The following is a 247468-nucleotide window of genomic DNA, read 5'->3' as shown; positions in this document are numbered from 1 at the left end:
GGGCTAATTTGCTTACAACACTCCATCAAATTTTCTATAATGTACAAAAGCAGCAAAAAGGGGGAAATAAAATAATGGTCAAGTTTAACAGTCCTATTACATAACTAATGTAAGATCCTAGGGCAGGTTATACAATTGCAGAGGACCAAAGAAATGCTGTGTTTTAACAGAATACTGGTAAAATGTGGAGAAGGGAAAAAGTGGAAGAAAAGCAAATAAAACACTGAAAACATGATATGACAGAAAGTTACATTTTTCAAGTTCAAAAAATAAGTCGAACACATATTTCTGGAAAATAAAGAGCTGTTTCAATTAATAACAAAGTAGGGATTACTCTTCATTTAGCACCAAAAAGGAAAGATGACATTTTTAAATGATCAAGTCAATCCCTCCCAGCTCAGAAGAAATTGGTTTGTAGGACCTGCTTTATCCATAGTAAACAAAGCCCACTTGAATTTCTGCTTCTTAAATTATTCTAGGCTTTATCAAGTCTTCCAGAATACAGAATTTTACAAAACATGATGCACTATTTTAACTGAACTGAATTTAATTTAATTTAGCAATTCATCTTACATTCTTGATTCTAGGAAGTTTACAAGTTTCTTGGATGGAAATGCTTCTGGCACAGCACAAAGTTTACAGTTTTATTGGTCAACACCAGCTCCATGAAAAACATTTGATAAATAACATGGAGTGAGAGAAGAGACAATGAAGCATACAGGTAATCCTCGACATACAATCACAGTTGGGACCAGAATTTCTGTCAGAAGCCACTGTGGTTATAAAGTGAGTCATCACATAACTAGATCCAATTTCACAATCATTTTTTACTATGGTTGTTAAGCTGTAGAGCCCTTGATGCTCTCTGAGCTTGGTTGTTTTCTTGCAAACATTGCCCCTGTGGACAAGCTACCATATATAAACAAAAAGCAAACCCAGCTCCCTTCTAGCACTGAAGATGTTACCTAGTCAGGTAATGAAATGTCTGCAAAAAACCAACCAAACTCAGAGAGCACCAAGGTCTCCACAGTTCACTCCTGAGCTACATATATATTCTTCAATTGGTCATTAAGCAAATCACACAGTCATTAAATGACTCACATGGTTGTTAAGCAAATCCGGCTTCCTCAATTAACTCTGTCAGAATTCGACTGCAAAGATTGCAAATTGCAGTCCGTGTGACCACAAGATGTTGCAACCATTGTAAATGCAAGTCAGTTGCCAGGTGCCTGAATTGCAATCACACAACTGTGGTGGTAGTACAATGGTTGTAACTTCAAGGATAGGTCATAAGTCACTTCTTCTGAAGTAATCATAACTTCAAACTATCATTAAATGAATGATCATAAGTTGAAGAATATCTGTACATGATTTTCCTTGACCTTGCAGATGGCCACTGAAAACATCTATACTGTCCGAAATCCTATATAAACAGACATTATTGAGGCCTACCTTTACCATTCCAAAAACCTGAATAATTTATATATATGAAAAAAATCATAGTTTATTCTAAAAGTAAGAATTACTACCGGTCCCTAAATATTCAAATTCAGTAGTACCTCAAGCTAAATGAAGAGAATGAGCCAAATGTATTGAGTCAGGATGCACAGGTAGTCCTCAGATCCATTTTTGCAGCTAGTCCCCAACCACTCTCCACTCCACAGTGCTATCACAATTTAATAACAATGCAATTTCAGGAGAGGGGACACATAAAACAACACATTATTTTGCATAAAAGAAATACCAAGGCCACTTTTTAAAAAAACAAAATTTATGGCTCAATCCCCTCTCGGAAGATTAACCAGATCACTACTCATGGTGTGGCCCTCAGTGGCTGAAAAAGATAAAAGTAAAAATATAGCTCTAGGTAGTAAAACTTTGTCCATGTTTGTTTTAAGTTACTCAAGTGGACTCAAGTCTTTCACACCACAAAGCTTGCCAAGCATTACTTTTTGATTTTGTCTAGATTTAAATACAATTGCCTTGTCTGCTTCCAGTTTCCAATGTACAGTAATGAAAAATTATACATAATTTACATATATATAATACAACATTCTTCTACTGGTAATGTGAAACATAATTTATTCTGCAGGTGCAGATAATTGCTGACAGGCTTTCTGACAAAGGGGGGAAAACATAAGGACTATCTTTGTGTAGTCTGACTGGAAAAAAAAATATTTCGAACATGTTTTCAAAACATACAGTTCAAGGATACACCATATTACAACAGAAAGGAGCCAATTCTTTTGGAAGAGATCCAAAATAATAATAAGTTACATTCACACTCATTGGAGAAAGGGAGACATGCAGAAACAATCCAAACTGGTGTAAATTGCAATGGGTCAATAATAGCTGAAGGGCATCCCACCCCTGCAATCCAATATATCTATTCCAGGTTTGGTGTAGTTCTAAACTGCAGCATTCAGCAATGTTAACAATGTTGTGCTCTCCCTATTCCAGACAAGGCAACAGATTCAGCAAAAGTGGTGAATAAATGTTCAAAATGGAGTTCAAAACCTACTTCATCTCCAATATAATGGGAGGCAAAAAAAATGACCAATTTTATACCCATTGCAGCAGCTTTTGGATGTTGTCAGTTTAAGGAAAAAATAGGCTTTAACGCTACAGCTAAAAATGAGTAAAACTTTCCTCAGCATGAATTGAGGATGAGATGAAGGCAATACTATGGGGACCCCACAAAAATGGCATGTTTATTTCATGCTTAGGTGCAACAGAGAAAGATCCATCAGGTGACCAGTGTGAGTGGGACCAGAGTGGCATTTGTTGGTGAATTCTAGGGGATACAGCATGCTCCCTCTCTTCTAATCCTTGATCATCTTCATCTGTCACTATTTTGCCATCAACTCTAAAAAGCTGGGTACAGTTCAATACTGTAAATATTTCAACTGCTCTAACGTAAGGCTGAAGAAGCAGAAGCATGAAGCGGTATTAATAAAACCAAGCTGGAAGAAGAGATATATCACTAAAATGGAGCAACTCTAAAATGACAAGATCAATTTCACCTTCCCAGTTGCTTCTCAAGCAGACCACAAAGGAATCTGGAAGTCAGCATTTATTTTACATAAAGGAAACATGAGAAGGGGAGAGAAATCCTGCTGTTTATGACACAACTTCCTTTGTGAGTCCAATTTGTTTTTTTTTAAGTTTATTCAAACTGTCATGTCAGAATAGGATATAGGAAGAGGACTCAAAAGAAGGTGGACAGGATCCCATAGTCAGACCTATCTCCCACAGTGCCATACAATATGTTCTTTTAGATGATGATATATGTATAATTTGAGGGTGCAGTGGCTCAGCGGTTAAAGTTAATGAGCTTGTCACTTGGAAAAGATGACAGCCTAGGTTCAAGACCCAAGTGCCACGCAATGGGTGAGCTCTCATTACTTGTCCCAACTCCTGCAACCCTAGCAGTTCAAAAGCATGCAAATGCGAGCAGATAAATAGGCACCACTTTGGTAGGAAGGTAATAGAATTCCATGCACCTCTGCATATAGTCATTTTGGCCACATGATCACAGAAGTGACTTTAGATAACGCTGGCTCCCTCAGCTTTAGATGAGCATCACTCCCTAGAGTCGGACATGACTGGACAAGGGAAACCTTTACCTTTATATGTATAATTTAGTCAGCATCATTTGTCAATGACCCCGAATACACACAGCAAAGGAAGAATCAGCAACAGAAAGCAACAATATTCATCTGGTATAGGGTGTTTTTTTTTTTGACATCTCAAGAACAACAGATAGCACTTTAAGTTAGTAGTGGAGAAAAGATAAACAGCATTATACCTCAGCCTTGTCCCATACAATTTTGACCAACTTTCTTTTGTTGCTATTCATCCTGAAAACTAATATTCTCAAATTAGTGTTGATAGCCCACCTGGACATCTTCTCCAAAGATTATTTATCTAAAAAGTTTTATAAATAAAATAATAATTTACAAGTAAATAAATTAACATCTCAGTGAAATATATGTTGTAAGACTACACATAACTCACTAATGCCAGCTAATCTGCATAGGACAGAATAGTTTTTGAGCCCAAAAGGCTTAAAATCAACTGCAGGAACCAAGGAACAAACTGCAGGAAAGGCACAAAATAGAGGGACAAAGAAAAAAAAGTAAAAATAAATAAAAATAAAGGGGAAAAAAATCACGTAGAAAGCCTCCTGACAAGTGTTTCAGATTTTTTTTCTTCCCCAATTGTTAAAGAGAAAAATATTTAGAAGCTACAGTTTACCTCTCTTTAAATTTTAGAGGAGAGTAAAAAGATGTAACTTTTAAATTTCTACTTGTAGGATCTCTTCAATATTTTGTATGCCGTTGGTTATCAGTTGAGTGCAGTCTGCAGGTAAATTTTAAAACATTGGATTTAGAAAAAAAAGTTGTATGTTTCTTATATCTAATAAGACATTTCTTCCAGATAAAAAAGCTGTTTCTTTAAGAAATGAATTACCAATCAAATTACATTAAAAACAAGTAGCCTCATTAAAATGTTGTTAATCAACTTTTTGCATATCTTCAATGCTAGTTAATTAAATAAATTAATTAAAATCATTTGCATAGATTAAATAAGTGCTCCCAATTAAATGAGTTCCTTTTTTTAACTACATATTGAAGTACTTGTACAAAAATACAAGGACTTTACTCTACAAGTACTTACAGAACACAGCAACTCTCAAAGCTCTTCCCCTTCCAAGTAAGAAGAATACCATTTTTAAGAGTTTGCCTTGGTAAGAAATACATGTTTAAAATGTTCTTTTTTTACAATAATTGTTTTTTTCCTTATATCCAGATTTGATAAAGGTATAAATGAATTAACTGATGACTAGACGGCATACAATTAAAGTAGACCTATTTTAACAATGTGAAGAAACTGCCTTGGTACTTGCAACATTGGCACAAAGGATCCCTGAAACAAATAATGCAGCTAATCCTTACAAGTTAAAGATATCTTTTTTACAAAATGTGCCGGCAGATGGAAAAAGGAAGAGACACATGCCAAGATGGAGCTGATTTTAAAACGGATTTTGTTGGCATGTCATCAGATGTCTCCAGTTCTCACTGTATCAGCTCAGCTAGAAATATAAACTTTTAGCATCAGCCAGCCAGTGCATACAAGCAGCGCTGTTCTTTTATGGGTAGAAAAAATGCCAGCCAAAAACAACCATGCATCACCAAAAGGAATTGAATAGCAACAGATTCAAAATAACATAATTCCTTCACTTCTTTCATGGTTGGCAAAGAAGGTCAAATCCATTTTATACTCAGTCCAAAACTACCATCCCACTTATACAGGAATCGCAGGTTAAATTAAGTCTTCCCTCACTATGCACACACATACTCTCTCTCCCCTCCTTCATCATAAAATATGATACAGGGATAGGATTATATTCCCACACCTAAGCCTTAATTTTAACAAATATGAATAGAAACACAAAAAGACTCAGTAAAAGAGCAACTAATTTATACAGAACATATTTTGCATGGCAGAGCAGCAACTGCTGAGGAAGGGAAATAATACAACTGCTTGTCAGTGATGTGGCAGCTCCCTAGGTGGCTTAGTGGCTAAGACGCTGAGCTTGTAGATCAGAAAGGTCAGCGGTTCGAATCCCTATAGGTCTCCTGTGTGAGCAGGGGGGTTGGACTAGATGACCTCCAAGGTCCCTTCCAACTCTGTTACTGTTACTTCGATGTCACTTTCCGAGAACACTTACATTCAGACAAAATCTGAATTTGGCAGACATGGCGTGATATTTGTCAGTACTAAATCTAAAAGTAAATTTATGATGGAGTTATGTGTCTTCCTAATTATGAGGTGGGAAAAGAGAACAGTGGCATCTCAACAAAGGGAAAAAAAATACAAGAATCCTTTTGAGAGCAGTGTATTCCAATTGCACATAGGAATTTTAAAACATGAAGAAACAGAAGAAGAGGAAGAGGAAGGAAGACAGGAAGAAAGTTATGAAAGGCAAAGGAACAGTTAAATCCAGTTAGGTTCAAACTGAAGACATTAAAAAGTAAATCAAAATGCCATCATAATCAATTACATTGTCCAAGTTGAGCCATTACATACAGACATCAAATTTCTCAAAGGACTACAAAATACCCTTCACATATTATATACCACATTATATCACACATTATATACCTTCTCGTGGTATCAGAATAAAGGGCTGAAGCAGCCTCTCTCATTCAAAGGGTAATTATAGTACAACATGAAGATGCAACGTGTATGTTCATCAAAAATACTGCTAGATAGTCCCAGGATAAAAGACTCTTTGGAACTGGGCATTTTGACCTACTCCCAAAGTTGCATTAAAATTATTCAAATCAGCTATCTTTATAGAAAATCTAAATTACACACTGTCTGAAAGTGCCAGCCTTCCAATAAATCACCACCATTGTGATGGGCTTTGCACACGCATTCCAGAAGAACTGTGGACAATCAAGCAGTTGTATCAGAAAGCAGCAAGTATTTTCAAACTTTTCTAAGATTAACTTTTTGTCTCCCACTGTGGCTCTCTTTATATTATTACCCCATTTGTACTATTCTTTGAGACAAGCAAAGCACCCAAGTAAATTGCTAAGGAGGAAGAGGAAACTGAATGGAGAAAACAAAGCAATTACCCAGTGATAACAGGAGTTTTAAGAAATGTAAACCCACTAGGCTGCAAAAGCATCAATGTAATTTAAGCACAATCCTTATGAAATTCCGTAACTTCCAGTTATATGTCACTTCCAAAGATATATCAGCCAAAGCCTCATCTATTTCCAGTCAATCTCAGGATCTCCATCTGACTCAGTATCTCCCTAGAAATAAAGACCACAAGTGGAAAAAATATTTAAAAACATCAGGCTAAAGCTTTCTGGATTTATCTCCAACAATGTGACCCAGCTTAGCCTGGTAAACTCCGATCCTTCTCATACCCACCATCCTGTCCTGGTTTAGAAAACAAGACTAGGAGCTCCCCCAGATCACAGAACGGTTCCATCATCCAGGGCTATCTGTAAGGTGGCACGCATTCAGAATGCATTTGAGAGCAACTGGAAGTCCTTGGTCTAGTGACCTCCTCCAAAGAAGCCATTCTCGGTACCATCCGTTCGGGGACCCCTGCTTCCTTTCCCAGGATTAGGTGTAGTGGAATACTTGGGTGGGTAACGGATGAAGAGCCGGTCTTCTTCCTTCTTTATCCAACGTAAGAGTTTGGTCAAGACATTGATGGCACCAGCTTTCGTCACCAAAGGATTGAAACAGGTATATAATTCAAATTTACTTGTAACCTATTGAGAAAGGGGGGGAAAAAGATTGACCGTTCAGGCTGCATAGCTACCACCAGAGAACACACGTAAAATTTTAACTGGTGAATGCAGGGGAAGCCAACAACTCCAACTAGGAAAGAGAGAACTTTTGAGAATAAACAAAAGGATTAAGATACCCCAGCTCTTTCCCAATTCCTAGATGAAACCTTAGTTCATTATAAAACTTATCAGTGGTTTTGGTTCCTAAATTTTTGAATGACCAAAAGGTCTCCAATATTTCCACGAAATATTTTGTTTTACAGGACCATTGACTTCCTTAAGATGTATAGTATGAAAAATATGGCCAATGTTTAAAATGCTATGGTAATTCTTAGTCATACTGCAGAGCTTTTTGAAAGCATTCAAATATTGCTGTAATACAAGTTTCACTTGATATGTAAACATACTGCTACTACTCCTGTAAATTACCAAATTGAAATTTATCAATTTAAAGCTTTCATTCTGCTGCATTTATGTACAGGTAAGCTTGGTGTAGTGGCTAAAGCATCAAATTAGACTCTGGGGTCTAGTCCTGTCTTAGGCATAAAGCCAGCTGGGTGACATTGGGTCAGTCCTTCTTTCTCAGCTACAAAAAGCAGGCAATGGCAAACCATGAATAGGATTGTTTTGTAATTTTGTAATCACTGCAAGTAACATAATTTTATGTACTATAATTTTGCACAATATTTTTATGCTTAAATAAGAAAATACTGAACAAAGTCAAAATTGCTCCCATTTTTAAAATTGGAACTAGATTTTTTTTTTTGTCATTGCTTCAAAATACCCAAGATGTTTACATCTTTTCTGAAGGGTTCTCCCTGAGCCTCTGTAAAGTAGTTTCATATTCTTCCTGAAAGTAATGACTCTCTAACTGATACTTATTTCTTTTCCTTTTAACCTTTCCTTTACCACCAATGACAAAGATGAAAACCAGTTTAATCTAGGACAGTGCACTTTTAAAAAAGCAATGTGAGAATCTTTCCCTTCTGCTTCTTCTCCTTCTGCTGCTAATAATTATTTATTTCAGGTTTAGAAAATCGACTGGTGTAACAACTATTAAAACCAATAAGGAAAGATTGATAGTAATTATGACTGATCATGCAGTCAGCCAAATGTTTAGACTAGGTTTGGCATTTTTATCCACCTATCAAGTATTATAATGGTTGGTAGTTTATTATTATTTATGGCCGAAAAACCCATCCCCAAATAAAGATTCATAATAGGGAATCAGTGAACAGATGAAAGACTAAAGACTCCATCTCTCCAAATAATTTCCTGCAAGTTTTTGCCCTTTATGTAGTAAGTCAAATGAAGAAAACATTGGTTTAGGAATGCTCTAATAATGTCCTCATCTGAAATAGATCTAGCCCATCCACCTGAAAGTCTACCACAGAGTTCCATCCTTAGCCAATAAAGTTGCCAGGCCTCACCCAAGCCAATAAAGTCTCCTTTTCAGCTACATGGTAGATGAGACGTAAAGGACGTGAGGTACTGTGGATGCGATCGTGAAGGTAGTGGTAGAGGTCAAAGAGTCGATGCCGTTCATTCTCATTGCAATATGGCCCCTCCAGTTCTGGACTGTGGTAGATGAGAAATAAGATATTGAGGAAACAAGCAGCTTAGTGTTTGCCTATACAATGTCTTATCACAGAACAGACTCCAGAATTTGTATACAATGAGCTGTTGTTCTACAGATGTAGAACTGAGCATTGCTAGATGTGGCAATGCTCAGCCCAGTGCTAATCACTTAAGTTTAATGCCATCAGCTTTCAGAAAATTTTCAGAATCTTCTGAAGCGACTATAAATCTGATTCTGAAACAGGCTAGATTTGTGGCTTACCCTACTATTCTATAATATATTGTACTATATAGGTCAGAAGAAGCTCCCTGGACCTGGGAAGACTCTAACAGAAGAAACTGCAGAACAAGTTCTTCTCAAAATAAATCACATGGCCCATTCTAATAAGAGAGGGATACTATTCATGCAGTTTTTCCCAAAGCCAATGAAGTGAAGAAAGAGGATTTCTTAAACAACATCATTCCTTTAAGGCACTAAAATACATCAGTCAATTTTATTTCTTAACATCTTTTAGATTATTGTTGTTTATAAATTTTGCCAGCTAATTGGGATCTTATGATGTTCAGCCTTTGATTCCCTTCTTGCAGCAAAGAAACCGCAAGATAAAATCTCTTTCTGCACATTGATCCTTGTGGACTGGAGGAAAGAAATGTCACATGACTGCTCTATTTAAAACAAATTGAATAAACGTAGCTTAGCATTTCCTACAGTTTCTGGCTGCCAGCTATAAAGAGGGGAAGAGTAAAGGAGTGAGAAGAACAGCCTCAACTCAGCAAACTTTAAAAGAAAAAAGATCTAAGGTAGCTTTACTACTGAGGATACACTCAAAATGCAGTACATGTTTACTGCCAGGAATGACAAAACCCAGTGGCAAATTCAGCTTTGTTTTTGATATCAGAACATCATCTTCCCCCACACATCTCCAAAATCAAGAGGAACATTAATTTGTTATGAGGGAAAGTTACAACAAAAAAAAATCTCAGGAATTCTTTCTCGAGCAGGTACAGGCCATTAAAAAAAACTAGCCATATTTCTAGATTTTACTCCAAGCCTGAATCGAATGATACGTCACATTAAGACATCTGTGAATATCTAGGGCAGTGATGGCTAACCTTTTTGCCGTCACGTGCCAAAAGCAGGGGAAGCGCAGGGAGGGCACACACGCATGCGCCCACATCCGTAATTCAATGCACCCCGTCCGCCGCACACGCACACGTGACACACACACACCCCGTACAACCCCCGCTTTTGGCACGCGATGGCACAGTGGGCACGGTAGGCTCGTTTTTCACCTTCCCTAGGCTCCAAAGGCTTTCTTGGAGCCTGGGAAGGGTGAAAATGGCCTTCCCCACCCCCCACCCCCCACAGGCCCTCCGGAGGCTGGAAACAGCCCGTTTTCCGACTCCCGGTGGGTCCGGGAGTCCCGAAAATCAGCTGGCCGGCGCACACATGCTCGCTGGAGCTGAGCTAGGGCAACGCTCGCGTGCCCACAGATATGGCTCCGTGTGCCACCTGTGGCACGCATGCCATAGGCTCGCTATCACGGATCTAGGGGAAGAAGAACCAAAAGACAGATGAAACTGGCCCCTAGGATGACATCATAGATACCTTCTTGCTTCAGGAGGTATCTATGATGTCATTTGGTCCTGATCAGAGTCAATTTCAACCCTCCAAAGCATATTACCTGGTGAACTGGGGAAGCTGTCGGTAATTATCTGGTATATCTAGAGGTTTATACATAAAGTGCCGAAGATCTGGCACTCCCACCAGTCCTACACTATAGGATGGGCTCTTTAAGCCACTTGAGAGTGCCTGCAGATAGTTCTGAGTCCTCATGCCTTCCTCAATGCGTTTCTTGCAGTCCGAGACAGAATAGAAAGAGTCCTTATCCGTAGAGAGAAGGATGAGGCAGACAGTACATTCTGAATCCAAATAAGAAATATAAGCATAAAAGTAACAATCAGGATTGAAACGTGGCAAACAAATAGGTGTCCAAATTTCCCCCGTTTGAAAGGCAGAAGTTGCCCCAATGAGATTGAGTAACAGGTGCAAGTCAGTAGGTTCTAATCGGCAATCTTCAATGACTGTTTTCTCCTGCACTGTGGTGACCAACTGACTACCAGCCACCAAAATAGAGAAGACCAGATTAGGGGTGATGGCTTTTTGGAGCAAAGTGCCGAGGGAATCCCGGATGGAGGCAGCAAGGGGTAAACAGCGGACAGCTCCAAGGAGGAAACAAGGATCTGATTCAACCAAGTTCAGCAAACGGTCAAGGATCTTCTCCGAGCCGGTCAACAAACGCCGGAGGTCATAGTTCTTTTTCCGTTCAAAGATGCGATTGATGCTGGCCTGAGTAAGCATGCTGATGATCTGATCGTAGACATACAAAAGCTCCTGGCGTAGTTGCTGCTCTGATTGTAGGGTATGTGAAACTGAAACCAGTACCAAAGGGCCCTGCTGCACAAAAACCAGTTTGTGATCATCTACGGTAAAAGGAGGGAGGGGAAAAAACAGTCATTGCTTCAGTAGATCGAATGCGGCACTGTGGTAATAGAGCCAGTTTTGGACATTCAACAAATGCAATATTAGCTTTCTTAGAATCTCTATTTGTTTTCCTTTAAAAAAAAAGTTAAACCAAGGATTTACTGTACAGGATTTGAGTTGATGGAGCAAATCTGGGCAAAGAAGAAGAATCTCAGTATAAATGCCAGGAACTGGGAAAATAGACCATGAAATAAAAAGTGAGCAGAATACATTTTTGTTATCATAAGGATTTGAGGAGTCTTTTTCTGGTTCTGAAATATATCTTCTACTGAGTAAAACTAGAAACAAATTAATAATTAAGAATAAGATTATTTTAATGATGGCGTGGCACAGAAATTCAAGGACTAAAGTAACAGTGAAAACTGCTCCTGCATTGAAGATGCTGGAGGGAACAGATCTTACAAATAATATTTTTAATATCTTATTTTTTAATCTTATCATCTATGGCCAATAGCTTGAAGTCAGATAGTTTAATGCAGTTAAGAAAAAGAGATAATTGCTCTACTTCTATCAGTACAACCACCAAGTAATATTAAGAACTGGTGATGGTTATTCTAGAACTGAACTGAACCTGGTTCAGCTCTTAATGATTTTACAAGTATTAATTGCTTCCTTGATATTAAGACTATTGTTCCATTTTAAACATTAATATGAAAATCTGGCACCTTGAATCAAGCTGACAAATTGGCAATATTTGTCACTGTCTTTTCCTTCCTTTTTTGGCTTCCTAATTTCATCAACAGTCCTGGAATACTCAGGAAATAATCACTTAATCCCATCCAAATACTACAGTACTAGCTTTTTCAAGATTTGCCTAGATTGGCTATGTGTGACATGGATCATGTATCTTCTAAAAAAGTCCACATGTCTCACCGAGCACTGTCTTCAGGATATATCAAACAACAAAAATAACTTTTTATCAGAAATGAGAATTATAGTCTGAGTAGTGAAATATAATTTAAACCATATTTAGAATTTTAAATATGAATGTATTTCTATTTAAATAAATATAAATGTATGTATAGTTAAATACAAATTTTCCTATCTAAAACTTCACATGAATCTGTTTTAAAGTAAATCCATCCGAACGTCAATACCCATAAATCCCAAGCTAAATTAGCTGAGAATTCTGGCACCAAATCACAGATTAGTTCGGTGCATGAATCTAATCCCTTTTCCCTTAATTAGAATTTGGTGACGTCAGCAATCTTCTAAGCTTTTGCTGGGAGCATGAACATGTGGTTGGGAACTTTAAAAGGAAGCATGCATTTGCACCAAGCAGGCACTCGGCTGCACATATCAAAATATTAATAGCATGGCAAAAGTTCCAGAATTAAGATGTGCTCACCGTAAACTATCTTTAGAGTTTGGGTTTTTTTCTTTCCTGGATAAAGAGTTGCTCATAAAACCACCTTTCTCTTTGCTCAGCATAATACTACATCATAGTCTGTGGTTTCTACTAAGACAAAAGCCAGAATTTTATCTATTAAACTTAGAACTAAAATCAAATACAAGCTGGAACAACAGTTTCTTTTTAAAACAGTCAAAGCATGCTTTTATTCGTCCAGCTATACCCTTACGTATCTGTTCTCCAAGTTCAACTTCCCATCCCACCTAGAACATGTTATAATAATTTTGTTTTAATACAGATAGTCCTTGACGTACAACCACAACTGAGCCCAGTGTTTCTCTTGTTAAGTGAATTTTGCCCCATTTTACGACCTTTCTTGCCAGAGTTGTTAAATGAATCACTGCAGTTGTTAAGCTGGTAACATGGTAGTTAAGTGAATTGGGCTTCCCCATTGACTTTGCTTGTCAGAGTCACAAAACGTGATCACATGATCTCAGGACACTGCAATTCTCATAAATATAAACCAGTTGACAAGCATCTGAATTTTCATCACACGACCATGAGAATGCTACAATTGTCAGTGTGAAAAATGGCCATAAGTCACTTTTTTCAGTGCTATTGTAACTTTGAACGGTCACTAAACAAAAGGTTGTAACTCGAGGACTACCTGTAATTAGCAATGGAGAAAATACAGTAACATATTGCATGTTCTTCTCGCATGCTGATTTTAAATGGTTCTTTAAAAAAACCTGTAGCAAAAAAGAATACATTCTGTTTTCCATATTATTCCTTCCATATTCAGGAAGGCTGGATATAGCCAGCAGCTGCCTCATGAAGGCCCAGGTTGGGAACACATCTTCAGCAATGGGAGGAAGAATAGTAATAGCAATAAGACTTATATACCGCTTCACAGTGTTTTACAGTCCTCTCTAAGCAATTTACAGAGTCAGCATACTGCCCCCAGCAATCTGGGTCCTCATTTTATCAACCTCAGAAGATTGGAAGGCCGAGTCAACCTTGAGCCAGTCAGGCTCGAACTGCTGGCAGTTGGCAGAATTAGCCTACAAATAGTTCATTTTAACCACCTCACTACCACGGCTCTGGTGAAAGTCAGCTGAGGCAACAGGGACAGAGGAGTGCACAGGCAGCAAAGCACAGGGCAGCCAAAGAAGGGGGAAGATACTGAGGCAGGAGGAGGGAAGTTGAAGTGGAGATGAGTAACACAAAGCAGAAGCAGCAGGTCCTCACTTAACAACAGCACGGTCCTGGCCTAATGACTCCAACCAGCACTGCTAGAACTGCCAACATTAAGTAGTATAGTCACATGATGCTTCACTTAATGACTACTTTGCTTAGTGACAGAAATTCTGGTCCCAATTAGGGTTGGTAAGCGAGAATTACTTGTATATCAATTCATTCTTTGCCTTTTGTTTCTTGAATTTCTCATCCTTGAGGAGTTCCTCAGTTTAACAAAATGGAGATTTCCTTGGTTCTCCTCTTGACCCCTTCACTCTTCCTTTATAGATTTGTTTTGCAATATGATCCTCATTCATTCAACTTTTCAACATAAACTATCAAATCAGTCATGCTTTTAGATTTACATTCCTTTCTTTGGCATGTATTCACACAGACCTATTTAAACCACATATACTAAACAAACATACCTTTTTCTAAGCAAATATTCACCAATAATCACCATTTTCATTTATTCCTGAGTCTTCAAATGGCCCAGGCGCTTTTTCTATGCTCTTTTATCTTCCTATCTACTTGCTTGTCACTTAAAAATATTTTTTTCTTACCTCACAGTTATTCAAAATGTTGCACCATTTTTCCTAAAACTCATCCGTGATTGACCTAATTTATACTAGCTGACACACAGTTCTCTCTTTTATTCAAAGTTTAACTCTACCCTTTCATTTTACATGAATTCATCAACTCTGCTCTAAAAAATTATATCACTATGGCACCCTTCCCCTTTATAATTTCCTAAACTCCTCTTACATTTCGAGTTGTAAATTTAATCAACGGAGGCTTTTACACAACATTTTTAGTAAGATTCAAAAAATATCAACTAGGTTACCAGCTATAGCTATACCGCATTATGTAAAGCGTTCCTTGCTAACGTTTAAAGACTGGTTAGGTTTGAGGAAATTTTGGGCAATGTACTAGAAATTTAACCAAAACTCCATTTTACTTCAAGCAACCACACTATATTCTATGTAAAGTTAAGGTTTCTAATTTATAAATTACAAGTTGGCATACTGTTGCCTACATTTCACCACCTACAATACAGTATAAATATAGTATAACGACAACCTCAAGATACTAAGTAGCAAGGGAAATACAACTGTTTTTGGTGTAGTGGTTAGAACAGCCTACTTGGAAAGGCTCTCAGACATTTTAATAAACAATACTTATCAAAATGGGTACACATATGGGAACTGATCCATAACCCAGTGCTTTAAATTATGTGGGTGGCCCATAATGAACTCTAAACACTGCAATCCCAAGCTTTTCTTATTTTAGTTAGATCATAGGCACATATAACCTCTTAATAAATTACAATATTTGTTAAGCGTTACTCCTTTTAAAATTGTTTCCATACCAGAATAAATGGAGCGAATAGAGTTATCCCCACTTTGGATGAATGACACCAGTGCCATCATGACACCCATGGTGGAACTAAGGGCTTCTTCATTGCCGTAACGTGAATAAATGGGTTTCCCAGCCTCACTTAAAATGAAGACATGTTTCCTGTGTGCCCGCCAACTTTCTGCAGTCACATCTTCATCTCGGTATGTAGCCAGGCGTGACTGTATCACTGCCTCCTCTTCTCCTGATGGTCCATCTCCTATCACCATTTGTCGGTGAAACTCACTCGAATCTTCCCAAGTGTTGTCAGTTGAGGTTGAGTCAGACACATCTTTGTCACTCAGTTCTTCCGGGGCCTCTCTCAGCTCCTCCTGCCCGTTCACTTTGTCAATTACCACACTCATGGGTCCATTATTTGGGGCAGCATGTACCTCCTCCTGCTTCTCTGAGACAGAACAGGACTCATCCCCATCTGGAAAAGCATATTGAGAAATCACAGGGGGGGAAAAATCCAGAAGTAATCTTTGTCCCCCATCTGCTTTCAATAAACTGGATCAGTAATTAGAGATTCCCATTTATTCGGCAGATTATGTAACTATATCAAGGGATAAATAAAGTCTTCACATCAAATTCAGTAAACTCATCACGACACACATATTCCTCCCATTGACATAAATTAAATGGTCAAGTCTCTCTTATTTTTTTCATAATGCCTGAATTAATTCTCAGAAAACAGGATATTTAGGGTGGGTGGAATTTGATTGCTGCAAGTTGCTAGGACTAATCCCTAGATAAGAGAAAATGCCTGGGGACAGTGCTTTTTTGCTTACAGAATACTTTTCATGTATTTCTCACCTGAAAATGATCAAAAGTTATACTATCAGTTTTTAGCAATCATGGTCAGGATAAGTAGGCTCCAAAGCCTGCACTAACCATGTTTTGTTTCCATTTATGTTCTATATGAATACAGGGTTCATATATCATACTAAATCAAGATTTGTTTCAACCACAATTTGTTGAATTTCTTATAAATGGTATATTAATACATATAGCACTTAGCAATAGCACTTAGATTTATATATCGCTTCACAGTGCTTCTCAGCCCTCTCTAAGCGGTTTACAGAGTCAGCATATTGCCCCCAACAGTCTGGGTCCTCATTTTACCCATCTTGGAAGGATTGAAGGCTGAGTCAACTTTGAGACTGGTGAGATTCGATCTGCCAAACTGCTAGCAGCCGGTGATCAGCAGAAGTAGCCTGCAGTACTGCACTCTAACCACTGCGCCACCGCAACTCTTAAACTATCATTAAATTATCATTAAACTATGGCTGGGTTTACACAACATACTAAGCCAACAGCCAAATCCCCCCTTATTGTAATTTAGTAAGGTGTGTAATAATTTAAAATATTTTATTGATTTTGTGTGAAAAGGCCATAGTGGCTTAGTCAATAAACTGTACTTAACATATCATGCAAATACAGTGCTTGCTATTTTTTTCTGAATTGTTCTTCCAAGCCCACTTGTTTTTCTCATTAATCTTTGCTTTTGAAAACAAAGATTACATATCTGCAAATGTGTGAATTCACATACAGCTCTTATCTTTGCTTTTCCCTTTATTGTGCAGAGGTTTAAACTGTAAATTTTGGGAGCAAGGATGTATCATTTTCTGCTTACAGCCCTTGGAACAGTACCAAATATATTGAATGTTCGCCATACAATATATTGTATGTTGAACCAAACTCAGTTCAAGCAATGATCACATCAAACTAGACAGCTTGATCCAAACAGTGACTATAAAGTGAAAAGAATCCAGCGTCAGAGTGAAAAGCTCGCTATAGCCAATCAGAAGGTTTGGAGTAGAAGAAACACACCATATCAAGGTAAAGTCAGTGAGAGTATAACCTTATGAAGTGGGTGCCCCCACAAAATAGTTGCCCTGGAAAATCTGTCTATCCACAAATGCTTGCCCCAAATTATTCACTTCCCAGGAATTAATCTACTTCACACAAGTTGCTCTCCATTAAATCAGAGAGACTAAAAGGCAGTTACTGTAAATAAATGTTGTGAGAAGCTGGTGGAGCTTTCAGCAAGTGGTTTCCTATTTATTTTTATTTATTTTTTTGCTAAATGAAACTACGTCAGACAAGCAGAGCCTGTTGGCCATCAAAGGAGGTGTATCTGGGCACTACACTTTCTGCCCCGCTCTCTAGTTCCAAACCACATAGTTCAAAGTACTCACTTCTGTCTGTAGGATCCAGCCCACATTTCTGGTCAGGGAGCTCCATCTCCCCTTTACAAGGTAAGCCAGGGTCTTCGTTCTCCATCTCCACATCTCAAACAACTGCAAAGACAAAAGGCAAGCATGAGGAAATTCCCTAAGTAGCAAACAGGATGCAGGTGCTATGGTGCCTCCTCACCAGGCCCAACCCATTTCTCAAATTAGGAACAGAGCTACAAGTACCACCTCCCAAGTGTCCTGTACTCTCCACCCTAACAACAAACAGTGCGCCTAATGCAACTCTTCAAGCTGGAATGTACCAACCCAGATTGAGGAAAAGGACACAGCCACTTCCAGGCTCTTTGCAAAACTCAATCTGTGCCTGCTGTCCCAGCTATAATCTCAATCACATGCCCAAGCAGGGGTGCCTCAAAGAGACAGCAGGAAATGCCGGGTGGCCACTAATCACTACAAGCAAGTTTTTGGAGCTGCATTCCTGGGAAGGGCTGCATCTCCTTAGTGATCTTCTTTGTCATGGCTATAACTGATAAAATTCAACCAAACTGTAAACTTTCTTTACAGAAGGCAGCCTTCTGCCTGAAAAGCTATTTGCTTGAATCCCAGTTCAGAGATAAAGAATTCTTGAAAAAGAGCAAGGGCCTTGAAATTGGCCATTAATGATTAGAAAAAGGATAGGAGGTTGAAAGTGCTGGAAGCAGCGGTGTCAAACTCGTGGCGTCACAGCGGAGTCACATGACGTATCGGGACTTTTTTCCTCTTTGCTAAACTGGGTGTGGGCGTGGCCAAAACGTGACGCATCTGGCCCACGGGCCGTGAACTTGACAGCCTGGGTTAGATGCATAGACATTCACTGTTTAGTTTTCCCCCATATTATTGGCATTTTATTTGCATAATTATCTCAAATAAGAAAAAGAAGCAAAACTTATTGATATCAATAAGCACTGAGAATATAACCAATGTGTAATGAAGTCCAAAACAAATAAAAAACAAAGCCAATACAGAAACAAATAGCAAATATGTTATTTGGGGGGGTGTATATAAATACATCTTGTAATCTTAAAGAAGAGAGATGAAACCTTAAATATCCATTATTCTGTAAAAGCAATTTTAGAAATGGAGATACATTTAATTCTAAATTTTCATCCAAGCATATAAATTCACAAATTTTTACATGTACATATGTCCAGACTTTCTTTGGGGAGAAATATGTTCTTCTTCTTCTGGCCCTCTACTGGCAAAACTGTGTTCACACAAGATATTTATTATTAATTACCGGTTGTGTCCTCAATTAGCCTGATTAAGAGCGCATAAACCATAAATTAAACTCACTGACACAATATGTTGGAGTATACTGTAGTTGGCTGGTTTGTAATCCAATGTGTCAAATGAACACTGAACAAAAATTGGCTGTACTCATACTTAAGAAAGAGAACCATTTGAAGACATTTCTATGCTTTTGCTGTTCCATTTTGGTCTAAGGAGAACAGAAATAACCTGGAAATAAACAGATACCAACAAGAATACATCTTTTTTTTACTTTAAATTGTTGTAGAAAAGAAGGCATTTTGATAGGTGCAACTTAGGTAAAGAACAACTAAAAATGAACCTGCCAGCTATTAAGAGTTTTGTTTTTCTAGTCAAGAGAATAGACATTTTTGTAAAAGTGTCCTATATACCTGATTGAGAAAGAGGGACAAATATTGATATAGATTGAAATAAGATTTAGCACAATCACCCATAGCATTAAGATATTTTGTTAACCATGAGTTAAAAATCATACCGTACTAAATAAGCTACACTGGAATGGATTCTCACATAACACAAAGACAAAATCCCTTAACTGTAAATCATAGCGGTGGATCAATATAGCATAAGCCCAAATCAAGCAAATTATATTATGACTTAGTACAGCATGTGAACCTAGCCTATGGAGCTAGAAAACTCCTTGTCTCAAAAGACTAAGGCCAGGGGCCATTCAGCAAAGCTGGCTCAAAAAGAGATTTACAGGCAAAGCTTCTTACCAAGCACATAATCTGTAGAATGCATATCACAAGACATGATGATGGCCAATAACTTGGATGGCATTAAAGAAGGTACTGAATAAGTAGATGAAGGACAAGAATGTCAAGAGTTATTAGCCTTGAGACGCAACCTCTCAACTGAGGACATTGTTACTCCAAATATCAGTTTCAAAAGAAAGAAGAAGCACATGTCCCTTAGCTGAAATCCTGAAGTTTCCCGAAAAAAAAATTAAGTAAAGGATACAATTGAAGAGTTAGAAAAGAAACAAAATCACCAGCTAAATCAGTACAGCATTTGGTTTCCTACTGTGTACGTTTGCCATTTCAGCTGCTGTTTAACTGAGATGTTTCTGAAAGTACCATTCTCAAATAATTTACAGTAGGCTTGTAAATAGTCTTCAGGCTGAGTCAAGGAAGAAATACCTCCAAATCATAGTGCAAAACAATTTTTTACTTACTGGAAACAGATGGGGGAGAAAAAATGTACCTAAATATTTATTTTTGTTTCCTAGGTAAATAGGTCACTACCATAAATTAAAAATGGGCAATCAGTAAAAAATATTTGTCAATAACTTTTGTTAACTGATTTGCAAAGCTGGTGCCTGAACTTCTAGCTTGTAGACACTCTGTTTGGCATCGCAAAAAGTGAAGCCAACACAATACCTAAATAGGGGATTTAGAAATGGCTGCAATTCGGAACAATCTAGGTCCCCTTCAAGGAATTATGTTCAACTCTCTGAGTCCCGGAGAGGGGAGGGGACGGCAATATAATCATGAATAGTAATTTCCACCAGCCAAATAGTTTTGGCGTTGTTTACCTTTTCCAGAAATATGGCAAACCCATACATATACAAATTAAAATCAATAAAATCAACAAAAATTTGGAGGATTTTTGAAGGATCTCATGCAAGAACACTAAAACACTGTAAAATAAATTAAAATAATAAGAAATAACTTAAATAAATTTTGTTTAATGGTAATAAAAAAGTTGGGTTCCACAGGAAACATGAAGGTGCCATGCTGCCAACCCTCCAAAAAATCCTACCCAAATGATGTCATAACACCATCCCTGTTCCAAGGCTGGCAACTTTGAGACTTCCAGAATAATGGAAAAGAGCTTTGCTCTCAAGTTGCATATACTATCTTCACCCTCAAAGTCTGGTTAGAACTAGTTTTGTGGTGCTTGGTGATAGTGCTTAAAGTTCAATTATCATACTGATGACACAAGTACTGCAGTATGGAATAAAGTATTACTGTACTACATAGCTAAACAAATATGAGAAGAATATTTATACATTTCAAATGCTTCCGCCCATCTGAAGCATTAACACAAAGGTAATATTTTCCAGAAAGTAAGAATTTCTTTCACAAATACATTTATGGTATAAGGTGCAATGAGGTTATTGACAGCAGCCAAGTGAGAAAACAACCTGCTACAGGATTGCTTATGAAAGCAGCTTGTCTCAAATAAATAAGTAATAAGTAGGACAGACACAAAAGATCTGAGTTCACCCCTGATTAATTCAGGAATTGGACAATCTCTTTGATAGACACCTTTGTAAGCCAAGCAGTTAACCATTTATTATTTTGTACAAATGAGTCTAATTTCAAGTAGAAGATGCCACGTTTCAGATCAAAGGAATGGAAATGTATCTTTTTCAGCAATTTCTCAAGCAATTCCTGGCAATGATACCTGAAAAGAGTGAAAGATAAGATATTCCATCTATCTATGACCAAGTCAGAGCATTTCTTCATCTCTGTACACATGCCTACATCTATTTGCAAGGATCCAGTACTGGAGACGTCGATCAGGATCCAGTACTGGAGACGTTGATCCATTTAAGAAGTTCAGAAAGCACAGCACATACATTTCCAGAATGAAATCCCAAGTTAGCAGGTTCAATAACTTCAGAATAGCTCAATACCATAAGTTCCCCTTTCATGGACTGACAAACCCCTTTGTCCCACACTAAGTGCCCTCCTCTATTATAAGTGAGTGACCTAAGGAAACAAATTGATAGAAGGTGTCAAGATTGTTAAAACGAAGCTTGTTTTAACATTGTGTACAATTAGTGGATAATAATAACTTTATTGTCACTTAGCACCCAAAGACCAGGTCCAACACATATAACAATCCCCAAACACACCCCCACCCACCACAAATTCCCCGCCCCTAAACCACACAAACGACCAAGTAATGCTGTCCAACAGCTCACTGATGGTGGCCCTTTAGTTCACTGTTGAGTGCAATTATAGCTATTCTATATTCTATATAATTCTATAGGTGTTGCCGTTTCTGAAAGATTTTTCATTCAGGAATCAGATGTAGCCTTTTATGTTTCCATCAAAACGATCTCCTCCTACCATATACCATTGGCACATTTGCTGTGCTTTTGGGCTAAGCCGCTACAATTCTCTGGCGCAATGGAGGTTTTGCCACACTCCTTAAGAGTGCAAATCCTTAGAAATCCAACGCACGCAGAAATCTATTAGCTTGAAACTTTGGGGGCTGACAAAAGATTAGCTCTATGAGCAGCGATTAGTGAAACAGAAGCTGCAAGCAGCACTCTTGGGGATACGAAGAACAGGCCAATACCTTCCCCCCCCCCCAACTTCCTCGGGATCTTTCCCGGCACATCTGGCCGGATGTTTTTGAGACCAGGATACTGAACCAGATGTGCTAGTACCGAGCTAGTCCTGCAAGGTCGGTCTTATGTCTCAACCCCCCTCGGGAGCCTTCAGGTTCAACCCAAGTGAAGCCATCCGATTTGGAAAAGAAGGAAAAGCCGACAGCCCCACCCCTAACCCTGCGTGAGAAGGGAGAGGCGAAAGGGGATTCCGCCCGCCCGCTCAGTCCCAAAACCACCGGCTTTATTTCTCACCATAGACCCCGGGATCCGCTCGCCTTCCCATCGCAGAAACAGATCCCCGAGCACTCCGCGACCAACACTTCCTGATTCGGAATGGCAGAAGGCGGCAACAGTAGAGACATTGACGGCCACCTCCACTAATCACCTAACGAATGGAAAGGAGGAGGCGTGGCTTGAGAAAATCCAAACGCCAATCGTAGCCGCGCACCGTCAGAGCGTAACGCGGAAGGCCAATGGCATCCTCGCTCGACAAGCGCGTCAATGAAAGGGGGGCGGAGGGGAACCTTGAGAAGCCGGAGTGAGCGACAGGGACGTTGGCGAATCCAAATGGGAAGATAAAAGGTGAGGCGGAGCAATCCTGCCTAAGGCTCAATCGGTCACTCAATCATAATAAACTGGGTGAGAGGAGAGGGCTGGATCAGTCAGAATTTGAGCCAATTGCGATGGTCATAATTTCTTCTCGTACCAATCAGAGAGAAGGCGTTACTTTGGAAAACGATATAAAAGCCAAGCCGGCGAAGTTGGTGCAAGCTGTCATTGTTTGCGGAGGACTGGGGAATGACGTCAGCTTGTATGCTTTGGCACCTCTTGCTCATTTGGTAGGAATTCATTGGCGCTGGATTATTTGGCAGTGGCTCCTGTTATTGTTGTCCTATGGAGCGCGAAGGTAACGTCCTTTTTCAGAATGGCATTTTGCACTGCGGTATGATGTTACAATCATCACAAACTCAGATCCAGGCACCTTAAGAATTTATTCTCTGGGTCGTTTCTCCTAAGGACAACAATACAAAACCGGACATTGAAGGAAAACGGTAGAAAAAAGCATTTCATACCGTTTTCCTTCTCCCGATTCTTAGTTTGATTTCACCTCCGTGCAAATAAATATTCCTCGCTGCTTTGCGATTTAGTGTGTGCGACCTACCTAAAAGAACTACAAAGTTTGCGGAACCTTCGTGGAACAAAAGGCGACGTGAATAAAATAAAGCCTGAATATACAATTGCAGATTGGAAGAAGGTATTTTTTTGTTCCCGAAAGTGAGGAGGGTTAAAAAAAACCAAAAATAATCGACACATTTCCAACAAGTTGGAGGATCTTAGACAAAACAACAGCAACCAAACATAAGAAAGGATATATGAGAGGGAGATGGGTTGGTCATTGCTTTCTTCAGGATATTTTTTTAAATTCCAGGTTTTCATTGCAAATAATATCCAGATCTGAGCCTGTTTAGTTTTTATGTCTTATTTTCTATTTCATTTTTTGGAAGAAAATGTAATGAAAATATAAAATAGGAGCCATACAGTGATTATTCCAGTCAGGAAAAAATATTAAGGTGAGCTAAAACTGAAGAGAAAAAAGCTGCATGTAATAATAAAAATTCAATCCTTTAAGGTGTGAAATAAATACAGAGTTCATTGTTTCATTTTAACAAGTTTAAAAACATTTCAAAAACGCCAATAAATCACATATCATGAATCCACTAATTTGCTAGTCAACCAGATGCCTACAGTGACTAAATTTCACAGATTAAATTAAGGAAAGGCAACTAGTAGCCAAAAGCTTCACTGGACCTTTAGTGTCTTCTCCAGCTCTTGCACACCTGCATTTCCACCCTGTCTTTTTAGTGTGCCCCATGAACAGAACAAGGCTTTTATGCTGCTTCCAACCAGAGGGGCAACTTTTTTTCTTTCTTGAATGAGACTGAGTGCCTGGCAGACTCTCTCTCCCCAAAATGCAGTCCTGTAAAGCAGCCATCTGACAATGCTATATCCTGCACACTGGAAAAGGAGAGAACAACCCTCTTCTGAAGGAACCAGATCTCTTCCTCCTCTTTGCTGGTCATGTGGAGATGTGGAAGAAGTATCACTGCAAGAAGAACTGAGGCATGTTAAAGGAGGATTAGGTGGTGGAAATGAAGTAAATATCCTATATAAATATCAGAAGTGTTGCCTATAACTATTATATTTTTAAAGTATTTTTAGAAAAGTAATTTAAAATTCTCTGTATATTCTAATATCTTATTGTAGCATTTTGCATAATAGACACTAGATGGCAAAATTGGCATCTATAAAACACTATTTTACATTTGGAAAACTAATCCTCACTGTTTATACAATATATTCTGCACAGCATAAGAAGAGCACTTCTAGATCAGAACAATTTTTTTTTTTCACAAAACAATTTTAGACGGTAATATTCCTTGCTGGATCTTTACGGTTAAATATTGGCATTTCTGTGTTACACTAAAGGAACCAGTTCTTTTCAGTCACTGTCTTGAGGATAGGAGAGTAATGACATTATTCAGAAAGCTTAAATTGCCACTTATCATATCTACTTCCTCATCTTGGAATTAATGCCATATTGGTATACAGAAACCATTTATTAAAAATGACAGTTTGTAAATAGTTCTTCCCTTTCTGAACATATATTGGTTGAAATGTTTTGGTTTTGGACTGAAAGGTAAAAAGAGAGGCATAAGTGGGACACAACACCTGTTTCAAACCAACATTTTATAATTCTGGAATTCCACCATCTCTCTCCATCTTCAGATATTTAAAGGTATATACCCAAATGCATGTTCATAATCTGAATATTTGTGGGAGGAAATAAAGAAATGGGAGGTGTGATATATCTCACAAAATGACACTAAAATGATCTTCCCCAAACCTATGGCAATCAAATATTCTCACACTTCAAAAATTCGGATTTTTTTTTTCTGGGTCTTTCCCCCCCAGTTAACTTCATTAAGATAAGGGGGTATGGAAAGAAGGTAAAATATGGATTACTATCAAAAGTTGACACTATTATCTGTGGCAATGCTAGATAAAACCTGGGACACTGACTAAGTTCACAAAACATTTTTGGCTACTTAGTGCCACCCTCTGTTTTGCAAATACAGCTAGAGTGGGTAGTTTATGGTTCACAGGGTTATGCAAACCCAGGAATTGTTAACTCGAACCATGGTTGAGTTAACCATGATTTAGCAAATTGGGCAAACAATCTGTCTGTGTAAAGATCTTATAAAAGGACTATTGTCTACAAAAGACAAGTACAAATGCACTGCAGCAACCCACAACACCAGAAAAAGGAAACTAATCACTTATATAACATCTTCCAATAAAATGGATACCCATACAACTTTATCAAAAAGTGTCTGACTACTTAACCCACTACATCACAGATGTCAAATTCGATCGCGTCACAGGCCAGATCGTGATGTAATCGCGATGTTTTTTGCCTTTGTGGAGCCAGGGTGGGTGTGGCCTGTGCTTGACGTATCCGGCCCGCAGGCTGCCGGTTTGCCATACCTGCACTACAACATAAGCAACACAAACTATGGAAAGGATAACACTATCATACATCAAACAAGCCTCAAGCAAACAAGCAAACAGAAAATACTGTACCCTAATCAAGAAGCTATCAAGGAGAAAACCCCACCTCCACCAACACTATAGGGCAAGCTACTGAATATAAACGGAGCAAGCCTCACACCGCTAGCACTGATTATGTTATCTAGTTTGGTAATGAAATGTCTGCAAACAAACAGCTAAACTCAGAGAGCATCAAGGACTCCAAGTTCAATTCTGAACTATATATATTCTCTTCTATTGGAAATAAAATGTTTGTTCAGAAACATCTTGGGTTTAGGAAAAACAAAAAACAGGTGTTTGGAACTCATATGTTCAGTTGTCTGTTGTAATGGTATATGGGAATTATATCTTGAGAGATAGGGAGACAGGGAAGAGAAAGAACCACAAACTAGACAACAATCAGACTAGTGGCCACTTAGTCCACAAAAGGAACGGGTACACGGCAAATATCTCAGATATCTCAGGGACTGTCCCTAGGATGTTAGACTGTAAAGGTGAGTGGGGACAGAGATGCACTTTCAGATTTAAATGATTCTGTTATTGTAACTTTACAGTAAAGTTGATGTTACGGTTGTACATCTGGGTCTGTGTGTACCTTGTCTGGACTACCTAATGAGATTGACAATTATTAATTTACACGTAAATGAATATTTTTGAAAGGTAAGCCACACCGTCATTAAGGAAGCCACAACAGAAGTACCGGTACTTTCCATAGTCTGGAACCCTTGTTGTTTATTTAGGGCCTCAATCTATATAGGAAGCTTTTTAAATAGTTCCTCTCATTTTGTGGGGGGGAGGCAGTGGCCACCCTGGGTGGGCAGAGGAGACCCAGCCTGCAAATCCATTGTTCTCTTGCAGTTCTAACCGGTTACAATATGCTGTTCTACCAGGTTACCACACAGTGTAATATAGATGTGTGTTTTCTCTGTGTTTAACTGAGCCAATCTTTCTTCAACCTCATTTTCTGGGTTCACACCAGGGGTGAAATCCAGCAGGTTCTGACAGGTTCTGGAGAACCGATAGCAGAAATTTTGAGTAGTTTGGAGAACCGGCAAATGCCATCTCTGGAGGCACCTTCCCCCTGGGGGGAAGGATTTTGCAATATCCTTCCCCCCAGGAGTGGAGAGAGAATGGGGATTTTGCAGTATCCTTCCGCTGGAGTAGAGTGGGAGTGGGGTGGGAATCGAGAGTTTCATTTCATTTTCATTTTTTTTCATTTTATTAAATTTGTATACCGCCCTACTCCCGAAGGACTCAGGGCGGTGAACAGCCATAAAATAAAACATATAAAATACAAAATTTAAAAAAGAGATAAAACAGATTAAATAAATTTGGCTGACCATATTAAAACCCCAAATAATTTAAAACCGAATTTAAAATACCCATTTAAAAGAGGAGAAAGTTTAGGTCAGGCCAGCTTGTTGGAATAGGAACGTCTTAAGCATGCGACGGAAGGTACGCAGATCCGGAATCCTCCGTATCTCGGGGGGGAGCTCGTTCCAGATCGTAGGTGCCCCCACAGAGAAGGCTCTCCCCCTGGGGGCCGCCAGTTGACATTGTTTGGCCGATGGCACCCGGAGGAGCCCCTCTCTATGGGAGCGTACTGGTCGGTGGGAGGCTATTGGTGGTAGCAGGCGGTCTCGCAAATAGCCAGGTCCTAAGCCATGGAGCGCTCTAAAGGTGATAACCAAAACCTTGAAGCGCACTCGGAAGACCACCAGGAGCCAGTGCAGCTCGCGCAGGAGAGGTGTTACATGGGAGCGCCACGTTGCTCCCATCACCACCCGCGCGGCCGCACTCTGTGCCAGTTGGAGCCTCCGAGTGCTCCTCAAGGGGAGCCCCATGTAGAGAGCGTTACAATAGTCCAGACGGGAGGTGACGAGGGCATGAGTGACCGTGCGTAACGAGTCCCGATCCAGAAAGGGACGCAACTGGCAAATCAGGCGAACCTGATGAAAAATCCTCCCGGTCACGGCCGTCAAGTGCTCTTCTAAAGACAGCCGTGAATCCAGGAGGACACCCAAGTTGCGAGCCCTCTCCGTGGGGGCCAATGCTTCGCCCCCAATAGTCAGCGATGGCATCAGCTGACTATATCGGGACGTCGGAAACCACAGCCACTCGGTCTTGGATGGGTTGAGTCTGAGCCTGTTTCTCCCCATCCAGATCCGTACGGCCTCCAGGCACCGGGACATCACTTCAAGGGCATCGTTGGGGTGGTCTGGGGTGGAGATGTACAGCTGGGTGTCATCAGCATACTGATGGTACTCCACCCCGAAACCACGGATGATCTCGCCCAGCGGCTTCACATAAATGTTGAACAAAAGGGGCGAGAGGACCGATCTTTGTGGCACCCCACATATAAGGGGCCTCGGGGTCGACCTCTGCCCCCCTCTCAACACAGACTGCGACCGGTCGGAGAGAAAGGAGGAGAACCACCATAATACGGTGCCTCCCACCCCCAACCCTTCCAGCCGGTGCAGCATGATACCATGGTCGATGGTATCAAAAGCCGCTGAGAGATCTAATAGGACCAGGATAGAGGAACAACCTCTGTCCCGAGCCCTCCAGAGATCATCCACCAACACGACCAATGCCGTTTCCGTGCTGTACCCAGGCCTGAAACCCGACTGGAACGGATCTAGATACGTCGTTTCATCCAGGTACTGGGGAAACTGTCGTGCCACCACACTCTCAACAACCTTCGCCTCAAAGCGAAGGTTGGAGACTGGACGATAATTAGCCAATATTGCCGGGTCCAGGGCAGGCTTCTTGAGGAGAGGTCTCACCACCGCCTCTTTCAAGGCGGCGGGAAAGACACCCTCACTCAATGAAGCATTTATAATCCCCTGGAGCCAGCCTCGCGTCACCTCCCGGGAACCAGCACTAACCAGGAGGGGCACGGGTCCAACAAACATGTGGTCGCATTCAGTCTACCCAGAATCCTGTCCACGTCCTCAGGGGTCACAGAATCAAACTCATCCCAGATAACATTCTCAGGACCTGCCTCCGTCATCCCCGCTGGATCTACCCAGTCGGAGTCCAGATCTTCCCGAATCTGAATGATTTTGTCATACAGATACTGAACAAAATCCTCGGCTCTTCCCTCCAAGGGGTCCTCCCTCGCTTCCTGGTGGAGCAGGGAGCGGGTCACCCTAAACAGGGCGGCCGGGCGGTTATCTGATGACGCGATAAGAGCAGCAAGATAAGTACATTTCGCTGCTTTTATCGCCACTAGGTAATTCTTAATGTGAGATCTTACCAGTGTCTGGTCAAATTCAGTGCGACTGGCCCTCCAACTACTCTCTAGGCGTCTTTTCCGGCGCTTCATCTCCCTCAGCTCCTCAGTAAACAAAGGAGCCAGGTGAGATCAGCGCCGGGTCAGAGGCCGCAAAGGCACGACTCGATCCAGAGCTCCAGCGGCTGCCCTATCCCAGGCAGCCACTAAGTCTCCAGTCGAAGCGTGAGCCAGGACCTCCGGGATTGGCCCAAGCTCCGTCTGGAACCTATCAGGTTCCATCAGGTGCCTGGGGCGGTACCATCTTATCGGTTCCGCCTCCCTGCGGCGGGGTGCAGCGGTTCGAAGGTCAAGGCGAAGGAGAGAGTGATCCGACCATGACAAGGGCTCGATGACTATGTCCCCTATCTCGAGATCACTCAACCACTGTCCAGAGACAAAAATCAAGTCCAGTGTGTTTCCCCCCATGTGCGTAGGGCCATGAATTAGCTGGGTCAGATCCATAGACGTCATGGAAGTTTGCAGTATCCTTCTCTTGCCACGCCCACCAAGCTACGCCCAAAGAACCAGTAGTAAAAAAATTTGAATTTCACAACTGGTTCACACAATACGTTAGACTAAAATATGCAATTACTGCAGGTTCGAATCTCGCCAGGCTCAAGGTTGACTCAGCCTTCCATCCTTTCTAAGGTAGGTAAATTGAGGACCCAGTTGTGGGGGCAATAAGCTGACTTTGTATAAATATACAAAAGAATGAAGGCTATTGCTTAGCGCATTGTAAGCCGTCCTGAGTCTCCGGAGAAGGGCGGCATATAAATCAAATTAAAAAAAAATATATGGTTGACTGGATTAGCCCTCATTGTATTGTGTGAACCCAGTGGCAGAATTTTCATACAGAGAGCTAAATTTTCCTAGTTCATTTCCTGCAGATCCTAGTAATTCTGTTTTGCTTTAGCCATCCAGATTTTTCCGTCAAGATATAAAATTTCTCCTCTCTTCATTTCCTCTTTTAGGCTCCCAAAGAGAGAGAGAGAGAGAGAGAGAGATAGGACATACTCATTGTTATTTCCAATCCAACTGGAATGTTGAAAAAAAAATGATGTAAAGGAGGTTGGAATCGTTCATCAGCACATAGCTTTCCAAAATCTGAACAGAATGGAGCCAAATTTGGTGTGGAGGAAGAAAATGGGCACAATTAGGCTGCATGACTTGGAACATTGGTCACAGCTCTATTCTAAGACCCCACCCCCACCTCTTCCAGTCACATGATCCACAGCAGAACATATACATCTTGTCCCTTCTTTCCCATTGCATACAAGCACAAAGCTATATGGCCCCTGCTGATCAATGCACTAGCCAGAATTCCAGAAGCCAATCTATGTCTTTTTTCTCTACACATTCTTTAGGTAAGAAGAAGTAACAACAACCAAGAAAACACATGACAGCATCAATAAACTGTAGCCACTGATTCGTCATAGTTCTCACAAACCTACTATAAAACTAAGGAGAATGAGGGCTTGTAGAAAAAGTGGGTATGTGACTTGAACTTATGTAGATCTGGGCTGAAAAAATTCAGCCTGTAGGAAAGAAGGACAGAAAAATCTTAAACTTTGATGCCATCCTGTGGCCATCCATATATTTGCTGTCCAGATCTGGTAACCTCAGCTTAAGTCTCAGCAATTCTCACTTTGAAAAGACATGCGGTTATGAATGAATAGAAAAATTAAGAGTATTCATATTTAGTGAAGTAAAAGGGGAGTTAAAGTGTCAAGGGGATGATAGGAGTCCATAGATAGTTAGCTCAGTTTAGTATATGATTGTTAATTGTTATACCCTGTATTTTGTTCCGGGAAGTTTGGGAAGGAGGGTTGGGGGGGGTAAGGAAGGGAGGGGGGAGGGGGAAATATTTGTAAATTTTTTTGTAAAACTCTTTAATAAAAAAAGAAAAAGAAAGGACGTGCGGAAAGTTAGAACTATTACAAGTCTGCCTTATTGGCTTTGCATTCTTCCATTTACAGACAATGTCTTTGGAGGGACTTTCCATATACAGTCACTGACCTATGATTAAATAGTAGGAAAAATGGATCATAATTTCCCAACCCCCCAAGATAGCAAAATCTAGTAAATAAATATATTCCTCCTACAGGTGGCTGAATCAGAAGTCATACAATTACTGTTTGGCAAATAAAAATTAAAGACTATAGTAGAAATATGGGGATTTCTTGCGAAATTCAATAGATTGTCAATATTCTAAAATTAAAAGAAATAAAGTATCTAGTTGAAAGATTACATTCTATTTATTTCTTTAATAACATTTAAAAGTCATCCAACTCCATTACAACTCTGAGAGATGTTTAATATACAAAATTTAAATTAAAGCAATTCATACCGTCTATCATAGCTTTTTGTGAGTGTGAGGAAAGAGCTAAAGACATATTTGTAATTTTTGTCTCTATGGAACCTGGTTTTCTGATTATTCTGTATCCAAGTGCGCAGATGACTTTCTGCAATTGTGTTCTCTTTTAACAAGTTACAGCTCCCATCACATGCAGTTAATATAGTTTATTATGATAGATATGGTCCAAACCATCTAGAAGACCCCAGCATGGGGAAAGTGGGGTTAACATGGTTTCATCTATTATGTTAAACCAAGGTCTGTTTAACTCTGGTTTATCAAACAAACCATAATTCACTATGTTTATGCAACCCAGCAAAATGAGCAAACAAAAGAAATGACATTCTGGGTCAATGTTTTATATGCCCAATATTCTAATTAGATCTATGAAATTCACTAGATTATTTTAGGATAGTTTCTCTATCTCTCTCAGCCCAATTTTCCTCATTGGGCTATTGTAAAGAAGGAAAGCTACATGGGGTTTTTTGGAGGAAGAAGAAAATAAAATGCCATGAATGGTACTATATTAAATTATTAAGTTTCAGAATCCAATGGATCTTACTCATACAGATGCACACAATTCTTCTATGAGTCCAACTTTACAGGATGGGTAATGATTACACTTGCTTCTCAATGTCATTGTGATACCTCTTTCCAACCTTGCTAAAGACTGGTAATGCCCTTGCATCTCCACCTTAGGCATAATTGGAGCATACAGTCACTCATGTAGCTGTAATACACTGAATGGTTTTTATATAATACATCATTTTACTATTTGCAAAAAAGAAGAGAAGAAAAAAGAATTTATATGGATATTCATAACCCCTAGACTTGTTTGACCTTTTTCTGGCAGTTGTATAATAGACATGAGTTGTTAAAGCACACACCTTCTTTTAACTTTCTTTTAGAAACATGCCACGTCTTGTTTCCTACTTGCTTACACTGGAAACCTCTAAGATTAGGGGTGAGATAGCTTTACTAAAGGACACCTGGTCTACTGAGCTAGAGAAGCTTTAAAATCTCTGTATCAACCAAAATTCTGGATGGGTTGTTTGAATGGCACCATTTAAGACATAAGCATGAACTTATATTTTAAAAATAGAAACCACCATTATTAATAGTTTTATTACTGAGCTTCTCTGCTTGAACAACCCCCTCAACCCCCATGAGCTCAATCAAGAGGGTGAAACCGAGACCAAATGAGGTCCATTCAAAGCTGACCTATTTTCCATCCCGCTGCAACTTCTATGTAGGAGTAATCCTGTGCAATATGCATTGTAATGGCCAGAATGGCAGACTTTGGCCATACTTCTATTTATCAAATTTATATGCCATTCGTCTCATACTGTGAGGCAACATAAGTTTCCCTAAATAACACTGCACGTTTGAAAAGCAGCTAAAGTCCTGTAAATGAATGCTTTCTCACTTAACCACATTGACTTTTGAAAGACAAGAAGAGAACGGCTACGTAAAAACATCTTCAAACCTAACCTTTTTATAGAAATAATCTACTATAAATAGGTTAGGTTTGAAGATGTTTGTATGTGGCCATTCTCTTCTTGTCTTTGGAAAGTCAATGTGGTTAAGTGAGAAAGCGTTCATTTACAGGACTTTAGCTGCTTTTTAAACATGCAGTGTTGTTTAGGGAAACTTATGTTGACTATGAGATGAATGGCATATAAATTTGATAAATAAAAATATGGCCAAAGTCTGCCATTTTGGCCATTACAATGCATATTACACAGAATTACTCTTATAATCTATAAATTGCAGCAGGCAAAATGGGACAGCTAGGCTGCTAAATTGTAGGAAGTACACATAGATCATATAACCGCTTTCTGAAAGCACTGCACTGGCACAATTTAATGTGTTCATATGGTATTAATTTTTAAAACCCAAGTGGTTTAGAGCCATGCACAGGTGGGTTTCAGCAGGTTCTGACCAGTTCTGGAGAACTGGTACAGGAAATTTTGAGTTGTTCGGAGAACCGGTAAATACCACCTCTGACTGACCCCAGCCCCATCTATTCTCTGCCTCCTGAGTCATAGCTGATCGGGAGGAAATGGGGATTTTGCAGTAACCTTCCCCTGGAGTGGGGAGGGAATGGAGATTTTACAGTATCCTTCCCCTGCCATGCCCACCAAGCCACGCCCACAGAACCGGTAGTAAAAAATTTTGAAACCCATCACTGGAGCCATGCTATCCAAAAATCTTCCTGTTTAGTGGCCTATGAAGATTTTCAGGAGAGGCTCTTGTAATTCATTCATTAATTAATTAATTAGATATATACTATACCCTGACTTTTCATTAGGGCCTCAAGGCAGCATACATAGTGCTCCCACCTCTTGTCTCCACTAGCATCGACACCCCTGTAAAATAGGTTGAGCTGAGAGATAGTGACTAGCCCAAAGTCACCCAGAGTGAAGATGGATTAGAACCTGGGATTCATTGCTCTTAATCCAACACCTTAACCACTACAGAAAAAACTAGCCATGGGAAAAGTTGTTGAATGTATTCCCTTGGGAATTATCATTCATTCCCACTTGGTCTACCTTTAGAAGAACAACCCAAAACCCATCACTTTTGCCAGTATTGTTAATTAAAGAAGGTACTAAATTATAGGTATGCTTCTTACCTTTCCATTTTGAATTCTATTTTAGTCATTATTAGCTGCCTTGAATACTTACTTAAGCAGGATATAAATCTAATATATTCATCCTTGTAGGCTAATCCATTGTCATTCTTGGTTCTATCCTCTTTGAAACATTAAGAACTTGCTATGATGGGCCTGGGGGAATACTTCATACCATCCCTCTTCCTGGCCTTTTTTTTTATTATTGTCAGGAGCTTTCTGTTGTGAATATCATAAGCTCAACTCATTATACCCTCTCTTCCTATAACAACTGACTATCATGGTATTTCTTGAGCTACTTCTTTTTTCCGCTCTGTTACAATTTCAACTAAAGCCAATTCAATTTCACTTCAGATTCCAAAACCACATAGCTACATACTTCTTTCTCAAGGCCCTCGCCCAACCAGGCAATATTAGCACCATGTGGTCTTGTAATGGGAACTTGTGAATGCGGAAAATCAATATGAAAACTCAATGTAACTGCTTAAAATAGAGCATTTCAATCCTCTGTTATGAGAAACCATGTGTATTGGAAACCCATGAGGATTAGAAACAAGAAATGAAATTAAAATTTCATATTCAGTGAGTCTTCTTGTTTTCTTGATTTCAGCTGAACAGACTTTGCATAGTTTGGTAGACCAAATTCTAGTGAAATTTCTGAGATGATGTTACTGTGCAAATAATGTAAATTATGCAAAAAATATCATTTGCATTGGCCACAATGATTTTTTTAATTTCCTGGATTTCGTTATTTCATTCATCTGCTGAAATATGTTTTCACAGTACATAATTTATGTTGTTATTGCAGCAATAGAACAATAACCAGATCCTATGCCTTTTTACCGTTAAGAGAGACTATACACAGGAGAAGAATATAATAAAATGGTATCAACATTATACAATAGTGTTCCTCTATTGTGAAGATAAACTTTCCACAGGATTTACAAGAAACACACATAATTTAGAACTAGTGATGCAAATATAACATCGAAAAAATACCATGTGACACGAATTATGGTGTGGATGTACACTACTGTTGCAGCTGAGAGCAGTTCTAACAGGTTAAGCAGTTTCTTGGAACATTTATTTATTTGATTGACTGAAGTCCTGCTTTTCTATTCATTTAAGACCTCAAGGTGGCTAGCAAAACCTGAAATACCAAATAGAGGATAAAATGGGATATATATGTAATTTTCAGAACATGTGGTAGAAATGCACATTAAATGACAGCTAAGGAGGATTTCAGCCACAAAGCATTTTATTTTCTAAGAATGCTGGTAGAGTCAAGAGGCATTGCTGGAAATACAGGCAAGTCTCTTCAGGCTGATGCTTTTCTTTGAAGCATGCTGGCTTCCCATTAACTTTTAATTTTTAAAAAATAAATTAGGTAGGCAAGGTATTTATGTGTACAGTAAGGAACTTGTTAGGGAGGGCACAGTCTCCCCCAAATACCACACAGGGAACTGACAATTAAGGATGCTACTACAACAGCAGATATCTGTGCTGTAAATTTTGAGATCGTACAAAGAAGAGTGCTGGTTGACCTGTGCTTCTCAGGTGCTCAGTGTTCACACCCTGTTCCCACTGTGCAGAAAAGATACCATCCCTTTCCCGAGAGAGCAGGCAGAGGGCCAGGCAGGTCTGCTGGGCCCATCCCACTAGCCACAATCTGGAGGCGTGGTGCAAGGATGTCAACTTCCTCTTAGCATTTCAGAACCTTCAGCTCCAACATTGCCACCGTTCCCTCTTCTGAAGCAGAGGGATGAGTCGCTGTAAAGAATACCTAAAGGGCTTTCTAGCCCAGGTGGAAGCTAAGGCCGGGCAGGAGAAAGGGCAGCTGGCTGAGGAATTCCAGGTGAGTGAGATCTATTTCTCTGGTAATGAAGAGCCGGGCCTCAGGGAAGCTGTGAAGTAACTTCACTCTACCCTGTGCTTTCCCTGTCAGTACCTATTTCCCTCTTTTTTTTTTTCTACAGCCAAAGGTTTGTCTTTGCTAGGAGTGAAGCAGGAGCAAAGCTATTTGTTGGGTTTTGTCTCTCTTTCTCCCAGTTTTCTAGTGCTTTGATTAGGTACTCAGCAAACAGAAATTCAACAGCTGTTCCTGGCTCTGTGTTTCTGTTCCAAGAACAGAAACACATGTTGGGTTTTTGCCTGACCTACATAATGTATGTGTGCCTTTTTTTCCCATACATAGGAAAGAAAACGGGATGGTGGTGGGTGCACAACTGACCTGGTAAATGCTTCTGTGGAATTGGCCTGCTGAAAAATGTCTTTTTGCTTATGTATCAGTGCATACTTTATCGTATTGAAGAGCTGATGTGCTCTTGTATGAACCTAGCCTGATGTCTATCTTGCGAAGACTGTCAGGTCCTTTTGCCAAAGCTAAGGGAAAAGCGAAGATGATCCCTCTACAGTTGGTTAATAATTATTCTTGAGGTTAAGTGGCCAGGTGATGAATGCCAAGAGAGAAGGCCGGTCTATTCTAGCTGTTGGAGAGAGCCAATATATGTGTTTCACTGTTTAGCAACTGGGCTATGTTTGCCCATATCTCTCTTTTAACCACTGTAAAGTAACCAGGCTAAGAAAGGGTACTGTATCAAGGAGAGCAGTTACTAAGAGGGTTTTTATTAAATGGCATTAGTAGAAAGCAATGTCTCATTTGCCGTCAAAGTAAACCAACAAGCAGATGTGGCAGGAATTTCTCTTAAATTACAATGTATTTAGTATTATGAGGAAGGGATGGGCCTACGCTAGAGCAGTGTTTCTTAAACATTTTGCTCCAGGACCCGAAAAGAGCTTTTCTTTGTATGGGTTACCTTTATTAATATCTACTGTATTAAAAATGAAAGTCAATGCATTTGTAGAATATTTATTGAATTATGTAAAAATAATGATATTAAGTCCATTGGATACTAACACATAAATAAATGTCAGTTAATACATTTCTTGAAAAACCCTATACTCTTTTAAATAAAAAAATAATCAGAAGAGCGGCATTGTTTTAAATATTTGCAAATCTCTTCAACATAAGGTAAATAAGTTTTGATTTTGTGGACCCCTGAAAGGATCTTGAGGAATCCCCAGTAGTTCTCGGATAGTGGTGGGTTGCTACCGGTTCGCCTCAGATTGGGCGAACCAGTAGCAGTGGCGGCGGGAGGCTCCACCCACCTGCACAGATGCTTCTGCACATGCCCAGAAGTGTTGCGCAAGCATGCAAGCACCCACGAACAAACCGGTAGCGACGGCTTTTGAAACCCACTACTGTTCTCGGACCACACTTTAAGAAATACTACTCTAGAGTGAAATATATATGAGCATATAAGCTGTGAACCAAGATATTTGTAGTTCATTTATTCATTCATTTTAGTTCAATCATATCTGCCATAAATTCTGTAGAACGCAAGCCATCTTTCTATTCCTCCCTGCCCTTTGCAAGATAATACTGAATTATAATGTATTGCTTTGATTCCTGCTTTGTCAAAAAACTTTACAGATGCAGACTGTGCTACTATCCTGAAGCCCATTTGACTCGTAAACCTTTTGCAAATAATCTTAAGGTCTGGCAAAAGTACTAATGCTACAATAGAAGTTGCCAGCCAGTTTGTAGAAGAACAAATTTATGAGGTGTTTGATACAAAGTTCTGTCATTTTAAAGTTGGAAGACTGATTTAACTCCATACTGCAGGCTTAGGCACTAAGAAGGGGGTGCTAGAAGCCAGCAATTTTAGATTTGTTCTCAGCCACTGACACACTTACTTTGGACATTATGGTTGGAACTTCTTCCTCTCTAGATGTTGTATGTAACCACTTACTTTAAAATGTAGTAATGGTGCCCTGCTGCACTGTTGAGTTGTATTTCTGCTTCAAATTCCTATCCAAAGAATACCAATAATTCCCAATTTCAAAAAATGAGAAAGGAATGATTCAGAGGGAGGGGCTGTGGAATCATATTTGTGTGGTGTCCTTGGTGCTCTCTGAGCTTGGTTGTTTTCCCACAGACACTTCATTACCAAACTAGGTAACATCATCAGTGCTACCTAATTGATGCTACCTAGTTTGGTAATGAAACGTCTGCAAGAAAACAACGGAGCTCAGTGGGCATCAAGGACCCCACAATTCAACCCTGAGCTACAAATATTCTCTTCCATTAGGGTCATATTTATGGAAGTTTAGAAGGGGTGCGCTGGATTGTATCGCCTCTCTCTGCAATTCCCCCACCTCTCAAAAAATAGAATGCTTTCTTTAGAATTGTGAGGGGCAATTTGTTAGAAATCAATAGCTGTGCAAAATGAACAGTAGATTATACGCTATAAATCTGAATACAGATTTTTCTTTGAGGCTAAGTTTCTGGCACACAAAGCCAGCAGGACTTTTCCATGCTCAGCTAGACAACTGAAATTATGAATCCTTCTAAGCCCTCCAGCATCCCAATTGGCTACTGCACATCATGTGCCAAGATATGCTGCGATTGGTCACTTTATGGGTGAACTGACTAGAAAGACGCATTAGATTGCTTAGCTCACTTAGAAAGGTGGGAAAATACAGCCAGCTACATTTGACCATAAAGGGCCACATGCAGGAACCCTCTATATTTTATGAGTCATATTTTGGTCCTTGCAGTGCCAACTACATTTTAAGAAGTAGTGACAGTTTTCCATTCTGTGTAAGACATCCTTACTGATCCATCTTGCAAATTCAAAATACCCTTTATAGACTGAGAATTTAATACCCATTCTGATTGCCAGCCCTATGACGAGTTGATAATGTTATATTTCCACATGCCTCAAAGACTCGTCGGTCTTGAACTGAGTTAAAAAAAAAAAAAAAGCTACTATAAAGGGTTCATAAAGAATGCCCTAACTGATAACATGGATACATTCCATTTAAATTCAGGTTTAAGATGTCATTCAACCTGTTTGGTCAGCAGCCACACAACATGTACCCGATTTTTAAAAATTTAAATCATTTGGGAAAGGGTTGCTTTGCATAATGTAATCACACCCTGCTAGGAAGCAGATGGAACAGAGGTGCTTCAGATTCAATGGGCTTATTTTGCATCTGTATTGTACATAACATTTAGGAACGCTCAGCTCCTCCTAACTTCTTCCTATAAATACACTGACTACCATTTCAGTAGTCACTATTGAAAGAAGAATTAGTTTTAAAAATGACTATTCCCACTTAATGTATAATTTTAGGATTGTAGAACTGGAGAAGGTGCAGAAAAGAGCAACTAGAATTATGAAAGGGCTAGAGTAGCATTTCAAAGAGGACAGATTGAAGGATCTTGGAAAAGGTAGGTAAAGAGAAATGCACTAAATCTAAAGTGATACAGCATGAAATTATACAGGAAGGGAAAAGTAGTATTCCTTTTCCCCTCCCCCATATTCCCTGGTCCATTCCCACTTAATAATAACAAATAATGGAAAATTCAGGACGTGCTTCTTTCTTTGCTGGCTCAGGATTCTGGGAGTTGTAGTCAAATGCATCCTTAAGGTACCATGTTGGGGAAGGATAGATTGTGCAAACCTAGTTCACATACTAGAAATTTTGACTTCAAGCCTGCTGATTTAAACAGAAAAAGGAAATGGAAATATTTCCCTACTGGCTTTCATATACACACACACACACATAAACTAGATAGTGAAATAGAAATATGCCTGTGTGCACATTTCTATTTCACTTTTAGCTTAGAGGCAGAGGAAGCAGAGACTCTATGTATTGAAATTTTATTTTTATTTATTGATTAGTTTTTTATCTCACTTTCATTATTACTCTGTAAATAACTCAAGGCAGCAAACATACTTAATTTTCCTCCTCCTCCTATTTTCTCCATAACCACCGTTCTGTGAGATGAGAGAAAGTGACTGGCCCAAAGTCATCTAGCAGGCTTTTTGTGCTTAAGAGGCAAGATTAGAACTGACAGTCGCCTGGTTTCTAAACCAGCACCTTAACCACTACATCAAACTGGCATAATAGGGCAGAAAAGTCCTTGCCTTTGAACTAATATTCCACAGAAAATATAATCAGTGTTTGGATTATATGTTGTTATATGTTTGAGTTATATGTTTGGGTTATCTGTAAACTAAGAACACAGCAATATATAGCTTTAACAAATAAGCAAATAAAGACATGCTTTGATATACGGTTCCTTTTTAAGTCCAGGTTCCTCCACCCTGCATATAGTCAGTTAGGCTTCCTACTCCACCAAGAGACTGAAATTGATATCAAGGCAGCCCAGTTTCCCTGCTAGCTACTGAGATCTCTACAAGCTGCAGCATGTTTGAGCCTCCACTGCCTGGCCACATGAGACTACTCACAATGACTGTTCTCTTTTTTTTTTTAGTTTTTTTTTTATTATTAAAAAGTTTTACAAAGAAAAATTCCCCCCCCCAATATTCCCCCCACCCTTTTTCCCTCCCCACCACCCCCGCACTCCTTCCCCCCTTCCCATCCCACCCTCCCCTCCCCCAGACTTCCCAGAGCAAAATTCAGGGTATTTCAATTAACAATCATAAACTAAATTAACCTAACTATTCTTAAACTACCAAATCCCCCCCCTGAAACCTTAACTCCACTATAGATAACGTAATACTTCTAAAGTTTAACATTCATTCATAAACTATTTGATATTTTCTTGTCTGATACTTATTTTGAATATAATCAATCCATCTTCTCCATTCCGATATATATCTTTCTTGTGTATAGTCGTTCAAGTACGCTGAAATTTTCACCATTTCCGCTAAATTCGCTACTTTCAATGTCCATTCTTCAATAGTAGGCAAAGAGTCCTTCTTCCAGTATTGCGCTACCAACAGGCTAGCTGCTGATGACTGTTCTCCAAGACATTCACTCTTCCTCATTGTTATATAACCCAATTCTCTTCCTGAAGACTTTCCAAAGAGCCCTTAGAATACATATGAACCTTTTCAAACACTGGTCATGTTGTCCTGTGAATGGCCAGTAAAAGCCCAGAAAATGAGAGAACTGGAGCCAATTTCTAAAAGGATTCATCAAGTGTTTAAATCTGGCTTTCACCAACTTTCAGGTTGAGTTTGAAAGGAGTATTAGTCCAAGATGTCTGGAAGGCACAGAGCTTGGAAAAATTAGTTCAAATGATGTCTGCAATGTCCCCTTTTGTTTTTATTAATTTTAAAGCTTGCCCATTTCCATAAAACTCTGGGTAGCTTAGACCACTAAAAAAATAATAAAGGAATAAAAACCATGAACCATCTGTGTCTCTTTGCACCAAAGAGATGCACAGTTGGCTTCCATAGAGGTTATAAACAAGGAATGGTTGATTTCTAAAATGGGGTTCAAACTTGCCTAAGAAAAAGATTCTTATTTACCTTGAAGAAATATGCTACTTTTGAATAGATTTACTTCCAGGGTAAATATTTTTGTTCCAGATCAGAGACTAATTTACTACCAGATATTAGCACACTGAGTTCCAGGTATATTTATTTTTATCCAAAATTGACGAGGAAACAGCCTTTCAATACACAGACAGTACTTACTATTTTATTATTACAAAGGCAGATCAACAGAGTAGAAATGAGACAACAACAGTATTTACAATCATTCCTGTTTCTCTTTTTTTAAAAAAAGTCCCTCTTGGAAAGGAAAGAATATACTAAATCTTCCAGTTATCGGGTTTTGCAGGATTTAATCAACAGAGGCCTTTTTCTTAGAAAATTTCTGCTCTTGCACCAGAGGTGGGTTTCAGCAGGTTCTGGCCAGTTCTGGAGAACCAGTAGCAGAAATTTTGAGTAGTTCGGAGAACCGGTAGTAAAAATTCTGACTGGCCCCGCCCCCATCTATTCTCTGCCTCCCAAGTGCCAGATGATCCGGAGGAAATGGGGATTTTGCAGTAATCTTCCCCTGGAGTGGGATGGGAATGGAGATTTTACAGTACCCTTCCTCTGCCATGACCACCAAGCCACGCCAATCAAGCCATGCCATGCCCACCAAGCCACGCCCACAGAACCGATAGTAAAAAAAATTGAAACCCACCACTGTTTTGCACATAACCATGGCATAAACAGACCAGAGCAACAGCTTTTTCTGCCCTGTCTTTATCTCAACCACAACGAACGCATTAATTGTCATCATTGACAGTTCCAGCATAGAAAGTAAGATTTTTCTTCTTAATCTGTCCAAAGGGACCTTGATGTCTATCAAATCTGTTCAGCTTTGTCATCTTGGTGGAAATCCACTCTAACTGGGAATAAAGACAAGAAATGGCATGTAGATATCGTTTTCTTCGGATTCAAGAATAGTTGAGGAGCAACCTAACACAGGGAAAGGCTTTGGTGTGAAATCTAAAATGTTTGCTGGAAAAGTATATATTCATATCAAATAGGCTTTCATGGGCAACAAGAGTCAGACTGGCCTAGTGGTAAAAGTGTTGGACTAGAAAATAGGAGATTGTAAATTCTAATCTTACCAGAGGCACAGAAACCAGCTGGATGACTTTGGGCTAGTCCTTATAATTCAGCCCAGTCCACTTTTCAGGGCTGTTGTTGTGGGGAAAGTACAAAGAGAAGTACATTGCCTTGAATTGTAACCCACCCCACTCAAAAAAAAAAAAAAAAAAGCAGGATACAAATTTAATAAATAAGAGCAGAAAAGAAAATTGGGCAGGGCTTTAAAGACAAGGAAAGTTCATAGGAATAAAATATGAAAGGGAATGGACAAATCAGTAAAAAGTGTTGGATATGGAAGCATCCCAGGTGGTCCTGAAGATGGGATAGTTTTGACAGAAGGCTGACAGATATTGATAAAATTGTAATTCTAATCTCTCTGTGTCCAGAAACGGTTTTGTACAGGAGGAATAACTAAACGTATTCTGCCAAGAAGCACCATCCAGATACAGGTGAAAGAAAAGGACATTCTGACAGATCTGTTTATCAGTATTTGCTGTCTCTCTATCCAGACCAAGATATAGGATATAAATAAAAGTCATGGATTGTTTTCCCTCACCTGCCATTGCTCAGCCCTGATTGGGCAAAGAGAGAAACAGAGGCCACACAGGAATCTCATATGATATCTTAGAGGCACATCCAGGCTACTCAGCACAGGGTTCCACTATGATATCATCTGTTGATTAAGCTAAAACAATAATCAACACCTGGGAACTGGAGCTGAATTCAAAATATCATAGAAAAAACACCCAGGTACAAACAATGTGTGTATTTAGGGAAGGAAATACAAAAGCAAAGGAAAAAAATATAAACAACAGTTCACTCATGTAATTCGAATTTTCACTTTCGTAGCACATTCTGCAAACAATGCAGGCCCATGAATTAAATGTTCATTGCCTAATAATGCCTTTCCTCATGCTTTAAGTGGGCAGCCTGCATTTTATAGAAGGCTTTTCACACTGTTTTTGTGGAACCTCAAGCACAATCAGTTGTTTATTGCTAGAACTTTGCTACTTGATCAGGGCTTTGGGGAACTTTGTTTTAACTAACAGGTTCTGCCGACTGAAATTATTTGAAAACTCCTTTTCAAGAGCACAATCCTAACTTCCAGTTCTGCTACCTGGAGGACTTTGTACCCATTGTATAGAAAACTACGCAGTTTCTCTAAAACCCCATTTTAAGCCCATAACCCCATTCTGTCCTGAGGTTGGTTTATGCATTTTCTCCTTTACTGATTTCAATGTGGAGAGGTAGATAGACAAAACAAAATAAATAAAAATCATTGGGTGAAAACTGCTAAAACGCTATCCCCTGCTACCTCCTGCTTAACCCACTTAGATTCCTTTTAACAGTGCTATACAAGGAGGAAGGCTGCGCTAAAATCATAGGAAAGGTGTTGCAATATTTTCAGGATCAGACTCAATAATTAAGATAAGAATTATATATTCAAATAAAGCTCTGTTTAATCACAGATGGCATTCTATATTCACTGAATATTTACAGATAGAAGCAAGGTAAAAGTGGTGATCAGTTTCTTATATACACAATGGGTGGAGCTATAAGTACAAGTGATGAGTCATGAATACATTATAAGTCAGAGAGTCAGTTAACCCTTGATATTCCTTATATACATTATTTACATAGTAGGGAAAGAGGCATTTATATCTAACAAATCCCCCTCTAAATGCCGATTGGTTGTATGACACCAATTACATTCTTGTTCAGGATTATACATTACATGCAGTTTGGAAGTTAGATATTTATGTTGTTTACCGGGCAAAGGCTTTGTTAATATATCAGCTATTTGTTCTGAAGTATCACAGTGCACAGCTTTTATAAATCCATCGTGAGACAGTTGTCTCACATGTTTAAACTTTATATCTATGTGTCTAGATCTCTGCCCAATAGCATCAGATCTAGAGATTTCAATAGCTGCTTTGTTGTCTTCATTCATGATGAAAGGTAAAGCGGGTTTCTTCCAAATTTCAGAGATCAAGTCATTAAACCATACAAGGTTATTTGCAGCTTTAGACAAACAAATGTATTCTGCTTCAGTCGTTGAGGTAGCTACTAGTTCTTGTTTGCCGGTGTACCAATAAATTGGACAGTTATTTAGAAAGAAAATGTATCCTGATGTACTTTTTCTGCAAGATGTATCTCCTGCCCAATCCGCATCTGCATAACATACAAGTCTCGGTTCCTTGTTACAATTTGGTTCTAATACAAGACAAAAATCTATTGTGCCTTTTAAATACTTTAAAATTCTTTTGATAGCTTCCCAATGATATATTGTTGGTTTACTGACATACCTAGATAATAAATTGAGTGGTAAAGCAATATCTGGTCTAGTCCAATTAGATATATAAAGGAGTGAACCTATAATTGACCTATAAAACGTGTTATCTTTGAATTCCAAAGATGGTTCATTAGTATTTCTAAGAAAGTCAGTTTGCATAGGTGTATCACAAGGTTTAGCGTCCATCAAATTACATTTGTTCAAGAGTTCTAAAATCTTATCCTTTTGTGTGAGCTGGAAACCCTTCTTTGTTTTACTGATCTGTACACCAAGATATTTGTTTACTTTACCTAATGATTTTAGTGAGAAATGTTCATTTAATTTGTTTACAAACATTTCTCTTTTTTCTTTGTGTTTACCAATGTACAATATATCATCTACGTAAATTAACACAAATTCAATACAATCATTACTCCTTTTGATAAAGAAACAGTTATCAGCAGAGGTTGCATTAAAACCCATGGTATTGAGTACTTTCACTAAACAATCATACCATCTTTTACCGGATTGTTTTAATCCATATAAGCTTTTGTTTAACAACCAAGTCTCATTCCTATTAGTGTATTGACTATGAGGGGCCCTTACATATATTTCCTTATCTAATTTTGCGTGTAAGTACGCAGTTTGTATATCGTATTGGAATACATCAAGGTTGAGTGCTGATGCTACCACTAAAGCTGTTTTGACACTCTCGGTCCTTACAGTAGGGGAATAAGTGTCTGTATAGTCCTCTGGATATTTTTGTGCGTAGCCTTGAGCAACTAATCTAGCTTTATATAATGAATTGCCTCCTTCCAAATTTTTAATTTTATATATCCACCTGGTGCCAATAATGGTTTTATCTTTAGGAGCAGTTATGGGTGTAAACACATTTAATCCTTGCAAACTTTCCATTTCTTTTTTCATAGCAAGCTCCCATTTTTCTTTTTCTTCCTGGGGAAGTTTTAGAACTTCTTCATATGTATTGGGAGTTGTTTGTTCGTTATTCGTGTTCATTATGTAATCCTTATATTTGTTTGGCATTTTATTTCTGTTGCTTCTAAAAGTTCTCTCTGGTTTACTATTGTTGTCATGCATATATCTTGCTTCCTTTTTTGTTAATGTATCAATTTTTATTTTGTGTTGGCTATTCGTCCATGTTTTTGTTTTGTTCTTATGTTTGTTAGTATTTTGTATGTTTACAGTTCTTTCTTTATGGTGTTTTGTTTCTAGGTGTTTGTTTGGGAATATTTCATTAAGGTGTAATTTAGACCAGTTGGCCTGTTCATGGAACACGGCTGATCTGGAAACTATAAACTTATTATTACTATCAATGAACCTATATCCTTTTGTGCCAGTTTCATATCCCATAAATTTAAGCCTTCTGGACACATTTTCTCCCTTCCTTCTCAATTGTTTAGGTATGTGTACATCTGCGGTGACCCCAAAGATATGCATGTGTGCCAATTTTGGTTTTCTATTATACATCACCTCGTATGGTGTTTTATTTATGATGCTGGACCATGTCCTGTTTTGTGTATAATTTGAATAGTGTAGGGCTTCTGACCAAAAATGTTTGCCTAAACCAGCATCCTCTAATGTACATCTAATCATGGTTTGTAATGTGGAATTCTTCCTTTCTGCAATTCCGTTCTGGAATGCTGAAAATGGACTGGAAGTGTAATGTAGCATTCCTCTATCCTTTAACCATTGAGAGAATTCTTGAGACATGAATTCACATCCTCTATCTGTCATGATCTGTTTTATTTTAATATTGTGTTGTGTCTCTATGCGTTTATAAAATTCCTTAAATTTTTGAAAGGTCTCATCTTTGTGTTTTAATGTGTAAACAAAACCATAGCGGCTATAATCATCCACTATTGTTAAAAAATAACGTTTCTTATATGTGATTGATGGGGTAAGCGGTCCTACTAGATCCATGTGTACTAAGTCAAAAACTTTATTGGTTGTTCTAGTAGATTTTTTTGGTTTGGAACTAGTTTTCAGCTTTGTAGATTTACATACTGAGCATTCTAAATAGTTTTCACAATTTTTTATTTTGATACCTTCTGCGTGTTCAGTCATTTTTTGTACTACAGGAAAACTGGCATGTCCTAACTTTCTGTGCAATATATGAGCACATTCATCATGAATAGGCTTTCCTATCTTTGGTTTTTTTAAATTATGTGTATCATTATGATCATGGGTTATTTTACAATCATCATTGTCACTATTGCTGACATTTTCATCATCAGTTTCTATACATTCTTCAACATTTGAATCAACATTATGTAACCATTCTTCCTTTGCTATGAAGTAAGGTAGTCCCCCTTTAATCATTACAGTACCTATGTTGCATTTATTTTTCTCAAGGATTGCTTCTCCCTTTGAGAAAGTAATATTAATGTTAGATTCTCTGCTAAGTTTTAAAGCACTCAATATATTATGTGGTATTTTGGGTACTAGCAATACCCCCTCTATTTCTCCTAAACCAGGTAAAGTTACATTTCCTTTGCCTAATACTTGAACCTTTCCTTGGTTAGCTACTTTTATTATAAACTTATCTTCTGTGAAAGAAGACAATATACTTTTATTATTGGTGGTGTGATTTGTGGCCCCAGAATCTATAAGCCAATTATTGTTATCATTTCGCATTGTTTTTGTATTGTCATGTTTATTTAATCCATTTAGTGAACCAGATTTTCTATCTCTTGAATTTTCTCTGCCCCCTCTATTTTCTCTGTGGTTTGGTGGGCTTCTATATCTGTGTCTGTCTATAGAAGATTGCCTATAATTATATCTGTTTGTGTATTCTGGTCTACGCCTTTCTCTTGAAAATCTGGGACAATCTCTTCTATTGTGTTCTCTGGATCCACAATTATGACATCTATATGATTCATTATGTCTGTCTTGGAAAGCTACTTTCCTGAGAGTTCTATGTTCCGTATGATTATTAGAGCGACTTTTTCTGTAGTTATCCTCAGTTATCAATTTATTGGATAGATTTTCTATTGATAGATATCCTAGGTTAATGGTATCTAAATGTGACATAAAATTGTCCCATGATGAATCAAGTGAATTGATAATAACACTTTTCATTGTTTGGTCAGAGATTACTTCCCCTCTTAACTGCAGTTCAGCTCTTACTCTGTTCAAATATATTAAATGTTCACTTATAGAAACCCCTGGTTTTACTCTGGATGAAAAGAAATCTTTAGACATCCTTGTTGTAGTGGCTACACTGTTGCTGTGAAACAAATTAAACATATATTGAATGATTTCTGAGACAGTCAAATTTGATTTGATGCTATAATACATTGCAGGAGATATACTAGCTATTATTATAAAAAAGGCTCTATGGTGTAGATTATCTATCTTTAAAGCCCAAGGTCTTCTTGGGGGATTGGTAATGAAAAATAGCAGATTCTCTTTCATGAAAATAACCTGAAGCTGTTGATACCATTCTTGCAGGTTATTTCCATCCACCTTCAATTTTGGAAAATCGCTGGGCAAGTTCCCTGTATTGTTTTGACCGTTACTCACAACTTGAGGCAGTCCGTGATCTTGTAAATGTCTAAAGTTGCAGAAAGGTGTGGGGATGTCAGCAACAAGTCTGTGTGGCTCTTCCAGAAATTCAAATCTTCCCGGGCTGTCTTCGAGTTTTCGCGCATGCGCAGTTCTCATTTTGCTCGTGGCTTCGTCGTAGAAGGTTCTCTCCATCGCCGCCCGATCGTTCGGCTCTTCCTCAGACGATTCGTTCTCAGGCTCAGTCTTTGGTGTTTTGCTTGCAGCGATCGTTTCTCTCTTTCTCTCCCGGATAATGTCGCTTGCTTCAGATTTCGGAGTGGGGTAGAATCGGCAAGGTTCTCTGGGCTCGGGCGTCGCTGTCCTCGAGTTCTGGGTAGTGTCAGGCAGTCTTCGATTTGCTGGTTTGCTTGCTTGCTTCTCCGGTGATTTTCTGGATATTTTTAATTTCGGTCCAAATGCAGCAAACAGCGTTTTCATGGCAGACTCTATTTGTAAATTTATTGAGTCTTCTTCATTTTCCGTCTCTGATTCTTCAGAGGTGTGTGATTTTTCTTTCTCATTTTTCATGTCGTGCAGAGTTTTTCGCGCCAGACATTTTGAATCTGGCTTTCTGATTGGCTCAGCTTCATCCATTATGGGAGTCAGTTGCAATGAAGATGGCCGCCATTCAAAATTTCGCGCGGGACCGCTGTTCTCCCTCTTCGTTGTATTTTTGTCTACAAATTCAGCACTTACTGTTTTTGGGTCTTTAGTCTTTTTATTGGTGATGTGTTTTTCTTTCGCTGCTCCGTTGTTCTTTATTACATCTTGGAGTTTCGCGATGAGATTTTCATCACTCTTTTGACTTTTCAATATCTTTAATATTTCTGACCTGAGTTCGTTGTTTTCTACTTCGCTTTGTTCATCATCTTCATTTATTATTTCTTCATCTTCTGTAGTATATTCTTCAGGTTCATTTGAAATAGCGTTTGTGGATTCATCTATTATTTCTGAATCTTCTTCCATCTCTTTACTGTATGCTCTGGTGTTGGGTCTATCTCTTTTTGGCATTATTGAGTCCTTATTGAGTCTATCAAACCATCCTCTACTACCAGATTGTTGCAATATTTTCAGGATCAGACTCAATAATTAAGATAAGAATTATATATTCAAATAAAGCTCTGTTTAATCACAGATGGCATTCTATATTCACTGAATATTTACAGATAGAAGCAAGGTAAAAGTGGTGATCAGTTTCTTATATACACAATGGGTGGAGCTATAAGTACAAGTGATGAGTCATGAATACATTATAAGTCAGAGAGTCAGTTAACCCTTGATATTCCTTATATACATTATTTACATAGTAGGGAAAGAGGCATTTATATCTAACAAAAGGTTTTTGGATCTCACTAAGAACCCAACTTTTCTCATCCCCATAATTAGAAGGTAAGACCCATATTAAGTCCTGCTCTGCTCTTCTACCATCTAGGGAAGTGACAAATGGAGTAACACCAAGTTTTGACACAAGCTCAGTATTGTTTTGGATGAAATAATGATTTGAACAAGGAATCTGAGAACTGCAGATGAAACCCAACCAGATGCCTGAAAGAAAAGACCTTAGAATGGAGATAGGTAACGTGATGGTGATGCTTCAAAGCTTGCTGCAGGATTTATCAAAATGACAAAAGAAGCATTGCTACGATGGTGACTGAGGCAATTAATCAGCCGTATTGTTTAGTTTGAAAAAGATAAAACAGCCAGTTCAAAATATTTAAAAGAATCAGATGTAGATGAGAAAGAAGATTTATATCCTTTTGTTATACAGGGCAGAATTGGTTCCAATTACACTGAAAAGGATTTTGATAAAACATTAGGGAGCCCTTCCAAGGATATAAGCTGTTTTGATACACTCTGAAATATGCTAATGATGACATTTTTCATTGGCAGTAAGGTAAATCAGATAGGCTTTGGGAATTTTTTAAGCTCCATGATCCCAAAATACACAAACTTTACAATCTTGAAGAGTTCTGTGACCCATCCCTTTCCCAGAGAATCCATAAAATCTGTTCTACAGGTGAGATTTCTGAATGTTACACTTTGCCCAATGACTATAAATGTCATTTTCAGACACTCTTCTAATTCTGATATGTAGTCTCAGCTTAGCTCAAGGGAATGTCTGCATTATCTTTAAAATTAAAAAAACCCTACCTGGAGCAACCTTGGGTGGGGATGTGAGAAACTATTAAGTGGCCCAACCAGTTCTGGAGAAGGAAATATCAAAGTAAGAACATCATTTCCCAGAAGGGCTGAATGAAGCTTTTCCGGTTTAAACATATAGTCAGTATTATAGGAGACCAAGATATTTCATAACTAAGGATAGGGATTTGGCTACTGACTGCACAATTACAATCAGCTGGAGAAATGGCCTGAAAGCTACTGTAGATCTTTAGGCTCATGGAGCTTTGTATTTCACTGGTTTTATACCAATATTTCTTAACCACAGCAACCTTAAAATGGCTGGCTAGAGAATTCTGAGAGTTGAAGGCCTGTAGAAGGAATGGCAGAACCTGGCAGCAGAATTTAAAAAGGGATCGGCCTAGAATCCCTACAAGAAGACTAAGACCAATCCCTCTTGAATTTCATGTACCCTTATCTAATTTCTGGTGCTAACCTTTAATTGAGAAGATTCCTGTGCATAGACTGCTTAGCAATAAAATCAGTTTAGTTGGACCTTCACACATGGACCTGGTCTTTCACACCTGACAAGTACACACTTCTTAAAGTTATCAAGGCTGAGAAACTCTGTTCTTTTTTTTAAAACAAAGTTTATTTTCATTTTTAAAAATACAATACTTTACATATATACATACAAGGTTATTGCAACTAACGTGCACAAATCTGCGCCTATACCACTAATACAATCCGTTTCATTTCCCTCTCTTTTCTTTCACCCAATTATACCATAAATTCCAACATTTGTAATAATCAGAATCTTTTTGGTTCCTAAGTAATTTCGTTAACTGGTCTGCCTCTGCGCATTCTGTAATTTTCCAAATCAATTTATTTTCTGTGGGTAATACCCACAGAGAAACACTGTTCTATACTAGACTCTACAGTTCTGCAAAAGGGTAAAGTGATAAAGTTTCAAATGGCAAGAATTAATAATAATAATAATAATAATAATAATAATAATAATAATAATAATAATGGGAGGTTGCAAGTACCCATTCTGGGAAGAATCTCAATTGGTCAATGACCAAAACAAAGGATAACCTGTTCTGATCAGAAGGACTTAAAGGGCAGAGTCTAGGAAAGACTTAAATTATTGTCAATGATATTCAGTATATAGTTCATTTATATAGAAATCAATGTATGCATAGAGCTTTTGCTTCAAATATATTTTCATAACCATCACTGTGAACCATCACATTTTTGTATTCTTCTGCTAGTTATCTGGAAGTAAAGATGACTTCCTATTTCACAATCTTCCTCCTTGCTCATCTCATCATTCTAGTCTGCTAGTTATCTAGAAATAAAAAATAACTTCTTCTTTTTCCCAACCCCATCTTCTTTCTCCTATCCTATTTCATCTTTTATTCCTCTACTAGTTATCTAGAAGTAAACAAAAACAAAAACCCACCCATCTCTGAAGAAGGAAGTCACAAATACAAACCACTTTTATATTATGCAAAGGAATGTACCTGGATCTATTTATAGGCATACTGAGTCACAATGATGCCAAATTGAGGTAATATGCATGTTGCAAGCTCCACCATTTCATGCTTATGTCACAATGTCACAGAGAAGTTACATAAGTAGCAATATTTGCATTGCAATGTTCATTTTGTCTTTTGCCCCTGCCCTCATTTCAACCCATACTTCTGGAGAACCACAATGAGACTAGCAGGGCTTGAAGGATACTTTCCCCCACCCCCTGTGGTCATTATTTCTATTTTGTTTTGCTTGCTCAAAAATTTTGGCTCAGTTGGCACTGAGGTAAACAGCTCACGGAACCAAATATCCTATTCCAAGAAAGACATAATAAACAGGAAGCAGGACAACTTGGCAACAGGAGGGCACCCATCTGGAACAGCAAGGGTGGAAATCAGCAGTGAAATATTGGAGGATGGAAGATTTCACCTTCAAAACTAGCATTTTACCCATAGATCACGTGCAAGAAAGGTCTGAAAGCTACTCATGTCAGTTTCCAAATGTGTAATCGGAAGCACTAAAGAAACAAAATATCTCAAGCCAACTGATCTTGGGGACTGGCTGAAATGGAGTACAGCAGTGGTGGGTTTCAAAATTTTTTACTACTGGTTCTGTGGGTGTGGCTTGGTGGGTGTGGCATGGCTTGGTAGGCGTGGCTTGATGGGTGTGGCAGGATATTGTAAAATCTCCATTCTCTCCCCAATCCAGGGGAAGGTTACTGCAAAATCCCCATTTCCTCCTGATCAGCTGGGACTTGGGAGGCAGAAAATAGATGGGGGCGGGGCGGGGCCAGTCAGAATTTTTACTACCGGTTCTCCGAACTACTCAAAATTTCCGCTAGAACTGGATAGAACCTGCTGAAACCCACCTCTGGCGTACAGGCTAGTGGAAAGCAGTAGGGAAGGCAAGTATATATTCAGAGAAGTAGGAGACAAGCCACCTATGTGACATTTGAATTATTTCTGAACTAAAATCCCAGAATCTCTCATGTTTCCTAAGACTGCTGGGAATTGAACTTTAACAACATATGACATGCCACACAGAAAGCTTAACAAACCATAATAGTTTTGTTTATGTAAAATACTACTCTGAAATAAGCAGACCATGTTATAGGTTAGAGCAATAGCTTCATTCACATAACATGATAAATGATAACGGTTGAAGAACGGTTACATGAACTGGGCATGGCTAGTCTAGTGAAGAGAAGAGAAGGACCAGGGGAGACATGGCCGGGGTACTTACGAGACCGCCTTCTGCCACCAATAGCCTCCCACCGGCCAGTACGCTCGCACAGAGTGGGCCTCCTCAGGGTGCCGTCCGCCAGACAATGTCGGTTGGTGACCCCCAGGGGGAAAGCCTTCTCTGTGACGGCGCCCACCCTCTGGAACAACCTCCCCCCAGAGTTACGTACAATAACAGACCTCCGGATTTTTCGTCGGGCCCTGAAAACCTATTTATTTCAACTAGCTGGGCTGGCTTGAGTTAAATTTTAAATTGATTTTAAATTGGGTTGTTTTAATTTACGGCCAAAATATTTAATTATTTTAATATTGTTTTTTAAATTTTGTATGCTCTGTTTTTTACTTTGGCTGTTTCACCACCCTGAGTCCTATTTGGAGAAGGGCGGTATAGAAATGGAAACAAATAAAATAAAAATAAATAAATGATAGCTGTCTTCCAATATTTGAGGGGCTGCCTCAGAAAGGAGGGGGTCAAGCTATTTTCCTAAGTACCTGAAGGCCAAACAAGGAATAATGGGTGGAAACTGACCAAGGAGAGATTCAACCTAGAAATGAGGAGGAACTTTCTGACAGTGAGAACAATCAACCAATGGAACAGCTTGCCTTCTGAAGTTGTGGGAGCTTCATCACTTGAGACTTTCAAGAAAAGATCGGACTGCCATTTGTCAGAAATGGTATAGGGTCTCCTGCTTGAGCGGGGGGTTGGACTAGATGATCTATAAGGTCCCTTCCAACTCTGTTACTGTTACAATAGGGTTTTTGGTCACTCAGTTTACACCACGTGGTGGAAACAAGCTAGACTCTAATGCTAAATATGCTCTAATGCTAATTATGCTGGTGATAATAATCAATCTGTCAGGAACATTAGCAGCATAAAGAGGTAGCAAAACAAGTTTTTCATGTACACATTACTGACCTTCCCATTTTGTGGAGGAAACATACTGTATTTACAATACGTACAAGCTTTTCAGGTGTTAGGCAATCTATATATTGAATGACCATTAGATGGCAGCAATGAATCAGACTTTTCTATATTGCTTTGTTACTCTAGTGCAGAGGTCCCCAAACTTGGCAGCTTTAAGACTTGTGGACTTCGGAGAATTCTGGGAGTTGAAGTCCACAAGTCTTAAAACTGCCAAGTTTGGGGACCCCTGCTCTAGTGATTGCCTGAGGTATTATAGCACAGTTATAGTACAGTACACCCACAAATGCAATTTATAAGTTTTTTTTTTAATGAAAGTGGACTGCTAAGCAACTTAACTTTTAACTTCCATCAAAATAAAGAATAATTTTGTGTATGTACTTAAGGTAAAAGGAAAATTCTCATGAAAATAAAATATTATTTCCCCTTTAAAATCTAACATCTACTTTGGGTTTGACTTAGTGCAGGGGTGGGCAACTGTGGCCCTTTTACAACCTGTGGACTTCAACTCCCAGAATTCCTGAGCCAGTTTGGTTATATCAGGAATTCTGGGAGTTGAAGTCCACAGGTTGTAAAAGGGCCACACCTCACTTAGTGTATGACATGAATCCTAGCCTACCAGATAATTGATATGGGGGTGGGAGCGGTAGGGCTGTACTGCTTCTTGATAGCTGGGATGTGTAGCTAGTTTGCCTCCTTGTGGTGGACCCTGGATAGCGCAACAGGATGAACTAAATGAACTATCGTAGCAACAGATGGCAGCCAGACTATTGTGTAGACTTTCCTGGCTCTCAAAATACATAGCAACAAAAACGAAAATCCATATGCTAAATAAATAAATAAATAGTGTAGCCAAGTATCTCCAGGATTACAGTGGCTGTAGTGTATATCAGGTGACTAGTTTGTGTTACGGTCATAGTAGGGATTGTTGTGAGGACTCTATTGGCATCTTCTAGCATACTATCTGATGGTAATCAACCTCGAGAGTTGATTGTAGCTAGTTTATAAATGATCTTATGCCTCATATCAGTTGCTCTGCTCTGTAGAGATAGTCCTTGACTTACGACCACAACTGAGCCCAAAATTTCCATTGCTAAGCCAAGCAGTTGTGAAGTGAGTTGTGCCCCATTTTTATGACCTTTTTGCCGCCACAGTTGTTAAGTGAATCACTGCACTTGTTAAATGAATCATGTGGTTGTTAAGCAAATCTGAATTCCCCCATTGATTTTGCTTGTTGGAAGGTTACACATGACCCGGGACAGTGCAACAGTCAGTGCAACAGTCATAAATACATGCCAGTTGCCAAGTGCCTGAATTCTGATCATGTGAACATGGGGATGCTGCAATGCAGAGGTGGGTTTCAGCAGGTTCTGACCACTTCTGGTGAACCGGTAGCAGAAATTTTGAGTAGTTCGGAGAACCGGTAAATACTACCTCTGATTGGCCCCGCCCCCATCTCTTCTCTGCCTCCTGAGTCCCAGCTGATCAGGAGGAAATGGAGATTTTACAGTATCCTTCCCCTTCCATGCCCATCAAGCCACGCCCACCAAGACATACCCACAGAACCGGTAGTAAAAAAATTTGAAACCCACCACTGCTGCAATGGTTGTACGTGTAAAAAACCAATCATAAGTCTTTTTTTTTTCAGTGCTGTTGTAATTTCGAACAGTCCCTAAATGGTTAAGGAGTAAATGCAATGGAGAGGATGGTGATGACATTTCAACTTCAGGTGTTGTCTGCACATCTAGTTGTTCTTCTGGAACTTCTGAGTATGGGATGTAATGTGTAGTTAGTCTATCTCCAGTTGTGGTAGCAGCTTGCTCTTTTCTAAGTTGAAGTGTTAAGTAACTAGCTGTTTCTCAGTTAATGTGCATACAGGACTTCTGTCATCCATATAGGCCCCTCATATATTTCATATATTCTCTCTCACTGATTGCTACTTCTGCTGTTGAAGTAGGATTCCATCAGTTCCAGTTCCTGTTTCATTCATGTATGGTTTGTTCTAGTAGCTCACATATCCTCAGATTATCTTTGTTCTCCAATATCTGTTGAGGACCTTGTTGAATCTGGTGTCAGGTTTCAATGCTATCTCAAAATAAATGAATTTCCAAACTGCCGATCTTTGAGGAAATTTTCTCTTTATTTGAGCACAGCGATCTGATCCTGGCTCTTTCGCGGTCAGTACTGACCTTTACCCCCCAATCCCTCCCTTTCCGATCCCCAATTCTCTGCTTCTCATTGGCTATCTTCCAAGTCACTTTCCTGATCTCTTCTTCGTCAGATCACAGGAATGTCTCCCCCCCTCCCATCTCCGAGGAGACAGAATCTTCAAAGGGATTTAGTAGGCAAAAGTTCAAGCTTCTCCTGTCAGTGCTGGGACGCTGACATCTGGGCAATGTGTAAGCCAGCATGATGCTCTTATTTTGTGTGAGTCTATATTTTGAGGTAGGCAGGGGAAGCTTCAGGGGCCTTTGCCCAAGGATGCCTAATGGTAGGGTAGGCATCAGCCAGTGGTGGATTCCAACTGGTGTTACCACAGGTTCTCTTCACGCACACGCTTTGCATGCTTTGCGCGCTCCACGCAAGCGCATTAGATTACTGGGCAGCTGAGGCGCAGCAATCCACTCTGCTGCGCCTATCAGCTGGGCTAAAAAATGACAAATAAGGTTAGGTATAACGTGGGGGCGGGTGGGAGGACCCAGCTCACAGTCATAGAGAACCGGTTCACTGATGTCACATCATCACCACTACCGGCTCACCCAAACCGGGCTGAACCGGGAGCAACCCACCACTGGTACCAGCCAGAACCCTAGTCTCCTGCATCAAAGATGGCACTCTAACCATTATACTATCCAGGTGTGTGCGTGGGGGGGTCTTTCAACAGTCTTCTATTTCTTCCACTTTGGAGGCTATGTATTAAGTTTAAAAAGCAGATGAGAATGATCTGAAATAAATAAAATGAAAATTAATCTCTCTTGCCAGGAAATCAAGGCCCGAACGTTAGCATTTCGGCAACAGCAGGCCATTTCAACCGAGGCTGGGTGCAACAAGGAGAATATCAAGAAGAACCGTTACAAAGACATCCTACCCTGTGAGTTAACAAGAACAGAGGGCTCCCTTCCCAAGGACAATTTCCATCCATAGCCTGAAGGATTTAATCTGGCCTTTTCAGCAACCACTCTAATCTAGCTGGTCTATCTTATTCTTCAGCTTGGAGCACCCCATTCCAGGGACAATTTGACTGACACACAGCTGCTCTTTTCCAGCAAAAAAATGACCTAGTGCTCTCTTTTCTGATTTTGCAGCTGCAGATTTGGGGTCCATTTCAGGATTGCAAAAGAATTCTCAGGTCCACCAATCAGGAGCTTTGTAGCTCTATAAACAGGTGTAGTAGAATGGTTATCTACAAATCTACTGATAACTTTGGGAAAATAACACAAAAGAAGTTTGCCAATGGAAGCAGTGGTTATGAGTGCTCCACCCTGCCGAAAAATAAACACTGTATTTGTCCCTCGCTAATATTTTTGAATTTCCCATTGCAACTTTGCTGTTTTACTTGAAATACTGGGGACCTGATATCTCTTTCCAAAAAAAAAAAAGTACCGTATGTACCGAAAGAAAGAAGACAAATATACATATATTAGCCCGTCAAGAAATCAAGCATGGAATTCATCAGAATTATTATTTATTTAATTAATTAGTTATTTGGTAATTTATATAAGCTGGCTTTCGTCTACAGCGGTGGCAAATTGACAACTTTAAGATGGGCGGACTTCAACTCCCAGAATCTTGGGAGCAAGCTGGCTAGGAAATTCTGGGAGTTGAAGTCCACACATTTTAAAGTTGCCAAGGTTGAAAAACACTACTCTAGATCAGGGATGTCAAACTCAATTTCACTGAGGGCCGCATCAGGGTTCTGCTGGACCTCGGGGGGCTGGTGGGGGGGGCACTGGGATGGATGTGGCCAAGGTGTGCATGGCCAGCATGATGTCACTCATGTTGGGGGGCACTTGTGGTGGCCTGAGCACAGTGAAAACAGGCTACCGAGCTCCCTTTTTGGCTGCAACGGCCTCCTATAACCCTCTGCCAGAGAAAACTGATCTCGGGAGGGTCACTCACGGCCCTCGTGAGCTCCATTTTCACTGGCAGAAGCACCGCAGGCCAGTCCTTTGCTATTTCCAGGGCAGCCCCACAGGCCAGATCTAAGCATCCTGGGGACCAGATCCGGCCCCTGGGCCTTGAGTTTCACACCCCTGCTCTAGACATTCAAGGTGATGTACATAACATTTCCTACTTAAGTTTGGATCTACAATAACAACTCTGTGACATAAATAGGAATGAGGGAGAGGGCTGGCTGAAAGTTACTAGTGAATGTCCATGGCTCCCCAATCTAAGTCTTACCTCTGAACTACTATATTACACTGACCTGAGAAGCAACTGTCACAGGAACATCCTTGATGCCACAATTGTGTATTAGAACTACTAGCCATTTTAATATATTGTTTCTTTTAAAAAGGAATGGCTAAAATGACTCAGCAGTGGCCATCACATCAATTTTTTTTTTTTTGAGGGAGGGAGGGAGACTTCCACAATATAGGTTTCCATATTAGATGAAAAATGATAAGAGGCACAGGAACATCTTAAGACAAACTCTGCAACTTTCATTCTTACAGTATGTCCACTGTTAGTAATCAAGTATATAAGGGTGGAGTTTATGTCATAATGTCTTGCTGCATGTTTCATGACTTCTGTGCACATACTCTCAGATACTTATAGCTGTGCATTTAATTACATTGAAAATGCATGGTGTCAATTAATGTAGCCTTCTCCAACCTGAGTGCTTTCGGGATGCATGGACCAATTCCCCAAACTCTCAGCATTAACCATGTGGCTTGGGTAGTTGACATCTACACATTGGTAGGGGCCAGTGGTGGGTTGCCCCCGATTCGCACCGGTTCTATAGAACCGGTAGTAAAACTGGTGGGAGGCTCCGCCCACCAACCCCAACGTCATCAAAATGCTTCTGTGCATGAGCAGAAGAGTGCGCGCGCGCATGAGCGAAGCAAACACGCCCGTGCAGCCCCACTGCAAACCGGTAGTAAAGGTAAGTAGAACCCACCCCTGGTAGGGGCCTAGTTCATGGAAGATTAACATAAGTGAGCCAGTGCTTTAACCCTTAGGAAAGAAGCTCTCCTTTTCATCTATTCCCAGACCCCTTTTCTCCACTGCTATCCTGGTCCCTGTCTGTACTCCATGATACTAAGTTCTAATTGTGCTTCTCTTACAGATGACCAAACCAGAGTTGTTGTGAATTTGCTAGCAGAAGAATGCCAAGCAGATTACATCAATGCCAGTTTCATTCAGGTAACAGATATTCTACAGCCATTAAATAGCAGATCCCTAAAGCAAAATTTCTCAGACTTCTAAGAGCCGAGCAACTGGTATCTCCTCATCATTCAAGATTAAAACTAGAAGCACAAGTTGGTTGATCTTATTATATATAGCCTATAAAATTTATTTGGGGAGAGTATCTTCAGCAGCGTTTCTGCAAGAATCAAGGATTAGCGTGCAGTCTGTGACCGGAAGGAAAGAGCCTAGAACAGGCGGTCAGTCAGGAAGCTAACCAGTAATCATTCTAATAATGATTGCTTTGCTGTGGCTTTGCTGTGGAAGGTATTCATACCCACTTCCTGAATACCTCCATCTGAGGCAAATAGCACAATATCATGCAGAGATACAACATGCAGCATCTTCCAAAAGATACTTTAGTCTTGCTTCTATGCTTTTTGTTAGATATAAATGCCTCTTTCCCTACTCTGTAAATAATGTATATAAGGAATATCAAGGGTTAACTGACTCTCTGACTTATAATGTATTCATGACTCATCACTTGTACATATAGCTCCACCCATTGTGTATATAAGAAGCTGATCACCACTTTCACCTTGCTTCTATCTGTAAATATTCAGTGAATATAGAATGCCATCTGTGATTAAACAGAGCTTTATTTGAATATATAATTCTTATCTTAATTATTGAGTCTGATCCTGAAAATATTGCAACAATCTGGTAGCAGAGGATGGTTTGATAGACTCAATAAGGACTCGATAATGCCAAAAAGAGATAGACCCAACACCAGAGCATACAGTAAAGAGATGGAAGAAAATTCAGAAATAATAGATGAATCCACAAACGCTATTTCAAATGAACCTGAAGAATATACTACAGAAGATGAAGAAATAATAAATGAAGATGATGAACAAAGCGAAGTAGAAAACAACGAACTCAGGTCAGAAATATTAAAGATATTGAAAAGTCAAAAGAGTGATGAAAATCTCATCGCGAAACTCCAAGATGTAATAAAGAACAACGGAGCAGCGAAAGAGAAACACATCACCAATAAAAAGACTAAAGACCCAAAAACAGTAAGTGCTGAATTTGTAGACAAAAATACAACGAAGAGGGAGAACAGCGGTCCCGCGCGAAATTTTGAATGGCGGCCATCTTCATTGCAACTGACTCCCATAATGGATGAAGCTGAGCCAATCAGAAAGCCAGATTCAAAATGTCTGGCGCGAAAAACTCTGCACGACATGAAAAATGAGAAAGAAAAATCGCACACCTCTGAAGAATCAGAGACGGAAAATGAAGAAGACTCAATAAATTTACAAATAGAGTCTGCCATGAAAACGCTGTTTGCTGCATTTGGACCGAAATTAAAAATATCCAGAAAGTCACCGGAGAAGCAAGCAAGCAAACCAGCAAATCGAAGACTGCCTGACACTACCCAGAACTCGAGGACAGCGACGCCCGAGCCCAGAGAACCTTGCCGATTCTACCCCACTCCGAAATCTGAAGCAAGCGACATTATCCGGGAGAGAAAGAGAGAAACGATCGCTGCAAGCAAAACACCAAAGACTGAGCCTGAGAACGAATCGTCTGAGGAAGAGCCGAACGATCGGGCGGCGATGGAGAGAACCTTCTACGACGAAGCCACGAGCAAAATGAGAACTGCGCATGCGCGAAAACTCGAAGACAGCCCGGGAAGATTTGAATTTCTGGAAGAGCCACACAGACTTGTTGCTGACATCCCCACACCTTTCTGCAACTTTAGACATTTACAAGATCACGGACTGCCTCAAGTTGTGAGTAACGGTCAAAACAATACAGGGAACTTGCCCAGCGATTTTCCAAAATTGAAGGTGGATGGAAATAACCTGCAAGAATGGTATCAACAGCTTCAGGTTATTTTCATGAAAGAGAATCTGCTATTTTTCATTACCAATCCCCCAAGAAGACCTTGGGCTTTAAAGATAGATAATCTACACCATAGAGCCTTTTTTATAATAATAGCTAGTATATCTCCTGCAATGTATTATAGCATCAAATCAAATTTGACTGTCTCAGAAATCATTCAATATATGTTTAATTTGTTTCACAGCAACAGTGTAGCCACTACAACAAGGATGTCTAAAGATTTCTTTTCATCCAGAGTAAAACCAGGGGTTTCTATAAGTGAACATTTAATATATTTGAACAGAGTAAGAGCTGAACTGCAGTTAAGAGGGGAAGTAATCTCTGACCAAACAATGAAAAGTGTTATTATCAATTCACTTGATTCATCATGGGACAATTTTATGTCACATTTAGATACCATTAACCTAGGATATCTATCAATAGAAAATCTATCCAATAAATTGATAACTGAGGATAACTACAGAAAAAGTCGCTCTAATAATCATACGGAACATAGAACTCTCAGGAAAGTAGCTTTCCAAGACAGACATAATGAATCATATAGATGTCATAATTGTGGATCCAGAGAACACAATAGAAGAGATTGTCCCAGATTTTCAAGAGAAAGGCGTAGACCAGAATACACAAACAGATATAATTATAGGCAATCTTCTATAGACAGACACAGATATAGAAGCCCACCAAACCACAGAGAAAATAGAGGGGGCAGAGAAAATTCAAGAGATAGAAAATCTGGTTCACTAAATGGATTAAATAAACATGACAATACAAAAACAATGCGAAATGATAACAATAATTGGCTTATAGATTCTGGGGCCACAAATCACACCACCAATAATAAAAGTATATTGTCTTCTTTCACAGAAGATAAGTTTATAATAAAAGTAGCTAACCAAGGAAAGGTTCAAGTATTAGGCAAAGGAAATGTAACTTTACCTGGTTTAGGAGAAATAGAGGGGGTATTGCTAGTACCCAAAATACCACATAATATATTGAGTGCTTTAAAACTTAGCAGAGAATCTAACATTAATATTACTTTCTCAAAGGGAGAAGCAATCCTTGAGAAAAATAAATGCAACATAGGTACTGTAATGATTAAAGGGGGACTACCTTACTTCATAGCAAAGGAAGAATGGTTACATAATGTTGATTCAAATGTTGAAGAATGTATAGAAACTGATGATGAAAATGTCAGCAATAGTGACAATGATGATTGTAAAATAACCCATGATCATAATGATACACATAATTTAAAAAAACCAAAGATAGGAAAGCCTATTCATGATGAATGTGCTCATATATTGCACAGAAAGTTAGGACATGCCAGTTTTCCTGTAGTACAAAAAATGACTGAACACGCAGAAGGTATCAAAATAAAAAATTGTGAAAACTATTTAGAATGCTCAGTATGTAAATCTACAAAGCTGAAAACTAGTTCCAAACCAAAAAAATCTACTAGAACAACCAATAAAGTTTTTGACTTAGTACACATGGATCTAGTAGGACCGCTTACCCCATCAATCACATATAAGAAACGTTATTTTTTAACAATAGTGGATGATTATAGCCGCTATGGTTTTGTTTACACATTAAAACACAAAGATGAGACCTTTCAAAAATTTAAGGAATTTTATAAACGCATAGAGACACAACACAATATTAAAATAAAACAGATCATGACAGATAGAGGATGTGAATTCATGTCTCAAGAATTCTCTCAATGGTTAAAGGATAGAGGAATGCTACATTACACTTCCAGTCCATTTTCAGCATTCCAGAACGGAATTGCAGAAAGGAAGAATTCCACATTACAAACCATGATTAGATGTACATTAGAGGATGCTGGTTTAGGCAAACATTTTTGGTCAGAAGCCCTACACTATTCAAATTATACACAAAACAGGACATGGTCCAGCATCATAAATAAAACACCATACGAGGTGATGTATAATAGAAAACCAAAATTGGCACACATGCATATCTTTGGGGTCACCGCAGATGTACACATACCTAAACAATTGAGAAGGAAGGGAGAAAATGTGTCCAGAAGGCTTAAATTTATGGGATATGAAACTGGCACAAAAGGATATAGGTTCATTGATAGTAATAATAAGTTTATAGTTTCCAGATCAGCCGTGTTCCATGAACAGGCCAACTGGTCTAAATTACACCTTAATGAAATATTCCCAAACAAACACCTAGAAACAAAACACCATAAAGAAAGAACTGTAAACATACAAAATACTAACAAACATAAGAACAAAACAAAAACATGGACGAATAGCCAACACAAAATAAAAATTGATACATTAACAAAAAAGGAAGCAAGATATATGCATGACAACAATAGTAAACCAGAGAGAACTTTTAGAAGCAACAGAAATAAAATGCCAAACAAATATAAGGATTACATAATGAACACGAATAACGAACAAACAACTCCCAATACATATGAAGAAGTTCTAAAACTTCCCCAGGAAGAAAAAGAAAAATGGGAGCTTGCTATGAAAAAAGAAATGGAAAGTTTGCAAGGATTAAATGTGTTTACACCCATAACTGCTCCTAAAGATAAAACCATTATTGGCACCAGGTGGATATATAAAATTAAAAATTTGGAAGGAGGCAATTCATTATATAAAGCTAGATTAGTTGCTCAAGGCTACGCACAAAAATATCCAGAGGACTATACAGACACTTATTCCCCTACTGTAAGGACCGAGAGTGTCAAAACAGCTTTAGTGGTAGCATCAGCACTCAACCTTGATGTATTCCAATACGATATACAAACTGCGTACTTACACGCAAAATTAGATAAGGAAATATATGTAAGGGCCCCTCATAGTCAATACACTAATAGGAATGAGACTTGGTTGTTAAACAAAAGCTTATATGGATTAAAACAATCCGGTAAAAGATGGTATGATTGTTTAGTGAAAGTACTCAATACCATGGGTTTTAATGCAACCTCTGCTGATAACTGTTTCTTTATCAAAAGGAGTAATGATTGTATTGAATTTGTGTTAATTTACGTAGATGATATATTGTACATTGGTAAACACAAAGAAAAAAGAGAAATGTTTGTAAACAAATTAAATGAACATTTCTCACTAAAATCATTAGGTAAAGTAAACAAATATCTTGGTGTACAGATCAGTAAAACAAAGAAGGGTTTCCAGCTCACACAAAAGGATAAGATTTTAGAACTCTTGAACAAATGTAATTTGATGGACGCTAAACCTTGTGATACACCTATGCAAACTGACTTTCTTAGAAATACTAATGAACCATCTTTGGAATTCAAAGATAACACGTTTTATAGGTCAATTATAGGTTCACTCCTTTATATATCTAATTGGACTAGACCAGATATTACTTTACCACTCAATTTATTATCTAGGTATGTCAGTAAACCAACAATATATCATTGGGAAGCTATCAAAAGAATTTTAAAGTATTTAAAAGGCACAATAGATTTTTGTCTTGTATTAGAACCAAATTGTAACAAGGAACCGAGACTTGTATGTTATGCAGATGCGGATTGGGCAGGAGATACATCTTGCAGAAAAAGTACATCAGGATACATTTTCTTTCTAAATAACTGTCCAATTTATTGGTACACCGGCAAGCAAGAACTAGTAGCTACTTCAACGACTGAAGCAGAATACATTTGTTTGTCTAAAGCTGCAAATAACCTTGTATGGTTTAATGACTTGATCTCTGAAATTTGGAAGAAACCTGCTTTACCTTTCATCATGAATGAAGACAACAAAGCAGCTATTGAAATCTCTAGATCTGATGCTATTGGGCAGAGATCTAGACACATAGATATAAAGTTTAAACATGTGAGACAACTGTCTCACGATGGATTTATAAAAGCTGTGCACTGTGATACTTCAGAACAAATAGCTGATATATTAACAAAGCCTTTGCCCGGTAAACAACATAAATATCTAACTTCCAAACTGCATGTAATGTATAGTCCTGAACAAGAATGTAATTGGTGTCATACAACCAATCGGCATTTAGAGGGGGATTTGTTAGATATAAATGCCTCTTTCCCTACTCTGTAAATAATGTATATAAGGAATATCAAGGGTTAACTGACTCTCTGACTTATAATGTATTCATGACTCATCACTTGTACATATAGCTCCACCCATTGTGTATATAAGAAGCTGATCACCACTTTCACCTTTCTTCTATCTGTAAATATTCAGTGAATATAGAATGCCATCTGTGATTAAACAGAGCTTTATTTGAATATATAATTCTTATCTTAATTATTGAGTCTGATCCTGAAAATATTGCAACACTTTTATTTTTCAAGATACACTGGCAGCTCTCTTGTGGTATGCTAATACAACCTACTACCACTCAATATGAGAACTACTGGACCAGAAAATGTCAGTGACTCTTCATACAGTCCAGAAAAATGCCTGATGTCATTTTGAAAATATAGTTACACGTTTGTTTTCCCTGTTAAATGCTTCAGCGGTATCTATACAAGGATTCTACTTCTTCAGAAGTAAAGCACTTTTAAGAAATCAATTCAATTTCCATATTTTTCTATGAATGTACAATAAGTGGCTCTAATAATTAAATGACCCCGAATAAAGGACAAAAGTGAGGGGGTTTTTTTGGGGGGGGAAATCTAAAGGACAGCTGACGTCTTCCATTTTGTCCTCCTCACAGGGTGTGGACAACAAGAGGTGCTACATCGCTACTCAGGGGCCTCTTGCCCATACAGTGCTTGATTTCTGGCGTATGATTTGGCAATACAAAGTGAAGGTAAGTTGTAGCACTGGATTGCAGAGGCAGTGACTGAACTCAAGACAGAATCTGAAAGAACAATGGGATTCCTTAAGTTATAACTTTGCCCTCATCGGGGTGAAATCCAGCAGGTTCTGACAGGTTCTGGAGAACCGGTAGCGGAAATTTTGAGGAGTTCGGAGAATCGGCAAATACCCCTTCTGGCTGGCCCCAGAGTGGGGTAGGAATGGAGATTTTGCAATATCCTTTCCCCAGGAGTGGGGTGGGAATGGAGATTTTGCAATATCCTTCCCCCAGGAGTGGGGAGGGAATGGAAATTTTGCAATATTCTTCCCCCAGGAGTGGGGAGGGAATGGAAATTTTGCAGTATCCTTCCCCTGCCATGCCCACCAAGCCACACTCACAGAACCGGTAGTAAAAAAAAAATTGGATTTCACCACTGCCTCAGAGTCCTGGTAAAAATGGCAGACTTGTGTGTATGTCAGTGGGGAATTTTGCTGCTGATATAAATAAAGCCATAGAGAAACAATAGATATCAATATAGTCATCCAAAAGTTTGCATAGTCAATAGCACTGGATGTTAAGTAGGAAAAAAGGAAAAGGGCTTGAGGTATTCTGAGAAACCCACAGCCCTTATAATGTATAGAATTGCCAAAGAGAGCATGGCCGGCTTGGTGCCAGTATTTCTGATGAAAAAGATTTTATTTTATTTTATTTCACTGAGATAATGGTGAGATAAGATAAAAACCTGTGTTGTTTCCAATATCATCTGATCACCTTTGAGAATTGCTCTAGAAAGGATCCACTCTGAGAGTTCCCCTGCCTTACTCTACATGTTTGTTACTATAAATTACAAAGGTGGTTTTTGACAATATCTCTCTTTGCAGGTGATTGTCATGGCTTGCCGGGAAGTAGAAATGGGCAAGGTAAGAGCTAGTAATGGAGGAACCGTATCAGGAAAGCAGGAAAGCTTTCTTCTGCTTCCCTTCAGCCTTGTAGCTTGATGGGGAAAGTATTCTTGGAATTTTAGCTAACCTCCTTTCTTTCTCTCTCTTTCTTTCTTTCTTTCTTTCTTTCTTTCTTTCTTTCTTTCTTTCTCTAAAAAAAAATTAGAAAAAATGTGAACGTTACTGGCCTTCTTCAGAGGAAGCCTTGCATTTTGGACCCTTCTCTGTGGCACAGGTGAGATGATTATATCTGGGCAGGCAGCAAGCAAAGTGAGGAGGAGGAATTCAAGCCATAGCAAGCCACGTTGCTTCTAAGTCTAGCAGAGACATCTGCACCATTCACCACAGCTTGATTAAGGATCAAGATTTCTCATTCACAAATTCTGGAAATGTAATTAAGAGTGAAAGAAATTGCCTGGTTAGATCAAGCCAGTCCAGCATTCAGCCAACCAGACAGAAGTTCTCAGGTAGGTCATTAAAAAAGATGGTCATTCCTGGTTTGCTCATTGGAGTTTCAAGGCTGAATTTGGAGTGCTTACAGGAAATCTAGTAATGTCCAAAGTATATACCTTGAACAACCTCCAAAACAGGAGATGCATGCTTGGCAGAGCTCACCGATGCTTACATCTGTGTTGAGTTCAGCCATGTTCAAGGGCTGAATCTTCAAACTACCATTTAAATGCTCTCATTCCCAGGGCATTGTGGGAAACTTAAAACTTTAAAATAGAAGTTCAGTTCATAGCCACCTGTTGCTGTTACCCACAGCAGAAAAGAGATCCATGACATGGGACTTTGACATGTCTACTTTTAAATTTAAAGGCAGGCCTATTTAGATAAAAACTGTTATTAAACCAACCCCTGATTCAGCTTTCCCTTCCCTACTGCTCTTTAAATGCATTGAACTACCAATTGCCATTGTTCCCCAATCAGTAGAGCAAGTGACGTAATACTTTCCAGACCTAAGTTAATTTATGATCACCCATTTCTTGGTGAACTGAATGACATACGGGCCACAGTTGACCAGAGGATCAATTACCTTGTTACATAATTTCCATACAGATATCTCACTGTTATACCTATGATGTAGGTAGACAGCATAATTGACTAGAGCTATTTGATCTGGGCTACAGAAATCTCAAATACTGTCAGAAATCTACTCCCATTAAATGACAGCAAAAGAATTTTTTTAAAAAAAACTCTCAACTCTTTCCTCTTTAGGGTTTATTTGGATGTTTGCAACCCTATAACTGAGGGAATCAGAGAATCTCAAAATTCAAACATCACGATGATTTTGACTTTGATCCTCTTTTCTTTTCTTAGGTCAAAGAGCAGGAACTCAACCCAGACGTCATTTTGCGGGTACTTACCCTGGCATTTCAGCAGGTGAGCTTCACATTTTAAGAAATTCAGTTCCAATTCATTTCTTGAAACTCTCCAGAGTGTGAGATCAACTGATTGCACTGCACCAAAGAAAAATGTGATGTTGAGAGAAACACACACACACTTTCACTGTAGTCATTCATAGAAATCCTAGTCAGACACACACTCTGTCAAGAAAGACAAACCTGCTAATTTGTTCAAACACACAAATATAGAAAACACTGACAAATGTCATTTGCATTTCCATTGCCTCCTTTGACCTTGGAGGATGGCATTATAGTTGTGTCGAGTCCTACCGGAGCTCGCCATCGATGGGAGGTGTGGGAGACGGAGGAGCAGAGATAAGCAGCTGCAGAGAACACACAAACAGTTCCTGGATATCAGCATTCCTGCATAGCTGCAGCTGTTACTGTTAAGGGAGTGGGGGGTGCTTGATTGATAATCACCGGATGTATGTTTAAGGGGTTGAGTTTTTGTTAAATAGCACTGTGGTGTGGTTACACCCAGCGCTGACTTTGAACCAAAACACCGACTTGTACTTTACTTTTGACTGCAAGCTTATCATTGCCAAAGTAAACCCTGATTCTCTGTGCGTTACTGGTGATTATTTCCTATCGCAGTTCTGAACGAACGACAAGCCGAGAAGTTGTTGTATTTAATATTTTTAATACATTGTTTTAAAAGGGGGAGCTTTGTGGGAGGCTGTTTGCAGGGTGCTGTTTGCAGGCAGGTTAGAGTTTATGGGTTGCAAACCCCAGTTGTAAAGAGGTCATTCTAGACATCCAGGTCAACAGTTTTGTGGTTTTTTTGTGAAATTTGATATATTTGTGAACCTGATTCATACATGCGCTTCTGTCATATTTTATCATATGAAATTGTTAATTGTGGTGTCTCCTCATTGATTTATAGTACAAATGTAAGTGATTACTTTTCTGATCTCAGGAAGAACGGGTGATTTCCCATTTCCAGTATGTGGCTTGGCCAGACCGAGGCATCCCAGACACTTACGGCTATTTCCTCAACATGATTGAGCAAGTGAGATTTAAGCAGGGTGAGGACACCGTACCCATCTGTGTGCACTGCAGGTAGGGGAGGATTTGGTGGCAAGACCCTGTAGAAAGAACGCATCGCTGATTTACTGAGTAAATGTAACAATTGAACATGAGAAAGCAGGCTTTTTGTTGAATGAATGAATTAATGAATGAATGAATGAATGAATGAATGAATGAATGAATGAGAGAGTAGGAATATATTGATAATTTTTGCACTGAAGATGTTAGCCCTTTCAAGGTAATCTAGAAAAGAAGCACAATTATGAGTTCTAATTTATATTAACATGGGGGTTCCCAAACTCTCATTGACCCCTTCATGAAGTTTCAGATTGTTCATCAACCCCCAAACATTTATATTATACTAATTTAATAATACTATTTTAATAACACTATGAATAATTATAACATGAATAATCCCTGTGGTTATCGGCATACTGCATGCCATACCAAAAACTCTTGGACGTCACTTAGAAAATCTGTGTGTTGACAGAATTTCCATCTGCTAATTACAAAAGGCCATACTGCTTGGAACTGCACATATACTATGCCAATACATTACAACATCCTAGGTTTTGGGGAAGAGGCCAATGAGTATGAAGGCCAACAGCAGCTAAAAAACTGTCTGTTGTGATTTCCCATTTTTGTTTACATAATAATATTTGATAATCCCATCAACCCTTGAGAATCAATCTTGATCACTTTGGAGAACCATGCATTAACAGAATCTTGCAGGACTAAAAGAATTTCTCCCCTCCTTTTCCTATTTCTCTCCCTTCATTTCCCCCCTCTTTTTATTTTCCAGAAAACAGAGGTGGGGGGAAAATCCCTTTGCTGGTCTGGGATTATGATAAAAATTGACTGACTGACTGACTGATTGATTGATTGATTGATTGGAAGGGTCCCTTCTGATACACTTCCCAAGACCCCCCCTCCATCTGTGGTCTGAGATATCTTTTATATGACAGTTGTCCCATGTGGTTCTCCTGTTTCACAAGGTCATCCCCACATACCATGCTAGAAAGAGATATGTCAACATCTTCCCCTAGGACAACTCACCATGGCCTACTCATTGTGGTACAACTCAAGACAAGAGTTACACTTCTATCATTGAAATGGTGGAATAGAATAATTAAAGAAAGGATGGCAAAGGAGGGATAAAACGAAATGCGAATAATATAAATTAAAATGTTTTTTAAATTATTTTAAATAATTAAATTGAATTATTGAATTGTCCCATGGTGATTTGTCCCATGGTGAGTTGGCCATGGTGAGTTGTTCTATTCTGAGAATTATATAATAGGATGCCTTGAATGTTTTTTTTTCAGTAATCACTTACTGTATCCTCATAGCATCACTCAGCTCTTCTTCAGCCATTCAAGTGATATATTTGGCATTACTATTTGTTTGTCACTACAGTATAATGGTTGGATTATTCTAAAGGATACTACTATACAGTCAGTAGTGGGGAATTATGTCAACCTTAAATTATGAGAAGAGATGGATAAATAGTGAGGTGGTCACATTTAGGCCAAAGGGGGGCAGCTGACAGACCCCTGGCTTGTGTTCCCCAGAATTCCATAAAATTGTACCACCAAAATTAGACAGCAAGCAGTAACAGTAGATTGACTTTAAATCTAAAACAATCAAATTTAAAAGAAATGAGCCCAAAATTATCAAAAATTCCAACACACTCCTTTCAGTGATATGAATACCTCAACACAGTAACTCTTAAATTAATTGGAGATAAAAAAATCCACCTTAAGTTGCAAAAGAATCCTATCCCCCTCATTTAGGGAGAAGATCTAGGCAGACTGCAAAGAATTTCAGAAATATTGGATAAATATCTAAGAAACATTCATTGTTGCATTGTAGAACCTGTTCAACCATATTTGCAAGATTCGGTGTATGTGTGTGTGTGTGTAGATCCTTTCTCACTATTTCTTCCTCTTCTTCCTTTCTTTATAGTGCTGGCTGTGGTCGGACAGGCGTGATCTGTACATTGGAATATGTACGGCAGCTGCTGCTTAAAGAGGTACTTGGACCTTACTAGCCAAACTCACCAAGAAAAAAGTAAAGAGGTTGATTTCTTGCTGAATGGGATCTGATTTTGTGTGTGTGGCTTTTTATTTTTTTTTATTTTTGGCCTGTGTCTAGTATACTATTATAACATGGGGCCTCCCAGATACCTTGGGCAATGAGATTCCTACTGCCTCTTTTACTAGTGAAATATGGGAATTATAGTATAATTTATTGGGAGAACATTGGCATGAAAAAACCTGAGACAGCTGCAAAAATATTAAGGTATCACATATGATGAGGAAGAGAAGATGTTCAGTAATGCATACTGTATATCTGAAGCATCTGCACATATAGCCCTTTAATATTGTTGTGTGCATACACTTCCAAGCAGTGAGACATTCCAGGTTGCCATGATTTATTCAGTGTACATTTTCCCTCAGAAGACGTCATAAAAACAATTGGTGGCATTTAGTCACATAAAGCCAGAGGTGGGTTTCAGCAGGTTCTGACCAGTTCTGGAGAACTGGTAGCGGAAATTTTGAGTAGGTCGGAGAATCGGTAGTAAAAATTGTGACTGGCCCCACCACCATCTATTGTCTGCCTCCCAAGTCCCAGTTGATCAGGAGGAAATGGGGATTTTGCAGTAACTTTCCCCTGGATTGGGGAGGGAATGGAGATTTTTCCGACCCCTGGAATGAGGTGGGAATGGAGATTTTACAGTATCCTTCCCCTGCCACGCCCACCAAGCCATGCCACGCCCACCAAGCCACACCCACAGAACTGGTAGTAAAAAAATTTGAAACCCACCACTGCATGAAGCATATTCCTGCATAGCGCTCAGCCATGTAGGAAAGGGCACCCATCAGAATTAAATATCTACTCAACACCTGGCAGTAGGAGGATGTTTTGGAAAGTTCTCTAAACCCCTGTTCAAAACCTGGGAACCCTGCAGCCTACCAGACGGAGGGAAAAAAACCCACAATAGTAGCAGTGAAGAATAACTGAGAGCTGGGAGGAATGGGTCTGCATTGGTTTGAAATTGTCAACAGTATCCACATTTCTCCTTCTCCAAGGATTCCCTGACGGTGACACTGTCAGAATAATCAGCAAAGCACATTAGATTTTACACATCTTGGAACTGCTGTAGGTTACTGCCTGTTCCAGGAAAAAATAAACATATTTAAATATTGAAAAAGATAAGCATGAATTAGATCATGAACCTCATTCATGACTGTGGCAAACTAAAGGCATGTCATACAAACATAGCAGAAGGAAGATTGGGAGAAGGACAGGGCATGTTTATATCCATTAGATGCAAATGGGGAAAGATCTATAGTCCCAATTCTTTTCCTTGAAGAATTGACTAAGTGAGCTGGACAAACGCTTAACCTTTGACTGGATTATAGTGATCCCCGTACATTTATTTCAAAGGGAACTTTCTTTCCCCCATTCAAATAATAGGTGCAAACACAATGTATAGAATTAAATACCCTTCAAATCTACCCAGAGATCTCAGTCCAAATCAGGAGGAGATTGAGGTGAGTGGTGGCCTAATTTTTTCCTCACCCATTCATCACCAAGGTACTTCTTGTACTCAGGAAAACTTCCTGAGTTGCTTGTCTTTTTTTTTTTTTTTTGTAATGCAGACGTCTTATTAAGGTACCCTCATAGCTCAAAGAGAATTATAACTGAAAGGAATAGTAAAATAGATTAGCGTATGCATGCATATATGCAGATAACTTCTGTTTGACAAGGCACAATTGAGATCCAGATCCCTCTCTGATGATGTTCCAGGTAGACATTGAAAATGTAATTATTCTCCTAGATCTTGAGGTAGGAAGTCCATGCAAGATTTAGTATTTGTTTGGCATGGATTTTCTTCTGCTGAACAGACATCTCTTGTTCTTTTACTTTATTGTTACTAGCATTTTATAATTTAAAACATCCAGTCATTGAAAGTCGGGCATTTTTTTAAAATTATGCATAAATGTTGTTCTGTGAGAAAAAGGAATGTATCCTCATTTGTCAGTTTTTCATTCTTTTTCAGAGGATTTCTCCATATTTCAGCATTTTTGATATAGTCCTAGAAATGAGGAAGCAGAGACCAGCTATTGTCCAGACCCAGGTGAGTCCTTTACAGTAACAGAGTTGGAAGGGACCTTGGAGGTCATCTAGTCCAACCCCCTTCTCATGCAGGAGACCTATACTAGGGATTCAAACAGCCGAACTGCTGACCTTTCTGATCGACAAACTCAGCATCTTAGCCACTGAGACATAGCTGGGAAGAACAAATTAGCATGCAGGTATTGAAACTAATTCTTGAAAAAAAACACTTTCCAATACTTATTAAGATCTCAGTGGGATGAAATAATTACATTCTACCTGAATCTAAAGAGATGTTGAATTCTGAAAATCCTTTATTCCAACCAATAATTATAATAAAAGCTAAAATAAATGCCCAATGATAGGCCTGAAGCTATAGATAGTATAGATAGCCCACACTTCTCAATAGGAAACTGTAGTTTACGGTGTGAGAACCTTGAAGAATGCCTCTGCTAAGGGGAATTGTATGATAACATATATATTTATTAAAATAATAAGAGAAATTACAAGGATATTCTTAGAATCACCAGTGGATGGAAGCTAGTATTGCCTTCAGGATCAGTTTTTTCCTGCTGTCAACCTATGCCTGTGTCAGCCCTGGAGGCCATCTTTTTCTTTGGATCTTCAGGGCTGCCATATTTAGTGCTGTGGGAAAATGGGAGGGGGATTGCATGGAGTTGGTGGAGATATATAGCCATAACAACATTCTTTTCTCTGGGAGTCAAGGACATTCAGCCTGCACCTGGAGATGCGTGACTGGGGAACATCTCAAGTTGGGACGGTGGATTGATTGGACCATGTGATAGACATGTGGGTGTAGGGGAAGGGACTTTTACTTTCCTTTAGGTGGGGAAAACCCGGGGGTTTTCAGATTTGGGTTTTCCCTGATGTGTCAATATGATATCTCTAATAAAATGGAACTTTGAGGAACTGCTGGCCTCGGAGTCTTCCTTGGTTGGGGGTGTTACTTGGAATCTTGACAGCCTGTTTTACTAGACCTGGCAAAACTCAATGGGAGCCACTGATAATTGCTACCAAATACTTGTTTGCATGTAAGTCCACAACTACAAGTAGTTCTTGATTAATAATCATTTATTTAATGATTGTTCGATGTAACAATGGCACTGAAAAAAATGACTTATGGCTGGTTTTCCCACTTATGACCGTTGCAGAATCCCAATGGTCACATGATCAAAATTCAGGGGCTTGACAATTGGCATGTTTTCATGACTCGTGATAGTTGTACTGGGTTCATGTGATCACATTTTGCGTCCTGCCCGGCTGGCTTCTACCAAGCAAAGTCAATGAAGGAAGCCAGATTCACTTAACAACTTCATGATTCACTTTACAAATGTGACAAAAAAAGATCTTAACATGGGGCAAAAATCACTTAACAACTATCTTGCTTTGCAATGGAAATTTTGGGCTCCATTGTGGTTGTAAGTTAAGAACTATCGGTACACAAATCCTTCTCCTTCCTAAATGGCAGCAAAAACCTAGCCTTTCTTGTGTTATCGTGCTGCCATGGGTTAATTTTAAATTTTTTAGATTTTAGTTTTTATTTTTATTGTAGCTTGTGTTTTATTGTTGTGAGCTGCCCTGAGTCCATTGTGAGACAGGGCGGCATATAAGCCGAATAAATAAATAAATAAATAAATAAATTTAATGGTTACCTATAGTTTGCAGCCTACATACAATAGCCCTCTCTGCATGAACAAACTATAAACTTATAGTTTAAAAACTATAAGTTTCCCACTCATCTGTGTCACATCTTTTCTTTGCAGGAACAGTATGAGTTTGTGTATCGTGCAGTCACTGAAATGTTCCGGGATGCCCTGGACATTTCCTATCCAAATTATGAAAATCTCAAAGAGGTAAGAGATGGGACCAAACAAATTTTTTCCACAGAGGGCATGATGGCTTCCTTATTCTATGAAAAATGGAGTTTCCCCTTAAGCCTGACAGTCATGAGGCAATTTTGCTTTCTTGAAGCAACCTTACAAGAACTACTTTGAAATACTTGGTTTAATGCAGGCAAAAATTAAATCCAGTTATGTATTATTCATTGTATTTTATGTGTTTTGTAAATGATACGACAATTTATCCTCATGACACTCAGGATTTAGATTTAGATTTCCCTGTTATTCATAGGATTATTTTAATCCCCATAATTGTTTTTCATTTCCCAAAGATTTACTCTGGTTTCTAAAGCTAGGTCCTTTGTATTTAGTGAGGTTAATTCTGAGATCAGCATGCAAAGATGAAAAAATATCCTCCTATCTTGCGGTTCAAGGCAGGAGCTCCCATTTCATTGCTGCAGAAAGGAAGATTTAATCTTTCTTATTGCGTTTTCTCTACCCAATGGTACTATTACTTCTGCAAATAGGGGGGAAATGCCACTATATAAGTATTCACCTTGGCAGGATGGAAAAAAGCCGTGACTAAATTCCCTATTGGAAACTCTAACCCATCATTGTCTCTCCCTGCCCTGCCCCAATTGGTTCCTTTTTCCCCCCTGAAACAAATAAAAATATTCATCACCAACAGAAAAAGTTGCTTCCATTTTAACTTCACAGAAAGTTAAGCATCATGAAGGTGGTGGGCACAGCTGGCTAAAGCAATGCTCAGCAGGGAGCCTGTGATTTTTTTTTTTAAAAAAAAGATGGCCTGGCAATTGCTATAGTCCTTTGAGTGGACTATGGTTTCACTCCAGTCAAAGTAGACTTCTGTGTAAATTATTCTTTATTTGTTAGATTTGTATCCTGTCCTTTCTTTAGTGCAGAGATGGCGAACCTTTTGGGCTTGGCATGTCAACAATTCAGAAAATGCCTGCCTTGACTCTGCTGGCGTCTCTGTCTCTCTCCCTCCCTCCCCCCCTCTCTCTCTCATACACACACACACACACACACCCCATACCCCCTCACACACACACCCTGGAGAAAAAAGAAAAAATTCATAACAAAATAATGCATTCAATTAAAATATTTAAATTTATTGTTTGTTTAATTAATTAATTAATTAATTAATTAATTAATTAATTAATTCTTACATAAATGTAAAGGTTCCCCTTGCACATATGTGCTAGTCATTCCCGACTCTAGGGGGCGGTGCTCATCTCCGTTTCAAAGCCGAAGAGCCAGCGCTGTCCAAAGACGTCTCTGTGGTCATGTGGCTGGCATGACTAAATGCCAAAAGTGCACAGAACGCTGTTACCTTCCCACCAAAGGTGGTCCCTATTTTTCTACTTGCATTTTTTTACGTGCTTTTTGCTAGGTTGGCAGAAGCTGGGACAAGTAACAGGAGCTCACCCTATTACACGGCACTAGGGATTCAAACCGCTGAACTGCCAACTTTTCGATCAACAAGTTCAGCGTCTTAGCCACTGAGCCACCGCACCCCTAAATATTTACATAATAGTATATATTTTTCTAAATGTCTATGCAAGGCAGCTCCTGGTCAAACAAAGCCTGGAAACTTCGGAGAATACTCTTCTGTGATAGTGGGGCGTCCCAAAAACAGCAGGAAAGCACACCTCATCCTTGTGTGCTTTTGGGAGGCTCCAGAGGCCGCACAAGAGTAGGGCCCTCTCACACAACAAGTGTCCAGAGACCTGGCATACCATCAAAAATACCATGGCGTGTCATAGCCTAGTAGCTTCCATGGTTGAGAATGGAGATAAATCTAGGCCTCTCTGATCACAGTCCATCATTGCATGTGAAATAACTTCAACAGGCTATCAATGATCCTCGTTTTTGCTTTCATTTCACTCTCATAATAAATTCCCCTTTCACACCCACAAATGCCTTCTGTTATGGACTTTGAGCTGACTCCTTTCTCCAGAGGTTTGCTAAGGAAAGGTTATATTGTCATCATTGACATGGCTTCCTGGTCAGAAGTGTTCCCTCTTTACCCCAGATGCCAAACTTGACATGAGGCTGTTATCTCTGCCCCTGAACATTTCCTCCCTGAACGAGTGCAGAAAGGGATGGGAGGACACGCTTGTGCAGATGTGGTAGTTTGAGAGCCCAACACACCCCATTCATTTCCTTTTTTAGGATGGTATCTTGCATCTGGGCAGGAAGGAAAGAGGTATCTGATCATCTTTTTGAATCTTTTCTACCACAGAGAAAACTTCTACCCAAAGAAAACTTTCTTCCAACCATTCTATCTTGTTGGCTTGGAATCCAGAGACATTTCCACAATGGTTGGTCCTTTTACAGGACACAGCTCACTGCCTCCGTCCTAGAAGAATTGCAAATCCCATATTGCACTTTCATGCAAAAGTTTTTTGTTATTACAGGAGCTTGGACTGTTTCAGAATAATTCAATTATTTTTCTATGTGTGTGTCTCTGAAATGAATCATGGCGATTTAGCAGGGGTAATATTTTCTTTCTTCCGTTTTTCTCATATGCCATCAGATCCTATTCCCTGCCTTCCACAGAAACCCAAATTTAAGCATCCACTTGTGTGGAAATCAACTTTGGAGCAGGATATAGCTGGCCCTGTCTCCTAAAACTGTATACGTATTGGCTTTGATGTTCTCATTCATGCGCCTATCAGAATAGAATCCTGAGTTCCAGAGATATTTTAAGGATCAATTTTAAAAAGTTATTATTTTTTATTTTTTTAATAAAATACTTTTATTATTTTTACATACATAATAACTCAAGGCAGTTAACATCAGTGGTGGGTTTCAAATTTTTTTACTACTGGTTCTGTGGGTGTGGCTTGGTGGGCGTGGCATGGCTTGATGGGCGTGGCTTGGTGGGCATGGCAGGGGAAAGATATTGTAAAATGTCCATTCCCACCCCAATCCAGGGGAAGGTTACTGCAAAATCCCCATTTCCTCCCAATCAGCTGGGACTCGGGAGGCAGAGAATAGATGGGGGTGGGGCCAATCAGAGGTGGTATTTACCGGTTCTACGAACTACTCAAAATTTCCACTACCGGTTCTCCAGAACTGGTCAGAACCTGCTGAAACCCACCTCTGGTTAACATATCTATATCTAACGCACCTTTCTCCTCCTGTTGTTCACACAACCACCTGCAGGGTGGGTTGGGCTAAGTGCCCAAGGTCACCCACCTGGCTTTCATGGCTAAAGCGGGACATGAACTCAGGGTCTTTTGCTTTCTAGTCTGGTGCCTTAATTGCTAGAGATAGACCAAACTGGCTCTTCATTTGAAGTTTTTCTTTTGATTGTTTTATTGCAAATTTGTATTATTTATTATTTTCATGTTAATTATTTTAATTTTTATTGCAAAATTAAATACAAGATATTCTGTGGTAGACAAAATACAAAATACTAAGGTCAGGAAAAAGAAACTTTTCAAAAAGCAGCGAAGCACAGGATAGATTTTAATAAAGAGCAGTAATTCAAGGAACAATTCTAATTGTCCTTTTCTCTCTTCAACATGGAGAGGGCTACTTCAGGGTTAATCTGGTTTATGGTAAATTTCCTGCTACAGGAAGTTCAAACAGCTGTCCTCACCTAAAACATTTTTCACTTCCCTTCTCTTTGGTTTTGCACAGAATCGTCTTCCCCTTTATGACGACGCCCTCTCCCTCCGGCAACCGGCTGCTCCCTTGCTCAAGCGAAGCTCCATCCTCCGGTAAGGACTGCTAAGGGTCAGCGCCTCGGCAGTGGGATATGATCATCCCTAGAACAGCAGAGCCTTTCCTGTAATGACCCCTTGTGAGAAAAGCCAGGGGTGTGTAGACACTAGGTCCAATGTTAAGGAGGAGTGAAAAACCTTCTAACAAGACTGATGCATACTTGTGTATGTGTATGTCATATTTTGTATGGGTTGGTTTAATAATTGTGCTTGTATTGTTTTGTTGTTTTGCCTTGTAAATGTTTGTGTTGAGTTTTAATTCATCTTGGAAGTATGGAGGATGATAGTATCTTTTACTAAATAGAGTAAATAAATACAAAACTAACCGTCATTGTAGTTAGGAAAGAAACTCTACATGATTGAAGAGCAACGAAGGTCTTTCTGGCCTCATCTCCCAATTATCAGCATCAGGTTTGGGCATCTCAGAAAGGCATAGGCGAAAAATGTTCAGCTGGGCAGGAAAAGAATTGGAGGTACCATTGTACATGACAAAGCATATCTCTTTCAAATTCTTCAATTGAGACAAATTTCACTATGCGGAAATCCTGATAGGTGGTATTTCATTTGGGCCTCTGGTTTTTTTCTGATATAGGAGCATCTCAGTGCCTGCTGATCCAACACCAGCACCACTTCCTGAACAGCCAAGAAAACTCGTCAAGAACATGGGTGACACTTACGCTGTTGTGAACAAACTCCGGCGAAATGGAGCAGGAGCTTCTTCTGCTTCTCCTGCCAGTGAGGACAAGTCCATCGGAGAGGCACAGCTTTATACTGCGGTGAAGCCACGCAACAGCACCGTAGCTGACTTTCCATCAATAGACCCCAGTGCCTTTGTAGGAGTACAGGCCAGTCACTCTCTGCCTGGAAGTCCTGTGCACAGGGCATCTTCGAATACAGCTTGTGAAAATGCCCGTCTTAGTTCATCTCTGACAGGTGATGTGTGAGAATAACTGTGGATATACAAATGCAGAAATGTAAATTTTAGATTGGGTTTATTCATTTTGCTAAGCTCAAAAATGCGTACTTTTACATATGTTTAGATGTTTAACTAAAGGGTTTTTTTTTAAACTAAAGCACAATCCATATTACAAATTCAGCATGATGCTGAGGTTCATATAGCATGCTGTACATTCTTTTGGCTTACAGCGGTATTTTAACTTAGCCAATATAAAGTCTGTGACTTTGGCTAAGGATTTTGTACGCATGTATGTCTGTATGCATGCCTGCACACACATTGTCTTAAGCAATAGCAAGTCACATGTAATAATAATAATAATAATAATAATAATAATAAGCATAATTTAAAAGTACAATTCAAAGAGAAAAGAATTAAAAATGCTTGGAAACCATACGATTAGCAAAATAGTTCCAGAAAATTTGATCTGATTAATCAAAACTCTCTTTTTTCTCTCTACCGCCCGTAAACAAATTAATACAAATGTTGACCAAAAGATGCATCTCCTCAGTCCATTGATGTAATTCAGGTGTGTTCCAATATTATCCATTAATGACTTTGGCTCCACATAATCCTCCCTCACCTAAATGAAGAATCCACGATTGTTGATGGCTTGATCAATTTTAAGCACTATGTACTGTATATAGCCAAAAAGAACATGTAATTTTGACAAGTAATAATAACTTAAAAGTCATATTGACAATCTTTTTACCTCTAAGGCTCAGTTATGGCAATAATGAAACAAGTCCAAATCACATGAGTTAATGTTCTAGTAATGAATGTTAGGGCTATGTGTTATGTGAACCCAGCTCTTGTGATAAGGAAACTATTCTTTATGCTTTGGCATATGGTTTTAACCCAAATAATCATGGATTGCATAATATACCACAGCTAAACAGGCCATAGGTTAACTTTTTGTGTGACATTAACTCTAGTATTTATGTAGCAATCAAAACTCATCATAAACTTTATCGTTATATCAATCTTGTAAAAGCTGTCATATTTTACTGAAAGTACAAAATATAGACATGCTAAAGATTGCTACCTGATCTAAAGCCATTATAATTGGAAACCTTGAGCATATGTGAACTGTTTGTCAGTTAATAGCTGAAGAAGTTTTTGAACTGGATTTGCATTTGTACTTAAACTATAATGAGGTGTGCTTGATTTTGGCTTAATCTGATATGAGAACCCAGCCACTATAGGTAGCAATATATGGCTTATGGGAAGGGGTGAAATCCAAAATTTTTCCCTTCTGGTTCTGTAGGTGTGGCTTGGTGGGCGTGGCAGGGGAAGGATACTGCAAAATCTCCATTCCCACCCCACTCTGGGGCCAGCCAGAGGTGGTATTTGCCAGTTCTCCAAACTACTCAAAATTTCTGCTACCAGTTCTCCAGAACCTGTTAGAACCTGCTGGGTTGCACCCCTGTTTATGGGATATCATGGTCTGAACAAGTCCACTAGGCCTTCTCCAACTAACTAAACCACAATGGATGTATGAACATCATCATAAATAGGTCCCACTGTATTACATTTTCTTACTTAACTGTGCTAAATTACGGTAGTTCTAAGCCCACTGAGGATCACAAAATGCAAGTTTAGGGAAAGAATATCTTTGTTATTCCGAAAATGGATGGAATATCAGATTTTGGCTTTTCTGTCCATTTGCAACATTTAGCTGAATTCAAGAAAATGCCAATGGGAGTCTAGCATTATTGGGTATATATTTTGCTTTTAGAAAAAGCCAATGAAAATATCAATAATAAATTATGAAATGGCCTAGATCTCATCGTTTATTAAGAACTCAGTGTAACTGCAAGGTTTTATGGACAAACTGGAATTAAATAAATGGAAATCTTGGGATGGTAAGATTGGGGTTTTCTGAGTTATTTTTATAATCTGAATAAAAATACCCCCCCACCCCCGATATCTCTTCTTCAGGAGAATCCAATTCTGGAGTCACCTCCTCTCCATCTCATACAAATGGACTTGGGAAAACTCTTCTCAGGAATCTGATGCCCCCAGTAAGTAGACTGATCTTTTGCCTTTGTTTCCCAAGCCCTACCCATAGATGCCATAATAATACAAATCCCATTTATGAGTTTTTAAAAGAACTCATCTTTAGCCCTTCTAGAAGTTGAGTAGTCATTATTTTCCCTATTTTGTAAGGATGGCATATTTCTGCTTTTCAGTGAATATTTATTTATATACTGCCTGGGAAAGATACAGTAGTTCTTTTCTTATGAAAAAGGGAAATTTTTCATCATCCTCTTGTGAGTAATGATTATTGCTCCAGAAATCTAGGATGTTGATATAGCTAGGCAGTGTTCATGTGGTATGACTCCTAACCAACCTTTTGAAACAGGTGGGCAGTGACCAAGGCAAATTCATGCTCAACTTTGGCCTAATTCACATTGAGCCAAAGAAATGAAAGTAGATTTCTCTTTCCTCTTGAGTATCGTGTTATCTGTTGTTGAAATACACATCATGCGCAACTTGGTTACTAAATTAATCCACTTCCTAGGTTTGCACAATGCACTGAACCATAAACTCAACAAAAGAGTCTTAATTTGTACAAACCCCTAATGAGAATTTAGCATGTTTTGTGAGCGAAACTAGTGACCAGACAACCAAGCTGTGTAAACACAACTGCTATGTAGGCAGCAGGGATGTTTGAAAAACATGCAGAATACTGGATACGACATCCAGCTGAACGAGCTTCAGCTTTGTAATTCACAGATATTGTAGAACTCACTTTTTCTTGGGACAAAATGAAAAGTTCTTTTTATTCAATTTTATTTTTTCCACCTTCTGCTTCTTAGGCTTTTATCTCCCCGTCTGGAAAGAAAGGTAAGAACAAATGGGCTTATATAGGATTCAACTTCTAACTGGAAGTGAGTAACAACAAGCCAACTTAGGGATGTTGCCAAAGGAAACTACGAAGAGAGAATCATAGAGTCAAGCTCAAAAAAGTATATTCATTTATCAAATTTATATAGGAGAAACTCACAGTCGCCCCTTTATTACTTGATAAATTACTCAAAGCTGTGGACTTACCTAATACTGCTTCCTCCTCCTGTTTTCCTCACAATAACTCTGTGAGGTGGGTTGGTTGGTCTGAGAGTGAGTAACTAGCCCAAAGTTACCCAGCTAGCATTTTGCCTAGAACTCACACTCTTCTAGTTTCTATCCTGATCCCTTAACTGCCACACCAAACAGACTCTCTATAGTATATATCTTTTCCAACTAACTCACTTCAGGCATCTTTGGTGCTCTCTGAGCTTGGTTGTGTGTGTGTAGATGTTTCATTATCCATTAGTGCACTGATGTTGTTACCTAGTTTGGGTAATGAAACGCCTGCAAGAAAACAACCAAGCTCAAAGAGCCCCAAGGGCCCCTCATTTCAACCCTGAGCTACAACTATTCTCCTTTATTGGTAACTCACTTCAGTAACAGAGGTGGCCTTTGCTGTGATTACAAAATGGGGAAGATTCAAAGATGTGGTCTTTCAGGTATTGCTGAGCCAACTCTCCTTTGCCATGTTTATTATTTATTTATTTTATTGGTTCGATTTATATGCTGCCCTTCTCTGGAGACTCAGGGCGGCTTACAATGCGTTAAGCAATAGCCTTCATACTTTTGTATATACCTGCTGAGTAGGGCTTTCGCCCCCCCCCAAGAGGTGTTCTTTTTTTTTTAATACAAAGTCAGCTTATTGCCCCCACAATCCAGGTCCTCATTTTACCTACCTCGAAAGGATGGAAGGCTGAGTCAACCTTGAGCCTGGTGAGATTTGAACTTGCAGTAATTGCAGGCAGCTGGTGTTACTTAACAGCACTTTAGTCTGCTGCGCCACCAAGGCTCTTACGTTGCGAGTTGTAAATCAACATCTCAAAGCCATAGGTTACCCCCCCCCCTTTGATATATAGTACCCATCTACATGAATGATCTCTACTGAGGCATCAGAAAGTTCTAACTCTTCACAATGTTCAGTAGAACTAGGCTGTCCTTGTAGAGGTAGTCCTCAACTTACAACCACAATTGAGTCCAAAATTTATGTTGCAAAGTGAGACATTTGTTTAGTTTTGCCCCATTTTATGACTATTCTTGCCACATTTGTTAAGGGAATCCCTGCAGTTGTTAAATTAGTAACAAGGTTGTTAAGTCACTAAATGAACTATTGTTAAGTCGAGGACTACCTGTATTATCACATTTGTGTATCATTTTAAAACTGGACAACTTTAAATCTCCCAATAATGCCAGGTCCTCTCAATGACCATAAATAGGAGTGTGCAAAACGTTTTGTTTTGAAACAGTTGGAGTACAAATGTGATGCAGCTAATATTTTGAAAAACCCTCTGACGATCAGGCAACTCAGCTGGGATCGTCAGAGTTTCGATCGTCAGAGCCACTTAAAAGAAAAAAAGTTTTTTTCTTTTAAATGGCTCTGCCGATCCAAGCTGAGTTATCTAATTGGCAGGCAACTCAGCTGGGATTGTCAGAGCTTGGATCGTCAGAAGCATTTAAAAGAAAAAAGCCTCTGATGATCGCGCGGCTCAGCTGGGCATGGGGGGCAGGGGCAGGGATTTTTGCTACCGGTTCTCCGAACTGCCCGCCGCCATCGCTGCCTACTCACCCGAGCCGGTCTGAACCGGGAGCATTTCACCCTTGGAAGTGAGGCTCTCTTAGTTCTGGCAAAATATTTGCTTAAATCTTTCTCGCACTAGATTGGCAAGTATCAGAAAGTCACTTTTGTCCCTGAACAGTATCATCATCGTCTCGGACTGTCCCTGTGCAAACCTATGAGGATGTGGCCGACACCCCAGTCAGGACTTGCCCAAATACTGCAGGGTCTTCTGCCATGGGTGAGTAAGAGATCTTTAGGTCACTGTGATGCTAACATTCCAGTAGGTGAAGGTATACTTTAGGATGGGGAGAATTTTTCAGTATTTGAAACTGAATACACGTAGTTTTTAATTGTAACTAAATCTTGAGTCAATTAAACAGCAATTTTCAGCATCAACAGTGAACTTTTTACATCAGTTATGTTCTTGCCGCTAAAGGAGAAAATATTGTCATGTCTCAGCAAACAGCAGCAGCTTTAATTAGTGAAATGCCCGCTTGGCTGTGTAAGACGATTAATAAGCACCTATTTTTCACTATTCATGCTGCTGGTTCCTTCACAGCAGCTAACAAACTGCACAGCTATCCAATTAACTCATATTCATTGTCTCACAAAGTGTAACTCAGGTGTCATTTCACTCTCCAAAATAACCATTAAAAAAACCTACTTTATGAATAGCTTTTGTTTACTAAATTAACGTTTAGAATAGTAGGGGATTCTAGTAATTTTATATCCATTTGAATTATCTTGATCTAGCGACTCAAGTGCCCATTAGCTGTCTTTAACTGAATTTAAGAAATGTCAAGGATGCTTCAATATAGGACCAAAAAGAGAGAGAGAGAGAGAGGAGAGACTGTTTGTGTCCCAAATTCTGTATCTAAGATGGCTGTGCAGCACCTCGGTGTAATTTGGAGCATATGAAAGTATTGATAGAGCACTGGTCGACAATCTCTTAAAACAACTAATTTTTTTTCCTCTGGGATTATGTAATATTATTAAAATTATTTAATATGTTTTTAAATTTTTTTTAAATTTTATATATGTGCTTGTTTTATCTTTGGCTGTGCACCGCCCTGAGTCCTTCTGGAGAAGGGCGGTATAAAAATTAGATTAAATAAATAAATAAATGTGGTTACCCTCCATGGCTGCATTTGGTTTAAGGTGTGACCAAGAAGAACTGCAATTCCCAAAAAAAGCATTTGCTCCTTCCAACTTCAGCTTTCTTGACTTCTTGCCCCTTTGTCACTGAACGTGATCAGTGCGTCATGTGGGTCCTACTGATAAATCAAGGGAGACTGAGCGAATAAACGCTAATCCTTCTCCATGTTTCATTTATTTCTAAAGTGAGTCAGCCATGCTGTTTTGTGCTATGTCAGTGTTTTTCAAACTTTGCAAGTTTAAGAATGTATCTCTCAGAATTCCCCAGCCAGCATTTGAAGGAACAGCGAGGGCTAATTATGGAGGTATCTCCATAAACAGAGCTGCTTTGGACCAGCCTTGCCATAGGTAAATTTCACAAACATGAGCTCCCCTCATTACAGTGAAATTCTCACCACCCAGATCCTAAGAATGCACCCATTCAAAAGAAATTTCTAAAGTCATGTGTAAATATATCATTGATGTGTATTAGTCTGGAAAAACTCCTATAGCCATTTCTGGAGCTTGAGTAATTCAGTCTTAATGTGGAAAAGATTAAGACAATCCAGAATCTTCCTGAGAATGACTTAAGAAACCAAAACCACTCCAAAAGCACTGCATAAAGTTGTCCAGGAAGTGGCAGAGAATCTAAGGTGACCAGACGTCCCGCTTTTGGCGGGACAGTCCCGCTTTTGAGCAATTTGTCCCGCGTCCCGCGGCGTTTCAAAAAAGTCCCGATTTTTCTTGAGCCCCAGCTGATGGCTAGAAGAAAAAAAAACTGTTTAAACTCTTGCCCGGGGCTTCAAAGGGCCGCCCTACAGGCAATCAGTGTAAAGCAGTTTTTTTCCCCCTAGCTAAGCTTCAGAAACGAAACCGAAACCAGGGTCTTTGGTTCAGCGTGACAAAATGAGGCAGAGAGAGATTTATTTTTATTTTTATTTTTCCTCCCCAAAAAAGGTAGGTGAAAAACTGCAAACAATGGGAAATTTAGGAGGAGAGTTCAAGATTTTAAAACACAAAGGAAAAAAAGCTGTATTTAACTAGGGAATTGTAATAATTGAGATACTATTAATTGTATATTGTGTTGAAAGCAGAAATGGTTAAGTTGTGGTTCGGAGGAATATATGGGAGAAATTATTTGGTTTATTATTATTGGTAAATATAATTAATTGATTTGTAAGAAATTGGATTGCATGGAAATAATTGGAATATTCATGTTCATATTGATTAATATACAAAAAAGATAGTTTTATAACTAATTGATTTATATTAAAATGTTGAATTTGTATTAAACAACTGTATTACATAATTACATAATTAAACAATGTGAGGATGGATATAAAAATAGATGACAATGGGAAGGGGTATAATATAGAATAGAAGGGAAAAATTGAATTTGATTAAGATTAGAGATGAGGATGAAGGGTAATATTGGTTTTTTTAAAAAATAGATGAGGAATAAATATGGCAAAAAGGAAATATAGAAATTGTATTCTGTTCAAAGAAAATACATTGTATGTTTGTATGTGTGTTTCTAATTATTGCTATTTATTCATATTTGTTCTCTTTTATTCTTTAAAGTTTAACAATTCATTCTTTATCTTAATATCTTTATATTTGTTTGGGGTTGGCTTTCTTCCCTTTCATCTTTTTTATTGTACAGCAATCTTTCTCCTCAAACCTACCACCTCTCTCTTTTCTTTCCTTCTTACTTTCTCTTCCCCCCACCCTCTTTTTCTCCTCCCTACTTCCTCTTTCTTTCTCCTTCTCCTCCTCTCTTCCTCCCTCTCTTACCCTCACTCCTACTCTAATTTCCATTCCTTCATCCCTCTCTATTGCTGTAATCCTTTAATGCATATGGACTACTCAGAGGGCTGAAAAAGTTATTTTTGACTGGTCCTCACACTTTTGACCAGTCCTCGAACTTACGACTGTCCTCACATTTTACATTTTTGCCCTATCTTGTCACCATGTTGAAGAGAAGCAGTTGTGAAATGAGTGACATGGTTGTTAAGAATGCTGCACGGGCATAAATGTGAGGATGGTCATAAGTGTGAGGACCAGTCAAAAGTGCGAGGACCTGTCAGAAATGACTTTTTTCAGCCCTCTGGTTAGTCCTTTTGTGCATATGGACTACTCAGAGGGCTGAAAAAGTTATTTTTGACTGGTCCTCACACTTTGGACCAGTCCTCGAACTTACGACTGTCCTCACATTTTACATTTTTGCCCTATCTTGTCACCTTGTTGAAGAGAAGCAGTTGTGAAATGAGTGACATGGTTGTTAAGAATGCTGCACGGGCATAAATGTGAGGATGGTCATAAGTGTGAGGACCAGTCAAAAGTGTGAGGACCTGTCAGAAATGACTTTTTTCAGCTCTCTGGTTAGTCCTTTTGTGCATATGGACTACTGAGAGGGCTGAAAAAGTTATTTTTGACTGGTCCTCACACTTTTGACCAGTCCTCGAACTTACGACTGTCCTCACATTTTACATTTTTGCCCTATCTTGTCACCTTGTTGAAGAGAAGCAGTTGTGAAATGAGTGACATGGTTGTTAAGAATGCTGCACGGGCATAAATGTGAGGATGGTCATAAGTGTGAGGACCAGTCAAAAGTGTGAGGACCTGTCAGAAATGACTTTTCAGCCCTCTGAGTAGTCCCTATACACATAGCCATGGCCACCCGGTCACATGACCAGGTAGCCACGCCCACCCAGTCACATGGCCTCCAAGCCACGCCCACACAATAAGCCACGCCCACAATGGTGTCCTTCTTACCAATGTTAAAATCTGTTCACCTTACCCTATAGACATAGCAATGGCCACCCGGTCACATGACCAGCTAGCCACGCCCACCCAGTCACATGACCAGCTAGCCATGCCCACAAAATAAGCCACGCCCACAATGTCCCTCTTTACCAATGTTAAAATCTGGTCACCTTAAGAGAATCCCAAAATAATAGCCAGGGATCTGCAGGCCCCTCTCACTTTTATTAAAGTCAGTGTTTCATAACTACCACCAGAAAAGCACTGGATAAAAATGAGATTCTTAGTAGTGAGGAAGAAGCCATTGCTTACTAATAAAAACATTGATACTTGTCTCAAGTTTGCCCAAAAGCCACTGTAGTTTGATCCTTCATCAAACTACATTTGATGAATGTAGTTCATCAAATTTCTGAAGGAATGTTCTAGGCAAGATGAGTCAACAGCACAACTTTTCAGGCTGCATAGTCCTCATTACATCTGATAGAAACAAACCCCACAATGCACAATAAAAATATCATACCAATTGTCCAGCCGAGAGCTGGTAATATCATAGTTTGGGAATACTGTGTTTTCTCAGGACCTTAACACTTCCATCATTTCATTCTGTATCAAAGAATTCTACAGGACCTAATCCCCATGGAAATGTGGCATGACCTAAATCAAGTAGTTTATACTAAAAACCCATTATTTAGCTGAAATACTGTAGTTCACTGTAGAAGAATGCCCCAAAATTCCAGTACAGTGATGCCAGAGAACAGTTACCAGTTAAAGGAAGCATTTCGCTGTGGTCACTGTAGCTAAAAGTGGTGCTAGTTACTGTATATGTCAGTTTTTCATAGTGGCACATTGCATGTTGGATGACTTCATTTATGGAGAAATAAAACATTAAACTAGTGCTCCTTGTTCACTCAAAGTCCCCCTATATGTCAATAGTACTAACATGAAGCTCTCACATTCAGTAACAAAGAGATGCAACTATTCAGAAAATTTGAAAGAGGGCAAAAACTTCTGCCATATCTACTTGGGTTGTTCAGTCCTTTGGATTTAAAGGGGGAGGGATTTTGGTGCACACATTCACACAGTACTTTCAATAACCCCTTTAAAAAGTTGTTTTCTTTTCCTGCATTGCTGGCTTGCAATTCTAGGAAAGAGACAGCTGCTTTAATGAGACGATGACAAGTGCTGTACGAATGTCCCTCCATGTACTGCACAGAATTTGCGTCTTGTGTTTTCGGCGACATACTGATAAAATAAGAATTAAAATCAAATGGCATGCACTGTGTACCTTAGGCTGAGCTATGTGAGGAAAAATGTAAGGCGCGACGGGCAATAAGTTCATGTGATGCAAAAGGACTGAGTGTTTGTTAATAGGATTCACTGGGCTAGGGATTTGTCTTTCACTGTGAGTTGTATTGTGTGGGGGGGGGTGCACGAAGGGAGGCTCAGCCAATTTGACTGTACACATGTTGTACTCTGACAATAAAGGTTTGAATTTGAATTTGAAAAGGTTAGGTGGGCAAAATCCTTGACAAAAACAACCGAAGCTCTCAGTATGGTGTCTAACGCCTTTCCTATTCTTCCATAGGATTTAACATCCGGATCGGGAAGCCAAAAGGACCAAGAGACCCTCCTGCTGAGTGGAGCAGAGTATAAGCTGTGCTTCTGAGAAGGACACTCTTTAACAGCAGGGAGGAAAGAAGATGGCTGCTGCTTCTACCAAAGAGGAGCACTAAATACTACCTGTAGATGCTCACCTCCTTCATAAGGAGCAACTATGCAAAAACAGCAAGTTTTTCTGACCACGAAGAGGACAGCTACTATGAGCACTAAAGCTCAGGACATTTCTAAGACCAAATCCTCCAGTTAGAACAACTTATTTTGACATGAACTTGTCTTTATCAGATCTTGTTGGTGGGAGCCAAGAGTGTGGCTGGCTTGGAGATTTTCAGCAATAATGATTTGACCCAGTACTTGGTATAATCATGCCAAGGAAATCCAGAACAGTTAGCCAATTAAACAAAATGTATGGCTATTAATGTAATGTTCTCCTTAAGTTGCAGCCACTGAAGTAAGGATAAGCTTTATCGGATGCTACCTATTGTGTTTGAGCATTCATGTTGTTTGATGGTTTTGACTTATACAGGGTGTGTGAGCCTAAGCTGGCTCAACACTTAGATGGTCTCATTTTCTAATGGAAAGCATAGAAAAAAAGAAACCAGAGTCAAGAGAAAATGATTGTACAAAAGTTATAAAAGTTCGGTGCCAAAGAAAGGGTACCTCTTGTACAATTACACACTTCCAAATAATTGCATCAGGAATAGGTTTGGCTAATTCAGTCTTCAGAACATATTTTGCTTGACTTGTATGGAGAGATAACTACACTGGAAAGGAATCTCTAATTCACTCTCCCACATGCTCCTCTTCAACAGAGCTTCAAATGTAACTCTGATAAGCTGATAATGTTAAGTGATGGTGCTGCATTTTAGCTAAGTCTGTTGTAAACCTAGCCAGTGTGGATTAGTTAGTTAACTGCAGCTTAGTGAATTACAACCCAGACATTTGGGGTGAACGCAACGGACACATCTAGCAAAGCAAAAAATAACAGACCAGGTGAGGAAAGTCTCCTGCCCCATTCTGTAATCTCTTTATTAGTCCTATTTATATGTTTAAGTAACCTTACTACCATAGACACCAACAGAGGGAAGAAGTTATTGTAGAAAAATTGCAGGCATGAAGTAATAAAAACCAATTGGAGGGTTGAGAAAGCAGTAGTCACGCAATGCTATAGTAAATTACAGTGAACGTGTCTGTCCACCATCATTGTGAGTCTTAACAACTGCTATTTGACTGTCTTCTTTGCTGCTAATGTAGCTTTCAAAATCAATGCCCCATAGACATTTTTCAGAACTGGACAGCCAGCTCCAATGTTACCCAGTACGTTTCTGCTAAATAAAAACTTACACAAGTTAACCAGGAAGGCCAACCCAGTCAGAACAGGGAAGTGCAAAAGCCCCTTTCTGCTGGACAAGCATCATGAGTTCCATGTCAGAATGGGGAAGTCCTGGAATGGGTGAGAATTTTGACATGAACCAAAAGGATGATCACTCTTAGAACAGGCAGAAAGGGAAAAAAATGTATTTATGGGAGCAAGCTTGAAAAATCCAGTTCATGTAAGGTCCAAAATACAGTCTGCTTCTTTGATGAGGAAGTGGCAGTTTTGAGGCACTGCTACTCAACACTGAGGAATTTTCTCTTCTTGGCTGTGTGGGTATAAGGATGCCAGCGCCACTCCACGTCAGCGGTGTTCTCTTGCTCCAAGGTTCCCAGTTTGATCATATATACTGTAATATAAGAGAAGAAAAGTTTGAGCTGGCTGTCGTGCTCTGTGCTTCAGGGAATAAATCCCACAATTCTGTTTTCAGTCAGTCTCTGAATGTCCGCAGAAAATGATTTTTTAGGACAGAGGACAAAGAAAGATAAATCCTATCCGAACAATGGAAAGAATCCTTAAAATTCAGAGCATTTTATGCTCTGGCTGAGTTCATACCTGCAGTTAAACGTTAATGGGGTTTGTTAAATTTTGGCTTAGTATGTTGAGACCTAATCAGTGTAACACAACCAGAGGTTAGGAAATTGCAATATATGTGAACTCAAACTACCATTATTCTTTAAACCAGTTAAGTGGCCTAGCTAGCACACATCAGAGCTTGTTCTAGGACAACGTCCAAACAGCCAGCCAGATATTTCTGAAAGCAAACCCTGAAACCACAATAATCATTCCCAGCATTTGAGTCTCACAGATTAAGCAACGTTATGTTTAAGGATGAGTCATGAAGTAAGCCATAACGTATTACTCTAAAGTTGAGGAAATCACATTAGAGTTACTGCAATAGGTGAACCCAGTCACTAGAAACCATTATTGAATGGTAGTTAACACACACACACACACACACACACACCTCAATATCACAATGATTTCGATGAACAAAAGCCAAGATTCTGATTTACAAGAAGCCTCTCAGGTTCTTCATGTGTCAGCTAAGATTTGAATCAGCAACTTCTTGATTATTATACATACTAACCTCATTGTCTTTAGATCAGAATGGAGACAGGTTCATACCAAACTCTAAAAAGGGTGATCCAATCGATTCTAGCGTTCAACAGACATAGCAGTCATTTGAAAAATCTTGTGACCCATAAATATTGAACAATTGTGTTACTGTTTCTCTTCCCTGAAGCAAATGCACAGAAGGGATTTTTCCCCCCAGAAGGACAAGAGTCATGGACATATCTACACACTGGTCCAGTTTTTAAAGTGCATAGTGAAAATCCATGTAATATGTGTTATGTATGAAAGCACAAGCAGCAGCAAAAGATTTTTTTTGCACAGCATTCTCAAATGTGGTGCTCAATCAAATGTGGTAAACTATAATTCTCATAATTTCCAGCCAATGTGGCTGTAGTCTATGAATTACAAGACTTGACCAAACATAACTAGAGGGCGCTTGAACTAAGAAGCCACTTTCTTTTAAGAAGCAATCTTACAGTCAACATCAGCAGAAAACTGTTCCATTATGTCATCTGTAGCACAATAAAGCAAGAATTGTCAATAATGTTGCCTCTTTTTCTTAGGAAGGAAATAAGCAGATTGACTCATGCTAGAGCTTGAGATCCTTTTGAAAAACACTGTTGTCAACTTCAAGGGAAACCGGATTACAGCCCTTGACCTAATTGTGAGAAAAATAACTGAAGATTCCACGTACTCTGAAAAATACTGCAATTTGCATACAGTACACTGTGTCTTATTGCTTTAATTGCCATTTGTTGCAAATAGGGCTGGAGATGGGTGTTTCTTTACTGCAGAGTCAGCCATATTTTAAAAAAAGATGGGGAGAAAGGAAGTCAGATAACAAGATGGATTTCCTTTCTACACGTGTTTACTCATAGCTTGATATTTCTAATATTGACTTGGAGGTTTTACCTGAAAAAAGCCATTCCATTTAAGCCTGCAATGTAGTGACATTATAGATTAGCTTTGCCCATACAAGGGATGCTGAACCAATACCTAGAATTCCCAGTAGGACTTGCTCCAACACATAGATTATTCCAAAATCTCCTCCTCTTCTTTTCCTTCTCCTCCTTTTTCTTCTTCAATGCTTTTGATACTTACAATATCAAGTGTCAAATACAGTATCAAAAGGTTGACTTAGCCTTCCATCCTTCTGAGGTCAGCAAAATGAGGACCCAGATTTTTGGGGGGCAATATACTGACTCTGTAAACCGCTTAGAGAGGGCTGTAAAGGCACTGTGAAGCGGTACATAAGTCTAAGTGCTATTGCTACAAAGCTGAAGTTGCCCCTCTGGTCATTGCAGATGTGTTTTCACATATTTTGTCAGCTCCAACGCGCTGTTGGCATGGAGTTGCCATTCTTGGGGAGAGGAACGCACGAACCTCATTTCAGCCCAGCATCTGCTTCGTCAAGCCTCCCAGGAACTGATAGGATTGATGGGAGGGAATAGCTGGGGGATGACATCATCATGGCCAGCCGGAAATAACAAGTGGATTAACTGTTTAGATGCTGGTTGTAAATACTCAAGAATTAAACATAAGCCAACTTCCGGGTCACATGGGAGGGAGCAGCATGCGTGATTGGGTGGGTGGTGATAACTAATGGATTAGTTCTAACTAATGGATTAACTAATGGTGGTGGGAAGCACAGGGCAGTAGCCCTAACAAGATTTTCATCTGCAATTGTCAGTGAGTGCTAATAAGTGATTAAACTAAGGTAGAGCCATCCAGGTTTGTCTCCTTTTATTTCCTTCTGTTTGGAACTTGACATATTTATTCAGTCCACTTGCTAACCAGCTGTCTTTCCCAATCACTTAACTGGATTCCCAATCCGTCTGTCTGTCTGTCTGTCTGTGTGTGTGTGTGTGTGAGAGAGAGAGAGAGAGAGAGGGAGGGAGGGAGGGAGGGAGGGGGGGAGGGAGGGAGGGAGAGAGGGAGGGAGGGAGGGAGGGAGAGAGAGAGAGGGAGGGAGGGAGGGAGGGAGGGAGGGAGGGAGAGAGAGAGAGAGAGAGAGAGAGAGAGAGAGAGAGAGATACAGAGATACAGAGACATACATACACACACAACACACAAATCCAGTTTGGTCTAGTGTTTAAGACACCAAGCAGGAGACCCTGAGTTGAAGTCTCACTTTAGGCATGAAAGCCAGTTGGATGATCTTCGGCAATCATTCTCTCTCAGCTCAGTTCACCTCACAGAGTTTTGTGGGGGAAATAGGAGGAGGAAGGTCTATTGGATACGTTCCCTTTCTTGAATTATTTGTAAAAATAATAAAGGTGGGTTACAAATAAATAAAAATGTAGCAGATGCTACCAGAACTGTGACTCAGTTAAAACTGCTCTGGCAAGTCAGTGATGGAGGCAAAGTTTCTGATTACACAGTTCATAGTTTGATGGTGATACTTACATTTCATTTCAAACCTTGGCCCAACCTCAGAGAGCTCCACATTCCGATGGTCAGTCTTCTTGTAAACATGGTGCCTGCCCCAGATAGTATTGGAAAATTATAGAGTAAGCACTGAGAAGAATGAAGAGCAGTCCTCTTCCCCAGCAACAGGCTCTTTGGTCCCTCCTCCTCCTAAATTTTTCCACCCATTAAGCCCAAATCACAGCTGCTAAAACAGGGACAAAGGGCAAAGACTTCATTATTTCAAGCAAAGCAGCAAAAGCCACACACACCCCATATTGGCAAATGTCTCTCCTCATCTTCGATGACCAAATCTAAATCAAATTGATAGTTGTCTGCCTTTTCAAGTGGCACCACTTCTGAAGCGATCATTCTCCCCATGGCAGAGCCAGCTACGGGATGCATATTTGCATTCAATTCATTCCCTCTACAATTAACACTATCTGTTAACATCTGCATTCATATCTTCTTTGTGGACACTACTAACAACGCAACTTGTTGGTTGACTTTAGTTGACTCTACATTAATTAAACAACAGACAAACTATATTTTGGTGTTACATGTTGCATGAGCCCAACTGCAGCATACCCCAAATGGAACATAAGCCAGGGATAAAGTTTATTTCTTTATTTACCAACTTTTATCCTGCCCACCATTGGGTACTTCAGTGATGGATGGGTATCACGTGTAAAGTGATTAAGTTGCCCACTAGATTACTGAAGACTCTGCAGAGGCAACTTTCATGACCTATTGTATTTGGAAGCTGGTGGCAATTATTAAATCATCACAATCTCAAACTGATAGCAGGCAGCACTAGCTAAAGAAAAGTGCTGTGGCTTCCCTCCTTTGGCATTTTGAAAGAATCAATAAAGTGCAGAACTAAAGCAAATCCACAAATAAGCCCCCAAATGCCCTCCATGGCTGCCCATCCATTTTATTTCCAAAGCAGCTTGAAAAATGCTCTTTCATCTTTCTTTGGCCTGAGTCCTTTCACATGTGTTGGGACAACATTTACCACACTCTACAACAAGTATAGCAATTATAATCCAACTATTCAAAAGGGACCAAATTGCTACCACCCAGAGCACTGTCCATGAACAAGACTTCACAACTGGCACTAACAAAAAATCTAGCACCAGTGAAGTTTTGTGTTCTCTTGGCTCCACTCTCATAATCATTTCTGCTCAGCCTCACCCAGAATCCAAACCAAGTACACATACCTGAAGGAGATATAGTCATCTTGGTTAGCAAAGGTGATGACCCGCTTGCTGTCTTCTTTAGGTACTGGAAACAAGTATTTGAGAATGCTAGTGACCTATGAAGGAGAAAGAGGGAAATGCCAGGACCTTGGTGATAGAAAGTGGATGATGTGTGATGAAAGTTGAAAACAATAGTAAATGAAATATCAGATGTTCCTGTAGTCTCAAAGTCAAGTTTTCCCTTAATGGGATCAGATTTAAAAAAATACGTAACTGAATACAATTGCAAGATCAGGCCATTAAGTGAGACTTAACTCACATGACAGTCTTTGAATGTGCTTGGCCATGGACCTCCCATAATCCCCAGATAGAATGATCTTTAGTAACTCAAATACTATTTGTATGATTTCTGGTACATAAAAAAGTGAGAAAACCTCCTGTGATTATGCTGCTTCTCTGATACTCATATCTTTACTTTGCCCAAAATACCATATAAAGAACACTGATGGATCCAGGCTAAAGCGATAATCCTACACTCATCTCTGTAGAATGAATTCCACTGCTCTCAGGGGCTGAGATCACAACATGCTAACCTAGGACAGTAAAAGATCTAACAGCTTTAACCCTGTTTTTTTTTTTAAGTTGTGGCTTAGTCTATTGAACAGACCCAGTGTGTTCTGCTGCTTTACGATACATTTTGTAAGCCCAAAAAACAGCAATCACATTTAGTGACTTTGGCAAACACTTTTGCCAGTAGATCTTACTCAGGATTTTCTGACTTGCCATCCCTCAGATATTTTGCAGACCTGCTAGCTACCTTCTCCGTTTTGATTTTTAACCTCAGTCTAAACAGTTGTCAAACACCAAGGAAACAACATTCTGATCTACCACTTCATCTTACCCTCTGTCCAAGACGAGACGTGACATTGTGGAAGATGAGATGAGGGTTGGCTTCTGACATGGTGCCAATATCTGGGATATCATGGCGCATGACCACGTTGCAGAGGGTGAAGTAGGCAGTGGGGCCAAAAGGCAGGTGGCTAACTATGAGTCCATCTAAGTAATGAAGAAGCGGGGAACAAGGAGCAGAGAAACTAGTTAGGCCCAGTTGCTACCAATGGAAGATGAACCCACTGAAAAAAGAAATCGTTATTATGACACAATCTGATGTGTGGGAATGATGCTTTATCCACCAATTTTGCTTAAGATTTGCTCATAACCAGCTACTCCATCTAGCTCAGCATCATCAGAAGCTTCAGATGGAAGTCTTCCCAACTCTACTGGTACTTGGAGGTCTGATCAGTGAACCTAGGGTGCACAGCCTACATTTTGCCACTAAATATTAACTTCTACCTAGGCTCAAGTAAGCAGCATACTGGATTTCAGCTCTTGTCAACCTGAGGCAAGCTAGCAAAGGACTGTTGAACTATAACAAAGTATCTGGAAGGCATTAAATTCCTTCTGAAGAGCAGAGACACTGCCGATAGATTTGACCTCAAACAAGCAACTTCAGCCTATTTCCAAATGAGCAGAGCTGCACCTTCTGTATGATTCCATCAAACTGCCTTCTTCAAGTCCAGTACAAATGAAATAAAATGACCATTGAATCTCTACTAGATATGCTCTCATAACAACAGGTTTCAAAGCACAAGTATTTAGTGTGTACTGTTTACAAATCACTTACCTGGCACCCCTCTATGCTCATGCACCACCAGCAGGTCGGTGACCCCATTGGCTTTGCAGGCACGGACCAAAGCACCCACCTCATGCCTGCCTCGGTTCATTCGCTGGGCTCCAGGGAAAACTAGCTTCACTTCCTAAACAGAACATGGGAAAAACACATGAAATTATAAGCAGCCATTTACAATCAGATTTCTGAGCAGAAGGAATTGATGTCACCGTACCTAATGAAAACACGGGTTAGATTCACTCTACTGATTTTTTTTAAATCTGGAAAGCTTGAGCTGAGATCTTAAGAGGTGATCCCCTGGCACAGTCTCTGTTAAACCATTTGCTTTGACCTCCTAACTGCCCAGGGCTGAGATGAACTGTGTTTAATGTCTGGCTCAAAGTAAACCTCTTCAATGAGTTTCCCTTCTGGCAGGCCAGTAGCCAGATTTGAACTAGTGCCAGAAACAAGTACTCAAGCCTGCCCCATTAACCTGCTTTCTAAATCCATGCCTCCAACTAAACAGAGCAAAGCATTTGCTGTTAACTTACTTTGGCAAACATCTTGAGGCGAGAGCTGGGGTCACGGGAGGTGGTAACCATAATACGGGGATCCTCCACACCAGCCCAGCGGTATTCGTCATCCACATGACTCGTCACTCCTGCCAAGCCAATGTCATAATTACAAACCTTCCCAGAGACAGACAGATTCCCCAGAAAGCATTTAGAGGGCTCCAGGTTGGGTATGATAGCCCAGAGGTTTGGCTCCAATGAGCCACTCACCTTCTGCCCCTCCATCATCAAACTCCAGTGCTTTCTGGAGGACCAGGGCTTCTTTTCGAAGTTCTGTGGGAATCAGGCAGTTCTCTAGAAGGGAAAAGCACAGATGACTTTTAAAAAAATGTAAAAATCCACATTATTGGGTCTGTTATTGGTTCATTTATACAAATTATAATTCACCCAACTTCCAACAACTCTAGATGGTTTACCACTTAAAAGTAAAAATCACAAAACATTATACAAATAATATAACCCTGATTGTAAAGTATAAAAGAATATATAAAATACAATAATTCAAGCAGACTGAATATTAAGAAACAAATAAGGAAAAGAAAAAATAAAACAAATATAAGAATAATTTAATCCTTATGAGGAAGCAAAGCTGAGGTGAGAGGATTCTTCTATTCACCAGCTAGCATGCCCATCATTATTTGTTTTAGGTGAGTACTGTAAGAACTGCAAGACCTAGCTCTTTCAATAAGACTTTTGAAAAGTTTACAAGAACAACATTCCCACCTATTTTATTTTTGTATTTATTACAATTATATCCTGTTTTTTCCATTTCTCCTCCAATTTTATACCTAGAATGGCCATCTTTTGAAGTTGGTAAACAAAAACTGTCTGATGAAATGTCAGCTCTAGGGCTGAAGTGGGTCTTGAATCTGGGTCTTCCTTATCCTAGTACAATCATTACACTATACTGGCTTTCTCAAAAATTACTTTTCAACAATTCTGTGAGATTGGCTGGCTGAAATGGCTTCATAAATCAGAATATCCCTTCTTCAACCCTTGTTTGATTAGAATGCCAGACAAGCACTAAAAACACTTAGTTTCAAATCTCCATAAAGCTATTAATTCATGGATAATTGTGCACCTAGTCTACTTCTAAAGGTTATTTGTGAAGATACCTTTTGAGAAATCTTGAGTAAATGAAAGGAAACATGGGGAACAATTGTAATAAGTGAATAAAAAGCACATTGGTTCAATTATAGAACAAACTATATATGCTTTCTTATATATAGGATCCACTAAGTTTAGTAGGGCTTACTTAAAGGCCTCAAGTTTCACGTTCTCAGAAAATACAATCCTGTTATATATTGCAATTCCAAGTCATTAATGTGTACCATCCAGAGCCTTTTTAATTTTTTCTTTCTTTTCTTGAAGAGTCCGGAGTTTTTCTTCTTGAGCTTTGCGGTAAAGATACTCCCGCCTCTGACGAGCCTCCCGACGCAACTAAGAAAGTACAAATGCACCAATTAGATTCACTAAGACCATTTTTTTTCATTTCCCTTCTGACTTCAGTATACTTAGCGATGGGAGAAAACGGATCTGTCCTTGAAACATTTGTTAAAAATCCAGAAATTTTTAACTTTTTGAGTTACTGACATTCAAACTGGCCACAATTAAAACAAAGTAAGGCTGTAATCCTACAGCTGCTTCCTTGGGAATAAACCCCGTCAAATTTAGTTGAATTGCTAAGTAAACATTTAAAGAATTATGGGGCAATTAAAAAAAAAAACTAACCAACATTGCCAAGCACTGTAATTCAATATACCTAGAAAGCAACAGGCCAAGAAGCCTGATTAAAAATATAGGTAACTTCTACAGACAATATGCAAAATCTATACTCTTTGCTCCGAATTAGTCTAGATTAGAATGTCTGCTATCCCGAGGCTTCACTGAATCGTTGGACAAAGTCTAAACTGAACTATCTGGGAACTCTGTCTCCATTCTCTTAGCCAGAAAGCAAAACCAATTACTGTTCATTTTTCCAAAAAAAAAAAAAAAAAAATACTGCTTGATGCACAAAAACTAATTCTTACCATGATCTCCCTGGATTCCCAGACTCGACCACGTTACGATTTACTTTCTTTCAATCGCTTCCGCCCTTGTCGTCGGTTCTCATTGGTCAGGAGAAACGGCCTATAACAGATGAGAATGAAAAACCCAAAGGGAAGCCTCAGGCCCACACCAAACATGGCAGAACAAAGGGAGGTGACGTAATGAGGACGCGTGCCCGAAGCCTCCACGGCGACGTCAATAAAATGCGCGCGCAGACGATGTTTCTGCATAGCGATACCATTTAGATTTATATACCGCTTCACAGTGCCTTTATAGCTTTATAGACTGTTGAGTCCCGAGTAACATTGTTGAGATTTTCTTTTGCTAATGGAATATTGAAATACTGGGATCTAGGTTTCCTCCCCACTCTGCCTTCCCTCTTTCTGTGCCTCTCCAAATTGATTCCCTTCCATCAGTAGGCGAAAAAGCATATAATACGGAACGAAGATCTAGTGGATCCTGTTTCATACTTCGTATATTTCCCCACACTTCTGCCCTCATAGATTCCAACCTGAAGGAGAAATGAAAATGCTATTGGGGGCTTCTAGGAGACAAACCGGAACACAGAAAATATTTTGATCCACTGGGTTTTTTTTTTTCATCCCTGATCTGATACCCATATATTTCCCAGCCTTTGGTGGTGGTGGGGATCTCTGTTTGGTCAGCTTTATCGATTCAAAAGATATATATCACCGGCCATGTCCGAAGTATCAGAGGGGGCAGCAAAATACAAGCCCGCGTATACACAACACACAACTCCCTTAATGAACATGGTCCCTGTTTAAGTCTCTAAAACAAATGTTTATCCACCCCAGCAACTTCAACTTATGTGTTCTTCAGCGAGCTGGTTGAAGAACTCTGGGAGTTAAAGCCCCCATATAATTGCTGAGATTGACAAACGCCACTCTAGAGATAAAGGGGAAAAACTTCACAACCGGAAGCGGCTATGCTTATTATCCGAGTCGCTTCTGTACCTCGGTTAGCAGCCGATTGGTCAAAGATGAACATATTTCTGATCTTATTGGCCGTGGAAGAAGAGAAGGTGGAGTCATGTTTTAACAGCAGTAGGTACAGGAAATCAATTGAGAAAAACGGATCGGGTGCCGTGAGAGAACTTGGGGGAGGTTGAGCGACCAGCTTGCCTTCGCTAGAGGAAGACCTATGAAGTTATCCTGATATATTTGCTTACGAACTAAGGTATCTTCTTTCTTTCTTTCTTTAGATTAGCCGATCACAGTTGCAGGTAGAAAGAATGAGAGGCTTGTAGCATCTCAGGATTCTTTTATTGTGGCGTCATAAATTAGAATTAGAATAAAAACAACTTGACCTTGGAGATCTTCTAATCCAGCCCCCTGTTCAAGCAGGAGAACCTATACCGCTTTAGATAAGTGACTGTCCAGTCTTTTCTTAAAAACCTCCAGTGATGGAGCACCATCACTTCTGGAGGCAAGCTGTTCCACTGGTTGATTGTCCTCACTGTTAGGAAGTTTCTCCTTAATTCCAGGTTGCTTTCTCTCTCTGATTAGTTTCCAGCCATAGTTTCTTGTCCTGCCCTCTGGTGCTTTGGAAAATAATTTGACCCCCTCTTCTTTGTGGCAGCCCCTCAAATACTGGAATAGTACTGAGTAAGACTGCGACAGATTCATCATTAGCTTTACAGTAATGCAACCCGCTCTTGTAATGTCTGGCCCTGGAAATGACGGGTGTAGCAAAGCAGAATAAATTCGTGGATCAGTCAGAACTCTTTAAAGTCCTCAAATACTGTAATAACTTTGAATTCTGGAGGAAGGTTGGATCAAATATGTAGTTTATATGTTTTAAAAGGGAAGAGAAAGGTGAGGGAAGAAATGTCCATCTGGGTTCAGTTCCAAGTGGGGAGAAAGATACTGGAAACATGGAGGCTATTTGGAAAGATGGTTTAATGATGGACAGGACCACATGGTTTGAGGTCCTGGGCAAAATGAGCACATGGGTGAGAGAGATTTATATCCTCTGTTGGCTCTGTTGGACTTTGAACTTGCTTCCTGTTCCTGTGGCAAGAAATATACCCTGATTGGTTGTCAGACTCCCATGGGGCCATGCAGGGGTAACTTTGTAGGTTGTCTTGAATCCCAGGCTTGGTTGAATCTTGCTGGGTGATGTAATCTTCTCAGGTGTCATGTGGTGAGATGGGTAGAGGCTAATCCTATTATGGCCTGAGGGTGAAGGTCTTTTGTGTTGTAGATAAGTTGGCCCAGCCTTTCTGGGGCTATTAACAAAGGTGGGGGCTGCTTTCCAAGAACATGTTTCTCCTTTTCTCATCCAGGGAGGTATAATATTCTGCCTTTTTAATATTTCCTAGAATATTTCATTCTTCTAAAAGAGGGGTGGGTGCTAACTTTCTACAGTGGTATTGGGCCTAATGAAGCAGAGCAATTCTGGATATGTCTGCTCAGAAGTAAGTCTTCCTGATTCCAGTGGGTTTCTGGCTGGTATTGTCACCACAATACCTGACTGTGACACCTCTTAAAATTCTTTGCCAAAGGAAGCTTGTTTTGAGTTTTCCTTTATGCCTTTCCATCAGCAGAAGTTGTATTGATTTGGACAGGTTTTTAGCTGAGAGTGTTTTGTAAATATGGACACAGATCCAAATATTGTATATCTGAATGGAAAGAAACAAGCTTTTCTCACCTTTCCTTTCTCTTATAGTCCTAAATGCTTTCTCAATATTCCACAAACAGTTGTAAGTTCCTGCTAAATGGAGTAGAGAGCCTGAAAAGATAGTGGGATCTTTTTTAAAAAAATCATCCTGTCAGCATTCCTCACTTTGCTTTTTTTTCAGAGATCCTTCCTTCTCCACTGGAGGATATCCCATTCAGTGGGTTTGTCCATCTTCTTTACAATATTTTGAAAAAAAATATTGCTGTTGGGACAAAAGGCAGGGAATCTGCTTCTACCAGTTGTATGCATCTATATCTGGCTCTAACTGATGGTTAAATAGGTTGCAAAAGGCTTTAATTGCTTAACTTCTGATCTTATTTGGTTTTTTTTTGTTGTTGTTTGCTGTTAAGTGGTTTTGAACACTATTTGATGGAAAGACCGTGTGCAAATTAAATATATAAGGTAATAATTTACATTAACATGAATGTTTATCTATTATAGCAGAAACTCTTGAAACCTGTGTGACACAAGGTCGAATAGGATCAATTGCACAATTTTCCATTCAGATGGCTCCTGCAGTGGACATTGGACAAATTGAAATATGTGAGGAATTGGACCGTGTTATCCTGCACCTTTTTGATGCTCTAGAAATCCTCCAGACCAAGAGAGAAGCTTTCAATAGCCTGGTGGAGCAGGTGAGAACATGGCAGATAAGACCTGAGTGAAGGCCAAAGGCATGCTGCCAAATGATGGGGTCATTTCCTCTTTCCCCAGCTGTTGCTGCAGTTGGGCAGAGCTGTTGATTCCTTTTTGGGAAATGCGTCATAGAGATTGCTTTTGTATTCCTAGTGTCAGAAAATCCAGAATCAGTTCATTCTCTTTTCAAGATGACTAAGAATTCTGGCAGTTGTAACTGTTCACATTGAAGTTATCTGGTCAGAAAGATTGCTGTAAGATGTGGTTTGATTTTGCCTCTCCAGGGTTGGTTCTCACTCTCCAAATCTCGCTATGCCATGGGTAACAAATCTGTATCTACCCTGCAATATGGACACCAGATGACACCACTTGTTCGGATAGAAACTAGGTGAGCGGGAAAATTGCTAGATTTTGACAAGGGGAGGGAAATTCTATGGTGGGGAATAAAGGCAGCATCTGCAATCATACATTGTGCTAAACCAAAATATGGTTGCCTTGCTTTTTGTTTAGTTGTACAGACACAATCATTGTGCTTAATGGATTATGATTTATGGCTTAATGTGTTGTATAAACTCAGTCAAGTTAAGAATGTGTTCCAATCATTCTGTCTGTCTTTATCTCAAATTTCTATCTAATTGGACTTATGAACAGACTGACTATTAATACAAATGGTGGACGAATTTTCCTTCCTCAATCCTATGAACTACTGAAACCACACAATGTTTTCATGAACTGCTGAAAACAGGCTCTATATTATTTATTATTAAATTGATATGCTGGCCATCTCATTATCTCATTAAAATCTCATTAAAAATGCCTACAACTTCAACGGTTCATGAAAACATTGTATGGCTTCAGTGGTTCATCATCTCAAGGAAGGAGAATGCCACCCATCATTTTTAATAATAGCCAGCCCATTCACAAGAATAAGGTGTCTATAAATCAAATGTTCTTAATCCAGGGGCTAATAGTAAGTAGCTAGCCAGTCTAATGAGCTTCAGTGAAAGAGAAAAACAGTAACTAGATGCCTTCAGAGAGGGGCGGCATATAAATTGAATTAATTAAATTAAATTAAATTAAATTTTGCTCTTGCCTTTTGAATTTTTCTAAAAACAGATGGGATCTATTTTGTGTTCTTTTTATTGGAACCTCCCTGCAAATATTTAAACTATTATTTAGTGCTATTATTTCCATTGCCATTCAGCTGCGGAATAGTAGGGATTAAAAAGTTAGATGCATCAGATTGAGGAAGATTGCTCCATTCCATAATAGCTTTTCCAAAGCATCAGGTCATCCTAATAACTCCCGGAATTGTTGATCCAATTCCCTTTGTAAGAAGGGTGTCTGTTTCACTTGGCTGTATTCAATCAAACTTTAATTATGAGAGCTTTGTATTCTCTTAAGGTTTTAGACAAGTGAGAGAAGTTTTGTTATGGGTATTTTGGATTGCTTTGTTGATAAAATCAGTACTGGAAGATTGTTTTATTTCTTTGATTTTGGGATAAGGACTGGAGAAACCTAGATTCAAATCCCATGTGGAAAACTCTTCGGAAAATCTTGACCCAATAGTTCCCCCATAATCTGATGTACATCACAGTTATTCTGGAATAACATTGATAGGGGCAATTATAATGTACACCTATGAAGAAAGAGACAGCTAAAACTGAAATAATCTCTGTCTCAGAGAGCCCCAAATAATTATTATCGCTATTGCCTATTCCTTGGAAATGAATCGGTTTCAAGCTAAATTATCAGTCTTGCATATGACTCTCTATTTCTTCCATCCAGCAAGGCAGAAGATGGGCAGACTCAGTTTCAGGTGATCACAGAAGATGCTTTCAAAGGGAAGGATGAAAGCCCAGCTTTTGTGGAAGAGATTGGCCCCAGTGAACAAGGTAAAGGAACAAAATCCACAAGATTTTTGAACCCACTTGATCAGAATTCATAAGAAACTGCAATCATTTTGCCAAAGTCTGCCTGAATCTTTCCCTGCCAGATGACTCTTAAAATGACTATTGGTTACTATATTAATACTAAAAACCAAAGATGTAACTATTTGATAAAATAAACACTGTACAGTAGAAACACAAGTCAGAAATTCTTTGTCCCCAATGATATGAAAACTACAATGCAACCATTCAAAAGAAGAATTCAAGGAAGCTATTGAAAATACCAGAAATCAGTCTCAATCACTCATGGACAGATGAAAACTGTCCAACTGTGCTTTCTAAAAGGACCTACAATAGGCATCCTCAGAATTGTAGTTCAACAACCTCCATTTCCCTGCTCGCCAGTCTCCTTTGATTGAAGGTGCTATTTGATTGCTTCTAGTTCTACGGCGACGAAAAGGTCCAGGAAAAGCAGAGGATGTGGCCCAACCCCAGAATACAGCATCCCAGCCTGCAGAGACCTTAGGCCACCAAGACCCCCTGAACTGGTTTGGCATCCTTGTGCCTCAAAGCCTCCGACAAGCTCAGAAGACTTTCCGAGAAGGTGAGGCAAATGGCAGCTGGGATAATCACAATGAATGCCATCTACACTTCTGTCCTCTTCTGATTCCTTGTCTAAAGATCTAAGAAAAAAAATACTATCATGCAGCCTTTGGCTTTCTTACGTGAAAGCTGCCACTTGGGTAGCAGAACATCAATTGAGGGAGTTGCTTTGTGGCCAGGTTCTGTTCATATTATCGTAGTCACCATCTGAGGAACCAGACTAAATTTCTGGTATTCAATTCAAACCTATTATATTGTGGCACTTCCTACGTGCAATAAGGGCGTTACTCCTGATCTGTAATTTATGTATTTATGTATTTATTTAATTTATATTGCATCTATTATTTTTATAAAGAACTCAAGGCGGTGAGCATAACTAATCCTCCTCTTTCCTCTGATTTTCCCCATTAACAACAACCCTGTGAGGTGGGTTGGGCTGGAGAGAATGACTGGTCCAAAGTCAGATGAGCTTTTTAGAGATCTTCACCATTCATAAAACAGTTTTTCCAACCAAAATGCCATATGGATAAAAGAAGATTCCAGCTCCTGGAATTCCCAGTTAGAGTTTGGCAACATGGAAGTTGGCTGTTCTATCATATCTGGAAACAATCCAATTTAGGGGACAGAGTAGAATGGAATTTCTCTTTTTAAAAATACTATTTAGGTTTGCCTATTGATAACCCCTTTTTCATTTTGTCCTGTTTCAGGGATCAACCTGGCTGCAGAAATTGCCTCAATACAAAGTGAAATTGAGGCCACTCGAAGTTATTACCAGTCACTGCTGGGAAAAAAACAAAAACTGGTAGCTGGAAAGAAGCAGTACTCTCCTTGATCAATAATGATCACCTCTGCTGATATAATATAAGCTATGAAGTATAGCCTATATTTATTGGAGCAGTTTTGGAAACCTCAATGTTTGTTCTGAACTGTTTTTAAATCTCTATGTAAAAGATAATTATAATTATTAATGGCTTTGTACGTTACAGGTGCACTTTAGATTTGTTTGCAGAAAGCTAAAATTGATGTATTTTAAAATAAAGCATAGCTGGAAAATCTAGCTTAGTGTATATACAGTATTCTTCATCTTGCCTTTTTTTCTTATTTGTCTGAGGCAATATGTCTCTTAAAGTATTGAAACAAATGTCTTTGGTTTGTAGGTTTGATTTTCATGTATCTTATATGCTTTCGTCGTAAGCAAAACTTTTCTGTCTATCAAACCAAAAACAGATTTACATAAGGCACACGTTTTGATTGTGATTAATCTAAGGGGGCTTTTTAACATTTGACATCTTGAAGGAAAAAAGTGGCAATCCCAAAGAAATAGGCCCCTATATTGTCTTACTTGGATGTGTATCTCTTTAAGAAAAAGTTCAAAAGTGAAACTATGGTTTTTCATTTTAATAAAAAATTCTCCTCTGCCTATTGTGGTTGCTGATATTTTTATTTCTTCTAATGACAAAGTTGTGGGTGATTTTGAAAATGAGCCCCTAAATCACTCTTTTAAAATTATTGAGAGACAGGGCACTAGAGGAATATTGGAAATTGCCTTAAATCAAATAACACCCCGGTGTGTTATCGCTGGGGTGGGGGGTTATTTTATTATTTTATTATTTTAATTTCTTTTATATGCTGTTTTTATATCCTTGTATGCCGCCTTGAGTCCCATGTAGGCATGGGACTTGAGTAGGCGGCAATATAAAATTTCTAAATAAATAAAGCTACCACTGAGTTCACAGCACACTAAATCAGTATGTTGTTGTTGTTAGTCTCGAAGTTGTGTCCAACCCATTGGGACCCCATGGACAACTTTCCTCCAGGCCTTCCTGTCCTCTACCATCCCCCGGAGACCATTTAAGCTCACACCGACTGCTTCAGTGACTCCATCCAGCCACTTCATTCTCTGCCGTCCCTTTCTTATTTTGCCCTCAATTGTTCCCAGCATTAGGCTCTTCTCCAGTCGTTCCTTCTCATTAGGTGGCCAAAGTATTTGAGTTTCATCTGCAGAAACTGGCCACCTAAAAAGCAGTCAGGGTTGATCTCCTCTTGGACTGACCGGTTTGATCGCCTTGAAGTCCAAGGGACTCGCAAGAGTCTTCTCCAGCACTATAGTTCAAAGGCCTCAATTCTTTGGCGCTCAGCCAAACAATATAGTGTTGGGTAAACGTACCATAGTTATCATAGCTTATTCAAAAGTCACTGGTTGCCTATTCTATTTTAGTAGGCAATTGGATTTGAGTGTTTCAGGTGGAGATGCTCCTTCTTATATCTGCTGGAGTTGCTCCAGCAAATTGGAGCAAAAGGGTTTCCAGAAAGGTAAGCTCAAATGCTGAAGAAGTGTACCCCCCACCGGTGGTGGGATTCAAGTAATTTAACAACTGGTTCTCTGCCCTAATGATTTCTTCCAACAACTAGTTTGCCAAACTACTCAGAAAATTAACAACCGGTTCTCCCGAAGTGGTGCAAACTGGCTGAACCCCACCACTGCCCCCCACCCCTTGCAAGGGTTTGCCACGATGAATCCAGACATACTGCAAATCCCCCTGAGGGGAGAAAAGACAGACACATCTAAACATATGCTGAGCTGCAGCAGAATGTCTTTAAAAAGACCTGGCTGATTCATGCCCATCCTTCACAGAGCACAAAGCTTTTATATATTTGAGTCTTAATACAAAAAGTAAAAAAAAAATAAAAGTAAAAAAAAATTTAAAAAAAATCTACCACCATTAAGCCGTCTGTCCAAGCACAAGAAAGAAGCAAGACCAGAAAATGCTTAATGAGGTTTTAAAGTTTAGTGATTTTATTCCTGAGGAATGGGTGAGAAGATAAAAATACAGCTTAGAGCATTAGGGATGTTAACTAAAGCTATCAATATTTCTTAAAAATTGGATAACAATTGGTACAAGAAATTCAAGAGACTTTTGAGAAATGTAATTGCTTTTATTGAGCTGTTACCTCTATCAGTCATTTCTGCGAGGATTTGGACAGTTTCCTCCCATATGGTCTAGCGGTTAGGATTCCTGGTTTTCACCCAGGCGGCCCGGGTTCGACTCCCGGTATGGGAAGAATGACTTTTTAAAAAAAAATAAAAAATAAATCTAAATTATTCACTGTGCACACCCGAGCGTTAGCAAAACAACTAAAGCAACCCCTTTGCTTTTTGTTATCGGATCGAGAACCAATGGGAAGACATTAGGGACTCTAAGAAGTGAACCTTAGAAAAAGCTTGTTGCCGACACTTTTCGTTTAAAAAGAGATGTTTAGAGAGAGGCCACATTATGCATTTCGGCCTCTTTATAGTTAACTTACTCTCCTCTGTGTGTAGATAGGACATGAAAAAGAAAATGTTTTGGGGTTTTTTTTGCAAACGGCTGAGCGTCCAAAGGCTACTCTGGGACCAGACTTGCACTTGCTGAGACCTTGAAAGGCGCATTTCCTCGGCCTGCCAGTAGGGGTCGCTACGCCTTTAGAACTGCTTTCAAAAAGTACCGCGATGCGGGGAGGGGGAACGGACAAGGAGGAGCAGAGAAGGTTGCCTCTCCTACACTTGATCTCAGTGAGGTTGCGAGCAGGAACGGGGGGGCCTTTATTAAAAGCAACCTAGCCTAAAAGAGAATTGATTGAGTTAACTAAAATTGTGCTTGTAGCCATCTTACCTTGGTATGAGAAACATTTATCTGATATTCCATCCCCAGGCCTTTGGATGCTTGAATTAAAATATATGATTGGTACCAAGTGGTCCATGCTGTGATTTTTAAAAGTGTAAACGTAAAACTGCTTCTGTGCATGCCTGTGTTCAGATATATGTGCTTGATCTCCTTGCTCATTTCATCAAAATAATAAAAGTTATACTTACCATAAAAAGATAAAATAAAAGCAACCTAGCCTGCCGTGGCTCAAGAAGATCGCAGTGGCCACATTTTTTTTTTTTTAACAGTTCGCGTGCCTGGTCTTATGTAAAGTTGTAATGTGAGCTCAAATCTGTCTCGCAAATAAATTAATAATAATAATAATGCAATAATGCAAAATAATGCAAAAACAGGCAGTGACGAGGATCCCCCTAGTTTTTGGAGACTCAAGAAGAGGCAACGGTTGGAGGGAAATTGCATTTGGATCCACATATGGATTCGCATCCTTAGAGCACCGGCTGAATTATTAGAAACGACCAAGTTGGGACCAGTATCACTTCTCTGACCTTTTGAGTCACTTTTCCCCCTGGCTTTCAGGCAAAGCGAGAAGGCTTCCTCTGTCCGGTTAGCACTGGCCCAAGAGAAGGCTGGCCTGCACCGCCCTTCCTAAGTCCAAAACTCCCCTGCTGGAGAAAGTGACCGAGAGCATCGGACGGCAGCACAGTTTACACACAGGGTAGTACAAAGAGGCCTCCTGTTCAAGGCGAACTTTGTCAAATTTAAGAGCTGATCTGTGGATTTCACATGCCCCAAAGTGAACTGGAATCTCTCTACTTTCCTGGAGAAGTTGCCTAGAGCAAGGGTTTTCAGCCTTGGCAACTTTAAGCTTGGTGGTCTTCAACTCCCAGAATTCCCCAGCCAGGAGAGCTGGCTGGGGAATTCTGGGAGTTGAAGTCCGCCAGGCTTAAAGTTGCCAAGGTTGGAGACCCCTGGCCTAGAGTCTGTATCAGGGGTGGGTTCTAAATTTTTTTACTACCGGTTCTGTGGGCGTGGCTTATTTTGTGGGTGTGGCTTGGAGGTCATGTGACTAGGTGGGCGTGGCTAGCTGGTCAAAGTCATTTCTGGAAGGTCCTCGCACTTACGACCCAACTCATTTGTTTGCTTTTAACACTGATCAGCTGTAGGACGGCCCTTTGAAGCCCTGTGGCAAGAGTTTAAACAGTTTTTTTCCCTCTAGTCATCAGCTGGGACTCAGGAGGCAGCAATAGATTGGGGGTGGGACCAAATAAAAGGTAAGAATAACGTTGGGGGGGTGGGGGGTGGGAGAACCGGTTCGGTGACGTCATATCGTCACCGCTACGGGCTCGGCCGAACCGGACCGAACCGGGAGCAACCCACCACTGGTCTGTATCCCTGGATATCATATTACATTAATTCATTCTTGCAAATCTGGTAGTGGCAGAATTTAACCCGCAACATCAGATTGAACTTCTGGTGGCTGAGTTGACTTTTTAAGCACTCTCCCATATGGTCTAGTGGTTAGGATTCCTGGTTTTCACCCAGGCGGCCTGGGTTTGACTCCCAGTATGGGAAAGTTGGAATTTTATAGTGCCATTCTCTCCCGTTGCATTCTGTTTAATTCTGCTAATTCATGAAAATCCCATTCTTGAGGCTTTTTGCCTTTGCAAAAAATACTAAATACGAACTTTACGCAGACTTGCTACTTCCCATTTTATATTTTATAAGTTACAGCAGACGCGTTTTATGAAGCCCTGTAAGAAATCAACGATCTGGATATTTCTCGGAAACTGATACAAATCACCTCCATATTCCTTTTGCCCAGTTAATGCATCCAATTCTGTGTTTGTCCTCTTTTAAGAATCTTGTGTATATTGAAAGATAACACTTTAGAAGCCTTGCTCTTTGTAATCAAGTAAGTTTGAAATTTCAGTGGGCTTTAATGGTTTTAATTAGGAAAGAGTATTTGTAAAGGAAGAAATCTTTTTTTAAATTAAGAAAAATGCTTTTCCCATACCGGGAGTCGAACCCGGGCCGCCTGGGTGAAAACCAGGAATCCTAACCGCTAGACCATATGGGAGAAGATGTAATTTTGTTTCTTGTGATCTAAGTTGATATTATAGCATTTAGTCTGTTCTCACTTTCAATCATATATCTTATTTTCGGTTTTAAAACGACAGAGGAAAAATATACAGTACTGTACGGTATTTTGAAATTAAGGGGGGGAATGCAAGATAATGTCTAAAAATCAAAATGAGGCACGCACACACACACACACACACACAAAAAAATCTTTCTTCCCATACCGGGAGTCGAACCCGGGCCGCCTGGGTGAAAACCAGGAATCCTAACCGCTAGACCATATGGGAAGAGCTTGTAAAATGGTTCCAGGAAATGGTGGTCCAATCTAAGCCATAACTATCGTCTCTGCCCCTACAGGTACGTTTAGGAATTGCAGCAGTCGTCCTTCAAAATCCAACCGGCTTCACATAAACTTTTTGTAAATCCTGATGGTTTTCCGTAGAAAAGTGGGAGGTTGACGTTTTAAATGCCACTATGCACATGTTTGAAAACTGAAACTCCAAGCCCAATTAAAATGTGCAAAATAAAATAGGGATTTTTTAAAAAAAAAATTAATCGGGGAACCTGCGTCACATGTCTTTTCCTTGTCAGTTTCACTCCCGCTTCACCAATTCTTTTCGAATTAAAAAAAAAAATCACTCTTAGTTTCATTGTTATGCAGCGTTTCTCAACGACTTTCTCAGCAACTTTTAAAATGCGTGGACTTCTACTCCCGGCTTTCCACAGCCAACGTGCTTTGCTGGGGATTCCTGGGAGTGGGATGTCTATAAGCATCTTTAAAGTTTGTGGGGGCTTGAGAAGAATTACAGCCCTAGTGGAAATTGAGCGGGTCTTCCAAAGGATCCCATCGGGCTGCCTCTATTGCCAGTCCTGGAGTGTGAGGACAATGGCTTCGGTTGATTCGTGCCGATTCCTTCAAACCAGATGAGGGAAGATTCATGAAGAAGACTTGGGAGTTGTGTCTAACTTTTCCCAGACCCAAGCATAAGCAACCTACGCAGGTGCGTTTAAACCCGCCTCGTTCAATTGTGCACCTGCATCGAGACATACACGTGCGCACAGGGCGACACGCATCGCTTTCCTCGTAAAAACGGGGTTATATCCACGCACAGAAATCATACACGCGGTTTCTGCGGGCAGATCCCAGACCTGTGCCTGAGATTAAACGCCCTGATCTTTCGCAAATTTATTAGCTTCTGCACGAGAGGCAAAAAGATGATCCTCCCCTTTGGCACCCCAGCAGCTGGCAAAACGATGGATGCTTCCCTTCTCTTGTCGAACGCTACAAAAACAAAGGGCAGAGCTCTTTAAGGGTCACCATGGCAACAATGAAAGAAAGGCTTCTAGAATCAGCCGGAAGTTATCTGCACCGGATTTTCTCCCCCCCCTCCCCTCCACGCATTGCCCAATCCAAGCAATCGAGGATGCTCGGCTTCTGGCAGGAAGTGATCCCAATTTGATGGGCAGGTGCCAAAGCTTATCGGAGCGGGAGGCGGGGTTTTAAGGGGCAGCTGGGTCCCGATGCTGCTGCTAGGGCTCTTGGGTGAGGGTATAATGAAGGGGCTGGGAGAGTAGAATGGAAATAAAGGTGATGGAGCAACGGAGAGGGAGAAGGGAGGGCAGAAATATTTGGGAGGGCCTCAAGGGAATGGGGACGGGGAAGAAGTATGGCCAGGGAAGCTATGGGGCAATGGTTTTTGTGGGGGTTGATGAGTTGATAGATATGAACCATGCTTGGATAGCAAGGAAGGGAGACCAAGGAATGGCTATAGATAAGCACATATTCCTTGGATTCCACTTACAAATCTTTAAGAGATTGTGTATTGCCCCCTTTTGGGAAGTCAACCATGGGGTGGCACTGCTTATCTGTACCATATTAGGAATCTAGGGGAAGCGGAAAAAACTCTCCCTAACCCCTTGCTGGGAGCAAGGGTAGGTTTCAAGCAGTATCATACATTGTTTGAGTGGGTATAAACCAATGTTTATAGATCAAATCAATATGAAATTTTAGAGGGACAAGGAATGATAGGATGGTAGGGGTTAGAGGAATTTAAAGAAGAGACTTGGGAAACAGTTGAACTGAAGAGAGATAGAGATGGGGGGGGAAGGAAGGGGTAGGATGTCAAGCATGGCTCTTGTGGACAAGTATGCAGGATGGTTTGGGAAGTAGGAGCTGAAGTGGGAGAAATGGCAGATCACCAGGTGAGAAAGAGAACAGAAGGTTCCAGAGATTCATCCCTCTGCATCCCTTACCCCCTCTGCTTTCTCACAGAGACAGTGGGGACGATGGGGCTGGTGGCTTGCAGAGGGGACTGAGTCTCTGCCTGTGAAGAGGCTTCAAGTGTATGCCCCCCTCCTCCCCCATCATGGAGCCCTTGAAGGAGCGGGCTGGGTGGTGCGCAGGCTACCTGGGGGAGGAGGCTGTGGCTGAAATGAGACCTTTGCTACAAGAGAACGCTGGCCAGGTGAGTATCAGGAGGGCCACTTATTGGGTCTCTCTTCTTATTACTGTCTTCCGCATCTTTCTTTTGTCTGCAGTCATCATGACCCAAACTCTGTTCAATTACATTTGTCTAAGAATGTGAAAATGGTTTTGCTGGGCTGAGGTTTCAAGAAAAGTCACTAATTTTTCTGTCTGTCTTATGGAATCACTTCAGCATCAGTTCCATTGTTCTGCTGGTCTTCCAACAGTAACATTACAAATGCCATATCCAGCAGATCAGATGAAAAGCTAATATGTCTACAGCAGTGGACTGCAAGCTCATAAATAGAGCCTGTCGGTGATTCTCGGTGCTCTGAATCTAGTGGCTGGTTGACAGGGTAACCCTGCAGGCCAAATCTAAATCAACTGTTCTTGGTCGTGTTTCTTGGTCATGAAGGAAGAAGTTCTTTATCTTATTTTTGGGCCTATCCTTTATCCCTTGCATTAAGTGGGAAGGGACCTTGAACCTCTCTATTAATCTATCAGCAGAGTACTCCACTATATAGCATAAAAGGGAAATGTTATTCCTGGTTTTCCTTCACTCCTCCTATCTCTTTGCAGATTCCCTCTCTTTCTATAGAATTCCATTGGGCAGTATATGCATCTTCTTTTTCAGGATGGTATTGAAATGAAGGTTGAGCCCACAGGTTGGGGATCAGACGATCCAGAGTTAGAGGAGGAAGACACTGGTCCAGATCCTGTGCGGGTCTTGATGTTGCCACTTCAGGCCCAGCATGCCATGGAGAAGATGGAAGAATTTGTTTTGAAGGCAAGTTACACCAATTAAATTAAGCCTCCTTGGGTGCCACACTCTTTGTAACTTCATTCTTCTACAACTGTTGTCCAACAGTCAACTCTTGAATGAGCCCTATTGATTCTGAGGCAAGCCAATATGTCACAGCAGTACTCCAGGAAGCATCATTATGACTTCAGCTGCTGACCAACATCCTTCTTCTTCTCAGCTTTACCAAGCTGGGAAAAACAGTCCCCTTTGCCAAGTGATTGGGAGTAGGAGAGCCATAAGATTTTCATCCTTTCCCCCCGGGGAAGAAAGCCTCCTCTCTGCCATGACAACCCGTTCTGAGCCAGCTTCTGTACGGGTTCATAGAGGGGCAAGGCCATCTGGCCACATTACCCAGAACCAGGAAGACCAGGAGAAGCAAAATTGGAAATGCTGTGGGCTCACTCTTCTGACATGCAACTCAGTCACCCAGCTGAGTTCCCTTCAGGTCCACATCTGAGGGAGGCCATGGGAAGGAGACATAAGGCAGCACAAAGAGCAAAAGACTGCACTTCCAAAGATCTGGAGGTGAACTATTGCCAGATAAAGGCAAGTGAGAACAGTCTTCTCCTGGCTCAATATTGTCCTCTGTTTTTGTAAGCTATGTCCAGTCTACTTTTGAATTTGACTAAACTCTAGCATGTAAAGTATCTTATCTGGGACTCCCAGAAAGTTATTCCAAAGTTGTATGTATGTATGTATGTATGTATGTATGTATGTATGTATGTATGTATATATATATATATATATATATATATATATATATATATATATATATATGTGTGTGTGTATGTATGTATGTACATACGTACGTATGTATGTACAAACGGTATGTATGTATGTAAATGTATGTATTACTATATAAGAGCCCCCTTCTCAAATAAGATCATTACATCTAGGGTCTAGAGTTCCTCACTGCATCGAAGACTTGCAATTAATAGACAGTTTCCAATTACCTCTATTGAATGTGGTACAGTAGAATTAGAACTTGAGATACTGCCATAATCCTATATCCATTTACCTGAATATAAGCTTCATTAAATTCCCTTTGACATCTAAGTAAAAATGCATCAAATAACACAATGTGTCTCAAATGTTGAATATAAAGATTAGATTAAAATCTCCACTTAACCAAGACATTCCCAGAACCTCTGTAAGGCCAGAGTTAGCAATATATTCCCTGCAGATACCAACAGCACTATTAGACTGCCAAAATTGAATACTTGTTGTTGCTGTTGTTTAAACAGCTGCAATTTCTCAAGAAAATTACATCTCAAAATAACTCCATGTTCTGGCATGAAATACTACTGTTAATAATAATGATAACAATAATAATGTACCAATAGTAATAGGAGCCCTTGGAGCAATACCCAAACGGATGTTTAGATAAATGGAAATTTTGAACTTATTAGACTTGAATATCATGACTTTGCAAAAAACCACCCTACTCGGAACTGTCTATATACTCAGACACCACCTTAACAGCTCTTAGGTCCTTGGTTAGGACTTGAACTGTTAAGTTTTTACCAGTCCAGACTGTGAATCAAAATGAAGATTAACAACAACAACAGTAATAAAAATGCACTGGTACATCATGAATCCTAGGTTCTTGGAAAGAACTTGTTGCATATGAAAGCTAAAAAAGTCGACAGCTATGATTTCACACTGTTGTGTATGTAATAATATAATTCTTATTATTTCCATGCCTCTAAATGATGCAGTGGTACCCATGGCCTGGAAAGATGGCTTGTTCCTGAAATAAGGCTTTTTGGTCAGTACACCACTCCAACTCATTTGATTTTATTGCCATTTTTTTGCAAACAACTCTTTCTACCTCTGTATCCCACTCTGTAACGGTCTGTGAGACTGTTTTGAGAAACAGGAGGAGGAGCCACAGATGAGGCGACAGTTAAATAAGAAACAGGTGAATCCACGGAAGGAATTGGGGCTTCTTGTCTGGACAACCCAGTGGTGAAATCCAATTTTTTTTTACTACTGGTTCTATGGGCTTGGCTTGGTGGGTGTGGCTTGGTGGACATGGCAGGGGAAGGATACTACAAAATCTCCATTCCCACCCCACTCCAGAGGAAGGATACTGCAAAATCCCCATTCCCACCCCACTCCAGAGGAAGGATACTGCAAAATCCCCATTCCCTCCCCACTCCTGGGGGAAGGATATTGCAAAATCCCCATTCCCACCCTACTCAGGGGCCAGCCAGAGGTGGTATTTTCCGGTTCTCCGAACTACTCAAAATTTCCGCTGCCAGTTCTCTGAACTGCTCAAAATTTCCACTACCAGTTCTCCAGAACCTGTCAGAATCTGCTGGATTTCACCCCTTGGACTACCTCTAATTTGCCCGGACTGCGGCTCCTCCTCCTGCTTGCTGTCACTCCAGGACATTCTCACTTTGCCTTTTCAAAAAGTTTATATGGTCAGACTTGCCACATTTTTATGACAGAAGCTGTTTGATTTTAACAGTAAGAAATTACAATATGTTTTTTTTTTCCCCCATTGCGGGAATGCTTGTTTTCAACCAAACATTCATTCAAGATGGAAAGTAAACACTGTTGGAAGCAGGGCTAGCTCTGCTCACTTGCATATCTTCTGCAGCTAACAAATGAACAAGCAAAGCAGAAGGGATTGTGAACCCAGTGCATTGTTAAAGAAGAACCTGAAAGTGATTGATGACTCCTGCTGTGGTATAATCATGATCTTTAAAAAAACATTTTTTTTTAATTACACCTTGTCTTTCTTCAAGATGCTCAAGTCAATAGAGGTAGCATTCTTTGTATCTTGCCCATTTTATCCTCATGGCAAGTCTGTGAGGTGGACTAGACTTGTTTATAACAAGAGGTTCTAACTGGAGATTGCATTGGGAACTTCCCAATGCAAAAAATAATAATCAGTTTCTTTAAAATTAATTATAGCTGGAAGATACCCCACTGCCCGTTTTTAAAATACAGGATCAAGGCGAGGGAATACATCTCCATGCTAAATACATATGCCCATGTAATTCATTTGGTTTGATTTACCTTAGGGATGTTCAACGTTTTTTTCAGGATGAGGTCCACACTTCAGCTCTGGGTGGCTGTGCATCAGGAAAAAAAGAGAGAGAGAAAAAAAAACTGTATAAATTGATGACCAGATCAGGGCTCTGTTCTGAAAAGATGTAATTTGTGTGTTGGAAAAAATAAAAATAAAACAACTTTTTGCAAAAAAAAAGAAAAAAGGAAAAAAAAAGAGACAGGTCCAGACAGTGCATTTAAACTAGAACAGATTTATTTTAAATTACATTAAATTCAATGCGTCCTTTGAATATAATTCGTTCTTTGGTGGATTCTATTACTCGCCTCCACTTTGGCATGAAAAATAGCAATTTGCTTAGAACGTTTGGAGGGCCCCATCTAAATCTTGTTGGTGGGGGGAGTTAAGATGTGCAACTTTGCCCTAACTTTAAAGCACTTTGGAACCTTGAATTTATTTTTATTTTTTTGGTCTTTTAATGACCCTGTAATCCCTTGCATCAGGGTGGAGTTGGGGCAACTGAATGGAGCTGAGTGTTTACTGGCCAGATGCCCTTCCTGTCGCCAATGTAGAGTTCACAGCAGAAATGTTCTCATTGTGCCCAGAGTGAGAAATATATGCCACTACCTAGGATTGAACTCACAGCCTCCTGATTGTGAGGCGAGAGCTCCACCTCCACCCCTAGGCTTATAGGGAATGAAGGCAAAAAAACAAAACAAAAAACCCTCTACTTTGAAACTTGATGATGTGAACACTAGAAAAATTCTTTCTGAAAATACTAGAAATTCTTCTCTCCTGGGTTGGGTTTTTTTTTTTTCCTCCAAGAAGCATACCATATCCTCAAGTATACAAACGCACTCACTGTTCTGATGTTCTCAGTTCGCAGAAGGAAGGGTAGGTGAGCTCTTTCTATGACTCTTCTAGCCTCTCTTCTGCTGTTGCAGGTTTGGGAGGGCCGTTGGCGTGTTATGCCCTATGATGTGCTGCCTGACTGGCTGAAAGACAACGATTTTCTCCTGCATGGACATCGGCCACCCATGCCTTCCTTCCGCGCCTGTTTCCGCAGTATCTTCCGGCTCCACACCGAGACTGGCAACATCTGGACTCATCTGCTTGGTCAGTCACAGGGCAGAGGAGGAACAAAGAGGGTGGGAAATAAATTGCACTCACTCCACTGCATCAAACTCTTTGGTTTCCACAATATAAATGCTTTTTCACCCTTTTTTTTTACAGAACAGCATAAAACTTGGCTAAAAGTGATGATTCTCCACCAGTGATGTTTAATGACAGCTGACATTACATCCTTGGCAATATGAAAGAAAATTTGACCCTGTTCTAAGCCAAATGTCCTCCTCTACCTTCCCTTCATAGTAATCACCAGGGAGTGAAAGGAGGTCAGGATATAATCAAACTCTCTCTGTGCTTAAAAGATGGAGGAAGAAGGCATTGGTCCTAGAAAAAGTGTCCTCTTCTCTCCAGCCTTGTTCTTTCACTCACCAGAAGCCAAAAGCAATTCGCCTTTCCATTGCTATAAAAGTAAGAAGGGTAGAGAAAGAAGTTTGTTTTCACACAAAGAAAGTACTCCTCTCTCACGACTTTCTATTTGTATGTAATAAATTGATTCTACTGCCCCACAAAACTTTTTGGTCCATGGATTGTATCATTATTGTGCAACTAGATGGAACTAGGGATCCAGAATCTAGTTGACACAATTTTGCATTAAGAAACCATGTCTGCAAAATAAAAAAAGCATTTAAAAAAACTATTTGAATTCTACATTGAGAAGACATACATTTTTGTAACTACCCCAGTGATGACAATGTCAGGGACTTCAACATTTACTTTTGGATGCCTTTTCACATAATCACATCTGCCCAGTTTCTTGGAGACAATGTACTCTTAGATCTTAAAATCCTCTTTCACTATGAGATGTCCAGCACCAAACCTGATCTGACACTGACTGATACCAGAAAGTTTCTCCAACTAGCAGGAGTAAGGCAATTTGATCAGCCATGATCCATCTCTTGTAATACATACATTTGAGGATTTGTGTGTAAGAGAAGGATCTATAGTTTGAAAGATCACTGTGGTCCCAAATCTGGTTTACTGGTAACATGATAAATGTAGGACTAACTCAGTTACTGCTTCTTGAACTTTAAGACAGCAGGCTAGGCCAGCTTTGGTCAAGTTTTTGGCCTTCCCCTCTCCTGGCTAACTGAACAATGCTTGCTCCGTCTCTAATAATGTTATTGAAGTTTTTAATAAACATAGTAAAAACTAATACAAGCTAAACTAGAAGAGAAAAAAGGTTCAGAAGGTGCAAAAAAAGAAAAGAAAAAACACTAATAAATTAGTGGCTTCCAAGCTTCATTATACCAAGCATAAGCAAATAAAATAACTTTTCATCCTCTTTTAAAGTTGCAAAATAACCCCACACCTCTTCTCTCCATAGTCTTTTATCTATGCACAATCCAGAAATCATCATATTTTCAAATCTAGTTCAGCAAAAAGTCCACTGCGAGAAATATCAAACAAATAGTTTATCCCTGGTCAAATAATCCAACTTTACATTCTTTCTTTTCATTATATACAATCTTGATCTTTAAATCATTCCTGTGCAAAATCACAGGATTCAATCTTTCATCATTCTTTGGCATTTAAAAGTCTTCAAAGCTTTCACCAACCTACTTTGTAAAAATACTGCTGTATTTTTCAAATTTATTTTAAATTCTTAAGTCTCTTGCTTAAAGTTTGTTAAATCTGAAGAAGAAAGTAAAACTCGTCAGGTGTCAAATTAAACTGCCATTTTGAATGTCTTTAACATCCATAAAGTAATTAAATTGAACATTTCCTTTGTGACCTTATGAAAGGCTTCACTGCTGCTCAGCACAAAGATGTTGTCTTGCTTGGCTCCTGGCATTCAAACCAGCTGGAGGCTGCTTTTCTTGTTTCTCATGAGGAGTTGCCGTACAGAGCACTCATAGGCAATCTCCAATTCTCCCCTTCTCTGGAGAGACTTGAACAATCAATCTGCTCACTGGTCTTTTGTCTTCATAGCAGTTGTCTCCACTCATTCGCAGAGACATCTTCAGTCAACCATGACTCACACCAGAAGCCACTTGTACTTCTTCCGTCTCCCATTTCACACATTGATTCTCCCAACTTGAGAAAGGCCTATGAAGTTCCTGAAATGGAGTCTCTTCAGGGGTAGATTCAGAAAGGATTCCTACAGTCAGTCCCTGCCAAACCAGATGTATGTTTTCCGTTTCCAAACATGCCCCAGTATTTGAATACATGCAGAAACATTTATATATTAGTAACTTTCTTCCCTCTCCTCAGGGTTCCTCTTCTTCCTGGTTTTGGGCATTGGATACATGTTCAGTCCCAACATGAAATATGTGGCCCCCATCCAGGAGCGTGTGGTCTTTGGCATATTTTTCCTCGGAGCCATTCTCTGTCTCTGTTTCTCCTGGCTATTTCACACAGTCTATTGCCACTCTGAGAAAGTTTCTCGCACCTTCTCCAAGTAAGTTGATTTCCCCTCCTCTCTCCATCCACCCGCAAACTTCTGAGGCACATGACCAGCAGGCAAGAATTAAGAATCAAGATGTATTCTCTCATAATAAAATGTAAGGACTTATGCTTAGAGTATCTGAGGCAAATTTCTTCTTTGGCTGATAACTGGATAGCCTTTCTTATTGTAAAAGAAAATCCCCATCAAGCCAAAGTAGATGACCAATCAAGTATTGGAATCTGTGAGGAGTTTGCCAGTCTCCCCCACCCCCAAACTTTTTCTTGTTCTGTGCTACACAAGCAACCAGCGATGGAGGTGCATCAAGACTCTGGTATGCCACTGTCTGGGCTGGCCTGTAGCACCATGCAGCATCTGGAAACAACCCAGGGCCCTGATAGGACCTCACAGCTGATGCTTCACCATTTGAAACTTAATAAAAATGCTGTGCTCCAATTGAAGTTGAATCTTGGAGTCATCTGATTCCTTTTTATAACAATATCTCCGAAATGGTGTTCTTTAGAGCACTATAAATCAGTGTTTCTCAACCTCCTCAATATTAAGATTATGGACTTCCACTCCCAAAATTCTCCTACGTACCTTAACATTGCTGAGGTTGAGAAACACTGCTATAAATGGTTTAGACAGCCCTTTTCCTCAAGACTTCTTGAGCCAATAAGGGGTGAGCTGCATTTAGTCTAGTGCAGGGGTAGGCAAACTAGGCTCTTTTATACCTTGTGGACTTCAACTCCCAGAATTCCTGAGTCAGCCAAGCTGTCTTAGGAATTCTGGGAGTTGAAGTCCACAGGGTGTAAAAGAGCCATGTTTGCCTACTCCTGGTCTAGTGCATCTTTTCACCTCCTGAGCACTTCCCGATTCCGTTGAGATGACAATTCCCAGGCAGTCAAGTCAAAGGTTGTGCTGGGTGAGAATTTGAAGGCTGATCTAGTGGATCACAAGAAGTGCAGGCCTGAGAAGGAGCCCTGGCTATACCTTGTCTCTGGTTAGTGGTACAGAAGCCTGTAAAATCTGTGGGCAGGGATTATAGTGGGATACTTATGGAGAATGCCTCCATTTTAGAAGGAGGTGACAACATCAATTACTAGTCCATAAAAGAGGGTTTCATTGTTCTCCTTACAATCAAGCCACCATAATGTGACAAAAAATGTGATTCTTCCTTGTAGAAACTGGCATGTAGGTAAAATCCTTGCTATCCATGATGTCTGCATACATGCTTCCCATAACATGGATCATCTTGGCAGTATAATGAAAGCTAGAGGTTCTGCACAATATCTTGCCCACACTGGCTATAGAGATCTATACTTTAGTAAAATAGTTTAAAGTTCCTGTAATTGAAACTTTATACACCAAGCCCTGCCCTATGCATGATGTCCACTGATCTCCCAACCTTGCTTTCTGTGGTACCTTCTGTACAGATTGGATTACTCTGGAATTGCCCTGCTCACCATGGGCAGTTTTGTTCCCTGGTTGTATTACTCGTTCTACTGCTCACCACAACCCCAGCTCATCTACCTCATCATCATCTGTGTGCTGGGTATAACTGCCATCACGGTGTCACAGTGGGATCATTTTGCCACACCACAGTATCGGGCAGTGCGGGCAGGTAACTATTCTTGATTTGACTGCATCCTCACACTGCTACGTTATGTGGAGAAACCTATTAAAGACAGGGAATACTGTTAGTTGCTTTCCAGTCTTTTGGTTACATTTCCTTTCCCTGGTCTTTCCACTCCTCTCTTCCCACAACCGTTTCTGTTTTTGGCCACACAGTTCTCACTAGTTTTTGGAGTCCTCTATTTATATGTTTCTGGAAATCTCAGGGGTGCCAAGATTCCAAGACCTTTTTTGTATTTTTCAATTGTACCAATTTTGGTACACAAAAAACACTCATAACCTGATCATTGGAAACCGAAGTAATTTTATAATATATAGAGGAACTTGCCTAGCACAATGCAGCCTTCCTAAACCTAACATTGTCCAAATGTGAGGAAAGTCCAACATGAAAAAGTAGTAATCCCAACACATCTGGAGGGAACCAGGTTGGGAACAACTGGCGTACTGAGTTAATATAAAAGATGTAGGAACAAAACAGTAAGTAGCATAATATGATAGCCATTGCCAACAACATCAGTTCAATATGAAAATATGTGTGTGCTTTTGTTGTCTAACTTTGCAACAGCTGCTCCTTCATTAGCAACATTAAGACTCCAGTTTGGGGGGTTAAGGTTTTATTAATTGGATTGATGTTCAAGCCACAGAAATGTCCATCCAAGTTACATTCTCTCTTTCTTTTTGGGGTAGGTGTATTTCTGGGCCTAGGGCTGAGTGGACTAGTGCCCACCCTTCATTTCATGATCACTGAAGGTTTTATCAAGGCCACGACAGTGGGACAGATTGGTTGGCTCTTCCTCATGGCAGTCCTCTACATCTTGGGAGTAGGCTTGTATGCTGCCCGCATTCCTGAACGTTTCTTCCCGGGCAAGTGTGACATCTGGGTATGTCTTTGGCAAGAAAATATGGAAGAGGGATGGAAGTATTTAAACTGAGAGTCTTCATATGAGTTCCACATTATCTTTTCTCTTGATAAAAGCCATAGCTTCATTCTGTGATAAATTTGACATTTCATTTTGTAACGTCCAAAATATCAGGGGGCAGATTAAGATAAGTACTTTGCCTTGGCAAACTGTGAGGGCCCATACCAAATCAGACAAGGTAGGCAACCTTTTTTCAAACAAAAGAAATGGTGACATGGCAACATTCCCAGAATAGGCAGAGTGACATTTTTGCTCCTCCCATTTTTTTTTTTTTAGGAAGGAGAGAGAATATAAGGAAGCTTAAGGATAGCCTACCCAGAGGATGTGACAGCGTGCAATCCATGAAAGCAAGATTTTAAAAAAACACAAGTCAAATATATATATAAAATTATGCACATTATTAATGTATTTAATCAATGTGTGTTTGCATGCAAGCAGTATAAAATTAATGAAAAACACAGAGTAAGTGCTGTGAAACACTTAAATGACAGATTTACATGATCTGAAGAGAAACCAGGGTATGAGTACATTTAATGCATGGCTTGGCTGGGGATCTTAAGTCACAATTCTTTATTGGCCAAGTGTGATTGGACACACAAGGAATTTATCTTTGGTGCATATGCTCTCAATGTACATAAAAAGAAAAGATACATTCGTTAAGAATCATAAGGTACAACACTTAACGATAGTCATAGGGTGCAAATAAGCAATCAAATCATACTAGGAAATAATATAAATTGTTAAGGATACGGCAACAAATTACAGCCATGCAGTCATAAGTGGGAGGAGATAGGAACTGTGAGAAGACTAATAGTAATAGTAATGCAGACTTAGTGAATAGTTTGACAGTGTTGAGGGAATTATTTGTTTAGGAGAGTGATGACATTCGGGAAAAGCTGTTCTTGTGTCTAGATGACAAATCCTGCAAAAGCCCCAGCTACTTTGTTTTTTGTTTAATTTGTGAATGTCAAGAACAAAAAGAAATCTCATAATGTGGTGATGGTCATCAATATGAGGCAGGTTGGGCTCCAATGCCTCTCTTCTCCTTTCTTTCCAGTTCCATTCTCACCAGATCTTCCACGTCTTGGTGGTCGCAGCTGCTTGTGTCCATCTTCACGGGGTCTCCCAGCTGCAGGCATTCCGCTCATCACTGGGTGGCAGCTGCACGGAGAACACTGTGCTCTGATACCTTTTGAGGCCCCAGGGACACCTCTGCTGAATGAGGGCAGCCCTCCTGTCACCCTGCGCACTTCTGGATATGGACCACGAGGGGCAAGGCTTCTCTTAAAGGGCACTGCACCAAGTCTCCGTTTGAAAAACAATCTTTGTGTCCCAGGTCTTCTTTGCAGTTGGGGGATGGCTCTCCTTTCCTCCACTAGGGCAACCCACACTTGAGCCTGTGTATGATATGTGTGAGCATGTGGATTACACGTGTGTGTGAATTGCCAGCAACGGGTGTACGGCTAAAGAGATGGGCGATAATAGGGTAGGCATTTAATCCCTTCAGACAGCTTAAAATGAAGGTTCATGTGGGGATTCATATAGAGCACGATGGATGCATACAGTATCTCCCATAAGCTACGGAGATACTGCCTTTTTTTAGAAAAATACGAAGTATTCTCAGGTCTGTCCAAGCCGTGCATATTTGTTCAGTTCTATTTGTGAACTGGTGCTCTTTTAAGAGGCGGCTTATTTTCAGACGGGTGCCAAGAAAGCATGTCGTCTACTGAAATACGCAACAAACTATTTTTGTTCCATCAAAAGTAAAAAGTGAGGGAGGAAACCACAAGGTGATTGAGTTGGCTTTGTTGCTGGATTGCTTGCTTCTTTACGGAAATGTAGGTTATAAATCTTAAGAGCTAAGCCTACGGTCCAGACCAACATCGGCATGGATGACTGGCATACATCTATTTCCCCCCCCCCTGCCCGAGGTAAAGATGGATGCAGTTATGTGCCAGTAAGTCCCCCCCACTCCACCCTCCGAGATTTGTGGATGTTTAAATGTGTCAACCTTCCTGGGTTTTTAGGGTACAGAAAGGGAAACTTTTCCAATCACAACTGCATAGGGAGAGATCAGGGCTTTGGCTGGAGAAGCCTCCATTTTTTTTATCATCAATTTACTAGTTTGGAAATTACAGTAGCTGTTGGTCAGTTCTCTGTTCTTTAATCCCTGACAAATAGCTTCAAGGGTAGGACATTTCTTAATAATAGATTGTGTGTATGTCTGTGCATGTAGTGAGGGATCAGGTTTCTTCTTCTCCCCAAGAATCTTGATTACAGAAAATGAAAATCATCTGAACTGAACTCTCATTGATCCTTCGTCTTTTGAAGGACTGTTAGTCTATTTGGTGTTTTGCTACAAAACCCTCACCCTTTTTCTGTGGAAGAAGATGTGGTGTGAAGGGAAAAGACAGTCCAGTGTAACACAAGAGTCTTTTTTCTTTACACATCCCTCCCTGCTACTAGAAGACCAAGAGGCTCCAACTTTCATCCTGGATGGCACAGTGATGCAACTTCTTTGGATGCTGTCGGTAATACCAGTTTTTGGAGGAAATCTGGAATCTGGATCTCAACACTGAAAGTTCCCTGCAATCATATCCATAACCACTGGACTCCAACATCAGCCAACCCAAAACATTCTAGAACATTCTTCCCTAACCTGATTGCCTTTGGATTCTCAATCTGCATAACCAATGTATCTGGAGATGACACCAGCTACTTAAAAGTCTGAGTAAATGCCCATCCTCTCCTGCAGCAATTTCAGTTCTTTTGAAGTGTTTTAATAACTCTAAAGCACAAAGAATTAAGATGCTGAGGCAGGATGGGGAGGCCGGTTTCTTATTAATTTATTGATAACATCTATTGATCAATCTAAGTGGTGTTTAGTACTGGAGATGGTTCTAGTTCTTTCAGGATACAGTGGAATTTATAGGGAAAAGAAATGGAGGAACAAAAAGAGGTCAGTTATAAAGACAATCATCTGGATTCTTTTCTGAATGGTCTAGTTTGACTGATATGAAAATGTGAGAGGAAAAAAAGACCGGCATCTAAGATATGCCATCTACTTTGTTCTGAGTACAAAGCTGCAATATTCAATCCAGAAACTGGCCAGCTTTGAAGAAGAGGGGCAACTAGGCATAGATACTTTTGCCTCTAGGCCAGGCCCTTTTGGAGGGGGGGGGAATGGAAGCCCTTTTTATCATGGTACAATATCGAGAAGGTGTGTCACTTCTCTAGAAACGATGGGATATGTTGGAAAATAACCGTGGAGACCATGCTTCCAAAGGGAGAGCTAAGGAAGCAAGGTGATCACATAACAAAAGGGTGCATGGCTTTTGACCTACCAACCCAAACCCAGCATATTGGCCGGGTGTAGCAGCTTCCAAAAAGTTTGATACCAATCCATACCTTTGTACAATCCCAAGCAGGCAAGCAGAATGACTTAATACCTTCAGTGGATTGCTAAGCAATGCTAGTCAACTGGGTTTATATTGGAGACTGGGATAACAAGAAAGAACAAGCTAGATTTAACAGGATATATTGTTGATATGTTTCCCTGAGATGAAACAATCAAGAGGGAGTGTCTTTTAAAATACTTTTTCCCACATCCTTTTTTAAAGAAATTATTCTAAATGATTTTCTGGATCGCTTGCTAGAGTACAAATTTCACAGAAAAATAATTTCCCTCAAATTCCTAGGTTCTATTCCCAACCTGGAAAGATGAAGCAACAGCTCCAACTTCCCAGTCCCATTACAATCCCAAAGGGGTTCTGCTACTTGGTGGGTCATAACAGAGACCAATCAAGTATAAATTAAAATTAAGCACCCTGAAGAAAATTAATTTACTACAAACCTCTATACAGGGTTCATGACTCAGCCTCGCATTCCCAACTGTTTGATTCAAAGCAGGGCACTTGCACAGCCATTGATACGAATTGCTCTGTACATAGTAAACCGTGAGTCCCTTTGTGATATGCTCTAAACCCATTGCTTCCTCACCCCATACTGTAAAGTGTCTCCACTCTGCACTGTTCCATGTTTCTCTTTTCTCCTGATCTTTGTGGGAAGTGCTAAAGAGCGTCTTTGTTTTTAAGAGTTTGGTTATTTTTCTACTGGCCATTGTGATAAAAAAATTCTTAAGAGATCAGACATTTTAGGGAAAAGAATAGAAAGAAAAATGTAAAAATATTCAAAGTGTAATATTAATAATTATAAAAATAAAGAAGAACATTTCCCTAACTCAATGACTGAAGTTTGATTCTTTTGAACTGGAATTACAATTGATGGCTGAATGAAGCCCCCACCCCCACCCCCCTTTATTAGAGCAGCACATTTCTGTTACTGTATTCTGAATTAAATAATGAAAAACTATTTTCACACATTGGCTGTTTTCATACAACATACTTCACCAAGCTCAGTAAGACATCAGGTAGCTGCATCTATACAACATACAAGCTTATTTTTAATCTTGGAGAAGGGCTTTTTTTCAAAATTTTCCTTAGCCGAATTAGTTGATTTCTGGTTTGAGGTACTGTAAAAACCGAGAATATGACTTAATTCAATATATAGTGGTACCCCGGCACTCAACATTAATTAATTCCGGGAGGTGCAATGAGTACCAAAAACTATGAGTAAGAAACAAATTTTTCCCACAAGGAATATTGTAGTGAGCCACAAGGCAGCCTACATCAAGGTTCTAGCCTGTGTATCAAGTACCAAACGATGAGTACAAATTTTCATGTCAAAATGAGTATCAAATTTGATAAGTTTCAAAGCAGTTTTTTTTTTTTAAATTTGATTTATATGCCGCCCTTCTCCGGAGACTCAGGGCGGCTTACAATGCGCTAAGCAGTTGAGTACCAAGATACCACCAAATAAGTTAAGTGTATCCTAGATACATAGTTATGGGGAGCATTTAGGAAGCATGTGTATGGCCAGCAATGGCAAGAAAGTGCCAATGTAAACTATGTAATATTTCTGTTAAATTCAATAACTTAATTTATTAATGCAACAGAAGGCCCCGAGATCAAATCTTGAGCAGGTTCTCAGGAGGCAAGAGGTCCTTTGGATAACCTGATCGTGCAAAGTTGAGTGTTTTAAAGTTCAAAGCCAGCACTACATTGAAGCCACAGACAGGTAGCCAGAGTAAATAGAACAGAATTGTTATTGTCTGCCCTGCTTTCTCCATAATGCTCTAAGTGACTTAAACAAGCTCTATGAATTACTGACTCTATGAATTAATATCACTGCAGGCTAACAGCTACATTAGAATGAAATAAATGACACAGCAAGTGGGCTTTGACATCCTTGCACATTATTTCTGATTATGATAAATGCTTCTGCTATCCAGTCATATACAACTCTGGGGGGTAGAGCTCATCACCGTTTCTTAGCCAAGAGAGCCAGTATTGTCTGAAGACATTTCCATCCTCATGTGGCCAGCATGACCAGTGGTGGGTTGCTACCAGTTCGATCCGGTTTTTGCGAACCAGTAGTAACAGTGGCAGGAGGCTCCACCCACCCGCCCAGACATCATCACGGACAATCTGCATGTGCATGTGTGCGCACCCGTTGCGAACTGGTAGCGAAGGTAAGTGGAACCACCCCTGAGCATGACTTATACCCTGAGGTGCACGGAACACTGTTAGCTTCCCACCAAGTTATTCTTGATATTTTAATCAGTTCTAGAAGATATTATCCTGTTATCTGGCATTATTTTCTTTTCTAAAGAAATACATTTAAGTCATGTAAGTCATGTAAGTGTAAGAGGTGGTATTCAGCAGATTCTGACCAGTTCTGGAGAACCGGTAGTGGAAATTTTGAGTAGTTCGGAGAACCGGTAAATATTACCAGATATGACTGGCAGAAAGAATTGGATCTACCTGGCCTCAATTTGGAAGTCAGGGTAATAAATCTACCTGAATCAAATAGTGAAGTTTTTCCTGGCTGTGTCATTTATACACTGGAGTTGGGTTGTAAGGTTCAATGTTTCCCGAAAATTTAATTCTCTGACTAGAAAGCATAGAAACTGAACAATCCTTATTAACATATGAACAAAAGAATAGCCATTCCTTTAGGTTCAGAAGGTACATTAGTATATTGGAAAGCATGTCATAGTCACTTACAAAATCTTTACCCTTTTTTTCCAAACAGTGTGGAGTAGTGGGCATCCATCATTTTTATTTTCTACCAAATCAAATGCCACTCTTGTAAATATGAAGGTGGTTTGCTGATTTACTTATCACCTTTCCACTTAAATTAAGTATTCAAAAATTAAAACGGGTTAAGGCAGGGAGTCTAATGGGCATGAGGGCAAGGGCCATGTCAACAATATGTCCCAGAGGTGGTATTCAGCAGGTTCTGACCAGTTCTGGAGAACCGGTAGTGGAAATTTTGAATAGTTCGGAGAACCGGTAAATACCACCTCTGACTGGCCCCGTCCCCATCTATCCTCTGCCTCCCAAGTCCCAGCTGATTGAGAGGAAATGGGGATTTTGCAGTAACCTTCCCCTGGGGTGGGGAGGGAGAGTGGAATGGAGTGGGGAGTAGAGTGGAGTGGGGAGCACCCACCAAGCCACACCCACAGAACTGGTAGTAAAAATTTTTGAATCCCGTATGTATGTATGTATGTATGTATGTATGTATGTATGTATGTTTCACACTTAACTGCCCATCTCCCTCACAGTAGTGTTGCTGTCAGCTAGATTTAATTAGATTTCTTTTTTTTTCTTAAGCTTATGATTTCAGTTTCCTTTGTCTTCGACTTCTCTTTTGTCCACTTTGGATAAAGTGGCATTTTCTGAAAGAGAACAGTATGATGGGTACCTATGTCTGCATTATTAAACCACAAAGAGTTGGACACCCCTACTATCTAGTGTACTGCATTGCAAACTCCAGAGATCTTCCAATGAATGCAGACCCACATCCTTTTCACTCCCGAGGTATTGCAATAGCTGGTCGCTTTCCAAGTTCTCTACTAGTAGCTTTTCTAAAAAAAAATTAAAATTAAAAAAAAACCCCATCCTCTGATTCTTTTTTGGAATTGGGTTTTTTAAAAAAAAAAAAAAAAAAAAAAAAAAACACCATATTTCTCACCAGAAACCTTCGACGGTAAAAGAGGCGAAGCGCTACTAAGTCGGATCTCCGAGCTCTCCGGAGCTTCCCGATGGAATTCGAAGGATGAAGGCCAATCAGGAATCAGAACGACTGGTCGAGCCAATGAGAATTACGCTTGGAATGGTCCGGCGTGATGAGCAGGGGTGAGGGCGGGCTTTCTACAAGAGGCACCATGGCGGCCGAAGGATGGTCGGAGCGAGCGCGGAAGCTGCTGAAGAAGATGAATTCCTTTCATGGAGCAGGTACGACTGCGGGCTTTCCGCCTGAGCCGTTTTCTACAGAATTTAGCCACCGGAGCGCATACACACCCACACACAAGCAGATTTAAAGCCAGCGTTTAGGCGCCTTTCAATATTAAACGTCCTGGACAGGATTGAAATTCAACCGCTAGAAATGCAGAAAGCTTCAGCCAAAAAGGTAAGCCAAGGCGAGCTTGACCTCGTAAGGGCATGTTTCATTACCTCCAGCTCTGCTATGGGGAGAGACCCAGATAATGGGAACGTATATAAAGGTAACCGCCGCTTGCTTTAAAAGCGCGGAAGAAATAAATGAGAAACGGACTGAATTCATTTTCCCCTCCTCTTCGTTTTGCAAATCGCTTGCAAAGACCGCTATGCAAACAGCAAGAAAAAAAGGAGCATTCGCTTGTGGTTTAATTATTTCTGGTACAGAAAGCCGAGAGTAGGAATAAACGGACGGTTTTTGCAAACATTGGGACTGATGCTTTTCAGCACCTTCCTAAAACGATCCGGAATGAAGGCAAACTATGAAGTGGATCCGTTTGCTGATACTTTAAGGTTGTTGTTTTTTTAAGTAAATGATGATGAAAAGCTCTTTGCAAACAAGGAAACGGACATCAAATGGCAAACGTGGTTTAAGATAAGTCATGTAAAAGCAATGGGGCAAAAAGCTTAATTTTATGTGTTCTGAGTGAATCTGAGATGATGGCTTTAGGACTTTTACTAATCCTTTCTTCATAATGATTTTGCTGTTAAGTTTTCTTACCACAAAAGCTACTTTCTCTATATCATCTTTGAGTTTGTACAGGTAATCCAGAATGCGGCCACGCGGGTTGTTACCGGAGCTTCCCATTACTCCTGTGTTACACCTCTCCTGCGCGAGCTGAACTGGTTACCAGTGGTCCTCCGGATCCACTTCAAGGTGCTGGTACTTACCTATAAAGCCCTTCATGGCATGGGCCCGGGGTACTTGCAGGAGCCCCTTCTGCCGGCCTCCCACCGTCCAGTGCGCTCGCATAGGGCTGTCCTCCCGGGTGCCATCGGCCAGGCAATGTCGGCTGATGGCGCCCAGGATGAGGGCGTTCTCTGTGGGCGCACCGGCCCTCTGGAATGGGTTACCCATCGGGCTCCGGATGGCCCCCGACCTCCACTCCTTCCGCAGGGACCTGAAGACATGGCTCTTCCAACAAATCGTCTGATTTGCTAGGAGTTTTTAGTTCTCTAAGGGTTTTAATTGGATTATTTTAATTAACTTAAATTAATTTATTAACTATTGTTCTGTGGTTTTTATCTTTGTGAGCCGCCCCGAGTCCTTCGGGAGAAGGGCGGCATATAAATATGATTAAATAAATAATAAATAGGATTTCCGTTGGCACCGCCGGCATCGCGGACGGTCTTTTCAGACGGCCAGCCCCGCGATTCCGTTGGAGCTGTTCTGATAGCGCTAATCAGCTGTCAGACGGCCCGAAAACCTCTCCTTCGGGAGAAGAAGGAGAGGAGAGCCGGTGGGCGAAGGTAGAGCTCCCCAGGAGCGCTTGGAACAATTCCAGGGGCTTGGAGGGTGAGAGCTCCCCGTTCAGCCCACTGAAGCTCCGGATATGTGGCGACTCCGTTTTAAACGGAGCTAGACGCCGGCGACCAACTCTGCTGTCAACAAGAAGATTAATTGATTCCAAAAGCAGGCAGAATGGAAGCAGGAGAACAAGCCTTTGCAAGTATTTTGCTTAACTCCTGGGATACATTGTTTCTATTTGATTTTGCTGAGCGGAAGGAGAAATGGCGTCTTTATTATGGCTGGACTGAAAGTGAAAGCTAAGTGCTTGATAATAGATTTGTGCTTAGAGACTGGACTTAAGCTGCTGGGATTTGAGAGCTGGGTGTAGAAAAGACTATCTTGCTTGATAAACTACAAATAGATTTGAGAAAGTTGCTTAAGAGATGTTTTGGCTTTGAAAAGAAAAATTTTCTTAAAATAATATGGCTTCCAAGTAAGGAGTTTCTGAAAGTGGTGGAAGCTTTTTAATGGTGTCAGAAATGACACAGAGAACTGATTCACAGAGCCAAGAGGATTTTTTCAGAGATCTTACAGAACTTATAAACGAAGCCACGAATAACCAAATGGCAATTATTAATAACTTTACAGCAACCATAGAGCAAAAATTTATAGAGCTGGTGGAGGATTTAAAAGTAAATGAGGATGTTTTTGAAGGAAAGCACAATGACAATGAAGGAGACATTTTGATTAAAACAGAGAAGCTGGATTTGGCTGATTCTCAAGGATCTTCAAACCCTTTTCCTGCCCTTGTGGAATTAACTCACAGTACTTTTCAAAAACATAATTTGGAGCAGAGAGAAGAAGAAACTGATCAGCCCTACGAGGTTTCGGAAGATTTGGCAGAGGCTTTCACATAATTAATTGAAATGCAACAACTGGACTTTTTTTGCAAACTCATCGAGTTAACTTTTCGTTCTATGGACTGACTGATTATATAAGCAAGAAGAGTCAATATGGGGGCTCCAAATCAGAGGAAATGATTCCAAGAAAGGGACAAGTTTTAAAAATACATCAACCCCCAGTTGAAAATCAAAACCTCCTTAAAATAAAAGCAAGAGGGAGGAACAAAGATTGGAAAAAATATAGAAAGAAAGGAAGAAGGGAAGATTAATTTTCTTTGGTTTAATAATTGATGTATTAATGACTAATTACAATGATTAAGTAAATGAATTAAGAATTCAATTAATGATTATTTAAGGTTTAAGGAAAAATATTTGAATCTTGAGAATAAAAGCAGGAGGGAGAGTAAAATGATTAAGAAAATGAACTAAGAATTCCTTACAGATGTATTATGAGAACTTTAGGCTTTGAATGATCTATTAGTGTTTGTTAATGTTTTTAAAACTCTTAGCCGTAAAGGATTATATGTTACTTTGAGTTTAAAGGGAGGTTGATGAATAATTTGTAGAAGGGGAATTAAGGGGTCTAGGGAATTATAGTCTTGCATTATTAGCATATTTTAGTGTATGTTTGATAAAACTTATATCCTGTTTTTCTTCTGGGAAGTCGGGGGAGGGGGGTGGGAAGGGGGGGTGGAAGGGTGGGTTTATAAATGTTTAAATATACAAGTGAAAATGTTATCTGTTTGATTATAAAAAATAATAAAAACTTTTTATTAAAAAAATATGATTAAATAAATAATAAATAAATAATCCTTGACTTGCTAGCACAATTAAATCCAAAATTTCTGTTGCATAGATAGATAGATAGATAGATAGATAGATAGATAGATAGATAGATAGATAGATAGATATTCTTTATTGGCCAAATGTGATTGGACACACAAGGAATTAGTCTTTGGTGCATATGCTCTCAGTGCACATAAAAAGACAAGATACATTCATCAAGAATCATAAGGTACAACGCTTAATGATACTCATAGGGTACAAATAAGCAATCATTTGTTAAATTAATTTTGCCCCATTTTATGGCCATTCTTGCCACAGTTGTTAAGTGAATCACTGCAGTTGTTAAGTTAGTAACCCAGATTATTTTCCAAAGAAGCATTTTGGCAGTTTTGACTTATTTGTAGAAACTAGATCTTAGCTGCAAGAGAGATTGATTTGGGTTTATTTCTTTGCAGGTTCTTTCAAGGCGCTGTGTTTGCCATTTATGGTTGCTGGACAACAAGTAGGATATGTCCCACCGGCTGTAGCCAAATGTCTCCATCAGTACCCGACTGTTTTCTCAGTGTCTCAGGGAGATAAAGCCCCTCCAAAGGTGGAACTTAACAAACAACTGACTTCTTATGACCAGAGGACAGCTGCGGTACAAAGAGTGCTCAAGGAGCTGAAAGCACAGCAAGCTTTTCCTTGTTTAAAAGGCTGGAGGGATGAGGTGAGAAGCCTTGGCGCAACCAAGCAAAAGGAAAGGGACTCTCTTCTATTTCTGACTATTGAAGAGATGTAGGCAAGAAAAGTCCAGTGTTATTCTGAATAACAATTTAGGAAGACAGTGCAGTTGCAGGGAAGGAGAGGGTTCCAAAACCACAGCTATTCACTAATAAAAATATACCTGTGTTTCAGATGTACAATGTAATGCCCTATTTTTGTGACACACCTTTCTTCAGCATGGAACGGGCTGCAACACGTAAGTTTAAAATTTAAAAATCTTGGCACTATGCTGTATAGGAAAGACCTGACTTGTGTAAAAGTAAATAACACAACTGTGTGTAATTTTTAAAATTATAAATTATCTTAGAAAAGAGAGCCAGAATGATATGGATTGTATTAGGGGCAGAGAGACCAAGATTCTAGTCCACCCCCAGTCATTGGGTAACTTTGGGCTAATCCTTTTTTTCTGTTTATCTTCTCTTACTGGGCTATTATGAGAAAATCGGAATGATGCACTATATAGGGTGCTTTGAACTCCTGTGCAAAATCTAACAAAACTATTTTAAGCTGCAGAGACATGGGATAAAGCCTTAACCAAAGAACTTAGGGCATTCCATAAGTTCCAGAGTCCAAAATATTTCATCTACTTAGGAAATTTAGATAAGAAATACCTTAGTGAAGAAATCTCAGTGAAGAAATGTGGCTTCCTTGCTGATATTCTTTTAAATATGTGCATTAACAATAGTTTAAATACTGTAAATACTGTGTTTCAGAAACTATTTCATTATTAAGGTGTCCCATGAGCAAATACATAAATCTCTGCACCTGTTTAGGTATGTTCACCAATTCTAAAGAAAAATGGTATTTTCTTCCTGTTTCCTGTTTCCCAACCCAAAAGTAGGAATGAGCAACGAATCTTGCCATCACATTTTGCTCCAATATTGCTTCCTGAATACCAGTATATAATTTTATAGGCCTTTGAACACATATTTTATAATTTTATTTTAAGACAGATGGCATAGTTTGCACGTAAAAGGTAGATCGCTATTCCTTCAAATTGTTAGGATGAATACATGTCAAGATCACTGCACACCAAAAAAAAAAAAAAACAAACACCCACCTTAAGACACTAATTTTCCTTCCCTATTAAAAAAAAACAGATTTCTTCCTCTCCAATTTTATGCTATGAAAAAAACTGTTCATGCCAAGCATTCCTCTTCCATAAAACTCAACAATTAGAAGTATCAGACTTCCATGGGCCTTGATATATCAGTGTATAGGAAGCTAAGCACAGGCAAATCACTTCAGAAGAGACAATAGTAATTTGTTTTCTGCATTGGAGTTAACCACAATGCAGTCTCTTCAATGCAAAATTCTGATTATTGAAAATTTGGGATGGGTTTCTAGGTATTTTTAATGGACCACCAATCTTGGATCAACTTCAACAGCTCTAGAGAAATAAAGAAAAGTTTGAACTTGCGTTAAGAGTTCTTCAAATATTGCATTGTAAATCGTAAAGAAGGAATTGTATTTACGGACATTCTCGCTGTTCCTTTACTATCCTATTTTCTCGTCAACATTCCCCAACGCAGTATTTTAATAGTAAATACTATTAATAGTAAGTACATTACGAAGGCTTAAGCAGATGAAATTACTCATAAAATCAGAACATACGGTGCAAAGGTAGGTGTTTGGTTTAGGCAGCAAGAAATGCTGCCTAAATTCATATCTGATTTCTCTTGATCCAGCACTATTTGGAGTGAAGCGCTATGGTGCCCACCTGAATGGCTATACTTGGCGAAATGATGAAATGCACATGTGGCTGGCCCGTAGGGCCTTGAACAAACCCACATATCCTGGCTTATTGGATAATTTGGTAAGAGATAAAATAGGATGACAAATAGAATATCTCATATGAAGATGGGATTAGCTAACAGTTGTCTAAATACTCTTTATTGCTCCGATACAGCCAGAGAAATCACTTAATGAGCTTGGGCAGGCCACAGTATTGGGTTGAATGCCCTAAATAGAAATAAGCCTTTATTATTTATACAAAATTATAATTTCAGCATGAACCATTTTTATTAGCAATGTGAACATAGACGTTCTTCCTGCCGATATTTTTCTTAAGAGTAAAAGCATATATAGTAGTCCTCGATCTACAATTGGGACCAGAATTTCCCTTGCTAAGCAAGGCAGTTAAAGAGAGCCGCACCCAATTTTATGACCTTTTTTGCTATGGTTGTTAAGTGAACCACTGCAGTTAAGTGAAATACACAGTAATTAAGTGAATCTGGATTTTCCCCATTGACTTTGCTTGTCAGAAGCCAGTTGGGAAGGTCGCAAATGGTGATCACATGACCCCAGGACAGTGTAACCATTGTAAATTCATGCCAGTTGTTAAGCACCCAATTTTAGATCATGTGACTGTGGGCATGCGGCAATAATTATAAGTGTGAGGACCAATCATAAATCACTTTTCAGTGCCATTGTAACTTTGAATGTTTACTAAATAAATGGTTGTAAGTTGGGGACTGTATGTAAACGCTCCAAAGAAGTCTTGAAGCTATCTAATTTGCCAGCTCAGAAATTATTCTTCTGTTTGATGGAAAAGATCCTTCTTAAATACCAAAAATAGCTAATGTTGACTGCTTGCTTTATGGTGAACCACAATTTGGGTTTCTTTTTTGGCTAGGCTGCAGGTGGCATTTCATCAGAGCTGGGTGTCAGAGAAACACTAATAAAAGAGTGCCAAGAAGAGGCTTGCATTCCTGCTTCCCTTGCTACATTATCCAAATCTGTTGGAACTATCAGGTAATGTAGAAAGTTCTAAAATCCAAGGTGCATTGTAGCGTAGCAGTATTTATGTTTGCTTGTGTGCATATATACATACATATTTCCCTTGAAGTTGACATCAAGGGAACATACTGTATTTATAATCAATAATTTTTCATTCAACTATATGATTTTCTTGATTGCTACCTATTCCAGCTGAATCGTGAAAACAAATATGTCAAATATAGAAGCAGTGTTAATATGTAGAATTACCAGACCACAGATTGCCTTGATGTAGCACACACCATTTATCCATAAAGCATACATGGACCTCTAAATGTCACTCCTAATTTCATAGGAATCCCGGAAGCAGTATAAAAAGATGACTTGGGCTCCTCTGAATGAGGTCACTTTCACTCTGTAACTCATATCAGTGTTACTCCGCACGAGAACATACGTGAACATTTGAACATTCTCTATGGAAGTCACTGGTGTGATTGAATTATTCTTTTTTCCCCATCCCAGCTACACATATGAAGGATCAGATGGAGGCATCTATCCTGAATGCCAGTTTGTATATGACCTGGAGCTGCCTGAAGAATTTGTGCCCCAAGTGGGAGATGGAGAAGTGCAAGAATTTTACCTTTGGTCACTTGATAAGGTTCGTAGATGCCGTGTTGCTTACCAATAAAGGTTGCCTTTTGAACAATGAAAGATAGCACTGATGAGGCCCCCCTCAAACAAGCAGTTTTCTTTGCTGTTACCATTTGTAATGATGAGTATATCTTTGGAAATCCCAGTGAAAATTGATTACGTTATGGATACTGTACCATTTTGTGGCATATTTCAAACAAGAAATGGTAGGACTGCAGCTCTCCTATAGTTTTCTAGCTCGTTATTATGTTTAGTGTTTAACTTTATTTGGAATGATAGAAGAAACGTATTAGCACACATTCTCATTAATTCTGTGCTATGGTAGCTGTTATCTTAGTCTAAGCATGACATTGGAGTACTAACTGCCATTTCTACTTTATATGTTAATTGTAAATCTTCCCACGCAGGTGAGAGAGGCCATTGGATCTTCCGATTTCAAGCCCAACTGCGCAATGGTAGCACTGGATTTTCTAATCAGACATAGTTACATTCAACCTGATCAAGGTAGGCGTCCTCAATGTCAGCTATGTATGGTCAAAGTAAAAAAAATGAACTCTGGGAAGAGAGACGGGGGAGAAAATGACAAAGAGAGGCTTCTTTGTAGAAGTACCATGCATACAGAGCTTTCCTTTGCTTCTCTCTTTTCAGAACCCCATTATGTAGAGTTGGTGGAAGGGCTACACCAGAGCCTTTGAAAAGCCAAGAGCTGCCTGTTGAGATGAGAGTTTTCCCTGTATTTTCTTTTTGCTAAAGCCAAGACCAGCATGTCAGATGGAAACCCCGAGGACTGAGACTACAAAATCCTAGTCAAGGCTATAATTAGGTACAATCTTTGTACCTATATGTGGAAATCTTGTAAACTCAAAGAGTTTACTGTACCACATATTTATACATAATGAACATTGGAAATGCTTAATAGTCACAAGAGCACCAAGTGTATTGTTCATTTTCCACATGCTTCAGCCATGTAAAATCCTCTGTCCAAATCCTTGTCCATTTGAACATTTAATTAAAAAAAAAGTCAACCAAAAGAACATTCTGAAAGTTGGAAGGCGGGGGAAGTAAGGGGAGACAGCAGCAAAATACTGTACAGGAGGTGCTTCTTACAAAGTTCAGTCTGACTCGTTGAAACGAGTGAGCATTGTCTTGTGCAATGCTTCCCGGTACGACTCTGATGCTACAGCCCCATAAGAGCTGCCACGGGAGCCAAGGCCAGACCCTCGTACTCGAGTTGGGGCCTAAGAGAGAAGGAAAAAATAAAATCACAGAGCCTCCCAAACAAGATAACACATTGTAACAAAAGGAAAAATAAAACTCTTCATCATAGAACTACTCTATTTTGGCCTATTTTGTAAGATGCCATCTTTTCTCATTGTGTGAAATCATTTTATCAATGTCAAACAACCATACCATCAACTCCCTTCTTGTGGAACAGTTCAGTTCTTGCTCCCAATTTCTATTTTTAACAATCATGTTTCCTATCACAGCAATTTCCTTTTTTACAGACAGTGTAATATATGGGACAGAAGAAAGCCAAGGCAATATATATAAACTGATCTATTAATGTTCTAATAGCAATAGCACTTAGACTTATATACCGCTTCATAGTGCTTCACAGCTCTCTCTAAGCGGTTTACAATCTGGGTCCTCATTTTACCCTCCTCGGAAAGATGGAAGGCTGAGTCAACCTTGAGTCTGGTGAGATTCGATCTGCTGAACTGCAGCTAGCAGTCAGCTGAAGTAGCCTGCAGTACTGCACTCTAGCCACTGCATCACCTCGGCTCTAATACTATGCAATAAGACTCAAAGTCTTTCCCTTTATGCAAAGCCAGTATATAATAAGAGAAAGCAACTGGAGAGATTGCATGCCCTTCCAGAATACAATATTTATTTATTTATTTATATATAGAACAACCTGAAAAATTACCTCAATAGGGGTTACAATCCCCTGTTTCTTGCGACCCAACCCGCTGCCTTCTTTCCAACCCATGGCCTGCAGCATGCGGCTGCCAATATTGTCGCTTCCCAGTCCATCTCGTGTTGGTTGTTCAAAATCCCTGTTGCAAATGGAGGAGGGGATGAAGTAAACAGTTAAGACAATCCTGCTCTCTCTTCTGCCAGTCGAGACCAAAGAAAACAGCCCAATGCAATGGGGCAAAGAACACTCTGCTAAGAAATGCAGCCTCTTCTAAAAATGAAACCTGTAGTGTAAAACTTACACCGTGGCTGGGGTCATAGCTGAATATTTTCTTTTCTTGGGTTCTGGTGGCTCAGGAACACCGTATTTTTCCCTTCGCTCAGCTGCACGATCTCGATACTTCATCTGAAAATAGTGATGAAGGGACAGTGTTAGCTGATGAGATGTTTTCTGTATAAACTGTTCCCTTGTAGTGTCCCCCATCATCTGTCCCATCTATTGTACCTCCATGTCATTCTTTTCAAGGGCCTCAAGCTCTTGCTCTGACAAATGTGCCCGTCGGTGAATCTCCAAATTTTGCTATGGAGGAGAAAAAGAATAGAAGGATGAAGGAGTGGAGGAAGACTCAAAACACTCTCTGGAGAGCCATGTTTGCTCCTAAAACATGCAATCATTTCTGTATTAGCAGTATTATGTTTATATTTTGGCTTAATATTTTATTCCTGAAGTACCAAAGGCAGTAAGCATCTTAAAATTAATAACAAATTAAAAATATATAGGTATAAAAAACATTATAGGTGAAACTGTAACAAACATTTTCAGATTGCAATCTAAACCTTACTAAAGGATCCAAACTCAACAAAGAATGCTTTCTGGGTACTCCTACAAAGCTCTCTTCCGAATTATAAACTCCATTTGGGAACTTTCCCCCAATGAAGTAAGACTAAAGACTGCAGGGAATTATATTGTAATTTAGAAACAATTTAAGCAAATTATTGTGTCTTTTCTATGCATGTTGTTGGTCTCTTTTCAAATTCTTAAAATCTTCTGTCTCTGCTATCTATCAATCAAATTAAGGCATTCTTTACCAAAAAGCCAAATATGCTTTCTTCAGGAACAACTACAATTAGCACACCTACAAGCTGGGCAAAAGCACACTAGGTAAACCTGCCAGATGTATTCAGGAGCTAAGTAAGTATTTGCTCCTTTAAGAGGAACACAACTTAGAACACAAACTGCATTCCTGGATAAACTATCCAATAAAACTACCACGGTTTTATCTGGATTAAGCCTTCTATTTTTTTCTCCAGGAACTATTCTCTGAATAGTTTATTTCTCTGAAACTATCTCATAATACAGTTAGAACTAGACTGAATCTTTTGGGCTTGATTAAGACTCTGCCGATAAAAAGCTTTTGGGAACTTTCTTAGCCAATCTCCCCTTGCTAGCTAGGTTTGGCTTTACCCTAAGGAGGCAGAGTATCGATTATTTGGCTTTCCTTGCTGACATTTTCTGCTTTTGCCCAGGATAAAACGGAAGCAGAGGATTTGAGATTTAGATATTCAATGCAGTGTTTTCCATCTTTCCTACAACATAATTGGCCCCTCAGATCTAGATTTTAATATCTTATACATTCTTTATTAGAGACTTTGGCACAAACTGAGATACTACCCTTCAGGACAATAACTGATTAACCCTTATGAAAGCAGTAGTTGCCTGAATTCAGATATAAAGGTTGAATTACATCACATGTTATTAAAATTCCTATTATACAGCTAACAGGAATCAAAACTCCTATCTCCCATTGTTAGTAGTTTCACTTGCTCTTACTATTACAAGATTATACTTCTCCTATTTGATCAATTCTCAGAAACCTTTATGAAAGTTGCAATATTCTTACTGATAGCCATTATTCTTATAAACCATTTGGTGTCTCCTTCACATTGTCTTTCACAATATTAACTCTTTCGGGTTTTTAAGGCTAATTCAAAACAATGGCAATCTGTTCAACATGTTGACAAGAACAAAGTTGTTTTCTAACAATTTATGGCTAGGAACAGTGGCATTTTGCTGGATCTTGCATGGTCAAAGTATTAAAACTTTGCCTACAAAGAATTAGAATCATCCGAAAATTCCCCCATGGCCTCTAATCCAAGTAGTTCAAGTAGCTGCTATTGTTGATTGTACAGGTAGTCCTCGACTTACAATAGTTCATTTAGTGACTGTTCTAAGTTACAACGGCACTGAAAAAAGTGACTTATGACCATTTTTCACACTTATGACCATTGTAGCATCCCCATGGTCACGTGATTCACATTCAGATGCTTGACAACTGACTCATTTATGACGATTGCAGTATCCTGGGTCATGTGACCCCATTTTGCAACCTTCTGACAAGCAAAGTCAATGGGGAAGCCAGATTCATTTAACAACCTTGTTACTAATTTAACAACTGCATTGATTCACTTAACAAATGTGGCAAGAAAAGTCATAAAGTGGGACAAAACTCACTTAACTAATTTCTCACTTAGCAACATAAATTCTGGGCTCAATTTGTGGTCATAAGACTAGGACTACCTGTACTGAAAATGATAAGACTCTTGTCAGCTGCATACCTTATGTAAGCCCGATAGCTGCTGGTGACGAATAAGAGCCTCCTTGCTGGGAAACTGTCTGCGACAAAGCAGGCAAGCCAGTTTGTGCCAATCAGTTAATTTCTCCTCCCGATCAGCTGCCTTCTCTTGTTCCTCTTCACTGTCGCTTTCACCACTGTATGCAGCCACTAAGCCTCGAGGTGGACTCTGCAAGGGGGGAGGATTAAATACCAGAATCAGAACTATTTACCTTAATCTGATTTTTCAATGTAGCAAGTTAACTCCCATAATCCCCACTCTTCTGGATTATCAGAAATAGCTTTTGACACAGAAGAGTTCTTGTGTTCAACACTTCCCTTGATACATAAATATTGGTATCTCTATTTCATATTTCAGCATATTAAATATCAGCCAGATTTGTAGAATCTCTAGAACTTTACCCATTCTTCTGGTCATTCAGAGTGAAGCCCAGAAAGTTTACATTTCAGAGAAAGTTGAGAGGAAAGACTTACCAGCCGATCATCACCAGTAAACTTGGACAAATCCATGCTACTATGCTGCCTCTCAGCCAGTGCTCCCTAAGAACAACAAAACAAAGCAGGAAAATATTTAATCATTTTTCCTAATGAAAATACATTTTTTCTACACAGCAGTCAAAACAGTCTCTCAAACTACACAAGGTGGTCATTCAGGATGCTGCATAATAATAAACATTAACTCAAATATAACCACTCCCTCTCTATTTCTGCATGATTGTATTTTTAAAAAAGCATACAACATACCACATTGCAATAGCAATTGTACAATATATATACGTTAATGCTGAAACAATACCCAATATACTTTTTTATTAGTTAACAAATGCTGATGAATCTTTATTAACTACAGGCAGTCTTCGATTTACAACAGTTCATTTAGTGACCATTTGAAATTACATTGGCGTTGTAAAAAGTGACTTATGACTGTTTTTTACACTAGTCAATGTGAAAACAACCAATGGTAACGTGATCAAAATTCAGATGCTTGGCAACTGACTCATATTTATGACATTTGAAGTGTCCCTGGGTCATGTGATCATCTTTTGCAATCTTCTGACAAGCAATGGGGGAGTCAGATTCACTTAACAACCATATTACTAACAATAACTGCAGTTATTCACTTAACACTTAACAATTGTGGCAAGAAAGGGGGCAAAATTCACTTAACAATTGTTTCACCTAGCAACAAAAATCTGGGGTTCAATTGTGGTTGTAAATCAAGGACTACCTGTATCGGATTGTTTTGTTACAGGTATATTCCTGGTTTAATGGTGCACTCCCCACAAATTGTACCTTCTTCTCAAGGATAGCATAGCCAGCGTCAGCTGTGGCTGATTCCCGCCTTTCATCCTCTCGTATGGAGGAGACTGGCTGAAAGCTATTTTTGAAATTCTCCTTCTGTTTATTGAGGCTGCGGGCCCAGCGTTCCATATCCTTTGCAATCTGGAAGACAGTCCATGAAAAGGAAGGAAATGTACACAGGGGAAAAAGAAAAAAAACAAGGAGAAATGAGCTCTCGTTTCACATTGGGAAGATACGTACGCTATCTTCAAAAGAGCAGGAATGTTAACAAGACTGAGAGAGAACACTAAATTGCTATCAAAAGGGCTCCAGAGAAAATTGCCTTCCCCTCCCCCTCTCCTCATTGGGGGAGAGGGGAATGCTTTTCCATTATGGGATGCCTTACTACTATTTCAAGTCATCGAGTATATTTCCCTGCCTTGAGAAAAAATCTTACCACAATGTTAAACCTCTTCCCTGTGCAAAAGTTCTTCAGTCTATAGAGGAACGCACTTTGATGAAAGCAGACCTTCTAACTAGTCCCAAGGCAGAATTATAACTATACCAGCTTGCCAGAAAAAACGGGTGTCAAGGCTTAGGGGCCGGATTCGGTCCACAGGATACTTAGATCCAGCCTGCGGGGCTGCACTTGAAACAGTGAAGGATAGGCCCACGATGCCTCTGCTCAGGACAACTATGTGCAACCCTCCCAAGCTCCATTTTTGCTGGCAGAGGGTTGCAGGAGGCTGTTGCAGCCGAAAATGGAGCTCGCGAGGACTTCAGCCGGCACTCCCAAGCTCTGTTTTTGCTGGCAGAGGGTTGCAGGAGGCCGTTGCAGCCGAAAACAGAGCTTGGGAGCCCATTTTTGCTGGCAGTGCACTCAGGCCACCACAAGCGCCCCCCGACATGAGTGACGTCAAGCTGGCCACACACCCCTGCCCCCCCCCCGAAGGTCAAACACAACCCTGATGTGGCCCTCAATGAAATCAAGTTTGACACTCCTGCTCTAAAAGGTATTCAGGTATGAAACACCTAGAATTCAAAGGCAAATGAAGAGAAACGGGATGAGAAAAAAAGAGTGATGCTCACCTGCTGGGCTGTTTTTGTCTTATGCTTTTCCTTTTTCTCTTTTCCCTCTTTGTTGCCACCTCCTGAACTGCTACCATCCTTGTAGCTGTCAGCCGCCTGGTCTGAGGCTGGGATGTAAGTGCATCTCTCACTTTCCCAGTACAGATACTGCTGCATCTGAGCATTGTAGTAATACTGGAAAGAAACAATGACACAGCTCATCTTTGGATACTTCAGGGCATTGTGCAATTTGAGAGCTAACACAGCACTACAAGACGAGTCAAACTTTCAGCTCATTGTTCTCATCTCTGCCATATGCATAAAGTAACAAAGTCTGCCTAAAGACAGACAACTCACCTGGGAATTAGGGTCATAGTAGAGCCCAGTAAGTGGATCGTAATAGTAGCCAGAACTTTCATCATATTGATACGTGGAGACATCTGGGACAGCTAATGGCCAGAAAGAGAAAAAGCAATTAGCAAAAGCGGCCATACAGCCTAGGAGAGGCTATTCTGTTCTCCGCTCCTAATGGGATTCCTGTTTCTAAGAAGATCTGAATATATACCAATCCCTCTTCCCTCCGCCACTCACGGTATTGTGTGTAAGGTTCCTGTCCAGCAGAGCTGGCTGGCAAACTGGAAGTGCTGGTGGACATGCCAGGAGTTGCACTGGACAGCTGGGCAGCATTAGGCACATCGGGCTTCAATACAGCGGGTGAAACTATGGTGTATGACTGAGAACAGGGGAGAGAGTAGATTGATAGGTGCATAGATTATGAAATCTTTTAATACATGCACTTAAATCACTTCAATTGTACCTGAGCAACAGCAGCATTTCCTTGGGCTGGACTTGCCCCTTCAGAGCTTCCACTGGCCTGGTACGTGGCTGTTACAGCTGCGTTCTGGGTGGTACGAGGAAAAGTTGGTAGGACAGGCATTGGATCAATACCTGGCACACCAGGTTCCTGTGATCCGTCAGCTATTTTGCAATGGAAGAGGCAGAGGCAAAGTCAGGAGGTACAAAACATCCTACAACAGGTCAGAAAGGAATATGAGGCAGAGGAGCTTACCTGCTACTGATCCCTCCCCCTGGATCTTGTCTGCCTTCCCAACAGCTGCTGTCCCAGAAGAACCAGACTGAGACTGGGATCCTTTCAGGTATCCCCCCTGCGAGTATGCTGTGGTTTCTTGAGCGCTATAAGATTCATCATGCTGGTAATAACCATAATCAGCAGACTGCTCATCCTGGGTAGCCCATGAGGCCTCTCGGCCCTGCGATGCCTATTTGGAAGACCAAATAAAAGAGGAAATCTGTTACTAAGGCAGGGTAGTAATTAGACATTTTTTCCACGGTTAGACATAGATGTTTTCTTCTTTTTAAAAGACAATTATTTTACAGCACCATGCTTTGTAATATTATATAATTACACGCGCAAGAGGCAGCAAGTATGCGGGGACCAACGGTATCCAGCAGCAGCTGCAACCCACTGGTCCCTTGGTCGGCGCACTCTGGGGCTGCGCAGCACATGCTGCGCAGGTGAATTAATTCCCTGTCCAAGTAGCAGACAGAGGCAGAGGTGAGGCAAGCAATTTGGATGCGCCGCGCGGGCCACGGGAAAGACGAGAGCACTAGCCGGCCGTAGGAGGCCCATCTTTGCACGGCGGCACTGACCGCAGACAGAGGCAGAAGGCAAGCCAAGAGACATGAAGACAAGCCTCCCGCAGCCAGCCCACTGATTCTCAGTTTTATGACACCGTCGGAAACCCCCCTCGTTGGTAATAGTTCACTGTATATCGCTGTATGAATAGAAAAGCATTTTTGCTGCAGTATGGGATATACTTAGATGTTTCCCCTCCTGCCCAGAGGTGCTATAAGAAGTCAGAATATTTTCCAGGATGCATTTGAGGAGAGAAAAGAAAAAGTCCCCCCTTCCTCCTCTGTGTCCAAAACCCATTCAACTTCCTTTCCTTTCTCTTCCCTCAATCAATTTACCTGTGAGATAGCCCATTGCGCAGCTGCAATGGCAGTGCTGGCTACTGAAGCAGCACTAATGCGATTTCCATCTGATGAACTTAGGTCCCTGCAAAGGGATAAAGAATTTTTAAATTTTATTGTATTCAACTTGTACCCACCCAAACTCAATGACTTGAGCGTTGTTACACAACAGAAGACTCAGTTCTAGGGAAATGACTTCTTACAAACCGTTTGGAACCTTTTGCGAATTCCACATTAATTGTCTTGCCATCAATGTTTAGTGGTGGATGCAGGGCCTGAAGGATCTGCAGCAACTGAGCTGCCTCCTGAGAAACGAAAGGACAAGAAATGAAAACCCTCAGAAAAACAAACATACCAATTGCTTAATACGATGTTAAGTGTGGTGGAGGGGTTAATCAGGAATACGCAAATTCAACTTCCCTCTCAACTACAAAGGATCGCTAGGTTATCTTTGATCCCTCTGTCTCAATCCAACCTGTTTTCCAGCATTGTTTTCTTACTGGCATTTAGTCTTAGCAATTTCTTTAAGTGTTCTTGAGGGTCAACTCAGAGGTGAACAAATCTTATTAATCCTCACCTCCATTCTCCATTTTGTACTATAGGTAATTCTATAGTACATGGACTCAATGCACAAAAGATTTTGGATTGTGCTCCAAGGTAGCACCAAGGTTGTGTTTTGCTCTCCAGTATTAAAGTAAGTACTAGTATATTTACTTTTCCATAAACTGCAAAACCAGACACTGACATAATTTAGTCTATATTATTTTTCTTCCGTTTTCTGTTTTCATCCTCTCAAGTCTCTAGCTGTAGTTAGTAGAAAGGAGGGAATTAATGCCTTGAGTCCATAAGATCTTCTGCATAGCTTCCCCTTGGCTTTCCTCAGACTAAAAGTTCAGTTAAACTCTGTTTTCCAAGCTACTTTATTACTTTCCTAAAGCCCATCATTCTCATGATCTCAACCTCTAACACAAAGCAGAAATGCCATGTGTACTATTTCTTGCACTCACCACAATAGTAGAGAGCTGAATGAAAGCAAAACCACGATTGAGCTGTGTCTGCTTGTCTTTAATGACACGGACATTCGATGAGGAGAGAACTGCATATGGCGCCAAAGAACTTAAGATGGAGTCCATTGTGCTATGTGGATTCAGGTTTCGCAAGATAATGGCTGGCAGAATAAGAAACAGTAGTTGGAACTGTAAACTTACAAGGACATGTGAATTTTCACCTGAAGGAATTTTAAACTCTGCACAGCTAAGAAAGTACTATTAGTAAAAGCCAATAAAATTTTGGCTTCCTCTTTTATTGATGATAATAAATAACATTTATATACTGCCCAATTCCCACGACTCTGGCCGTCATGGCCATAAAGGAAATCTATCATTATTTTCTGTTAAATGTAATAGGAAGCCAAACCAAATCTGAATTAAACAACTTAAACGACACTGTAAGCACTCTTTTTGCTATTCTGTTTACATATGGCAATGGCAGATCTACAATTTGAATATACACTGCCATTACCATCTGGCTGCTTCGTTTTGATAGCTTCTAATGGACAACAAAACAGCCTTCCAACCAATTGTTCAGGTCAGGAGGACACCTTTTTTCATTTCAGATACTTGACTATGACATTCCCTTTCTCAGCAATAAAACAGTAGCAGAGCAGATAAGTATTCAATTTTAGGGCTCCCTTCTCAGTTTTCTTACTGCTATTGCAACTATTATCTTCTTCTCCTGGAGTGAAAAATATCTCTTATCAAATAAGAAGCTGTGGTATATTTTTCTTCAACAGGAAAAGGGAAGAAGGTAACAGTAATAAAATAGCTGACCAATAGCTTGTGTGTGTGTGTGTGTGTGTGTGTGTGTGTGTGTGTGTGTGTGTTCAGCTCATTGCAGTCTCCATAATTTTCATAAACTATCTTTGCTTTGCAAACAGTGTTTTTCTGTTTCTGTTTTTCTATATTTCCTGTTTCCACTTTATAAATTCTCCATTATCCATTTCAAACCAATGACAATACCAAGTCCTGATACCGGATTACTGTCAAAAACAGTTGACACAATTCATTCCAATAGCAGAATCGACTTTTGCAGGGGCTTTCTTCAGCATGAGATTTCAAAACTTACTATAAAACATCTATACATTAGCACATTTTCCCCTATTTGCCAATCAAACTTACCAATCTGTGCTCAATTTCTAGAGCTAGGAGTTACATTTAAAAGCTACACCAATTAAACCAGCTAATTTCTATTTTACAGCCAAGCTGGGACTGCCAACCGACTTCTAAGCCTGAACACAAAAATTCAACTACCGTATTTTTTGGAGTGTAAGATGCACCTTTTTCCCCCCTAAAAGGAGGTGAAAATTTAGGTGCGTCTTATACACCGAATGTAGTCCCGCCCACCCACTGGCCTCCACCCTTTGGCCTCTGCCTCGCAGCAATTACCTTCTTGCAAGCAAACAGCAAGAAAAAACAGCATCTTTCACCTTCAGCACAAGCTAATTAGCACAAGTTGATTGGATTGGCCTCCCGACTCTCAGCTGATTTGCTCTCAGCTGTTTTGCACAGGGCTCTGCTGCTTGCTGCAAAGAGGTAAATTGCTGGAGCAGATTTTTTTTTTTTCCTTGTGCTAATCAAGCTATGCTGAAAACGAAAATGAAAGTAAAGCGGGCTGTTTGCTGCAACGAGGCAAAATTCCTCAGAGGCAGAGGGAGATTTCTTTTTCTTCTTTTCCTCACCAAAAAAGGTAGGTGCATCTTATACTCCGGTGCATCTTATACTCCGAAAAATACGGTATGTAAAATGTTATGGGACCTTCCTCAGAAGCTTGAGGTTTTTAAATTAATAAATCAACTGAAGAAACCTAATTAATAAATCTCAATCCTCTAATCTACAACAATTAAGAGTTTCATGGGGAACACCATGAAAATTGAATTACTTTATTGCTGCTGTATATCAAATTTTATACTCACTGTCATTAGCATTCTCTGCACATGGTTCAGATATGGGGGCCACAGGCTGAGTGGACAGAGCTGCTGACACCTGGTATGGCTGCGGGAGAGGCAGAAGGCCTTGGCTAAGTTCACGCCCTGATAACGCCACTAGTTGATCTAAGCGACCGCCAGGGGGTAGCTTCTGCTCAGCTTCTGTTGCAAAGTGGAAGATGATGAAAAAAAAGGGGGGGGGAATTAAGAGTAGTTTCTACAGGCATAAACAGAGCTAAAAGAACTGAGCTATTAATCTTACCAGATCTGGGAATGCCACACTTGAAACATTTCTCTCTGCGCTTGAAATTCTGAACTCCACACTATTGGTGGGGGGGAAAAAAAAGACAATCTTTATTTTCAAATAAATGTCTCCCACAAAACACTCTTTCATAAAAGTGTTTCCCTATCAGGATATGTTCCTTACTGCAAAATCACAAGTTTCTCTCATTATTCAAGGATTTGGTATCTGTGGTTTCAAATAATTAAAGTTGGAAAATACACAACCTGACTTTGGTGTCCATAATGTATTGTCCCTCACATCTCAGGTTTTTTTCACAATTTTGTGTTATTTTATGCTTGCAAACAAGCTTTTTCTGCATGTGTTTTTTGTTATCAGTAGATATTCTATTGGAATAGGATCTTTTGTGAATGAAAGCCACTGTACCTGCTACTATTATCCCTTAATGCATAATTTAAATTCTTGTCCTAATGGTTGTGATGGAAAAGCATTAAAAAATATTCAATAAAACCTGAGAAAATAATCCCTTTGTCCGATTATGCCTCAGTCTTTGCTCATAAAGTCAAGCTTCCTAAACGGCTCTGTATCTTTTATTTTCTTGTTGTTGGTGCAATCTTTGACAAAAACATTTGCAATCACTATTTTAGAAAATATTAAGGAAAATAACACTTTAATCATTATTTCAAAGCAAAACTAAGCAAGAGGGCTGAACTTATATTGAGTCTTCATCATTGAAATAGGGAGGTTTTGCTTCTGCCTTTGATTAATATTCAATATTTACCCCTTGCAATTGGAAAAAGTCATAGCCATTGTTCTAAGTACATCAGGCTACTGTTAAGCCCACTAATCTTGTTCCCCCGGCAGGACAACATCCTTCACACAGCAGTCCAGACCCACAGCTCTGAGTACCACATCACAGAATATCTCTACAAACTGATTCAAAAAAGCAGATACCTTGCTGCAGAGCCAATCCTCATTGATCTTCGGTTTAGGGTCACTGTAGTGCATGGAGACTTTCTGACCAAGGATGGTGAGTGAATGCTGCAGGGAGAGAAACACCCCAATGAGACTCTGAAGTGGAGGGAGAGAGAAGGTGCCCATCACTGCCGCAGCAGAAAGAAGGAGAGGTTCAAACCCTTCAGCTGAATGGATGAGGGTGAGGGAGGGAAGGGAGCATAGGCTGAGAGAGTTTTGGAACTTGGCTATTTGGCTAGAGAACACCTAATCTGGCCGACACCTGTTTCTACCCAAGGTACCGGGACGTCCGGTTGCTGTGATGGAGGGAGAGTGTGTTGGAGAGAGAAAGAGAGAAAGATGAAGAAAAGGAGAAACAGACAAGAGAAATGCAGCCGTGCTGTGAGATACCACTATACAATACCTCTAGACCACTAGAATAACCTTTGTTGACCTTCTGCCCCACCATTTCTCTTTTCTTCTCTTTTCCCAACCCAGTGCCACTGTGCCCACACAATGGGCATATTTCTCTATCCGCTCCCTCATTCAATACAAATCTCTGCTACAGTAGTGTCAATTCGAATTTAAGGGCATGCTTGGAGAAACACTCAATCTCCCTTGAAAATGAAAGCTTTTGGGAGAGATTAAATAAGATTTTAATATTATGCACACATCCACAGATGTTCAATGCTAGATTTCTATTCTGTTCTGCCATACACAACACCCCAATTTAATTACTCTAACCGTATATTCCCTAAATGGCCTATCAAAATTACTATTTTACTCAATTGCAAGGTCTCTACATTTGGTGAAGACATCAAACAATTCTATGGGCATATAATCCAGGAGGACCAGAACACTAAACCAGACCACTTTCCAAAACCAATTCCTAAAAGCTGCTAAGTCAAGGCCTAATTGACTAGAACCTCTTTCTGATAAATGCAAGAACCTTGCCTATCCCTTGCCCACTGCCAACCTTTGGAGAGAAACACTGCCAAATTTCACACATAGTTGTACAGTCTGTGCTTAAAAGGCAATCCTCACCATATGTCTCTCAACCCAATTTTTCCACATCCCTCCCACATCCAGAGCAACATGTATCATCTCAGCCATGCTTGAGGCTACACATGTCAGCTCCCACTGGGGATGCGCACATGTGGCCCAACTATATTGTCAACACAGGAAAACAGGAAGAAAAGGAAATGGCAAAGGTAACTGCCATAGCTGCATAAACCCCAGGAAACCCAGTCGGGCTAGGATTGCATTTTCATCCAGATTATAGTCGCTTGGAAATAAGAGTACAGTTTTAAACTAGTCAGAACAGACACAGTTTGGGTCTTAAAAACATGGCATGTCACATCATCTCTACTGTAAACCTACGGTGCTAAAGAGAACATGGGGTCTTAGACAGAGAGGCTGTCAAGAAACAGCTGTTGTGATAAAGGAGAGAAGAAAACCTTCCTAGGGAAGATTCCATTTTAGATTTGCACTCCTAATAATTTCTGGCAGATTATGGAGTAAAAGACACCCACTGACGGGTGGCCAGCTTCAATATCTACTGTTCAGCTATAGCTATAAACTGCCAGTGTCACACTGAGCATGCATATTTCCAGAGCAGGGAGAACACAGACAGGATTCATGATTTCCCAAGCCCCTATTTCTTACAGCTAGGAACTCCCACAATCCCCTTAATGTGGATCAGCATCTAAATTCCTCTGCTCAACTTGTCAGATCCCGCTGTCATCCCCATGGTGGAAATTAAATCCAGTTCTGACTTGCTGCCTGAATTTTTTAATGTCACTTTGAAGCCCTGTTTTCTTGAACCTCCCCTTTTTTTTCCAGGTCATGAGTAGATCCCAGAAGTCAAACGCCTAGTTCCCAGTACTCTGTTTGATTCCTTGAATTGTAAACAAGGCAAGATAGCTGACTTTCAGTTCTAGCTGCTCTTCCTAATCCCAGTTCAGTGATTCCCTAAGGGGGAAGGCATCTAGAATTTGTCACGTGAACCAGGTGTTGAGATTGGTCATTAACAGTAGCAGTACTTGTGGGTTTCAAGTGCAGCAAAGCAACCTGATTGGCTTCCATCCATCGTGTAGCGTCCTGCAAGTGATTAAACTCGACGAAGGCGAAGCCCCGGCTCTGACCTGGAGGACAGCATTCAGATACAGACGCAGTGTGTTAGTCAACAGATCCAGCCAACATCACGCACCCCTGTTGCTGTACCAAATGGGGCAAGGGCAGGGCGCAGGGGAGAAAATAAGGTAGAGTGGGAAGGCACAGAAAAGGCACCCTAAGTTGCAAAATGGAGTGGTGCAGACTCAAATGCTGGTCTCAAGCATCTCTTATGATCATTCCAGTAAAGTATTTTTGATGGACAGATGCTATTCACTGCTACTCAAACCATCTAGTTGTTTATTTTTCCTAGAACTGAGAAGAGAATTGTGGTATCCCAACTTCCAGGTCAATGCTTATCTAGCCTGTATTTCCGAAAGGATAAAGGACAAGAAGGAGAATATTGAAGAGATCTATTTCTAGCACTAATAGAGTCAGTTATCCTTTTTCATATTTTAAGAAATAGCTGGTTAAAAGAATCTATGCAGGAGGCTACATATGGCACTTGTCCTACTGACTTTGCTGTTTAGCTTCAGGAAAGGTTAAAATAACCCCACATAACAGGAGAGGATCAAGATAAAATGCTGCAGTCTGCTGAACTTGATTCTGAAAGAATTGTATTTAAATTCTGTCTTAAAATTCTTCTGATAACTCCATCAATCACTCTTTCAATCTTATCGGTCCATCTGTCCAACAGAAACAACAATAGTCCCTTTCTATTGCAATAAAGAATGATAAATGTTGCTTGCATAAATGTAACATAAATTCATGTGCCTAAATTGAGAGAAGTTTATTACAATTCCAAAAAGGCACTGATTCCCACTTTTTTCCTTAGTAGCACTGGAATTAAGATAAAATGTTTAAAGGGAAACCAAACTGACATTAGGTAAGACCAGTCCACTAAATGGGAACATTCAAGAGACTACATTTTGGGAGGCTTTTTCTCAAAAGTCTGCAATTCCAGTCTTTGTTGAAATGTAAAATTCATTTTGCATTGTAATTGTCTTCTCTTAGCCTCTGGTTGCTCATAGAAGCAGGGTGCCTTTCTGTACCCTCCATCTTGCAGTATCTGCCGGTCCACTTCAGGCCTTGAACAACAAGGGCAGATACAGAGGACTATCATCAAAAACATAAAGCTTGCTTTAAAATAAAGGAAGGGGGTGGGAGAGAAAAGAAAGGTACACAGCCCTATCTCAGGGCCTGCAAGTGTGTGTGATAGGTAGGGAATAACCTTGGCAAGAAGTAGTATACTTACCTGTGCTTGATTAAACAACTTACTTTATACTCAGAACAGCCCTACATTGTTTCATTTTGGAGCAAACTAAAGAGATCTCTTTTTATTCTTGCATATACCATACCCATTCAACTTGTTGGCAACCTGTCTTCCTTAATGCAGGCTGGCACTATTTATGGTCTATTAAACTGAGCAAGTTCACGAATCAAGTACTGTATTCACACAGGTGCTTGACAATCGCCTATCCCATCACAAAAAAGGCAGAAAAAAGCCAGTTTTCTTAAATCCTTGGTGAATCACAAGTGCCTGCAGAATTATAGTTAATCTGGTGGGGTCAAAAGTCGGACACATGCTCAGGTGTATGTTTAATCAGTAGCAATCTTAGAATGGAGTCTAATTCAGGCTGCAAAGATCTAAAAAGGCACACCGACGTATCTGATAAAATATGGTCAAATAGAAAGTGCAATATCCAAAAGGTTGTCTTCATCCTTTGCCATGTATTTGTGAAAGAGGCCAAGTAAGAAAGACAGAGAACAAGTAAGAATTCATCTTAATAAGAAAAGCAATATTGAACCACTAAACTTCCGAAGAGTCACACTTATGCAGAATACAGTGAAACTTGGAAATGACAGGCCACATCTTCTGCTCCTTTTTCAGGCCAATCTCACAGCAGAAGAACCACTGAGGCCCATATTTATAGGATTTTGATAACAGACAATAGCACTTAAAGGACTACCTCTGAATCAACTGCTAACATCTGGAAAACTGACTTATCCTTATCACTGACTGGCAGATCCTAAATACGCTACAGCAGAAGCTACAATTGAGTACTTAATGCCACAGGGCAGAACTGCTCCACAAGCACATACACATAGCATACCACATTCTAATTTGCAATGTGTCAAATGCTACTTGAACCATTACAACCATATCAAAAGAAAGGAGTAGAAAAAACTGTGAAGAGAAGCTCACCTGAGGCTTTATTTCGCATCAGTCGCACCTCACGGGGCTGGAATCCGTGTGCCTGCAGCTGAGCCCGGATCTACAAATGCAAAGAATCTGTTAATAATGACAGTAACAGGAGGCTTTAATATAACAATCACTGAAAGAAGTCCAACTGCCTCTTGAAAAAGCACCTTTGGGACAACCATCACCTGGATGACTGAGAATGACACTGAAAGAAGTAGTGAATGTTAATGAATTCTTGTATGGGCTGTTCCTACAAGATGCTGCTCAATTACAATTGCCAGCAATCCCAACCACCATGCCAATTGAGTTCAGTAACATTTGGGGGCCATACATTCTCTATTCCTGAATCAAAGATCCCAAAACGCCTTTTAGCCCAAGCAACCAACTTACATCACTCTCAGTGGCAGATTGAGGTAACATCCTCAGCATAATGATACTGCTAGCCTTCTGTTCTTCTTCTTCTTGTTCAGTCCGATAGTCTTGGTCCCGGTAATCACCATCACCAGGAAAGCCCAAATGCTCATTTGGGCTATCTCGTTTTCTGTGTTGTGTCTCTGATCCGGAGGAGGCCTCATAAGAATCCTAAGAAATAACAGCACAGAAGACAACACCTTAGCAGGGTGGAAGACCAAGACTGAGCTAGACAAAGAAGCCCTCAAGCTTGCAGGCGAAGGCCTAGCAATGTGCAGACAACCATGTTGCCTTCCGAGCATTCTGCCAAATAGACACCATGTTTTATGATCAAGCACTTATCTACAAACCCAGATCCAGTGTCTCAATTATTTTGCATATAGTCCTACATGATTTCTTCATATAGCCCGCAGGAGAAAAAATAAGGATGAATCCACCCAGACATCACTTATATCTGCTACTAAGGTCTACCTTGCGGTGGTAAGAGAGACAAAACATCATTATTTCTCCACTCTTGTTGCATCTGCAGACTGTTGCCTGGCAGCCCTGTTCAGGCTCACCCAGTCTCTCCTGGGACAGGAGAGCTCAAGTGATCATCTCCAAGGCCATACAGAGGAATCTGTTGAACAACTGGCAAACAAAGTCGTTTAGATTCGCTCCCAGCTGGAACACATGTATGGTGCAGGTCCATTAGAGATCCCTGGGGAAAGATCTTACCCGATCCTGTGGGACCTGAGGAAATGGACAGGATCCTTGATTCCGTCAGTACAACCACCTGTCAATTAGATTCCTGTCCCTCCTGTTTGGTGATCCCAACTGTCTGGATAATTTTCATCTAGTCTGCCACCTTCCCTTTCTAGGGAAAATGGTAGAAAAGGTGGTGGCTTGGCAGCTTCAGAGGATTCTGGATGAAATGGATTATCTTGAACCCTTCCAGTCAGGATTCAGGCTGTTTTGGGGACAGAAATAGCACTGGTGGCACAGTGGTTAAAGTATAGTATTGCAGGCAAACTCTGCCCCCACTGCCTGGAGTTCAATCTTGATGCAGCTCAGGACTGACACATCCTTCCATCCTTCTTCGGTCAGTAAAAAAGAGGACCCAGATTGTTGGGGGCAATATGCAAATAATGCTTACACTGTAAACCATCCAGAGAGTGCTGTAAAGAGCTATGGCGGTATATAAGCCTAAATCCTACTGTTACTGTGGATATTTTTGGCGAGAGTGGTATGGGGTTAGTGCATCCGTCCTTACTCTCCTTGACCTCTCAGCAACCCTTGATACTATTAACCATGGTATCCTTTGGGGCTGGTTGCAAGGCTTGGAGCTGGGTGGCCGTCTTGCACTGGTTTGTCTCCTTTCTCCAATGCAGGTCCCAATTGGTGTTGATAGGGAATGAGAAGTCGAGCCCATAGCTGCTCCTTTGTGGCGGGTGGTAGGGCTCAGTATTCTACTCCTTTTTAACATCTACATAAAGCCACTGGGTGAGATCATCCTCCACCATGGGATGAGGTACAATCAATACGCTAATGATACTCAACATTATATCTCCATTTCCAGTGATACAAATGCTGCTGTCACTGCTCTCTTGCAGTGCCTGGAGGCTGTGGGGATCTGAATGGGGGATAACAGATTTTGGATGAACCCTGGTGAGACCGAAAGGCTTTGGGTGCACAGACCTTCATGATCCGGGACTTTTAACATTTTTATTTCTGGAGGGCTTGTACTACCCCAGATCGACCTGGTGCGCAACCTGGAGGTTCTCCTGGATTCCTGATTCCTGATTGAAGAGCAAGTGACAGTCATGGCTAAGAGAGCCTTTGCACAACTTTGTATTGTGTTCCAGTTGCACCCTTTCCTGGATTGGGAGTCCCGGAGAAGAGCCTTTTCTGCCATGGCTCCTGCCCTTTAGAACATTGTGCCCCCTCCAAGGTGAGAACAGCACCCACCCTTTTGATCATCCGAAAGGGCTTGAAGACCCGACTCTGCCAACTGGCCTAAGGGCCCCAATGGGATCACGATCATTCTGGAGGTGGTTAACAGACTAGATAAAATTCCCTCCCCCCTCCCCCCACTGCATGCTTTTGCTTTCTTTCTTACCATCTTTTTCAATTTCAAATTAATTTAAGGTTGCTATTTACTGTTTTAACATTTTTATTAGTTTTTAATTATTATGAGCTGCATAGAGCTGCTTCCAGGAGATGGGCGACATATAAATTGAAGTAACAAATAGTAAATAATTTTGACCTCCCCACAATCACCTTCACTTTGAATGGCATGGAATTTCATTAGGGATTCTAAAGGATGAAAGACATTCCGAAGTATGAGCCGAAGAAATCCTTACCCACAAGGCAGCAGTTATTCAAAGACTCCAAGTTATTGAATTGCTCAGAAAAGCCATTACTATTGCTGAGAAAACTGCATGAAAGTGACCGTTAAATGAATAGGAGACAAGATTTACTGGAAGGAGATTTTACCCTCCACTCACCTCCACACTGTGTTCTTCAGAGGAATCATCATAATCATTAGCAGGTTCCTGGCTGTTGAAATCTCTCATGTAGGATCGATAATCCATATCTCTGTAATCATGGTCCCTCTGATTCCGGCCTTCTGAGTTTTCATCCTGAATCTGTTCAACAGCACCATATCGACCTGTCCGATCCCCACGGCCACCTCTACAGTGTACAAAAAGAAGAAATGTATAAAAAGAATTGTAAAGTACTAGTACAACCACTGACTAAGAGGGGAGCACATGCCCTACTTAAACTTTCCGTTACACTTTCTAACACCACGACTGAAACAGAAAAAACTGAAAAAATGTTTATTTAAAGAAGTCAGGGCTTCTAAAGAGTATTATTTCCCTTATTCTTGTTTACAAGACCTGTGTTTATATACTTATATTTACCCATATAGCAGCCCATCTCACAATCAAGTCATTCTGGGCAGAGCATACAACAAATCTGTGTTCGTGTGTATGTGTTAAAACAACATATGCTGAGAGCTTATGGCTTCTAGACAGTATTGAAGTTATGCCCCATCTCTCCCAGGAAGCATGGGAAATGGATTGAAGATGAGTGTTGTAGACTGACATTATTTAAATGGCTATAACTTCCTCATTATGTACTAAAATCAGCAAGAGAGCATTGCTCTGGTTGCAACTTAAATTACTTGCATGCTAGAGTGCAATGAATAGGATTACATCACTAGAATGATACACTGCAAGTTATGGTTTTTCATTTCTTTTTGCTGTTCTAGTGATGAGAAACGCAGGCAAAACTCAGCACAATAGGTTTCCTAGTACTGCCAAGCCCTTTCTATAGCTGCTTTCTCTGGCAGAGTGCATTAAGTGCCTTTCTTGGGCTAAATCTTTTCTTTACTACATTAAGAACAGTGGACATATACAGTAGATTACATTATTATTCTCACACAATTCTCATATTGTATTGTTGCTTTGCCCCAAAAAGATTTCATTATATTTGTAAGGTCAGCTCACAAAGTTTCATGTCCATCATTACAGATTATACATTCTTCCTATTCTACTAATAATGATGTTGAAGTTAATGATGATTAAAGAGAGACTGGCCTTAATTTAGCTATTCATTGAGTTTTAATAAATTATGTGCCATCAAGTTGCTTTCAACACCTAAGCAATCATATAGGTAGATTTTATCCACAACAATCTATCTCTGTTCTTTTGGGTCTACTTTTGTAGGTAGACACATCATGGCTGTCAGCGTCTCAGCACTGACATAGAAAAGGGAGCCTCACAATAGCCTCCTGAAGTCTGTGGTAAGGTCAACTTTAAGGCCGGTGCCACGTGATCCCCCAGGGCCCTTGATTATTGGAGGCCATACCCACTATGAAGTACAGCGGATTCTTGATTCGAGGTGGCACAGGGGGTGCCTCCAATACTTAATTAAGTGGAAGGGTTACCCCTTGTCAGAAGCTTCCTGGGTGAAGAGCACGAACATTCAAGCTGACCGCCTTATAGCTAAATTCCATGAAGATCACCCGGACAAGCCGGGAGGGGGTGGGACACACCCTCGGACGGGGTAAGGTACTAAACTTGTTGTTTGTCTCATGCAGGCCTCACTGGGAGAGTGAAGGGAGAGGGGCCGGATGTCAGCGTCTCAGCACTGACATAGAAAAGGGAGGATGAAGCCTGAACTTTTGCTTGCTAACTCCCTTTGAAGATTCAGTCTCCTCGGAGATGAGGAGGGGGGAAACATTCCTGTGAACTGATGGAAAAGGAATCAGGAGAGTGACTTGGAAGATAGCCAATGAGAAGCAGAGAATTGGGGATCGGAAAGGGAGGGATTGGGGGGCAAAGGTCAGTATTGACCGCGAAGAGTCAGGATCAAGTTGCTGTGCTCGAATAAAGAGAAAATTTCCTTAAAGACTGGCAGTTTGGAAGTTCATTTATTTTGAGATAGCATCGAAAGCTGACAATGGCATTTGAATAAGTTTTCCAGGGTCTTCATGGCTGCTCTATCAAGTACTAATCTATTGCATATTTCTTGACTGCTTATTCCTTTACTGTTGATGGTTGTTCCTAAAAAGCAGAAGCTATCCACCATTTCAATAACTTCATTGTCAATTCTAAGGCTGGGTGTTCTATCTGTTGTCATTAAATTGGTCTTAATCCCGTTTTTTCAATGTGCTGCTTGACTTAGTACTAAGGTTTGGAGAGCCTCTGCATTTTTGGCTATCCGGGTAATGTGATAGCACAGATTATTAAATTTCCCCCCCTCCAATTTTAAAGCTACACCCATCTTCTACCACTCCAGTCCTTCTCTTAATATATATTCTGCACATTGTCTGAATAAATAAGGGATGAGTATTCAGTCTTGTCGTACCCCTGGAGCCAGTTTTTTTCACCATGTTCAGTCTGGACTGTGGCTTCCTGACCTGTATCTAAGTTTCTTGTGACGACAATGAGATGTTCTGAGATTCCCATTTTTCTGAGCATATTGCACAAATTGACACAATTAAAGGCTTTTCTATAATCAATGAAGCACATACAGACATCTTCTTGATATTCTTTGGCTTTTTCAATTATTCAGCATGCATCAGCAATGTCTTGTGTTGCTTGGTCTTCTCTAGGCCAGACTGAACATCTGGCATCTTCTTTTCCATGTAGGGCTCTAGTCTGTGTTGGATGATTAAGCATTATTTTGCCAGCATGTGATATTAAAGATATTGTACAATAGCTTGCATACTCCATTAAATCTTTTTTTTATTGGAACATAGATTGACCTCTTTTCATTGGTTTGCCCGTGTCATTCTTCATATTTGCTAGCATAACTTGATTAGGACTAGGATTCTTTTTGTTGTTGCTTACCATTTTTAATGGGTATTCCATCAGTTCTTGCAGCTTTCCAATTTAGTAATGAATGCAGTGCTGATAGTATTAGAGGTTGTCATAAATAAGGAATATCTTCTAAGATATCTTAGATGTTGACAACTCTATTGTATAGTACTTCAATATACTCTATCCAACTTCCTTTGATCTCCTTTGACTTGGTTACCATCTATAGTGTCCTTTAGGATACTAATTTGAGGTTGGAACTTTCTTTTTAAAAGACAAATCATTTTTCCTGTTTCTTTTCAACTTCAATGTCTTTATAAATGTTGCTGTAATACTGCTTCTCATCTCTTCTAACAGCTTTCTGAAGCTCATTGTTAAGTTTCTTTCCAAGATTTTTGTCTTTCTTGGCTTCTTGGCAATTTTCATGATTTATTCCGACACCCAGTTTTCTTTCTTCTTTTTCAATAACCTCTTTTCACATTCATCCTTAATTACTTGTTTAAATTCATTCCATAATTTCTCTGATTCTCTATCTTTGAAGTTCAGGACTTCAAAGCGATTCCTGAAACTTTTCTTGAAAAATGTTGGTTTATAATCAAGATCATATCCTGGAAACTGACTGGCTTTCTTCTTCTTTAGCTTAATTTAAAGTAGTTCATGGTTTGTTCCAGTCAGCACCTGGTCATGCCTTTGATGATATAATTTAGTTCCTCCTATTATTAGCAATAATATAGTCAATATGATTTCTATCCATTACATCTGGTCAGGTCCATATATAGAGCATCATTTTGGTTGTATGAAGTTTTAACAAAGCAGATCCTAAAATTAGCATTGATTTCTTTTCACAACTTCTTTGTTTAACAGCATTATTTAATCCTAGCAATTTCATAGAAAAAGAGACACCATATATTTCTTCCTAGGCTGTAAAGTAATTGAAAGAATACTTTACCTTCTTTCATACTCCATTGCTATCTGTGAAGTACAAACGCCTCAGGAATCTTCTAGCACAAACCCTTCAATGGGTAATTGCCATTCCAGAAGGTCATAAGAAGTGGATTATAAAGACTTCTGTAGGGAAAATAGAATACAATGTTTTTATTCAAATGCTCATGTAGTTTATAATCCCAGCAGCAGTAACTTCTAAAGCAACTTTAAAACCAAAATGTTTCCAGCTTCCAGTGTACAGGCTGCCTAATTTTTAAATTAATTGTATTTAATATTTTGAAGGAAGTGAAAAGAATATGAGTAAAAGAATACAGAACATGTAAACACAAGAAATAAGATACAGATAACTATTCTGATTGAATTCTGAATTGAACACACTTGGTTAATGCAGTACTAATCACTGACAAAACTATGAACAGTAAAGCAATGCATTAGATCAATACTAAAACTGATTAAGATATAATTCTGTAAATAAGAAAAACAAAATTCTGGATATGGCATAAATCCATATATTGCATTATAATGCAAGAATGATTACAGGTTCTCAAATCTGCAATTCCGCACAGCGGTAACCCACAATTTCACAAACATTCCAACTATTATCTTCAACTTTGTAAATACCTGTTAACATAAATATAAATCTAACATCTCATTGCTGGAATCAGCTAAGTATGCAACTAAGGTCAAATTTGTATCACTGGTTATTATTAAATAATGTGGAGAATTCTTTTGTAAACTGTTCATATGGAAAGTGGTATGGTTTCAGAAAGCACAGGTAGATAAGGACAGACCACTACTTTTCCCACTCAGATCCCTCCCATTTCCTGAGCTCCAGAAAGACTAAATTCTAATCTTTCATGTATTCATACTAGTTAAAATTTTACATATGCACTCTTAGCTTTTTAATAGACTGGCTATTTGACTTTGAGTACATAATACTGTGTTTTATCACTCAGATAATCTTCTGCATTTTTTATGTTTGAAACAGATTTAGAAAGATTTATGGGTCTAAAAGCACTTTGATTTTTAGTACACAAAGCCTCCACTAACATGCAAAAAGAAAATCCTTTCAAAGTAGAAACATTCTGCTATTCTCTTGTAGAATTCCAGAAGTAATTATATTTCTTAGAGAGCAATTGCTTATGAAAACTAAATTCCATGAATTTTCAACATGGAAAACAACAAATACAGGTAAGTCAAAATTGTGAATTCTTTATGAGCTCCATAGCAAATGTTACCCTCATTTTACAATAGTAATTGAGATGGGAATTGCTGCTGATAATTGACATAGATGTAAAATGCAACATCACATGACCATGTCACTTAGCAACAATTCCAATAGTCCCAGTTGCCATCATTAAGCAGAGACCACACGTGACCATGACTTCCAACCTCTTAATTGACTTTGCTGGTGGGAACCCAGCAGGGAACATCAAAAATGTAATGGCTGGAACTCCAAGGACCAGTTATAAATCTCTTTTGTTCAGTACAATTACCAAGTTTGAACGGTTGCTAAACAAATGGCCATACCCCAAGGACCACCTGTACTTTGCTACCATTATTCACATACTCACTATAATGGTTCTCATGAGGATCTGGAATTCATCTTTTAAGAAATAAAGATGTTCTTATCCCAGCCAGATAAATTTAAGGGCCTTTGTAGGACCCATGCTTGGCTTACTAGTTCCCATTCATCTAGTGTTAATCTAAAGGAAAGGTACAATTAAATCATCACAAAACTGCAGCTTTTATTGTAGTGGCACAGTGGCTAGAATGCAGTAGTACAGGCTAACGCTGCCCACAGTCTGGAGTTTGATACTGATGAGCTCAAGGTTGACTCAGCCTTCCATACTTCCAAGGTCGGTAAAATGAGGACCCAGATTGTTGGGGGCAGTATGCTGACATACTCAGAGTACTCCGAGAGTACTGTAAAGCACTATGGAGTGGTATATAAGTCTAAGTGCTATTACTAATGGAATGTGAAACATACAGAGGATATAAATATTGCCACACTTTCTTTGCGCATGCATGACTATTATTCTATGATCTGCTTTCTTATTCACTTCAAGATACACAAAGCTTTACTGCCACATCTTTAGAACAGAAGTCCAAACCAAAGTTTAATAACCAAACTAATTAAAACTGACCAAGAAAGAAATTCCCAGTGGCCAAATCAGTCACTACGTCTCTTATTTCCCATTAGTATCTTCTCTCCTCTGATGTTTAATTTCCTTCCTTCCCAAGCATGTCAGATGAAATATACATTTGCAAATCAGCATGCTGAGATTCAGTGGCTGTGAATTTTTATTTTTTTTAAGTTTGAGTTTGAAAATGTATGTTTGGCTTCATCGGTTTATCTCATAGGTTAAGCATAATATACCGTATTTTTCAGACTATAAGACGCACCGGAGTGTAAGACACACCTTAGTTTTTGGGGAGGGAAATAAGAAAAAAGCTGATTGGCGGGTGGATCAGCCTCCCGGAATCAGTTGTTCCTAGAGGTGAATTTTAGCAACAGGTTCGTTGGTTGTGAGCTCTGTGCGTTGCTTTTTTTTCAGCTTCTGAAGTCTCCATTTCAGAGGCTTTTTTCCTGAAGCTTCGTTTCGGAGGCTTTTTTTGGCCTCTGAAACCTCCATTTCAGAGTCTGTGCAGGGCTACATTGAGAGTATAAAATGCACCCAGATTTTCACCCTCTTTTTTTGAGGGGAAAAGGTGTGTATTATACTCCGAAAAATACGGTAGTTTGTCTCTTGCTTAGCAAGTTCTAAAAATCTAACTAATGTGATTTAGGAACCAAAGTTATATTTTATTGCTGAGATTAGCATCAGCTTTCATGTACCAAGTATCATTTTTTTAAAAAACTCCAAAATCTCACATCAAAGTTTTGGAGGATTTGCTTATCTTCCAAAATGTTGATTACTTTGTCTTAATTTTGATGTTTTGAACTTACTTTGATGAGAATAGTCAGACTGTCAATTAATAGCTTAATATCTAGTACAAAATAAGCATTTTTTCCCATTAATAAAGCCATTCTGTCAGTGCTTCAAGTTAATCTGGACCAAAGCCAATACCATGAGTAGCAATACTATTTTTATTGTGGGGTTACAGTAACAAAGTCTTGCAAATCTGAAAGCACTTCTCCACTGCCTTGCTTTTACTTTTCAGAGAACTAAGGGGATGGGTCTCTTTTGAAACATTTCCCATGCCCCTATTTCCTTCCACGGCCTGAGATATCTTGTCTGACTATTGTCTAAGCTGAAGCTATTCCTCGTCTTCCAAGATCATTCTCACAGCCCCATTACACATTCTATAATACAATGTTTATTAAACAGCAGTACTGTACAGTACATACATACAATATATACCCACATATATCTGTGGATAAGATGACACTCAATTTTTTAACCAAAATATCATGAAAAATGTGACACTATCAAATAAGCCATAGCTCAAAATTTTTGTATTTTTTAAAAAATGTTCACAATTGGCTTATCTGCAGGTAGTGCATTCTTCATTATCATTTCGGTTAAAAATTCAAGGATCTGCTTAGATGTAGATGGGCTTATCCATGAGTATGTACATGATACAGGGGTACTGACGGAAAAACCCAGCATATATATAAAACCAATGTTTTGCAAAGTGTACTAAAGGAGTAAAAATAAGTCAAAGTATGAAAGCATCAGATACAAAGAGAAGAAAAAATAGCTAAATTTAATTTATATCAAACCATTCATTGCATCACTCCATATCCTTCTATCCTTGCAAACCAACCTTGTTTTTATCACTTCCACACACTGCTTTTTACATTTCCTTTTATTTTTAAATTCTCAACTCATGCCTTTGAAGGATCTTTACCAACTCCATCCAACCAGCCACGACTACTTTCATAATCTTTCTCTTCTTCTCTTTCTTCTTATATTAGATTTGTGATTCAGTCTGATTCTCTCTACATCACTAAAATCATCCAAACATGTGGAAGATTCTCATTATTCGTAGAAGTTATGTTATATAAAGTCACAGTGAAAAACTGAATTAGCAAATACTGAAATCTCAACTCCCATCAAGTACTGCAGCTTGAACCATCAATTCTCAATAAACAGAAATAACAGAGTTGGAAGGGACCCTAAAGATCTTCCAACCCAACCCCGCTTGGAACACTGCTATCATGTCACCCTGAGTCATTTTTTTCACTAGACTAGACATAACCAATTCCTGCAACTGTTCTTCATATGTTTTACCCTCCAGCCCCCTAACCATCTTTATTGTTTTTTTCCGCACTGTTTCCAGAACTTCAACATCTTTTTGATAACACAGTGACCAAAACTGGATGCAGTAATGTACAGATTCTAAGTGTGGTCTTACGGTATTAAGGCTTTATCAAGCGGTACGTTTCTACTTGAAAATAAATGTCAATTCCCTGAACAGAAGACACTCCTAGATACGAGTGGGCTTGTCATATTAAAGAGAGCAACATTACCAGCAAGTGGCAAACTGGGGGTTCTTTGTTATCATATGCTGCATATACAGTTCTCAAGCGTTACTGACTAACTGCCTCTCTTACATTTCCTGGCCGTTTAGCTCCTGTTTCAACGTTTCCGCTTTGAAGCCAGCGTTTCGCAGGATCTGCCCTTCCAATCCCCAGAGAAAACAAGATCCTAGACTTCAAAAGCTTGCACCACGATCGATGTGTGTTGTTGACCTGCCACAAAAAACACGTTCATATACACACAAGGGCACAGGAAGCGAGCCCAGGCCGCTCTCAATAGGAGCTTTTCGCTCACCCCACCCCGTTCCCTCCCCTTCCCCCCGCACGACTGAGCAGGTTTCCCCTCCCTCAAATTTTGTATTCGGATACGGGGGCAAACACTGAGAGGTATTTCAAGTGCGGGAAAGACCAAGCGGGCTTCGGATCAGTTTCCGTCAGGCTCCAAAACTGGGCGGTTTTCTTCCCGACCAGGAGGGAGGAACGACGCTTCCTCTGGGGTTGCCTGTGTGGCGCCTTGAGGGAGGCCAAGCTTACACCGCCCCGTCCAGGCCACCAAGCCCCGCCCGGCCTCTCCTCTCCCCTCCCGCCGACCTTCCTCACCTGGCGAGCGCTTCCCCGGGGCTCGCGACCACCGAGCCACCCGTCTCGCCTCGCAAAATGGCGGCGCTCCTCCAAGCCACCTTCCTCCTCTCCTCCTCCCCCCCTCCCCCTGTGCGCGCGAGCCTCTTTTCCCAAGACTCCCTTCGTCACGGTCGTCGTCGGTGACACCGGAGCGTTCCGACCGCCTCCCTCGTTTCCCCCCAGCGCGCGAGGGAAGCCCGTCCGCGCGCGCCCATTGGTTCGCAAGCCGTCGTAGCGGCCGCCCGCTCTGGGTTAGGATTGGTAGGAGACTCCGTCGCTCGAGCTCTGGTTTCCTCGCTCGCCTTTCTCGCGCCCGGCTCCTCTTGAAGCTGGTCCTCCCGAACTGCTGGGAGAGTTTGCTTTGATTTCGTTTCTTTGTCGGCAGTTATACGAATATTATGCAGTTATTATTATTAGGCAATATTTTTTGGGTTAGTTGGGGCCTTCGAAAGATCGGCTCCTGTTTGCAAAAACTTCTGCAAAAGGAGCAGGAATGCCCAGCTGTGCGGACCAGCTCAGTAATACAGTAACCATCCGTTTCTGCCCCAAAGGTGCTTTTTCAGGAGGCAACTGGACTTTCTTGGTTTTTTTTCTTTGAAGACGTTTCGCTTCTGATCCAAGAAGCATCTTCACTCTGACAGGATAGTGGGGAAGCTTCTCAGAGCTGAAGAAGCTTCTTGGATGAGAAGCGAAACGTCTTCAAAGAAAAAAAACAAACAAGAAATTCCAGTTGCCTCCTGAAAAAGCACCTTTGGGACAACCATGACCTGGATGACTGAGAATCTAGAGACATCCGTTTCTGTATTAATTGCCTGCGTGTCATATTGAACAGCACACTTAACTGCACCAGCTAGGTTTGCACTACGCACCAAAACTCACTTCAGTCTAGTACGTTGTGCAAACCTAATCATAAATGGAAAGTTTTGCATCTTTCCTTTAATGATATACAATCTTCCAAAAAGACTTCTCAATCATAATACACTATAAATATGAAATAGTATTTAATGGCACTGGCCTTGAGGAAAGAATAGAGCTGGAGCAAGCGTCAAGGGATGGGGTTTTTTTTTGCCTGTCTCTTCCTAAATTATTTTTGCCATTGTGGAGTCAGAAAGGTATTGTACTTGGAGTAATTAATGTCCACCCCCCCCCCAATGAATTCATGAGACATTTTCTACATAGAATAAAAAAAAAGTTGCACTATTAATAGTTGCAATAAGGAAAATAATTCAGTGAAGTATACTTTTTAAAATAAAGTTACGGGCAGAAACATTCCTTTTTCAGAATAAAAGGGTAGCAGAGGCAATTGCTCTATTACTCACCTGTCAAGTCTACTAGCTTTGCAATGCTAATTCCAGGCCAGTAGAGTAGGGACCATTAGAAGAGAAAGCCATAAGCGGGAGATTTATTTATACGGATAAGCGATCTTTGGAGTTCACTACCAGGTTGCAACAATCTAAATAGTATTTAGTCATACATCATCACAAAGGCTTTTCTCTATCGGGGGCTTTTATTTTATTTTTATTATTTTATTTAAAAAGTCATCTCTCTGCAGTCCCGAGATATCCGTCGGATTTTTCTCTACCACTGCCTTATCCGGACTAAAAAAATAAAATAAATAAAAACAAAAGAGCGTGAAGCATCCGGTTTCCCTCTCCCTGCGCTACTTCCGGAGGAACTGGTTCCGCTTCCGGTTAGGATGTTGACCATGGCGGCGCTGCGGAGGCTGGCGGGCTTGCAGAGGTTGCTGGGGTTACCGGTTCGTGCCGTCTCCTCCGGCCAAACAGCGAATCCCACGGTTTCTGCCCGGATCGTCCCGGTCTCTCGCCCTCTGGACGTGGTTGAGTGGCACCCAATGGAGCAGCAAGAGGAGAAGAGCCCTTTCATCAAGGTGAGAACTGTCAGAGGGGAGAACTAAGAGGGCAGGGGAGCAAAAGGGGCAGCTGAGTACGGGTTTCCTTCCATTTCTGTTTGAAAAGGAGGTGCCATTTCTTTTTTGGAAAGAGACTTCATTTTCTAAGAACGGCTTTCAGCGATATGGTGTCCTCTGGGTAGGTGCGGGCTACAGTTTGCGGGATTCTCAGCCAGATATTTTGGGCAGCGATCTTGTCAACAGGTTTCTGAAATGTAGAAATGCCTATCCTGGAATTATGAGTATTTGATGGCCCCACTTTGTAGCTGCAAAATAGTACTAACCTGTGTCCTGAGGATGTAACTACAGGCATCCTTGACGTATAACAGTTCGTTTAATCACTGCTTGAACATACAATGGCACTGAAAAAAACTGACTGATGACCATTTTTCACACTTATGTACCGTTGCATCATCCCTGTAGTTATATGATTTACATTCGGATGCCTGACAACTGACTTGCATTTATGACATTTTGCAGTGTTCCCGAGTCATGTGATCCCCTTTGACCACCCTCTGACAAGCTATAGGGAAACCAGAGTCACTTTAGCAACCGTGTTACTAATTTAAGAACTGCAGTCATTCACTTAACAAATGTGGTGAGAAAAGTCGTAACATGGGGCAAAACTCACTTAACAAATTTTTCACTTAGCAACTTAAATTTTGGGCTCAAGTGTTAGTCGTCAGTTGAGGATTACCTGGAGTACTGGAGTAAGTGTAGGATAATAAGAGTGTTTGAAGGATTCTGCTCAAGAGTGCATCCTTTATGCATCTTTCAGGATTTGTGTTCCATGGAGAGATGGGAAAACTAGTGCTATATATGTTTTCTTCACTCTGTTAAGTGAAATTGTTACTATGTCTAATTTTAGTCTTTCAGAAACCTGAATTTATTTATTTATTTATTTATTTATTTATTTATTAATTATATTTCTATACCGCCTTTCTCCCGTAGGACTCAAGGCGGTGTACAGTCAAGAAAAATATAGACACACAAACATCATAAAATTGCTAATTAAAATTATTACTTAGTTTGGTCAATTAAATAAAACCCAGAATTAGATAACATTTAAAAAAAAAAATTATTCACATGTTCATATGTTTAGCCCCGCCTGTTGAAACATCAGGGTCTTGAGGGCACAGCGGAAAGCACGGAGATCAGGGATATTCCGTATCTCCGGGGGCAGTTCATTCCAAAGGGTTGGAGCCCTCACAGAGAAGGCCCTCCCCCTGGGAGTCGCCAATCGGCATAATTTGACTGATGGCACCCTGAGTAGTCCCTCCCTGTGAGAACGAACTGGTCGGTGGGATTGCTGATATGATCATTAGAAAGGGTTGTTGAGTTTAGGCTGTAGTTTTGAAACAGTTCTTTCTTTTTTCTTTCTATTTTAGAGAGCCATTATGTCATAGAATTATCATTGGAAAGAATCTTGAAAATCGTCATCTCCAACCCATATTCAGTGCAGTGTGCAACCTCAACATCAGTGGGAGATAGAAGGCTCTTGATTTTTACAAATATTAAACAAATTGCTGTCAACATAAAAGAATCATGAACAAAGACAAATGAATCCGATTTTTCACTCTAGTGTATTGTTTAAATTGAAACCTAAAATAGCACCATAAAATCTAAGTAATATCCACTTGTTGATTAGCATTATGCCATGTATATTTTTATATTATATTAGGCCTTGCTTTTTCACGGTAAAACCCTGGGATTGAATAAGATTAATGCTCATTCTCTCTCGCAGACATGTGGAATGTCTTGGTCAGGTATTTGAGCCTTGGTGGCACAGCAGACTAAAGCACTGTTAAAGTAACACCAGCTGCCTGCAATTATTGCAAGTTCAAATCTCACCAGGCTCAAGGTTGACTCAGCCTTCCATCCTTTCGATGGTAGGTAAAATGAGGACCCAGTTTGTGGGGGCAATAAGCTGACTTTGTATAAAAAAGAACACCGCTTGGCGGGGGCGAAAGCCCTACTAAGCAGGTATATACAAAAGTATGAAGGCTATTGCTTAATGCATTGTAAGCCGCCCTGAGTCTCCGGAAAAGGGCGGCATATAAATCGAACCAATAAATAATAAATATTTAATTCTTAGTTTCATTCCCATTTATAAATCAGTATTTTCACGGTTTGCAGAATTGTTTATGTGAAATATGTATGAGTTCAGTCTTTTAAAATAAAATTCCATTCAATTATATGGGATTTTAACATTCTCACTTATCTGGAAATAAATACTGTCTTGGAAGTTATTTCTCAAGAAACATATTGAAACAAGCTTCGCTTTCATGCAGTGTATTAATCACCAAAATCTCTTTTATATGCCTGCATGACGTAAAAACTAAAAATCAACGAATGATAAACAAATAACTATAGATCTATGTGTGCAGGAGTTCCAAACAGTAGCTAATAAATATGTTCATTGTATCTTATTGTTTAAAAAAAATAGCAACAATGGGATCTTGTAGTGAGCAAATATGAGGTGAACTGTATAATCAAATGTATACAGTATTATTTCAATAGAAGAGTATTTAAATGCTTTTTTTTTTTCTTCCATACAGTTGTGACAAGTTGTAGAGTTTGCCTGGACAATCCCTACAGTTTTACTGGCCAAATTTTTCCAAAGTAGTTTGCCATTGCCTCCTTCCTGTGGCTGAGAGAAAGTAACTAGCCCAAGGTCACCCAGCTAGCTTTGTTCCTCGAAAGTGAAACTAGAACTCATTCTCCCATATTCTAGCTTAATGCTTTAACCACTATATTAAACTGGGTCTCATAAATGTAGCTGGTTGCAAATAATATAAGACAAAAGAGAATTAAAATGAAGGAAGTACAGACAAAAAAATCAGTATGTATAATAAACAATTATTTTTTAACTATACACTTTACTATCTGTTAAAGATAGTTATGAGGTTTGTGAGCATTATATAAACATCTATTCATTAATCAGCTGATTTCTTTTTCATAATCTTAATATGCAATTTAGAGATTGGCTTCCTATCTTACACTAATTCTAGTAGTTTGTTTAAAGCAGCATGTTGTATGAGCCTAAACAAGCCATGGCATAGTGTGAACCTGTCTATATGATTCTCTACTCAGAAATAAAAATTAGTTGAATGCAGCACATATTGGGAGTGGGAGTGGCCCAGAGTTGGTTGGAAGATAGGCACCTATATAAATGTTTTAAATAAATTTTATTTATTTATTAGTTTGATTTATATGCCGCCCTTCTCTGGAGACTCAGGGCAGCTTACAATGCATTAAGCAATCAAATCAAAACTCAACACCAAATATTTTACATAAATAAAATGTGAACTGTTCTTTGTATATATTTTTCTTTTTGCCATACCTAGCCACAACTTCAAAAAGTATAACTTTTTATTAAAAGGGTGATTGTGTCTTCAGTTTTTACCGTGCTTGTAAAATTTATTAAAATCAGCTGTTTTAAAGAAAATAAGAATTGTACTTTATATCTGTATGGAATACCTTTATCTGGTTACAATTATTCAATTGTATGTTTTCAAATGAAAAATTCTAAAAGCAATTCAAACAATAAAATGTAAGGCAGGGAATTCTGAGAGGTCCAACTTTTGGGTGGTTATTATAAAGATAACTACTATCATTGCTAGATTTCTCTTTTCTTGCTGGATCAAAACATACGTTCCAAATCAGAACACCCACTCCACTCAAAGTAATTATTAAGGTAATCTTCTCCAACCCCTTTTGTGGGAGAGATTAAAAAAAAGAAATATTCAGACCTATTAGAATTAAGTAGATGATACTTCATCATCGTTTTAGCCATTGTCCACTGCAGGATGAAAGCCTCTTCCACATGTTTTCAACCAATACAGTTTTTAGCTTTCTTTTGCCAATTGAGCCTGAAATACTTATTGATGTCATTGATCCATCTTGTTGTAGGTCTCTTTCATGGATGCTTTTTATCAAGTGGGATCCATTGTATGACTTGTTCCACCTGCCATCAATTCTTCTTTGTATGTGACCAGCCCATTTCCATTTCAATTCTTTTATTCTCTTGATGATATCATATATTTTTGTTTGTTCTCTAATCCATATGCAGGTCTTTCTATCTTGTCTTGTATTGCCGAGCATGTATATTTCCATGTATCTTTGAGCCACTCAGAGCATTTGTATCGATTGTGAAGTTAGTGTCCATCAGGGTGGATAAAAATCGTTTTTTTAAAAAAATCAAAAAATCAGATTTTTAAAATTTATGGTAAATCGGATTTTTTTTTATTTTTATCATTTATTTTAATAAAATGCTTTTGGAGTAAAAATCTGTCTAAAGATAGTTTTCTATTTAAATAGAAATTATTAATAACATTAATAATTTAGTTTATTCAGCATGAAATGGAGCTTAGTTATGTAGCATGAAGCTGTATATTCTGCAACATTTACATTTTTGGTAAACTCATTGAAAGAATCCAAGCTCTGCAGCTAAACAGGAAACCTTCATTTTGTTTGCAAATAATAATATTAAAGATTCTAACTACCAGCAAGAATGAGTCCTGATGATCTGTCCCCGTCTACACACACACACAAACACAGCCAGCCGAGGGTTAAGAAAGTACTTGGCACGCACACAGGTCATTATCTCAAACTTGGCAACAATATAAGCACCGTCTGCCAAAAGCTTTACTGCAACAGATAACATAACATTACATACGCATTGTAAATAGTCCAGCAAAACAATATCCCTTCGGCAGCTTCAGGCGTTGTTCAAGTGACTAGCCAAAATTAGTTTTTGTTCGTCACGGAGTTTAACAAGCCACCACCCTCTCTTATATAGTCTCTGGGGTGTGGTCCAGTGACTCAGTTCTAATCCCTAGCATGCCTCCTTAACTGCTGCAACTGTTTATCACGCCTTCGTTGGCGTGCATCCAGGAACGACGGCTCTCCTTCCTCGCTCTCATCCGAGACACCTGGCTCCTGGCTAATCTCCTCTCCCTCGGCCGGCACCTGAGACAGTGCCAGAGGGGAGGGGCCTGGAGAGGGAGGTCTGGCTGACTCCTCTCCCTCATGTTCGGAGCCTTCTTCCTCCGATGAGATAGGCTCAGAGGGCGGGGCCACAACACCATATGTTTAAAGAGCACTGTCATTTCAGATCCATCATGGCAGTGCCTGTTAGCAGGCATCCACTCACCTGCTGCCCACCACATCCCTCACCTTGTTGTGTCACTGCCGCATCACCAGCCATCCCATTAAACTGAATGGGACTGTCAGTGAGTCAACAGCAGGTCAGAGAAGAAGCCGCTGCGGGACAGAGATGACAGTTGCTCTTTAAAAATTATGATTTAAATAGAGTTGATTTAAATCGAGCCTTTTTACGATGATTTAAATCAAATCCACCCTGATGTCCATGTTTCACCGGCATATATTAGAGCAGATAGCACACACTGATTGAAAACTTTTCTCTTCAGGCATAGGGGGTGGAAGGTCATTCTTGAAACTTATGCTTAGCTTGCTGAATGCCTGCCAACCACATTTAATACGCTGTTCAATTTTCTTTATTGTATCACCTTCCATTGAGATCCATTGACCAAGGTATACTATATATAGTGGTCTACTACATCTAGTTCTTCTCCAGTTATAAATTTTTTTCTTTCTTTGGTGAATTTATTAAACATAACCTGGCTCTTTTTCAGGTTTATTTTTAAGCCAAATGGTTCTCCTGTTTTGTGAAGCTCTGGTATGTGTCTTTGTAGCTCTTCCGAGTTTTGTGAGAAAAGAACAACACCAGCTGCAAATCTGAAATGGTTTAAATAATGGTTATTTATGATACATGGATAGTGATTAGATGAACCCATTATGTTAAGATGTAATTTGCTTTTATCACCACTTGTTGAAAAAAGCCGCAGTGATTTAATGTGATGCATGAGCTCAGCCAATATGGGGTTTCTTTTACTCTTCTGTAACATTGGATATCTTTGCTTATTTTGGTTGTTCTTTGTAATGGACAACTGAGCCTCTCTACAGACAAGCACCAGGTTTTTTTCCTTGCAGAAAAGAGAAACAAGGAATGTGGAAGCTTTACTGTCTACTCGGGCATGGAGTTCTGACACTGGTCACCAAGTTGTCATGGTAGAATCGTCCCTTTCCATTTTGTTCCCCTGCAGGGATTTTTTTAGGCTGTAACCGCAACAAGAGCTTTTCTTTCTTTTAGTGGAAGAAAAAGATAGGAGGTTTGCTTCCAGTCTTATAGCCAAGGCCAAAAAGCTCCTGCAGTCTTTCCCTATACATTTGGAAGGCACTGTTAAAGAAAGGTAAAGGTTAAAGAAAGCTGTTTTCAAACAGATTCATAGAAAAATAAAAAATCCGTTTTCCCCTTAGCAATTTGACTGGATGTATTTTGTTGGGGGATTTAAAGCATTAAAGTTCTGTGTAGGTTTTATTCATAAAGGGTTTTGTGGTTCGATTTTCTTCTTTTAGTTCATATTTTATATTTTATGTTTAAGTTTTAAAGCACTGTTTTTTAATACCATAATAATTTATTATTAAAAGTGGTTGTGTATGCCATCCCTGCGTGAAGGACAATCAATCTGTGTCCTGTGTTTCTGGTACAAGACTGCCAATACTAATTTCACTTAATTCAGCCTTCTGCTAGAGATAGAAAAAATGTCATTTAAAAATAAAGACAAGAGTTCCTGGACTAGAAAAGAATAATGTTTTTCCCTTTGAAAAAGGGAAGAGAAGCAGAAGACCTTTGCTTCTGGGCGATTTTATTTCTGTAGAAATACATAACGGATTTTAGCCAGGAATTTGTGTTAAGGTCTTGATTTATGTTTCTCTCTAGTGCAAGTCTCATTGTCTCACGTTCATAGTTCCCTGAACTTAGAATATTATGGTTTATATCATTCTTGAATCAGTTCCATGATTTTTCTTTATAGTTTCCTTGTGATCTATGATTTAATTTGGAATCCAACATGGTTTTCTTTGGTTAGTGTGGTAGGAATCACCCCATTTGTAGCAGATCAATGTCATTTTATAGTCTGACTGAAACATTCCGTTCCTTTTGGATTTTTCTTGTTTAATACCGTGTTTCCCCGAAAATAAGACCCTGTCTTATATTTTATTGAACCCTGAAATAAGCACTTGCCCTTATCGCCATGCACTCAAAAGCCCAATTGGGCTTATTATCAGGGGGTGGTTTATTTTGGGGGAAACAGGGTATTGAATGCAGATTTCACTATCCTTTGAATCTCAAGGTTTTAGCTCCAATAATAAGCTAGGAACTTTTAAAGAGCTAAGTGGATACTGTACACTTAAATGAATGCTATTAAAAATAACCTTTAGAAGTCATTGGGAGATTAAGTCAGCTTTCCAATGGCTAACCCTCTTATATAACTTATTACTATGGTTATATTATTTTGTAGTCCTTGGCCTTTTCGGAGATGAGTATTCTTGAGCCAGTATTTGCTTTCCAATTTGTAGACTTTTACGACAATAAATATTCATTGTTAGCTTTAAAGAATATATGGGGTTCAGGCTTGACTTGTGGAGTCCTTTGTGCTCTTTGAACTTGGCTTTTTTTCTGAAGATGTTTCATTACCCAACAAGGTAACATCATCAGTGCCAGAAGGAAGTGGGGTTTCCTCTCTGTTTATATACGGGTAGTCCTTGACTTACAACCACAATTGAGTCCAAAATTTCTGTTGCTAAATGAGACAGTTGTTAAGTGGGTTTTGCCTCATTTTATGATCTTTCTTGCCACGGTTGTTAAGTGAATCCCTGCAATTGTTAAGTTAATAACATAATTGTTAAGTGAATCTGGCTTCCCCATTAACTTTCTTTGTCAGAAGGTCATAAAAGGTCACATGACCCTGGAACACTGCAACCGTCATAAATATGAGCCAGTTGCCAAATGTCTGAATTTTGATCGCGTGACTGTGGGGATGCTGCAAAGGGTCGTAAGTGTGAAAAATAGTCATAAGTCACTTTTTTCAGTGCCATTATAACTTTGGTCACTGAACAAATGTTTTTAAGTGGAGAATTACCTGTACAGTAGCTTGCCCTGTCATAGTTGGTGTAGTATTGTTTTTTCCTTTGTAGTTCCTTAATTAGGCTGATTGATTAAGCAGCAGCCTAACCTTGAATCACCTTAATTCAACAACCAGATGCCAACCATGGTATCCAGCAAATCAAGAAACTACCTGGGGGGGGAACCCCATCCTGGAGTTATTGTCATGCAATAAACAGAAGATTTTCTTACTTCTTCCAGGCTTCTTTATAATGTTGAATTATAGCATTATAACATCCCTTTGTTAAATTTCATGAGTTAAGGACCAACTGGAACTCTTGGCTTCTCAGTTACATCCGCTGATCTTGGAATAGCTGTTACATCTGGCCACATGGTGGTGCTGTTACTCCATGTGCCATTATAACTGGGGTTTTTGTTTTGTTTTTAATTGCTATAGCATGTGTGATAGTTGATCCTGGCCTCTTATGTAGCTTTGGTGCCTGAAGGAAATTTTAAGTAGCAGGGCAAGAGAGCAAGCAATTCACCTTTACCATTACCTTTATTGAAATGTTTGATTCAGAGTCATCTCATTGTCTGGTTAAGTGAGACAAGAGCTAAAAGGACATCATAATATCCATTGCGTTTAGCGAGAATTGTAGCTATTTGCTACTAGATGGGAAAATGTATTATTGGAGGTTGCTTAGTTCTCTCTTATCCATGTATGTTTTTCCCCCATTGCTATAACTTTGGCATCCTCTCTCAGTTTCAGTTAACTAAAATAATTTTCTTTGTTCCTGTTTCTCTAATTTCTCTCTCTCTCTTCAATATGGATTGTTGTCTGATTGCAGGTAAAAAGAAACTTTACAGGAAAGCATGATGGTTTGCTTACAGTAGGTGCTAGAGAGCCAATGAATACAGATTGTTACCTATTCAGGCATTTTAGTGGAATTTTCTCCTCCTGAGAAATTATGTCAACATTTGCAAAGAGCACACACATCTCTACTTGACAAGATGCAGGGAAATGAAAACCTCAAATGCGTTACAAGATTTTGACAAAGACTGTCTAACTGAATGTGATGTTGAAAAATCCATGTTTTGTCTCTTGAATGAGCAACTAAATATATATGGTTTTCTCACCTGACTCAGGAAACTAGAAACCATCTCCACTTGTTTCTTGATTTGCAGGGCCCAAAGCTACTGAGAATAAAATAACGGGGATGGTAGAATTTAAGACTGCTGGGGATCTTGGAAAGTTCTTTGACTATGAGTTAGTTTTCTATATCCCACACCTTACAATTTTTTTTTTTAATCAGTACTGGTATCTCTACGATACTGGTATTCATTTGTATACAGTTGAATTCATTTGGAGCTGAATTTCCAACTGGCTACTGATGAAGTACAGCTTCAGCAGCAGTTTAGCATAAAATAAGTGAAATTATTTGCATTAGCCAGTACACACTACTCATGGCTGTACAATTTTCCTGACTCCAGACATTTATCATCCTATATATTTAACCAAATATCATTTCTAGTTTATAGAAAGGTAGGATTGTGTGGGCTGTGGGGTTTTTCCATTAGTATTATGTACCCAGTGCTATGAATGTTTCTGTTGAGTACTACATAATATCCTACTGTGAATATAAAATTGTGTTATGTAATTTCTCAAATAGTACATCAGGAAGTGTTCCTCTGATTTTTGCCTTTGTGGGAATATATAAAATCAACTGTAGTGATTTGTAAACTATAGCTTTTAGTTTAATGTGTTTTAAACTATTTAAAAGCCTTGGAGAATAAAAATATCCTTTCCTACATCTGAAAAAATAATAAAGCAGGCATCAGGCATTGCTAAGAAAGGCATTTGGTAATAGAAGGCCAGAACTGAAAAAGAAGACTGTCAATTGAATTAAAACCTCTACAATTTAGTCAGATATTTCTTTCACAAAATATCGACGGTTATATGAACAAAGGTGGAAAGATTTGACTTTACCCACAATGGAGGAATGATAGTGCAGATGATGGAAGCTCATGAAATGTTCAATTTGACTGCTCTAGAGAAAGGACATTGTATAAATTTAATGGTGATTGGAAATCTCTTATTGACTTTTTATGGGAAGTAAAATAAGTCATAATATATTGTTTTGAGGATTAGATTAAAAATAATAAATTATGGAGAAAATGTAAACAATGCCATATTTATTTAAATTGGTTTGCCACTCATCACACCACAAGTCAAACTCTATAACTATAAAAAAGATTATTTTATATTTTTTACTTATAACAGCTGCTAGAGAAAATATGAAGTCACTCTTTTACCATTCTTTTTTTTTTCTTTTCTTTGATTACTGCACCTTTGTCTTTACTCTTTTGTTTTTTCTTTTATTTTTCCTTTTTTCCATTTTAAATATTCTGGTTAGTTTTTATTCTGCTTTAAAATTTTCATTTAAAATGAAGTTTCTTCCACAAAATGGTCCCTTTGTCTGTTATCCTTTCTGAATAGGTTTCTGATTTTCTATCTCAGTTGCTTTATTATTATGATAACCACAAACTTTCCTATACCGTAGTATTGAAGTTGATGTCTGGTAGGTAGGTGAACAGCATTTTCTCTGCGAAAGTAATGAGTTTTGAGACCCACTGTTTCCATCACTATGGTGATAGTGAAGCCATTATGATGCTGTGCTGTTTTAAGGGGCAATATCCTTGAAAGTTAGGTTACTGTCCCCAGAATAATCTATGAATTTGACCAAAGTTGGGATGAAATTAAGGCTTTCCTATAGTTATGAGAGATGAAAAATAGTATCTTTACATAGATTTTTTTTTTATGCTGTTTCTGAGAATACCTTAGAGCAGGGGTCCCTAACCTCCAGTCTGTAGACCGGCATCATGACGCAACATGCCAGCAACTGGGCCACGCAAACAAGGGAAGCCCCATCCGCGGGATGTAGACAGCATGCAAAACCACGCCCCCTCCAGTCCATGGAAAAACACTTCTCCACCAAATCGGTCCCTGGTGCCCAAAAGCTTGGGGGCCGCTGCCTTAGAGGTAATACTGTTTCTCATGATGGCTGAAGTTTAGGAGATTTCCAGAGAAATCATCTGAGTTTTGAGTTCTTCAGAGAAAACTCATATTTGTGCTGTTGTTGATTGAGGTAATAATCTCAATCAAGATTGAGGTAATAGAAGTTGTAGAGGTAATAGTCATGCTTCTTTAACACCATCAGTAGATACTGATACTGATAAATAAATTTTAAGTTATGTGAATTATGTTTTAAAAGGGAGTTCCTGTGTGGGCTGGAACGTTGGTGTAGTTCTGTCATTGACTGCCGTCCATTAACAAATGGGCTGTTGTATGGTACAAGGGGATAGGTTAGGTTACTGATTGCTTAGTTTAGGAAAAGGGATGTTATGTTTAGATATTAATATAGTTAAAAGAAATATAAGTATCTAGGTGGAGAAAATGGGTAGATTATGAGTAGAATAAATGCCAAATTAGGATCTATTATATAGTTTTTAGTCGAATGCTGTTAAATGTATAGTATACAAGGGATATAATAATAATGTTAGGAAGAAATGTATAGCACATAGGGGGTGGTGTATAAGGGTGGTAAAGTATTATATAATGTGATATTAATTTGGATTTCATCTTGAAGAAGCCATAGGGGGAGGGGAGGGGGAGGGTGGTTGGGGGGGAAAGGGGGGGGGAAATCTGTATTTGAAAAACTTTTTCAATAAAAAAAAAACACATTGGGCTGTTGTATCATGTATTCATACACTTCTGAATAACCATCAGGGGCAGCCCTGTTCTTAGCATAATAAACAAATGCTGTGTTTGTTAAAGATCACGCAGAACACTAAGTGATCATGTATTTTGTTTGATTTTTGACTTGTAAATTGCTCATATATAGCTAATTGTAGCTTTTGCAGTAAAAGTAATAGAAACCATGACATAGCAAGGTACAGGACTGCAGTCAAGCAAGAAAGAATAAGGATGAAAGGGAAAAAGGCTCAATTGCATTATAGTTTCAGGAAAGAGTGGAAAGTAAATTGCAGGGAAAGAAGATTATTTGTAATTGAGTTCTGAAATCCCATCTGCCCCCGATTCTTTTGGGAACAAAGTTTTCAAGATTAATTGAAACTGTACAGTGCTTTCATTGTGTCTCCTGCTTCATTTATAAGTACACTTCCTTTCCCATCCTTCATCCCTCAGATCTGGGCACGGTACCAACTGCATCTTGACACCTTTGATCTACTTTCCTTTTTCAAATCTCATTTCTAATCCTTGCATGGTACTATGTGGGTCAGATGAAACATAGCAATGCAGGTATAAGATTTACTGAATACACAAAGGAAACTTTTACTGTAGCCAGACTTTGCAGCTTCTTGTTTCTCAGAAATGTGCGGTGGCTATATTGGGATAGAGAATTATCCATATTTTAAGATGTCACAGAGGTTTTGTGCTTGCTATGCTTGCTGAAATAGGGACACTAATTTTGTCTACAAGCCCTTTTTAATACTTTCCTACTTGGCCTATGGTGAGAACCCCAATTCCTAGTGTTAAAGAGCAGCCGTGGCTTTGCAGGGTACGACAACTCTTGGTGCTCTGTTGGATGGGATTCAGAGCCAGCATATCTATTGGATGGACAGCTGAGATCCAGGCTTCTTGGAAGCATTGAACAGCTGGCTGATTGCTTCCCTCCCAGAGAGGCATTCCTACTGGAGCATCTGCCTACTGCACCTGTGCTGCTTTTCCCTGTTCCATTTGAGTTCCATTGAAAGAAAAAGCTGGATCTGATCCAGGTTAAAACTTTACACCTAAGAATACAACATAAATGGTGTCGTTCTCCCACTGATCGAAACAGGAGCACCTGTTGCTTGCATACCTTTTATTCAGTCCCGTAGTATTTGCGCAGGGGAATATGGAAATGTGAGCTTTGAATGGTGAAAATGCCATCCCCTAACTCTGACCTCAAGAAGTATGTCCTTAGAGGTGCTGATTGAGTGATTGCTTCTGAACAAGACTGTAGGAGCAACGTAAGACAACCATGATCCAGGGGAATTACATCACTAAGTGAGACAACAGGAGTTCGAAATGGGACAACTCGCCAGAGCCAACTTGTCATGGCCAACTCACCATAGGACAACTTGCCACGGGACAACTCGTTGCGGGACAATTTAACAATTCTATTTATTTATTTAAAATAAATAAATTATTCTAATTTTTGCCATTCATATTTCATTCTGTCCCTCCTTTTGCATCCTTTTTTTAATGATTCTTTTCCACTATTTCTTTGCTATTAGTGTAACTCTTGTCCTGCAACGAGTTGACTGTGGCAAGTTGTCCCGCAGCAGATTGACCGTGGCAAGTTAACCATGGTGAGATGGCCGTGGCGAGTTGGCGTGTCATAGACCCCAGGAGTTTGCCAGAAGGACCAGTGGAGAAGCTCCTAAAAATTTTTTCCTGTAAATCGAGAGCTGGTATTTGGCTAATCTGACAGCCTACCAAGAGAGCAAGAAGCACTAAAAGTCTTTCTACTCGTTGTGCCCCAGTAAGCAAAAATGAAGTTGAATGAATAAATGTCAACAACTGTGACTTGCAACTGGTTGCTTAGCGACCATTTTAAATTAAGACAGACCCCCCAAAAAGTAACTTACAACCCAGATTCAAAGTTCTGGCGGCCACCCCCCATCCACATGCTCATATTTTGGGTGCTCAGCAACTGGCCTGCATTTTGCAGCCGTTTGCAGCATCCCTCGGTCATGTGAATGTGGTTTACATTTTTTGCCAGAAACCAGACAATGAATAGAATAGAATAGAATAACAGAGTTGGAAGGGACCTTGGAGGTCTTCTAGTCTAACCCCCTGCCCAGGCAGGAAACCCCACATCCATGATGGTGAACCACAGGTGGCACGCATAGCCATATCGGTGGGCACATGAGCTTAGCTCCGGCACACAAGCGCGCGCCTGCCAGCTGATTTTCAGGCCTTCTGGGTCTACCAGAAGTAGGGAAACTGGCTGTTTCCTGCCTCCGGAGGGCCTTGGGTGGGGGGGGAAGACCCGTTTTTCTCTCTCCCCAGGCTCCAGAGCCTTTCTAGGAGTCTGGGGAGGGTGAAAAGGGCCTCTCCCCCCCACCCCGGAGACTCTCCGGAGACCGAAAACAGCCCATTTGCCAACTTCCGGTGGGCACATAAAATTATGGCTGTGGGCACGCACGGGCGCCCCCTCCCCTCACTCCTGGCACGCGATGGCAAAAAGGTTAGCCATCACTGCCCTACATCACTTCAGACAAATGGTTATCCAACATCTTAAAAATTTCCCATGTTGGAGCATTCACAACTTCTGCAGGCAAGTTGTTCCACTTATTAATTGTTCTGTCAGGAAATTTCTCCTTAGTTCTAAATTGCTTCTCTCCTTGATTAGTTTCCACCCATTGCTTCTTGTTCTACCCTCAGGGGCTTTGAAGAATAGTTTGACTCCTTCTTCTTTGTGGCAACCCCTGAGATATTGGAACACTGCTATCATGTCTCCCCTAGTCCTTCTCTTCATTAAACTAGACATACCCAGTTCCTGCAACTGTTCTTCATACATTTTAGCCTCCAGTCCCCTAATCATCTTGGTTGCTCTTCTTTGCACTCTTTCTTGAGTCTCAACATCTTTTTTACATCGTGGCAACCAAAACTGAATGCAATATTCCAAGTGTGGCCTTACCAAGGCATTATCAAGTGGTATTAACACTTCAAGTGATCTTGATTCTATCCTTCTGTTTATGCAATGGGCTCACTTAACCACCAAGATGCTCACTTAACTGCCACACACATAAAAAAAAATATCATAAAATTGTGTCAGTCACGCGATGACCCAATTAACAACCAGCGTGACTTAAGACCATAATTCTAGGCTCAATTATTGTCGTAAGTTGTGGACCAACTATATACTCCTACTTTCAAACAAGCCGACATATATATGCAGTAAATACCGGTTTGTACATTTCCTTGAAGAATCAGGCAAAGGATTGGAGCACTTAAGCTGTTGAGAAAAGATGAGGATTTATCAGTTGTACAAGGAGATTGTACAACAGAAGCTGACAGTAAAAGCAGTTTCAGTTCAGGAAAACAACCAAAACAGAGGATTAACACCAATAACTGAGAATAACAACTAGAAGGATAGGGTGCGGATGATATTCTGTACTGTGGGAACTGAGAAACAATTTTTAGAGATGAAACATGTCCTGAGCATTTAGCAGGAAGAAAGAAAAAAAAACCCATCATAGTAAATTTACAAAGGGCAGAAATGTACTCTGTAAGAAGGCTAAGAGAAAAGCAGTGATCATTTGTGACTCACTACAGGAAGGAATCCAAACAAATAAAATGATAAAATAAATAATAATAATAATAAAAAAAAAACAGCACACCTCTTCATGAGCAATCAACACCCAGATAAGCAGGGTGAACACCAGGAGAGCAATCCAGCAGTAAATAATACTCTAATCAAGGAACTACCAGCTCAAGTAGTAAACAACAGCCTAATCAAGGAACTACCAAGGAGAAAAAAAAACCTTCAGCACTGTCAGGCAAGCTGCTGTCTATAAACACCCTGCACTTCTAGCACTGAAGAATGAATGGGGTTATACTTCCGCCTTAGGCTAATGAGCAACTGGGGATCTTCTTGGAGTCATAGCTCCTGCTTCAGGAGCTGGTGACCTCTGTGGCTAGGAAGGCCATTGACCAAATCCTTCTTTTTTTCCCCCCTTTTTACTGTGTTGTTATAAATCTTGACATATTGCATTGTTTCAGTACAGTGATGTTTATATAATTAAAGATTATTGGCATGCCATTATTATAACTTACAGCACAGAGTACTGAAAATAGGGGAAAGAAAAAAGTATTCTACATATCACCCACAATTTCAGATATCAGCCTCCCAAAGATAACATAATTTGGCTTTTTCATTCAAAATTGAATATTATACTGAAAAAAGAACTGCTGTGACTCACATCAAAGTATTCATTATATGATAAAGATTTTAATCTTAAATTACTTAATATTAAATATTAATACTACTAAACTAAATATTAAATATAGTTGTCAGTCATCCAGAGTCCGTATATATGAATTGCATAGCCATATAAATGTATTAAATAAATAGTCTCAATTGTTTCTTCCTAGATGTGTGTGTGTGAGTGTGTGTTAAAGGGTTATGTGAGGGAGAGAGGGAGGGAGGGAAGAAAAAAGAAAATAAAGAACAAAAATGGCTTCTGATTTCCTCCTTTTTATAGTTCTGCTAATTTGCAATATCTGTAGGCATTTAGAACCATTAGAAGCTATATTATATTTGCCCTGCTGTGTAATGTCTTGAATGTATGACTTTTGGCTTAATTTTTGGCTTAAATTAAATATACACTTCTATTGTGTATATACAGTATATACTGTATCCGTGATGGTGAACCTATGGCACATGTGCCACAGGTGGCATGCCGAGCCCTCTCTGCAGGCACGCCAGCTGTCGCCCCAGCCCTGCTCCACCTGCTTTGGGCACTCGGCACCAAAAAGGTTAACCATCACTGGTATATACACTATTAGTTTTGCCATTGATGTTTATCCCTCAAATTTTAAATTTCAAATCAGACTTGTTGGAATTGTATCTTTTTTCCATGTTGAGCAAAATTTATTCTTGCTGCTATAAACATGTATCTCATTAAATTATGATGTTGATTTTCTGTGAGTATACCTAGTAAGAAAAGTTGTAGTTTCATTTCAAATGTAAATGCCAAGAATGTCTGTATTCTACAAGATATGTTTTTCATGTAGCAAAAGCTTCCTTCAGTTTCATGACATTTTCAACTGTTATAATTAGTGCACCCATTGTGCCCATAGCTAGACTGGGAAAACAATCACTGATGCTTTATTCATCTTATATTTGGACTGTTGCAATGTGATCTATATGGGCCTGTCCATGAAGGCCACTCAGGAGCTGCAGCTAATCCAGAACACAGTGGCAAAGGCAGTTAGGAACATGTTATAGCATACCCATGTAAGAGCATTGTTTTGTGAGCTTCCTTGCTTACCAGTAAGTTTTCAGGAACACTTTAAGATGCTAGTTATCATGTATAAAACCCTTCAGGGCATAAGATCTAGTGGTTTATGGGACCAGCTATAGTCCATATTGTGGTGGGATTCAAAATTTTTTACTACCGGTTCTGTGGGCATGGTTTGGTGGGTGTGGCATGGCTTGGTGGGCGTGGCTTGGTGGGCATGGCAGGGGAAGGATACTGTAAAATCTCCATTCCGTCCCCACTCTGCAAAATCCCCATTTCTTCCCGATCAGCTGGGACTCAGGAGGTAGAGAATGGATGGGGGCGGGGCCAGTCAGAGGTGGCATTTACCGGTTCTCCAAACTACTCAAAATTTCCGCTACCGGTTCTCCAGAGCTAGTCAGAACTTGCTGAATACCACCTCTGATTCCATAGTTTCCATACGTCCTATATAATCAACGTGTTTTGGCTCTCCTTGATTAGACATGAAACTTAATGGAATCCAGGTAAGCTGCCCCATCTGTCATAGCACCTCCTCTCTGGAATGATCTCCCCCCAGAGCTTGTATAGCTCTTACCCTAACTCAATTTAAAGAAACACTTTAAACCTGGTTTTTTTCCCCCCAGGCCTCGAGTTAGTGGTTGGTGGATGTATTGATGATATTTATTTATTTTATAAAATTTGTATGCCGCCCTATCTCCAAGGTCTCAGGGCAGCTCACAACGACAATCGACCAAGCGACTGTTAAAAACAACAAATATACACAAAAGAATAAAGTTTTTTAAAAAATTTAAAATATACTACCCCATCAGTCCAGGCCGGGGGACATAAATAGCCAGGTTTTCAATTCACGGCGGAAGGTGCGAAGGTCAGGGGCCAACCGGAGCCCCAGGGGGAGTTGATTCCAAAGGGTGGGGGCGCTCACAGAGAAGGCTCTACCCCTGGGAGTCGCCAGCCGACATTGTCTAGTCAACAGCACCCTGAGTAGGCCCTCTCTGTGAGAGCACACCGGGCGATAAGAAGTTGACGCTGGTTGCAGATGGTCCGACAAATAGCCTGGGCCTAAGCCATGAAGGGCTTTATAGGTTAACACCAGCATCTTGAATCTCCTTGAATTTGTTTTGTTAGTGTTGATGTGCTTTTTCCAGGTGTTTGTTTTGTAGAATATTTGTATTATTATGTTGGTCTTATCTTTTACGCTACTTTAAAGTTGGAGAGCCTATACATTGAATACATTTAATAAATAAGCAATTATGTGATATGTTGAAGAAAGAAAGATAAATGCACTGTTGATTTGTACCAAGAAAAATATACATTCCGAATCATGTAAAGGATTGTAATGGTTCTACTTTATTCTGTTATGGTAACACCCCATTTTGTCCTGTTTTGGATATCACACTGTAAGATGGATTCAGATTCAGAGAATGGCAGTGACAATGATCAGGGCATTAGATATTCATCCGTATGAAAAGAGACTGAAGGAGCTGACTTATGTTTAGCCTGGAAAAAAGATGACTGGATGGGGATAGGATACTGTTCTCGAAATATTTGAAAGGATATCACACAGAAGAAAGCAAAATCTGTTCCCTTGTATTTCCAAGTGCCAGATACACAAGAATGGATTTAAGTTTTTGAAAGATTTTTTTGTATTCGTTAGAAGAGGTATCCGCAGGCTATGGTTAAAAAAAAAAAAGTTAAGTTGGTAGCCACAAGGGTCTGATTGAAGCTCTATCTGTTTTTTATTGGATTGTGCATACAATGCACATAAAAAACACTTTGATTGCTCTATTACAGCCACCATGTTGACTTTCTTTTAAACCTGAGCATTAAGGGAAAAATCCACCTTGTAACAGTAAATGCAGTTTAGCGCTAGAATTAATTATTAAGAGAGGTGCAGATCTCATCCTCATTTGATGTACTCAAAATCTAGATTGTTCATTGTCTGAAATTATTTTATCATATTTAAGGACTGCCCATCTGCCTCATTCAGGGAATCTGAGCAGTGTATGATAAAATATTAAAAGGATGAAGATACAATATATAAAATTAAAAAGAAGCAAGAAATGTTAAGAATCACTTAAAAGGCAGGGGAGAGGGCTTTCAGGGCACCAACCAATCCCACGAGCTCATGTTCATCTGCTTTAAAAATACTTTAATTTGGATTCCTGCACTGCGCGGATGATTAAGCTTGATCATACAGGATGGCCATTCCAACCCTGTGTTTTTGATTGTACAACGGAAGGTGCCCATTCAATTAAACCTGTCTCTACTCAGTCAGGTTTGGCACTTAAAATGTATCAATTGAGAGGGATTCTGTCTGATCTAGATTGGTAGCAGCAATCAAGGAAATATAAATTGTATTTTCCTGAATCCATACATTCCATTGTAAAATGAATTGAGACAAAGTCGTTAATGCAACCTTGGAAATACAGTTTTGTCACTAGTATCTTTCAATAGCATAGAGGCCATTCATAGTTTAATGTTTGCTTTATGTACACTTATAAAAGGAATACCAAGCAGTATGCAGTTTAAGTAGTGGTGAAAGGAAAGAGACTGTAGAACGCCCATAATTTTATCCGGTTGGATCATTAGTGCTGTTAACAGCATTTCCTGGGTTGCTTCCTTCCACATGTATTGGACTGCGGTTTCATCAGTTCTCAATCAATGACCATGGCCAGAGAAGATTATGAGGTGCATAATCCGTGTCATTAGGAAGATAGCAAGTTGAATTAGAGGATAGAGCTAAAGTTATTAAGTACATAATTTGCTACCAAACAAGATAGTTCGGCATCTTCTATTTTGTCAATTGTATGCAATGTGTTCAAAGACCACATGTGTTCAATTAAACTATGGTACATTAAACTACAGTCTGGTAAATGAGTCATAACTCACTGCAATCATTTCCTTATGTGAGCTAAAATCAAAGTAAGCACCTTAAGGTTATTATTTTGTGAACAATTATTGTATTGTGAACTCAGCCATTGTCTTGTAGGCTGCATACACTTCTCAGTATTTCATTGCTATTGCTGGCACTCATCTCTCATCTTATTAACAATGAATGTTAATAGGTTACTTTTCAATGTCACCTCATTTGTTATAGGAAACAATACATAGGCTAGACAGCTTCTGTTTCAATGTTTTATTTGACCTCTCAAATTTTCCTTAATGTTGAGTGTTTCCTCTTTGATGATTGGGAAAACAATGCTCTTTATTGGCATTTTAGAGCATGTATAAATGCACACTCATAAGTCAATAAAGTTAGCAATAATAATAATAATGAATAATAATGAAAAAGAACCATAAAGAGGAATCGTGGTTTCATAAACCACTGACTAGAAAGGCTAGTCTAAACGTATTGGCAATATACCCATCTTCCCCTATTTATTTACTATATTATAGAGTAAAAGGTACCATATTTACCCGAAAATAGGACATGTTCCGAAAATAAGGCCAAGCCTAGTTTTTGGGGTGGGCGTAAATATATGCCCTCCCCCCAAAACGAACATTGGCTTACCTGAATGTTCCTTTTCGGAGTACTGCGACTGCAGTCCATAGCTGGGTTCCTTCATCATCAGTTCCTTTTGACTGGGTGATCTTTAAGAATATCTCTCTCTTCGTCCTGTGGCCACGCCCCTTCCTCCCATAATGCACCAGTCTTTGAACGAAGGCGCGACCACCAAAACAGTCCAAGACAACCCAACGGTCGGTAACAGCAACAAATCCAGACCGGCTCAGAGACCAGTGGACCGCAAATTAAAGAAGACAAAATCAAGGGAGGGGATGGACTGCAGTCGCAGTACTCCGAAAAGGAACATTCAGGTAAGCCAATGTTCGTTTTCCAGAGTACTGCTCCTGCAGTCCATAGCTGGGATATACCCAAGCTCAGAAAAAATAAGGGTGGGAAACTAAAGGCCCCCGGGGTCCTGCGTCACCAGAACACTCTGCAGGACACGACGGCCAAAGGAAGCCTCAGCCGAGGCAAACGAATCCACCCTATAGTGTCTGATAAAAGGTGTCACCGAGGACCAGGTGGCAGCCCGGCAGATGTCAGAAACAGATGCCTGAGTGGCCCAGGCAGCCGATGTTGCCGCACTACGAGTAGAGTGAGGCAAAATCCCAGTAGGGACCTGCCTGGCCTGACGTTCATAAGCGGTAGATATGCACGCTTTAATCCACCTGCCCACGGTCGATGGAGATATTTTCTGGCCCAAGGATCTCGGATGGAAAGATATCAACAGGGCCTCAGTCTTCCGGAACGACTCAGTCCTGCGAATATAACGCCGGAGGGCCCTGCGCACATCGAGGGTATGCCAATCCTTCTCACGTTGATGCTTGGGCGACGGACAGAAATCCGGAAGAATCAATTCCTGAGCGCGATGAAAGTATGAATTCACTTTCGGCAAAAAGGCCGGGTCCAGGCGAAGGACAACAGTATTAGCGTGGAAGATACATAAATCGTTCCGGATTGACAGAGCTGACAGTTCGGATATCCGCCTGGCGGATGTGATCGCCAAGAGGAAGGCAACCTTATATGACAAGTACTTAAGAGACACAGAGCCCAACGGTTCGAAAGGGGGACTCATAAGCGCCTGAAGGACCAGGGAGAGGTCCCAAGTCGGATATCTGCGAACTGGAGGTGGGCGTAAGTTCATAGCCCCATGCAAGAATTCCTTGAGTTGGGGGTGCTGAGACAGAGATGAGTAAGGTGGGCAGCGAATGACAGTGGACAAGGCAGCAGTCTGACGACGAAGCGTAGATGGCGACAAACCCTTGTCTAGGCCAGATTGTAAGAAACAGAGGACGTCAACGACCTGAGCCGAAGTAGGGTCCACCAAGTTATCCGCACACCAGGCGCAGAAGGCCCGCCACGAGGCCTCGTATATGCGTGATGTCGAAGGTCTGCGAGACGCCTGCATAGTGCTGATTACAGAGTCGGGTAGACGGTCCTTGCGCAGGATGACCCGCTCAAACGCCAAACGGCCAATTGGAGCCATCCTGGATCTGGGTGGAACACCGCTCCTTGGCGTAGAGAGAGGCGGCTCGGAGGAATCTCCCACGGGGGACGTATGGACAGAGCCACCAGGTCGGCATACCACGGCCGACGAGGCCAATTGGGAGCCACCAGCAGAAGCTCCGCACGTTCTTCCAACAACTTTCGAATGACTTGAGGAATCAATGGAAGCGGAGGAAAGGCGTACAGGAGGCCGGGAGGCCAGCGGCACCGTAGAGCGTTGTGGTCCTCTGCCCTCTGAGTTGGGTAACGCGTCACAAACCTGGGCAGCTGGGCGTTCGCCGGGCTGGCGAACAAGTCCACCACAGGCTGGCCGAAGATGGTGACAGCCTCCTGGAAAATCACGGGGTCCAGTTGCCATTCTGACTGATCTATGCGTTGCCTGCTGAGCCAGTCTGCCCTGACATTGTCCACGCCGGAGATGTGATCGGCCTTCAGAGACAGAACGTGACCCTCGGCCCAAGAAAACAGCTTCTCTGCTTCCAGCATCAGGTCCCTCGATCTCGTGCCCCCTTCCTTGTTTATATGGGCTTTGGCAGAGATATTGTCCGTGAGGACAAGGACGTGCTGGCCCTGCAACAGGGGCTGAAAATGACAGAGAGCTAGGCGAATCGCTCTCAACTCCAAGATGTTGATGCTCAACGTCTGTTCCGAGGATGACCAGCGGCCCTGCACCATCTGATCGTCGAGATGAGCTCCCCAGCCCAGGAGACTGGCATCCGAGGTCAATGTCATCCGGTCCGGGAGCAGGAACTGTGAGCCGAGAAGAAGGTTGGGACCCATCCACCAGTCGAGGGACATGGAAATTTGAGGAGGGAGAGAGACCTTGTGGAGAGAATCGCTGCGACCCGTGCGCTGAAAGGGTAGCAGGAACCACTGCAATGGCCTCGTGTGTCTGCGCGCCCATGGCACTATTGAGAAGCACGAGACCATCTTTCCTAGCAACTGGGATAGATGCAGTAGAGGAACAGTCCGCCTGGAACGAATGAGCCGAATCAGGATGCGAATGCTTTCCGCCCTGTCCGGGGATAGGGAGACCTGGCCCCGTACCGAGTCGATTACCGCCCCCAAGTGTTGGAGAACAGTGGTCGGGTGCAGATGGCTCTTTGGGAAATTGATCGAAAACCCGTGGTCCTGAAAGGAGCCGATGACATGGGCCAGGTCCTGAGATGCTTGGCTTCTGGAGGAGGACAGGACCAGAACGTCGTCCAGATAGCACAAGATTCTTACAGGCAACATCCGGAGAGCAGCTGCCACCACCGCCACCAATTTTGTGAAAGTCCTTGGAGCAGAGGACAAGCCGAAGGGCATAGCACAGTATTGATAATGGTCCTCCCCAAGTTGGAAACGTAGATACTGGCGATGGGCCGGGAGGACCGGGACGTGCAGATACGCCTCCCTGAGATCGACAGACTGGAGGAGATCGCCGCGTCGCACTCCAGCGAGGATGGATCCCAGGGAGTGCATCTTGAACCTGCGGTAGCGGACCGACAGATTCAGCTGCTTCAAATTCAAGATGGCTCTCCAACCCCCGGAATGTTTGGGGACCAAAAAGAGAGTAGAGTAGAAGCCCTTGCCCCGCTGGTCCAGTGGAACAGGTTCTACTGCTCGGATAAGGAGTAGGTGGAGGACCTCCTTCCGCAAGAGAGCCGCCTTGTCGGGGGACAGGTGGGTCGGACAGCGGACATAGCGGACCGGAGGACGTCCCAGAAATTCGATGGCCAGTCCTTGGGATACTGTCCGAAGAATCCAGGCGTCCATGGTGGAGCGTTCCCATTGGTGGCTGAACAGTTGAAGCCGTCCGCCAATAGGATCCTGGAGGCTGTAGTCATTTGCCTCGACGGGACTGGCGGAAGCCGGCTCCACGGTAGGGGCGTCTGGAATTGTTGGATCTGGACCTGTCCCTAAAACGCTGCCTGTCCGAAGATCGGTCGGACCCAGGAAACATACTGCGCTGTGAGTAGGGGCCCCCGGACCCCGACGAGGCCCGAAAGGGCTGACGCTGGGAATAGGGTGCATAGCGCCTCTCCGGTCTACGGTACGAAGACGTGGGCATCACTTTTCTTTTATCCTTGTCCTCGACCAAAACAGGATCCAGGGCAGGGCCAAAGAGATTCGGGGCCTTGAAAGGGGCCGCCGCCAACTTCCACTTTGCTTTGGCATCAGCTCTCCAATTTCTGAGCCAAAACAATCTGCGAGATGTAACAGACGAGGCCAAGGCCCTCGAAGCAAACTTCACGGAGTTCAACGAGGCATCCGCCGAATACTCGGTTGCAGCCACAATTTTATTTATATCTTGATGAAGACGTGTGTCTTCCGGCGGTAGTTTCTCTTGAAGTTGCCTCAACCAAAGCAATGTGGCCCTATTAAAGAACGACGTAGCGGTCGCCGTTTTAATTGTCCAAGCAAGAGATTGATGCTCCTTACGAAAGGAGAGCTCAGTCTTTCTGTCCTCTGATTTCAGAACGTCCAAAGCGTCCGAAGACAAGAGCGAAGAAGAGGAAAGACTTGCAATTGGAGGGTCAACCACAGGCAAGGATAACCAAGAATCCAATTCTGGAGCCCCACAATATAGTTTCTTGTCCAGGCTGGTAGGGCCCATCAGAGAGCCCGGTTGAGACCAAGGGGACTGTAGGACATCAGCAAAAAGTTGAGGGCATGGGATAAAGTCCTTCCCCGGCTTGGATGACGAAAATAACGCCTCATGAGGCGTTGAAGAAGTAGAGGGCTCAACAGACGGAACACCCATATTAGTGACCTGTCTAGCTTTATGCAGCAGAGATTTAAATAGTGAGGGCCTAAACAAGCCGGAAAAGGCTGGGGTGTCCGGAGCCAGGCCCTCGTCCTCTGAGAATTCCAATTCCTCAGGGAGCTCCTCCTCCTGTTCAGAGTCCTCAGAAGAGATGTGAGCCCTTCGTGATGGAGACTTGGAGCGACCTGGAGCAACTGAGGGAGAAGTATGGGCCGGAGTTGGAAGAGGATGCTGAAGGACAGACTGTTGGAGACCGGCAGCCAAAATGGAGGAGAGAGCATTGGACAACGCTGCCTGGAGGTCTACTTGGGGGGTCAGCATCTGCCCGTCTGGACCCCGAAGTCCGGCAGCAGTAGGGGTAAACGTCGCCTCAGCCCTACGAGAAGATTGAGCAATAGATCCAGCAAGCCCCACAGCCGAAACATCTGGCAAGGATATAGAGGTCCTTTTGGACAGGCCGCGAGACAGCCCAGGCGAGACCTGAGAAGTGGGAACGTCACAATCCGGAGCGAACGCTGTATCCAGGTCAGGAGCGGCTTCAGGGGTCAAAGAAGAGTGACCTTGAGGAGATAACTGCTGGCTGGATGCGAAGACAGAAGCAGCGGCCTGCCTGGCCCTATCATATTGCCTCTCAAGTGCCCTATGTCGGCGCTGAGCGTCTTTCTCAGCCGCTGATGAGAGCCTGTGCTGGTGAGGCTCAGTAGAAGCGGCAGTAGACTGTCCTCGTGATGTCGATTTGCGCTTGGACGGGGGCCTGGGTGGACTGGGCTCCCGCTCAGAGTCAGAGGACAAATAGGAGTCCGCCATAACAGCAGGAAACCACTATATGTGCAACAGTCTGTGTATAATGTTTTTTTTTTTTTTTTTTTTTTTTTTAAATGATTTTTTGATTTTATCTTCTTCTTTTTTTTTTTTTTTTTTTTTTAATAACAACGATGAACTATATACAAGAGTCACAGGCCACTGCGTATGAAGGGGGGGGCAGTGGAGAACAACGAGGCGTGGAGGAGACAAACTCAAGATACCCAAACCTGACAGGGCTTATAACCAGGCAATGCCAGCCCCTGATCCCAGCACGCAGGGATAGCAGTGAGGCAATAAAGAGGCTAGGAGTGCCCGAACACTCCAATAAGGGGAGACAAGAACTGCCAGCAAGAATGTCAATTGGCGACCAGCCGGAGGATCGAGACAAAATGGCCGACGTCACGAGGATGGCCACAAAATGGCGCCCGCAGCGCTCCGACACACGAGGGCCAGCAGCGGCGAAATTAGGGCGATCTGAAGCACACAGCAAATCCGCCCAAGAAAGCGCCCTCAATCCAGCTGCACTCCCCAAAGGCGCCTCCCGAAGGTCGGACGCCCAGCACGCTCACCGCCGGCCGTTCGGGACCGTCTGAAGCTCCGCGATCTCCCCTGATCAAAGGCGCCGTCAGTAGATGAAAGGGCAAGCCGGCAGAGCTAATCAGGTCTCGCTCTAGCAGAAGAGGCCGCACACACACACATCAGAGCCTGCAGGGCAAACCTTGCAAGACTCCGGAGCCGCCCCTACGAGAGCCGATTGCAGAGCTTCAATTGAAAGTTGTGGGGGGTGCCTACGGCGATCCGCAAAGCCTGCACTCACCCCGGCGGCTATAATAGAGGGCAGGGGACCGCCCCGAAGGGTCGGAAAGCCCCCGCTGCGGTCTGACGGCCGTCAGAACCCCTGGGAAGAAACGGACTGGAGCCCCAGCGCCGGTTTCTAGTCCCTGCAGCTTTCTCCTCTATAGGCTCTCACCGAGAAAATAACTAGCAAAAATAAATAAAAAGCCTAGCGCCAGAACCTAATAAGGGATAATAATCACGAAGAGAGCAAAGAAACACACCAGTCTTCAGTGACTGAGTGAAAAGACTGGTGCATTATGGGAGGAAGGGGCGTGGCCACAGGACGAAGAGAGAGATATTCTTAAAGATCACCCAGTCAAAAGGAACTGATGATGAAGGAACCCAGCTATGGACTGCAGGAGCAGTACTCTGGAAAATAAGCCCTAGTAATGGGGTGAGTATGGCCAGCACAGGAGGCAGCCCTTCCCTTCCCTGGTCACCTCAGGGCTTCTCGGCCCCTTAATCGAATCAGCTGAGCTGCTCAGGTCGCCTTTCACAGCTGATCCGCGGGTGCCACTCAGGCCGCCTCCTCCAGCAAGCGCAGCCACTTTTGCAGCCAATTGCGGCTGCAAAAGAAGCTAGAAGCCAAGCAACGCACCCCACACGCCTCACACCCTCCTTACCTAATGGTGAAAGTCACAGCAGGCAATTCCGCCCATGGAACAGCTGCCTCATGGGTGCCGCTCCGGCCAGTGCCTCCAGCAAGCGTGGCCATTTTTGCCATGGATTGCAACCACTTCTGCAGCAGGAGGCCAAGCGATGCGCCCCATGTGCCTTGCGCCGGCCTTCCGAAGGGTACTGTAGCAGCAGCTATCCACAATTTTTTTACCCTTATTTCGTCCCGACTGTACTGGGCCACGTGGGTCAGGACGAAATAAGGGATAAAAAATTGTGGATAGCTGCTGCTATGGTACCCTTCGGAAGGCTGGCGCAAGTCTCCTGCTGCAGAAGAGGCTGCGCCTGAGGAGCGCTTTTGGGAGAGAAGGCAAAGGGGAAGCGATCACTTGCAAACTCCCGCCCTGTTCCCACCTCTCCACCAGGCGACTCTCAGCAGCCCTAGACGCCCAAAGCCCGCGCACGCCCAGTTCCCTTTTCCACGGTGCCCGGCTCTTTATCGAGTGAGGGGTGGCAGGTGGGGTGGGGGAGAAGCGAGATGCATGGAGCGAGACAGGGCTCGCTCCTCTTGCCGTCTCTTCTCCCCCACTTGCCGGGCATTGGATACAATTTGGGGGTGGCAGGTGGGGAGGGATGGGGATGGGGAGACGTGAGATGTGTCTTACCTGTCTTGTAGCTCCGTGTCTCGCCGTTGTCTGCAGGCAAACACGTTGTAGGGTTTGATGGGGAAGTAAATGGACATCCTTTTTTTTTTTTCAATGCCATATTTTTATCAGACTTTAGCTTATAATGTGTGCTTTCAAATTATTTTCTTCTTTCATTTCCTGATACCATAAGTATCTATGAATATGCCTAAGCCAGCTGTTTTCATGATACCGGTAGATGTTCTGCTATTATCTATTTGGTTATCCATGTTAGACAGCTACCATCATAATATAATTTATGATTAGGAAATGCAAGACCGCCTCTTTCTTTTTAATCTTGCAAAATTCTAAATCTTTCTGTTGTTCCCCTCCCCCCCCCCCCCCCCCCCCAATATAAATTGTTGAGACTGGAAAAAGTTCAGAGAAGAGCAACTAAGATGAACAAAGGCCTGGAAACTAAAACATATGAAGAACAGCTGTAGGATTTGGGTTTGGCTAGTCTAAAGAAAAGAAGAATTAGCGGTGACATGGTAGCAGTATTACAGTACTGCCACAAAGAAGAAGGAGTCAACTTATTCTCCAAAGCCCCAGAGGGCAGGACAAGAAACAATGGTTGGAAACTAATCAGAGAGAGAAGCACCTTGGAATTAAAGAGAAACTTCCTAACAGTGAGGACAATTAACCAACGGAACAGCTTGCCTCCAGAAATCATGGGTGCTCCACCACTGGATGTGTTAAATTTATATTTTACCGACAAAGAAATAAATATTTTTAAAATATTAATTTAACACAAAAATAGTTTCTCGCGAAAGCGATTGCCTGCGGAGGCTCCTGGATTGGGGCTGAAAGGCGGAAGTGGAAGCAGTATGCTCCGTCCCATATTTGGCTAGACTAGGCTGCCCTGATAGATAGATCTCACCAGAAAAAACACTCCATCACTGGATGTTTTTAAGAAGAGTCTACACAGTCACTTATCTGAAATAGGATAGGTTCTGCTTGAGCAGGGGGCTGGACTAGAAGACCTCAAAGGTCCCTTCCAGCTCATTCATTCTATTCTAAATCTATTTTACTGTTCTTGCCTACACTTTTGATTATATGCCTGTAGGATTGTGTTATGGAAAAGAGCTGGTTTGAGAAGGTATTGTTCCATCTCTAACTCAGTCTTGTCTACACTAACTGGTAGTAGCTTGCCGGGATTTTAATCAGTGGTTTTCTTAAAACCAGAGCAGAAGTTCCCAGGATTTGAATCTTAAGATTTTACACTTGCAAAGCATCAGCCATGCAACTGAACTTCAGCCTTTCACACTGCACTTCATGGAACCTCACACAGTAATAAGCATTATATATGTCCTGCCTTAAGGGATTTAAATACAGGTTAGATATTAAGGTCATTAAATGGCAAGAAAAGTTAGGAAAATCTTATTAAAACTGAATCATTGCTTCCTTCCCAATTGTTAAGCCATAGTTGATCACTTAACCTCTGTTTTGTGACATGTATCTGTACAGTGAAATTATTAATCAAAGGTGACAGTAGTGAGATGCTGTGTAGTATCTTGTATCTTTATAGAATTGAAGCATTCTTTAGTTACATTGGGAATTAGCTTGCACAACCTGCAAACCCAGTTCTAATTGTACCTACCAGCTTGGCATTAAGTCTGGCCTTGGAGATGTATTTATGTTCTTACGATTATGGTTTAATACTAGGCAACTGATGTCTGCCCTGAAGAAGGTTGTGATGGCTAATTTTTTCTAAGTAGCATGATGTCTACTTTTTGCTAGGACAGCAGCAGACTGTATCAGGAATATTAGAATCGCAATCCACTTCAGTTCACAATAAGTGAATAGTTAAGAAGCCCCTGCTGTAGAGAAATTAGATTTTTCCAGACTGGCAATACCGTTGTCATAAATCTCCTGCCAGGTTCATTTTAGCAGTCGTTCTCTCTGAAAATCTCAAAATTGACATTACCCAGAAGCCAGAACAGACTTATACCTTTCATGCTGGATGGAAATGTAAGGAAACGTCTAAGTATCTTGGGAGCAATTTTGAACTTGGCTCCATAATTAGCCCTCAGTACTGGGTGGGCTGGAAGAAGTGGGGGGTTACCAGAGTCAATGCATGATACATCGACTGTCGTACCTTTAGTAAGGAGTTGGTTTTGTAGCTTTAGGCAATGTTTTATACAGGTTCCATGTATGTCAGTACTGATGCTGCAAGGAAAAGGCAGCAACTGTGGAGCCCTGGGGGTAGGCATTTATTAGGCCCAGGGGAAATTAATTGTAATGCCTGCTGTATTTCTGAAGGCTCAGGAGAGAAAGGAGAGAATCAATTTCTGCCTGAGAAATTTTCCACCAAGGAGAATGTGGCTCATAAAATACTAAAATTTCGCCTCCCCTTCAATCGGTGAGTTGGGCTTTATGGTGAAGAACCTATAAACTATAAACTACCAAACTATATTCTGCAAGAGTGATCCCTATATGTTATGTTATATTAAGTGCTGCCATTTAACTCAATTGTGAGCAGGTCACAAATATCACCAAGCAAAATAAATAAATCCTCAAAAAATGAATAAACTCACCTATAAAATATACAATATCAAAATTATATTTAAAAATATAGAAAAATATGCCTCCTCAACATTAAATTTTTCAAACATAGCCTGTCCTCCTCCTGTACATGATGGAATAACCAAGTCTTAACTGCTATCCTGAATCCCAGAAGGGAAAGAATAGGCCAAATCTCCATGGGGTAGGAATTCCAGAATATAAGAACAGTAATTGACCGTATTCAACTTGATCAGATGGACAGATGAATATGGGAGAAGATGGTCCTCAGATAGCCCAGTCCTACAACCAGAGCTTTAAAAGAGACAACCAGTACTTTGTCACCCAGAAGCAACTGACACCACGCAGCTCCCAAAAGAGTAGATTTGTCCTGTCCAGGCTGCCATGTTTTGTACCAGATGCAGTTTCTGAATGCTTTCCAAGGACAACTCCATGTAATATGGATTACAATCATCCAAGCAGGAGGTGACTAAGGCATGAGTGACTATGAGCATGGCCTCCTGATCTAGGAAAGGTCACAATTGGCACATAACACTGTACAGAAATCCTGAGCATAGTTGCCACTTTCTGATTAAGCAGAAGCTATGAGGCAGGAGGACCTCCAAATTGTGGACCATCTCTGATTGGAGGAACACAACTCAGTTAAAATTTAGTAATTCTGTAGAATTGTTTGGTTCACTAACCACTGACCCAAAGCCATTTTCCTGAGCGTTGCTCCCACTATCCATAGCTGGGTTACTTCCTCAGATCTTGACAACAACTGAGTGAGAGCTAAAGTCCAACTTCTGCAGCTTAGCCACGCCCACAATCCCATGAGCCCCCAGTCTTCACTCAGTTGCTGACAAAAACTGACGTGAATTTCTGAGCTAGTGATTTTCACTCTAGATATTCCTTTTTTTCTTCTTTAGGTTCGTTTAGGCTTTTTAGTTATTTTTGATTGTCGTTTCTTCGTGTGGAGACAGGAGATCGTTCCTGCAGCTGCGTGGGGTGCGCCTGGAGCTCTGGGCTGCCCGCGCTTCAGCGCTCGGCGCTTTTGGCACCGCTGGCCTCCGTTCCCTTCAGGGCAGATCCGGCTTCGATTGAAGAGCCCACGGAGGTTGCGCTAGGCTGAGGGCCGCCACGCCATCACCTTTGATCCTCCCCGATTTCGGCGGCTTCGGAGCAGCGTCACACCGACTGTGAGCGCTGCGCGCATTCCTCTTCCACCGAAGCGATCTGACAGTGACGGACAGGTGATATTTCCTAGGCACCGCGCGGAGACGTCGACCTCGCTGATTGGGCAGATTACGGCTTTTAGACAGATCTTCAGGCTGCCAATTTGAGTCCGCTGACTTGCACCCGCCATTTTGGATTTTGCGCTGTGAGCGCCCGCCAATTTGACAGACCTTTGGGCTGCCATTTTGTGCCTACCTTCTCAGCTGGTGCCATTTTGGCTTTCACATCACTAGCGGCCGACAATGGACGGACCTTCGGGCCGCCATTTGTGACTCAGTTCTCTTAGTGTCATGTTTTGGACTCGGACACACTGGCGGCCGCCATTTTGAGGGACATTCGGGCCTTTATTTGGGGATTCTCCTCTTTTGCACCGCCAGCTGTGTTGTGGTCTCCGACAATTTGAATACACCACAGCGGCTGCCATATTGTCCAGGCCTCGTTTCAATGCCTCGGCTTACAGCTGACGCAGGAGATTGATTACTTGCCGGTCTTCTATTGATCACAGTCACCTCATTCATGGCGGAATCTCCTCTCTCCTCCGAATTAGAGTCTGAGTCAAGTCCTCCATGTAAGCCTGCCAAACGCTCCAAAGAGACCTCAGGGAAGCGGTCTGGATTGTCTAGCCGCAAATCCCATAAGGGCAAGGCATCATCAGCCCAAGACAAAGACACGTTGAGGCGCCACAAGGCTCTGGAGCGACAGTGCTCCAAAGCACAGAGGGCAGCTGCGACAGCCCTAGGCCTGGACACTTGCCATTTACAGTCTGCTTCTATTGTACCAGGGGACGCCTGCCCTGGGGCTGCTGGGTCCGGACCACTTCATTTGGTTCCGCCTGCCCCTGACCCGGCTGGGTCTGGACATTCATTGCTTCATTCGAAAGGGGTGCCCCTTTCTATGCCTGATGTCTCAGCGGTCGGCTCCTCCGCCTTGCACTGCCGCTTGCTGGAAGCAACCTTCACCCCGACGGCTGCGGGTCTCCATGCCCCAGAGGTGTCATTGCCGGCTCCTCAACTGGATCTGCAGACAATGTTTTCTTCAGCCTTGTCATCCCTCCTAGCAGCGGGATTGCAGCAGGCTTCGCAGATCCCCTTTCAGGCACTGGCCGGACATGGGTCTCAAGAGCAGATGTCATCCCACCCGCAGGTTTTACACAGACATGCAGATTCATCTGAGGACTCGGAACAAGTGGAGGACTGCCCCGAGGACATTGAGTTCTCAGAGGACAAGGGTCTTTTGCCTGATACTCCGGCCTTCACTGGGTTGTTCCACCCTGCCTTATTCAAGTCTCTTCTTCATAAGGCTCGATTGATGACAAATCTGGGGGTACCTGATGAGGCTCTTCCAGGCACACAGGCTTCAGTGGGTCCTCACGAGGCCCTCTTCAAAGTTTCAAAACCAGACAAAGACTTCATCCCCTGCCCCCAGCTTTTCTCAGACGTGATCCAGACTCTCTGGGGCCAACCTGGCTCCTTGACTACACCTAGTAACTAGGATAAGAAACTCTGCCCCCGAATCAGAGGACCTGCTAGCTCTTCCTTCAATGGTTCAGCCAGTGGCAGCCCCGTCTTCCGCCTCTGTAATTTCCACGGATTCGTTGGATGGCCTCAAGGCTGAGGACAAGCGGGCGGAATTGGCCTTAAATAAAATTGTGGCAGCCACTGAATACTCAGCAGTTGCTTCACTGAATTCTGTCAAATTTGCCTCAAGGGCCCTTGCCTCCACAGTTATGTCTAGGAGGCTATTTTGGCTACGCAATTGGAAGGCCGTTCTTAAGGCAAAATGGAAGCTGGCTGCGGCACCATACAAAGCACCTAACTTATTTGGTGCGGCTTTAGAAACAGTCCTTATTGAGGACAAGGATAAGAGAAAGGTGCTCCCATCTGCCCAGATCGCCGATATGCCCCATATTCACACCAGCAGCCCTTTCGGCCCAGCTCAGGACCCAGCGGGTCCTCATCTCAGTGTTCCCAGTTTCAAGGCGGCGAACGTTATAATGACAGACAACAGTTCCGTGACCGCGGCATGAGCTAACAGTCCTCCAAACGGCCGTTTCGGGGCTCCGGATACAAGCTGTTCCGGAGGGGCAAATGACTCCCGGGCTTCGGGTCCCATCGGCGGGAGGCTCCATTTCTTCCACCAACAGTGGCCTGGTCAACCTTGGACTCGTGGCTGCGGCGCATTACCTCGCTAGGACTCTCCATCGAGTTCACCGACTGTTCTCCCAGTAGCTTTCTGCGTTGCCCGGTCCGGCCTCTCCGGAACTCAATCTCCTTATGACAACGGAGATTTTCCACCTTTTAAGCATCAGGGCCATAGAACCGGTGCCACTGGACCAGCACCGGGCTGGCTTTTACTTGGTCCTCTTCCTCATGCCCAAGACTTCGGGGGGCTGGAGGGGTATACTAAATTTGAAACATCTGAATCTGTCGATTCGTTACCGCAGATTCAAAATGCACTCCTTCCGGTCGATACTGGCAGGTGTGAGACAAGGGGACGTTCTTCAGTCGGTCGACTTGCAAGAAGCCTACTTGCACGTCCCTATCCATCACGACCACTGGAAGTAACTGAGGTTCGAATACGCAGGCTAGCACTTCCAGTATTGTGTGATGCCCTTCAGACTCTCATTGGTGCCTCGCACCTTTACCAAGCTGGTGGCAGTGGTGGCGGCAACTCTCAGGCCCCTGCCTGTTCGGGTTCTATGTTATCTCAATGACATCTTGGTTCTTTCATCATCTTCAAGCCAAGCGGTCAAGGACTTGGACCTTCCAAGATCCCGGCTTCACGATCAACTTCGAGAAAAGCCACCTGGTCCCGTGCACCCGCCTCCTTCATTTGGGGACAGTGATAGACTCGGTCAGGGGCCAGGTGTTTTTATCTCCGGACAGAGTGCAGAGCATTCTCGAGCTGATTCAACAGGTCCTTGCACTGGAGAAGGTTCCCTTATTGCATCTATCATGTCTGCTCAGGAAAATGGTGTCTTGCCTCAACATCATTCTGTGGGCACGCAGACACTCCCGATCCCTAAGTGGTTCCTGCTCCCTTTCCAACGTGCGGGCAGATCCAACACGAGACACAAGGTATACTTGCCTCCTCAGGTCCACCTTTCCCTCAGTTGGTGGACGTCTCCGCTGCTTCTCAAGGGTTGCGACTTCCTGGAGCCGGATAGACTGGTCCTCACCTCTGACACCAGCCTTCGCGGATGGGGGGCGTATCTTCTCAAACTGGTGGCGCAGGGCCAGTGGTTGGAGGTCGAACATCACAACAGTATAAACCTTCTGGAGCTGCGGGCAACCAGATTGGCTCTTCTACATTTTCGTACGGCAGTGGAGGGTCATCACATCCTAATCCTCATGGACAATATCTCTGCCAAAGCGCACGTGAACCGAGAGGGGGGCACGAGGTTTTGAGTCTTGATGTTCGAAACGGAAGCGCTGTTCAGTTGGGCGGAGCGGCACCTTCTCTCGATAAGAGCGGATCACATCTTGGGGACAGCCAATGTCCAGGCCGACTGGTTCAGCCGGGAACAGATAGACCCAGTGGAGTGGCAACTCCATCCACTTCTTTTTCAGGAACTCATCTCTCGTTTTGGGACTCCTGTAATCGACTTATTCGCGACCCAGGCCAATGCCCAGCTGCCGCATTACCCAACTCCGTTGGCAGAGGATCACGATGCTCTTCGATGCTGTTGGCCCAGCGGTCTCCTGTACGCATTCCCGCCAATACTGCTCCTGCCCCGTCTCATTCGGAAGTTGCTGTCCGAAAAAGCCAACCTACTTCTGTAGCTCCCACTGGCCGCAACGGCCGTGGTATGCCACTCTCGTGGCACTCTCCGTAGACCACCCGTGGGTGATTCCATCTCACCAGATATCTCTGTGCCAGGAGGCCGTCTGTCATCCAGAGCCTCAGTGGCTCCAGTTGGCCGTCTGGCATTTGAGTGGGTCATCCTAAAAAAGGACAACTTGTCCGATAAGTCATCGGTACCATCCAAGCGGCTAGACGCCCTTCTACTTCTCATATCTAAGAAGCCTCATGGAGAGCGTTCTACCTCTGGTGTTCCGGTCAACATGTAGGCCTCACTTCTGTGACGGTTCAAGACATCCTAGAATTCCTCCAGGCGGGACTCAACAAAGGTCTGGCCCCTTCTACATTGCGATGTCAGGCAGCAGCTTTGTCCACCGTGATTACGTGTGCACCCTACCATTCTCTTTCGCACCATCCGCGCATCCATAGTTTCCTGCAGGGCGCCATGAATTTGCACCCACCCACAGTACACCATTACCCGACGTAGGATCTTCCCCTGGTCTTGTGGGCTCTAACGTCTCCCCCCTTTGAACCAATGGGGTCGGTTGCGCTCAAATACTTGTCTTTCAAGGTGGCCTTCCTCCTGGCTATCACCTCCACCAGGAGGATGTCGGAGCTTGCTGCTCTATCTGTTAGGAAGGATCTTTGCATCTTTAGGGATAGCATGGTGATCTTGCAACTGGACCCTTCCTTTACACCCAAGGTGAACTCCTGGTTTCACCGGGCCCATGAGCTCATCCTGCCGGACTTTTGCCCATCACCTCGGGACCACCGGGAGAAACGGTGGCACACTTGATGTACGTCGAGCCCTCCGTCACTACATTCGTCAAACCGCTTGTTTTCGCAGGACTGAGGCACTTCTTGTTTCCTTCAACCTGGCCTCGATGGGCCTGAAGGTCTCGGCTTCCACGGTTGGCTGATGGATCAAAGCCTCTATTGCCTTGGCGTACGATTTGAGCTCCAGACCACTGCCTGTCAAGATTCTGCCGCACTCCACTCGTAGTGCGGCCACTACGGCGGCCTGGGCAACACAAGCATCGGTGGCGGACATTTGCAGGGTGGCAACCTGGTCGTCGTTTTCGCCTTTCATTCGCCACTACAAAATCGACTCTTATGCTTCAGCGGAGGCCTCGTTTGGTTGTCGAGTTCTATAGAGTGTTCATACGGACACGGACGCTGGGGGCAGTCAGCCTCCCTCCCTAGGGGTTTGAGCTTTGGTATATCCCAGCTATGGATAGTGGGAACAGCGCTCAGGAAAACGGACATTGGCTTACCTGAACGTCCCTTTTCTGGGTGCTGCGACCACTATCCATCCCCTCCCTTTTGTTGGTCATGGCTTCCTGCCCTGATTCTTTTTTGTTTTCATTGTAGATGGGTGTGTTGCAGTTTGGAACGTTGCTGTTGAGTTTACCTTTTGGGTTTCAGTCTTGCTGCACCTTTGTGACAGACTGGGGGCTCATGGGATTGTGGGCGTGGCTAAGCTGCAGAAGTTGGACTTTAGCTCTCACTCAGTTGTTGTCAAGATCTGAGGAAGTAACCCAGCTATGGATAGTGGTCGCAGCACCCAGAAAAGGGACATTCAGGTAAGCCAACATCCGTTCTGTCTTAGAGAGATATGTTCTGAGTCTATTTCTCCCCATCCAACCCCAACAGCTTCTAGGTGCAAGATTAGCATTTCTGTTGTATTACCTGTTCAACTCAGGCCCAAGATGTATAACTAGATACTTGTAGAAGGCAGAGGGAATGACCTTGAGGAACTGGAGGAAGAACTCCTGCCCAAACAGTGGTCACATTAAAAAAAAAAAAGGGCACAGTCCAAGACAGAACAGTAATGTACACGAATACCTCAGCCAAGCCCCTTCCTACTTTGCATGATGATGGAGAGGGAGCTGCATTTAGACTTGCAAGGTTCTGCTATTAAAACTTTACAGTGAAAACAGTATTGTCTATATTACTTTGGTTTCCTAATCTAATCTTTTTAGAAAGGCTGACAGTATAATCAGCATCTATTGCTATCAGGCCATTTTACAATATGTGACTTCCCCTAGCAGTTTTACGCAGATATTAAAAAATGTGGAGAGAACAGAAAGGTCTGAGGGATTCCACAATAGTAGTCATCCATAATCAGATCTCTCCTACCCTCCTATCACTGATTGAAGTCATCCCTTTAGAAAGGACAACCACGACAAAATAATGCCTCCACTCCAGTTCATTTAGGCAGCCCGAAAGGCTACTGTGGTCAATGGAGTGGAAAGCCACTAAGACATCAAGAAAGATCAAGAGACGTGAAACTTGACTGCCCAATGTCCAAATAATCCATTTTGTTTAGGGTCCTCTGGAATTGTAGGGCCATCATTTTCTCTACAATGTTCTCTGTAAAGGCAAGGTTGGAGACAAGTCCAGAGATGGGCGGCAATAGAAATCAATCAATCAATAGTTGTGAGTCAAACAAAGGCTTCTTCAGTGGGGCCCTACTACAAGCCCCTAAAGAGGTCACGGGAGCAATCCTTCACTCGAAGTGCTTAGAATGCAGTATGGCAGGCTACTTCTGTTGACTGCTGGCTAACTGCAATTTGGCAGTTCAAATCTCACCAGGCTCAAAGTTGACTCAGCCTTCCATCCTTTGGAGGTTGGTAAAATGAGGACCCAGATTGTTGGGAGAAATATGCTGACTCTGTAAACAGCTTAGAGAGGGCCGTAAGGCATTATGAAGCAGTATATAAGTGCTACTTCTATTGCTATTATCACTTGAATCCAATCTCCTATCACCTCATAACCAATCACGGTATCCAACTGAAAGACGGCAAAGTTGATACTGCAATGTACCCTGTACACTTTCTATAAATATTTTTAAATGTTAATTCAATGTAAATTGAATCCAAATGTGGTTGTCTTGGCCCCACCAATTTTTTTATTATTTTTAATTTTTTGGGGAATGCAGCCCCCTGTTTCCCATTCAGAGTCTATGACCTAAAAATGGTTGTATAACACCTCTTTGAGAGGGATGCAAAGGAGGATAGGTCTGATTGAAGGGAGGGCAAATGTGGGTAGGAAAGACTAAAGTTCAGAAGATGACAGCCAGTTTTCTGTCAGAGCTGGGTAGCTGCTGTCAAACTCTTCCACTTCTCCTCTGGCCCAGTAACCTCCTTCAAATTAAAAAGGTTAGCACTGCATTTCTGTAGGGAAAGTACTCTTGATTGCTTCCTTGAAACCAGGGGACTCACTTCTTCCCGCTTGAGCATGAGTTATTATCCAGGAAGGTTAAATTTCTGCATAAGTGTTTTTTTTTTTCCCTCCACCAATGATAAGAAGCTTAAGCAAAAGCTAACAAAACCATAACAGTATGATCAAACAGCAGAACGTAAACTAATAGCACAAGAGCAACAATAAAATTAATAAAATAAATCAAGAAGGACTTAAATTACAAGCAATATAACTTGAGGTTGTATAGAGGAGGACCCAGAGCAAAATAAAACAGAATATTTTTCAACCAGGTAATAAAACGCCAATGGGAGGATAAGTAAGCTTATTGGGAAAGGGAATTTCCCAGTCAGTTATCATTGCAGATGCACTGTACTGTACTGTACATGTAGTAGCTGTACTGCCAAAAGTGCTATGATAGGGATTTTCCCTCAAAGACCTACTGTAAGCAAGCAAGAAAGATCACGCTGAAGAAGGCCATGCTTTAAGTAGCATTGAGTCTAGTGGTCTAGTGGCTGGCACAAAGCCAGTTGGGGGACACTCAGTCTCAGCCCTAGGAAGGAGGCAAGGGCAAACCACTTCCAAAATCTTGCCCAAAAAATCTGTAGGGATTAGTCCAGGGAATCAACACTGACTCAAAGATACAAAAAAAAAAAAGTTTTTAAAATTGCTTGATATTAATAATATCTATGCATGGATATCAATATCTATGCATGGACAAATTGTGTGCGCCAGTAACACTTTGAGACATTCTCCATGAAGTACAGTTTCTAAACACTTTACAAAGTCAAGCCCTATAAAGCTAGAGCTATTACCATGCAAAAATGTGGGTTACCTTAGTCTGTTGTTAAAACGGTAAAGCGTTTACCGTTACCATAAGTTTGTATGTTTACAAGCTGTAATTTTTAAACAGATTGGAAAACAAGATTATTATTCTGCAGAACCCAGTTATAAAATATATTGATAAAAGTATGTGACTTAGATGTATGACAATGAGTTGATCTGCTGATTAAGCCGTTGTAAGGATAACTTTTTAAAATCTGTGTCTTTACTTTATAAGCCTTTAACATATCTACCCTGAATTCAGCTAAAGAAGCATAGATAAACTTTGCAACTAAATAGCCATTGCAGTGTTCGTTTCAATAACCTGGGAATTTTTCATGCTACCAGTCAAAATATAAAACAGAAGCTGCTTCCCAAGGCCATCAAGGAACTAAAATAAATCAAAAGTATGCCACATTAGTAAGGCTTTCAATCAATTTAAAATAGAAATAATTGATTGACTGGGAATTTTTTAGACTAGTAGTTGTGAACATATAATTATGGATATTTATAGAGGCAGCCAAAATGTTCTAGACACTCAACAAAAAGTGAAACATAGCAGAGCCCCTTTCCTCATGCCAAAAAAAGGGGGAAAAGAGCAAGGAGGAAAACTGGCAAGCTCAGGTAGTAGTTTTTAAAATTATGAAAAGTTATTATCTCATTATTCTTAGAATGATAGTTAAGGAAGGTTTGGAGAATGGAGGAGTAAATGGCAGGTTGTCCTGGCCAAAGCAAAGGGATAGCCTTAGTGCCACTCATCTCTCTCAAAGATAGATTAGGACCGTGATGGCGAACCTATGGCACACATGCCAGAAGTGGCATTCAGAGCCATCTATCCAGGCATGCGAGCCATCGCACGTTGCTATTCCGGGTTCTGGGGTGCACCAGCCATCTGAAACCAAAAGAGCAGCCATTTTGGCACTCAGTGCCAAAAAGGTTCGCCAAGACTGGGTTAGTGTGTTTGGACTTAATTGGACCCTGTAGTGATTTCATTGCATTGCGTAAAACATAAAATTAGAATCTACTCTTCATTGTTAATTATATGCTCTGTTTCAGATTTGTCCAGAACCAGTACTGAACCAGTCTAATTTAGAAAGATTCAAAAGGTGTTTCAATTAAACAAAGGGTTTGCTTCTTTGAATTATAGTCTTCTGATAATGTATGGGTAATTCAAAGGACATATAGGCATGCGGTCACTGGTTTCACATAACCACAACATAGCTTGGTTTGATTTACCCTGTTATAAAAATCCTGCAGTGGTGCTTTGTAAATTGTAGCAGGTAGCTTAGCAATGATGCAAGATCTCAACCTATTGTGGATTATTCAACTAATTAATTAAACATCATAGCTTTAAGGCAATGTGTGAAGCAGATCAGGGTGACTTTGAAAATGGATATATTTTTCCCCAAGGAAAAGAAATGTGAGGAAAAGCCCACTGTTGGAATGGAGACAGGGATAAAGATTTTTAAGTGATCACTCTAACTTCTATCTGAGGAGCCATCTTTCCCCAATGACACAAATCTGCCTCACTGAACTCGTCTGCTAAGCAATTGAAGCAGGCGGGATCAAGGAGAAGAGTCTTTTCTGCTGTGGCTCCATCCCTGTGGAACACTATACCACTGGTGGTGGTGACTGCCCCCTCCCTTTTGGCCTTCCTGAAAGGTATCAAAACGTGGCTTTGCTAGCTGGCCTGGAGCCTCATGGGAGGCGCTCACCACTGAAGATGGCTGATGGGGTAAGAAGAAAGACCTCATCCCTACCCCATCTGTCTCTTAGTTCCAATTTTAGTACAGTTTTTAATAATATTTTAATCTGTGTATTTCTAATGTTTTCATATTTTAATTATTTTTTGCTTGTTTTATAACTTGTAAGCCCGCTCAGACTCACCTTATAGGGGAGATGGGCAACATAAAAATGTAATAAATAAAATAGATAACTATTAATTACAGTCTATTGTTTTAGCAGATCTTCCCATATGCAGTGCTCTGTGGAAGTAAAATAATTCATTGTACTTCCAATATTCAGTATTCTTTGTTAGTTGTGTCTGTCATGTATAGTAATGTTACTATTTTTTTTTTTGATTCAGTAGGATGGTAGTATTTGGTGCTTAGACATTGGTTACAAATAGAAAAACAAATTATATTTGTTTCTTGGTTATGATCTGAATGATTATAATCTGTGGCATGAAGGTTTTGTCTGAATTTTGGTTTCAGACTTTTGAGTTGAATTGGGCAGCTTCTGAATAGGTCAGAGGCACATCAGGTTATTTTCTGAATTGCTATATCAGAATCTAAGTGAAAGTTTATGGTCAGTTGGTATACATTATCAAGTGAAGTCCTATGTCAGCTCCGTTAGGCAGACTGGAGCAGAAAATCCTCTGAAAGGCTAAAACTACTGTGTTTCCCCGAAAATAAGACCCTGTCTTATATTTTTTGAACCCCAAAATAAGCGCTTGGCCTTATTTTTGGGGAGGGTCTTGTTATTTTGGGGTGCATGAAGCAAGATGGGGCTCCTCTTGCCATCTTACCTGATTTCCAGCTCTGCGTTTAAATATTTTCAGGGAGGGCTTATTTTTGGGGGGAGGCTTATTTTAGCGCATGCGCTCAAAAGCCCAATTGGGTTTATTATCGGGGGATGTCTTATTTTCGGGGAAACAGGGTACATTTTAGCTATAATATCAGAGTCTTGCAAATCTGATTGTACTGTACTTCCTCCCGTCACTTGTTATACTCCAGTGAATTAGGGAAGCATCTATCTGAGCCATTTCTAGATGTTATTTCATTCTTAAAAAATGAAAAAAATCATTCTTAAAAAAAATAAAAAATGAGAGAGAGAGAGAGAGAGAGAGAGAGAGAGAGAGAGAATGATAAGGCTGAACATGACAATTCTGGATAGCTTATAAAAAATAATATAAAATAATATAAAAAACATAAAACAAAGGAGAAAAACACATGGTGTCCTGAAGAACAAAACCATCCAGCTCAACATTTTTCACAATTCTCAATCTCAGTATTAAAATTGCCCCATTTTACTTAACGAGAGTGGGGTTATTAATATAGGTCTAAACTTGCAGCTTTTGCTTTTCACTAGTTGATGAATACTAATTCAGTTTTTGCTGGTGATATATGAAAGAAGGTATATTTATGACTTTACTGTGCCACCTGTTCTTTTGGTGAATCACTTCAAGATTGCCTTAAGTTTGAGCATTCATAAAAATACAATTACACCTGAGAACGTGAAGAATGGGGAGAATAGGATAGTATCCTTTATGGTGCTGCAGCATGGGTACAACGGCTTTGAGGTCTCCTAGAAGAAATCTATAGACTCCCTAGCTTGGAATGCCAGACTGATTGCCTAAGAAAGAACAGATCATAGTCTTGTTCTGCAGCAGAAAGCCAAATCCCAGGCCGTCTCTTCCTCCTGCCTTCTCCAATGGCTGGAATTGGCTTTCTTTAAAGAAAAGGACATGCTTGCTTCCACCTCCCTCTTCTCTATTTTGGTAGCGTCATACTTCAGATTGCCTTTCAGAGAGAGGAAAACTAGTCCCAGGAGACTCTTCCATCTCCATTAAATAAATTAATTGGTGAATAAAGAATGGGAGCTCTGGGGAAGTACAGGTTTAAAAATACAAATAGGTGTATTTGTACTTTTTAAATTAAGGCATATTTCATGAGCAGAAAAAGAGAGCAAGGTTATCTGCCCTTTGTTACCAAAGGGAAAAAAGAAAGAATAGACTGATTCTACTCTGAGAAAATTGAAACTACATATTTAAATTCTGCTGAATAGGAGAACCAAAGGAGTCAGGATACACCAGGTTTGGCTGATTCAAGTTACAATAGGATGCTATTGCTGGGTGTTTTAACCTTCTTGAGAATAATGTATGTCACAATAAAGAGCTAAATGGGAACCGTTCCTCCTGTTCAAACCTCTGTCTTGCAGGGTAAAAGGGGCTCATGCTTACTTTGCAAATTTAATAATAGCCTGGCTTTGCGGGGCCACAGTAGGAAACATTGATTGAGCCCACAGAAGCATCACTAACTTGACTGTTGCTGCATGCAAGTGCAATTATTGTCCAGTAACATGATGATTTGTAGACAGGCATGCGAATGAGCAGTGAGGTATGTGCAATTTTGCGTGCCACTTTTGAATTCTAAGAAGCCACGTTTTCCTTGCTTTTATGCGACTTACTGCCTTTTAGAAAGGTCATTGAAAACTTGTCTTCTGGCACTTTGAGTGTTTAGGGAGTGATCAGGAATGACAACTACTTTCTCCCTTGAGATCCACTCCTCAGCCATATTCTTCTACGCCTTGCCTGTTTTTCACATCTTTTAATTCTGTTACACTGCTCCACCCATATCTGTTCATAGCGCTAAATATGCACGATGCTTTTATATGGCGTTTCGTTGCAAGTCTGTTTGCATAATTTGAGTTTTTCCTATTGTGGAAATATTTGCCGATGATACAGCTTTATTCTTGAAATACCCTCGTCCTCCTCTTTCTATTGACTGTTACACTCTAAATAAAAATATGAGGTATGGCGGTTTTAAAATTTGGCCACTGATGTCGCAAAATGCATCCATTTCCAAGCTACTGACTGAATAATTGCTATTCAAAGATTGCCTGAAGAGGTGAAGGTCATGGAAGTATACAAGAGATGTCTGTCTGCTTCACAGAGGCCCATGTACAAGTGTGTGTCATTTCCAACAGAGTATTTGACAACAACCACAATACATGATTAGGTCTGGCAACCCGAAATGTTAATGGAAGGGAAACAGGCATGAAGTGCAAGAGGTCACTGCTCAGTCTGTATTAACATGGCAACTCTGACTTGTCACTCCAAATTACCTCTCTCCCACCCCATAAATAAATAAACCTCTTCTGATGTCTGGTATCAGAAGAGATTGCCTGAAAAAAGGAAAAATTACATGTGATGTCCCAGGAATTAAGAGGAAGAGGAATTAGGATTGTCTACTTCGAGATGTTTAGTAAAGCAGCTGCTTCAATACAATAGTTTCAATACAATAGTTACAATTGTATTAAAGATTTTTGTATTATTGAAACGTCAGTATTTTTCTGAGATACGTGAGAATTTAAAATATACTAAACATATTTTACTGTAGGCAATATGTCCTTTTTTGGGGGGGGGGGTTCTTTTTCATTTCATATTAACAGATCTCAAGTCAAAATAATTTCAAAAAAAATCCGGGGTGGGGGCTTCAGTTGTTACACTAAGACCAAAAATTCCACTGAATTATTCCAGGATGGACAGTATGTAGGGTAGATGAGCATAGTGAATGTTTTCTCTTTCTTTGGGTCCGATTGATACATATCACTAAGCCATAATGTGATTTGGCTTTTTGGCATAGCACGATGTAGGAAACTGTTTTGTGCAATAAGCTATAGTTAAATAACCCTAATAACATGCACAAATGCAATACTGTATTTTGTAGATGGATGGAGAAATAGGTTTTGCTCTGTCTTTTGCTCTGAACCTTAGATTGAAGTTTGTTACACACTGGGAGCTTAGGCTACTGGCAGCTATTCCTTGGAGAAGGGCCAACAAAAAAATGAGTATGAATTGGAAGAAATCTCCAGCATTATTGAACAATGCAGTTGGGATTCATTTGGCAGACTAATTACTTTGTATTAAATGCAGTGAATAATTACTTTGGTTTTTCTTTTTTATTATTTAGTGCCTGATTTCCTCCATTTTTAATATGATTAAAACGATCTTTCAATTCTGCCAAAGCTGCATTAAGAATCATTCACAAGGCTGTTGGCTATGTCTGTTAATCTCGCCCATCTGCCTTATCCTATCTAAAGACACTTGCAATATGGCCAGACAAGGAGAGATGCAGTCAGAGGATGTGAGAGAGCTATTAGGAGCTGAATAGTAGCCTTAGGGGGAAAAAACATACTTGACCAGGCACTGTTGTAAAATCATGCTGACTACTCATTAGAAGCCTTGTTATACTCTAAAATACCACTGTATATTTCCCAGCATTCCCTTGCAGCCATGAGTTTAGCACCATGCTGTTTCTTTACTAAAACTACTGGAGCCTGAATTTCTAGAGCTGAAGGGCATGTTATTTATAAAAGGAAGTTGTGAATATTGGGCGGCTTCAGCCTTTGAATACCTCCACATTAACAGTCAAGCTCCAGAAAAAGTCAGAATCTTATTAATACATTCGCACGTATCATCCAAAAAGGAATGAATAGGATTTGAGTAAAACGGGTTTGAGACACTTCTAAGGCTGGGGCTTGTTACCACTTTGTAAGAATGCTGCATCCCTTTTCTTTCTACTACAGTAGTGTAGATATTTCGTCCTGGAGGATTGCTTCCAAGAACAACATATCTTTGAAAATATCTCAGTGGAAGCATTGAGCTGCTTGCCCTGCTTGGATTTGCCAAACATGGTGTTTTGTGTTGGGTGGAGGAACATGCTTGCTCCGAGCAGGATTTAGGTGGGAAGGTCAGGTATCACAGCAAGGCTTGCCAATAAAGAAATAATAAGATTTTACTGACAGCTTGTCATGTCAGACACCTCCACTTATGAATCTGCCAAGTTGATGCATGACACAAAGCTGGGCTCGCGAGGAGGGGAGCAAAATTCTGTAATTTTACTCACCCCCGAAAATCTCAATTTCTGTGACACCAGAATTGATGCGGAGGAAATCCTAATGATTTGAGATAGATGATGCTTATGTCTCTGGAGGTGGCATCCCAGGATAAGGATGGTATTAAAGAGCATTGGAAGCCTGGTGATACCAAGGAGTCTTTTAAAATTTAGCTACTTTTTCCACACAAACACAAGTTAATGTCTGAATGTGGGTGTCCTAACAAATATGTAATGTTGATTTCCTTTAAAGAAGGCTCAAGCTGTTGCCAGGGGGAGGTGTGAAGCTAACTCTTTCTTATTCACAATTGGAGGGGGAAGAGCGGCACACAAAATGTTGCTATGTCATCATTATGGAATTAAGACAGTTATGGACTGTTTACATTTTTACAGTTTTAGAAAATGAATATTGAACCAACCTTTATAATTAATCCACCTATTTTTTTTAAATGCACCTATTAAAAGCTGAAGCCTAGTCAAACCATAGTTTAGGACTTTGTTTTAGTTCTTGGGTTTGTATTTTGCCCTTCGCACAAAGATTATGGCAAATGTGTGTTATTTTGCTGATTGCTTGTAGCAACCCTGTATGAACAGTTACCATGTTTTTTTACACTATAAGATGCACTTCCCCCCCCCCCCCCAAAAAAAGTAGGTGGAAATGATTGTGCATCTTATAGAGTGAATATTGCAGTGGGGGGAGAGGGGTTGGTGTGGTGGCCACATTCGCCACCGCCACCTGTTACCGCTGCTGCCGTTTGCCACCACCGGGGAACACTGGAGCCTTTGCTGTTGAGCAGCTAATTGGCAGTTGGATTGGCCTCCCAGAATACTGCCGATCAGCTGTTCTAGGCAGTGGGGATTGCCGCCGCCAATCGCCACAACTGAATGCTGACAGCAGCATTGGCGGCGATAGGTGGCGGCAATCCCCACCGCCTAGAATAACTGATCGGTGGTATTACAGGAGGCCGATCCAACCGCCAATCAGTGTTTGGCAGCAAAGGCTCTAGCATTCCCCGCTGGCGGCAACAGCTCAGCTCAATTCACCAGTGGTGGGCACAACGGAGCGGAGCCCTGACGAACCACATGCTGCTACTGCGATAATGTGCTGAAGCTGACCAGGCTGTTTGTTGCAAGGACAGATGAATACTGGATGGATGCTGGGAGGCAGAGGCAGATTTTTTTTTTCTTGTTTTCCTCCTCTAAAGCTAATGTGCATCTTATGATCCAGTGCATCTTATAGTGTGAAAAATACGGTAAATTGTGAGAATTATTTCCCCTAGAATAATTGTGCATTCTTGGGTAGTCTGTGCCAGGTCTACACATTTTCAGCTTTACCATGTCAGGAACAGCATGCCAAGCCTGTCCTATCCTTCTTTGCAAACCTAGGAAAGCAGTTGTAGCAATTTAATGAATCCTTATCTTCCTTATATACTTGATGACCGGCCTTCTGCCTTGCTCAGCACATCACTGTGGGAGTCTGGCTTAAGAGATGATGGGGGATTTGGAAGTAAATGGTCTCTGTACTATTTTCAATAGCACTATCCAGATGGAATTTTGTCTCCGGTGGCCGAAAGCTGTATGTAATTGAGCAAGAAGGGCTCTGATCTTTAAAGAGCAGAGTTGTTGAAGCCTGTCTTGGGAGTCTGAAATGAGCAAATGGCAGAAGCCACCGCCAGGAAAAAAAAATTGTAGATCCCTCCTTCTCCCATCCTCTTACTTACCCTAGTCTTAACACCTGCTAATTTTCTGTGTGTTGTGTGCCTATATGCATGTGCGCATACACATTCATGCAATTGCCCCTCTTTGGAAAATCTCTTTGTTATTATTTAAGAGATGGTAAAGCTGCCCATGCTTTTTTAAATAAACCATTAGGACCTAAAATTGCTGCCTTGCCTGAGGGAAGGCTCCAAAGCAGCATGTATGAGGTTGGGATAAATAAAATGGAGAAAAAAAGCATTGGGTCAAGGTTGGGAGGATCTCATTGAAATAACCTTCTTATCCCCATTCAGTTTAGCCAAGTTGCTTTTGTTGGAAGAAATGTCCATTTGGGTTCAGTTCTAAGTGGGGAGAAACATGGAGGCTGCTTGGAAGGATGGTTTAATGGTGAAGCAGAACCACCAAGCATGTGTGGCTCTAGGTAGCTGACCACATGGAGTGGAGAGTGAGTGTTATACCATCTTTTGGGCTTTGAACTTGAGCTTCCTGTTCCTGAGGCAAGGGCATGTATTCTATTAGCTGTCAGATTCCCAGGGGGCTATGCAGGGGTCACAGCTGAGGTTGTCTGAATTAAGGTTGGTTGAACCTTGGGCTGATGTAATGAAAGGTGAGCTCTGCTGATAGATAATCCTATTAATGTCTGGAGGTCATGTTTTAATCCCATCACCCTGGACCTGAGGTCTTTTGTTTTGTAGATAGGCTGGCCCAGTCCTCAATGGGCACCAAAGATCTGCTGGGGGCAGGGAGCTAAGTTTCTGTCTCCCTTAAGATTTCTATTTCTCTTTTAGGGGAAATATTCTGCCTTTTTAATATTTCCTAAAATATTTCATTCTTCTAGAAAGGGTGAGTGCTAACTTTCTTCACTTTCATTTGCTCTCTATCTTTAAATCCAGCTAACTTTTATCACTTAATGATCCATATTCTTTTGTTGTCTCCTCCGTGTACCAAAAGGATATGGCCCAATAAGCAGTGTTTCTATAACTCTTCAATATGGAACTGTGGATTTCTGGATGTTCCAAATGGATAAGGCACTGACTCTTTCTGAGCATCTGCATTTTGCTTCTTCACCACTGAAGGAACAAGTTCACTGTAACCAGACTGGGTACTATGAGATTTGAGAGCATGCCTTCTGGGTATAACTCCTAGGTTTAAGTTCTTAAAGAATGAAATAATTCCTTTTGGCCGTGGCCTTGCCATGTATGTTGTGATGTTTGAGGGTAAGAGAAGAAAACAATAAGGTTTATGGTTCAGCTAAAAATATACGTATATGTGAAGCATTTGGGGGAGAAATTTAGTAATTGTGTCTTCCCAAAACATTGTCTTTGCATAGTTTCTTTCCGATAGGGTGGTAACATGTTTTGATGCAAAGCATTAGGATCATATCAGAAAAAAAGAAAACTTTAAAAAAGTACAGAACTTTGTATTATGTTAGATGTGGGGCATAACGAGCAGAAAGCAATCTTAAGCACTTTTGTATCATAAGATTATAGTGCCCTTCCTTCGGTTTATTGAAATGAAAATTGGGGTTGGGCAGAGGTTTCAGGGTTAGGGACTGCACTTTGACTAAGTGATCAGGAACAAGCAGTTCTAAGCAGTTTTTATAAAACTGCCATGTCAGGTTTCTCTCCCTTCCCCTCCCCAAATTCAATTGTCCCAGCTCGGCTACCAAAAGGAAGGAGGGGGAAATCTACTGCAGATAATAGCTCTGTGGATTCAAAGGGAGGACTGTACTTGGAGGCTTGCTGTGTGACTCAGCCGCAACCAGTTAAGTAGGCGAAGGAATAAGGAACCCTTGCTGTGTGTGTGTGTGGCATAGGGATGGGGGTGGAGAGAATGGGTGGTGGTACAGCCTAACTCCATAGTCCAGACTGGCTCTCTAACCAGCTAGTTATCTCATCCCCACCATGCATGGACAGAATTCCTGAGGGTTAGTTCAGCATGCCCGTGAACCTTGGCTTCTGTGCCTACCCATTGACTCCCCTGTGGTTCCAAGGAAGCAGGAAAAACCAGAATGCTTCCAAGTGAAGGCAGTCAGAGCTGCTGCAAGAGAATTTTATTCATTTGAAGGCTGCTGTTCTGCCCCTCCCAGCACCCAAACTCTGAGATTTGTCCTTCACAACCCTGGCGCCTAGAACTGGGCAAAAGGGGTATCCAAGCAACAGCTGAATGAGATTGCAGCTCTACAGTTTTTTTTTATTAGCCTTCTGAAATGCCTTTTATTTCCCCTTTTTGTGCATGTGATGGCAAGAAGAGAAAATAAAACCCCAAATGTCGACGCATAAATAGAAAATAGGCAGTAAACAAACTAGAGGTACAGGTGTTTGAGAAATGTGTTTGAGAAACGAGTGGACTTCCCACCTTAAAGGTGTCCTGGTTTCTGCAAGGCTGAATACTAGGAGGCATATGCCGTCTTTCAATTTACCATCAGAGAAATAGGCTGCTTCTAGTTCAAAGCCCTCGTCTCATGCTTTCTCGCTTTCAATCTCCTCTCGGTCATGTAGCTCTGACTAGCCCATTTGTTCTTGCAGTGAGTAGATTATATTATTGTGCTACATCCACCCAAATAATATATGCGAGATATTCTATAAATGAACGCATATATTTTATTTATTGCCTCATGTTACAGCACTGCACACTGGGAAAGGGTATTTGGATGAGTGAAGCAAATTTGAAATACTAATAACATTGCTTTGGCTCTGAAATCTTGCTTACGTTTTAATAATCTAGGCTGCATGCTAGAGTCTTTTTCTGTTTTTCAAACTGTAGCCTTTTGTGTCAGTAGCATAGACTTCCAAGGACTTGAGTATGCTTCCCTTCCCCTTCCCCTTCCCCTTCTGTTCCAGCTTAAACAATTCAAATTGTGCTAATCACTAGGAATGTTATTGTTATTGCCTACCTGCTCTCTGCTGGACCTGTTTTGCTTAGCACCTGCAATTTGAAGGGAAAGGAGTTTCTCTGAGCATTTGTTTCCACAGTGTCCCTGCAATTGGCTTCCTTATACCTGTGGTTGCTCTGTAGGTGTGTTTCTTAGAGCTTTTGCATCTGAAACCCCAGAAGTGGCTGCTGATTTCCACAGTTGACAAGCTGTGGTAGCTAGCATTGTTGGCTATCCTCACCTTTTTGAATAGGGCATTGTGTTGCCACATATTCAGTGTATGTGTATGTGTGTTTGTTTCTTTAGTGACCAGCCTGCCTCTGGGCAAAGATGTAAGCTCTTCTTCTTTTGCTGCCGAAGCAACAGCTGGGGGGGGAAACGGGACATACACATCTCCAAAAGCCTCCTCTGTGCTTCTGTTCAAGTTCACGATGGCAAGGCAGAACAGGTTCTTTTGTAGCAAAAAGGGCAAGTTGGACACCAACAGAGCCTGAGACTTAGAATGGCTGTGCACAATTCTAGGAAGATAAGGAGGACAAGAAGTTTGAAAGCAATTGTATCATAAACATCATGTGTATGAGTAACCTTTTTCTGGGACATTTTTATATAAGAGAATCTATCATAGGCGCACATGAACGCACCTGTCCAGTCCAGAAAATGCTTGAAGTTCATACTTTTACTCCCCTTCCCTGCTTAGAATTGGTCTCCACTAGTGTATTCTAGTAATTTTCACCTTTTCCTTTTTTTTTTTTTTTTGCACAGCTGAGGCAAGATTTTTGGCAGCATTAATTTTGTTCCCTTTTTTCCCATCTGGCTTCTAGCCTTACCAAAGTGGCTTCAGGTTTGTCGGAACGCTATGTGTAAAAAAGTGATGTGTGTGGTGGAACCGAGGTCTCTGCTGAGCCCAGAGGTCAGATCCAGGCCCTCCTAATTTAGAACTGTTTTTTTTCCCAAAACATTTCGTTTTTGTGCTTTAGCAAAGGTTTAATGGAATCAGCTTGCAAAGTTATTGGTGTGAAGTAGCACACAAACATCACGCACATACCTCCTTAGTTGAATCTTTGTTGAAGTGTAGGAAAAAATATCCTTCTGGGTTCAGCTCCAAGTGGGGAAAAAGACACTGGAGACATGGAGACTGCTTGGAAAGATGGTTTAATGGTGGACAGGATCACATGGTTTGAGTTCCTGAACAGAAAAGGGGCGAGACGCAGCGAGTCCCCGGGTTTTATGCCCTCTCTGGCTTTGAACTTCCTGGGGCCCAGAAAAAGTATCCTGATTGGTTGTCAGACTCCCGGGGGATGGGTGTCTTAACTAGCCTTGCTGGCTGATGTAATCTTCCCAGGTGCCATGTGGTGAGTTTCTGTTGCTAGATGGGTCCTATTGTGTTAGTTTCTGTTGCTAGATGGGTCCTATTGTGCTGCAGATGATGGTCCATTGACAAAGGGTGGGGGCAGGAAGATGGGAGCCCCTTCGTCTTTAAAACATGCTTCTCCATTTCTCATGCAGGGAAACATAATATGCTGCCTTTTTAATATTTCCCAAAATATTTCATTCCTCTAGGAAAGGGGTGGGTGCTAACTTCTTATGGAAGTAAGCAGGTTAGAGGAAGATTTTGAAGACAGGTGATAACTGACAAAATTAATTTCTGTGTCTCCCATTCCTTCATATCTTGCCCTCACGTGTATTTCAAATTTTTAAGATTTTTGGAAATTCCTATCTTTATAAATGGGAAAAAATGGCCCTCAGCTTCTGTTATCCACCAGGAGCATAGTAGGTTGGATGGACAAATGCAGACGGAACTTTACTTAAGGATGAAACCTCCATGGCTTTGGCATTAGAATGATTGTTTTATTTTACCCTAAAATAAAACAAGATGCCATTTTCATTATTAGAGTTGGATTAGCCGTGCTATTTTTCTTTTGATGGCGAGGTTTAGAATGAGGGTATCTATGAAGGTGAACTTTAAGGGAAAATATCAAAGGGGATATGTTGAATACACTTTGGGCAGCTGTAATCTAACTCCATTTTGTGTTTTTACATTTCAGAATCCAGACTTTCATGGCTTCGATGAAGATCCTGTTGTTGATGTGCAGAATATGCGCGCTGCCTTCTTCTTTGGAATATCTATTTGTCTCGTACTGGGCACTACCTTCTTGTATTATCTGCCTGACCTTAAGTAAGATTCAGAAGCTAAATTCAATTTTCATTTGTGCATTGCCTTGTAAGCCTTCGGGGTATTTTGTCTTGATGTTTTCAAACCCCGAGGCCAGTGGATCTTCACTTCCAAGTTTTCCATAATTCCATTTATTTCTTGCTCCTTCAAAGAAGAAGGAGTCAACTTATTCTCCAAAGCACCAGAGGGCAGGACAAGAAACAATGGTTGGAAACTAATCAGAGAGAGAAGTACCTTGGAATTAAAGAGAAACTTCCTAACAGTGAGGACAATTAACCAATGGAACAGCTTGCCTCCAGAAATCGTGGGCGCTCCACCACTGGATGTGTTAAATTTATATTTTACTGACAAAGAAATAAATATTTATAAAATATAAATTTAACACAAAAATAGTTTCTCGCGAAAGCGATTGCCTGCGGAGGCTCCTGGATTGGGGCTGAAAGGCGGAAGTGGAAGCAGTATGCTCCGTCCCATATTTGGGTAGACTAGGCTGCCCTGATAGATAGGTCTCACCAGAAAAAACACTCCATCACTGGATGTTTTTAAGAAGAGTCTACACAGTCACTTATCTGAAATAGGATAGGTTCTGCTTGAGCAGGGGGCTGGACTAGAAGACCTCAAAGGTCCCTTCCAGCTCATTCATTCTATTCTGGCTTGCCTATTAAGCGATGCATCCCTGCCTCCGTGCTGGCAAAATTCATTAGATTTTTTTAGTCTCATATTTGCCCGATATTTCCTTTCCTAGAACCACACTATCTTAAAAAGAGCAGGGCCATTACAAAGAGGAGTGGGATAAAAATAACCTTGTGATAATCCTCTTTAAGGATCACCTAAAGATATCCTAGAACATGAGATGACAGAGTACCAACATTCCAGGGACTAGGAAATAGTTCTATTTTATCTTATGTCACCTGTATGAAAGGAAGGGGTCATCTTAGATGCTTTTAAACTTACGTTACAATTCCCCAGTGTACATTTTAGCTGCACTAGTGAGCTAAAGTATAAATGCTGACCTTCTCCTCTTATAAGTGTAGTCTCAGTAGTCTCAGAGGTATATTAACTAATGAATATGGGAGTCCTCTACCATTCTAGCTTGACAGCGTAGATTCTTTTTCATAAGCTTGGCACACCAGCAAAATGATAAACATGCACACAAACGTACAATATCAGTAGGTTAGTGGAGAAGTGCACAGTTTATGGCCCCCCAGAGTTGTATGTGGCCCCCAGAAACTTTCAAAAGTTGATAACACACGCTAATTCTAGTCCTAATTTCCAATATGAAAAAAGTAGAAAATTAGAGGAATTTTCTCTAATATAACTCATATTATTCCTAGAGGAATAATATGAGTTATATTTTAGGCACATGCGTGTCTCAGTGTACTCATAAGTGAATTGAAATCATGTTTACCTTTTGCCTGGACCCTTCCATTAATTCTTGAATGTGTTCCAGCACAGCATTCCATAAAATGTTATGTCCCTCTGTGTTAGGGGTTTTCTAGCTCTTTATCAGAAATGTTGCATAGATAAGGATATAGGTATGGATATGGGTATCTATACTGTACAAAGTTTGTTACCTGTTTTTTTTAATAACTATTTTTTCCAAAGCAACGTTTGCATGAGTTTGAATGTGGAGAAGGTTGTATAATATAAGAATAGTAACCGACTCTAGCAGCCTAACCCTAACCCAACCGGGTACGTAGGAACTGTGAGAAATTTATTTCTCCCACCTCACAAACACACATATACAGACACACACACACACACACACACACACACACAGAGAGAGAGGTACAAGCAGAGAAAGAGAGGGAGGGGGAAAGAGAGAGAGAGATTGATTTGCATCATGTTTGGGAGCTTTCACTACCTTTTGTGTCCTTTTTTGGCTAGAAAGGGAACATGTGTGGAAGAGATCAGAGAGAAAGATTTAGCAGAGATGGAAGTTATTACAGAGGGGAGAAAAAAATCAAAGGCCTTGAATCTGCAGCTTGTGGTAGGTCTAAGTCCCTTTAGGGATATCAGTGGATTTGATGGACAGGAAACTATCAAAGCAGATTCCCTCCCACCCGGCAAGAAGCAGACATCATGCTTTGATTTGAAACTAAGCCTGCTGCATTTGATACATGCATCTGATGACAAAAGAGTATTCTGTGTTTGGCACTCTGCCTAAAACTTTGCTGTTGTTCCCACCCCTGACATGGCTCCAGATGATCCCATCCCTATGAAATATTGTGGCATGAAATTGTATCTTTCACAGACAGGGCCTCGGTTTGGTGCCAGTTTTCACAGGTACTGAAGAAGGCAGTGGCTACTATAAGCTTGGAGGGCATCTGTACCTTGTACATTTGCAAAGGCTTAATCAAGCATTAGCAACATGAGACCCCAGAGCTTTATGTGGCTCTCAAAATCCTTCTGGATTGTTCCTATAACCACCACCCCCCTTTTACAGTTGCCTAAAATGGATGAGATTGTTTCTCATTGTCTTGATTTGGCAGGCACTATCATTGCCTCACCTACTGCCATTCCTGCCTTCCGAAAATGCTTTAAAAGTTGCCCCACCCTGGTTTAACCAATTGAGATTCAATCAATAATTCAGTTAACTTCCCAGTAGAGTTTCTATTTCTATCCTCAGCAGAATGAAAACAGGGAACTTTCTATTTCAGTTTCTGTTCTATGCCACACAAAGGTGACTGTTCTGGGATAAGGGAAGCAAAAATAAACCATCCATTAGGAATTGGGATACTTTCCTCATTAGTTTTGGTTTGGGGACAGCAAAATTTTGAAACCATGGAAAGGTACATTTTGAGCAGAATTTGAAAAACCCAATTTGGAGGCCTACCTTTCTTTTCTCCAGAGACCTTGAGCAGAAGAAGAAAAGAAAAAGGAAAAATGTGTCTTGGCAGATGGAAAGTACTAAAAACAAACAAGAATGTTAACAACAATATCATAAGAGGAAATGGAATGATTGATAAAGCTTGGATCAGCCAGAAATGAAATGAGACCATTTATATTGCTTTTTCTAGTTTTTACTTTTTTGAAATAAGATTGCAAGAACTGGGATCCTTCCTTCCTTCCTTCCTTCCTTCCTTCCTTCCTTCCTTCCTTCCTTCCTTCCTTCCTTCCTTCCTTCCTTCCTTCTTTCCTTTTTTCCTCCCTCCCTCCCTCCCTCCCTCTCTCCCCTTCCCTTCCCTTCCCTTCCCTTCCCTTCCCTTCCCTTCCTCCCTTACACTTAAATTAGGATTACTCACACAAACAGTAGAAATTGAATAGATTAAGATGAACAGTACTTCATTTGCATCATGAAGATTAACAATTTGAGTAGGATGACACTTTTTCATCAATCAGACCAACCACCTGGCTCTTTTGCCTAATGATTACAATCATGACTAGAAATTCTAGGAGGTCTATTCCCAATGCATCTGAAAAGCAGCAAATTAGAAAAGGATGTTATAGGTTTGTATTTTTAATCTATTTCCACCACCATCTTTTTCCAAGATCCAGGAGTCCAAAAGAGACCATTGTAACCTGGTTACGTGGGCTATAGAGAAGAGAGAGGCATCCCTGTTAAATAGCTGCAAGTTCTGAAGCTACTAAAACAGAAACAGAGTCCCTGGCAGCAATACTATTGCCACAATGTAAAAAAAAGATGTTGAGACTCTAGAACAAGTGCAGAGAAGAGCAAACAAAGAGGATTAGTGGTCTGGAGGCTAAAACATATAAAGAAGGGTTGCTGGAACTGGGTATGTCTATTTTGATGAAAAGAAGGGATAAGGGTGACATGATAGCAGTGTTCCAATATCTCAGGAGCTGCCACAAAGAAGAGGGAGTCAAGCTATTCTCCAAAGCACCTGAGGGTAGGATAAGAAGCAATGGGTGGAAACTAATCAAGAACACAAGCAACCTAGAACTGAGGAGAAAATTCCTGACAGTTAGAACAATTAGAACAATTAACAGTTAGAACAATAAATCAGTGGAACAACTTGCCTCCAGAAGTTGTAAATGCTCCAACGCTGGAAGTTTTTAAGAAGAGATTGGATAACCATTTGTCTGAAGTGATGTAGGATATCCTGCCTAAGGTTTGACTAGAAGACCTCCAAAGTCCCTTCCAACTCTGTTACTCTATTCTGTTCTGTTCTGTTCTATCCTATCCTATCCTATCCTATCCTATCCTATCCTATCCTATCCTATCCTATCCTATCCTATCCTATCCTATCCCATCCCATCCCATCCCATCCCATCCCATCCCATCCCATCCCATCCCATCCTATCCTATCCTGTCCTTTTGCATTTTTATGTGTAGGTAAACAGGCTCATGTGACCTTAGAATTAGCCATTTGTGCCAAGGATTAGGGATTCCTCTTGGTGTCTTAGATAATTCATAGCCTGACTTCAACTGAGAGTTCAAGATAGTTGGCACATCTGAATGTTATAGATGGATCCAGAGCTTGTAAAGAATTTTTATAGAAACCAATCTGATAAGGAGGAAATATAAAAGTGGGTTTCTCTTGCTATGGAAACCCATATAAACAGAGGAGAATAGGGCATCATGAAAAGCTATCTAGCGAGGTAAAAAACAAAAAGTCTTAATTCCATTGGAACCAAGAGGTCCAAGAGATAGAAAGCATCTACTGAATACAAATAGGTTCAAGGCTACGTTTAGTCCCTAGTTAAATTCTGGAAAGACCCTGCTTTGAAATATCAATGCTTGTCCTCCCAATCTGAGCTATCTTGCTCAAGGGCCTTGACAATTTGTCTTTGTCTGACCTAGGGGAATCAACGGGAAAGGGGTACAGAAGCATAGGGCGAAGATTGCCTCTCTTCCTGTATAATGATCAAATAGCCATTATTTTTTATCCCACTTGTCGATCAAATAGGATTCAGCATCTGTCAAGGGATAATTCACATAATGCTTTGGAGCATATATGGAGCAGTATTTCCCTTTGCAGAAAGAATTTCAATCTTTGGTGTGTTTTTTTTCATTTAGGGAAAAAACAAGTCAAGGGGGAAGGTAATTGAGTTACCGTGTAATTATGTGCAGCCTAATACTATGTATTTCAGCCTTGTGAGAAAGGCTGAAAGGACAAGAAATCCATGGTGGCTTCTGATCTCTCAACCACAACTAAGTGAATGAAAAGTAAGCTACAGGACTGAGTGTTGCTCGCTTTGAGACAGATTGTTCCTGCCCAACTAAATTGCAGTTAAATGGTATATCGTATGGTGGTCTTGTCATGACATGTGAACCAGGGGTGGGCGCCACTTACCTTTACTACCGGTTCACAGCGGGAGCACAAGCGCTTCTGCGCATGCGCAGATCACCCATGATGATGTCATGGCAGGTGGACGGAGCCTCCCGCCAGTTTTACTACCGGTTCTATAGAACCGGACCAAATCGGGAGCAATCCACCACTGGTGTGAACTCAATATTATCTAGTCTTAATGCTATCCTGCATTTTTTCTCAAACAAGATGACTGAGTGGGAAACTGGTTAAATGTGAATCTAGAATGGCTGTCATATCTATATTTGGCAGTAGAAAGAGAAAGTATGCAGGCTTCCAGGCTTCTTCAGTTTGCTTAAACATGATTAAAACATTACAAGAATAATGTCTCCCCCAGCTCTCTTTACCCATCTAAATAAAATCACATCTAGAAGACCTTGGCCCTCCTCTGAGAGGCTTATAAACCTGTAATTTTTATCACTCTTCTGCCTCCTCGTTCACCTCTTAAGGAAGGAAAGGAAAGCTATAGAATGGTATTTGTCAACCCTGACCATTTCAAGATGTGTGAACTTCAACTTCCAAAATTCCCAGCATAGCTGTCTGGAGAATTTTGGTGGCCAAAATCCAGTCATCTTCAAATGGCCAGGCTGAGATACATTGACATAGAAAGTAGGTTTAAAAGGTAGTGTTGAAGGAGGCAGAAAGCAACTAACTATACACACACACACACTCTTAAAGAACTGTCCGTCCTTTACCAAATACTGTATACACAACCGCAAATCATTTTTCTACAACCCCTGAAGGCTGATACAATGCTCCTGACTGTTGTAAAGGAAGCTATAATTCTCAGGATGCCAAATGATGAGCATGATTAATGGATTCAACATGTTTGTGTCTTAAAGCAGTAAATTTGGAAATATGTACCGACAGGAACTAGAAGATGTACTTCGGCTTAGAGCATAGCCTTGGGGTTCAGCATCAACGACCAGCCTTGCCCCTTCAGTCTCTGAAAGCCCTCATAGTGCTCTGTATGAAAGCATCCCTCTCAAGCATATGTCAATTCTTCTTCCCATCTTCCTCCTCACACCGGAATCTTTTCAGTGTCTTTTCCAGTCTTGTGTCCTGCCTAGCTGGATGAAAGAATTTGTTTTCAGGCAAGATAACCTATTTAGAAGGGGCGTTGTGGAAATTCACTGGCGCTCAGAGGAGTTATTTTGGGGGGGTGCACCAGCTGGTGCTAGGTGTGCGCATATATATATAGCCTATGGGATATAGATAGACCAGGGCCCAGAACTGGGAAGCGTGTTGTTTTGGCTGGCAGGGAGGGGCCGGCTATAGCCCGTCTCCGCTGCTGACGCACACAGAACCTTCTGATCAGAAGCAGCTTGCACAGTTCCTGTCCCCATGCGATAGAGCACTGAAGACGAATCCTGTTAACAACCTGAGCTTTGCTCCCACCTTTTTGCACCGAGAAAGGAATTTGGGAGCTTTGGTGGCTGTTCCTCCCATCTTCGGAGTGGGTGTTCGTTCGGGAGCAGTACAAAGCCCACTTACTCAATCCTCTCTGCTTTAGCTCTTTTGCTTCCAATGCTTGTTCAGGGTTTAGGTTCAGTTTGAGTGAAGGGAGATGCAGATTAGCAGGGAGTTCAGAGGGGCAGGCAGGGTTGCAGCTTGCCCTGCTGCAGGCAATACTCAAGGGTGCTTCCATGTGTCGGGCATTTGGGGAAATCATCTTCCCTTTGTAATGAGGGAATTGGTACTGATTAAGTCAACCCGGAGTTGTGCTTGGTTTCGGTCTGGCGTGTAACATTGGTTCTGGCAGGTAATAAGTCTTGGTTAAACAAAACATAATTTAATATCGGATCACAGGGTGCATTTGATTATTCCTTTGCTTCAGCTACAAGGCGCATATGCACAACGCCGGCTTTACAAATCAATCTTCTACAGCTTTACTACTTCCAGATGTGATTCTCCTGGCCCAGCCTTAGCAGGTATGCTTAGACGAATTTGCAGAATCGATCCCAGATAGTAGATCTGAACACGCTTTATCTGCCATCTTGATGCCAAATTCCAGTTAAATATACTGTATGTCAAAGAAGTGCTTTTGGTTTGCTTTAAAAACAAAAAACAAAAAACAAAAAACGCTACTTAGGTGTGCAGTCTTATTCACATGGTTGTGACCTGTGCTGAGCTATTTTTCTGACTGCAGATATACAATATTAAGCCAGCAGCAAGACTTCAGGGTTGATTCTTCGTAGACTTTCATCTTCTCCGATTGATGGAGACTCATTCTCTCTTCCTTCCCAACCCCCCCCCCCCCCCATTGTCCCCATCCCACCTTTTCATCTTTTCTTGCTGCCTCTCTACAGCAAGCATCTTTGTGCCTTCTACATTTTTTATTGTTCCGGCTTTGGCTTTGCTTTCATAGGATCGTTTTTCTCTTCTGCTTTTCTTTCCTGGACCGTTCCTGTTTTTACTCCCCCCCCCTTTCCCCCCCCCTTCTGCTGCCACTTATTTTTCTGTGCTCTTATCCTTTTTAAATCCTGGCCATTCCTGTTTCAAATCACTGCCTGCCTTCTTTATACAGCTTTTTAATCACTAAAGCAAATAATTAAGAGAAGCAAACTCTTATTTCCTATCCAGTTGTTTCCTGTAATTTATGTCTTATACCTACCCCGTACATATGTACATATGTACTTCCTCATCGCCATCCAAATTACTTCTCCCAGTTGGGGATTAAGAGATGCGCTTGTTAAACCAGGTGTTTTTTTTTATAAAAAAAAGCATCTGAGAGAAGGGCTAGGCAGTTCCAAAAGAATTGCCTTTATTCTCCTTTTCTGTGAACCATCGTGCAGTTCTCTGCCGTCACTACTGACCATGGAGAGTCAGGTTCACCTGCTTGAAGTCAGAACTCGGAAAGCAATAATAAGGATGGAGGAAGCCAGTAAATTCGCCAAGCCAGATGATAGGTTTTAATGAATGCTGGGCAACGCTGAGCAAATTGCATGTGAGTTCATCAGATTTTAGTCTCAGTGGTGCAGAATGCTAAGTATTCTAATTGTGAAACGGTGCAACAAAAGGAAAGACAAATGAGTTTTTGAGGCGAGGGTCCCCTGGCCCAAATGAGTTTAACCGTTTGCAGAGGGAGGTTGGGTGGTGAGCCAAACATATTGATGCTTCTGAGCTGTTCTATCTTTCCTGCCACAGTAAAGGCTAGGAACCCGACGGGGAAACAATTCAGAGCCCGAGTTGCTTGGAAATGTAATAAGTAGCCTAGAATATTTGCTGCAGTAACTTGCATTTGTTTTTATGCATGAAGAATCCTTTCTTGTGACTGCTGCTTGCTGTGAAAACACACTAAAGGGCAGCAGGAAATGTTTTTTTGCCTACTTACAACAACCACAGCTCTGCGGCTCTGTTGTGTATCTCTCTCTCCCTGACATGTAACCTTCTGAATTATGCAGGTGTCCGATTCAGATGATGAGAAGAATTTTGGGCCAACACAGGTAGTCCTTGACTGATGACCACAACTGAGCCCCCAATGTTTTGTTGCTAAGTGAGACATTTGTTAAGCGAATTTTGCCCCATTTTACGACCTTTCTTGCCACAGTTGTCAAGTGAATCACTGCAGTTCTTAAATTAGTCACACGGTGGTTAAGTGAATCCGGCTATCCCATTGACTTTGCTTGTCGCAAAAGGTGATCACAGACTCTGCAACTGTCATAAATAGGAGTCAGTTGACAAGCGTCCGAATTTTGATCACATATGACCATGGGGATGTTGTAACGGTTGTAAGCGCGAAAAAAGGTCATAACTCGCTTTTTTCCAGTGCCGTTGTAACTTTGGCACTGTAGTAAGTCGAGGACTACCTGCAATCTGGCTTTTACCACAAAGATCCCCTGATCCAGACACACAAATGGGATGAAGCTTGGCAAAAAGCTGCAGGAGATCCCTGTCTGGAGTCTCCGTGAGGAGGAAAGCTGGCTCCCTTCTGTGTTCTGGGGAGGCGCCTGATTGTGAGACGTAACTTATCTCTAATTAGTGAGGCCCTTGGGGAGCCAATAATGAACACCACTGCTGCCGCGAGCATCTCTGACTGCCTGGTTTAGGAGGTAGAGGAGGGGGGGACCACAGGGAATTGAGCTACCAGCTTTTAGAGAGGGCAAGTCAAGGAAGAAAAAGATACAGACAAACCCATGCTGGGATGAGAGGTCTTCTGCTCTTCTGATACAATTATCTGAAATCACAGGAGCCTACGTTTCCTCACAGAACAGTCCACAGCCCACAGGAGGAGTTACGTTTCCTCAGAACAGCTTGGGAGAGGGGGGGAGGGAACCCTTCCGTTTTACAAATGGCAGACTGAGTCTTGGGGTCTGATCGGATTCTGCTGCTGGCAGAAGGCCGCTGTGGCCCCTGGTCTTGTGTGCCTTTGTCTAGCCCTCCAGCCCTTGGGCCGTGGCGGAGCCCTGCTCCATGTGCCGTGTCTCATTTGGCTTCCGTGTTTTCTGCATGTCTCCTGAGCGTGAGATAGCACGCTTCATCAGTCCTTGGTACATATTTAATGTGCCATTTCAGTGCTCATAAGGGGCATCAAACATTCGCTCTGATTGGCAAGGGAGAAGAGGGGAGTAATCTGATCTTTTTAGTCTGCCCTTTGGAACAGGAGTCCTCCTGGAGGGCTTCTGTTTTCCTTTCCTTTTGAAGGCTGTTGCTGATGAACGATGCTCCCCTCTCTACATTCCTTCATTCTTAACAAGCTTCTTCCCCTGGAAATGTTTTCCTTGCCACTTAAATGTCTTTCTGCCACCGTTCCTGATTCAGCTGCTCATCGGTCCGGCACCTGCTTTATCTCTGGAATTACCGCAGTCCCATTTATCTACCAGAGGGGCTCAGATGAAAGTTTGCAACCGCCCGTTAATATTTGGCTTAATGAGCTGACGAGGCAGATCTTCTGCCATTGCAGAATGAGGAATAATCATTAAAGTTGTCTGTAGGCCAAGGTTTGGCATTGCTGTTCTTCCAAAAATATTGGAAGAGTGAATTCCCCGACATCTTACATCTCTTTCCAGCTTATTCAGGTGGTTAGAGCAGACTGATCTGTCTTGAGAAAGCGTATCCTTCAGAAGCAGTGCAGGATGGGTGGTAGATGCATATTAACATATATTTATATTGCATAACTGATCAGCCCAATGCAAAATGCTGATGCGCTAATAATGCCCTTCTTTTGCTTCTGTCTTCTACAATACCCAAAATGTTTCCCACAGTGCCCTCTGCTGGGAGTGGAGGGTTTATGCTTTCCCCCCTCATTCGATCTGGTCTATGTCTGGCTGTCTATCCATCTTTCTCAACCCGGCACTTCAAGCTGTGTTGGTCTGCAATTTTCCTAATTTTTTATGGGCAAGGAATAATGGGATTTGAAATCAAACACATCTGGAGAAAACAGGTTGGGGTTTGCACCAGCCTTTCCTTGGAGGGAGAGAGGGCTGATTGCTTTGAAGGCAGGCAGAAGGATATAAAAGTAGCATGGTTTACATCTATATTGTTGACTGAAGTTCAGTCCTGCTATTCTGAGGTTTCCCTTTAAAGTGAAAAGTGTCAGTAGAAACCAACAAGTAGCATTCGAGATTATAGTAAAAACAGTTTAAGCATAAATTCACTCCTCCCTCCCAAGCGGCAAGAAGAGGCTTCAAACAGGATGCCCATTAAACACTCAATGCTTAAGAAGTAACAATGGAGGTGGGCTTGGACCAGTGATGAAATCCAATTTTTTTTTATTACCGGTTCTGTGGGTGTGGCTTGGTGGGCGTGGTGTGGCTTGGTGGGCGTGGCAGGGAAAGGCTACTGCAAAATCTCCATTCGTATCTGGATCCGTTCCAGTCGGGTTTCAGGCCTGGGTACAGCACGGAAACGGCATTGGTCGCGTTGGTTGATGATCTCTGGAGGGCTCGGGACAGGGGTTGCTCCTCTGTCCTGGTCCTGTTAGATCTCTCAGCGGCTTTTGATACCATCGACCATGGTATCATGCTGCACTGGTTGGAAGAGTTGGGGGTGGGAGGCACCGTATTACGGTGGTTCTCCTCCTTTCTCTCCGACCGGTCGCAGTCTGTGTTGACAGGGGGGCAGAGGTCGACCCTGAGGCCCCTCATATGTGGGGTGCCGCAGGGATCGGTCCTCTCGCCCCTTTTGTTCAACATTTATGTAAAGCCGCTGGGCGAGATCATCCGTGGTTTCGGGGTGAAGTACCACCAGTACGCTGACGACACCCAGCTGTACATCTCCACCCCGGACCACCCCAATGATGCCCTTGAAGTGATGTCCCAGTGCCTGGAGGCCGTACGGATCTGGATGGGGAGGAACAGGCTCAGGCTCAACCCATCCAAGACCGAGTGGCTGTGGTTTCCGACGTCCCGATATAGTCAGCTAGTGCCATCGCTGACTATTGGGGACGAATCATTGGCCCCCACGGATAGGGCTCGCAACCTGGGTGTCCTCCTGGATTCACGGCTGTCTTTAGAAGAGCATGTGACGGCCGTGACCGGGAGGATTTTTCATCAGGTTCGCCTGATCCGCCAGTTGCGCCCCTATCTAGATCGGGACTCCCTACACACAGTCACTCATGCCCTCGTTACCTCTCGTCTGGACTACTGCAACGCTCTCTACATGGGGCTCCCCTTGAGGTGCACTCGGAGGCTCCAACTGGCGCAGAGTGCGGCCGCGCGGGTGGTGATGGGAGCGACATGGAGCTCCCATGTAACACCTCTCCTGCGCGAGCTGCACTGGCTCCTGGTGGTCTTCCGAGTGCGCTTCAAGGTTCTGGTTATCACCTTTAAAGCGCTCCATGGCTTAGGACCTGGTTATTTACGGGACCGCCTGCTACCACCAATAGCTTCCCACCGGCCAGTACGCTCCCATAGAGAGGGGCTCCTCCAGGTGCCGTCGGCCAAACAATGTCGGCTGTCGGCCCCTAGAGGGAGAGCCTTCTCTGTGGGGGCACCTACGATTTGGAACGAGCTCCCCCCGGAGATACGTAGGATCCCGGATCTGCGTACCTTCCGCCGCGCGCTTAAGACCTTTCTATTTTATCAAGCTGGCCTGGCCTAAATCTTCTCCCTTTTTAAATGTGGAAATTTTAAATTTTAAATTCGTCTTATTTATAGGGTCATGGGTACAGTGTTTTAAATTGGGGAGCCATTTTGGATTTAATTCTGTTTTAAACGTATTTTAATGTTTATATTGTATGTTTTTTAATTCTGGCTGTTCACCGCCCCGAGTCCTTCGGGAGGGGGGGGGTATAAAAATCTAATAAATAAATAAATAAATAAATAAATTCCCTCCCCACTCCTAGGGGAAGGATATTGCAAAATCTCCATACCCACCCCACTCCAGGGGAAGGATACTGAAAAATCCCCATTCCCTCCCCACTCCTGGGGGAAGGATAATGCAAAATCTCCATTCCCACCCCACTCTGGGGCCAGCCAGAGGTGGTATTTGCCGGTTCTCCAAACTACTCAAAATTTCCACTACTGGTTCTCCAAACTGCTCAAAATTTCTGCTACCGGTTCTCCAGAACCTGCTGGATTTCACCCCTGGCTTGGACCTTCCTGTCTCTGAGCTTCCCAACTGTTTGATTAAACAGAATTTCTTTTATGCTCAAAATGGTTTTAAAAAAGTAGAAATGCCAATATTGGCAGCATGTGAATTGTGAGTTAACTAGAAAAAAATTAAATATATTGTAACTTCTTTGGAGTAGGAAGCCGAGTTTTGGTGGTGGGGGGGAAGAATGACCTTAAAGCAAATATTGACAAATATTTTGTTATGTAAATGAAGAAGCATTCCTTAAGTCCTGGGAAGGGAGAGAATATAGCCAGTCCTTGACTTACAACCACAGTGTCTGTTGTTAAATGAGACATTTGTTAAGTGAGTCTTCCCCCATTTTACGACCTTTCTTGCCATGGTTGTTAAGTGAATCATTAAGTATGAACCAGTTGCCAAGCATCTGAATTTTGATCACATGATCATGGGATGCTACAGAGGTGGCAACTGTGAAAAAGGGTCATGAGTCATTTTTTTCAGGGTCGTTGTAACTTTGAACGGTCACTAAATGAACTGTTGTAAGTTGAGGACTGCCTATATTAAGAAGAGAGTCCAGTTGGCACCTCCGTGACTCTCTGGAATGTAAGAGGGAGGGGAGGAAAAGCCCAATTAGATGTGCAAAATTCTGTTATTATAGCCTATCTTATATACAGTAGAGTTCTGGTCTTTCTGTGAAGTCTGTTTCTGCCTCGAAAGGTTGATATTTGATATTTGAAGGTAGAGCAGCTGCCCCCTTTGCACTTTGCCCTTACGAATCCCCTGCGGCTCCATGGAGATCCTTTCAACTGGAAAGGTAGTCCTTGGGTGGTTTTGTAACCATTCGTAGTCACAATGGCCCTGAAAATAGTGACCCGTGACCATTTTTCACATTTACGACCATACCAGCATCCCCATGGTCATGTGATCAAAATTTGGATGCTTGGCAATGGGTTCATATTTTCGATGGTTACAGTGTCACGGGGTCACGTCATCCCCTTTTGCGACCTTCTGACAAGCAAAGTCAATGGGGAAGCCAGATTCACTTAGCAACCGTGTTACTAACTGCAGTGATTCGCTTAGCAACTGTAGCGAGAAAGGTTATAAAATGGGACAAAACTCACTTCACAACAGAAACTTTGGGCTCAGTTGTGGTCATAAGTCGACCATCTGAATTTCAGAGGCACAATTGCTAAAATAAATAATAGAGTTATCTGTCAATTTAAAGCATGTAACTCAGTGGTGAAATCCAATTTTTTTTTTACTACCGTTTCTGTGTGCGTGGCTTGGTGGGTGTGGTAGGGGAAAGATACTGCAAAATCCCCATTCCCACCCCACTCTGGGACTAGCCAGAGGTGGTATTTACTGGTTCTCCGAACTACTCAAAATTTCCGCTACCGGTTCTCCAGAACCTGTCAGAACCTGCTGGATTTCACCCCTCATGTAACTGAAAAATAGTAGTGCAAGAAACTTCAGGTGGTTAAAAACGAGTAGCAACCACTCCCCTCCCAAATGACTTTAAAATGAACATTTCAGCCTATTTTGCGTCATTGTCCCATCCATTGTTGGTTTTATGCACCTCCTCTCCCCCACCATGTTAACTGTTCCTGCCACCAAACGTTTGGTCATCCTTACGATTTGTCAGCAGGTCAAGGTTAAAACAAACCATGTTATGACACCGTGATTTATTCTGACCTTGCTTTGTTGACAAATCATAACATTCTGGTGCACATGTAGTGCTGAATTACAAAGTATGGTTTACAAGTCCCATTGGCTGGATCCACCATTGTGTAACACCAGAGCACATGAAAGCCAGCTGGGTAACTTTGGGCCAGTCATTCTAAGTAAGCCCAACACATCTCACAACATTGTTGTGAGAAAAATAGGAGGAGAAATAAATATTAGATATGTTTGCCACCTTGAGTTATTTGTAAATAATAATAATAATAATAATATGGGCAGGATAATAAATAAATAAATAAAATGCCCACAAAACCAGTTCCCCACCCTTTTCATAATGCCAACTGTTGTCAAATCCTTCCTGCTAAACTGGGACTGTCAAAGGAACAAGATATTATGTTTTCCAGCTTTATAAGCCACTGGGCATACTTAGCATGCTGTGAGCAAGTTGGGGCAAGGTAGAAGATGGAAGAGAACAGAATAATAGAGTTGGAAGGGATCCTGGAGGTCTTCTAGTCCAGCCCCCTGCTCAAGCAGTAGCAAGCCAGACAAGTGGCCATTCCGGACCAGTAACTGTCCAGTTTCTTCTTAAAAGACTCCGGTGATGAATCACCCACAACTTCTGAAAGCAAGCCATTCCACTGGTTAATTTTTCTCACTGTTAGGAAATTTCTCCTCAGTTTTAGGTTGCTTCTCTCCTTGATTAGTTTCCATCCGTTGTTTTGCCTTCAGGTGCTTTGGAAAATAGGTTGACCCCTTCTTCTTTGTGCCAGCCCCTCAATTGGAACAGTGCTATCATATCACCCCTAATCCTTCTTTTTCACTTTTTGAGTGCAGCTTAAAAATTAAAAATTGAGTTCAACTTCTTTTCACATGGACCGACATGCCAAACATACATAGAGCAAGTAGTTTGTTATCCACCAATAAGAGATTTATGCCAGCCGCTTGGTATCTACACTCATCTTGGTGAGAAACCTGAGCAGGTCGAGCTGGGGAATTCCCTGAGGAAAGCGATTTAGCAGAGTTGGGTGGGTAATGAAGCTCTAGTGCAGAAGAGGATTTTACTGCAGAAAGGGGATGTATTAAAGTTGGAGCTAGGGGAAAAGGTAGAAGGTAGCAGAAGCAGGTGGGGGCCCTTTGCCTTTATGACATGAATCCCATTGTCTATTTGCTGGCTGCCTGAGAAGAGAGGAGCCTGCAACGACTAGAATTAGACACTTCTCCCATGACAAGGTTTTGAGCCATGTGCCAGTTGGGCAAACCAGTTCATTTTTAGTAGACTGAATTAACTGTGAACTCTGTGTAGGGTTTGTGTATTGGTATGCTTAAGAAGAGTTCTTTATTGGGTTGAGGAGATGAAAGGTGTTGAGAAGGAAAATGGACAGACCCTGGCTCAGAGTTGGCTTTGTTGTACTAGAGTAGTGTGATATCCAAGACAGAAACACATAAAGCATCCTCTCTCCCTCTCTCTGTTGGAGTTGCTTCACTTCCTGCTTTCCCAATTGAAGGAGAGAAGGAAGCAGCAGGCGTTGGTAAACTAGGCCAGGCCCCGTTACTGCTTTCTAATTCATGAAAGCAGATGGCTGGCTCTTTAGATTTTAGATTTATGCAATATATACCATACATACAAATCGTGTGGCTCAAATTAGCCACTTGGGCATCTCATGTCAGACTCGCTCTCTCTGGTTGGACTGATTAAAAGTTCAAGCAGGAAACTCAAGGATAAAGTGATCTGGAACGGTCCAAATATGGAATGGAAAATGCTTGGACAGATGGAATTCATGAAAATCCAACATGAGATCTCCCTTCCACTTCTGATTATTTTATTTTTTTTTTTTATCTTTCTGTGGGTGGCCCTTCCCCAAATCCTGCAAACTGGAACAGACTAGAACTGTGCAAAAAAAAAAAAAAAAAAGGAGATTGTGTCTTCATTCCCGCCAGCTAAGCAGCAGGTTGATGACTTCTTGACGAAGCACTAATTAAGGCAAGCAGCTTTGCGCTTCATCTCAGCACAGTGTAATTAATGCTGTGGCTTTGATTGGGTTCATACTCTTAACTTCGTCTGCTGATGGCATGTCAAAGATGCTACGGACAAAACAGCTGGAGTGCTGCTGAAAAGCACTGCTAGAGCATGCTGCGTAAGAGAGAGCACGGAAGAAAACAGTCCTTGGGAAGTGGTGGGACTTGGATGGGTCAGGATAGGTGCTACGTGGCCTTTCTGTTCCTTTCAAGAGTCTTTATATCTTTTTGATCTGAGGACATGAGCACACTTGGCTTTAGTCTAGTAGTCAAGCTAAATTCTACGTCCCGGGCAGTTTTAGTTGAATCAAATTTCTTCAATTCCTCAGAGTCATGAAAGGTCTTCACTTTGAGGAATAGATTTCTTCACCGGGCTTGCCAATTCCATTTTTTTCTGGGAAATTTGAATGCAGCTTTTCCACTACTCCTATTTTTCCTTCTTCCAAAGAAACACAAATTCTGTAATTTCTCCCGTCTTAACCATAACAACAAAAACACTGATTCCCCTTAAAAGTACACAGCTTGAGCAAATGATGTAATAAGCACATTTGCATCAGTATGAAATAAAGAACATTTCTGTAATGCAATGCCTAATTTTTTTTTTTTTAGAAATGTTCTAGCTTATCCCATTTCTCTGCTCACCAAGGCAGATTAATAATACCTAGCGGTTCTTGTTGCCGTTTTTCCCTGGAGTAGGATCAAAGGCCCGCTTGAATACAACATCTACATAACCGCTTCCGGACGACACTTCTTCATAATTCACTCAGAGCTGCTTTCTGTTTTCCCCTGTAGGATGCATCAGTGGGCTCGCCGGGAAGCTGAACGAAGAATTAAGCAGCGAGCTGAACAAGGGCTACCCATCCTTTCCTCTTATTACTTCGACCCTAGCAAGATTGTGCTGCCTCCTGAAGAAGAAGAATGATCACTTTAATGTTTACTTATATGTTGAGAATAAACCTCTAAGATATCTATCCTGGCCATCAGCATTTTGTATTTCTCTCTCTCTCTCTCTCTGGGGTTTGAGCAAAAGAGATTTAACTACTTGATCTTCTTACTGTATGGAGCAGGCCAGACATGGTTCCCTATGGAGGGGGAGTTATTTTTTTTGCCAGTGTAGTTTGTTGATCGAAAGGTCAGCAGTTCAGCGGTTCGAATCCCTACTGCCACATAATGGGGTGAGCTCCTGTTACTTGTCCCGGTTTCTGCCAACCTAGCAGGTCGAAAGCACGTAAAAAATGCAAGTAGAAAAATAGGGACCACCTTTGGTGGGAAGGTAACAGCGTTCCGTGCACCTTTGGCATTTAGTCATGCCGGCCACATGACCACGGAGACGTCTTCGGACAGCGCTGGCTCTTCAGCTTAGAAACGGAGATGAGCACCGCCCCCTAGAGTCAGGAACGACTAGCACAAATGTGCGAGGGGAACCTTTAGCTACTTTTAGTACTAGGTATCAATAGCTTACCTGCAGTGCTGGGGCAGGAACTGCATGCATGAGGTCTTCCAGGGTGAGAAAAGAAATTAAGCCATAAGGCCGGCAGGCGCAGAATATTTCCAACAGATTCCAAACCTGAAAAAGGATGTAAACGCCAGAGTTGAGAATTCTAGCTATATTTTCTTTGTGGAGGGGGGGATAATGGAGGGATTCTTGCCAGGCTTCTCCTTAAAGCTATTGAGAATCTAGTCGAATTTGGCTGCACCATCCCATCCCTGGCATAATTGTACCCTGAGCAGATGGCTCTGCCTGGTGCCTTGCAGTGGAGGGCTATATATATATATATATCTATATATCGCTGCCCATTTTTGCCGTAGCTCAACTCACTCCTGCCTACGGTGCTTACCTCTTCATAGCCGATCCAGCATGAATATATTACTGGCAACAAGCCTGGAATCCAGTTCTCCGAGGTTCTGGCATTGTATCTTTTCCCTCATGTTGGAATTTGATAAATACTGCTTATTGGCCACACAAGGATGAAGGCATTGTGCGCAGTTATTGGTACTGCCATCAGATTAATCCTTCTGGCAGGGCTACTAGGCCTTTAAGGAGCATGTTAAGCAGAAATCCAACAGCCGTGCTGTTATATCACTTGCATTCTGTTGTTTCTGTTGGATTTTTATGTCTGCTGCACATGTTTTTGGAGAAACAAGAGCCTGGTTATGGAAGGAGAGGTGCAGTGAAAAGGACAGCTCCTTTTGAGGCACAGAAGAGTAAGAGATTTAGTCATTTCCCTTGAAAATGTTTGTGTTGTATTTATGTTTTAAAAATCAAGGGTGCTGTCATTCCCACCTTACATTACTCTTCCATCACTTCTATTTTTAAGATTAACTTTGAATAAGGAACCCTGTGTCCATTTTGGGACATGCTGTTGATGCTGATGATACTTACAATACAACTGCAAACTCCATTAACACACACACACACACACACCTCCCTGCTGCCCCCACATACTGGATGCTGGTAATCAAGGCTTCTCAAGGGATTACCCTGAAAAAAATCTGGCCATTCTGTGCACAGCTTCTGTGCGCTGAGAACCAGGTGAAAGATCTTGTATTACACCAGAATTTTTTCAGGGCTGTGGCAGTCAATATAAAGGAGAGCCAGAGTGATTTAGGACCTAAAGGAATGGACGATATGGGGATGCTCAGGTTCTGGTTTATCATCACCCATGGAAGCTCACCGGCAGTTTAGGCCAGTCATTCTCTGCCCCACCTTTGTTGCTGTGAGGGAGGATAAGAGTGTTGCACATACCTCCTCCATTTCCTGACTGAAAGGTAGGATATAATTCCCATAAATAACATGCAAGACACCTTTGAGGTGCAATTCTATTGCCCTTTTTGCCACTGCAGCCTTTTGTGTTTGATTGTGTAGGGGAAAAAAATACCATTTTTGCCAGAATTTATGTTTTACCGACAAAAAGGGAGACTAGTATAGATCTATTTCAAGCATTTAGCTCCCCTCAGCTAGCCATACCCTTCTGGGATTCAAATCCAGGCTACTTGCATATTAGACAGATATATTAACCTCTAAGCCACCGGCTCTCCTTTCTTTGTTGCAGGGGTGGAATGTAAAATTTGTTACTACCGGTTCTGTGGGCGTGGCTTGGTGGTGGTGGGTTAATGTGACTGGGTAGGCGTGGCCAACTTTTTTTTTTTTTTAACTTTTCAAAGCATTTTTTTCTATGCTTTGAAAAGCCTCTGCCAATCAGGCAACTCAGCTGGGAGTTGCCAGAGACTTTTCAAAACATTTTTTTTACCACCTCTTCGGCCAAGAGGTTGCAGAAAAAAATGCTTTGAAAAGCCTCTGATGATCCCAGCTGAGCCGCGCGATCATCAGAGGCTTTTTTTTTTTAACTTTTAAAAGCATTTTTTCTTCAGAAGAGGTTGTAGAAAAAATGCTTTTAAAAGTAACAAAAAAGCCTCTGATGATTGTGCGGCTCAGGTGGGCATGGTGGCGGGTGGGGGCGCAGGGATTTTTGCTACCGGTTCTCCGAACCACCCACCGCCATCGCTACCGGATCAAACCGGGAGCATTTCACCCCTGCTATGTTGGCTATACCAGGGGAAAGATTAAATGTTTTTTATCTGGGCAACCTGGCCTACCCAATTATGGGATGGAGTATCTATACTAGTCTTTCTTTAGTTCTTTGTCAGTAAAACATATATTCAATACAAATATCGTTTATCAAGAATGCGACTGCCTGTAAAGGCTCCTGGATTGGGGCTGAAAGGTGAAAGTGGAAGCAATATGCTCCATCCCATAATTGGGTAGACCAGGTTGCCCTGATAAAAAACATTCATTTTTACCAGAGATATGTAGCTGTATAACTTCTTTTGTCATCCTAGCTGGGTCTTCCTTTAATGCAGGGGTGTCAAACTGGTGGCCCACGGGCCAGATGCGTCACACGCAGGCCACGCCCACCCTAGCTCTGTGAAGGGAAAAAATGCCACGATATATCATATGATGGCAATGTGACATGGCGAATTTGACACCCGTGCTTTAATGTAATGGAAGAGAGAGAGAGCCTTTTGCTATGCACTTTCTATCCCGGCTCCCTATCTTTTATTTTATTGAACGGGTGAAAACAAAACAACAACAACAACAACAAAAACCAGCAAGGCTTTTGTATCATTCACAGGATTGAAATACAGGTAGTCCTTAATTTACAACCCTTTATTTAAAATTATTCAAAATTGTGACAGCACTGAAAAAAAATGATTTATATGACCTATCCTTCTACTTACAACTATAGGGTGCTTGATAATTAGCATGTATTTACAACTGTTGCATGTCATATAATTGTGATTTGTGACCTTTTCCAGGTAACGTCCGACAACCAAAATCAATGGGAAAAGCCAGATTCACATAACGACTGTGCAATTCATTTAACAGCGATGGCCAAAAGACTATAAAGTCAGGCACGACCTTCTCAATGACCACTTCAGTAACACAAGTTCCATCCCCAATTGTGATGATAAGTCTGTCTATAAGTAGCTGATTTCGAAAAGGACACAATTATTTAATGGTTTAGACCAGGGGTCTCCAACCTTGGCAACTTTAAGACTTGAGGACTTCAACTCCCAGAATTCCTCAGCCAGAGGTCTCAAAGCATTTCCTGCTGCACTCTCATAACTTTTATTCCTCCAGAACTTTTATTCCTCCCCTCTCACCCTATTGGAGAAAATGAGGATGATAATAGAAGGCCTGTTATCATATATTATCAGATAATGCGGACTCCAATTCCCATCATTTCCGACCACTGGCCATGCTAACTGGAGCTGAGGGAAGTTACCATCAACTTCTTATATTTTTTCTATTCCTGTATTTCTTGTGTATTCTGCTTAAACCTCTTTTTTAGAATGCAGATGAGGCCAGTTTCAGACACTGGGGGCTGCTTCAGAAAAGAGTGTTGGAAATAAGGGGAAACGAAACATATTGGATAATCTTCCGCCAGCTGGTCCTGGTAAGCCTAGCCTCCTGCCAGTTGCTTTTCAAAAAGAAATGAGAAGGAACACCAACTTTTTACCTCTTACTTATGGGAACGGTAGTTGCAACCAGTCATCAAGCTTTACAGCTGGTCCTTGACTTAACGACCACAACGGAGCCCCCAAAATTATTCTGTTAAGCGAGACATTTGCTCAGGGAGTTTTGCCCCATTTTACGACTTTTCTTGCCACAGTCATTAAGTGAATCACTGCAGTTCTTAAGTTAGTAACACGGTTGTTAAGTGAACTTGGCTTCTCCAGTGACTTTGCTTGTCAGAAGGTTGCAAAAGGTTATCATATCCAGCAGTGGGTTTCACATTATGTTACTACCGGTTCACCCCGCACATGCACGCTTGCTTGAGCTCAGGCGAGCCTGGTTCCCACATGCACCTGCCTTCCGTGCATGCGCCCAGCTACTGTGCATGCGCTTTGCGCGCGTGCGCACCTTCCACACATGCGCCCAGCCTCAAAAATGTGCCTAAATAGGATGGCATAAAGCCAGGGCGGGTGGGTGGGGGCAGGCCCAACCGTGATTTCCGCTACCGGTTCGGGCGAACCAATCCAAACCGGTTGAATACCACCTCCCAGGATGCTGTAATTGTCACAAATCTGAGTCGGTTGCCAAGCGTCGGAATTTTGATCGCTTGGCCAAGGAGATGTTACAACTGCGGTAAGTCTGAAAAATGGTCCTAAGTCACGTTTTTCCATTTATTTATTTATTTATTTATTTATTTATTTATTTATTTATTTATTTATTTATTTATTCAATTTCTATACCGCCCTTCTCCCGAAGGACTCAGGGCGGTGAACAGTTAAAATAACATACATATAAAATGTGAATATAAGATGATTAAGCTAATTTGGTTCATCGGTTAAGAATTTTCAGCATAAAGATTAGAACAATGAGAAGAGATTTATGCCAGCCCGGCTTGGTGAAATAGAAAGGTCTTAAGTGCACGACGGAAAGTATGACGATCTGGGATCATTCGTACCCCTGGGGGTAACCTGTTCCAAAGGGTAGGTGCCCCCACAGAAAAGGCTCTTTCTCTGGGAACCACCAGTTTGCAAAAATGCCATTTTGAATGGTCACTAAGTGAACTGTTGTAAACTACCTGTTAGTTGCACCCACACGTCCTGCTTTGATCCAGATTCAATGACTGGGTTACTTTTGACTTAGCAGGTTGTGTGAGCAGTTCTTGCGTCAATTGTGGGATCTGACTTACTTAAGCCTAGCTTAGTGATACATGTGTACCAGGCACTCGGCTTCTTTCCCCGTGCACACGCTCACAGCTTTCCTTGTGTGTTTTCTTCTCCCTAGCAGCCTGAGAGAGGGTTGCTCTGCAGATCATTCCATGCCTAAAACGGTCTCCCTTGAGTTGTGCAACTCAGGTTTAGAGCAGGAACAAGAAGCTGTTGGTCTGGTGGAGGGAGGAGAGAGAAGCTGCATCTCAAAAAGCAGCTATGACTCACATATATTCCTGTGCGAAACACACACACACACACACACATGCGCGGGCTTCACAAACACGCAGCCGTGGGAGTGCAGCAGGCAATGCTTTGGGACCTCTGCCTTCTCATTGTCTTTGCCCCATCTCTTCGCTCCTTAAGGGTTTCCACAAAGGGTTTCCCCCCACTCTCTCCATTCCTGCCTTGCCGTGTGCTTTAATTCTCTTTTTCTCCCCCTCAGCTGTGGCTGGTACCCGAGCATCCTAACTCTTCACCTTCCTAGCTTTTTCACCAGGTTTTGCTACACTCTCTCTGGGAATAGCAGTTCCTAATTCAGGCACAGCTGTTCCCATTCAGCAAATGGTGCTAATCTCCATTCACAGCCAAGGCAGAGCTGTGATATCATCTTGCTAACATGTTGAAGCTTTGTAGACGGCTGCACTGCTAGGCCTGCCCCAACGGTGGCTGCATTCTTTTCGATGTGTGGCAGACAGACATACGGAGGTTGTGAGTTAAATCTAGGGATGGGGAGGGTGGAAGAAAGAGAGATAAAAACTAACACGGTCTGGGGTTCACAGAAATGATTGTGTTCCCTGTTAACATATGCCTTGGACGTGCGAGAGGGTTTCCTGAAGAAGTGAGAAGGCTCAAAACACTTGCGGATGGTGTAAATTAAAATGAGAAAATTTAAAGCCCCTCACAACATTAGACCAAGGCTTGGATTTTGAACAAATCATAATCGCTAGTCATGGGAGATTGAATCAATGTGTTCACTGTAGCAGGATGCTCAACATTTTGAGCCAGTGGGCACAAAATTTTAAGAATCTTGTGCAGATGCTATGTTTGCCATGAATAAGGGTGCTTGCCCATTAGAAAAATGGCTGCTAGAGTGGCATAGTCAGCCTTAGAACAAAAATGCTGGGAAGAGCTTGGAGGACTCAAAAAAGAGGCTCATGGGACATAAATCTCTCTTCTGGGATTCCAAGAAGCGTCCTCTGCATTATCATCTGCCTTTCTTCAAGGTCTCTCCTTCCTATCCATATTGTCCTTGCAATATTTTGATGGTCTAAAATGACAAGTTGCTGGGTTTATATGACATTGTCCCACAGTTGAGTTGACATACTTTGAGAAATCATATATACTGCCTCAATGTCAAAAGGGGGAGAGAATGCAGAAAATAAAGAATAAAAACTAGCACTGATGATGTTACCCAGTTTGGGTAATGAAACATCGCAAGAAAACAACCAAGCTCAAAGAACACCAAGGACTCCTCATTTCAACCTTGAGCTACAAATATTCTCCTTTATTGGGGCCCCTCAATAAAGAATATGATTGCAAAAGAAGTTTCCTTTGTCCTAGCCATCAATCAAGTTGACCAGAAAAATTGCCTGCTGGTAGGTTTCTAATAAAGTTTTTCAATTACAGCTCTGGTAGCTAGATGAAAATGTAGTTATTCTGACC

The 247468-nt window shown here is 40.9% G+C and overlaps 8 protein-coding genes and 4 non-coding genes across 25 annotated transcripts; 7 read left to right on the top strand and 5 right to left on the bottom strand.

Annotated features, from left to right (window-relative positions):
- Positions 1-5886: 5886 nt before the first annotated feature.
- Positions 5887-23031, bottom strand: MON1B (MON1 vesicular trafficking associated B). 3 transcript variants are annotated; one of them, XM_034433922.3, is made up of 6 exons: positions 22529-23031; positions 17626-17727; positions 15399-15857; positions 10583-11381; positions 8750-8897; positions 5887-7301 (listed from the first exon to the last, which is right to left on the bottom strand). In XM_034433922.3, the coding sequence occupies exons 2-6, from the start codon at positions 17708-17710 to the stop codon at positions 7080-7082; spliced, it is 1713 nt and encodes a 570-aa protein (XP_034289813.2). In that variant the 5' UTR covers positions 17711-17727; positions 22529-23031; the 3' UTR covers positions 5887-7079. The 3 variants fall into 3 exon arrangements, with proteins under 3 accessions (XP_034289813.2, XP_034289815.2, XP_087744850.1); XM_034433924.3 differs by having other exon boundaries at positions 15672-15857; positions 22529-23030; XM_087888724.1 differs by lacking the exon at positions 22529-23031 and adding an exon at positions 17929-17984.
- A 12773-nt stretch (positions 23032-35804) lies between these two features.
- PTPN18 (protein tyrosine phosphatase non-receptor type 18) lies at positions 35805-90882 on the top strand. The gene is made up of 17 exons (XM_060683472.2): positions 35805-36002; positions 57212-57320; positions 59517-59593; positions 66179-66274; positions 67144-67182; positions 67370-67438; positions 68524-68586; positions 69526-69668; positions 71601-71667; positions 73702-73779; positions 75542-75631; positions 79289-79368; positions 79964-80304; positions 82268-82350; positions 83149-83176; positions 85093-85191; positions 90436-90882. The coding sequence occupies exons 1-17, from the start codon at positions 35910-35912 to the stop codon at positions 90501-90503; spliced, it is 1623 nt and encodes a 540-aa protein (XP_060539455.2). The 5' UTR covers positions 35805-35909; the 3' UTR covers positions 90504-90882.
- A 583-nt stretch (positions 90883-91465) lies between these two features.
- IMP4 (IMP U3 small nucleolar ribonucleoprotein 4) lies at positions 91466-100959 on the bottom strand. Of its 2 annotated transcripts, none has more exons than XM_034433929.3 (9): positions 100796-100959; positions 100097-100205; positions 98976-99059; positions 98745-98854; positions 98209-98341; positions 97426-97580; positions 96546-96640; positions 95326-95399; positions 91466-92191 (listed from the first exon to the last, which is right to left on the bottom strand). In XM_034433929.3, exons 1-9 carry the CDS (start codon positions 100796-100798, stop codon positions 92079-92081), a joined length of 876 nt encoding a protein of 291 aa, XP_034289820.1. In that variant the 5' UTR covers positions 100799-100959; the 3' UTR covers positions 91466-92078. The 2 variants fall into 2 exon arrangements, with proteins under 2 accessions (XP_034289820.1, XP_087744848.1); XM_087888722.1 differs by having other exon boundaries at positions 100021-100205; positions 100796-100837.
- Positions 100960-101011: 52 nt separating this feature from the next.
- On the top strand, positions 101012-108062 carry VMA22 (vacuolar ATPase assembly factor VMA22). 3 transcript variants are annotated; one of them, XM_034433931.3, is made up of 6 exons: positions 101012-102011; positions 103959-104149; positions 104435-104538; positions 105939-106045; positions 106482-106643; positions 107350-108062. In XM_034433931.3, the coding sequence occupies exons 2-6, from the start codon at positions 104021-104023 to the stop codon at positions 107472-107474; spliced, it is 627 nt and encodes a 208-aa protein (XP_034289822.2). In that variant the 5' UTR covers positions 101012-102011; positions 103959-104020; the 3' UTR covers positions 107475-108062. The 3 variants fall into 3 exon arrangements, with proteins under 3 accessions (XP_034289822.2, XP_034289821.2, XP_087744849.1); XM_034433930.3 differs by having other exon boundaries at positions 103956-104149; XM_087888723.1 differs by having other exon boundaries at positions 101899-102011; positions 104021-104149.
- A 1570-nt stretch (positions 108063-109632) lies between these two features.
- Positions 109633-109704, top strand: TRNAE-UUC (transfer RNA glutamic acid (anticodon UUC)). Its single transcript has one exon. It is a non-coding gene; the product is annotated as a tRNA-Glu (tRNA).
- A 2085-nt stretch (positions 109705-111789) lies between these two features.
- TRNAE-UUC (transfer RNA glutamic acid (anticodon UUC)) lies at positions 111790-111861 on the top strand. The gene has a single exon. It is a non-coding gene; the product is annotated as a tRNA-Glu (tRNA).
- A 433-nt stretch (positions 111862-112294) lies between these two features.
- On the bottom strand, positions 112295-112366 carry TRNAE-UUC (transfer RNA glutamic acid (anticodon UUC)). Its single transcript has one exon. It is a non-coding gene; the product is annotated as a tRNA-Glu (tRNA).
- Positions 112367-112583: 217 nt separating this feature from the next.
- TRNAE-UUC (transfer RNA glutamic acid (anticodon UUC)) lies at positions 112584-112655 on the bottom strand. Its single transcript has one exon. It is a non-coding gene; the product is annotated as a tRNA-Glu (tRNA).
- A 1043-nt stretch (positions 112656-113698) lies between these two features.
- LOC117675377 (adiponectin receptor protein 1-like) lies at positions 113699-126044 on the top strand. 4 transcript variants are annotated; one of them, XM_034433934.3, is made up of 8 exons: positions 113699-113835; positions 114641-114833; positions 115467-115619; positions 119601-119772; positions 121996-122182; positions 123604-123791; positions 124490-124683; positions 125780-126044. In XM_034433934.3, the coding sequence occupies exons 2-8, from the start codon at positions 114714-114716 to the stop codon at positions 125906-125908; spliced, it is 1143 nt and encodes a 380-aa protein (XP_034289825.1). In that variant the 5' UTR covers positions 113699-113835; positions 114641-114713; the 3' UTR covers positions 125909-126044. The 4 variants fall into 4 exon arrangements, with proteins under 4 accessions (XP_034289825.1, XP_034289823.1, XP_034289824.1 ...); XM_034433932.2 differs by having other exon boundaries at positions 113822-113911; XM_034433933.2 differs by lacking the exon at positions 113699-113835 and adding an exon at positions 113898-113956.
- A 5899-nt stretch (positions 126045-131943) lies between these two features.
- LOC117675381 (uncharacterized) lies at positions 131944-140723 on the top strand. Of its 4 annotated transcripts, none has more exons than XM_034433944.3 (8): positions 131944-132080; positions 135716-135969; positions 136158-136221; positions 137714-137841; positions 138661-138779; positions 139266-139401; positions 139802-139898; positions 140043-140723. In XM_034433944.3, exons 1-8 carry the CDS (start codon positions 131972-131974, stop codon positions 140087-140089), a joined length of 954 nt encoding a protein of 317 aa, XP_034289835.2. In that variant the 5' UTR covers positions 131944-131971; the 3' UTR covers positions 140090-140723. The 4 variants fall into 4 exon arrangements, with proteins under 4 accessions (XP_034289835.2, XP_060539470.2, XP_087744846.1 ...); XM_087888720.1 differs by having other exon boundaries at positions 131974-132255; XM_060683487.2 differs by having other exon boundaries at positions 139802-140723.
- On the bottom strand, positions 140381-168763 carry RBM10 (RNA binding motif protein 10). Of its 2 annotated transcripts, XM_034433935.3 has the most exons (25): positions 168530-168763; positions 168005-168142; positions 163448-163566; positions 159679-159865; positions 157172-157363; positions 156785-156854; positions 154537-154610; positions 152467-152553; positions 151534-151594; positions 151260-151433; positions 149296-149456; positions 148496-148593; positions 148286-148373; positions 147363-147573; positions 147111-147271; positions 146885-147026; positions 146651-146742; positions 146315-146488; positions 145238-145387; positions 144419-144484; positions 143928-144113; positions 141817-141891; positions 141614-141717; positions 141322-141451; positions 140381-140632 (listed from the first exon to the last, which is right to left on the bottom strand). In XM_034433935.3, exons 3-25 carry the CDS (start codon positions 163462-163464, stop codon positions 140507-140509), a joined length of 2826 nt encoding a protein of 941 aa, XP_034289826.2. In that variant the 5' UTR covers positions 163465-163566; positions 168005-168142; positions 168530-168763; the 3' UTR covers positions 140381-140506. The 2 variants fall into 2 exon arrangements, with proteins under 2 accessions (XP_034289826.2, XP_034289827.2); XM_034433936.3 differs by lacking the exon at positions 168005-168142 and having other exon boundaries at positions 168530-168753.
- A 41-nt stretch (positions 168764-168804) lies between these two features.
- Positions 168805-240552, top strand: NDUFB11 (NADH:ubiquinone oxidoreductase subunit B11). Of its 2 annotated transcripts, none has more exons than XM_034433945.3 (3): positions 168805-170438; positions 222973-223103; positions 240374-240552. In XM_034433945.3, the coding sequence occupies exons 1-3, from the start codon at positions 170247-170249 to the stop codon at positions 240501-240503; spliced, it is 453 nt and encodes a 150-aa protein (XP_034289836.2). In that variant the 5' UTR covers positions 168805-170246; the 3' UTR covers positions 240504-240552. The 2 variants fall into 2 exon arrangements, with proteins under 2 accessions (XP_034289836.2, XP_087744847.1); XM_087888721.1 differs by lacking the exon at positions 168805-170438 and adding an exon at positions 181304-181468.
- Positions 240553-247468: the final 6916 nt, after the last annotated feature.

This window comes from Pantherophis guttatus, chromosome 2, assembly GCF_059756535.1.
Source record: "Pantherophis guttatus breed Tessera chromosome 2, ASM5975653v1, whole genome shotgun sequence".
Classification (NCBI taxonomy): domain Eukaryota; kingdom Metazoa; phylum Chordata; class Lepidosauria; order Squamata; family Colubridae; genus Pantherophis; species Pantherophis guttatus.
This window is presented reverse-complemented; position numbering and strand designations above follow the sequence as displayed.

Excerpts from the sequence above, each read along its gene's own strand:
- MON1B (XM_034433922.3), bottom strand. The coding sequence starts at position 17,710 with ATGGAGAACGAAGACCCTGGCTTACCTTGTAAAGGGGAGATGGAGCTC. Across the intron at positions 15,858-17,625 it reads GCTGGATCCTACAGACAGAA|ATGGGGATGAGTCCTGTTCT; the intron begins GTGAGTACTTTG and ends ATGCTTTTCCAG. Across the intron at positions 11,382-15,398 it reads TATTCGCTCCATTTATTCTG|ATGATCACAAACTGGTTTTT; the intron begins GTATGGAAACAA and ends CTTTTACCGTAG.
- PTPN18 (XM_060683472.2), top strand. The coding sequence starts at position 35,910 with ATGAGTCGCTGTAAAGAATACCTAAAGGGCTTTCTAGCCCAGGTGGAA. Across the intron at positions 69,669-71,600 it reads CCCATCTGTGTGCACTGCAG|TGCTGGCTGTGGTCGGACAG; the intron begins GTAGGGGAGGAT and ends CTTTCTTTATAG. Across the intron at positions 71,668-73,701 it reads GGCAGCTGCTGCTTAAAGAG|AGGATTTCTCCATATTTCAG; the intron begins GTACTTGGACCT and ends ATTCTTTTTCAG.
- IMP4 (XM_034433929.3), bottom strand. Across the intron at positions 98,342-98,744 it reads GCCTCAAGATGTTTGCCAAA|GAAGTGAAGCTAGTTTTCCC; the intron begins GTAAGTTAACAG and ends TGTTCTGTTTAG. Across the intron at positions 95,400-96,545 it reads GATGACTATATCTCCTTCAG|GCACCATGTTTACAAGAAGA; the intron begins GTATGTGTACTT and ends TATCTGGGGCAG.
- VMA22 (XM_034433931.3), top strand. The coding sequence starts at position 104,021 with ATGGCTCCTGCAGTGGACATTGGACAAATTGAAATATGTGAGGAATTG. Across the intron at positions 104,150-104,434 it reads TCAATAGCCTGGTGGAGCAG|GGTTGGTTCTCACTCTCCAA; the intron begins GTGAGAACATGG and ends TTGCCTCTCCAG. Across the intron at positions 106,644-107,349 it reads TCAGAAGACTTTCCGAGAAG|GGATCAACCTGGCTGCAGAA; the intron begins GTGAGGCAAATG and ends GTCCTGTTTCAG.
- LOC117675377 (XM_034433934.3), top strand. The coding sequence starts at position 114,714 with ATGCCCCCCTCCTCCCCCATCATGGAGCCCTTGAAGGAGCGGGCTGGG. Across the intron at positions 119,773-121,995 it reads CATCTGGACTCATCTGCTTG|GGTTCCTCTTCTTCCTGGTT; the intron begins GTCAGTCACAGG and ends CCCTCTCCTCAG. Across the intron at positions 124,684-125,779 it reads CGGGCAAGTGTGACATCTGG|TTCCATTCTCACCAGATCTT; the intron begins GTATGTCTTTGG and ends CTTTCTTTCCAG.
- LOC117675381 (XM_060683487.2), top strand. The coding sequence starts at position 131,972 with ATGAGCAGGGGTGAGGGCGGGCTTTCTACAAGAGGCACCATGGCGGCC. Across the intron at positions 132,081-135,715 it reads GAATTCCTTTCATGGAGCAG|GTTCTTTCAAGGCGCTGTGT; the intron begins GTACGACTGCGG and ends ATTTCTTTGCAG. Across the intron at positions 136,222-137,713 it reads CATGGAACGGGCTGCAACAC|CACTATTTGGAGTGAAGCGC; the intron begins GTAAGTTTAAAA and ends CTCTTGATCCAG.
- RBM10 (XM_034433935.3), bottom strand. Across the intron at positions 151,434-151,533 it reads GTGTGGCATTCCCAGATCTG|AAGCTGAGCAGAAGCTACCC; the intron begins GTAAGATTAATA and ends ACTTTGCAACAG. Across the intron at positions 149,457-151,259 it reads TGCAGAGAATGCTAATGACA|CCATTATCTTGCGAAACCTG; the intron begins GTGAGTATAAAA and ends TTATTCTGCCAG.
- NDUFB11 (XM_034433945.3), top strand. The coding sequence starts at position 170,247 with ATGTTGACCATGGCGGCGCTGCGGAGGCTGGCGGGCTTGCAGAGGTTG. Across the intron at positions 170,439-222,972 it reads AGAAGAGCCCTTTCATCAAG|AATCCAGACTTTCATGGCTT; the intron begins GTGAGAACTGTC and ends TTTACATTTCAG. Across the intron at positions 223,104-240,373 it reads TATTATCTGCCTGACCTTAA|GATGCATCAGTGGGCTCGCC; the intron begins GTAAGATTCAGA and ends TTTCCCCTGTAG.